At 42.2% G+C, this 224,322-nt stretch overlaps 1 protein-coding gene and 2 long non-coding RNA genes across 14 annotated transcripts; all 3 read left to right on the forward strand.

Annotated features, from left to right (window-relative positions):
* Positions 1–10,753: 10,753 nt before the first annotated feature.
* Positions 10,754–223,735, forward strand: TANC1 (tetratricopeptide repeat, ankyrin repeat and coiled-coil containing 1). Of its 12 annotated transcripts, none has more exons than XM_043524883.1 (27): positions 10,754–10,986; positions 35,948–35,959; positions 61,222–61,295; positions 92,333–92,536; positions 115,092–115,196; positions 122,508–122,638; positions 123,526–123,715; positions 136,079–136,339; positions 144,522–144,647; positions 146,303–146,584; positions 147,572–147,723; positions 156,865–157,096; positions 160,600–160,766; positions 161,939–162,546; positions 163,963–164,071; positions 164,301–164,423; positions 168,661–168,897; positions 173,173–173,358; positions 187,808–187,886; positions 201,290–201,423; positions 201,922–202,045; positions 202,348–202,523; positions 212,646–212,778; positions 215,789–215,880; positions 218,611–218,757; positions 219,557–219,657; positions 220,935–223,735. In XM_043524883.1, the coding sequence occupies exons 1-27, from the start codon at positions 10,883–10,885 to the stop codon at positions 222,367–222,369; spliced, it is 5,724 nt and encodes a 1,907-aa protein (XP_043380818.1). In that variant the 5' UTR covers positions 10,754–10,882; the 3' UTR covers positions 222,370–223,735. The 12 variants fall into 12 exon arrangements, with proteins under 12 accessions (XP_043380818.1, XP_043380815.1, XP_037767802.1 ...); XM_037911874.2 differs by lacking the exon at positions 35,948–35,959 and adding an exon at positions 11,128–11,248 and having other exon boundaries at positions 10,852–10,999; XM_043524879.1 differs by lacking the exon at positions 35,948–35,959 and adding an exon at positions 11,128–11,248 and having other exon boundaries at positions 10,852–10,999; positions 92,336–92,536.
* On the forward strand, positions 55,160–57,150 carry LOC122462267. Its single transcript, XR_006284736.1, has 2 exons — positions 55,160–55,753; positions 56,835–57,150. It is a non-coding gene; the product is annotated as an uncharacterized LOC122462267 (long non-coding RNA).
* LOC122462266 lies at positions 215,946–217,172 on the forward strand. The gene is made up of 2 exons (XR_006284735.1): positions 215,946–216,525; positions 217,136–217,172. It is a non-coding gene; the product is annotated as an uncharacterized LOC122462266 (long non-coding RNA).
* Positions 223,736–224,322: the final 587 nt, after the last annotated feature.

A 224,322-nucleotide genomic window follows, 5' to 3' on the forward strand; every position in this document is an offset into this window, starting at 1 on the left:
CTTAGATTAGATGATTTTTGGATAGAATAGATGTGGTGTCACTTCTTACATTCAGCAACATATTTTCTCCAGATTTGATGGCACATTTATTTAGAAAAGCCACAGAAGGAAAGAAAGACTGAGCAAGACTATATGGCACTTTTCCTTTCACATTTCCTGGCTGCATCTATCTTGTCTTTCTGTTTATGTATTTAAATTTGGTACTAAAAAAAGCACTGAAACAGAAGGTGTGAGCAACCTGGCAATAACTAGACTTACAGTAACCACCCTACACCATTAATACTGGTACACAAATCAAACTAATTCTCCAAGAGAGTAGCATAGAATAATCAAATAGAAGTATCTGTCAAGAATGATGGCTTGCAGCTGCACCTACCCAGTCTCTAGGCACAGTGCCACCCAGAGGATTCAGGGGACTTGGGGCAAAGCAATTTCGCGGGCCCCTTCCATAAAAAAAAGTTGCAATACTATAGTATAGTATAGTATATTGCCCCGGGGCCTGGGGCAAATTGCCCCACTTGCCCCTGAGCGGCTCTGTCTAGGCAGCCTATGAGCACAGCTGAGTCATAGCAGGGCTGTCTTATTGGCTGCTGAAGTCAGTAAGCCCACTTTTAAGCCCAACAGCAACAACCAATCTCTGACTGCTTAATGCCCATGCCTGCAGCTGTGATCTCTTCTGTGTCTGTCTTGCCCAGCCCTGATCCTGCCTTGTTGCCAGCCTTGTTCCGGCCTAGCCCAGCCTAGTCCAGTCCAGTCCAGTCTAGTCCATTCCACTCCACTCCAGCCCTGATTCCCTGACTCTGACATTTGGCGCTGTTCCTGGCCACTGACTCCAGCTCTGACTAGTAAGCAAGACTGCCTATGTCTTGGTTTGTGACAGTAACAACTAATCTCAGCCAGCAGACAACAGAAAAGGAAAACTCAAGAAAAAATTTCACCCCCAAATCTTACCCAGGAACTTCCCCTCATCCATCTTTAAGAACATGGTTTTTGGTCCTGTCGACTGAGCTTTGTGTGTCACAGACTGTGTTTAAGGGCTTAGATCCTGGTGGTGTCTATTGCTGTTAAACATAGTATAGAGGACGGTGTGTGAGTGCGCTGGGGGCATGCCTATGACTTTCCTTCCACTGTGACCAGTTGTGTCAAACTGTACTGGGAGGAGAGAATGCTACACCTTTTCAGAAGGAGCAGCAGGGATCATTGCTGTGTGCACTTTCCCCAGCTCACTTGAAGGACTTCTTCTGCCCTACATAGACATCATGCCTCCAGCCACCACCAAAAGGGCACTGAACTTTCTCTTTCCCGTGCGGCTTACGATCTGGGATCCTTCATTTGTCCCTAAAATCAAAAACAAATATAAAAAAACACAAAGTATTTGTAACAAATCTTTGAAAGAATACTCCCCAACCCTCATTTATTTCCAGTATGGCTTTCTGATGGACACAATCACTGGCAGGGAGGAAGGATCATGGTAGCAATGAACTTCTCAACTCCACCTTGATAGGACTAAATTAACATAACCATAAGAATGGATTATCATTTGTTACATCTGACAAACTCCAAAGGGTCCTTTTTGAGACCTTCTTTCTCTAGAGACTCTTAGAAATCTAAATGAACACATCTACCCTGCTCATCTGTATGTTGGACCCATGCCACAGATGTGGCTAATTCCTGAATGGCAAAAATGAAATTGTAGGAATTATAAAACATCATTGTTCATAAGCATGGTTGTCCTTGTTAACAGTTTTACTGATTATTTTTTCAGTTAAATGTTTCCAGTGCTTCTAATTTTTCAAGGAGACTCAAAGATTTTTTTACATCTGGGGAATTTCCTCAGGATAAGGCTTAATTTTCTACTAATCAAAATCATTTGGCACTACTGAAAATAAATTGGAAGCAGAGTTTTCCACTTATTAATTGATTTCCAGACATACAACCGGTGCTTCTTCAAATTGAAAACATTTGCCTTTCCATTACTCTGATGTTTATCCATCAGTCTTCACTATTCTTTGAGTACTTATAAAAATGTCACATACAGTAAGTTTGTGATAAACTTTGGGTTCAAAAAATTCCTCCTGTTTGGAGAATGACTTTCTTCTAAACTCTGTACCAGGGATGTTCTTCTGTAATCTGCTCATCTCTTGGATATGTGTGTTGATATATCCCAAAGCAGAAACTTTGAGCTAGTACTACTGACACTCTTCACTAAGGCCTCACTTTTACAAAGCACTTAAGCACCTTCTTAAGATTAAGCACATTTTAAGTCTATCTCTATTCAGCAAAGCATTTAAGCACATGCTTCAGAGTATTGCTGAACTGGGGCCAATGCTAAGTAAATGCGCTGCTTTTGCCGTGTATGTACCATCCATAAGCAATGAAATTCTGCAGGTCATTAGATCTTATACATCTCTTATTTCCTCCTTAGATATCAGTCATTCCTTGTGAAATCAGATTCATAAGTGAGAGCCTGCCAAGATAAAATATAGGGCAAAGCTCATCTAATAATTTCTGTCTCCTGATCAAGATTCCAGATATAATCAGTTTTTTGATACTGAGAAGAGGATATGGAACGGAAAGGAGAGGAAGGGAGCCTAGCAAAGCATAATGACAGGTTTCAGAGTAGCAGCCGTGTCAGCTCTCGTCCCCTAATGCCCCTACTCTACTTGCGCTACGTTGATGACATCTTCATCATCTGGACCCATGGAAAAGAAGCCCTTGAGGAATTCCACCATGAGTTCAACAATTTCCATCCCACCATCAACCTCAGCCTGGACCAGTCCACACAAGAGATCCACTTCCTGGACACTATGGTGCTAATAAGCAATGGTCACATAAACACCACCCTCTTTCGGAAACCTACTGACCGCTATTCCTACCTACATGCCTCCAGCTTTCATCCAGACCACACCACACGATCCATTGTCTACAGCCAAGCTCTACGATACAACCGCATTTGCTCCAACCCCTCAGACAGAGACAAACACCTACAAGATCTCTATCAAGCGTTCTTACAACTGCAATACCCACCTGCTGAAGTGAAGAAACAGATTGACAGAGCCAGAAGAGTACCCAGAAGTCACCTACTACAGGACAGGTCTAACAAACAAAATAACAGAACGCCACTAGCCATCACATTCAGCCCGCAACTAAAACCTCTGCAACGCATCATCAAGGATCTAAAACCTATCCTGAAGGATGACCCATCACTCTCACAGATCTTGGGGGACAGGCCAGTCCTTGCTTACAGACAGCCCCCCAACCTGAAGCAAATACTCACCAGCAACCACACACCACACAACAGAACCACTAACCCAGGAACCTATCCTTGCAACAAAGCCCATTGCCAACTGTGTCCACATATCTATTCAGGGGACACCATCATAGGGCCTAATCACATCAGCCACACTAGCAGAGGCTCGTTCACCTGCACATCTACCAATGTGATATATGCCATCATGTGCCAGCAATGCCCCTCTGCCATGTACATTGGTCAAACTGGACAATCTCTACATAAAAGAATAAATGGACACAAATCAGACGTCAAGAATTATAATATTCAAAAACCCGTCAGAGAACACTTCAATCTCTTTGGTCACTCGATTACAGACCTAAAAGTGGCAATTCTTCAACAAAAAAGCTTCAAAAACAGACTCCAACTAGAGACTGCTGAATTGGAATTAATTTGCAAACTGGATACAATTAACTTAGGCTTGAAGAGAGACTGGGGGTGGATGTGTGATTACACAAAGTAAAACTATTTCCCCATATTTATTCCCCACTCCACATCCCACTGTTCCTCAGATGTTCTTGTCAACTGCTGGAAATGGCCCACCTTGATTATCACTACAAAAGGTCCCCCCGCCCCCTGCTCTTCTGCTGGTAATAGCTCACCTTTCCTGATCACTCTTGTTACAGTGTGTATGGTAACATCCATTGTTTCATGTTCTCTATGTATATAAATCTCCCCACTGTATTTTCCACTGAACGCATCCGATGAAGTGAGCTGTATCTCACGAAAGCTTATGCTCAAATAAATTTGTTAGTCTCTAAGGTGCCACAAGTACTCCTTTTCTTTTAGCAAAGCATAGAATCTGGATGACTCCAGTCGATTGGCTTGATCATGTTCTTGATATCTTGTTGTTATAGCCTTATTTTGTAATAACTTTTCTGCCACTAATTGTGTTGTTATATTGCTTTTTCTTCTAGTAGCCCTTCCAAAGCGATGGAAACTCTAGAGTGGCAAAAGATGGAAACTCTAGAGTGGCAATAGATTATCTACTCTAGCAGGAATAGGGAAAGCCATGCAATCACTGGAGATAAAAGGACTTTAAAATCAGTGAGCCAAATCCTGTCCTCAGATAATCACCTATAGCAAAATTTAGCCCACTTAGTCCTTTAGGAATCTGAGCATCCAGATCAGCCCTTACTGACTGAATACAGAAAGGATGTAGCTTTGTCCTTAGGACTCATGGATTCAATGATTTTCACATTTTAAAATATTTATTAATGATTTTTACCGCTTAAAGACTCTTGCATCTAGGCAAGCAGATATAACAGTATCAGGTGATCCATTTGATGAGGCAGATGAGGGCTGCCAAGTTAAAACCTGAGCTGCATGGAAAAACTAAGAGTAAGTAGGAAATCTCACAGACCCCATGATTTGTCACAGGGGCTCATGTATTTCAAGCAGGAGTCTACTGGTGGTGCATTCCTTAACAGGCAGCTGCCATGAGTTACATGCAATCAAGTATATCTCAACAATTTAATTTTCCAATAAAAAGAGATTTTAATTAAAATAATGGTATCTATGAATGTTAGTATTTTTTACAATAAATTCATTATTTTTGTCTTTTTCCATAACAGACTAACTTATGTAAATTGCCACCACAAACCAGTCCCCCTACTCAGATGTTATTTGGTCCCACTGCAGAAAGTGAGCAAGAACTCCTGTAATCAACTAGCTTTTTTGCACTCCCTCTACTGGATGGAAGGTGAGAAATTTGTTAAAGTGTTTACAGTGTAATATATTGATGGTCACCTAGGAATTTAGGGTTGTGGTCACTATGCTTCAAACCATGGCCTTTTGGAGCTTCATCCTGGAATAGAACCCACATCCCACTTGCTCTGGAAGTACAGATCCTGCTACTTTAACTAAAGTGTCAGCAGTATGTAGGACATGTGACACACTGTCCAGCAACTCTTACTCCATCCAATAGTGGGTAGTGGAGTACATATACACTCTAGCCAGTTCATTATATGTTCCCTGTGTGACCAGCTAAATTAGAGGACTTACTCTAGCCTGCTGCGGAAGATCCCTATAATATCTGGAACCTAAGATTGTGGGTTCTGTTTCTCACGCTTTATGTGTGTATTTGGCTGTTTCTGACCAGAATGTCTCTGGCTGTATGTGTTCATGGATTGTAACACTTGCATGAACTGAGTAGTGACACTTAATTTCTTTTCTTTTTTTTTCAGAGAAGTTTAGTACCCATTGCTTCTTTTCAGGTTCATAAGATCAACAACAACAAAAAACACCACTGCCTACCCCACCCCCAACCCAGCCTACAAAAAATGTACAAAGGTTAAATAAAGAATTAATATTAATGTGCAATTAACTCATAAAAAGGAAAAAGAGAATATGATGGGCCACTTAAGTCTCATCTTGCAGTACAGTATTTCTGACTTGACTTTGCTTTAAGCGCCATATTCATTGTCAGCTTTTGTTCTGGAGCATTTTATGAGATTTTCAGTTTTCTTAGTTTATTTCCAAGCACTGACTGTTCCAGTGTGTGATCATTGATGTTGACTCTAGCTCAAGATGAGTTTTTAAATAGAAAAATGTAAGAACTTGGGTGTAGGCAGGCATACACACCCACAAAATACAGTTTTATCCCCTAAGGGCAACAATTCCTGTGGTGTAATGACAGGGTTTTATTTGTTATCTTTCCTCTGTATGCCTTGCAGAAATGAAGTGCTGGCAGACTGGCAGTAAAGCAAAATTTACTAGCACCCTGTTCTCTGAAGTGCTGTCTGCCAGGCCAGGCCTTGCACAGAGGTCAAGTTTCTGGTAAATTTCACTTTGCTGCCAACCTGTACACAGAGCAAACAGAACAGAGAACTGGAGGGGGTTGGGAAAGAGTAGACATAACAGGAGCAAGGGTTGGGAGAGGAGAGGCAACAGAGGTATCAGAACTGGAAAAGAGAGGATGAAAGAAACTGTAGGGAACACATTATTAATTGGAAAAAATTATCAAACAGAGTGACATTTAGAGTTTTTTTAGTTAATGTTTATTATTTTTATTATTTATACAGTGCCATAGGTTTGCATGGTATGCTAAAGCCAAAAAAGATAAATTCTGCCTCCAGGAGCTTAAAATTGCTGCCTGTTCCTGCAAACACTTACTCATATACATAATTATTTGTGTGTATTCCGTATAGAGAAAGTGTTGCAGGAGATGAATTGCAATTCTGCAAATACTCATGCATATGACTCACTTGATATGTGTGACTGGTGGTACCACTGAAGTCATTGAGACTGCACAGGGATCTGGTCATGCAGAAGAGCTTTCAGGATTGGAGTCATAGTATTTACCGATCACAAAGTAGTTTAACAAAGATATTATTTGTAACTTTATTTTATTGTTTTATTTTCATTTTTGTGTTTTTCTCTTGTAAAGTCAATAAAAATATATTTTATTAAGAAATTTTCAGTAAGTCAACAATCGTCTAACAAAAAGTACATAGATGGGGTGGAACTAGGCAGAATAAAGCAGCTGCATCTAAAAAATAGCCCAACAAAACCAAAAGAAATAGAACTGAAACAGCAGCTAAAGATGTGAGCCCAAAATCAGTAGCAAAATTTAGTGAAAATGGACAAAGACAGAGCAAAGAAATCCGATTTCTTAGCTCCCTGGGCCCCCATGTTGCTAGTCAGTCTGCTGCAGTATTTATCATCTCAGGATGAGGCTCTTGGTGATCAGAACAGCTCTTTAAAAACCTTGAGGGCTTGCATAATAAATTTGAGGATATAAGGGGAGCCATAACCTCTGTGGAACAAAGCTGGAAAATCCATTGGCTCAGACAAATTATCTGAACAACTGAGTTGAAGGGGCAGACGGGGGAATAGTGCAAGTGGAAAAACAGCTGTGGACGCAACTCCTCCCATGAGGAAGCTACTGATGAGAGGAAAGATTTTTTTTTTTGTGATCAAATGTATTACTGTACTGAAAGACAAGTAGAGAACCTTCACAATCAAGCTACAGCTAAAAATACCTGGTCTTGAGCTTCCCTGTGGAACAGCAGGACCTAAATCCAATTGACTTTATTCTTAATAGTATCCCAAAGCTCCTTGACTTAGATACAGAGGACTATCACATTATTCAGCAATACTTCAGGATCCTGACCAGGAACACATCACAGAACACTGGACTTGTAAGTCTCGTGGTTTCTTGTTTCAGATTTCAGACACAAAGAATCGTAAAGGCTGCCAGATCCAAGAAAGACATCTCCTTTGAGGGAGAGAAAATCTCCTTTTTTCCAGAGATAGGCCCAATCACACAAGCAAAAAGGAGGGAATGGAATGTGATCAACAATGATTCTCTACAGGAAGGAAGAGAAGCTGATGTACTGTATCCAGCCATACGGTGAGTTGTGCACAACAATCTGTGCTTATTTTGGGATAAATTTTCAGCTACTAAGCTGTTAGAGAAAGTCAAAATGAAAACACAAGCAGCAGATAAAATTTAACTGCATCATGGTTAGGACACTAACACTCCTTGTTTCTATTTTGTTTTGTTTTTCTATTACCACATATGGTATTCATGTTTAAATATTCTGGTGGGGTGTAACTTTTGTAAATAATCCTATGACATGTTTATCAACACATCCATGGGCTCTATCCTAAACCTTTTACTGGCATTGTGGAAAGGCTATGTGTACACCGTGGCAAACTGGATGTTTTGGCACTCTAATGGTTATTCAGCAGCTTCATTAAGATTAAAAAAGTATGTTTTTAATTAATTAAATATGAAAATAAATAACTCAGTCTGCACAGGAATCCCCTATTTTTTATATTAAATTCAGTTTATTTTCCTCTGTTTCCACATTTTCAATGTCCTGAAAATTTTTTTATTGATAATGAATAATACCATAATAGTAGAAATTGCATGGGGTGAAATTGGTATCTAGGCAGGGGTAGTTGGGGTTTGTGGTACCTGCAGAGGTGTGGGAGGCAGTTTGGGATTGTGGGATTAGAACATTAGATGGATGTTTCTGCTAAAATTATCAACTATGAAATAGCTAATGATGACATTGAAATTGCCATCACTAACATTATGTTTTCACTGCACAAAAAAGATGTTTTACATCAAGATCTAGCTCGAAATAGCTATCCTGATGTAAAATCCTAGTGCAGATAAATCATAGAATATCAGGGTTAGAAGGGACCTCAGGTCATCTAGTCCAACCCCCTGCTCAACACAGGACCGATCCCCAATTTTTGCCCCAGATCCCTAAATGGCCCCCTCAAGGATTGAGCTCACAAGCCTGGGTTTAGCAGGTCAACACTCAACCCACTAAGCTATCCCTCCCCACCACCTGCTGATAAGGCACTATAGTGTTAATCTTGTTTAAAGTAACCCACAGATGGGGATACGGAGTTGGCTCTACTTGTTACATTGAGGTAAAAGCTACCTATACCTTGTTTACACAAGGATTTTACATCAAAATAGCTATCTTGAGTTAGATATCTCAAGGTAAAAACACACCTATTTTTGCAGTAAAGATGTAGCTTATGTTTCAGAGTTAAAACCTTACTAGAATGATTGTGGCAATTCACGCCCTGGGCTCAGACTGTTTTAGGCTGTCCTTAGATACATCCGTGCATCAGTACGTTCAGAATAGTGCTCCCCTTGACCTCAGTTGCAGTTGTGAAGGCTCAGTACTTCTGCAAATCAGACCAGGAGTCTCAAGTTGGGCATTCAGAAAATGAGGAGAACACAGATAGTGGCCATTTGTGGAATGTCTAGTTTGAGCAACTTGCTCAGCAGCACACAGGAACTTTGCAGTAGAGGCAATGATAGAATCCAGTTCTCCAGCATGGCATTCAACTCTCACACACACATTCCCAGCCCTGCTAACTCTCTACAAATCCATTTTCTGGCTCATCCTTTCTCTTCCTTCAGCTCTCTGTCTTATTCGCTACACACCTTCCAACTTCTGCAACAAATGAAGCAAGGGGTGTACAGATAATAGCCTCAATAACTACATGACCTCAGTTCATTCCGTGACCACCGTCCATTCTGTGCAGTGAAAATAAAATGTTGGGCAATCTTAGCTATAGGTCATCACTGCCTCTGCCAACTATAATAGCTATAATAGCTACATGGTAGGTCAAACCCACCTTCTTCAATGTTCAGTGTAACAGAGTAGTTCCAACCTGTGGGTTGTGACCCCAAATGGTGTTGAAGTATCAGAAGATGAGGTTTTGATGATCCTCAGTGTGCAGAGGATGCCATTTTGCTCCACTCAGCATGACTTCTCTTGTGTGGTGCTTGTGAGGTCATACTCTGTGGAAGACACCATTTTCCTCTACCAAATGGCATCCTCCACACAGCTTGACATCACGTGCACCTTACATATGAGGTCATGCTATGTGGAAGATGCCATTTTGAAGGGGAAAATGGTGTCCTACATGAGGTGTCACCTCACACATACAGTGCACGTGAGGTCGTACTGTACAGCGGATGCCATGTTGTTCTTCAAAATGGTGTCCTCCCTGGTGTCTAGGGTCCCAGGAGGAAATAATTAATTAAAATGGGGTCAGGCCAGCAAAAGGTTTGGGAACCTCTGCAAAGCTTCCCACTTGCTTTCAAACAAAGAAAAATAAAAATGGGAGAAAACAGGATTATAGAATAAAAAGTAGTAAGACGTTATGAAAGGTGATACAAATATATTTGAATTGAAACACAAACAAACAGCATAGGCCTGTGAAGACTCAGTGATTTGGAGGGAGATACCATCACATTTGGGTTGATTTTAAAGCAGTTTTTGAAGTTTCATCCTCTAATAATGAAGAATTTTTGCACTGTATTTCACTGAGACATTAAAAATCTTCCTTTTTTGTAATCTGCACTATCCAAATTATCTGGCTATTGTGTAGTACTTTATAGCACTGATAATGTGTGACATATGACAGCAGTGAACACCAGGGCACACACACCAGTTAGAACACTGAGACAACATACAACACACACCTGAACAAGAACATGCAGTGCAGGAAAGTTAAGAAGGTATTTACAACAAGCATCATACACAAGTTCATAACATGGAACACTGAGAGAAGATAACAACAACATGATAACTCACAGATTAACAGCAGCAGGCAACCCACAAGTCCGGATGCAAATGATTTTTTCCCCGGGTGACCCCATCGGCTGGCCTTATTCATTTTACATTTGCATTTGGCTTCTGTTTTGCATTGCTGATGTTAAGGATAGGAGGACGGGCAAGGCAAACCCTAGCTGGGACCCTCGCTACAGCAAAACCAGCCTGGCTGAGTCCCCCTCTCCTCCCACTAGCGCTGCTAATCGCTCGCTTATGAGTTGCCTCTTTCCAAGCAGTAGTAACTTTGGACCCTGAGGGCAGGACTCTGTTTGTAGACGCAACCCCGCAGAGGGGATGAGGGGCTGCTCAGGGATCTCACGGGCCCAGCCCCGGACCGGAGGTAGGAGGCTGCAAGGCAGAGCATCGGGCGTACTTGGCGTAAGCTGGGTGCTATTCAGGAGCTCTCTCCCCACCCCCACCAGGAGTCTGTCCGTTCGGGGAGGGAGGCGGCCGTAGGGAGACTGCGTAAGGCGGCGGTTGTTGTTGCCGCCTGCTTCCAATGAGCTCATCCCGCTGGCTGCCTGCGGAGGAGCCCCGCTCGGGACACACCGAGGGCCAGGCAGAGGCGCCCGAGGGGGCAGAGGGGCTGAGGAGGCGGCCCCCGCGGGGAAGGGAGGTAAGTGCCCTCGCCGCCGCTCGAGCGGTGCCCCTCGCCGCGGAGGGTTTGCTGGGGCTGGGTGGGGCTGGAAAGTGTGTGTGAAAGTTTCAGGCTGGGAATGTGCATGAGCAAGTCTGTGCCCCTAGGAGCCCGGCTCCGCCGCTTCCTGCCCCGCCGCGGCTCCGCGCCTGGGGCCCCGGCCTGGGCAGGGGAGGAGGAAACCTGAGGGGGCTCCTGGCGCTTAACAGCAGGGCGCTCTGCTAACAGGTAACTTGCGGGCGGAGGCGCTAAGCTCTGACTCTGCTGAGCGGCAACGCTGGGCACGGGCCTGGGGGGGGGGGCTGGGGCTGGCGCCTGGGCACGGGCCTGGGGGGGGGGGCTGGGGCTGGCGCCTGGGAACGAGCCTGGGGGGGAGGCTGGGGCTGGCGCCTGGGCACGAGCCTGGGGGGGGGCTGGGGCTGGCGCCTGGGCACGGGCCTGGGGGGGGGGGCTGGGGCTGGCGCCTGGGCACGGGCCTGGGGGGGGGGGCTGGGGCTGGCGCCTGGGCACGGGCCTGGGGGGGGGGGGGCTGGGGCTGGCGCCTGGGCACGGGCCTGGGGGGGGGGGGCTGGGGCTGGCGCCTGGGCACGGGCCTGGGGGGGGGGGGGGCTGGGGCTGGCGCCTGGGCACGGGCCTGGGGGGGGGGGGCTGGGGCTGGCGCCTGGGCACGGGCCTGGGGGGGGGGGGCTGGGGCTGGCGCCTGGGCACGGGCCTGGGCGGGGGGGGCTGGGGCTGGCGCCTGGGCACGGGCCTGGGCGGGGGGGGCTGGGGCTGGCGCCTGGGCACGGGCCTGGGCGGGGGGGCCTGGGGCTGGCGCCTGGGCACGGGCCTGGGGGGGGGGGCCTGGGGCTGGCGCCTGGGCACGGGCCTGGGGGGGGGGGCCTGGGGCTGGCGCCTGGGCACGGGCCTGGGGGGGGGGGCTGGGGCTGGCGCCTGGGCACGGGCCTGGGGGGGGGGGCTGGGGCTGGCGCCTGGGCACGGGCCTGGGGGGGGGGGGGGCTGGGGCTGGCGCCTGGGCACGGGCCTGGGGGGGGGGGGGGCTGGGGCTGGCGCCTGGGCACGGGCCTGGGGGGGGGGGGGGGCTGGGGCTGGCGCCTGGGCACGGGCCTGGGGGGGGGGGGCTGGGGCTGGCGCCTGGGCACGGGCCTGGGGGGGGGGGGCTGGGGCTGGCGCCTGGGCACGGGCCTGGGGGGGGGGGGCTGGGGCTGGCGCCTGGGCACGGGCCTGGGGGGGGGGGGGCTGGGGCTGGCGCCTGGGCACGGGCCTGGGGGGGGGGGCTGGGGCTGGCGCCTGGGCACGGGCCGGGGGGGCTGGGGCTGGCGCCTGGGCACGGGCCTGGGGGGGGGGCTGGGGCTGGCGCCTGGGCACGGGCCTGGGGGGGGGGGGGCTGGGGCTGGCGCCTGGGCACGGGCCTGGGGGGGGGGGGGCTGGGGCTGGCGCCTGGGCACGGGCCTGGGGGGGTGGGGGCTGGGGCTTGCGCCTGGGCACGGGCCTGGGGGTGGGGCTGGGGCTGGCGCCTGGGCACGGGCCTGGGGGGGGGGCTGGGGCTGGCGCCTGGGCACGGGCCTGGGGGGGGGGGGCTGGGGCTGGCGCCTGGGCACGGGCCTGGGGGGGGGGCTGGGGCTGGCGCCTGGGCACGGGCCTGGGGGGGGGCTGGGGCTGGCGCCTGGGCACGGGCCTGGGGGGGGGGGGCTGGGGCTGGCGCCTGGGCACGGGCCTGGGGGGGGGGGCTGGGGCTGGGGCTGGCGCCTGGGCACGGGCCTGGGGGGGGGGGCTGGGGCTGGGGCTGGCGCCTGGGCACGGGCCTGGGGGGGGGGCTGGGGCTGGGGCTGGCGCCTGGGCACGGGCCTGGGGGGGGGGGGGCTGGGGCTGGCGCCTGGGCACGGGCCTGGGGGGGGGGGGGGCTGGGGCTGGCGCCTGGGCACGGGCCTGGGGGGGGGGGGGGGCTGGGGCTGGCGCCTGGGCACGGGCCTGGGGGGGGGGGGGGCTGGGGCTGGCGCCTGGGCACGGGCCTGGGGGGGGGGGGGCTGGGGCTGGCGCCTGGGCACGGGCCTGGGGGGGGGGGGGGGCTGGGGCTGGCGCCTGGGCACGGGCCTGGGGGGGGGGGGGCTGGGGCTGGCGCCTGGGCACGGGCCTGGGGGGGGGGGGGCTGGGGCTGGCGCCTGGGCACGGGCCTGGGGGGGGGGGGGGGCTGGGGCTGGCGCCTGGGCACGGGCCTGGGGGGGGGGGGGCTGGGGCTGGCGCCTGGGCACGGGCCTGGGGGGGGGGGGGGCTGGGGCTGGCGCCTGGGCACGGGCCTGGGGGGGGGGGGGGGGGCTGGGGCTGGCGCCTGGGCACGGGCCTGGGGGGGGGGGGGGGGCTGGGGCTGGCGCCTGGGCACGGGCCTGGGGGGGGGGGGGGGGGGGCGGGGGCTGGCGCCTGGGCACGGGCCTGGGGGGGGGGGGGGGGGGCTGGGGCTGGCGCCTGGGCACGGGCCTGGGGGGGGGGGGCTGGGGCTGGCGCCTGGGCACGGGCCTGGGGGGGGGGGGGGGGCTGGGGCTGGCGCCTGGGCACGGGCCTGGGGGGGGGGGGGGGCTGGGGCTGGCGCCTGGGCACGGGCCTGGGGGGGGGGGGGGGCTGGGGCTGGCGCCTGGGCACGGGCCTGGGGGGGGGGGCCTGGGGGGGGGGGCCTGGGCACGGGCCTGGGGGGGGGGCCTGGGGCTGGCGCTTGGGCACGGGCCCGGGGGGCTGGGGCTGGGGCTGGCGCCTGGGCATGATATAGGTGAGTGGTCTGGGGAGCCTGGGCATGGTATGGGGGGTGGGCTGGGGCTGTCACCTGGGCACGGTATTGGAAGGAAGAGGGTGGGTGAGGGCAGTGGCTGGCCCCTGCACTTGGGATGGGCCAGGCTGGGCTGGAGTTGGCATGTGGACACTGTATGGGCCTGGCCTCAGACTGGAGGGTGGACATAGTATATGGGGGGCAGACACATGGACAAAGTTTCGCGGCAGAGGATAGGTTGGAGCAGACCTCTGGACGTAGTACTGGTGGGAAGCCGGGCTGGGGCTGGTACCTTTACCCTGTTTGTTTGTTTTTTGGCGGGGGGGCAGAGGGGGGGGGAGGGGAGAGTTGGGGCTGACACCTGGGCAGAATTTGGGGGTTGGGGAGCTGAGCTCTGCCTGGCATTTTGGCATAGGTGGGATATGGGAAAGGGAAAAAGAGGGCCATTGATGGAAATAGCCTTGCCTTTGCTCAGGCATTGTTGGGATGGGGGGCAAAAAAGCTGGTGTTGGTTGTAGCTTGGACTGGCATCTGGTGCAATGAGGGAACAGTGATGTTAAGAAGCCTTGTCCCTTTCCAAACTGAAAGCTCCTATTTGTGCAGTGTTTATAGAATCATCGTGTCCATGGATTTTACTCACAAGGACATGGCTTACCTCTATCTTTTAGTTCAGGATTTTTCTGATGTTTCCAGGAGAACAAATAAAAGCTACTTTCTGCTTAGCCTGGGAACGACTCTGAAATCAAGAAATCTTGGTCTGATAATGTTTGCTCTATTTTTAATTGATATTTGAGGGAGGGGTAGATAAGAAGCTTACAAAATCGCTTTGCATTTGTTTCATCAAGTATATACAGCAACTGCAGCCACATAGAAAGAATGGGCATATGCCACCATGCCATGTGACATGCTGCTGTCTTTCCCTATTGTCAAAAGATAAACTGAGCTACCCCAAAGGAGGGTATGAAGTGTTTTGTGGCAGCATGGGGGAGAAGGCAGGACTTTCAGTTAGTACCATCTCTTAATAAAGAAAAAGGTGAATATTAAAGGTGGCTTTGTTGCCTGAATTTGTAAATCCAGGTCTCATAATCTCATCCTAACTAAAAAGAATAAAAAGATATGTTAGCTGATGAGTTACTGTGCATTTGCGGCTCTCATCATAATCTTCCATGAACTGAAAGGCATGGCATGAAACCAAATAGGAATATAAATCATATTGGATTTGTTTCTTTAATATGTATTTCACATAATTTTCTGTAACCTCATTGTAATGACTTAACACTTCTGATGTCAGTAACTGGCATAGAAAGAGTGAAATAACTCTCTATGTGTGGTGGATGGAGGGAAATCTGGGTTTTATGTGAATAAGTGTACTTGGAAATAGAACACAGCTGAAAGGTGTACTTCTGTGGGGAGGGGGCTAGGAAGAAGGTTTTTGATACTGATTTTGTTCCTGTCATGTGGCATCTGCCAAAGTGGCACTTTTGTAATCTACTTTGGGAGCTAATTATCCTGGTTGGCAAAGCAAGTGTGCTACTGCTTTACTACTGGGAAATCTGAGATTTCTTTTTACAGAAGACTTGTATGATTGGTAGGAGTGAAAGAATTTGCAAGTGACAGGAAGGTGCTCATTTATAGTATTTGAGTCCTTTCCTCATCCAGACTATTTAAAGAGTCTTAAACTGGGTAATCACGTTGCATGTCAATTGTTTTTAAAGTTCCTACATCAGCCAAAAATTTTGGTGGCTATTGTCTTTAAATATATCCCGATGGCTTTAATTTTAAAAGTATCTGGAAGTAAGGGAAATAAATGTGGTATCTTACATCCTTCAGAATTTCCTCCCAGTGTAGTTTCTGATACATAACTGCCAAAAATGAACCTATTCAGAGATTTCCTAATTGTTGTGATTTAACAATAGGTGATGGGGAAATAGTGTCATTATTAAATTATGTTAGGAAAGCAAGTGAATACATGTGAATAAGCTTTAGGTTATCAGTGTAAACATACAGGTACGGGAATGTATATGCGGTTTCAGAGTAGCAGCTGTGTTAGTCTGTATCTGCAAAAAGAAAAGGAGTACTTGTGGCACCTTAGAGACTAACAAATTTATTTGAGCATAAGCTTTCGTGAGCTGCAGCTCCGATGAATCCGATGAAGTGAGCTGTAGCTCACGAAAGCTTATGCTCAAATAAATGTTAGTCTCTAAGGTGCCACAAGTACTCCTTTTCTTTTTATATGAGGTTTGTTTATCTGAATGCTATGATGTGCGAGCTGTCCAGCTTTCTTGGTTTAGTTAACCAGTGGAATGTCCAAATGATGATAAATTATGTCCACTCTAGAGCCCAAACATATTTGGTTCGTAGCCAAGCTTGCTCAGCTTCCCATAACAGCTTGTATAAAGAGACATTTTGTCTCTCCAACCACAGTCTTGTAGTTGGTGCCATGGCAACTTTGTGATCTGATGGTATTATTTTAAAGACATCTGAGCAGTCTCCACAGAATGCATCCGATGAAGTGAGCTGTAGCTCACGAAAGCTTATGCTCAAATAAATTTGTTAGTCTCTGAGGTGCCACAAGTACTCCTTTTCTTTTTGCGAATACAGACTAACACGGCTGCTGAATCGTTTTCTTAACTGAACTGTTCACTTTTTCTTTAATAGAATTTCGTATTATCAGGATTAATACTTTCCTTGGCAACAAAATATTAATCAACAACTCTTCAAAGTCGCATCTCTATAAGAATATGATCATGGCCTGTTGTGACTCCTATTAACACTGCTAGAGGTTAAAGTTTATGTCAGTGGTAGTATTCTAAACACCTGATTTTGCTCTAAAGGTTTTCTTTCGGCTAAAAGATGGTATTCAAAGCCTCTGACACTGTTTTTTCTTTTATCTTCTAGAAAATGGGAGGAAAAGTCAGTTCAAATGTTAATTACGAGAGTGTGCCTCACCCCGCCCCAAAAAAACAAAATAGATAATGGATGGATTGGTTGTTTGGGGTGGTGGTGGTTTTTTTTTTTTTTTGGTATTGCTCTGAGTTCTTTTGCCTTAACATGAAGGTTGGCAAGCTATTTATCCTGCACACTATAGTAATTGGGTATAAAGATACACATATATATCCTTTTACCTAACAAATGTCTAATTTTTTATATTTAAAGTAGTGTGCAGATACAAGAGGCATTGTCATGCTTCAGATTGTAGGCACCCCAAAGTAGTCATTGGGGCTTACTGTATCTCTAGTTTGTCGATGAAGAAAAGGAATGATGTGAAACAAGGCCTAAATCACACCAACAAGTGGATGATTCTCAGAGACAGTTTCATTTTTTATTTAACTACTCTTTTTGAAATGGGGGATTTTAAAAACTATCTGGGTACAAAGGGATTGTGAACTCTGATCTCGCCTCATGCCCTCTCCTAAAGAAGGGAGGTAGATAGAGACATCAGTTTCCTAATATGCACAATAATGAACACGTTCAGTCGCACTGGCAACTTTAGGGTGCCTACTCTTTATTGTATTGTTTTTATTGCTCTTTCACAATTTGTTTTTTAATGTGTATGGTGGAGCCTTTTATCACTGTAAATCAGAGAAATTTTGTAAGGAGACACTCCAACATTTGTACCTGGTTATAATATAATTCATGGTTGTATGGTGCTGAAACATACATCCAAGAATCTCAAAATGCTCTGTCAACATCAATAACTTAAGTCTCGCAGCACCCCTTTTAGATATCCCTAATTTACATTGGATGAAACCAAGGGACATTGGCTAAGTGACTTGCCCAAGGTCTCACAGTCTGTGGCAGAATGTAAAGTAGAACCCAGATTACCTTGAGTCCAATAATTCAACAAAATACCATCTTTTCCCCTTGATCTCTTCATTTTTGAATTTTATTGCAACACCTAAACTAACATCCTGCCTTTTGCTTTTCTGTCCAATGGCTTCATAAAGAGACCGGTCCTGAAAAATCTGCTTGTAATGTATTTCCGATTTTTTTTACTGATCAGATGATACACATATTGTGGGCTTTTTAACTTGTTTTTAAAAATTCCTTTTCATTGGACTAATACAGTTGCTTGCCACTTTTGCATCTTAAACTGGAAAACTTATCCATCTTATCTTAGTGTATATTTATACAACTTGATTTGATGGTATGCCATCAGCACTTTCTATTTTATTTTATTTTTTTTACTACCAGTATAAAATAAAATTATGATATGGTTTATCTAGCTAAATGCTCTACATTTCTACAAGGTAACTTTTTGATTGTTAAACTTTTAAAAGACACGCTTGATGCTTAAAGTATTTTGGAAGTATGACACCAGTGGAGGTAACACTAGCATTGGAAAACTAGGCAATTCTGTTAAAGGGACACCCTAAACTAACCTTTAGCAATCAGCTAACTGCTTTATCAGAAACTGGATTTTTGTATTCTCTAAGTAATGTCCTGAACTACTTTATTAAAAATTCCTTTTTTAAAAAAAGTTGTTCTCTGCTTCCCTGCTGGTGTTCATAAGAGATTTTTATAATTAATTTTTTCCCTCCAGCAAGGGAGAGAGTGACTGTATCCAAAGTGGTGTCAAATATGTAAAATTGGGATTTTATCAAAGGAGTGGAAGAAAGTTAGGCTCCCTGCTCTCATTGAACACCCTTTTAGGCTCCTTAGAAAATCCCTGCCAAGACTGTAAGCTCTTGAGGCCAGGGACTCTCATCATTTTGTGTTTGTACAGTGACTAACATAATGGAATCCTGGTCTGTGACTGGGGTTTCTAAGCCCCATTGCAATACAAACAGTAGGTGAAAATAAGAAAGTAAATGGAAAATAGGTACCTTTTAAAATCTGATTTTCAGTTCTAGTAATCTTTGGTGTTACATAGAACCACAGTGGATACAAAATTACAGTAAAGTGTGGATTTGTGATCTCCCCCCTTTCCCCTGCACTGTTTTGCATTTCTTTAAAAGTTGGAACTGGTAAATTATGTAACTCTGCTGATTCTGTGTTGCGCGTTTCCTAGATTCGCTCTGAAGTCAGTGGAGTTACACCCACTTGCAACAGTGGAATTATGTTAGTTCTGAATTGGGCCTTTGGTATGTATGTTGCTTTCTGACTGGAGTCCCAAGCATTGTTTCATTTACATCTTTTTTTTTTGTTTGTTTTCAAGCAGTTCTTCCACAAAGACTGTCAGTGTTAATCTACCAAAGAAAAGTGTACAACATAAAAATGAATAAGTGATATCTACTTGACTATGAGATTTGATTATCATGTCAGCAGTACTGCTGTTGAGTCAGTAGAAATTACTTGTATGAGTAGGGGCTACTCATGTGTGATAAGGGCCTGCTCCTGCAGCCCCTTAAATCATAAGCACCTTGGGACAGTGATAGTGTGTGTCTTTGTGTTTACTCCACACTGAGCACACTAGTGTTGCAATAATCAGACCGCAAAAGGGTAAAATGAGTAGTTCTGACTTCCACTGTGAATTTCTTTAACTTCAAATTGGGGTGTGTGCGTGTACGTGCATGTGTGCAGGTTGTTATGGTTTACTTTATTGTGTGTATGGCATTATGATAGATCTCTAAAAGTTACAATTTTGAAATGCGGGAGAGAATGATTGATTTATAAGGAATGTAGCCATTTACTTTAAAATGGCTTTTTATGGAAAGCAGCAGAATTAAACTAATAGTGTGGGGAAAATACATCAGCATTTAAAAATTCTAAGTGAAAGTATGACAAAATCTGAAGACCTTGTAAGGAGGGTTCTTCCCCCCCCCCCAGCTTAGGTAAATGGATCTACTCTTGGAACTCAGTGGTGACTCAGCTTTTACTTGCACCTCTGACTTCCTTCTGCAAAGTTCATTCATTCATCTTTACATGTCTAATTAAACAAAGTGAATGCCAGTACTAGCTGCACATACTGGTATGTAAAACACAGCATTGGGTGGTGATGGAGTAACTTTGCTATTTACTGAATCTCTTACAGGGACATAAATGTAATAAATTGCAAAGAAGAAAACAGGGTAGCAGTAAGATGGGATGTTTGTGTTGCTGTTGTAGGGCTTTTTTTTAAATTGACTAAATGTTAGTTTTGGTTAAATTTAGATCTTAAAGGAGAGAAGCTGGAACTTGTTAGTAACATAGGAAACGCCCTGAAAGAAAGTTTGTTTGTTTAGTGTGTGAATGTAAACTTTGCAGTTTTATGGCTGAAGGCAAACTATAGGGAGCCCTGATTACTTTAGCAAAGTTTTGAAACTTCTTGTGTTGTATTGGCTTCTAGTAGTTTTGCTGAAGCATATTTAATGCACTTAATTTAGTTTTAATAAACCATAGGTATTACATACATTAAAAAACTGACAGCTAATAGTTCTGAAATTGACTTAGCACTTAAACTGCAAAAGTCTTTAATTGCTGGAAAATCTGGAGACTGAGAGTTTGGCTCAGAATTACTTCAATTTTGCTTCATTTGAAGAATTCTTTACAATGTGAACTAATCTAAAGACTTTGAATTGTGACCTTAACTATTTCATTCACTTACAATAAGATAAATTTGTTTCTTTCATTGCAAGTGTGTTTTCTTTTTTTGCTTTTAAGAGATGGGCCTGAACCAAAACTGTGAACACCCCTACACTTCTGAGAAGTTAAGATCTGAATGATGGTGCTTGAGCCCATCACTAGTTTCTACATATTCAGACTTTTTAAAAAAAGTTGCTTGGAGGAGTTATTGATAGGTAGAGCTGGCTGAAACTTGGAATTCCCAGTTTGCAGTAAATTTTGAAATTTGGTTTTATTCTGATTTGATCTCAAGCTGGGTTCCCTCAGGTTTTTAGGTTCCTTGCTGGGCTGCTGGAACCCAGAACACCTGGGGACCCTGTCCCTGGGCAATCTGTATTTCAGGGTTACCCCAGTCCCCAGCAGTCTGTCAGGTGAGATGGCAGGATACCAGGCCGGGTTCTGTCGGAGACCTGCCTGTGGTTCATTGGAAGTTCGTTGAATCCACTCTCGCTATATCTGTGACCGTTTCTGGTTTGAGAAATCAGTGTTTTCCAATGAAACCCTGGTTTATCAGAAAATTTCCAGCCAGTGCTAGTGATAAGACCAATGTGTTCTGACTATTTTAAATTAAAGTGGAAAAAGGATTATTGGAAGCAGTTTGACAGTTTTTGTGAAGTCACTCCATATGCACAGAACGTTCTAAATGTGAAATTTGAAGAGGTGCTTCTTTTTTTGTGGTTTGCACCAGAAATATCTGTGTGATGAATCTCTATTCTTATTAATATACTTGGAGCACCATTTCACACTTGGACTAAACTCACTTTGAAGTCAGAGTGAGAGTTTTTTCTTAGTAAGAACTGGGTTCCTGGACTCTTCTAAAATGTTGGCCAGCAATTAACATAAAATAAATATGAAATGTAAGGGTGGGGTGAGGGGAGAAACCCCACAACAGTTCAGACTGTTGATAATTTCTAATCAGCTTTTATCGCTATAAAATAACAAATTAAATTCTCAGTAATTTTCTACTTCCTGTTCTATAAAATCCTTGCAAACATGAAAGAATTAGCTTTAAAAGTTGTGTGTAAGGGGCTGTCATAAATATAAAGGGAAGGGTAACCATCCTTCTGTATACAGTGCTATAAAATCCCTCCTGGCCAGAGGCAAAGTCCTTTTACCTGTAAAGGGTTAAGAAGCTCAGGTAACCTGGCTGGCACCTGACCCAAAATGACCGATTTGGGGACAAGATACTTTCAAATCTGGAGAGGGGGGAAAAGGCTTTTGTTTGTCTGTGTGATACCTTTGCTGGGAACAGATCAAGGATGCAAGCCCTCCAACTCCTGTAAAGTTAGTAAGTAATCTAGCTAGAAAATGCATTAGGTTTTCTTTGTTTTGGCTTGTGAAATTCGCTGTGCTGGAGGAAATGCGTATTCCTGTTTTTGTGTCTTTTTGTAACTTAAGGTTTTGACTAGAGGTATTCTCTGTGTTTTGAATCTGACTGCCTGTAAGATTATCTTCCATTCTGATCTTACAGAGTTGTTCTCTTATTTTTTTTTTTGTTCTTCTAATGAAGTTCTGTTTTTAAGAATCTGACTGGGTTTTTTGGGTCTTTAAAATCCAAGCCTGGTCTGTGCTCATCTTGTTTATTCTTAAGCCTCCCCAGGAAAGGGGGTATAAGGGCTTGGGGGGATATTTTGGGGAAATAAGAATGTTTATTAAATCGCTTGGTGGTGGCAGCGTTTTACCTAATTCAAAGACTTTGTGCCTTGGAGAAGTTTTAACCTAAGCTGGTAGAAATAAGCTTAGGTGGTCTTTCATGCGGGTCCCCACATCTGTACCCTAGAGTTCAGAGTGGGGAAGGAGCCCTGACAAGGGCAGTGAAAATAAATTGGGGAAGGGCTTCCAAGAGGCACAGCACAACAGGAAGGGGTGCAAAGGTGGCTTTAAAGTAAACCACCTTTTTGTGCCAATTTCTTTCTGGGCTGTTGCAGGAGCTCAGAATCTTCATAGCAGCTTGCACCATGGAAATGCGCCAATACACTCCTTCTGCTAGGCTTTGCAAGGGTGGAGGGGTAATGTAGAGCTTATGGTGGTCCTGAGGTGTGCCTACACTGGGGAAATTCTTCTCTGACCCCTTGCAGTGCCTTTTCAGCTCCGTCTACTGCTGGAGTGGCACATAGGGATTGAAACAGGGGAAAGAGGCTTCTTGGGGGAGACTTTGTTTTATTAATTGGGTGCTCTGCTCTGGTCCTTCTCAGCAGTTTCATTTTCCATAACAGCTTCTGGCAGGTAGGTATATGATAAATCTAAAGGCTGTATCCTTCTGTCTGGCAGAAATTAGAAGAAACTTTCTTCATCCTCCTGTTGGTGGAAGTGGGAAGAGGGGATGCTTGCTCATACTTTGCCCACTATTGCTGCTTTTTCGGGGGGAGGAGGGAGGAATCCATCCTGCCCCTGCCCCTACTTCATTTAATAGCTTTACTCAGGAGCAGAATTAAATTGATGTGATTTGTGCCAGTTTCTCTGTTGCCCATGTACAGTTCCATCTGAGTCAATAGGTGAGTACTTGAGGATGGTTAGTTCCTCCTGCTGCTTGTGCCATCGTCCCCACATTTCTATTTTTAGCACACTAGATCAATCAGAGCAGAGTCTTGAGCTGGACATCCAGGTCTAATGTAGACATACCCTCAGACTCCTAAGGGCTGAAATGCTTTAGGTCATGTCTATACTACGCTGTTTATGTTGGCATAGCTATGCCAGCATAGCCCCCTAGTGTAGATGTGTGTACTGACAGAAGGAGTTCTTCTGCTGACATGGTTATACCACCTCCCTAAATGTCATTAGCTAAGCTGACAAGCACTCTTCAGAGGGTTCTGCCTGCAAAACTATGTCACCTAAGGGGTCTGAATTTTTTACACTCCTTCTTGACATAGTTATGCCAGCACAACTTTGTAGTGTAGACCATTCCTTGGTCTAATCCAAGTTATTCTACTCAGTGTACTCAAATGTAATGGCCTGTGATATACAGGAGGTGAGACTACCATCAGCGGTACCCAGCCTATGCTCGCGGGCTGTACACGGCCCACCAGAATATTTCATAAGGTCCCGCAGCCTGCTTCGTTACAGTATACTAAAGGCCAATTCATTAGTGTTTTGACACCATGTTTATACCATTTTAGTTTACGCAAGTGTATAAATAGGTTGTTTCTATGTACAGTATCATCTGTCTAAATACATACAAAACAAATTGAACTTAAAATGTAAATCAGTACAGGTGACTTTAAATCTTTTTAAAATATGTGGAATCAGTTTGGCCCACACAAGATTGTGCTTAGGCTATTATGTCCTTTCTGTGTAATAAGGTTGGGTACTACTGATCTTTATCCAGTGGTCCATTCTGGCTTAAGCTCTATAAAATCTGCCTTGCAGACATTGATTTCATGGGGTTAATTATTCATCATACACTGAAAGTTGCTGGACAAATCTAAAACTTAAATAAAAAGTGGGCATGCCAGATATTCCATTTTCTGGTATGTGCATGTTAGTTTTTTTCCTCAAGCCGTTTCTGGATATTACACTTATATTTGAAATTGGGGACATGAATATGTTGTTCATGTCCTGCAGGAGAGGAAAAATAATTGAAGCACATGTATAGCTTTACTAATGTGAGTAATTTCACTGACTTCACTTGCTCACTTATGTGAGTAGTGTTCTGTAGTTAAAAGTTGTAGGATCAGAGGTTGGATTTTAAGATCTTTGGGGCTTATACTGTCTCTAAGTATTTGTACAGTGCTTAGCATAGTATAATATGGCTGCTGTATGCTACCTCAATATAAATTAGTTTATACAAATAATTACAGTGAAGAGAGCTAGAAGGCAAATGGACTAGGAAGAACAGTATATTGGAACTTTCCTTCTTAGGTTACACTATTGAGGTGGATATTTAAGTCTCTCACAAAATATAGTATAGTTGGATGGTAAATGCTTACTCTTGACAAGGACAGGAAAACAGACAATTGTCTTTAGTGTGCTACATTTAAATTTTACTGGCTGAATATTAAAAAAAATCAGACTATTTTGCCTCTTCCCACCTCTTCACTATTGTAAAAGGTACTTAATAAAATATAATTAGAACAATAAACCTTTCTCAGATTGAAGAGCCCATTATATTTAATCAAATATTTAATTGTTGTCCATGTAGATACTTCTTCTCTGAACTCTCTCCAGTTTATCAATATCCTTCTTGAATTGTGGGCACCAGAGCTGGACACAGTATTCCAGCAGCAGTTGTACCAGTGTTAAATACAGAGGTAAAATAACCTCTCTACTCCTGTTTTAAGATTCCTCTGTTTATGCATCCAAGGATTGCATACGGTCTTCTGGCCACAGCATTACACTACGAGCTCATGTTAAGCTGATTATCCACTGTGACCCCCAAATCTTTTTCAGTCATGGCTTTCCATGCTAGAGTCCTGATTATTTTGGTCAAATTGTCATCTCAGAATGGGCAGAAGCCTGCCTTTTATATAATGATGGTATTAGTTTTGCCAGTGTAAGCTTCCATTAAGAGGAATAAAAGACTTTGCAGTTTAAAAGAGAAATTATCAACAGCCTAATTTTCAAATGTGTACCTTAATCAGGTGTCCAGACTCCATATTTTGACACCTAGATGCGTAAATTCTATTTTATATCTCATAGATCTTGAAAACATTTTAGAAAATAAATTAAGTAATTTTATCCAGAGAGATAAGGCTGCAGGCAAATAAGTGTTTTGTGGTGATAACTCTTCATTTAGGGTAAATAACTTTGTCTGGGCTGTTTAACACAGGGGTTCTCAACCTTTTTCCTTTCTGATGCCCCCCCCCCCCAACGTGCTATAAAAACTCCAGGGCCCAGCCAGGGGGGCGTGGAGGGGGACTCAGGGCTTCTGCCCCATGGGTCACCAGGGCTCGGGGCTTCTGCTCTGCGTACAGTTACTGTGTTTCAGGTTCCCCAAAAGAGGACACTGCCAGAGGGGGAAGGGAAGCCAGGAGAGGAGGAATTGGAGGGGGGGTTCCTGTAACCCCTCCAGCACCCCCTCCTCCCCTAACCCCTGCACTCCCTCATGGCTCTAGCCCCCTGCACTCCCTCCACCCAGCCCCCAGGCACTCGGTGCAGCCTGTCTCTTACCTCCAGCAGCTGCACATAGCTCCTCCCTGGGAAACAGCTGCACAGCCTGTCCTCCTTTTGTCCTTCCCACCGGGCCTGCAGCATGGGGATCAGCTCTCCCACCGCGAAGCACCGCCGCAGTCAGAGCCACTTCTAGCATGATAAAAAAAGAGCAAATGAACACGTGTTCCTGCAATATCAAAGCATACTGTATACTTACCAGAGGTTCCTTCCCCTGCATCAGGCTCGCCCGTGCTGGTCTGGAGGGACTGGCTCGACTGCTCTGGAATCAAAATAGATCCTGGCTTGCTGTTCCTCATACTCCTCTCCACCTCTTCCTTGTCCAACAGCACCTCCTTACAGTTCACTCCGGGGGCCTGTGACTCCAGCTCCCCGAAAGTATCCACAGGGCTCTTGGTGGTGGTGGTGTCTCTGCCAAGGATGGCGTGCAGCTCTTAGTAAAAGCGGCATGTCTGTGACTCTGCACCAGAGCAACTGTTAGCCTCCCTTGCCTTCTGGTATGCCTGCCAGAGGTTCTTGGCTTTCACACAGCACTGCTGTGGGTCCCTCTTGTAGCCCCTCTCCCCCATGCCCCGAACAATCTGCTCATAGATATTTGTTTCTGTTGCTCTCTCAAAGCTGTGCCTGCACAGCCTCTTCTCTTCACAGACTCGGGAGATCCACAACCTCCTGTGCACTCAGGCAGGAGTGTGTCTGCAGTATGGTCCGCTGGGCAGTTTCAAGATGAGCTCTCCAAGGCCAGCAAACAGGAAATAGAATTTCAAAAATGCATGGGGCTTTAAAAGGGGAGGGTCATGTACCTGTGTAAGTGGCCGCCAGGCAGCGGAGTACAGAGCTTTCATGGTGGGGCATTATGGGACACCTCCTGGAGGCCACTAAAGTCGGCATAAGTAATGCTGACACTGCATCAACATAAGTGCTACACCTCTTGTGGAGGTGGAGTTATTAATTTGGTGCAGCGAGCGAGTTACAACATTTTAATGTGGATGCTGAGAGCAGGGGTTCTCAAACTGGGGGTCGGGACCTGTTAGAGGGTCACAAGGTTTTTACATGGGGGGTCGTGAGCTGTCAGCCTCTACCCCAAACCCTGCTTTGCCTCCAGCATTTATAGTGGTGTTAAATATATAAAAAGTGTTTTTAATTTATAAGGGGGGTCACACTCAGAGGCTTGCTATGTGAAAGGGGTCACCAGTACAAAAGTTTGAGACCGCTGGCTTAGAGAGTTAGGTCGATGTAAGCTGCCTTGCGTCGACTTAACTCCGTAGTGTAGACCAAGCCTAATCTCAAATGAGATTTTTCTCCTCCTCTGTATGTGAGTAGTAGTGTTCCCTCAGAAGAAAGGTTCTCAGGTTCTACTCCCATCTTTATCATTCAGAAGCATATAGGGGGAATCTGAGCAATTCTAGATCTCAAAAGGCTCAACCAATGGATAAAGGAAATGAAGTCCCAATGGAGACCCTAACCTCTACAGGTCAACTCTGTCCCAGGTGGATTTTCCGACTTCAGTGGATCTACTGGATGCATATCTCCACATCCCTATCAGACCTGGTCATCACAGGTTTTTAAGGTTTGCCTATGACAGGAAGCATTATCAGTATTGGAAGCTCCCATTTGGCTTGTCCGTGGTTTGCCTGGGTCTTCACAAAGATGTTGATGATAATTATAATTGGACTCAGATCACAGGGGATCCACCTATACTCCTTCCTGGATGACATCTTAGTCAGAGCTCCATCCTCTGTAATGGCTCACAGAGCTACAGTCCTTCTCCTTGAATCTCCTGCAGGTGCATGGTTTATCATCATAGTCAATAAAAGCTCCTCAATTCTGTTCACTCAAACAGCTCATTTGGGAGTGGCCATAGACACCTCGGTAGCAGGGACATACCCATCTCTAGAGAGATTCCAGAAGATTCAAGACCTTCTTGCATTGTTTTGAAACTGCAAGATTGCTCATTATTGCAGTGAGCCTTCAACAGCTAGGTCTGCAAGTATCATGCACAGGGATCACTCCATAGCTGCAGTCACACATCAGGTACCTTCAGGGCTTCATCTTAAAGGCATGGGACCACTCCTTGGAACATATGAAAGATCAAGTGAGAGTTCTGGCACAAGTGATCAACTCCATAAAATGGTGATCAGCTCAGTGTAATGTCTGCAAGGGCATGCCCATATGCCTTCCGGATTCCCTGATTCTCACCAATGTCAGCCTGGCAGGCTGGAGAGCACACCTCGGGTCCCAAACAGTTCAAGGCATCTGGAATCATAGCATATCAGGGTTGGAAGGGACCTCAGGAGGTCATCTAGTCCAACCCCCTGCTCAAAGCAGGACCAATCCCCAACTAAATCATCCCAGCCAGGGCTTTGTCAAGCCTGACCTTAAAAATATCTAAGGAAGGAGATTCCACCACCTCCCTAGGTAACGCATTCCAGTGTTTCACCACCCTCCTAGTGAAAAAGTTTTTCCTAATATCCAACCTAAACCTCCCCCACTGCAACTTGAGACCATTACTCCTTGTTCTGTCATCTGCTACCACTGAGAACAGTCTAGATCCATCCTCTTTGGAACCCCCTTTCAGGTAGTTGAAAGCAGCTATCAAATCCCCCCTCATTCTTCTCTTCCGCAGACTAAACAATCCCAATTCCCTCAGCCTCTCCTCATAAGTCATGTGTTCCAGTCCCCTAATCATTTTTGTTGCCCTCCGCTGGACGTTTTCCAATTTTTCCACATCCTTCTTGTAGTGTGGGGCCCAAAACTGGACACAGTACTCCAGATAAGGCCTCACCAATGTCGAATAGAGGGGAATGATCACGTCCCTCGATCTGCTGGCAATGCCCCTACTTATACATGCCAAAATGCCATTGGCCTTCTTGGCAACAAGGGCATACTGTTGACTCATATCCAGCTTCTCGTCCACTGTAACCCCTAGGCCCTTTTCTGCAGAACTGCTGCCGAGCCATTCGGTCCGTAGTCTGTAGCGGTGCATGGGGTTCTTCCGTCCTAAGGTGCAGGGCTCTGCACTTGTCCTTGTTGAACCTCATCAGATTTCTTTTGGCCCAATCCTCTAATTTGTCTAGCTCCCTCTGTATCCTATCCCTACCCTCCAGCTTATCTACCTCTCCTCCCACTTTAGTATCATCTGCAGACTTGCTGAGGGTGCAATCCACACCATCCTCCAGATCATTTATGAAGATATTGAACAAAACCGGCCCCAGGACCGACCCTTGGGGCACTCCACTTGATACCGGCTGCCAGCTAGACATGGAGCCATTGATCACTACCCGTTGAGCCCAATAATCTAGCCAACTTTCTATCCACCTTATAGTCCATTCATCCAGCCCATACTTCTTTAACTTGCTGGCAAGAATACTGTGGGAGACCGTGTCAAAAGCTTTGCTAAAGTCAAGGAACAACACGTCCACCGCTTTCCCCTCATCCACAGAGCCAGTTATCTTGTCATAGAAGGCAATTAGATTAGTCAGGCATGACTTGCCCTTGGTGAATCCAAGCTGACTGTTCCTGATCACTTTCCTCTCCTCTAAGTGCTTCAGAATTGATTCCTGGAGGACCTGCTCCATGATTTTTCCAGGGACTGAGGTGAGGCTGACTGGCCTGTAGTTCCCAGGATCCTCCTTCTTCCCTTTTTTAAAGATGGGCACTACATTAGCCTTTTTCCAGTCGTCCGGGACTTCCCCGGATCGCCATGAGTTTTCAAAGATAATGGCCAATGGCTCTGCAATCACATCCGCCAACTCCTTTAGCACTCTCGGATGCAGCGCATCCGGCCCCATGGACTTGTGCTCGTCCAGCTTTTCTAAATAGTCCCGAACCACTTTTCTCCACAGAGGGCTGGTCACCTCCTCCCCATGCTGTGCTGCCCAGTTCAGTAGTCTGGGAGCTGACCTTGTTCATGAAGACAGAGGCAAAAAAAGCATTGAGTATGTTAGCTTTTTCCACATCCTCTGTCACTAGGTTGCCTCCCTCATTCAGTAAGGGGCCCATACTTTCCTTGACTTTCTTCTTGTTGCTAACATACCTGAAGAAACCCTTCTTGTTACTCTTATCATCTCTTGCTAGCTGCAACTCCAGATGTGATTTGGCCTTCCTGATTTCACTCCTGCATCCCCGAGCAATATTTTTATACTCTTCCCTGGTCATTTGTTCAATCTTCCACTTCTTGTAAGCTTCTTTTTTGTGTTCAAGATCAGCAAGGATTTCACTGTTAAGCCAAGCTGGTCGCCTGCCATATTTACTATTCTTTCTACACGTCAGGATGGTTTGTCCCTGTAACCTCAATAAGGATTCTTTAAAATACAGTCAGCTCTCCTGGATTCCTTTCCCCCTCATGTTATTCTCCCAGGGGATACTGCCCATCAGTTCCCTGAGGGAGTCAAAGTCTGCTGAATCTGGAAAAAAGGACTCACAGCATAAACCCCATAGAATTAAGAGTGGCCAAGCTGGCGCTATGAAGGTTCTAGTCCAGCCTAGAAGCGAACCATGTCCTGATTCAGTAAGACAACACGACCGTGGTCGCATGTGGGAAAACAAGAAGCCCAGTGCTATATGCTGAAGCTGTAAAAATCATGCAGTGGATGGAGCATTCTCTCCTTTCTCTTAGGGCAGTTCACGTAAAGGGAGACCTGAACCAGAAAGCAGACTGGCTTAGTAAGTGGAAAGGAGAACCGCTCCTAATGGTGCCTGAATCAGGAAATCTGCAAGTTAATATTTCAGTTTTTCAGCTTGCCTTCAAAAGACCTATTCACGAATCACATGAATACGAAGAGACCAAAGTACTTTACTAGGGAAGTGGACCCCAGAGCCAGGGGTACAGATAACCTATTACACAGATGGCCGCAGGGTCTCCTCTGTTCGTCTCCATTATTAGGGAAAGTGGTCCAGAAAATAAAACATGAAGAGGTGATGGTAATGGTAAAACCACATTGATAAGAAGATCCTGGTTTTCAGACCTGATAGAGATGAATTTGGGGCCACCACTGTATCCCAAAGACACAGGCTATCCTCCACAAGGGCCTCTACTTCATTTGGTCCCCCCAAACTGGTTGCATCTAACAGGCTGGATATTGAAAAGGAAGCAGTAGTAACACTGGGTCTGTCCTCCAAAGTCATCAGAATAAGTCTAAAAAAGAAAAGGAGTACTTGTGGTACCTTAGAGACTAACCAGTTTATTTAAGCATGAGCTTTCGTGAGCTACAGCTCACTTCATCGGATGAAGTGAGCTGTAGCTCACGAAACTCATGCTCAAATAAATTGGTTAGTCTCTAAGGTGCCACAAGTACTCCTTTTCTTTTTGCGAATACAGACTAACACGGCTGTTACTCTGAAACCAGAATAAGTCTGTCATCGAGAAGAGTATCAACCTTGAGAGCATACTCCTCTCTCTAGACCAAGTTTCGCAGCTGGTGGCAGGAACGTAAAGCAAATGTTAGAAATCCAGGAATTCCAGCTATCCTGGATTTTCTCCAATAAGGTTTTGACAGAGGTCTCCAACCCAACACCATTGCACGTCATGTGTCAGCCCTTAGTAATGTGGTGTTTGTAAGATCCACGGGTTCTCTGGCAGAGAACCCTGAAGTAGCCAGATTCCTCAGAGCAATCCAGTTGGCCAAGTTGGTGATTAGACCTGTGTTTCCTAAATGGACTATACTGAGAGGCCTAACAAACCATCCATTCGAACCACTTACATCAGTGTTTTATTTAGCCAGCAAAAATTGTTTTCTGATTGCATCTGCCAGGCGAGAGTCAGAGTGGGTGGTGCTCTCTAAGGAGGAACCTTACTGCGTGTTTCACGAGGATAGGGTGGTGCTAAGAACTCGGGAATTGTTTATGCTGAAGATGAACTCTCCTTGGAGAGATGGAACACCTTTAGAAGTCAGAAGGGCTCTGAAAAATTACCTCAAGTGTATCCTTCCATGTGAAATGCTAAGGACTCAGAGCTTGCACATTTTCTATTGCTAGGTGAATTAGACTATGTATTGTGGAAGTGTACAAACCATTGGAGATTGTAGTTCCAGAAGGGGTCAGGGAATGCTCCACATGATCCCTGGAGACCTTGTGGGCAGAAAGAACTAATGCATCCACAGCAGAAATTAGTGAGGTAGCCACCTGGTCAAATGCTATCATCTTTATCAAATATTACAAGGTGGACTTCCTGTCCTCTGCAGAGGCATTCTTTGGTGGCAGGAAGGCACTGTAGGTGATGGCCTGGAAATGATTTTGCAGATACCTGTGAGCAGATATTTTAGAAGGGGAGGGATACCTTTTTCCTTGTGAACACTTCCATAAACCTTCCAATGTCTGTTCACTGCTTGCTATTCCCAGATGACAACAATTGTGGGAGATGCTGAGCTGCAGAATGGAAAATTTTTTTTACTGATCATTTCCTTTCTGCTAGTAGCATTTCCCACAATTATACCCACTCTGGATGGCTCATGAGTCAAAGATCAGATATTAAGTGGAATCGTTACCATGTGACAGTTTCCTTTAGTCTAATATACATAGGTATTTCATTATCTCTGGGATATTTATTAATGATATGCAAGTTTTACATCTTGGGAATAATTTATTTGGAAGCAAGCCGAGGCTGAGGGGATGTGGCCAGACCATGCAGTTCCAAAACTGTGATAGCCTCCATGAGCTGTAGAGAGCAGCCCAGATGTCAAGACTTGTGGGAGATGCTTCTAGTAGAAAGGAAATTATCAATAAGAAATTTTCTGTTCCTTCTCTTGTCCCCTCATTTCCCAGTCTGACCGGCTGTTAAACTCCTTTGTGTGTCCTACAGCAGGTCGTCCTCACTCCTGTTCTACTTCCTGTGAAGATCCAGAAGCCTCTGGCTCACCATTAGTGATCCCCTCAGAGGATGCCTTCCCTCCCTTTGTATTTTAGGATGTTGGAAAGCAATAAGGACTGTTTTTGTGTTCCTCAGAGAAAGTTTCTCCCTTTACTTTCTGCATCATTGCACAGCAGAAATACAACTTCTATCTCACTTTTTTCCCTTTCCATTCCATTTCATTCGTACATTTCACCATTTGCGGCCTGCTACTTCTTCTCAACAAGAAAATGGCAAGTGCGCGTACGCACACGCTTGCGCACGCACGCATATGCACACACAGCGTTGTAACTTTTATATGGCAGACTGATACAGTTTCCAGATCTGGAAAGAGGAGAAGCAGAACAGTACTATTGATGGTTTTAACATGGTTTTAGGTTAGAGTAGGCTGATGTGAACTTGCTGAAGATCCCAGACTGGAAAAGAGAACAGCTCCATCCATCTATGCCATGGACATTTTTTTGTCAACTGATGAGCAGATTAATGACTGGAGGGGACTAATGAGCTACAGGGATGAGAGGGGGAGTTAGCCTTTTCCAGAAACCTGTCTGACTGGAGTAACTGTTGAATGAAAATTCCCCTGCATCATTCCATAAGAGAGGTCCAAAATTTCAACATATAGAAATGAGCTAGTGGCTTCATGCAAAAGCATAGAATCACCATAAGTGGCTTGCAACCCCTCATCCCCACTCTGCAGTGTGAAACCAGGGTCCATAGTTGGGGCACTGCTAAGAGATTTGTCTAATAATAGTATAGGCATGTTCTCGGAATATTATTAGACTGGTGGTTATATTACTTGACCTTCCAGTTAGAGCATCTTAATTCCTCTGATTTTTCTCCTGGCACTGAAATTCCTTTCAATGGATTTCGTGATCAGCCACCTTATTTGAAATGTCCTCATGCAGCTTGGTATTTCAGTTCTTGCTCCCTAAACTGTGGATCCTGGAAGCATCACACCAAAGATCCACCATCCACCTTGATGCTGCCTCTCGTCAGCTGTCAGCACATTGAGATTATATCTTGTTGAAGGCTATCAAAAAAACAGAGGTGTGTACTTGCTGTTATTTAATGCTGCGTGCTAAAGGAGGGGGAAAATTCTGAGCAGGCCTATCTGCAGTGGTAGAGGACTTCCAGTTAGGAAACAAAATAGGTAGATGGCAAGAAAAGAGCATGGGGTCCTTGTGTTTTGTATGACTAGCAGCTCTTTTTTCTGGATGCAGGCTAGCACTACAAGTCTGCCCTATATCCCAGTCACGTGAACCAACTTGTAGTACTATATACTGCTACCACCGCTACACACAAGTGATGGGTTTTTGTGTGTTGATAGGGGTTGAGCAGAGGATGGGACTGAAAGTTCCTGAGAAATTGTGGACATTGATGACCGGGAGATATTTATCATGCTCGTGGCGGCAATCCTTGTGGACGCACGCCAAAGTGGGTAGTCAACAATAGGGTAAAATAACAGCAGAGTAGAAAACTGGGTTACTGGTAGATAAAAGAAATATATAAAATCTGGGAAACCAAATCTAAAACCAGGCTGGTGGGAAAAGTGCTGTTGCAGTGCTTTCTTCTAGTTAACATGAGAGTGAGAGGCAGGTTTTTCTCAGGATTCCTCATCTTTTCCCTCTTTCACTGTAGTTTAATACTGCATCAGGGTCTAATTCTCCTTTCAGTAGCTGTAGTGGTATATTGGAAGCCTCTGTCTTTCTAATTCTGAAGTCAACAATCTGCTATTGAATTGAGGCATAGCTTTCATGTGTCAGTGAAGTGCTGGGAAGGTGGCATAGCTCATAGGCAAGGTTAATGGTTAGGTTGTTGAGTGAACAAAAACACAGAATTCCAGCATGGGATGTAATTTTAGTGTCTGTGTAAGTATCAGTCTTAGTATCTGATTTTGAGAAACATCTGCAAAATGTAAATATTTGACTCTATGAATGTGTTTAAGAAAAAATGACCTCCTATGAAACTACAAATAGTTATTAATACCCATTTTACAACAGTGGGTTTGTTTTGGTTTTGGCAGAATGCAGCCTGTCATGCAGTTATAGAAGTGCATTAGATGTTTCTGATTTTTAGTGCTTGGAGCTTTTTTTCTTCATGTCTATAGCAGTTTTTGTTCATTGAATGAGGAATAAAGGGTGCAGCTCATCCGATGATGTGGTGCATTTTTTAAAATGAAAAACTTTTTGTGAGTTACCCATTTGTTCCTGAAAGATGTGGGATTGACAGCTCTAGAAACAGGTCCTCTGTTTATCTATCATATATCAAAAGATTATGGCAACTTGATGTCTAATCAATTTCAAAAAGTGAATTTCAGGTACTACGGTTACCCCTGACTGCCTTGGCCAGTTATGGATTTTTTTTTTTTTATTTTAAAATGTTTTTCTCTTCTCTCTTGATTTAACTATACAGGGGAAGCTATGAAACTGACTACACATAAGGAATGAAATGCTGGTCCCGTTGAAGTCAGTGGGAGTTGTCACTGACTTCAGTGAGGCTAGGATTTTGCCCAAATGCTTTGGAGTTCTGTGGCTGTGCCTTAACTAGACTATCAGTAGCTCTGCCTCGTTATCTTATGGGACATTTTAAAGCTTTACTGAAATGTGTTACAAATATTTCTCATGACCCTATAGTACTTAAAGTAGTTCTGTTACTTGCTGGCTTCTGCTGGTATTTTTAGACTTGGGAAATCTCTCAAACTGTTGAAATGAAGGGAGTTAGAGCAGGAGAGTCTTCTGATGTCAAACTTTCCATTGTTTCTGTATGAGTTCTGGCTATAGTTTTTCTATTTAAACAAAAACAGTATAAAAATGTAGTGGGCCAGCCACACTAGTCTAGGAGACTTCCAAAAGTTGTATGATCGTTTGACTGATCATTGCTTGAAAACATATTTTTATCTAATCCAATGCTGCTTATTTGGATACTGGGCATGGGGGGGAAAAGGGGATGTCCCTTTTTAAATATAGGACAGATGGGGTGCCCCTGAACCTTCAGTTCTAAAGATATTTGATTGTGTTAAGTGCTCTGTTGCCACCAATAGCAAGACCAAGAGGGATATTCAGCATATGCCTTCTTTCCAAAGTAAAATCAGTTATTTACAAATTGCTTGTAATGATTTAGGAATGGAGAGGAGTTTAAAGTAGTAGAGCTTGAGAAGCTAGCGAAATCCAGGAGGAAGCACAGCACTTTTGTGAGGGAGGATTTGCTAGTTGGTGAAATGGAATATTTGTGAGAGAGTGGGCATGTAGTAAAGCCGTTAATTATGAAGCCATGATAGTGACTCCATAGGTGAGATTGTAGCTAGCTTTCTGTTATAAATCAATGTGATTTTATTTATTTATTTTTGGATCCCCATCAACAACCTAAAAAAAAATAAAAATAATAAAGCTGCTGCTTTTCTCTTGAAATTTCTCATACATGTTCTTTAGGGTAAATCTACACTGCACCTGGGAGTGTGCTAGATGATCAGATGTTTGAGAATGAGCTAGTAACAGGAGTAGGATTTGGACTCCTTGTCCAAATACTTATAGAATATTAAATGAAAATTCAGATACAAAGTATATATAAAAAATATTGCTTATATCAGAATCTTATACTTGCCTACTCGTAGAAAGACAATGAATAAGTGGTATAAGGTAATGGAAAAGACAGAGCTAAATTACAGTGGCATCTGGAGTGGGGAAGGTAGGTGGAGAGAGAGTTATTTTTCTGAAGTTTGATCACAAAAAATATATAAGCTAACATCTAAAGGCCTCTAACTTTGTAAATTTTGGTAGGGTATCTGATTTTTAAGAATAATTAATGAGTGTCTAAATCGTAAGGGAAAATTAACATTGTGTGTGAAGGTAGTATGTGTCATTACTCCCATTAGATAAAAATACTATAGGGCTGAATTACTTGGATGAATAAAAATGTAATCAAAACTTTATCATATGTGAAGATGTTTAATAATTACGCAGATTTAAGAAGTATTAACATGTTCAATGTGGTAGAGTATTTGTGCAGTAATAAATCACAAGAAAGTCTATTAATATAAAAAGGAAGTTAGGAGACAGTGGGTTACTAAAGGGAATGAGTGGGCTGTAGTGATTGAATAATATTCTTAAGAGCCTGAATGATTGCTTTGCCTCAGTATTCACCAGGGAAGCTGCATAGTGCTACATCAAAAATAGAGCAGAGGGCCAACAAATAAAATTATACAAAGGAAACTAAAACTCCGAATTTGATTATTGCAATTCAGGCTAGCTACTTTAAACTCAGATTGGAGAGAATATGATTTTAAAGCTACAGTCAGAAGGGTAGCAAAGTACAGACCAATTCAGGGAGGGGAGAGAGAAATTTTCTGTTCTATATTAGTTTTTAGTGTATTTATATAGTGTTAAAGTAACTTATATTTAGCTGACTTGAGGGAAGGGGAAAATACACAGATTTGGCTCATACCTTTTTTGGTAAAGGATGATATGGTTAAAGTATAGCAGGGAAGGCATATTAAAATAGGACGAAGTTCTGGCTGTTTAAACGTTTTAACAATCGCCAATTCTGAAAGTCTTGGATTGAAAGTGATGGGGGAGGGGAAAAGGGGCATAGTGTACAAGTATTGTAGACTGAATTTTTTTAACTCAGGGTTTTCTGAAAAAATCCATTTGCTAAAGGCATCAGTGAAAGCAAGTAGTTTGATGAAGAAATGTTCAGTATTGACTTTTACTGAGGAACAGTTATTTTGTTGGATTAAAGTGCTAACAGCTGCTGGTCTCCTGGGCTAAATGTGGTCTCTGATAAATTGTATTGTCTTGGGCTGTCTCTTAAATGTTCTTGTATTTGTATTTTAACACTATTGTAAACCCTATGGAAATAAAGAACTGTAGGGTGTGGAGCGGGAAGCATTGCCTCAGGCCTGGTCTACACTGGAAACTCTCGGTAGTATAGCAGTGTCAGGTGGGGGTGTGGCATTTTTGTGTTTTGCTACATTCTGTACTGATAAAAATCGTAATGTAGATGCAATTATAATGGCATAAAAGTGCTTTTGCAGTTATAGCTTATTTCTCTAGGGGAACTAGGATAAGTTATACCAGCAAACCATTTTTAGTGTAAGAGCTACTTTAAGATGAGAGCAGGAGATGGAGTCAGGAGATTGAGAATATGTCTACGCTGCATTTAAACAGCTGTGACTGATCCATATCTACTGGCTTGGGCTCAAGTTACTGGTCTGTAAAACTGTGGTGTAGACATTCAGGCTTGGACTCCACCTGGACCCTTGTGGGGTTCCAGAGCTCAGATTCCAGCCAGAGCCCAGACAACTACACTACAGTTTTACAGCCCCGTAGCTCGAGCCTGAGTCAGCTGACATGGGCCAGCCATGTATGTTTAATTGCAGTGTAGACAGTGGTGTTGGAACAATTTTTATAGTGGGGGTGCTGAAAGTTATTGAACAAAACTGTAAACCCTGTATATGATGGAAACCACTTCAAGCCAAGAGTTGCTGCTGCACCCCTAGTTCCAGCACCTTTGAGTATATACATATCTCGAGGATCTTCCCACCTCTGTTGTTGGCTTTGTGTGAACTGGGCGAGTGGGGGACTGTCACTAAACATGTCTGTTTCTATTCCCCTTCTATAAAGTGGAAATAACACCTTCCCTGCTCAGAGCTTTAGATGTAAATCACAAACCAATTAATGCTATGTTTCATATATCTAGTGCTCTTCATCCTCTTTGAAATGTTGTTGCCTACCTTTGTGCTAATATTTTTGTGAGAAGAACCTGCCATGATTGAATGGGTAAGAGAACTAATCAGGAGTGGATATTAGTCTGGCATTTCAGCCATCAGCCACAGCATGTAATACAATTTTAACTATTTAACAAGGCTCAGGAGGCTGCGATCAGCCACAGGGTTTTCAGAGGGAAACCCGTGGCTGCTGGGTTCCCAGAAAGCTACTGGGAAAGAGAGAGTAGTATCTGTGTGAGGTAAGTTCTGAAGCAAGCTCAGGAAGTGTGCTGCCCTCTGGCTGGCTGGCTGAAATCCACCTTAGCATTTTTACCAGTCTATTAAAAACTTTGGGGCAGACCAAGACAGTTGAGGGAAAAACTGTCCGAGAGAGTGTGATATGAGTTCCTGGACTGCGGGCCTGATTTATGTTGCCAGACTACCTTTAAAGAGAAGTGGAACCTCATTGCTAAAGGTGACATTTACCAGGAAGCTGGCCAAAAGAAGTCTTGGTTCTTAAGACCCACATTTATATCTGGAAATAGTTGTTTTCTGTTTGTGACCTTTGTGCAACAATATACTACTTCTGCAAATAAAATGGCTTACCTGAAGGACTCTTTCAAACCAAGACTCTCAAACTTCTTTGGGGAGGAGGAGGAGAGAGAGACATTCTGAAGATTTTATGTAGGACACTGCAAAACTTGTGGCGCAAAGAGGGATTCATAGAGAGATGCCGAGTATCTCAATTGGGAAAACAATAGGAGTCATTCTTAGTAATTGTTTCTATAAGTGGATGCAAAATTTTAGAATTGATGTTTTCCATGAAAGGAGGTGATGGGGTAGGGGTGTGTGAGGTGAATAGAGAATATGCAAAATATAAATCTGTACATTCAGCTGATGGTCTGTAAACTAACTCTAGTGTTCTGTGACAACAGCAAAAGAAATTCCACCAAGTGGATTAAAGATGCCATTTCAAACTTTGTTAGAACTAGAGCATAATTTCTAGTACTTAAAACATTATTAAAACATTTTACTTTATGTAAAAGAATGATATGCAATTTAAAACTTTCATTCACCAAAGACAGACAAACCATTTTCAATTAATGTTTGTTATGATTCATGTTTTTGGTTTTTTGGTTTGTTTTTTTTTATGCAGTCATTGGGAGGTGAACTATCTCCAATTCAACAGGTTAATCATTAATATTTGGGGGATTTTCTTGCCATGCTGTATTAGGAGGAGATCATCACCAGACACACACTTAAATTGTTTTATTTAACTAAAACAACAACGTTATGTATTCTGGATTTTTTTCTTCAACAGCAAACACCTAATATTTTACCAAAACAAGCATATGAATCTTTGAATTTAGTTAAACATTGTTTTTTAAAATCAGGTTTGTTTTTGTTAAAATTGTTTTTAACTACAATAGTTAAAAGAAATATTAAAAAAAAAAAAATTAATCGACTGTGTCGGCCAGGTCAACATGAGAAACTTAAAATATTGGCTTCTGCAGCTAATTCAATAGTCTTCACCTTCATTTTCCTGTTGGTTCATAATCTGGGAAAGAAGAACAAGCTTTTCTGCTTTTTCAGGTCCCAAACGATTTCTCAATTTGGAATGAATTAGTCTAAAGAAAGAAAATATCCTTTCTACACCAGCAGAAGAAGTTACTGCTGTTAAAAGTGAGATAATCACTTTAACAGTCTCTGAATCCAAGTGCTTAAGTGACTTCCATCAGTTCACTGGTGTGACTTTCTTTAAACATCATCAGCAAATATATATTTCTTGAATGGTTCTTATTCCCAAACTGGGTTTCTTTTATGGCCTGCTGCCATTATAGGTTTTCCTTTCTCGTGAGAGAATGGTATGGTAGATCTCAAATCAATGAAGGTTACGCTCAGAAAGACCTCAAGACTTCGGAATATGCTGCTCAAACAGTTTCACTTTTGTTTCTACTGCCTGTCCCTCCCTTCTCACGTTTATCTCCAGACTTCTTCGCCTTGTCCAGATCTATTCCGCTCCCAACAATCTTCTGTTCCGGGGCCGGCTCTAGGCACCAGCTAGGGAAGCAGGTGCCTAGGGTGGCAAATCAGAAGGGGCGGGACTTCGGCCGTTCTTGGGGAGGCACTCCTTCCTCGGCGGCACTTCGGCAGCAGCCTTTTCATTTTCCCTTCCTCGGCGCACTTCGGCAGCAGCTTTTTTATTTTTTCTTGTTCGGCAGCCGTTTTTTATTTATTTATTTAATTTAATTTAATTTTATTTAATTTTATTTTTTTTTTGCTTCGCTGCTTGGGGCGGCAAAAATGGTAGAGTGGGCCCTGTTCTATTCATTGAACTTTTTGAAGTTTTGCGCTTTAGAGAGAGGTTAGGGATTGCCTCTGTGTACACAAATTTGCAGAGGGACCCATAGGGTTGAGGTCTGTTGTTTCTCACCTCTATAGATTTATTTATTTTAAAATCATTTTTGCTGTTAAGAAGCATGCTATCTCTGTAGACACAAATCTATAGTTTGAGAACTGCAAAACTAAGCATCTCTGATGGTTTCTTCTGGACTGAGCACTGAGTCCCATTGGGTAGATATAGATTATTTAGGTTAATCTTTCTACAGAAGCCCCAGGAACCCCATAAAATTGGGTCCCTAATCCATGAGCTATTGGAACTTATTTAAAAATTTTTTCTTAAACGTTACATGACTATATTGTCTCATACTATAGAATTACAATTTATAATCCCTATTCCATGATGAGATATCTCTGAGCTATAATGTATCTTAATTAACACTATCTTTAGATTGCTTTTTTCCTCAAAAAGCATTTTATCATAAAATTCCGAATTAAATAAAAAAAATCTGTTTTTTTTTTTTTTTAAATCATTGATTTTTATCCACCCTGGATAAATCAAACAATAAAAATGTGAGTCTTACTCTAGGAAGTTAATAATAAATTCTGATATTTTAAAAAAGAAATGAAAGTAGGGCAAAAGGGAAAAATTACCATCACAAAAGTATAAGCGAATTGTGGGGTGGGGGGGAAATAGGGGAAAAAGTGGATTTTTGAGGAGAGAGTTGAAGTAGGGGCCTTATTTCAGGGAAAAAAAAAAACGGGAGTGGGGGGAGTTGCCAGCATATAGAACTTACTCTGTTCCAAAAACCATGATGAATGAAAAGAACTAGGCAATTATTGGTTTCCTAATGACTGCATTTTAAGTCTGGGTGGGTGGAGATACAACTGTCCCCATTGCTTCATACAAATGATGCCCCTGGATTTGAAAGACGATGGCTGATGCACAGGAACAGCGATGTCCTTCCAGGTTTAGGGAGCAACATGGAAAAAGGTATGAAGGCAATTTTTTAAACAAAATCTATTCCTACAACTATTTGGACATTATTCAAACATACATTCCTCATTTGAAGCAACAACTGTTGTAGCTGAAATATTTTTCTCTTCAGATGTAGTGAGTCATTGAATATAGTTTAATTGTGGGCAGAAGAGAAATAACATGGGCTTAAACAAAGACAAGCTTCCATAGCCAGTGGGAAGACATTTCCTACCAACATAACTATTAAAACATTTTAAAAAATATAGTACTCTGTCCTGTATTGGTTTCAAGGCATAAATCAGTGTGGACACACAGCATTGCTGTCAGTGTTGTTAAACCTCTTTCCCAAAGCTCAAATAGGGACAGGAGGGGTTGGAAGAAAAATCTTTTCCTGATGCTAAAATTGCTGCTTATGAAAATATTTGCAAAAAAAGTTTCCTTAACCATACACACAAGTAGGATTTTTAATAGTTTGCAGTTCCTTTGTAATAAAAGTCTAAGATATTGCTTTGAAGCTATCTCCTAAAATGTACGCAATTCAGCTACTAATAAAATATAAACGTTGTAAAATAACTAATATCTTGGCTTTAATAAAACAGTTCTTGTAACTATAGTGACTTCTGTTTCCATCTATTAGCTTGTCAATTTATGGTAAATTTGCACTGCTTCTGTTTTGCTGATGAGAACCCTGATCAGTCAAGTCTGCTTCAGAATGTTATTAGCATATTAGAACTCTGACAGAGTAATTTTGGAAATAGTTAAATTCGGGCTGTCAGTCGATTAAAAAAAATTAATCACAATTAATCGTGAGATTAATTTTACTGTTAATAATACAATACCATTTATGTAAATATTTTTGGATGTTATCTACATTTTAAAATACATTTATTTCAATTACAACACAGAATACAAAGTGTACTATGCTCACTTTATAATTATTTTTGACCTCAAGTATTTGCACTGTAAAAAACCAAAAGAAATAGTATTTTTCAATTCACCTAATCCAAGTGCTGTAGTGCAATCTCTTTATCATGAAACTTGAATTTACAAACAGAAATATGTAAAAACAAAAACAAAAAAACTGCATTCAAAAACAAAGCAGTGTAAAACATTAGCCTACAAGTCCACTCAGTCCTAATATATTATTTTTTTAGCGAGCATCATCAGCATGGAAGCATGTCCTCTGGAATGGTGGTTGAAGCATGAAGGGGCGTATGAATGTTTAGCTTATCTGGCACATAAATATCTTGCAATGCCGGTGAGAAAAGTGCCATGTGAATGCCTGTTCTCACTTTCAGGTGGCATTGTAAATAATAAAGCGGGCGGCATTATTTCCCATAAACGTAAACAAAGTTGTTTTTCTGAGCAACTGGCTGAACAAGAAGTAGAACTGAGTGGGCTTGTAGGCTCTAAAGTTTTGCATTGTTTTGTTTTTGAGTTCAGTTATGTAACAAAAGTCTACATTTGTAAGTTGCACTTTCATGATAAAGAGATCACATTACAGTACTTGTGTGAGGTGAATTGAAAAATACTATCTTTTGTTGTTTTTACAAGCAAGTATTTGTAATAAAAATAATATAAAATGAGCACTGTACATTTTGTATTGTTTCATAAATGAAATCAATATATTTACAAATGTACAAAAACATCCAAAAATATTTAATAAATTTCAGTTGGTATTCTACTTTTTAACAGTGTGATTAAAACTGCGATTAATCGTGATCAATTTTTTTAATCACGAGTAATTTTTTTGAGTTAATCGCATGAGGTAACTGTGATTAATCGGCAACCTTAGTTAAAATCTCTTAAAATAGATCTTTTAACCCTAGTTAAAATAGATCTCCACGCTGTTGTCCTGGGCAACACAGTATGAGAAGGAAGTGAGCAGCCTTCAGTGGTGAAAGAACAGGTTAAAGACTATTTAGAAAAGCTGGACATGCACAAGTCCATGGGTCCAGATCTAATGCATCCGAGGGTGCTGAGGGAATTGGCCGATGTGATTGCAGAGCCATTGGCCACTATCTTTTAAAACTTGTGGCGATCGGGGGAGGTCCTGGACGATTGGAAACAGGCAAATTATAATTCCCATGTTTAAAAAAGGGAAGAAGGAGAACCCGGGTAACTAGACCTGTCAGCCTCACCTCAGTCCCTGGAAAAATCATGTAGCAGGTCCTTAAGGAAACCATTTTGAAGCACTTGGAGGAGAAGGTGGTGATCAGGAACAGTCGGCATGGATTCACCAAGGGCAAGTCGTGCCTGACCAAACTGATTGCCTTCTCTAATGAGATAACTGGCTCTATGGCTATGGGGAAAGTGGTGGATGTGATATATCTTGACTTTAGCAGAGCTTTTTATACGGTCTCCCACAGTATTCTTTTCCAGCAAGTTAAAGTATGGATTGGATGAATGGACTAAATGTGGATAGAAAGCTGGCTAGATTGTCGGGCTCAAAGGGTAGTGATCAACGGCTTGATGTCTAGTTGGCAGCCGGTATCAAGCGGAGTGCCCCAGGGGTTGGTTCTGGGGCCGGTTTTGTTCAGCATCTTTATTTATGATCTGGATGATGGGATAGATTGCACCCTCAGCAAGTTCGCAGCTGACACTAAGCTTGCGGGAGAGGTAGATTCGCTGGAGGTTAGGGATAGGATCCAGAGTGACCTAGACAAATTGGAGGATTGGGCCAAAAGAAATCTGGTGAGGTTCAACAAGGACAAGTGCAGAGTCCTGCACTTAAGATGGAAGAATCCCATGAACTGCTACAGGCTGGGGACTGACTGGCTAAGCAGCAGTTATGCAGAAAAGGACCTGGGGATTACAGTGGATGTGAAGCTAGATATGAGTTAGCAGTGTGCCCTTGTTGCCAAGAAGGCTAACAGCATATTGGGCTGCATTAGTAGGAGTATTGCTAGCAGATCGAGGGAAGTGATTATTCCCCTCTATTTGGCACTGGTGAGACCACATCTGGAATATTTCATCAAGTTTTGGGCCCCCCACTGCAGAAAGGATGTGGACAAATTGGAGAGAGTCCAGCGGAGGGCAATGGGAACTGGGATTGTTTAGTCTGTAGAAGAGAAGAGTGAGGGGGGATTTGATAGTAGCCTTCAACTACCTGAAGTGGGGTTCCAAAGAGGACGGAGCTCAGCTGTTCTCAGTGCTGGCAGATGACAGAACAAGGAGCAGTGGTCTCAAGTTGCAGTTGGGGAGGTTTAGGTTGGATGTTAGGAGACACTGTTTCACTAGGAGGGTGGTGAAGCACTGGAATGGGTTACCTAGGGAGGTGGTGGATTCTCCATTCTTAGAGGTTTTTAAGGCCTGGCTTGACAAAGCCCTAGCTAGGATGTTGGCCCTGCTTTGAGCAGGGGTTTGGATTAGATGACCTCCTGAGGTCTCTTCCAACCCTAATCTTCTGTGGGACTATGACTATCACTTGTCATTTTAGTGGGGAGAGGAAGGGAAATGGACAGTATTGCCAAGTCTCTGTATAGTCTTGAAGTTATGGATTACTGGGTACCTTATGTGTATTATCTGAATAGCATTGCCCGCGTCTTCCAAATAGGAGCAGGAAGCTAGCATTTGTCCTTGTGGATCTTTTATTGTAAGGGTGGAATGGGCCTTGATTTTTTAAATAAAAATTGGGTAAACACAGAAGTGGGAAACTCAAAACAGAATTATGCAAAGTTTTGCTGATTTAATGCCACATTGCCCCACACCTCCATCTTCTTATCTCTGTCAGACATGCCGGATGTAAAGAATTTGTTTTGTAATGATAGCTCAGGATTGTATAATAACTTCAGATTCCAGCTAAGTATCGAGCTTCTGCATTCATGGCAACAGAAATTGTACACCTGGCACACTCCTGAAGTAAAAAGTGAATTAAACAGAGTATGCAACTCTTTCTGTTCTTTCACAGTGTCACCAGCTTGGCTTTGTCATTCACAATATTGCTGTCAGATTCAGTGAGACTCTTTTGTGATTAGGTAATGCAGGTTTTCTACAATACTTTTTTCTTTCAGCCAAGTTATTTAAAACAATCCTGTGAAAACCAAAAAGGTTTACTTTTTTTTTTGTTTTTATTTTAAGATTGTGAAATAGGCATTTTATTCTTGTTGCTATAGCTTACGAGGCTATCCCATAGTTTGTAGGCAAAAATGTTCTAGTTCTTTATTTCTACCTTTTTTTCATTGGAATATGATACTGACACGTGGCATAGTATTTGGAGTCTTAAAAAAAATTAAAAATGGGGATGGATGGGGCATGTACATTTCACTAGAGTACAAATAGTTTCTGTAGTGTTTCTATTCTAGTCTGTCCCTTAAGGTTTTTCCCCTACTTCTGCCAATGGGACACAGACATTCTCTTCTCTCCTCAAGACCTTAGTTATTTTCTATCTCCTTTAGAATCAGACCCAAAGAGAGACTGCTTGGACACAAGAAACAATTTACTTCACATTTGAACCAAAGTAAGAGCCAGGCTCAGCATCAGCTATGAGGATTGGTCAGTTTTTCCAAGTAAAATACATTCAGAGGCCCTTTCTTTTCTTTTCAGTATGTGTGCAGCACATTGTCCCTTCTACCAGTAAAGACTGATTAAAACAAGAAAGACAATGACTTCTGACATTTGCAAGGTTAGAAAAGTAGTAGGAAATGCCATCCCACTCTATTTTTTTGAGAGTTGAGAAAAGCATTCAGGGCTGCTACCTATGCATTAAGAAGCAAAAAAGAAGACATGCACACTTCCTGTTTCATCCATCTCATTGTTTAATTAAACATTGAGTGCAGCATATCTTTGAAATGATAGTAAAGATGAATCTAACTTACTATTTATCACCTCTTACTGTAGTGGCTATAGGCCCTGTGACTGGGGACCCCAGTATAACTATCTGTTAGTAAGAGGCAGTCCCTGCCCTCAGTAGCTTACTGTATACATAGTGAAGACATACAAAAGGCAGTTTTGTTAACACCATTCTATTGAGGCACAGAGAGAGTAATTGATTTGCCAAAGATCACACAAGAAGTCTTGGCAGAACTGGGAATTTTACCTGGATATCCTGAGTCCCAAATCGAATGCCTTTTGCACAAGGTGATCCTTCCTGTCTTTTGTTTTGTTTTAAAAGTTAGTGCCAGAGGACTTATTTAAAATTGAAATTGTTCCTTTCTTTGCTGCTTTATGGTGTGTGAAGCAAGCCTGGCAGTTCATCTGTCTGTGTGGTGGTTTATTCATTTGATTGTTTTTTCTTGGCTTCTTGTTTATCATGGCAATATTAGGTCTGGTTGTACTTGAAAACATCTTGTTTGTTGTGAGTTCTAACATTTTAATTGAGGGATTGGAAGTGCTGAATCTTGAACAAAGATATCCTGTATCCAAGCTGTTTAGTATGACGGTAAAACAGTTGCTAACAAAAGCAAACAAGAGTTGGAAACTAAAAATCCCTTCCCCTTCCAGTTGTTCAACTTTCATTCTTGAGTTGCGATATGATGAAATCATTGGTTCTCTAATCTTTATTAGGGGATGCCTATTGTAGTGAACACTTTTTGTTATATTACTTATTCAGCCTTACCATCCTTAGTAATGTTGTGAACCTTATGCAGCTAGGATGCTGGCTGTTATAAGCATTCTAACTGACGTAGTTAAAATATCTGCAGCAGCTGGTGACCTGTCAATACAAGGGCTCCCAAAATTGCTGACACAGCTGGAGCAGAAAGCATTGGCAATGATGGGGAAACTTTTTTGAAAAATTTGTTAGTGGAAACATTTGTGAAGCATCTTCTAAAACTGACCGTACCTGAATTTGTAAGGTTTCGAAATAAGTAGAAAAAAAATCTTTTGAAAGTAGTCATTCAGGTCCACTATGTAAAGAAGCAAAAAAGGACAAAAATCCACATTTTCTATTTGTAGATCACCCTTGAACAGACTTCTATCATGTCACTACTGAGTCAGGATTCGGATTCAGAATAGGCTCCTTCAGTCTGAACTGTCTGAACAAAGACAGGAAAAGTCTAAAAGTCCACCCTACAATTCAGAAACTAATAATTTTAAGCAGTGGGCACGACCAGATTAATGCTTTCCCCAACCTTAATCCTTTATCAGAACTACTAGCTAACAAATGGATACTTTGTTGTTGAGTCTCTGTCCCCCGTGTAAATGCTGTCATTTCTGAACTGCTTTGGGGCTACTGATTTGGAGAAGGGTTTGGACTGGAATTTGTGTGCTTAAATACATGTTACTTCTATGCTGTCCATAAAAGCTGAGTTAAGCAAAGGATGTCAGCACAATTTTCAGTGCCCTTTTGAGTTCCATTTTTATTGCTTTCTTCCGTGCTCAATTTTCTCGTCATTTGTAAGCCTATTCTTAGTGGCCACTGTTTGGTCAAGTGTGTCTCACTAAGCTGCTGGCTCTCTGCTTTTTTGCAGGTCTTGCCAGACCATGTATCAGGGTGGAATCAAGCTTTGAGCTTTAAATTCCTACTGTTTTTCTACAAATAGGAAATTATATTTCACTCCATTGTATCCTAGATATTATGCCCTTCTGCCTTGAACCAAGATGCATTTCTTGGATGTTAATAGAACAATAAAGACTTGGCTACCTATATAAAATGCTGGGGCCACATTTTCATAAGTGACTAATGATTTTGGATGCCCAAATTGAGATGTTTTAAAGGACCCTGATTTTTAAGAAACTGGTGAATCCCTATCTTCTGAATATCCAGCCTCTTGAACATGTCTCCACTTAGGCATACAAAATCACTAGTCACTTCTGAAAACTTGGACTTAGGACTTCAGGAACTTGGAGAGATACTGTGATATAAAAAGATTCCTCAGGGCGTATGAGAAGGTTTACTGCCTCCACCCCTCTTCCTGAATAAGGGTGCGATTTTCAAAAACACTCAGCATTGGTTTACTCTGCATTGACTTCAGAAGGAGCAGAGTTAGGTATGGCAATATTTATAAATCATATGAGCAAGTGGCGTTCAGCAGACACAGAATTTATCAGAGTCCCACATTTAATGACTGGTGTATTTTTCTCTTACTAAAATGTTAGTCTAGGTTTTTGGGACCCCCCCAAAATGTGGGAGGTATAATCCAACTATTTTTTATAGTAGCTAATGTACCATTTTAGACCAGTCCTCCCTCAAAAACAAATAAATGTCTTTTGTGTATATTGGCATACCTTTATTTTAGAAGGATGTTTCTCATGTTTAGAAAAATAGATTATCTATAATAACTTTATGGGTTTTATTTCTAATAATCTTCTGTGGAATGGATATCAGCTAGTGATCTGGAATGGAAGTGCAATGGGACCATCTTTTTCCACATGCTTGAAAGTAGTTTCTATATGCTGAATATTCAAAATGTGTATAAGCTAGCATACTTGAAAATGTTCCTATAAACATTGTCATTGACAAGAAGCTATAGTCCTTTATTGGCATTTTATATAACTTTAAGTATTAATGGTGACCTGCAGAGGATTTTTTTTTTTTGTAAATGTAGTTGGTACATTTTTGTGAGGGTACACTTTTTAAAAATTATTGCTGCTTCACAATGAAAAAAGAAGACATGAAAGGGTAAGGGGTTGGGTTAATTTTTTCTTTTTTAAAGATTAAAACCCATTAAGTGACCATGGCCAGAATCGTCACATAAGTGTTTAAAAATTTAAAACAGTCTCATTAAACAATTCCTTACCGTCACAGTATATGAATCTTCACTCTCTTGGCTTTTGTGGTGTTGTCATTTCACTAGTTCTTTTTCCCCCTTTTCTTTCAGTCATCATACAGTCTTCCAGGCTAGACAGGATCTGAATTTGCAATCTTAACCTTCGCACCCTCCCCCCCCCCCCCCCCCCAAAAAAAAAAAAAAAAAAAAAAGGCAGTTTGTAATAGGCTCTGATAATGCAGAACTTTTTTGCAATTGACTTTTCATCTAAGGAACCTTGTTATCAGACTCCCTAACATTAGGTTGTCACTCTGTACACCTCAATACTTCCATTGTGCCATAATGGACTTGGAGCAGTTTTGTGCTATGTCTTGCAATAATTAAGCTAATATGTGGACAAAGTTGAAACTTCAACTCAGAATATTGTGGTTTAAACTAGAAGCTGTCCAGAACAAAAGCTCTGGATCCAAACAGTCCTGACCTTTGTGGTTCAGGCCAGTTTACAATGACTGAGCTAATCCGGGGGAGGAGAGCATTTTGCAAAATATCACTTAAGTGTGTACTCTTATGAGGTACTGGAAGAGAAAATGGATGCTCCACTCAGGATGCTACTAAGAAAGTCAGAAAGTTCTATTAAAAATGTGTTTGTGAACTGGCAGGCTCTCATTAAGCAGCTCTCCAGTACTTCTTGATGTAAAGGGAATGGTTTCTTTCCTGAAAAATGCTATTGATTCATATCCTCGTTCACAAGATGGCGTGATCCTGTTGGGAATCCCCAAATGCGAAGCTGACTTTGGCTAAATGTTGGAAAGACTTAAAAGATAACCACAGAGGATAATTCCTTGTGGTTGAAACTCCCAAGGCTTGACTTTACAGTTTCAGCCTGTGCTAAATTCTCCTCTCATCCCCTGGACTCCAGTGTCTTGCCTAAAGATTTATTAGACCATAAAACTGAGTAAAGTCTGAGGCACAAAAATAAGTTAGTGACCATTTAGCTTGCCACGAACACTAGCTACTTCTATATTTTTCTAGAGTGGCTTAAGCCTGGAAGGGGAATATTCAGGCAGATGAAATAGCATGTGCTCCATTACCCAGATAAGTCATAATTTTTCCCCACCTCTTATTAACCTTTGTCATAATAGTAGCAGCAATCACAGCGAAGATCTGTAGTGTCCTACTTACGATAACTGGCTTGTCCAGTCTCAATGAGCAGTGATCATCAAAGAAGAACTCCAGAAGTCTTTGACTTCAAAGTCCCATGCCTGAAACAGATTCAGTCCACAGAAATTCTTTCGGAAACTGACAGGTTTCAGAGTAGCAGCCGTGTTAGTCTGTATTCGCAAAAAGAAAAGGAGGACTTGTGGCACCTTAGAGATGAACAAATTTATTTGAGCATAAGCTTTCGTGAGCTACAGCTCACTTCATTGGATGCATTCAGTGGAAAATACAGTGGGGAGATTTATATACATAGAGAACATGAAACAATGGGTGTTACCATACACACTGTAACGAGAGTGATCAGGAAAGGTGAGCTATTACCAGCAGGAGAGTGGGGGGGGAAGACACCTTTTGTAGTGATAAACAAGGTGGGCCATTTCCAGCAGTTGACAAGAATGTCTGAGGAACAGTGGGGGGTGGGGGTGGGGGAATAAACATGGGGAAATAGTTTTACTTTGTGTAATGACCCATCCACTCCCAGTCTCTATTCAAGCCGAAATTAATTGTATCCAGTTTGCAAATTAATTCCAATTCAGCAGTCTCTCGTTGGAGTCTGTTTTTGAAGTTTTTTTGTTGAAGAATTGCCACTTTTAGGTCTGTACTCGAGTGATCAAAGAGATTGAAGTGTTCTCTGACTGGTTTTTGAATGTTGTAATTCTTGACGTCTGATTTGTGTCCATTTATTCTTTTACATAGAGACTGTCCAGTTTGACCAATGTATGAATAAATGGACGCAAATCAGATGTCAGGAAGTCTTAATCTTGGAACAGCCAAGCAGGTGAAATCCCCTGAATGTACTATGGGATTTGGGAAGAATGCATCAAACTCCAAACGCTAGCTGGAGAGTTCACAGGGGCACCTGGATGGTGCAGATGATATGGTGTTGCTGGAAGAACTGACACACAAACATATTGTAGAGCAGGGGTGGGCAAACTTTTTGCCCTGAGGGCCACATCGGGGTTGTGAAACGGTATGGAGGGCCGGGTAGGGAAGGCTGTGCCTCCCCAAACAGCCTGGCCACCGCCTCCTGACTGTCCCCCTCAGAACCCGCGATCCATCCAACTCCCCCTGCCCCTAACCAGGACCCCACCTCCTATCCATCCACCCCCTGCTCCCTGTCTCCTGACTGCCCCGACCCCTATCCACACCCCCGCCCCCGCCAAGCCCGCCAGGACTCCCATACCTATCCAACCCCCCTAGCTCCTTGTACCCTGACTGCCCCAACTCCTATCCACACCCCCGCCCCGTGACAGGTCCCCCGGGACTCCAACGCCTATCCAACACCCCCTGTTCTGCATCCCCTGACTACCCGAACCCCTATCCACACCCCTGGCCCCTGACAGGCCCCCTGGTATTCCCACGCCTATGCAACATCCCCCCGTTCCCTGACTGCCCCACCCCCCAGAACCTCCGCCCCATCCAACGCCCCCCCCCCCCCCCCCCCCCCCGATCCCCTGACCATCCCCGCACCAGAACCTCCATCCCATCCAACGGCTCCCTGTCCCCTGACTGGCCCCTGGGATTCCCTGCCCCTTATCCAACCCCTGCCACCTTACCATGCTGCTCAGAGCATCATGTCTGGCAGCTGCGCTGCCCGGCCGGAGCTAGCCACGCTGCCCACACAGCGGCATGGCTGTGGGGGAAGGGGTAAAGCAGGGGAGGGGTCAGGGGCTAGCCTCCCTGGCCAGGAGCTCAAGGGCCAGGCAGGACAGTCCCGTGGGCCTAAGTTTGCCCACCTCTGTTCTAGAGGGTGATGTTGCTAGTGATGCTAGCTGTCTTTAGCATGGCATGTGACTGCCAGAAACCAATACCTTTGGGTTGGACAGTTGCGGCTTCTGTAAATAGTGACACACAAAGAACAGAATGGTCCTGTCCTTTTAGGTGGGCAGAAAGAAGTCTAAACTCTACATCAGTGATACTCAATTAGATCTACCCGTAGGTTGATTTGAGAATTTTATGACACGAAGCAGGCCGTTTGCATAGAAAGCTGACAGCAACAAAAAATCAGCTGCCAATAAAGACCTTTATTGCAACATAAGTATTAGTGTTTCTGTCTTTTAACCAAGTTTATAAATCAACATTATTACCTGTGTTTGTGACAATATCTAATGGGAGAGGTGACATCGTTGATCTCTGGCAAGTTTTTGAAGAATGATTTATAAAAGGTCAGGGAAAGGCACAGGTGAAGATGCTCATCTGTCAGGTGATTGCAGTATTGTTTTTTCTGTGTTCATGGTAGAAAACCCAGATTCTCAGAGACACATTGATCCAAACATTGTTAAAAGATAGATGGCTAGATTCTGGCTATTCTGAAACTGGTCAGCATACTGAGTCCAGAAATCACAAAGTCCCACTTCTCTGAATTTTGCCTTCAAGGCATCTGAACTCTGGAGCCTTATAATTTCTAATTGAAAGGCACCTTCATCAGTTGAATCAAGAATGGCCTTTGCTTCAGAAGGGCAAAGTCCATTGGCAGAGACAACAAATGGATCATGAACAAACAAAACCGAATCCTTTGGAATTTTAAAATTTCTCAAATCGCATTTTAAAATTTTTGATCAGATTGTTTAGGAATTCTTGCTTCGTTTTCATAGAAGTTTCATGTGTAGCGACAACAGACTGTGTGGGAAAGTGCAACATCTTTCCTGTTAAGTCTGCCTGAAAGATTTCAAGATTCCTCTGAAAGGCATGCACGTTTTCAAACAGATCCCCAATGTTGCTTGCATGGCCTTGGAGCTGCAAGTTGAGGGAATTCAAGTGACCAGTAATATCACACAGAAAAGCTACCTGTGACATAGAGGGGATATCCTTCATAAATTCCAGGAACTCACAAGCCATATTGGTCTTGTGGTTTGAAAGAAATTATATTATTTCAAAGCTTCGCAACCTCTCTAACACACTTAACCAGCGAATGTCACTGTGCTGCAAGAGGTCACTGTTTTTGGCTGAAATGTCTTGTAAAGGACCTTTAAAAAGATGATGTAGAAAGCTAGAAGTTGAGCGTATGTAGTTCCTTAATCTCATCACGATACTCATGGTTAGTCCCAGACAACTTAGTGTACAAGGCAGTCTGGTGAATGATGCAGTGATATATATTGAATGAAGGGTGTATTGCTGCCAAATGGGAAGCAAAGCCCACAATCATGGAGGGACCTCTGTCTGTAACAAGCAAGATTACTTTCTGCAGATCTAAACCATTTTTTCTCCCAAAAAGCCTTTTACCTTTTCAAAAATGATGTCTCCCGTGGTGTAGGTTTCTAATGGTATTTAGCACAAAAATTCTTCCTTGAAAAATTTCACCATCATAAAATATAACAAACGGTGATTGCTGGGCAGTGTCACTTAAATCACTTTATTTGTCCACTGCAAGAGACACATATTTGGCGTTTTTCAAATCGAAAAGCAGTGCTGATAAACAATCCTTGTAAATTACTTCCAAACTTTGCACTGCTGTCAAATCAGATGGAAACTTGCTTTCCATGGTTCACAGTGGCATCTTTGTTTTTATCTCCAGCAAAAACCTCCTCCAGCATTTCCAGCTTGCACTCCTTCACAAGCTCAGCATCCAGGAAAGGCTATTTCTTTTTAGCTAGTACCAACATTATCCGAAGAGAAGCAGCTGTTGCTTTTTCCTCTAGTCACTGATGATGTGAGAATGACATTTTGAATTTTGGTATGAAGACTTCAGATTTTCAGTTTTGTCACGTCTTGCAGTACTGTCAGGATGATAGGCTGCGTTGAAGTTACTCTGCTTTGATTCAAAGTGGTGCCTCATGTTGACGACCTTACAGACGGATACAGTTTGCATATTAAACATGAAGGTTTTTGCATTTAAACGAGGTGGCATAATAAAAAGAAAAACTGCTGTCCAGTTTGGGTTTAAAGCTTCATTCTTGCTGTTGACTTTGCAATGTTTAGTCTGACTCACATTAATTTTTGGCTCAATTTCCATCACGAATGAAAAAACGGGTGGTGTCCTAGCTCAGTCGTAGCCAATGCTATCACAAGAACTTAAGATCCTTTAAGCAGTGCTTAATTTGTGCCGGAGCTTGCTGGGGCTGAGCTCTGGCACCTCTAGGATAGAAAGTTCATAGCCCTGGCACCTCTGGCTCCCAGCCAGCAGCTGCCGATCTCTGGCCGCTCAACTCTGAAAGCGGTGCTGCTGCCAGCAGCAGCACCGAAGTAAAGGTGGCGATACACCATACCATGCCACCATTACTTCTTTACTGCTGCTGGTGGCAGTTCTGTCTTCAGAGCTGGGCATCCGGCCAGGAGCTGCTGCTCTCTGGCTGCCCAGCCAGTGCTTAATTTGAGCCAGGGCTTGCTGGGGCTGAGCGCCGGCACCTCTTTCATTACAAATTAAGCACTGCCATTAAGTTACTTACTAAGGAAGTCATTACAAATGATCCGCAGTGCATCACTGTTCATGAATTTAATTATAAACTCTTTTTAAGGTGAGCGGGTGGGCCACACAGGAAGACTTGACAGGCCACATTTGACTTGAGAGAGAGAGACTTGCTTTTCATCTGCTACAGGGCAGGATACTTACTCCAGTCCCAGATATGATATACTTAAAGCAGGGGTGGGCAAACTTTTTGGCCCGAGGGCCACATCAGGGTTGCGAAACGGTATGGAGGGCCGGGTAGGGAAGGCTGTGCCTCCCCAAACAGCCTGGCCCCTGCTCCCTATCCGCCCCCTCCCGGGACTCCCCCCCCCCCTCCACCGCCCTCCCCTGGGACCCCACCCTATCCAACCCCCCCCCCCCCCGGCTCCCTGTCCCCTGACTGCCCTGCCCCCCTATCCACACCCCTGCCCCCCGACAGGCCTCCTGGGACTCCCATGCCTATCCCACCCCCCCGCTCCCTGTCCCCGACTGCCCCCCAGGACCTCCGTCCCTAACTTGCCCCCCAGGACCCCACCCCCTATCCAACCTCCCCCATCTCCTGACTGCCTCCGCCCCATCCAACCGCCCCCTGTCCCTGGACTGCCCCCTGGGACCTCCTGCCCCTTATCCAACACCCCGCCCCCTTACCCTTACCAGGCTGCTCAGAGTGGCAGGACAAGCTTATTTGAACACCTGGGAGGTGGGTAGGCACAAGCCGCACTGCCTGCTGGGGAGGGGGAGTGGCCAGGGGCTAGCCTCCCCCTGCCAGGAGCTCAGGGGCCAGGCAGGACGGTCCCGCAGGCTGTAGTTTGCCCACCACTGAGTTAAAGGGATGCAAGTGTCAAGCAAGTCCTTTTGAATTAGGCCTTGCTCTTTTTGAGGCATCAGTACACTTGAGGCCTGCCTGCACTAAGATTTTGTTGCTCTCTGAAATAGAGGCAACAAAGGTTTTGTCCTGCCTATGTGAGCACTCTCACCATTTTAAATACTGGTTTAAAGGAACTAGTTATTAACAGTGCAAGCAGGTCCCTGTTGTAGTCTAGTTAATTTAATATTAATTGTTCAAATGTGGAAGTCATCATCTGCAGAGGAGCTGCTGGGAAATGCTTGAAGGACACACAGGTGTGAAATTACTGATCCTTCACTGACTGAGTGGCATGATGTCCTATGGCCTGCATTGGCACAACTGGATCACAGAAAACAATTAGCAGGTGAGAGTTGCCACCAGAGGCACTACAGGTGAGAGTATATATGGGAGAAACTGTCTATATACCTTTGTATTATCTGTGTGTATGAATAATAATGGTAGAAGAAAGGAGCTGCCAACCTATGGAAATTGACTAGATAAATTTTTAGTAATTTTTTAGGGTTTTAAAAGTTAAAACCAGGTTAACACCTGAGTTGCCTTTGAGGAATCTGCAACATAATGAAATTTTGAAATGACAGAGAGAACCCTAATAACCTATATTTATACAGTATTGCTTCTGAGAAGTGCTATAAATATCCTTCTTTAAAGAAACAAAAGGAAGCATCTCTCAGCATATTTGTATTCTAATCTAAAATACCCCTCAGTGAATTATTCTTCATTAGTGTAGATTCCAACATTGTCTCCGACGATAGAGAGGAGAAATAGTTCCAAAACTCTATATAACATTCAGTCCAAAAGATGGAATATGATGCATTTTGATGAAATTTTCTAAACTTCAATTATTCATGAGTATGAATTCAACAATTTTCAATTTATCCAACATACAAGGGATTATTAGTCTACTAGCACTAGATAACTAGATTGTCTATAGTATAAAACTCTGTATTCTATATGGATGAGCTACGTGATATCTTGTCTTTTAGAAAAGACTCGCCTTATAGCAGATGTTCGTTAGTTAGGAATTTGTGGAAGTATGTATAACCAGTTTAACCAGTTTGTGCTGCCAAGTTAAACACTCTTTCCAAATGCCATAATCTATATTGTTACACCATTATATAAACTTTTAAAATTTATAATTATCCAAAATATTTTTCTTATTTTTTTTAGCATACTGCCTTTTATAGAAATCTTAGGATGACATACAAGGCAACACATGAAAACTTTTATGAACGTTTTGGGTCTGGAGTCTTGGATTTGTGTGAAATCTAGGTAGGGATATATGCCAGGAGTACAAGGAAAGAATTAGAACTGTGTTTATGTAGTACTAAAACACACACTTATTCTGTAGAATTTGCATATGTTAATAGCAGCATATGAGCAAAGTGTTTTTGTAACTCAAAAATGTGAATTTTATTCTGTTTCAGGAAGAGGAAAAGAGTTTAGAAGCAGAAATCCAAGTTTTGAAGCTGCTTCTGCCTAGTGTGAGCTGTCCGTGTAGCAGCCTGATATTTGTTGTTTTTATTGTTTACTTCTTCTTCTGCCCCTCCGCCCATTTATCCTAAGTCTGAGCCTACATCAGGTTTCCAGTAGATTTTTGTCTAACTTCTTAACAAAAAAGTCCCCCTCTTCTAAGTCTATCTACTATTAGGAATTGATGCCTCCTGTTGTTTCCTAGCTTTAAAAACATTGCCCAGGAAACAAAATGACTTCTATAGCAATAAATTAGTTTAATAGATTGTATTTGTGCAGCGTTCTGTGGGTATTTGGTGTACAATTTCTTTTCCTAAACATATATAGTCATACGCAGTTTGAAATGCTAGACATCATGCATGTATCCATGTAGCAGAACTTGGCAAATTATTCAGCCTTTTAAAAGAAACTTCCATTTCCAAGTATTGTTGAATGTTTTGTTTTTTTTTTCCCCTGCAAAGGAGTTGGTGTTCACATCTACGATAAGTGCTGGTGGTACTTGTGCTGTAGTATTTCAAAATTACTGCCGTAGGCATACACCTACTGGGAATTTAACCTACGTCTTTGGTTTTACAAATAAATGGAGCTGTCTCAAGAGTGAAGTATACAAGTAAAACTAGTCTCTAATGCAGGGCTGAAAAAAATGTGCCAGATGTTTACTAATCAAAGGTCCATAGGCAATTCGTTGGAGGGGCATGAAGGGTCGAGTGGCCCCCCAGCAGCTGGCCCAGGCGGGGAGTGGATAGGGCGGGGCCAGAGCCTGAAGAGAAGGGGCGGGGCCAAGCAGTGCAGTGGCTGACTGGAAGAGTGCCTGGCTGCAGCAGCAGCAGGCTGCCCCCTGCCCAGGCTCAGCTTCTGGGGACAGCGGCTGAGTGAGCTGGAGGCCCCCCCTTTTCCCCAGGCATGCTTGGAGTTGGCTCCTCTGCCCAGAAGCTGAGCCTGGGTAAGGAGCGGCTGCCACTGCCACCCCTCCCCAGCCAGGCTCTCTCGCAGCCAGCTGGTGGTGCACACAGAGCATGTGGGAATGGGGGCTACGACTCACTCAGTCGCTGTCTTAGAAGCCAAGCCTGCGTTACTTCCTACTGTCCCTGCCTCTCCAGAGACACAGTGAAGTCCTGGCTAGTGGCTTCCACTGCACTGTTCCTCTGGAGAGGCAGGGATGAAGTCCTGGTTAGTGGCCAGAATTGTATCCCTGCTGGAAGGGGGTCATATGTTTCCTTCCTCTCTCATGAGCTCTCTCTCCTGCAGTGACTGTTGACTCTGAATTGAGGTCTGCTTCAGGGTGGCGTGGGGCTCCTGCTCGATTCCTGCAGGAACTACCATGGCAGGTCTGCTCCCTGGTGGGGGGTTTGTGCAGAAAGCCCATCAATGATCTCCGTGGTCGTTTCCCACACTTACTGACAATTTCTCTCCCTGGATTCTGCTATGTCTTCATCCCTTCTTTTGGCCTTTGGATAGTGGGTGTAGGATAAATGTGAAGGTCCCTTTGCCCCCAACTGGTTGCTGGAAGGGAAAAGGGAACCTTATCACTGCTCACTGTGGTCTTTTCTTGGGTGGAGGCACCCATGAGTCTCAGACCAAACTTTTGCTCATTTCCCTCTTGTGCTTCTCAGGAAAATTGTAAACAGAAACGGAGGCACTGGAGCAGGTTGTAGACTCAGAAGGACAGCTTTAGACAGTTTATCTTCACAATCATTAGGGCTAGGTTCTAATCCTGACTCTTCCATGCTTTGTGACCTTCAGCAAATCATTCAGCCTCACTGACCTTCACTTACCTATGCCCGTTGTTGAAAGAGGGTATTGCTTGCCTGAATTCATAAAAATGCTCAAGGTCCTCAGATAACTTATACTTCCAAGTGCTTTTTATCATTATATTAAAGTATACTGTGTATTCTTATTATATATTACACACAAGAAACTATGTTAAAAGAACCCTGTTTGCAAAGTCAAGCACTCAAAAGTTAGGAAATGCCGGAACTGAGGCCTCACAGGCAACCTTAATTTGACCCGTTTGTGTATATGCATGAATAATAATAATATATTCTACATTTGTAAGTTCAACTTTCACAATAAAGAGATTGCACTACAATACTTGTATTAGGTGAATTGAAAAATACTATCTTTTGTTTTTTTACAGTGCAGATATTTGTAATAAAAAATAAAGTGAACACTGTACACTTTGTATTCTGTGTTTGTAATTGAAATTAATATATTTGAAAATGTGGCAAACATCCAAAAATATTTATATAAATGGTATTCTATTATTGTTTAACAGCGCGATTAATTGCAATTAATTTGTTAAATCGCTTGACAGCCCTAATTAAAACATATTGGCTAACACACATCCTTTTTAAAGTACCCTTTTCCCTTCACAAGGCCTAAAATACACCCCCAGTTTACTGGTTTGTTGGCACTGGTCTCACAATCTGCTGAGTAATTCCTGTGTTTAATGTCTGCACTTATAATGAACACCTTACTATGTGCATCTTGTGGTGGTGGTAATGTATTCTCTTCTGAGGGGAGAAAATACAAATGATCAAGTATATTAAATCTAATGTAGGTGTATTGTTATATATACGGTGAAGTAAGCTTTTTATGGCAGTGGGTTTATAGTCCCAAATGTAAGTAGTTCTTTGACATATTCAGTGCAAAGGCATGGTTCTTCCTTTCTCCTCTGCAGCTACATACTTGATTGAAGAGTGCTGTCTTTTCTTGAAGTTGCACCCATACCACATTTCCTGGGCACAAATCTGACATCAGGGATTATAACATTCAAAAACCAGTAGGAGAACACTTCAGTCTCCCTGGTCACTCAATAACAGACCTAAAAGTGGCAATTCTTCAACAAAAAAAACTTCAAAAACAGACTCCAACGTGAAACTGCAGAACTGGAATTAATTTGCAAACTGGATACCATCAAATTAGGCCTGAATAAAGACTGGGAGTGGTTGGGTCATTACAAAACCTAAACCTAATTTCCCCCATACTAATTTCCCCCTACTGTCACTCATACCTTCTTGTCAACTGTTGGAAATGGGCCACTCTCATTACCATTACAAAAGTGATTTTTCCTCCCTTGGTATCCTACTGTTAATTGAATTCTCGTTAGACTGACCTGCCACTTGGTAAGGCAACTCCTATCCTTTCATGTGCTGTGTATTTATACCTACTACTGTATTTTCGACTCCATGCATCTGATGAAGTGGGTTCTAGCACATGAAAGCTTATGCCAAAATAAATTTGTTAGTCTCTAAGGTGCCACAAGGACTCCTCGTTGTTTTTGCTGATACAGACTAACATGGCTACCACTCTGAAACCTGTTAATAATTACTTTATTTTGTTGCTGCATGCTGTGTTCTTGTTTGATGCCTAAAAAGAGAAAAAACAAAACCTGTAGAATTGTGTTTTTCCAATAGAAGATCAGTTAGCTAAAATGAGGTTGAGGACTCTCAGATATTTCAGGAAGTTTAATGGAAAAGTTAAGTTTAGGGACCATTCTTCTTAGAGTAATACCCTTGTGCTCTCTTTCATTCATTGTTTCATATTCATTTCCATGAAAAGTAGAACAGTTGTTTAGAAGTTTCTGTTCCAGATGTTTCTTCTCTTCCTGTAGTCTGCAACTTTCTGAAATTGCAGAAGTTGATGATACAGAAAATTAGTTTTTTACATTGTGGAATGGGAAATAAGGAACAGAAACTGTAATTTTATTTTTAATGCAAAATTTCTTGATAGTAATGGCGGGATTGTGGGGCAAAACAGTGCAAAGATGGTTTTAAATAAATTGGCTTCTTAGTGGCATGAGTTGTGGTGGATTAAGTTAGTAAAAATATTTCTTCCATATAGAAGTTCTATTGTACTTTCTCTTTATATCAGCATTTGAAGGTGCCGATAAGTTTTACTGTCAACAGTGTTTTTTTGCCACCTTCACTCAACCTCAAGAAGGTATTGTTTTGTCTAAGTTTATTTTCCTCCTCCTTGATGAACTCTGGTCAGGAGCAGACATTCTTTTGCCAGAGTGTCTTACGGTAACTTATCCAGGTTTAGCCTCATAACCTTAATTATATGTGGAATGTGGAGAATGCTATATGTTGTTTTTGCTTTATAACAAGATAGTGAACCCCTAATCACTTGGTTCAAGTATTAAAACATTCCTTGCAGCTTCAGTATTTGGTTTGACCAATGTAACTTGGTTATAGAAAACTAATGTAAACCATCAACATGTTTCAAATGAATACCCTTTTGTTTAGTTTTATCTTCCTCCTGTCTCCTGCAGTTTTCTTTTTCTGTGAACTTTCATTATTAATGATGTATTTAAAGTTTTGTTTTTCTTTCTTCCTTCAGGAGCAATATTAAAATGTTAAAAGCGGTATTAAAAAAGAGCCGAGAAGGTGCAAAGGGGAGCAAAAAAGAATCAGGTATGAATATTTAAATATTGCTATACTGTAGATCTCATCATAACTCGTGAATTCAGCATTTAACATTTTTGTAAATTGATATTTTAATAATATTTTCTTAAGGAAATTACAATTCTTTAAGTATATTTAAACAGAGTTTAATTATTTTAAGAGTCAAGACATATTAATGATGAAAAAATTACTTAGAATCTTTGAGATAAAAATTGATAAATACCTGTGCTTTAGACATTTGCTCTAAGTAACTAAATATTGTTTGAGATATTATGTCCCAATGTGTACTTGATATAGTACTGTCTGAAATCCATAAAAAAGTCTTTCTTTTATTTTCTGTAAATTATAGCTGATGCCATAAACCCACTAATTCGCTAGTTGTCCATAGTTAAGGCTAGGATTTAGTCATGGGTATTTTTAGTAAAAGTCATGGACAGGTCATGGGCAATAAACAAAAATTCACGGCCCGTGACCTGTCCATGACTTGTACTATAAATACCCCTGACTAAATCTTACTGCGGGACAGGGTGTGTGTGGAGGGCTGGGGTGTGTGTGAGCTGCTCGGTGGGGGGGGCCCAGGGGCCAGCGGCACCAGCTGCTCAGGGCCACTAAGGCCAATGGCTGCTCCTGGCATCCCCGGGGCCAGCTGCCTGAGCAGTGGACACTGCAGCTCGCCCCAGGGACACTTCAGGGCACTAGTGCGGCTGGCCCCAAGCGGCTGGCTGTGAAGCCGCTCCAACAGCGGCCAGTGTGGCTGTCCCCAGGGCAAGCTGCTTGGGCGGCCGTGGGGTCAGTCATACTGGCTACTGCCAAAGTCATGGAGGTTGAGGAAAGTCATGGAATCAATAGGGTTGCCAATTTTCTGATTGCAGAAAACCGAACACTCCTTCCCTAAGGCCCCGCCTCTTTCTCACTCCATCCCCCCTCCCTCCATTGCTTACTAGCCCCCACCCTCCTCACTCGCTCATTTCCACTGGCCTGGGGCAGGGGATTGGGGTGAGGGAGGGGGTGAGGGCTCTGACGTTCGGCCAGGGATGAGGGGTTTGGGGTGCGCGAGGGGGCTCAGGGCAGGGGGTTGGGGTGTGAGGGGGAGGGCTCTGGCTGGGGGTGCGAGCTCTGGGGTGGGGCCGGGGATGAAGGGTTTGGGGTGCTGGAGGGGGCTCCGGGCTGGGGCCGAGAGGTTCAGAGCATGGGAGGGGGCTCCAGGCTGGGGCAGGAGTGTGGGAGCAGGTGAGGGCTCTGGCTGGGGGTGCGTGCTCCGGGGTGGGGCCGAGGGGTTCGAAGTGTGGGGGTGGGGTGCAGGATGGGGCTCAGGGTGTGGGGTAGGCTATGGGTGGTGCTTACTTGAGGCAGCTCCTGGAAGGGGCAACATGTCCTCTGGCCCCTAGGTGCAGGGGCAGCCAGGGAAGCTCCGCGTGCTGCCCTCGCCAGCAGGCACCGGCCCCGCAGCTCCCGCTGGCCGTGGTTCCCAGCGAGTGGGAGCTGCAGAGTCAGCGCTCAGGGCGGGGACAGCATGTGGAGCCTCTCTGGCCGCCTCTGCGCCTAGGGGCTGCAGGGATGTGTTGCTGCTTCCCGTGAGCTGCATGGAGCGAGAGCAGGCAGGGAGCCTGCCTTAGGCCCACTGCGCCGCTGACCGGACTTTTAATGGCCCGGTCAGTGGTGCTGACTGGAGCCGCCAGAGTCCCTTTTTGACCAGGCGTCTAGCTGCTTGACTTCTGATTTGCAGAAGTGCTGAGCACTCATGAGTGCAACTGAAGTTTATAGGTTCAAATTGCTATATAATGCTAAGTATTCTGGAAAAATCACATCCTAGGTGTGTCAAATTGGGCACTCAAAATTACTGTATACTTTTGGACCTTAATTTCTCTGTGACTCACTGCACTATCAGTAAAATAAGAATATTATCCCTTCATCTCACAGGGGTGTTTTGAAAATAATTTAATTAGTATTTGTGAAGCATTCAGATACTTCAGTGATGAGTGCCATAGAGAGCTCATAAGGAAATTAATAATTCTGTCAACAGAGTAGAGTTCGAAGTAGCAGGTGTCCAGTAAATAAGGCATGCGGCCACACATCGAACAAGAATAAAACAAAATACTGAATAGTTACACCGCAAGCGAGCACCATCCATCCTGCACTGTCAATAAGGCAAGGGTCCTGTGGAAAAAAGTAGTATGTGATCATGTAATTGGACTGTATCATAATGCATGTGTACAAGGGAACAAAATTAAAGTGGCATGGACAACCTTAATTCTGGTTTTTCCTAACTTCTGAGTGCTTGACTTTGCAACCTTTAATGTTCTATTCATATAGCTTTTTGTATGTATTTTCCTAGCTGCTTTTTTTTTTTAAAAAGACTGGAAAAAACAAGAAATACCATTCTGTGGTATAATATGATATAGGTCATCAGAAGGGCTGGAACTTTTATCACTTGAGCTAATGGAATAACTGATAGCAGTAGTAGATTGTTATCCTCTTTGGACCAATACCAGAGGGAGATGGAACGTTATGCCAGTGGGTTTCAAAGACATTTGTTAATCGCAGAGGAACTGTGAAACTCGGGGATCTTGGGTTCCATTCTAGACTCCGGAGGTGAATATGATATGCTGGTACAGCTTTTCTGCCCATTTCCCCCTGAGCTTGACCCTTTCTGCTATGTCCCCTCCAACTTGTCCCAGTCTTGTCTCTCCCTTCCCCCACTTGCTTCTTGTCCCAGTCTTTTTTCTCTATTCCCCAAGCTTCTGATCCCAGTCTCCTTGCTTAGTAAGTCCTCATTTCACCTCTCCAGACTCCATGTCCCAAGCCTAGTCATCCCCAATCTCCCCTCCACCCCACTCCCAATCTCCTTGCCCATCTAGTTCCAGTTCTCTCCTTCTCTCCCTAATTTGTTTCTTTCTCCCTCCATGGTCTTCAGTCACGTGCTCCCACACCCAAGTTTCTCATCTCCATTGGTTCCCAGTCCCTGTGTCCCTTCCTGAACTTCTCATTCAGTCTGTGCCCTTGCTCCTTCAGTCTGTGCCCCTGGCTCCTTGTCCACTCTGTTTTACCAGCCAGTCCCAGTTATCCCCTATACAGCCTGTCTCCTTGTCAGATCTGTCTCCCCTTCCTGGCTCTCTGATTACTTGTCCCAGTCTTCTTTCCTGGCAACTCCCAGTGCGCTCTCTCCCCTCCCCCCCCCGCACCTGTACTCATCTGTCCTGCTTCCTGCCCGCAGTTTAACTCCCTGGCTCCCAGATGTAGTTTTCTTGCCATCCTCTAGTCCCAGTTTTGCTCCTCTCCCTTGTCGTCCTAATCTGCCCTAACCCTCCTGCTCAATGCTCTAGGTCCTATTTTTGTCCCCTTTGCATTTGAATTAGATGGTTTCATCCTCCGTGCTGCCTGTGTGCCAACATGGAGTTCATAGAGCATAGGAAAGACAGGCTCCCTGCTCTCAGTTCAGTGCCCAAACTCATCCCCACAACCCAAAGCAGCCATTACAGGGAAAATATGACTTAGCTACTGATCTGGAGGAAGCATGTTGAGTCACTTTGTGGGGATGGCACATGCACAGTCTGGTCACATGTAGGAGCTCTGAGGGGAGCATGCTTAGTGAGGATGGAAGCTTCAGAGGTTATAGCTGTTAAACTCTAGTAAGGCTCTAAACTCTATCGAGTCTCTACTTTGGCTTAAAACTTGCCCAAATTTGGGCACATTTTCCTTGGGATAGTAACAGGCACATTCCTGACAAAAAGGCCACCCACTGCCAAATTTCAGTGTCTGTGCTCCAAAACACAGGGGATCTAGAGTTTGCCATGGAAATGGTCACCAGAATTTTTTTAATGTTTGAAAAACAATGTATTTTGTTCTTGCCTCTTTCTCAAGAGGTTCTCTTTTTGAACCATTTTGGCTGAAATTTTCCAAACAGCAAAAAAACCAACAAAATCCCCCCCCCCCCCCCCAACAAAAAAACCCAGCCTGAGTCAGGCACTTGGCACGGATGATGATTTCACCCCAAGTGGTTAAAATTAAGCAAAATTAAAAGCAAATGAAACAGGGTCTTATAATGGGAAGAGTCAGGCCACCTGTATAAGCAGTGCTGCCAGCCCCTGCATAGGCCAGTGCAACATTTACAGTCTTTAATCTAATTAGTGAGCTTTTTTTAGACACATACTTTGCCTATTATGACATACATTTCATTCTCATGGGTGGATGTCACGATGCATTTTAAATTATGCAACTCAGTTTTGTAGTAAAATGTTGAGGTTCTTAGTACTTCACCATCTGCTTAGCACTTTTGTGATAAACAGGAGATATCAGTGAGGTTTTTATCAGCTCATCCTACTTGCTCCATCTTTCCTCTTAGGTTTAATTTTTAACCTGATACAAGCAGTAAGTCTTCCAATGGATCTGTAGCCATTCATTCTTGTGGGCATTTGTTGTGCAGCCATAGTGATTGCACCAGCTGTACCCAGCAACAGTTCAACACAGTAGGTGAGTAATGTGAAACTGCAGGATAAGTTAGTTAGGCAGAATATAATTACATATATTGTGATTTATTCAGAACACTCCAATTAATGCCATTGGTCTTGAGAATGGTTTTACATCATCTCTTCAAAGAAGCAGTCATTAAATCACAAACTCCGCTCCTTCAACTCCCCAGTGTCATACTGGGGCATTGCTTAAATAGGTAACAATCTTCCTTTTGATTACTATTATTCTATTTCTTATTAGGGGGGCTGTGGCTTAAAGTTTAGAGCTTCTGTATTGGCATAATATGGTGGTTCAGACTCAACCTGGTAAATTTTTTTTTATCCTTGTGATTTATACAGTTTTCTGTTAGATACCATAAGTGATACAATAAGTATAGGCTTATTGTATTCCTTATATCCACTCATCCAGTTGAGTTGACTTCTCTTTTACAAGGTCAAACAGACTGAAGCAACTCGTAGAATATTCAAAATTTCATGTAACAGCAAATACGGTCTCATTCTATTTAATTGTGAGACCTCTGTTTTGTACTGCTTATATTCTTGTATGTATTCCTCATTTAAAGTAATATCTAATTATAGGTAGAGGAGCATATTTTTTCCTCTGCCTATCTAAGCCATTTCATGCATTTTTTGACTTGAGTGTGAAAGGAAACAGGCCAACTATATCATTTTAAGTAGGGCTGGATTAATCCCGCCATTAAAAAAATTAATCGTGATTGATCATGTTTAATCGCACTGTTAAACAATAATAGAATACCATTTATTTAAATATTTTTTGGATATTTTCTACATTTTCAAATATATTGATTTCAATTACAACACAGAATTCAGAGTGTACAGTGCTCACTTTATATTATTTTTTATTTCAAATATTTGCACTGTAAAAAACAAAAGAAATAGTATTTTTCAGTTCACCTAATACCGATACTGTAGTGCAATATCTTTATCATGAAAGGTGAATTTACAAATGTGGAATTATGTACAAAAAAATAACTGCACTCTAAAACAAAACAATGTAAACCTTTAGGGCCTACAAGTCCACTCAGTCCTACTTCTTGTTCAGCCATTCGCTCAAAAAAGTTTGTTTATATTTGTAGGAGATAATACTGCCCATTTCTTGTTTACGGTGTCACCTGAAAGTAAGAACAGGTGTTCTCATGGCACTGTTGTAGCCGGCTTCACAAGACATTTATGTGCCAGATGCACTAAAGATTCATATGTCCCTTCATGCTTCAGCCACCATTCTAGAGGACATGCATCCATGCCGATAACAGGTTCTGCTCGATAACGATCCAAAGTGATGCAGACTGACACACCTCCATTTTCATTATCTAAGTCAGATGCCACCAGCAGAAAGCTGATTTTCTTTTTTTGATGGTTCGGTTCTGAAGTTTCTGCATTGGAATGTTGCTCTTTTAGCTCCTCTGAAACCATGTTCCACACCTCCTCCCTCTCAGATTTTGGAAGGCACTTCAGATTGTTAAACCTTGGGTCGAGTGCTGTAGCTATTTTTAGAAATCTCACATTGGTACCTTCTTTGTGTTTTGTGAAATCTGCAGTGAAAGTGTTCTTAAAACGAACAACGTGTGCTGGGTCATCACTCAAGACTGCTATAACCTGAAATATATGGCAGAATGTGGGTAAAACAGAGCAGGAGACATACAATTCTCCCCAGAAATTTAATGAAACAAATTTTTTTTTAATGAGCATCATCAGCATGGAAGTATGTCCTCTGGAATGGTGGTCGAAGCATGAAGGAGCATACAAATGTTTAGCATATCTGGCACATAAATACGTTGCAATGCTGGCTACAAAAGTGCCATGTGAATGCCTGTTCTTACTTTCAGGTGACATTGTAAATAATAAAAACAGCGAGGAGTCCTTGTGGCACCTTAGAGACTAACAAATTTATTTGGGCATAAGCTTTCATGGGCTAGAACTCACTTCATTGAATGCATGGAGTGAAAATACAGGAGCAGGTATAAATACATGAAACGATGGGGGGTTGCAAATTTAAATAAGTGGGCAGCATTATTTCCCGTAAATGTAAACAAAGTTGTTTTTCTGAGCGATTGGCTGAACAAGAAGTAGGACTGAGTAGACTTGTAGGCCCGAAAGGTTTACATTGTTTTGTTTTTGAGTGCAGTTATGTAATACACAAAAATCTACATTTGTAAGTTTCTCTTTCATGATAAAGAGATTGCTCTACAGTACTTGTATGAGGTGAATTGAAAAATACTATCTTTTATCATTTTTACAGTGCAAATATTTGTAATAAAAATAATAAAATAAAGTGAGCACTATACACTTTGTATTCTGTGGTGTAATAGAAATCAATATATTTGAAAACATGGAAAAACATCCAAAAATATTTAATAAATTTCAGTTGGTATTCTGTTGTTTAACAGTGTGATTAAAAGTTCGATTAATTTTTTTAATCTCGATTAATTTTTTGCGTTAATCGCTGGAGTTAACTGTGATTAATCGACAGCCCTTCATTTAAGTATTCTCAACTTCTGAATTTGTCAACCTTATGAATCACTCCCCCATCCCCCCCCCCCCCACACACCTATGTATGCATACATACTACCCTCTTTTTTATTTAGTAAATTATGTAAACCTCCACCTTTTCAATTTGGAGTTAGAATAATGAAGTTGTGTTGCCAGTCACCTTCATAGGTGATTTCGAAAACTGATTTAAGAACCAAGCTGTGTCTCTTGGCATCAAAAGAGACTACTTAAAAAAAATCACCTTGTGCAAAAATCCATCCATCTGGTGGGCAATATATTCTCTGGGAACTAAAGAAAATTCTTGTGATCATTGTTAAAATCATATGAAATCCACATTTCCCAATGTGGTCTCTTTCTAAGTGACATAATGGTGAGAGCCATTCTGGAATAGAAGAAAAAATTGACAGCTGGATCAAAGACATCAAGAAATGATCCCAATGCAAGACCAAAGACATCCGGTTAACTTTGTGTGTGGTGGTGTTGCTGCTAACTTGAAGTCAACAGCTGGCTTTGTTTAAATATAGTGGCTTATAGATTCCTGTGGTAAGGCCCTGATTGGTGGATTTTCCATCTGCCCTTAAGCCAATTTCCATCTCAATATTTTAAAGAAAAGTTAAGCTGTTTGGAATGGAGACTAGACCAGGCTCTGATAAAGGCTGAAGCTTGAGACGCATTTCTCCTTTAAGTGGGTTAGAAAAAAATATTTTGCTACCTTACCCCATCTGTCTGGATTGGTGTATGCAGAATGCAGATTTCATCTCTTTACAAACACAGTGCTACTTCTCTCATGAAAATTGGTCTTACGAGAAATCAAAGAGCTGTATTTTTATCAGTCCAGTGTTATAGGAGTCATCAGTTGGGCAGAGTCTGCTGATTAAAGTCTAGACCAGGGGTCGGCAACCTTTCAGAAGTGGTGTGCCGAGTCTTCATTTATTCACTCTAATTTAAGGTTTCACATGCCAGTAATACCTTCTAAAAACGGTAAAATGTATCTTTCTATAAGTCCATAATATTTAACTAAACTATTGTTGTATGTAAAGTAAATAAGGTTTTTAAAATGTTTAAGAAGCTTCATTTAAAATGCAGATCTTACCAGTTTAGTGTGATCCTGGCCCTTGCTTTTCCTTGCGGAGTTTTCCGATGTCTGGCACGTATTTGGATACTTTAAGCTGCACACAGGCTTCTGAGTGATCAGTTGTTAACCGGCTCTGAGAGGGACAGAGAACAGATTTCATGTGTGAAAATACTGGTTCACACAAGTATGTGGATCCAAATGCTGAAAGCATTGCAAACGCAATTTTCTTCAAACAGTTAAATTTCACTGGCAGGGATGTCCAGCAGTTCAGAATAGAGGCCCCATGATCTCTCTCGGTAGCTTCAAGTGCACTCTGCAGATCTCCAAACTTTGATGCCCACAATTCTCAGCATTTTAACTGAATGAGCTGCATTTCGAAATCTTCAACACCCATCCACTGAAATACAGACAAATCCAAGTCGCTTTCGTTGAACTTTTCAGGTTTAATTAGAAAAGAAAGCATTGGGCCAAATTGCTGGAAATCTTGAAATCTGTCAGAAAATTCTGATTCCAGTTCTTGCATGTACATTCTAATCTCAATGTCAAATGTAGTGCGCTGTTCCACGTGGCGTGATAGTGATGTGAGCAGCAAATCAGGACTTAAAAATATCGCAGTACAGTGACGCTGGAACAATTTTTAAGGTGGGGGTGCTGAGCTGTACCCCCTCTAGCCTCTGTCTGCACCCCTCACTGCCCCAGGCTGGGGCCAGTGGGCCATAGCTAGGGGCGGCTGCAGAGCCCCGGGCCAATCGCTAGGACCCCAGGCTGGCAGCAGAGCCCCCCCCGGATCTGGTGGCCGGGACCTGGGGCCAGCAGCGGGCTGAGCGGGGCCAGTGGACGGAACCCCAGCTGGCAGGGGGCCAGCAGCCGGTACCCCAGGCTGGCAGCAGAGCCCTTGGGACCGGTGGCAGGGACCCGGGACCGGCGGCGGGCTGCGCGGTGCCGGTGGATGGAACCCCAGCTGGCAGGGGGCTGGCAGCCGGTACCCCAGGCCAGCAGCAGAGCCCCTGGGACTGGTGGCCAGGAACCGGGCAGTGTGAGTGCCACTGAAAATCAGCTTGCGTGCCGCAGGTTGCCTACCCCTGGTCTAGACCTTTTCCTCTGATCCTATTTTTTTAGAGAAAGGAGGATTCTTCTTCGAGTGATTGTTCACTTCCATTCCAATTAGAATGTGCTCGCACTATGTGCATGGACATCAGAAACTTTTTCCCTTAGCAGCTCCCATAGGGACGGCAGGGGAGCCCCCTACAGTAGCACCCTTATGGCGGTGTATATAATACCCTGCTGGCCCGACCCCTCTTCAGTTCCTTCTTACTGTCCGTGGAGGTGTTGGAAGTTCTCTCTCTCTCGCTTGCGAGTGATCCCTTAGCCTTTCAGTCTTCTAGTTAGAGTTGTTCTTAGATAGTTATCAGTTAGTTAAATACCATTGTATTCAGGAGTCTGGAAGCTAGTTCCAGCACCAGCCTTGGACTGCGGGGCATGCTGCAAGTACAGGGTTTCAAAGCTTGCACCAAATGCCGCGATTCTATGCCTAACAGCGACCCCCATGACTCCCCTCTCCAGTGTCTGGGAGAGGCTCATCAGGCAGAGCGCTGCAAAAACTGCAAGGCCTTCAAGCCGTGCACAAAGAAAGAAAGAGACTTTCACCTTAAGCAGCAGGGTACTATCTCCAGAGCCTCTAGGTCTGGGCACTCCATGCAACGCCATTCCAGGTTGCCACACAGACACGGATCAATGACAAGGGAGGCAGCTCTCTCCAGGCCGCCCCCGGACCCCCAAGAGCAACTGGTGATGCCAGGCCCAATGCCCAACGCGGTGCCAAGCACTGTGACACCTCAAAGAATTCAAATAGATGAGTGAGAAATGATTTCCCTTTACAAAAATCATGTTGACTCTTCCCCAACAAATCATGTGTGTCTGACAATTCCGTTCTTTACTATTTGTTTCAACCAATTTCCCCGGTACTGAAACGAGGCTCACTGGCCTGTAATTGCCAGGATCACCTCTGGAGCCCTTTTTAAAAATTGGCATCACATTAGCTGTCTTACAAGTCATTTGGTACGGAAGCAGGATATAGTGTACTTAGAAGTGGATATAGTGTACTTAGATTTTCAGAATGCCTTTGACAAGGTCCCTCACCGAAGGCTCTTAAGCAAAGTAAACTGTCATGGCATAAGAGGGAAGGTCCTCTCCTGGATCTGTAATTGCTTAAAAGATAGAAAACAAAGGGTAGGAATAAATGGTCAGTTTTCAGACTGGAGAGCGGTAAATAGTGGTGTCCCCCAAAGGTCTTTTGGGACCAGTGCTATTCAACATATTTATAAATTGATCTGGAAAAAGGGTTAAACAGTGAGGTGGCAAAATTTGCAGATGATACAAAACTACTCAAGATAGTTAAGTCCAAAGTAGACTGTGAAGAGCTAAAAAAGGATCTCACAAAACTGGGTGACTGGGCAACAAAATGGCAGATGAAATTCAGTGTTGATAAATGCAAAGTAATGCACATTGGAAAACATAATCCCAACTATAGATATAAAATGGTGGGGGTCTAAATTAGCTGTTACCACTCAAGAAAGAGATCTTGGAGTCATTGTGGATAGTTCTTTGAAAACATCCACTCGATGTGCAGTGTCAGTCAAAAAAGCTAACAGAATGTTGGGAATAATTAAGAAAGGGACAGATAATAAGACACGAAATAACATATTGCCTCTTTATAAATCCAAGGCATGCCCACATCTTGAATACTGCATGCAGATGTGGTTGCCCCATCTCAAAAAAGATATATTGGAATTGGAAAAAGTTCAGAAAAGGGCAACAAAAATGATTCGGGGTATGGAACAGCTTCCGTATGAAGAGAGAGTAATAAGATTGGGACTTTTCAGATTAGAAAAGAGATGATTAAGGGGGGGGGGATATTATTGAGGTCTATAAAATCATGATTGGTGTGGAGAAAGTAAATAAGGAAATGTTATTTACTCTTCCTTCTCATAACACAAGAACTAGGGGTCACCACATGAAATTAGTAGGCAGCAGTTTTAAAACAAACAAAGGGAAGTATTTCTTCACACAATGCACAGTCAACCTGTGGAACTCTGTTCCAGAGGATGTTGTGAAGCCAAGACTATAACAGGATTCAAAAAGGAATTAGATAAATTCATAGAGAATAGGTCCATCAATGGCTATTCGCCAGGGTGGGCAAGGATGGTGTCCCTAGCCTCTGTTTGCTGGAAGCTGAGAATGGGCGACAGGGGATGGATCACTTGATGATTTACCTGTTCTGCTCATTCCCTCTGGGGCACCTGGCGTTGGCCACTGTCAGAAGAGGAGGATACTGGGCTAGGATGGACCTTTGGTCTGACCCACTATGGCAGTTCTTATGTTCTTAAAATGAATAGGTTTTTTTTTTAAGTTACAAACAAACAGAAAAGACTATAGGAACTCTGAGAACAGACATTGATTTGAGACAGTCTGATGTAGGAATTTCCATCTTTCTGTATCCTGTTCATTCTCAAATGTTGGTGGTTAGATAGCTAAATTTACCTTTGTGTTACTCTATGCCAGAGTTTTTCAAATGTTCATGGGCATATAGATTTGATTCACTTGTTATGAAACTCAACTAAATTTTCAAGTATTTGCAGCTTCAAAAACCAAGTGGGGGCAGAGGAGATGAGGGAAAGAAACATGGTTTTCAAGGATTTAAAATGCAGCTCTGCTGTGGTGTTTGGGCCTGGTCTAACTGAAAAGTTATATTGGCATAGCTACTCTGATCAGGGGTATGAAACTCTTTCTTTCCCCCGACCAGTGTAGCTATGCTCACATAATACCCTCTGTAGCGGCAGCTACTTTGACAGAAGAGGGCTTCTTCTTCGAGTGATTCCTCATTTTGATTCCAAGTAGGAGCTCCCTGGCTGCCCCTACATTTAGGAGCCAGAGGGGGAACATGCTGCCACTTCCGGGAGCCGTGCAGAGCAGGGCAAGCCCCCAAGCCTGCTTTCCGGCGGGAGCTTAAGGGTCGGATTAAAAGGTCTGATAGGCTGGACGCAGCCCCGGAGCTGTAGTTTGCCCACCCCGACCTACACCTTCACTCTATGCCAGACACCTTTTGAGGTGGCTAGTGACCTCATAGTGATGACAGTGCAGTCCCTGGCACGGGTGCCACAAAGAGGCACTGTGCCCTCTAGGGGCAAGCTGACACTGTTGAGGCACTGTTCACCCTCACCTCGGCACTGCTCCCCAGTGCCATCTCGCTCCACACCTCCTTGGTCATCGAGGTCAGCGTCCTTGTCGGACTCAGAGGTGGAGTTGTATGCCTTTAGGCAATGCCAGCACCGCTCTAGACAAGAGGAAGGGCAGCTGCTACCCGTGATGCCCTGGCTTCTGCAGTGGCAGGTGCCAGCTCAGTGGCCCTTCTGGACACTGTGGGCCTACCACCAAGCCCAAGGGCTGGGGTCCAGATCCTTGTTGGTGGCTTTGGAGGCACGGGCCCCTCCATCATCGACATTGGTTGCCTGGGAACCTTTGCGAGGGCAGGAGATTGGCACGCAGGCTGGCACCGAGATCGCTGCGGGGCTTGGGGCCGATATCAAAATGGGCACAGGCCCAGAAACCAGCACCCTCCCAGCACTGCACAGGGCATTTTGATGCAAGGGGATCCCCACAAACCAGAGAGTCAGGAAGACCCAGTGCTCCTGCGGGCATCTTCATTCTCTCCGAATGATGCGGTGGTGGACATTTCGACCACACTACCTGCCATGGACAACAGGGCACCCCAAGACTTGCTCAGGAGGGTGGCTCAAAATTTGAGCATGCAGGCAGAGGAGGTGTCAGAGGAGACTGACCCTATGGTTGACATTCTGGTCCCTGAAGGTCCCTCGAGGGTGGCTTTGCCCCTCATTAAGACTATCCATAACACCACTAAGGCGTTGTGGAAAACACCCACCTCTTTTCCCCCCATGGTGGAAGAGGTGGAGAGGAAATATTTTGTGCCCTCCAAGGCGTATGAGTACCTGTTCACGCATCCTCAGCCAGGCACTCTGGTGGTGGAGGCTGCGAACCAGAAGGAAAGGCAGGGACAACAGGGGTCAACTCCTAAGTCCAAGGAGGCTATCTCTTTGGTAGGAAGGTTTATTTTACGAGGGGGCTCACGCTTCACATTGCCAACTAGCCGCTATAGCTTTAATTCCTGGAACATGCTGTCCAAGTTTCAGGAGCTGCTTCTGAGGGATTCCCATTCAGAGTTTGCTGCTGTCCTGGAGGAAGGCAAGGTCATTGTGAGGACCTCCTTACAGGCCTCCCTAGATTCGGTGGACTCAGCAGCCTGTATGATGGCAACTGCAGTAGCCATGAGACGGAGCTCAGGGCTTCAAGTGTTGGGACTCCCACACAAAGTCCAACAGACAATCCAGGAGTTGCCTCTTGACTGTTTGGGGCTCTTCTCAGAGCAAACAGACACTAGGCTCCACAGCCTGAAACACTCGTGGGCAACTCTTAAGTCCCTGGGGCTTAATACGCCAGGCCTCCAAAGAAAGCAATTTAAGCTGCAACCACCCCTCGCCTCAGCTTCTCCTATACAGGACTACAACAGGAAGTGAGGTAGGAGTAATAGATGGAGGCCCTCTCAGTCCTCCTGTAACCAGGGCCAAAGCGCAGGGAAGCAGCCCTCAGCCTCCAAGCCAAACTTTTGAAAGTGCACCTGGGGGTGATGCACTAATTCAGATCCCGGAACCTTCCTCTCTGTGAGTGGTCTATCCATTTCTACCGTGTCTGGGCACAAATCACCTGAGACCAATGGGTCTTGAGCACGGTGGAATTGGGATAGTCTCTCCAATTCTGTTCCCTCCCGTCTTCTCACTCACCTTCCCCGTCCCTCTGCAGGGACGCTTCTCACAACTCCTAATGCAGGAGGTGCAAATACTCCTACAACTCAGGGCTGTAGAGGAGGTCCCTCTGGAGTTCAGGAGCAGTGGTTCTACTCCTGGTATTTCCTAATCCCAAAGGGCAAGGGTGGGCTCATGCCTATTTTAGACCTTGGAAACCTAAACAGATTCATGAAGAAGTTGAACTTCTGCATGGTCTCCCTGGCTTCATTATTCCCTCCCTGTATCTGGGGGACTGTACGCCACCCTTGACTTGAAAAACGCATACTTTCACGTGTCCCTAATCCCGTCCCACAGATGGTTCCTCTGCTTCGTAGTCAACAACACGCACTATCAGTTCATGGTCTTCCCCTTCGCCCCCTAGGGTGTTCACCAAGTGCATGGCAGTCGTTGCCGCCTTCCTGAGGAGACAAGGGGTTCAGGTTTATTCATCCTCGATGATTGGCTGGCCAGAGGTTGGTCCAGACTTCAGGTAGAAGCAGACGTGAAACTAATACAGTTGACCTTCCAGAACTTAGGTCTGCTCATAAATGCGCAGAAATCCACCTTCTTCCCAGTTGAGAGGATAGAATTCATGTGGGCAATTCTAGACTCGGTACAGGCCGGAGCTCTCCCAGCAGCATGTGTCCAAGCAGTAAAGAGGTTTATAGAAAGCCTCAAGAATCACCCTGTCACCACGGTGAGAAATTGCTTACAGCTCCTGAGCCACATGGCATTTTGCACCTATGTGATTCAGCATACTAGACTTCAGCTCAGACCTCTCCAAGCATGGCTGGCATCTGTATATTCGCCAAGCCAACATCATCTAGTCTCAGTCATTACAGTTTCTCCATTGGTGATTACTTCCCTCGAATAATGGCTAGTCCCGCTAGTGGGGTGTGCTGGAGTCGCTTTCTCAAGATCCCAACCCTCAGTGTTCCTCATCACAGACAGATCAGCAATGGTATGGGGAACTTACTTGGGCTCATTCAGGACTTGGGGCCTCTGGTCTCTGGAAGAGCTCTTGTTGCACATCAATGTCAGAGAGCTCAGGGCAATTCACAGGCATTCCAACCCCACGTAGCAGGCAGGGCTGTGTCAGTCTTTACAGACAACACAACAGCCATGTTCTATATCATGGTTGGAGGCAGGGTGGAGCGTGTTCCTCTCACCTGTGCCAGGAGGCACTTTGCTTATGGGAATTTTGCATACCCACTTGATTCACCTCAAGGTCTCCTATCGGCTGGGTTCTCAGAATAAACTAGCAGATCATTTCAGTAGTGTCTTCACCAGCCACCATGAATAGTCCATACGCCCAGAGATCCTACAAATCATCTTCCAGAAGTGGGGAATTCCCCAAATGGATCTATTTGCAGCGAGGCACAACAGGAAGTGTCTCCAATTCTGCTCTTTCGTGGGCCACAGTCCAGGATCTCTGAGAGACACCTTTCTCTTTCCCTGGACAGTTATCTGTTCTACACGTTTCCACCCATTCCTCTCATACATGAGGTCTTGTTGAGGATCAGACTGGACAGAGTGAGAGTCATCTTGATAGCCCTGGCCTGGCCACGCCAGCATTGGTTCACGACCCTCATGAACGTGTCAGTGGAAATACCAATCCGACTACCTCAGGTGCCAGACCTGATATCCCAGGACCACGGTAGCCTGTGTCACCTGAACCCCGAGTCCCTTCATCTCATGGCCTGGAAACTCCATTTCTGAACCCCTTGGAGCTAGCATGCACCAGACCAGTTTGAAAAGTTCTTTTAGGAAGCAGAAAGCCATCCACTAGAGCTACATACCTGGCAAAGTGGAAAAGGTTCTCAATTTGGTCAGCACAGAAAGGTGTCTTGCCCACGTGGTCATTAGCACCATTCATTCTGGACTACTTGCTATGCCTCAAGCAGCAGGAGTTATCGGTGTCCACCTGGCTGCAGTTTTGGCATTCCACCGTAGCTGAAACAGCTGATCTGTCTTTGCAAACTCAGTCTGCAGTTGGTTTCTCAAGGGGCTTGACAGGCTGTACCCCCAGGTACATCAACCAATCCCGCCGTTGGATCTCAACCTGCTATTGTTAAGGCTCATGGGTTCCCCATTCGAGCCATTGGCAATGTGTTCTCTGCTCTACTTGTCCTGGAAGGTAGCCTTCGTGGTGGCCATTATTTCGACCAGAAGGGTTTCAGAGATTAGAACCTTACTTCAGAACTTCTATACATGTATCCTTCAAGGACAAGGTCCAGCTACATCATCATCCAGCCTTCATTCCAAAGGTGGTTTCACAATTCCATAGTAACTAGGACATATTCCTTCCGGTCTTCTATCCGAAACCACATGCCAACAAACAGGAGCAGAGGCTTCACTCACTACATGTCAGACGTGTGCTGGCCTTCTACAGAAAAAGGACTAAATAGTTTCAAAAAACTACTCAACTTCTTTCAGAGTAGCAGCTATGTTAGTCTGTATCCGCAAAAAGAAAAGGAGTACTTGTGGCACCTTAGAGACTAACAAATTTATTTGAGCATAAGCTTTCTTGAGCTACTAGCCATCACCTTCAGCCCCCAACTAAAACCTCTCCAGCGCATCATCAAGGATCTACAACCTATCCTGAAGGATGACCCATCACTCTCACAGATCTTCGGAGACAGGCCAGTCCTTGCTTACAGACAGCCCCCAAACCTGAGCAAATACTCACCAGCAACCACACAACAGAACCACTAACACAGGAACTTATCCTTGCAACAAAGCCTGTTGCCAACTGTGTCCACATATCTATTCAGGGGACACAGTTTTTTTTCTCTCCTGCTGGTAATAGCCCACCTTACCTGATCACTCTCGTTATAGTGTGTATGGTAACACCCATTGTTTCATGTTCTCTGTGTATATAAAATCTCTCCCCTGTATTTTCCACTGCATGCATCCGAAGAAGTGAGCTGTAGCTCACAAAAAGCTTATGCTCAAATAAATTTGTTAGTCTCTAAGGTGCCACAAGTACTCCTTTTCTTTTTACTCAACTTTTTGTGTCTGTTTCAGACAGGATGAAGGATCTCCCAGTCTCAGCTGAGAGAATTTCATCGTGGATCATGTCCTGTATCTGTATGTGCTGTGGCTGGAGGGGCACGGGAGGGGTAAGGGAGGTGCGGGGTGAAAAGTTTGGGGACCATTAGTATAGGGGAACCCGGTGCCTATCCCTAACCTGTCCTTCAGTCCAGGACTATACACAGTGGAGTGCCATCCACTCTGACAGAAAGGTTCCAGTCCTCCCATCTTGGGAACTACTTCCTTCTTTGTCTCCAAGGCCCTTTCCACCATCCCTCCTGGGCTGAGTGCTTCTCCACTTCTCTCCTCAAGCCTCTTTAGGCCAAATTCCACTTTCCTGTCTTCATTTCCCTGCTTCCTCCTTAATCACTTTAGAGAGCCTCTAACATAGCTGGCGTGAATCAAGAGCCTTTTTTATATAGCTCCTGTAGGCGGTCACGTGATCCTTCTGTCACATGTTTTAGCAGGTGACTGTAACTGTCTAAACTCAAGGTTTAAGTGCGGCTGCCTTCCTAGAAGAGACATGTTGGCTACGCCCATCCTTACACGACCAGCACACTGTTACACACTTAATGTTCAGAGGTTTAAGCAAAAATAAACATTTAATTGTGGAAATTGATATTTTTATAGAGTTTTAGATAGTAAGTTTATTTAAAAGTTCTTTAAAAATATTACAGATATCCATTGGTATTTCCTTTTGGTCTCCTATGCTGCCTATTCTTCACTAGTATGTGGTTTGTTTGTTTGTTTTTCCCTTAAACATGCCACACTATTGTTTCATGGAAAGAATAGGCTATATTTAGGAAAACTCAGTTTTTGAATATAATTATCCAAATAAATAGCAGCGCTGGATGCAAAATATAGTTATATTGGACTGAAGCTTGACCAGTAGGTCAGAAGAAGGGTGACTTCTTTTAAAAATTTCACACACAGACCAGTCAGTTATTTCAGTTAGCTTTTAGTAACATGAGCAGTGTTGTTCTGTTGACCCCCATATCAGGCCTGAAGGAACAAAAATAATGGAAGTATTGTGCTTAGCGTGCACTGTTCTTCCTGCAGAAAAAGTCATCAAAGTTTAACATCAAGTGTAGCATAAGCATGAAAAATGCATTAATTTTAATAAAAATTGGTGTCATTTGTGGGTTTTTTGTTTTTTGCATTTAATTTGTTTCTTTGACAACTTATATTGTGTCCAAAGCAACCAAGATATGCCGCAGAAAAATTATTATGGTGTATTTTCTAAATAAGTTCCACAAAGGTATAGAATCTGAGGAAACCAAGAATCAGATTGAAGTTTTTGGCTGTTTGTGAATGGACATCATAACGTTTATTGGGATATGCAGTAAATCTAGTGATTTGAATCTATTTTTTTTACGAATGTTCTGTATTTACAATCTGTCGAAGGTTCTTCTTAGTATAAGTTTTGACCTTCTTAGTTTTCAGTTTCTCTTACCTTGTTTTACCATCTCCTCATATCCTAGTCTCTTTATATAAATATCTTTGACCTAAATGTATAATATAATACAGAATAAGTATTTGAGTGTACAAAATCTGAGTAACATTTTTACTTTTAGTAGTAAATTCTATTATGCTTGAATATTCAAACACCTTTTGATTTTTATATTCTGAAGGATAAATCAGGTAAAAAGTGTATTTTGACAAAATACACTTGTTCTTGTGTTGAGCAAATGTTATGTGAGGTTGGAAAGTAGATTTTAATTAAGAAACTTGGACATTGCTCTCATTTTAATACCTTTTTTTGAAAAAAAAATTTCAGTGACTGTTGTGCTTTTTGGGCATTTGCTTTGGAGTCCTTAGTTTTGATTGCTAAAATAAGTCTGGTCATATTGTTTTGCTTTTCCTCCTCCATTTAGGATTATTTTATTCTAGGCCACAATTAAAAGCTTGACCTGCAGTACAGGCGCAGCACTTGAATACCAAATACAAATGCACTTAAATTCGCTGACATGAGAATTTTGTTAAATCATTGTAGCTAAATTGCCACTTTCATTTATAATAAAAGCAAAATGGAGTTGTTTGGCAAGCAAAAAATTATTTATTAGGCCACCTATTTAGTCCTTTATAAAGAAAAGCTACACCTTTTTGAGAAGACTTCTCTGTAACAGTAAGGATTTGTCTCAGCTAAAGCTGTTTATTTAGAACGTGTATTTGACCCTCACCTTCCCTATGTGATCTCTCATTAAACATCAGTGTTTGATTAACACTTGTAACTAAGCCAACAGTAAGCAGGGCTTCAGATACCCTGTCATCAAATTCAGGGCTTGCAAAATCATTAAATAAAATATGTTTTGCATATTTAGTTTTAAAATGCAATCCAGTTTGCTTTTGGTACGTCAGACCTGTATGGTAGGCTTTGAATTTTAAGTGAAAAGGGTCTTTCTTATGCATGAGGTTCTGATACCATTAGTGGAATGTTGAACTTGTGCTGGAATCCTTTCAAATTTTAGTGTGACTTTTGGTCAGTCTTCTAAAAATGTCTCACAACAGAAGATGCTTTGTTTCATGCTAAAAATATGGAGCTGTTTTTGATTATTCTGCGATGCTTTGCCCATTTTCTGTGGCGGTTGGCTATTATTTAAGAGTTTAGTACGGTGCCTTTTTTTGCTGAGCAAGTAGGTATTTTGTGTGGTGAAGCAATTCTTTTTTCCATAAACTAACTCCAAAGAGAACTTCCAAGTATCAAAGCTAGCTTTGATATTTGGGTATTCACAAGCAATCGTTATTTCAAATGCTCTAATTTCTATTTCTCACTTTAATTTCTTTTAAAAATAGTTGTCTTTAACAGTAACACTTTAAAGGAAACAATTTTTGCTAATGCAAAAACCTCAGTTACTGTTAGTGGTTCAGATTTGGGGCTGTTGGAGAAGTAATCAGTGGGTGGGAAGTAGATATTGAGGATGAACAAATGTGTTCAGATAAAAACAGACTGGTTCAGATTTTCATCCAGGCATTGAACTTCTTGTTTTAAGTTTTCCCTGGGTTGGTTCTGATTTAATACATTTTCACTGCAGTCCAGATGCCTAACTTCTGATGAGCCTTCTCCTCACAGGCTAGGTCCTTCATTTGTCTTGTCCCTCCATACTTGGTGTGACAGGAAAACACATAGTTGAATGATTTCCCCACCTCATCCCACCCCTCAGAGGTGTCTCTTAAGTGACAGAAGTTAGTTTCGTTTTCCCAGGGCCAGAGCCTCATGCTCTGGCCTCTACTGTCTTGGGCAATGTGTTGGGGTAACTTCTCCTCCAGTTCCCCAATGTTGATACTGTTGTTGGTGGGAGTGGGTCTCAGGTTCCCAGGGATGGGACAATGGCATGATAGCTTGTCCTCTCCTGTCCCCGGCAACATTCTTACCTGCTTTGAGTTGACTGGTTTTAATTTAAAAAAGATGAAATCTCTGTAAGAGACAACTGAAGCTTTATCAGCACATAATGATTAAAAAAATAGGTGTGTGGAGAACAGATGGACCATGCCGCCCTACCCCATATACTGTCACCTGTTCATTCCCAAGAAGAAAAGAAGAAAAAAATCAGGTTGGGGGTGAAATGTGAAGCAAATTGGGTTTAAAAAAATCATTTTTGAACCTTCAGTAATCTTTGTGACACCTGGAATTTAGAGATTGTGATGGCACACTCTGGGGTTTGAAATAGCATCTGACAATGGCATGTTATGAGGGAAACCAAATCTTTTTTCTTCGGCACTCAGAGTTCCTCACTAATCTGTGGAATCTTTTTTCTCCTCTATGTGCACCCATTAGTGGGAGTTACATATATATTCTTGTGTATGTCACGAAGAGTCTCATTCAGCTGCATGAGACAGTTTTTAGCAAAGTAGAAAGTACTTCAGGATGTTGGATAATCAATGGTATTGTATGGACACACAACATATTAATTTTGTTGGTTTCTGGGACTTGTCTGCACTGATCACTTAGAACTTTAACAGAGAGATCATTGAACTGTTGGTGGCAAAAGAATAGGAACCATATGCAAAGAAGGCTAAATGAACTGTTACTGGTTTTTATGATTTTCACAATCATGCTCTCTCCCACTCTCCCAAATATAATTTTTGTCCTGTCTTAACCAAAACCATATATTAGTGCTTCTTTCCAACCAGCAAAATAATTACTGTGATGATAATCTGAGAGAGAGATGTGGAGTTTGACTATAGTATTTCCTCTGTGGGTTATTCTGTAAAATAACTTCAGAAAATATATCTAAAAATAGACTACGGTGATTATCTGTGGATACCAAAACTCCAGCAAAAATTGCAGCAAGAGTTCCCTTATTTCCTAAAGTCCGGGGGAAAGGTATAGGTCTTGCATGTGCTGTGACGGCTAATAAAACTTATGCTCAGTCAGTAAGGGCACAATTGTGAGGTCTAAAGGTCTGGAATCGTGACAAAGAGTTCCAAGTTACAGGTTGTTTAGGACATTATAAGTCAACATCTTAAAATCAGCCCAGAAGCCAGTAAATAACCATTGTGGATGATGGAACACAGGTTTAATGTGCTTGTGAAAAAAAATGACACTTACGAAAAAAGAAAAGGAGTACTTGTGGCACCTTAGAGACTAACAAATTTATTTGAGCATAAGCTTTTGTGAGCTACAGCTCATTTCATCGGATGTATTCAGTGGAAAATACAGTGGGGAGATTTATATACACAGAGAACATGAAACAATGGGTGTTACCATACACACTGTAAGGAGAGTGATCAGGAAAGGTGAGCTATTACTAGCAGGAGAGCAGGGGGGGAGGGACCTTTTGTACTGATAATCAAGGTGGGCCATTTCCAGCAGTTGACGAGAACGTCTGAGGAACCGGGGTGGGGGTGGGGGGGGAATAGTTTTACTTTGTGTAATGACTCATCCACTTCCAGTCTCTATTCAAGCCTAAGTTAATTGTATCCAGTTTGCAAATTAATTCCAATTCAGCAGTCTCTCGTTGGAGTCTGTTTTGAAGTTTTTTTGTTGAAGAATTGCAACTTTTAGGTCTGTAATTGAGTGACCAAAGAGTTTGAAGTGTTCTCCGACTGGTTTTTGAATAGTATAATTCTTGACGTCTGATTTGTGTCCGTTTATTCTTTTACGTAGAGACTGTCCAGTCTGACCAATGTACATGGCAGAGGGGCATTGTTGGCACATGATGGCATATATCACATTGGTAGATGTGCAGGTGAACGAGCCTCTGATAGTGTGGCTGATGTGATTAGGCCCTATGATGGTGTCCCCTGAATAGATATGTGGACACAGTTGGCAACGGGCTTTGTTGCAAGGATAAGTTCCTGTGTTAGTGGTTCTGTTGTGTGGTTGCTGGTGAGTATTTGCTCAGGTTTGGGGGCTGTCTGTAAGCAAGGACTGGCCTGTCTCCGAAGATCTGTGAGAGTGATGGGTCGTCCTTCAGGATAGGTTGTAGATCCTTGATGATGCGTTGGAGAGGTTATAGTTGGGGGCTGAAGAAGATGGCTAGTGGCGTTCTGTTATTTTCTTTGTTGGGCCTGTTCTGTCGTAGGTGACTTCTGGGTACTCTTCTGGCTCTGTCAATCTGTTTCTTCACTTCAGCAGGTGGATATTGTAGTTGTAAGAATGCTTGATAGAGATCTTGTAGGTGTTTGTCTCTGTCTGAGGGGTTGGAGCAAATGCGGTTGTATCGTAGAGCTTGGCTGTAGACAATTGATCGTGTGGTGTGGTCTGGATGAAATCTGGAGGCATGTAGGTAGGAATAGTGGTCAGCAGGTTTCCGGTATAGGGTGGTGTTTATGTGACCATCGCTTATTAGCACCATAGTGTCCAGGAAGTGGATCTCTTGTGTGGACTGGTCCAGGCTGAGGTTGATGGTGGGATGGAAATTCCTCAAGGGCTTCTTTTCCATGGGTCCAGATGATGATGATGTTATCAATGTAGCGCAAGTAGAGTAGGGGCGCTAGAGGACGAGAGCTGAGGAAGCGTTGTTCTAAGTCAGCCATAAAAATGTTGGCATACTGTGGGGCCATGCAGGTACCCATAGCAGTGCCGCTGATTTGAAGGTATACTTTGTTCCCAAATGTGAAATAGTTATGGGTGAGGACAAAGTCACAAAGTTCGGCCACCAGGTTTGCCGTGACATTATCGGGGATAGTGTTCCTGACAGCTTGTAGTCCATCTTTGTGTGGAATGTTGGTGTAGAGGGCTTCTACATCCGTAGTGGCCAGGATGGTGTTTTCAGGAAGATCACCGATGGATTGTAGTTTCCTCAGGAAGTCAGTGGTGTCTCGAAGATAGCTGGGAGTGCTGGTAGTGTAGGGCCTGAGGAAGGAGTCTATATAGCCAGACAATCCTGCTGTCAGGGTGCCAATGCCTGAGATGATGGGGCGTCCAGGATTTCCAGGTTTATGGATCTTGGGCCGCAGATAGAATACCCCAGGTCGGGGTTCCAGGGGTGTGTCTGTGCGGATTTGTTCTTGTGCTTTTTCAGGGAGTTTTCTTGAGAAAATGGTGTAGTTTCTTTTGGTAACCCTCAGTGGGATCAGAGGGTAATGGCTTGTAGAAAGTGGTGTTGGAGAGCTGCCTAGCAGCCTCTTGTTCATATTCCGACCTATTCATGACGACGACAGCACCTCCTTTGTCAGCCTTTTAGATTATGATGTCAGAGTTGTTTCTGAGTCTGTGGATGGCATTGTGTTCTGCACGGCTGAGGTTATGGGGCAAGTGATGCTGCTTTTCCACAATTTCAGCCCGTGCACGTTGGCGGAAGCACTCTATGTGGAAGTCCAGTCCAGGTGTGGGCAGGCAGGCTTAGCAGGGCAGGATTCAAGTATGGGGGGATCCAGGTGTGGGTTGAGAGAGATCTGGGTGTAGGTGGCTCAGTGGGGGATGCAGGGGTGTGTGTGTGTGTGTGTGTAAATCTGGTTTGTTGGGGGGGGGTTCTGGGTGAAATGGTAATGGGACTCTGCAGGAGGGTCTGGGTGTGGGTAGTTCAGTGTGGGGTCCAGATGCTGGGGAAGTGGGGCTCAGTGGGGTAGGGATTCCGGTGCAGCTGGTTGGGGCTTGGTAAGATGGGGATCCGGGTGTGGGTGGCTCGCTGGGGTGGTGCAGGGCGAGTGTGGCTTGGTTGGAGGGTCTGCGTATGAGGGGATCTGGATGCATGAGGGTTGGGCGGATGGGGGAGTAGCTCCCTGTAGAGGGATCCCTCCCCCTGCAGCTGAGGAGCAATGGGTACAGGAAGGGTGGTAGTGGGGAGTTTTTTTGCAGAGCTTCCTGCAGCCTGGGGAGAAATCTGACCTGGCCCCAGATACCATGCAGGGGAAGAGGAAGTCCAATCCTGCCCAGCCCAGCGGGGACTAGCAGATGAACCTGGCACAGGGTAGGAGCCACCAGCTGGGTCTTTCCCTGCCCCACCCCTGCCCCACAGTGATTTACCTCTCTGCTGGCTGCCCTGGGCACCCAAAACATACTGCTGGGGAGGGTCGCATGACCAGTGTTGTGGCTTCTTTTTGCTTCCTCATAGAAAAGTCATTTTTCTGTGGGGAAACAAAGAAATCTGTGGGGGGACTTAAATTCTGCGCATGCGCAGTGGCTCAGAATTCCCCCCAGGAGTAAATAATGGACTTGACATCATCTATAGTTTGTATGCATGAGCTTGCAAATAAAGAAAATGATAGGTTTCTGCTGGAAAGATCTTATAACATAAGGCAGTGGTCCTGCAAACGCTGTGGGATAAACAATTTTCTACCATGAGTTGTCCCATTGGCCTGTGCCTGGTATTTAGTGTTTGCAGGATTAGGTCCTAAACTACCTTTAACATGTTAAGGGATGGGAAATAAAGGAAGGGGATATGGGAAGTTGAGGGTTTCAACTGTGAATAACAGAAGAGATCAAAGAGTTATTTTTTCCTAGCTTACTTGGGGCATTTAGCGTGTTAATGCAGGTATGTTCATAATATGGTTTGTTAAATGTACTGGTCATATTTAAGATAAAAAGATTATCCTTCTTTATTGACTGTCATCCGAGATCAAAAGAGGTTTACAGGAAAGATCTATAATTGGCTTGGTAGAATGCATGCTGAAAATTTGTCATCCTCAATCTAAACACTGTTATTGATTGTTCTTCCATAAAAAGAGGACTGTTAGCTGCAATTTTGAAGGTTTTCATAGTTTCTCCCCCCAATCCCAGTTGGGATACTTTTTTGTGTGTGTGTGTGTGCACTGTTTCTCCCCCCCACCCCCCCAAACGTTTGCTTTGTCTCCTAACAAGAGACTATGGCACTGTACATTAGAAAGGTGACCAACTAAAGGAATAAGTCTGTTAAATTGGTATAGTTTTTGTGTATCATGCCAAAATATTTTAAAACAATGGAGGCTTGTTAAAAGAGCAGACCTATTAGCAATACATCTTAAAAAAGGGGGTTGGGACAGAATTTCTGCTGTTATGGCCCATTTTTACATCTTTTCTATATGGCAAGAAGATTGTTTTTGTTTTTTTTCTTATGTGGCCTGTGAGCCTGTCTCAGTTCAGCAGATGTGGCTGATTTTGCTTTTCCCTTGACATCTCAAAAATATCTGTAAAAAAGAGTCCATGGGATATTTGTTGTCCTTGGTATTCAGACCTAATCAAAGTATTGACAGAGCTTGTATTTTCATTAACTTAACCGTTGGTGTTTGAAACTAGATCTTCTTCTTGAATGTTATAATAATTAGAATTCCAAAGTCTCTTCCACACTATACAGCTTATATACTGAATGAGGAAATAAAATAGTTTTTATTATGCTTAATCTTGAAATATATACGAAAAAAGTCAGTAAAAGTTTTCATTCCTGTTATCCTCTGTTTTCAATAGGATTAGATAAAGCATTTAGTTTTAGGTCTGTTAAAATTCAAGTTCTGCATTAAGTATAATCAGTCTTATATAATCATTACATTGTAGTCAGCTATCCTCATCCCTCCCCCCCCCCCCCCCCCTTAAAATTGTTAATCTTATTAAACTTTTCAGTTGCGTCCCAATATGTCAATAGGATTTGAGTTTCATTTTCAAGGCACCCCCCCCACCCTTTTTTAAACTGTGGCAGTTTCCATGGTTACTTTGACCATTGAATAGGACCTCCTAATTCCTTGTGATTCATGGCCATGAAACTACGTTGGCCAGAAACACACTGGCAGTGGAAATGTGTACAAATAAAAGGTTTATAAGATAGAGAATGTGGTTTCACAAGACTACTTGTCTTTGTTTAGTTTGACATTATTAGAAAACTTGTAAGCTGTCACCTTCCTGTTATTCCAGGGCTGATGTGTAGACACTGGGCTGGAGATATAAAATATAAAAATATCTAACACTGTGAAAACATGAAGCTATAATTATTTGAATTATTTTTAAAATGGTGGGTGAGTAATTGTAGCTTTTAATATGTTTATGGCAACTGATTACATCCTGGGATACAGGTGCAGACTGGTGTTTTGGCAGTGATTATGTATGTATTTCTAAAGTGCTCATCTCTCTAACATGTAGGTGCTTTCTAGAAAGCAGAAAAGTATTATTTCTCACACCCTATGTGGTCATTAATTTTTGATCTGTACTATCACCAGTCTATACCTCTAACTCTGAAGACTGCTAGTGGAGTTGTGAGCAACTAAACAATTTACTGCTTCAAAATATTGTATTTATTTTTCTGTGGCATTAACACTGTGCATCACTTTAGATCTGACAGTAGTGCCAATTTATGTTATAACAAATATATAAATATCAGTGAAACATGTGACGTTCACTGAGACTATTGCCTTTATTTGAACACTGAAAATGCTAATTACTTTGTTTTCTGTGGGCAAATTCCATTCTGAATTACTTCGGTATTTGTTATACTGAAATTTGGAATACCTAACTTGGTTTGCTTGTCTGTATTCCAAATACTACTTGTGTTGGTGTTTAAAGACCACTAAACTGAATAGTGCTGTCTTTTTCCTGCCTCGTCCCGGGCAGGGCGTATTTTTGTTGTTTTTTCTTTTGCAAGTGCCCAGCTGTCATAGTTATTGCATACAAACTGGCAAATTGAAGTGGCATTGGTGCCAGGGCATTGTGACTCTGTCTTGTTCCACAGGGAAACCGCTTTAAGATGGTATGTAGATTGGCATAGGGCAATTGTTTAAGAACAATCAAACAGCTAGAATGCATTGTATATAACATTTGGTAGAAATGAATAAAATGCCTAAGAACTGATTCTTATAGGTATTTTAACTTTTCAGTGTCATCAGAATTAATGGGTTGCTAGCAGATAGCAGCCAATCTGGAAGCAGGATTTTCATACCCAGTTCTTTGTCTTTCTCCCCTTTGGGATCAACTATGCCAATTATTTGAAAATACTATACGAAAGTTGTACCGTTCCTGAAACTAACCATTCCACAGGTCCAGTCCCTGCTTGTACTGTTTGAAAGGCCTTACAGAGGGTACAAGGCATTCGGAAATGTCATTTCCCCAGTGGATTAGAGGCCCTTACAAGCCTCCCTCACCTCAGAGGAACTTTGGGTTTGCTCTATCCAAGCCATGTCTATGTCCTGGGACAGAGTTCAGGATGCCTCAATTGATGAGATCTGTTGGGCTGCCTTCTCTGCTAGGCTCATACCTTCTTGAGAAACTACTAGCTGAATTGCTTGCATTAGGTAATGCAGCCTTTCATCAGTGGGTTTTTGGAGGGGTCCTTCAGGAGCAGCCAGAGGGCTGATTCTTTCCTGGGGTGTTTTGCTCCCTTCTGACTGTGCTCCTTCCCCATTGTTCCTAATGGTCTCCCCTTTTAGCTTAGCCTATCTTAGGTTCTCAAGAGCTGTTTTCCCTTCTGGGTACAAACGCTTGCTAGTCAGATCCATTCATCCATAGTGGTGGGAGTTGCATAAAGTGAGGTAAGAGAAATTAGTTTTGTTTTCCTGTCCCCCCCCCCCCCCCCAAAATATAACTGTTTAATTATGGCAACAGTGCACTCAGTGTCTTAGTGAGCAAGGATCTGTGAATGAACATAAGTGAGAACTTGCTGTCAAGCTGAAAGAACTTGAGTGCAGGTAGAAGGGTTTCTGTGTTTTAATTTTGTGTTGCTCTTGAAATTCAAGTAATGGAAATTTGGTCTGTGCTGCTGTCGCAACAGACATGATCATGGGTGTAATCAAAGTAAATATCGGCAGCATGCTGCTATAATAAAAAATTGCTGAGACAGGATGGTCTATGTACAAATGTTAAAAATTCTTGTAAAGTTACTGTTGTAGCCAAATTTATTTATCATGTAATTTCATTGAAGATAGTCGAAGTTTCACTCCTCTGAATTTGGCCCTATTGCACTAGTTTTCATTTAACAGCCTAATCTTTCAAAGAGTTAGTAGGCAGCAAAGGCAGACTAAAATAATTGCTGTCTTTTTTATTAAAAAATATGTGAATATAAAACACTGCTAATTTATTTCACAGCAATAAAATAAAAAAAAGTGTGATCCAATGTTTTCCTGTTTTTTGTTTTGCTTTTATTTCCTGCAAGAGGAAAAACTTTTTGTTCCTCTTTCTGTATGTGTTGTCTGTTTTTGCACTGTCTCACTGCCATCACAACTGGAATGCTTGCACAATTTCCAAATTGCAGCCTCTGTAACATGTCTAGTGAAAACCTTAGCAACAATGTCAATATTTTCAAATTGCAGTTAGCTGCATTTACATTTTGCTTTCTTGCTAGCTCACTTTTTTTCTTTGTCCAAAGACATAAATGGAATGTGAGCTCCTGCTTCTATGTGTATCCTACATACACCTAGTCCAAGAAACCCCTCATTTTATATTCACTGGTTTTGTCTTTAAGATTATAAATGAGCCTGTCACTTCTAATCTAAATCTGTATTTATAGTGTACCAGTTGCCAAGGTTGACGTGCAATAGGTGCAGAGTTGATACTAAAAGTGTGGGTTGGATTTTCAAAAGTGCTTAAGGGAGTTAGCTGCCTAGCTTCCATTGAAAGTCAATAGAAATTAATTGCCTAGTTCTTTTTAGGTGCTTTTGAAAATCTCATCCTGTGAGGTTATAAATCTGTAAATTAAAATCACTGGTGTTTTGCTTCATTATTTCTTTGGAAATATCTTTTTACACACAGTACGTTGCAACTTGCTACACACGGAAGTGTCTCTTCTAGTTCTCAGGGGGTTTTGAGCCAGTAGCAAAGCTTCAACAATAGTCATGAAAGGCACTTCAGATAAATGTAATTGTATATTTTCCTTAATTTTTACAATTTCTGTTCTTCATTGTGATTGAACTAAAACTCAATCCCTAAAAAATGTACCCCACCACCAACCAGTTCTAGCTTTGTTGGGGCTGAAAATTGAGAGGGCCATAACATTAGGAAGGTGGTATGTTATCTTGCTATCGTGTTTTAATTGTGTTTTAGGACTTACAACTCAGTGAGAGAACTTCGAAAGCCAGAGTGAAGTTTTTGCAGTTCATTCATCCTTTAAAGAGAAAGCATATTTCTCACTGTATAATTCCTAGAGGTAATGTTTGACAACAGGGTAAGTCTGGCTATATGAACCAGACTTCTTGAGATGCGCTCATTTTTGGAAATAGGAAACCACTGTGTATTTAGACTTTTTGCCTGTTAAATGATTGTGCATTTATCTCGAACTTCCATGTGTGCTGTTTCAAAGCTTGCTAGTTAAATTGACAAATACATCCCATTTTTTTCGCCCAATCTAGGAAGATTACATACTCTCTGCAATCTTGTTATTAAAAATGGTAAGAGGTTTCCTTATGGTACAGTATGAAAATACAAGAAGATGCTTTAAAGATTGTATTAATAGACTGCATCTGATGGAAAGTGCTGAAGAACAGCTGTTAAAAAGGTTGTAGGTTTTGATGGCTACAAAATAAACAGGAAACTTGACCATACAATATTTGAATCTAATTGAAATATCGAGTTTATTTACTTTCAGTAAGGTAATATGAGGAATTGGTAAGAAGTGTCTGTTTTCTCTATAACTCTAATTTATCTAGGTTCTTTTACGGCAACCATCCTTGTAGTAACAATGTGCCTTGACTGTGGTAGCTGAGCATATAGGCTAAACTTTACTCTAGACTTTTCTTTCTCTCTCATTTGTCAGGATATGTATAATATTTTTGCTTTACTTTTTATTTTTGCGAGACTGGTTCACTTTTAACTATAGTTTTGAGTTTACAATTATCAATTTTTTATTATTTGTAATTTCAGTAATTCATAATGTCTTCATTAGGAAATAAAATATTGGATGCATTTTGGTATAGAGCTTTTGTTTGTGAGTTCTGTTGATTTCTATTTGAGACACTGAGGCCTGAAGAACTAATATGGCCATACACATCTGGCTTGTCTGCCTTGCCTTCTGTTTTCCTTGCTTCATTGTTGTGAGCAGTCAGGCTTTTGAAATGTATAGCAATTCAGTCTGCTATTGAACTAAAATGTTTTTTCTTGATAAGTTTCCTCTCTATTAGATATACACACTAGTTTGTCATTGTATTGTGAACCAGCAATTTTTTATTTTTTCTTAAATAAAAAAACATTTATTTATCAAACCCCATGTCTTGGATTTCACAGATACAAGCAGAAAAAAAGGCAGGTCAAATTTGGACTTGCCAAATTTGAGGGTCCCTTACTATTGACCTTCTTTCATAAGGTTATTCCTGGCATAGGTTGAAAACTCTTCTAGATTTCCACTGTAGTTGTGATTTTGCAGACAAGCATGGCTTTCAGGGCATCACAGCAACTGTAAAATACCTTTTCATCTGTAGAAATATTTGTGTCTTATTGTGGTAATATGGTTTTGCCTCAAAGGGTAAAATCTAAACGATAGTAATCTTATCTATAAGCTTGTTTTCTGAATGATGTTAGAAACAAAATTCTGCTTACTTGCTCTATGTTCTGTGTATTCACAGGGCTTTTTGTTGATTCCTAGATACCATAGTGATAGGAATATTATAGAGAGGTGGTCTTTTCCCCACCATGGTAGGAGTGGTCTAGTAGACTTTTGTTAGTGGATGGTACATGTTCATACCAATATTGTAGGCTATATTTCAGTGTAATTGTCTCACCTTTATTTCAGTGCATTTGGTAAATCACAAACCACATTTTATTTTCAGCAGGTGACTCCTGCCCAGAGAATGCACTGCACATTATTGCGACACCTGGCTACAGTGCAGATTCTCCCACTGGTAATCAGCATGTACCTGAGGATATGTATAGACTAAACTTGACTAAAGGCGTCTCAATGTCTTTGCCATCGTCACCTTTGCTGCCACGCCAGTCTTTCTTGATGCAAACAAGAGCAAACAAAAAATCCCCAGGTAAAACTTAATTGATAAACTAAAATATATTTGCAATATTTCATATCAAGAGCATTATAAATTTCCCCCCCTATTTCAAATAGTGTTAATAAAGCTACTGTAATGAAACCAGGAGAAATTGATGTGCGTTTGTATGGGCCTGCGGAAAGACATAAACAACTTGTGTTCAAATGGAATATTTTCTTCCTTTCAAAAGCACAGAATTGTTCTAGCTGGTTAAAGTTTAATACAAAATCTGTTTGCCTTGAAATGTCGTCTGAATATGTTTAAAAATTTAATTGTTAGAGTATGAGTTTGTACTTCAGATATGCAGAGATAGCTATAAAGCTGTATCCTGTTTTTGCTTGATTTTTAAGTGTGGTAGTGACTATATAGTGTCATTGTGACATGCATTTAGTGATGGCTGTAGCTGTGTTTAATTTGAGAATAATCTTCACAGTTTGTAGCTACTATTTATTTTCCAAAATTAATAAATGGATGTAAAATTTTAAGCTGTTGAAATCATGGCAACTAATTTGTTACTACTAAGAATACAAGTTTTGAGAAGTAATGCGCATGTCTCTTACTAAATTAGGTATACCCTCTAATTTCCTTTTTATCTGTATTCTGTGGATTTCAATCATTCCAACACACTAGCATCACTTGAGTTCAGGCGGCTTGAGCATCAGATGAAGCTTTCCAAACTGCCGGTATCTAGGGAGATAGGTAATGGTTTTGAAGTTCTGTTGTCTTAGTATCTGCATCTGTGAACTTGAGTATCATGACAAAAAATTGTTAGGTTTGTCAGTACAAGATGCTTCTTGGCAACAAGCCATGATATTTAAAAATGAAAGAGAAACATTTGTTAAAAAGGTTATCAGACAAATATTCCAAAATACTATTAGGGTTTTTAAACAAATATTCTTAGAGGATTTACTTACTTTATCTAAAATTCTTTTATCATCCAAATCCTTCTTGTAACCTCTTTCTTTTTGGCTTTTGATGTTTAAAGGACCGTGTTAACTTTAAAAGTTCAGGTAAAATTACTGAACCAGCGAATAGCATGTTTCAGTTCTGTTTGATTTTTACAAAGGATTGTATATTGACTTTAAGACCTAAGGTAAAATCTTGACCCCACTGAAGTCGATGGCAGTTTTGCCATCTGCTTCAGTGGGGCCAGAATTTTACCCCCTAGTTTTGAACTGTTGGGAAAAGTTAACTATATTTCAGAAAGATACAGTATTTTTAAGGTATCTCAAAATTGTGTGATCTAATGCAAAGTGACTGAAATTTTTATGGTTAGGGTAACAGACTACTTATCAAGGTGGATAAAAATCAATAATTTTTTTAAAAAAATCAAAACGGATTTTTTTATTTAAATTGGAATTTTTTGATAAAATGCTTTTTGAGGGAAAAACTATCTAAAGATCATTTTAATTAAGGTACATTATAGCTCAAAGATATCTCATCATGGAATAGGGTTATAAATTCTAATTCTATAGTATGAGACAATATATTCATGTAATCTTTAAGAAAAGTTTTGTAATTGAGTTTCAATAGTTCATGGATTAGGGACCCAATTTTATGGGGTTCCAGGGGCTTCTGTATAGATTATTTAGATTAATCTTTCTATCTACCCAGTGGGACTCAGTGCTCAGTCTAGAAGATACCATCAGAGATGCTTAGGCCCCGTCTACACTGACAAGTTTCTGCACAGTAAAGCTGCTTTCTGCGCTGTAACTCCCGAGGTGTAGACACTGCTAAGCCACTTAATGCGCAGAAACTGTGCAGTTGTAGCGCTCTTAAAAAAAAACACCCCGACGAGAGGCGTAGAGCTTTCTGTGCCGGAGCTACAGCGCTGCAGTGCCAATGTAGACACCGTGGTGAATACAGCGCTGTGATTGGCCTCTGGGAGTTTTCCCACAATGCCTGTTCTCACCTCTCTGGTCATTGGTTTGAACTCTGCCGCTCTGCCCTCAGGTGACCAACTGTCAGTCCCACCCCTTAAATTCCTTTGGAAATTTGAAAGTCCCCTTCCTGTTTGCTCGGTGATGCGTGCAGTGGTCTCAGCACATCTTTCCAGGTGGCCATGCCTGCTCCCCACACCAGGTGATCCCCTGCTTGGAGCAGTGCCAAGCTGCTGAATCTCACTGGCATTTGGGGAGAGGAGGCTGTGCAGTCCCAGCTGCGCTCCAGCCATAGGAATTACGATACCTACAGACAGATTTCTCAATACATGATAGAAAGAGGCCATGGCTGGAACACATTGCAGTGTAGGGTAAAAGTAAAGGAACTGCGTAACGCCTACCACAAGGCGCAGGAGGCAAACTGCCGCTCCGGTGCTGTGCCCACGAGCTGCCGGTTCTACAAAGAGCTGGATGCAATACTCGGTGGTGACCACATCTCCACTACGAAGGCCCCTGTGGATACTTCGTTGGCTCATATGCCAGTCAAGAGTGGACCGAGCTAGGAGGAGCAAATCTTGGACGAAGAGGGGGAAGGGGTCCCAGATGCATAGGATGGCTCGGGGGCCAGAGATGCATGCAGTCAGGAGCTCTCTTCTACCCTGGAGGAGCCTAACCAGTCACAGCAGTCAGATCTTGGCGAAGCGCAAATAGGAGAGGAGGCCCCTGGTAAGTGGATCTGATTTTGGGAATTGCCATAGCGATTTGTTGGGGGCAGGAGTGTTGCAGAAAGCAGGCTTGTCTCCCACCGCATGCCTATTCTGAGCAGCGGAACAGGCTGTTGATACACTCCCTCACTTCACGGGAATCTCCCTCAGAGATCTCCTGGAAACTCTTGTGGAGATGGTGGGAATTCACTGCCGCAGGTTCCTCGGCAGAGCTGCTTTGTTTCTTGCCTCATTAATGGTAACTTTCCTGCACCATTGTGCTGTCTGGGGGCGGGCAGGGAGGATCATTGCTGTACACAGGCGAGCCGCATAGGGGCCAGGGTAGAAGCCGCAGGCTTGGAGAAGACCCTCTCTTGATTCCCTGCTCACGCTCAGCAGCAGATGTCTTCCATAATGAACACAGCTTGTGGAAAATGTTGGGACAAGAATGATTATCAAGCCCCCCCCCCCACAGTGCTGGATCTCCCCAAGAGCCACGTGCCCAGTGTACAGTAGGGTCTGGGAAGAATGATTCACCATGCTTTGCAGCTACTCACCATTTTGGGGGTCTTGTGGCTTATGTGTGCTTGCCTGGGGTCAGCCAGTTAATGACAGATGTGTGAGTACTGGCTGTGTTTTAAAGCACTGAATTAGTGTTGTCTGTGCTGCAAACAATAGTGCTTGTAAAATGTTGCATTTAAACTTCACAGAGATGACATTGGGAGGCCAGCCTCCCTTATCGGCAGTAGAACGGCTGCGCAGAATTAGAAAGCGGACACAAAGAACTGAGGAGGACTTTCTGCGTGAGGTTATGATGCATTCCGTTGCTGAGATACAGGAATTGAAGGAGTGGCGGGACAGCGAGAAGAGGGACCGAAAGGAGAATGCAGCACACACCAGAAAGAAACCACGGAGCGGCTCTTAAATGTTATGGAGCGCCAAGTGGACATGCTCCACGCGATACTAGCTCTTCAAACCGAGCAGCTCTGTGCCCGCCCTCTCCTGCAGCTGCTTTCGCAAAATTCTTACCCATGTGCCCCCCACCGCCAACACACTGTTATCAACCTTCTGGCTCCATTCTCTACCCGCAGCATTCCACTCCTCCCTCCTCACAGTCCAGCAATGTGGACTCCCACTGCACTCAACACCCATCCCTCTGCAGTTTGGCCCTGCTGAAGTACAGCACCCGCTGTATTGTACTCCAAAGGAGAAGGTTGGGTACGATTCCTGGACGTACACAAATCTGTAGCTGTCCTGGGACCCCTCCTCCTCTGGAGACCGTCTCTTCCCCCATCTCCCTCCCTGCTGATGTATTTTGTTGTTTGACTCTCTCCTTCGGTTGTTTTCTTTCAATAAAAGCATTGTGTTGGTTTGAAAGCAATCTTTATTCTATTACGTGAAAGCAAAAAGAGCCCTGCAAAGCAACATACAATTATGTTAAACCCCCTTATTGCATCATGTGCACCAGTCACCTCATAGCATTACAAGCACTGCAATCCCGAGCATAGCAGCAAATTGTAGCTCACAAAAGCTTATGCTCAAATAAATTGGTTAGTCTCTAAGGTGCCACTAGTACTCCTTTTCTTTTTGCGAATACAGACTAACACGGCTGCTGCTCTGAAACCAGCAAATATTAGTGGCTTTCAGCTTCAAATTGCTGCCTCAAGACATCCCTGATCCTTCTGGCCCCACACAGTGCCCCTCTAATAGCCCTGGTCTCTGGCTGTTCAAACTTAGCCTCCAGGCACTGAGCCGCTGTGAGAAGCTTTCACCCTTCTCTTCACAAATATTATGGAGCATACAGCATGTGGCTACAAGCATAGGAATACTGTCATTGGCAATGTCCAGCTTCCCATACAGGCATCGCCAGCGAGCTTTTAAATGGCCAAATACACACTCAGCAGTCATTCTACACTTGCTGGAAACACCCATGGTGATCCACAAGGGCCTGGAGAACCACTGAGAAATATCCCTTGCGAGTAATGTACTTGATGGCTCGGTGGTCTGGTGCCAGAAGTGAAATGTGCATTCCAACTATCACCCCTCTGCAGTTAGGGAAGCCCATTTGTGCAAAACCATCCACAATATCACGCACGTTGTCCAGAGTCACGGTCTTTTGAAGCAGGATGCGATTAATGGCCCTGCACTCTTCCATCAACACAACTCCAACGGTCGACTTTCCCACTCCGAACTGGTTAGCAACCAATTGGTAGCTGTGTGGAGTAGCCAGCTTCCATAGTGCAATCGCCACATGCTTCTCCAATGACAGGGCAGCTTTCATTCTTGTGTCCTTGTGCTGCAGGGCTGGGGGGAGCTCATCACACAATCCCATGAATGTGGCTTTCCTCATGCGAAAGTTCTGCAGCCACTGCTAGTCATCCCAGACGTGCATCACAATGTGATCCCACCACTCAGTGCTTCTTTCTCGAGCCCAAAAGCGTCATTCCACTGTGGTCAGCACCTCCGTGAATGCCACAAGCAATCTCGTGTCGTAGCTACTATGCGTGGTGAGATCGTTGCAGTCCTCTTGCCTTTGTAGTTTAAGGAATAACTCCACTGCCAGTCGTGACGTGTTGGTAGGAGCGAGCAGCATACTGGTCAGCAGTTCAGGATCCATTCCTGCAGCCTGAAAGAGGCAGGGTGCACAGTACACAAACAGTTGAAAGATGGCGCCAAGTGTGGATGGAAGCACAGAGATTGCTTGGATGTGAAGGAATGCATCACTGGGCATTGGGACTGGACCCAAAATGCCCTGTGATCCCCTCCGCCTTCCCACAAGTCTTAGCGGCAAAAGAGAAAGAGCTGCTCTGTGGGATAGCTGCCCAGAGTGCACCGCTCCAAATAGTGCTGCAAGTGTGAACGCGCTATTGCTCAGGCAGCTGTCAGTGTGAACACACAACAGCGGTTTGCCTTCTGCGTTCTCTGAGCGGCGCTGTAACTTTGCCAGTGTAGACTTGCGCTTAGTTTTGCAGTTCTCAAACTGTGGATTTGTTTCTCCAGAGATAACATCCTTGTTAACAGCAAAAATGTTTTTAAATAAATAAATAATATATAGAGGTGAAAAATAAGACCTCAACCCTTTTGCCCTTCTGCAAATTTGTGCACACATAGTCAATCCCTAGCCTCTCTCTAAAAGTGCAAAGTTTCAAAAAGTTTAATGAATAGAAGATTGTTGGGGGCAGAATAGCTCTGGACAAGAAGAAGAAGTCTGGAGATAAATTTGAAAAGGGAGGGACAGGCAGTAGAAACTGTTTGAGCAGCATATTCCAGAAGTGTTGAGGTCTTTCTGAGTGTAGCCTTCATTAATATGAGATCTACCATACCATTCTCTTACTAGAAAGGAAAACCTATAATGGCAGCAGGCCGTAAAAGAAACTGAGTTTGGGAATAAGAACCATTCAAGAAATATATGTTTGCTGATGATGATTAAAGAAAGTCATACCAGTGAACTGATGGAAGTCACTTAAGCACTTGGATTCTGAGACTGTTGAAGTAATAATCTCACTTTTAACAACAGTAGCTTCTTCTGCTGCTGTAGAAAGAATATTTTCTTCCTTTGGACTAATTCATTTCAAATTGAGAAATAGTTTGGGACCTGAAAAAGCAGGAGAACTTGTCCTTCTTTTCCAGATTATGAACAAACAGGAAAACGAAGGTGAGGATGACTGAGTTAGCTGCAGAAGCCATATTTTAAGTTTCTCATGTTGACCTGCCTGCATAGTCGATTTAAATTTTGTTTTCTGTTTTTAAATATTTCATTTAACTATTGTAGTTAAAAACAATTTTAACAAAAACAAACCTGATTTTAAAAAACTTGAGTATTTAACTAAATTCAAAAATACATTTGCTTGTTTTGTTAAAATATTATATGTTTGCTGTTGAAGAAAAAAATCCAGAATACATAACGTTATTGTTTTAGTTAAATAAAACAATTTAAATGTCTGGTGATGTTCTCTTCCTAATACAGCATGGCAAGAAAATCCTCCAAATATTAATGATTAACCTGTTGAATTGGAGATAGTTCACCTCCCAATGACTTCATAAATATCTGCTTCAATTACCTTTGGTAAATGAAATAACCAATCAATCATTCATTTTCTGATATAGCTGTAAAACTAATCTGAAAAGTTTTCAAAATAAATCACTTAAAAATGTATAGTGTGTACCTTCTAAAAATGAAACCTACATTTATCTCTGAGTTGTGAAGAATATGTATTAAGGTTATAACAACCAACAAGAGTGCACTTTTGTGTATAAATCCATGATTCAGTCGAGTCTTCCTGACTAGTGATTTTAATCAATTTGATTTAAATCAAATCCACCCTGCTACTTAGTGTTTTGTTTACCCTGTGACTTTCACACACAAATGTTGACTCATTCAAAACGTTGAGAAATCTCGAGAAATCCTCTTGTCTTGTTACTTTGTTTGACTGTTTCACAGTGGAATAATTTTGAAGTTTTTGGGAATACTGCCCGTCATTTAAAAGCTAGCAGCTGTTAAAACATTTTTCATTAGTTGATATGGCTGCTTTGTTCCATAGGAATATACCAGACGTATAAACTATCCTGGTATGCTATTCCTTTTGAATGTTGGAGAATTTGAACTGGCAAAGGAGGAAGATTTTACATAAATGATCCGTCATCTGGGATGGGGCAATAAGAGATGAAGAGGATTCCAGCAGTATGGCTTTCACAGCCATTTTCAGTGTTATTGTATCAGCAGTTTATGTAGCATGGTGATATTCCCATCTCAGAATGTGATTGACTGAAAAGAGAGAGAGAAGTGAGGAGAGCACAGAAGAAGATGGGGGTTTTTTGTTTTGTTTTTTGTTATAATTTGACTGAATGTTATCCAATTAAACAGGAATAAATTAATAACAGGAATAAATTAAGTTTAAATTTGGAGGGGAAAGAAAGAAAGAAAGGCAGGACAGTATTGTGGGTCTCATAGACTCATAAGTCAGAGGGGACCATTGTGATCATCTAGTCTGACCTGCACATTGCAGGCCACAGAACCTCACTGAACCACTCCTGAAATAAATGCCTAACCACTTGTCTGAGTTAACGAGGTCCTCAAATCATGGTTTAATCACTTCAAGTTACAAAGAATTAACCATTTACACTAGTTTAAACCCGCAAGTGACCCGTGCCCCATCCTGCAGAGGAAGGTGAAAAACTCCCAGGGTATCAGCCAATCTGACCCAGGGGAAAATTCCTTCCTGACCCCAGATATGGCAGTCAGTTAGACCCTGAGCATGTGGCAAGACCACTAGGTCTTTTGCTGCTGGCGGTCACCGATGGGCCACATGCCACCCCCTCCATAAACTTATCAAGCTCAATCTTCAAGCCAATTAGTTTTTTTGCCCCCACTGCTCCCCTTGGAAAGCTGTTCCAGAACTTTACTTCTCTTCTGGTTAGAAACCTTCACCTAATTTCAAGCCTAAACTTGTTGATGGCCAGCTTATATCCATTTGTTCTTGTGTCCACATTGGTGCTTAACTTAAATAACTCCTTTCCCTCCCTAGTATTTTTCTTTCTGATGTATTTATAGAGAGCAACCATATCTCTCCTCAGCTCTACATGAGCGCAAGGCCTGCCTGGCCATCTACCATAGCTGGCCCGTCACCGAGGGCTGCGCCTGCACCCCAAAGCAAATGGCTGCGGCCAGATTCATCCACTGCTCCAGTGAGAATGGGCCTGATGTGGTTCAATGCTGCTACTTCTTCAAGGAGCTGGAAGGCTGGGAGCTTGAGGATGACCCCATTGATGAGCACAGGAAACACACCTCTTGCTGGGCTTTCCTCTCCCTCCATAAGAACCCTGTTGACCTGACACTGCAGGAGTTCCTGAAACTGGACAAGGAATGAATGAGAAATGTGATTTAAAAAGCAAATCTTTCAGAAAGTGACGGAATTTAAAGAAGAATCAAAGTGTTCACGTTGTGATATTGCGGTCTCCTAGGCCCCTGCGATTTGCCTGTGTGCGGCATCTGACTTGTGTATATGGAGCTTTCTGGAGCTGCCTCTTTGTGCCTGGGTAGTGCCTGGGTAGTGCTAGTAGTTCAGGTCCCTTTCATGCAAAGCTCAAAGGGATGTATACTTATAAACAAAGGGGGAAATTTTCGGAATCACGTTAAGGAATTTAGGACCACAATTACCATTGACTTGGACTGCTTCACCTTGGCTTGCAATAAGGTTTGTGTTCCTAAATCTCTTACATGACTCTGAAAACCTCCCTTTTGAAATGATTTTCTGTCTCATGTTGACACACATTTCCTCTCAGCCTTCTTTTGGTTAGGCTAAATAAGCCAAGTTCTTTGAGTCTCCTCTCATAAAGTAGGTTTTCCATTCCTTGGATCATCCTAATGGCCCTTCTCTAAGGGTCTAACTTAAACCTACAGAAGGAAGGCACTTTAGCGAAAGCTAGCACTTGACTATCCTATTGTGTAAAAGATACTGCAAAAGTGTTAAATCTGACTGAGTTCAGGTAATCTGCTGTCATATACAGCTATAGCACAACACTTGAAAGTGACACAGTTACGACCAAAATTTAGGTTTTATTTACAAAATTATATATAGGAAAATATATAAATCAGAACAAAATGTTTTAGTTGAAATTAACACATTCATGGAAAGAAATGTACCTATTTTTTCCATGTGGCTTGTATTATCCCTACTACCATGAACACTTTCCTAATTCATATGGGATATTTAGTTTCAAGGTGGTTCTGTTTTCTTGTAATTTATCTAGACTTTATTGAATTGCTCCCCATTACTAACCTAAATGGCATTTTGGTGATGTCAGTCTCTTTCAGTTCATGTATTCCTCTCTGCAGCACTGTACTACATATGGCATTGTAAAGAGACAAGGTTAATCTCTCCATTGTGGAAAGATTAATTAAAGATGTAGTTAGTGTGTGAAGTATATGTTACTTCAAAGAATTAAAGGATTCCATTCCATCATATGTATGTTTTTGATGCCTATATGTTGTAATTTAACAATTCTGTTTTTTGCCCAATCTGTGCTGGGGAGGGGATGAGAGAAACATGACAGATGTTAGCATGTTGCTTAATGTATTACTGGAAGATACTTGAATACCATTGTGACGAAGGCGGAATAAAAACCTATACCGAATGTGTTGGCCTTTAAAGCTAAATTTGCCAGCAAGTATTTAGACTGCAGTTCCAACTAAATGAGATATAGGCCTACTAACCAGGCTAAGCCATGTTGAAAGAGTGTTCAAGTATATGCAGGAATTGTTTAAAAAAAAAAAAAAACACAAACACACACATTCAAAAATACCCTGGTTCCTTAGGACTGTTGGAGCCCCAGTACCCAGAGGCTTCTTGGGGTGAGGCAAAGGAATTAGTTTTTTAACAAGTTCACTTCTAAGGCTTGTATATAGAGAAAAAAGCCACACACACACACACAGTCACTGTCACTGTCTCTCTGTTTGTTTAATAAATATCAGGCAATATAAAACATATAGTGTATCAAGCAGCTAAGTACATGATGTTCCATTTTTTTATTTTTTTTTGCTTCACAGTGGAAGACTATATTATTATTTTTGATGGGCATGTGGAAATCCTATTAGTGTTAAGCATACATCAAGAGGAGACTATATGCTGACATTTATTAGGGAAACATTATACCTGTCTTTGGTGTGCTTTTCTAATCTTGGTATTAGATTTGATTTGTGTGTACTTTGGGCTTACGCTAACGTCAGTAGTACAGTAGCTACAACAGGGTTTTTACTTGTTTTTGTTTTAATATTTCTGGGTATGAACTTAAAGCTTGTGAAAGGTTCTGCATTGAGAGCCATGAGGGTTAAGACCTCTTCTCCTCCCCACCCCCCAAAAGGCAGAGCACAGGAAGTGTCAGGGCAAGTTTCTTACCACTGTGCCTCATCCCTAATTTGGAGGTTTGAAACTGCATTAGTACCAATTATGTCCTCTTGTGATGAGATGACATGCTGGGAACTGGATTGAGATCAAAGTCATTTCACGTAAGGCACGAAATAGTCAGCAGGTGGTAATAATGTTCCTTTACTAGACTTGGGCAGGAACTTGGATATGAAAAACTAATTTCAGTAGTTTAGAAAGTGCATTGTTAGGAGACCAGCATGTTTCCCCCACATTGGGGAAGTCTTCCACTGTATGGAGAACACTAAGTCAGTGTTTCTTAAGCTGTAGTCTACAAACCACCAGTGATCCACTGAGCACTTGTGGATCATGTGGGGCTGGCTGCTGTGTTCCTCTCTTACATCTGCTGCTTTAAATATCCAGACTCACTGACCTATGTGGGGTTCTCCTGTGTATGAAATGACTATGGTCTCTATGAAAAGCCTGGAGTCCTACCTTTCAGCTGCTTCTATAAGAGGACCAAGTGTAGCAGCATCCTCTGGGGAACACTGTAGCCAGGGCTAAGATTGAGCCAGTACATGGGCTTTATGGCATAGCAGTATCTCTCTGAAATGACTGTATTTTTCTTCAGAATCTCAGTTTTTATTTTTGAAAAAGTGGCTGTTATGGTTGCAAAGAAACCTCAAAAATATGAACAGTGTGTACTTGATGCAGAGATGTTTATTGGTCAAGACACACAGTTCTGAAATGTATGATTATGTCCTCATTCATCTTAATGAGATGTTAACTCAGATTCCCAGACATGAAACTTAAATACTAACACCATTAAGCCTTGATTACAGATCTCCACTATTTGCTGTGTCTGAGGTCTTGTTTTGGTGTCACAAGTGGATGGTGGTTGGTGATAGCTCCACTTATTTTTATTTTTTTTTGGTTCCTCAGTCAAGAAAGAGCCAAGCCTACGGAGCTTCGTAGAGTCCATGAGCATATCCAAGACCTGCCAAAGAGGAGCCAATCACAAGCAACCCAGTGTGGCTCAGAAAGCTTGCAGAATCATATTCTGAATATCTGTAAAAAATATTGCGATCAGCATCCCATTTTGGTTAATCACATGGGTTGACCTTAGTTTGTGAGCAGAGCCTGGTGAACATCACCACCTTTTTTCCTTCCTCCCTCCCAATTCAACCCCAGATTACAATCATAAGAGGAGGGGACAGAGGAACCATAACTTAAGTGGGAAAAGAGCCAAGAATTGCTGGTGGAACTGAAGTTCCTGGGTCATTTGGAGTCAGGAGCTTCCTTAATGCAGTACTTGAGAGAGGAAGTTGGCAAAAGAACGGAGGGAGCAAGGGCAGGGAGGAGCCTGGGTGAGAAAGTGAAATGATAAGATGGTGAGGTGAATCTATTTTGTAAAGGAAATTTAACATTAACAACATAAACAAATTATATACGAAGTAGTGTAATCTTCAAAGGGATGATATGGAATTAGGTATTGAATAATAATTGTTAAGGGAAATAGGAACTCAAGTGCATTTTGATTGGATGAGTAGATTACTGGCGAAGTTATTGGACTTTACTATAGTGCAGATCACAGTGGTAGATGGGCCATCATTGATATCTTGGACTTGGCCAGTTCCTCCTGCTGCAGTCATGATAGTGCTCCAGGCTTGAATGAGGGAAAAGCCAGTTAATATCTTTAAAGACATTAAACAAATGCAGTTCATCTTTCATGAGGAGTAAATTTCCTCCTATCACCCCACTACAAGTGAGGTGATGAAATGAAAGTTTTGTTTAGCAGTAGCTGCTGAAGGTTGTAACTAAGAAGAATAAGAGGACCATTCCACACACATCAGAGGTGAGATATCTGTTTTAGGCCCCACTCCTGTATGTATTTCCTCACATGCTTAACTTTACACATGGGAGCAGTCCCTTCTGGTTGTTTGCAGGATGTTGGGACTATTCATAGATTATATTAATTTTTCTTAAAGGCTGGAAGGGACTGTGATGGTCCTCTAGTCTGATCTCATTCATGACACAGTCCATAGAACCTCCCCCAGTAATTCCTGCATTAGGCCCATAACTTTTCTTTGAGATATTGCATATCTTTTAGAAAGATATGCAGTCTTGATTTAAAGATTTCAAGTGATGGAGAATACACCTGGAACCTAGACATTCATTTTCACTCCTGCCTCCAGGCCTTCCCTGGGATTTGAACTCAAGATCTTTGGTATTGTAAGAGAGCACAAGATCTGTACAGATCACTAGACTGCCTCTGTTGTTAAATCCAAATAAATCTTGCTGATTTTGATCTGCTGAGATGCCCCACCATGTATCTTTTAGTGTCATCGCAACCTCTGGTGGGTTGGAGAATGGAGCTCACGACAAGGGTGGAGGTGTCAGTATTTTTAAGTATCTCAGGCTTTCAAAGTAAGAAGCTCTGAAATCTCTTGTAATTGTCCTGTATGCAGCATTAAATAATGCATTCTGGAACATCACAGCTAAGTGGAGCTGGCCAGTGTGGAATTTGGAGAATGTTTGTTAGATGTTAGCGTGCCCAATACTTTTCTTATCATGATTGGTTGCGATATTCAACACGGTACTTGAGTAAACAGAATTTTCATTTTACATTTACAATTTACTTTTGAATGGTTTATCTTTGAGCCACAATTAAACTCTGCTAATGTGTCCCTTTCTGGAGTAATATACTAAAGTTTATTACCGTTTGCTGCTCTTCCCTGTAGTAATTCATTGTATCTGTTGGGGGCTGTCAGCGTTGCTAGTCAGTTTAAAATGGCTAAAGAAAAAAGTTATTTCAGCAATGAGTCCCAATTGCTCTGCAGCTGAAAAGTGAGATCAAGGTGTTAAAATATACTTTGAGGATATTTCAATTCTGAATTGTCACTTGACAGGCTCTTGCTTATTATTCTGGTTCTGATTAGAATATTTTCTCATAGAGCAGAGCAGAAAATCAATCTAATTATAGTGCTATTTGCAGTTGAGAGTTGAATTACTGTCTTCTGAAAGGAAGTGGTTATGTTTCTGAGGAATGCATTTTGAGATGCTTTACGTATCACAATTTTTTAAAGTGTCGAAATAGCACCCTCTGGTGGTAAATTATAACTAAACATTTTATTTTATTTTTTTTATTTATAAAATTTACTCTCATACTCCTTGTGCACAAATGGATTTATTTTTAATTACTAAATTAATTTTCCAATACATAAACTCTTGGGCCACAGATTAGGATGTAAATATATTCAACAATCTCCACCCTGAGTGGAAGTCTGAAAGAAGAGAGGGGCTTTTAAGCCATACCATGAAAGTGTGCAGGACACTGTGTGCAGTTGTGGAATGAAACACTCCCTCCAGAGCATCCAGTTTGCAGGCCCCAATCACTGAAATCTAGACTTCCCATCTGATCTCAACTGTTGCATCACAGATAGAAAGATGGTCTCTCACTGGGCCAGTACCCAAATGGTAAAAGGTTTGGGTTTCTTTAAGAGCAGTTTCAAAACCTTGAATTACACCTGGAAATCAACAAGAAGTCAATGTAGTCTTCAGGGAATTAGTGTAATATGGTCCCTGATGCTAATGCTGCCATGCAGGTGAGCGGGATCATTCTGCATAAAATGCAGATTGAGTGGCCTTCAATGGCAGCCCCATTTATTACATTACAGTAGTCAAAGCAGAAGGTCACAAAGGCATAAATATCCATATCCAAGAGCAGTGATTACATTTGGCTTTTCATATATGGATTAAAAATAGAGGTGCCCTCTGAGAACTGAGGAGTAGTTGGGGACCTACAAGCATTCCTAAATTGTGTACCTCTTTTCCTAAGGGTGGGCAGAGAAGTAGACAGCGCATGCACCACCCTTGCAAACTTTTGGTCTGATCCTAGGCTCATTTGTCGTCAGGGTAGCATCTCCCGCCCCAGTAAAAGGAGTCAAGAGACTGGAAAACTTGAAATACAATCTAAGCTAAATGGAAACAGATTTTACTCTGAAAGAAACTACCGAAATTATCAGTATTGTGTGGCATTTAATCACCCTTCAATACAAATACTCGTCAACTTTCATCCAAGTATTTCACAGCACATTACAAACATGAATTCAGTCCTGTGAGGGTAGGTGAATAATTATCCCTATTTCACAAATAGGGGAACTGGTGCAGAGAAAGGACAAGGTGTGTCAGCAAGGCAATGGCAGAATCTAAGCATGCTAACTAAGCATGCTAATCTAAGCATGCTGACTGGGTTGTGTTGTGGTTCTTTTGTTCATTTGTTTTGTATTCAGATCACAAGACATTATGGCCTAGTTTAAATTTAAAGGGACACTTTCAAGGACGGAGGGTCTACAGGATTTTTTTATATATAACTCAATAGCAGAAATGTTTTCCTTTCTCTAAAAACAAAAGTTTTTTTAAAAATGTAAACATTTCCTTGCAGTGTCCTTAAGTCATACATTGCAGCATTTTAATTGTACCTGAGAACTAAAAGGTGAAACTGACCGGTGTACTTTTTTCACTTTAAATATTCCTCTCAGTGGCCAGGGTGTGTGTGGAGAGGAACAGTAAAAATTGTGAAAGAAAACTTTAATTAAAACTAAAAAAAAAAAGGAGTAAATTAATCTAAAATAGTGGTAACAGTGTAGGTAGAGTTAAAAATCCATTTCCCCTTCTGGGAAATATCTTGAGAATTTTTAAAGGAGCAAGTCCCCGTCTGCTTACTCTCCTCTCCCTCCCCAAGGTTACTCCCACCCTGAAACTCTAGATATTGGAAACTTTATGTCCGTGGGAGAAAGGAAAAACCAGGCTGATATGGAAGACAGCCAGCCTGTCTGTCTGTCTATCAATAGTGATCATTTAGAAGATAGAGGAAGAAAAATAACAGAGGAAAAGAGTGGTAATGGCATGATTTCATTTAGCCTGTTGACTGGATTAACTGATTTGAAATCGCTGAAGAAGGGTCTAGTGTTAAGGCAAGTCATCAGTCCAGTAGATACCCTAGTGAGAAACCAACAGATAAAAAACCATTCATAGTCATATCTTAAAAGGTAGAAGTCATGCAGTTCCTACCAATGCAAGGTAACAGTTTTAAATCTAGGCTGGACGAAACCCTAGAAAAATTCAAAGTAATGGTGTTTCTATCATGTCTCATGGAAGTTATTCCATAGCTTACATTTCCCTTTTCTTGATTTCATGTCATTACTCCTGGGTAAATCCCATATATCCTCTCCATCCATAGGGTCTCTATTCTTCTCGGTCATTTTCACTGTATTCTGGCTGCACTTGTACAGGTGGGTGGAGTAGTTACAGGCAGTTTGCACTTTTTGTGCATCTGCACCATGGACAGCCAGAATTCTGTTGGTTGAACTCGGAGTACAAGATGTATTTGGTAAATCTTGTTAGCAATGGCGCTAGATAAGCCAAATGGACAAGAATGTGGCCGTGGCCTCACCTCCACACCACACACAGTGCATGCTAAAGCAGTATTTAACCTTGACTATAGGGAACTTCTGTGATGCCACTCCCCCAAAATAAACTGACGCTGCTTATTGCTCTTGGTTCTGTTATCCTCTAGGACTGACATTTTTCAATTAAAAATTATTAATTTTAATGGGAATTGGACATCCATATCCCTCAGGCAGCTTTGAAAACCTAAGCCCAAGAGTTAATGCTCTTTCTTAATATTCCATTAGTTACTGAGGATAGAAGTTAGACTTATGGAAGAGATTTTGACAGAAGCATCCTTCATTCCTCTTTTTGAAAATGGATTGTAAATTTACAGTAGAAGCCATTAAAAAGATTAACATTTGTCAGCTGTTATGAAGAATTATCACACAGGTACTACGGCTATCTCCTATTCAAAGTATAAAGAAAAACTGGTAACCTTAGATGCTGCTGCATGGTAAGTGTTGCCAAATGCAGGGTTGTGAGTTCAGTCCTTGAGGGGGCCATTTAGGGATCTGGGGATTGGTCCTGCTTTGAGGAGGGGGTTGGACTAGATGACCTCCTGAGGTCCGTCCCTTCCAACCCTGAGATTCTATGATTCTATGAAATGTTGACTCTGTAATGGTGAAGTGCTACTTTTTTGCCAAATCTTTGGTAACTCACCAGTTGCCTTTGATTGATTTTTTTAATATCAGTTGGTACATAAAGTTCAATTAATTTCCATAATACCCTAGGATGCATGTCATATGATGAGGCTGATCTATACACCTTAAAAGTTTACAAGTATGCTCATTTAATGGGGTCTTTCTTGCTTACTAATTGTTCAAACTTTTTCATATAAAGTTAGATTAATTTATAACAAGTGACTTTGAACACCAAACTTTGGAGCAGTTACTCTTCAGATTAGGGCTGTCAAGCAATTAAAAAAATTAATCGTGATTAATCGCGTGATTAAAAAAATTCATTGCGATTAATTGCAATATTAAACAATAATAGAATACTATTTATTTAAATATTTTGGATGTTTTCTACATTTTCAAATATATTGATTTTAATTACAACACAGAATACAAAGTGTACAGTGCTCACTTTATATTTATTTTTATTAAATATTTGCACTGTAAAAAAAAATAGTATTTTTCAATTCACCTCATACAAGTACGGTAGTGCAATCTCTTTATCATGAAATTGCAATTTATAAATGTAGATTGTTTTGTTTTTGAGTTCACTTATGTAACAAAATAATGTAAAACTTTAGAGCCTACAAGTCCACTCAGTCCTACTTCTTGTTCAGCAAATCACTCAAACAAGTTTGCTTACATTTCCAGAAGATAATGCTGCCTGCTTCTTGTGTATAATGTCACCTAAAAGTGAAAAGAGGCATTTGCCTGGCACTGTTATCGTCAGCATTGCAAGATATTTACATGCCCGATACGCTAAAGATTCATATGTCCCTTGATGCTTCAACCACCATTGCAGAGGACATGCGTCCGTGCTGATGATGGGTTCTGTTTGATAACAATCCAAAGCAGTGTGGACCGACACATGTTCATTTTCATCATCTGAGTCAGATGCCACCATAAGAAGTATAGTATAGTAGTTTCTGCATCAGAGTGTTCTTCTTTTAAGACTTCTGAAATCATGCTTCACACCTCAGCCCTCTCAGATTTTGGAAGGCACTTCAGATTCTTAAATCTTGGGTTGAGTGCTGTAGCTATCTTTATAAATTTTACATTGGTACCTCCTTTGCGTTTTGTCAAATTTGCAGTGAAAGTGTTCTTATAACGAACAATATGTGCTAGGTCATCATCCGAGACTGCTATAACATGAAATATATGGCAGAATGCAGCTAAAATAGAGTAAAAAGAAAAGGAGTACTTGTGGCACCTTAGAGACTAACCAATTTATTTGAGCATGAGCTTTCGTGAGCTACAGCTCACTTCATCGGATGCATACTGTGTGCATACTTTCCACAGTATGCATCCGATGAAGTGAGCTGTAGCTCACGAAAGCTCATGCTCAAATAAATTGGTTAGTCTCTAAGGTGCCACAAGTACTCCTTTTCTTTTTGCGAATACAGACTAACACGGCTGTTACTCTGAAACCTAAAATAGAGTAGGAGACATACAGTTCTCCCCCAAGGAGTTCAGTCCCAAATTTAATTAACGAGCATCATCAGCATGGAAGCATGTCCTCTGGAACGATGACTGAAGCATGAAGAGGCATATGAATCTTTAGCATTCTTCTATTCCACCCTTTCTTTAATCTAGTTTAGATAGCTAGGGCTGCTACTTTCCTGATATGGAGCTAACTTGCATCAGTTGAAACTAAAATATTCAAAGTTTTTCAGCATCTTACATTTCTATGAAAGATGTACAAAAGATTAAAACCTGTTAAAATTCTGATGCTTGCTGCATCTGCAGACCATCAAAAACTATTCTAAATAGCACTAGAATGGTTCAGGTAATGTTGAAAACCAAGCATCCTCTGAATATTATTTTAGCTTCCACAAATGAAAACTAACCTGTGCTCTTCCTTTTGCACAGCCTGGAGAATATATTCTAAGCAAAACCTTTATGTTCTCATCATTCCCAAAGCATGCTTTATTTGGTTGTTTCAGCAAGATGTGGCCTAGTTAGTTAAAGAGTAAAACAGCAGTAAAACAGGCTTCAGGGACACACTTATTTGAGTGTTTACATGAAAATTAAATCTGTAATCCTAAAAATGAATAACATGCCTTAAAGCAGTGATACTCAGACTTCAGCATTCAGGAGCCAAATTAGCAATCAACATTACACAAAAGAGCCACAGTAGTGTGAATTCATTGTTTAATTTACTATTCTATCCAATCTAATCTAAAAATATTCTCAGAGTAAAATGACTGACTAAGTATTCTACAATTGGTTAATAACATAGTAAAAGCATCCTGATTGTTTAATAATTAAATCAATGTTTTTATATCATGTGGTGTGAAGAGCTTCAGGAGGCACATTAAAGAGCCTCTTGCGGCTCCCAAGCCTCTGTGTGAGTATCGCTGCCTTAGAGCAGTGGTTCTCAACTGGGGGTACCTGTACCCCTGGGAGTACTCAGAGGTCTTCCAGGGTGTACATCAACTCATCTAGATATTTGCCTAATTTTTCAACAGGCTACATAAAAGGCACAGGTGAAGTCAGTACAAACTGAAATTTAATACAATGACTTGTTTATACTGCTCTGTATACTATACACTGAGATGTAAGTGTAATATTTATATTCCAATTGATTTATTTTATAATTATATGGTAATAATGAGAAAGTAAGCAATTTTTCAGTAATAGTGTGCTGTGACACTTTTGTATTTTTATGTCTGATTTTGTAAGCAAGTAGTTTTTAAGTGAGGTGAAACTTGGGGATAAGTAAGACAAATCAGACTCCTGAAAGGGGTGCAGTAGTCTGGAAAGGTTGAGAGCCACTGCCTTAGAGTGTGCAAGCATTCACAACTTGACATTTGCCTACTTAAACAGCCTCCAGGCAGATATAGACCAAAGCAGACAAGTAGCAGCAAAGACATCAACATGATGTCTTTTCAACTAGCAAGTTCTATATTTTGGGACGGATTCTCCTTTTATTTACATGGGTGTAAATCGGAAATAACTACTGGAGCTAGAGCTGTAAAACTGTGGGAGAGGAGAATCAGACCCAATGATGCATGCAGACATCTTTTTTGTCTGTCAAATAAACCTCCTGTGTAAAATCTGTTGTTCATTTGACGCATTACTGACGATACTTTAGTTTCAGCATAAAAAAGCACTAGCCTGAAACCTTTTTGTACTTCTTGTGTGTGTTTAAAGAAAAAAAGTGCAATAACTAAGAGGCAAACCATGTAAGAATGTATTGTTCAATGTAACATGAATTTAGAATACAAAAATGTTATGGACCATTTAGTTTTTAAATCATCCTTAGTTAATTCCATTGTGTTTTATGTGAAATCTGCGTGAGCTGTAGTATGAATCTTATGCACTTTTGTCAAAAGTTCTACTGTTAACATTTATCCAAACTGTTCTTTTGACTTGCAGAATTCACGAAGATGATCTGTTGGTCAAAAATAAAATGTTTTACAAATGTAAGATAACAGTGTGAGGTTTGGGGCAGGGACGGTTTTTTTGTTTTGTGCAGTGTCTAGTACAATGGAATTCTGATATCCAGTTGGGATGCATGTATGCTACCAAAGTAAAATAATAAATGGGGAAGATTGAACATTAGATCCAACGTATTTGACTCCCTTATGTGTGGTGCTTTATAATGTACAAAATTATACAATATATTGTACCCTGAAGGTAGATTGTCCCTAGGCTAGGGGAAAATTCTACTAGTCTGAAAGATAGTGGGCATAGAGGCCGAATTCGGCCAATCTTACTCATTAGTACCATACTCTGAATAAGATACTACTTAATGTGCGAAAAGTGGCAGAATCTGGACCGTAATCTCCCCATCTGCAAAGTTTATATGAAGAAAAGAATTGGTGTAGATATAAATGATTGTTTGTTTTAAAAAAGTGGAATGTTTGGAATGCAGAGGCTTCTTTATTTGCTTTTATTGTTACTGTGGTCTAATGTAGGTATTTCAAAAATAAGAATAAACAATTATGCAACCATTTCACCTTGGCCAGACTTCCAAGAAAGGAAAAATCTTCGTCAACTTCCATTATGGCAGTATGGGATTGGACAGAATCTGAGACTGTGATTGTCTAACTCCATAACACAACTGGAGGCTAATATCCAGGGAGGAAGGGAAAATGGAACTACTCAGGCAACCAGCTCTGTCCGTGTCCTCCCCCAGGTCCAGTAAATTGGACTCCTCTGACTGAAGCAGTGTAGCACCTCATCATGGTTCAAGCCCATGAAAAACACTCTGTCCCTTCCTCCAAATCATCTTTGTGGATTTTAAAAGTGGTTGGATGGATTACCCCAGTTACATGGAGAGCGTACACAGTGTACACAGGGAATATGAGAAGAGAATTTTGATTGTTTTTAGTATCTTGACTTTGCACTGGTATACGTGCCAATACCGCCCGCCACTCCCCTGCCCCAGAATGTCCTGGGTTTCTGATATGATGTTTATAAATCTGTGTTTTGTTCAGTTTTTCTCCTTAAGTAAGTGTAATATATTTGCCACCTTAACTAAAGCTTCATAAAATTTTCTGTCTGGGGATATATAAATAAAAGGCAGATGCTCACTCCAATCCTGCAACATGTTGTGTTCAGGTACAGTAGTCTGCCTGCCTGTGCTATCTATTGTACTATAAAGACAAGAATTCAATCCTTCAACTTCCTATGTAGTGCATACTGTAGATAAAGAAAAGGTGACTTGCATTATCACCACAGGTTATACTGCTGCCATAGTCTAGTGAGTTGAGAATGGAGTTCCAATATTAGCTTTGAATTTTGTCCTGTTGCAGGTATAGGTCAAACTTGTTAAATTTTTGCCACAAAACAAATATATTTTAATAGTTTTAATCTACCTGTCATTCTTAATGAATAGAAAATAGAAGTTAAATCATTCACTGTAAAATTAGTATGCTAAGCATTATAATTACAATAAATGTAAAATACATTAATCTGGAACAATTTTCTTCATAGAAGATCAAATTTATTTTAACTAACAAAATCAGAATAGATATTTTTATAATGGTGTTTTCTGTACAAGTGCACATGAACTGAAAATGTTAAGGGCTAAATAGATGGAGTTAATTTATGTTGGTTTAATATTACTAGTATTCTACTTTTAGTCAACCCTTAGATGGCAGCATTGTTCTCATTGTGTTGATATTTTTCTGACCAGAAACTCTATTGTTCATCTAATGTTTCCTGTAATTGTTAAATCTCATTTAGCAAAGTATACTCTCATTAATAATCTAAGAAAGAAAACATGAAGCTCAAACTAAGTGAGAATGCTTTAGGTATCAATTTAATTCAAAATTTTTGTTCTGTATTTTTTTTTATGATGATGATAAAAGGTAGTTTAAAATACCAGGTACAGATTGATTTAATTTTTAAGCAAGAGCTGGGAAAGCAGATGTCTTTATAAATGAGAAACAGTTGGTTGACAAGAAGATATTTTTCTCCCTCAATCTCACCTTCCCCTTGCAATCAGACTGTGCAGCATTGATTGGATAAGATACCCAGAAATATAAAGTTGTTGGACTGAAGTATTCTGAGTGTTAGTGTTGCAAGTTGTCTGCTTACTGTAATCCTTGTCTCCTAGCTTCAGAGATATTAGAGTTATCTTTATACTGAGTTGGAAAATTTAAGTTCTGAATAGAGGAATCTAACAGCTGTCTGGTTGGAATATGTCTAAATCACCCTCTTTTTACATACACTGGACGCTGCTTCAGGAGCGTCACAGCAAGCAAATTGCTTTTGTTTTCCACCAGAGTTTACATTCCAAAAAGTGAGCGTGACTCAAGTTTTTCTTTCCTCAACGGACTGTAAGAGAGGAAGTGCAGCAGTTCACTGATCTTTATTATAGTAGCTCTGTGTGTGTGTGTGTGTGTGTGTGTGTGTGTAGTAGGTCGTCCTTTAGGTTTATTTAGATCTCTAAGGGTACACACTGTTCATTCTGAAATGTGCTTTCCATCTGGAAAAAATTAGACACACTAAATTTTTTCCCGCTGCAGGTCCGATCAGGAAGCCCAAGTACGTGGAAAGTCCCAGAGTGCCAGGAGATGTGGTTGTTGTACCATCGAGAAAAGTATCAGAGCCAACAGAACCCAATCAAAATGGTAAGAATGTATTTTTAATGCTCTTTTATTTTATGTAATGGCTAGCTTTTCATTTCAAAGAGAGCTGCGCTATGCAATCATGGGACTTGAGTCTCTCTTGTAAGGCTGTTTTGCACAATTAAATGCATTTGTAGTAAGGAGGAAGAGGTTTCCTGAAAGATTGTGATCTTTCTAAAGTCTAAACTCTTGGAGCTATGTACCCTGTGAAGACAAAATTTGAATGTGAGGGTTGTGGGTAACTTCTTATGCTAGAGGCCTGCTTGAATTTTTCTGAATTTGTTTTTAAAAAGTTGATTCAAAGTGTATAGTTTTATATTGAATACAATACTGCTGTTAAAAAGTTCAATGAAAGCTTGCAAAATAGTAGGGTAATATCAACAGATTTCTGTGTTGGCAAAGCTGGTAACAGATATCCCCCTCAAGTTAATTGGTATTCCTGAAAAGTTTCAAGTTCATAAAATTTGACCAGCACATAACGAAGTGTAGTTTCGATGAATGTCATAGAGGAAAATGACAATCAAGTCAGTATGTAAGTATACATACTGAAATGAGCATTTCATAGTCATTGTTGCATTTTTGATCAATTTACAGCTTTACTGACCTCATTAAGGTCATTGCATATAATCAATCCAGTTACAGTTGATCAAATCTTTTTCTTGTGCTTCAATTTAAAAGGCATTCTTAGGTTTGAAAAGGAATTATTTATTTTTAAAATAATGTTGCTAATATTTATGATATCTTTATTCAATGAAAATAGACAGGTCGGTTATAGTTAGTTTAGCTTTGTGGTTCCATTTCTTCTTCTTCCAATGCTGCAATGATTAAGGTTGTTAAAACTTCAATGAGAGTGGTGAAAACCAAGCCCCCAAAAAAATTAGTGAAACTTCGGTAAAATATTCTGACCATTTGTGGGTTTTTTTGTTGTAAACCTACTTTTTTTTTTAAAAAAAAAAGATCTTATATTTGGGGATTAAAACTAACATTTTCTTTCTCAACATTAAAAACAAAAACACTTTAAATAATTCACCTTTTAACCTATTTATATTTCCAATTTAAATGCACCAGCAAAATCTGCATTGTTATATTTTACTTATAGTTAAGAATGGAAAAATTGGACACCTTTTTAATGGGCAGGACATCTCAGTAAATTGGCTTTTGGTTTCAGGTTTTTCTTTTTCTTTTCGATCAACTAATGTGATCAGTCATCAAGCCATCTGATTTATTGACCAGCATATATCCTATATAACACAGATAGTCTGGGAACACCTTGCCCTTCCTGTTAATAGATGCATAGAATACATTATTCTCCCTCATTTCAAGTGCCACATCTAACAGTGACCCTCCATCTAGTAGAGTAGAGCCACATTCTCTGAGCGTTACACAGAAACCTTACTAAAGATTAATGCTAAGCTCCCCACCGTCTATGACTGAGCAATATTTGCTGGGTTGAGGAGTTTAGACTCTCTCTCGTCTGAGGTACAGCAGCAAATTTCACTACCGCTTGACCGCAAGCCTGGAACAAAATACTATTTTTTAAAATAATCATGAATCACAGAAAGCAAAGGAACCAAAAGCTCATTATTAGATGCTCTGTGGCTGTCGCAGTTGTTCTGGGGAAAAATTAAGGCTCTGAGGGCACTTGCTGTAAGGCCAATGGAAATTTAACAAAAAGGAATCAGTGTAAATGTGGATTAGTTGTGGTCCAACACAATTAAACATTAAATGACAATTGATAATAGCCAATGCATTTTGAAATCTATATGGTATCTTTGAAGTTTCTGTGGGGTTAATCAATTTGGTTTTGTAAGCCAAGTATCTAAATCTGACAAAGGTAGAAATAATTGGAACAGATATAATAATAAATATGGGTTTAACACAAGTGGAAAAGCAGAATGAAGAAGCTGATTAACAAGAGAACCATTTCTTCTTTTTGTTGAAGTGTGGTTCTACTCTGTAAAATGATTTTAAAAGTATTTGGAGGTTACATGTTTCTCTCAGAGAAATGGCTATTCCAACTACCAGAGCTGAAAATTTAATCTGCAGGCTGGCTTCTTTCCTGTCAGTCATCAACACCTGTTGCAAAAGTTCTGGAGGCAAAAACCTGCTCTTCTCCACCATGGCTTTCAATTCTATTTGAAGAACAAAAAAAATAGTTTTTGACTCACCCTCCCAGGGCTAACTTCTGTTTGTCACTAAAGCAGCGGCAAATATGAGACTGAGTACACACAGAGAACAGTTCTTTTTAACGTAGTCATTTTTCCTAGTAGAACTTTGCTTAAAATAACTGATGTTTAAAGGGATTTTTGCAAACTTAAAGTATAGCAACTTATATACGTTGTATTGAGATTTACTTGTAAATACATTGACATAATGGCCAATTAGTTATGTTCCAGGTTACGAGCTGTATTCAATAGAGTTGCTGTCTTGACATATCAAGAGGTACTTGGAAGATTAATTTGCAACATACTATTTATACAGGAGTTGTCCCTGACCACTATTAGCTCCACCCCTGGTGGGCAACGGCAGGGCCCATTCTGCTCCTGTCTCTTCTAAAGACTTTCACCTAGCTATGACATTTTCACAACCGTATCTTCCAAAGTGACCAAACCCAGGGAGCATCCCCAGGGCACCTCTCCTTTGTGGGCAGACACTCATTTAAAATTGTGTGTGTGCATTCATGCACGTCCACATCCACCAACTTATGTACATCAATTTACTACTCAGGTATACTTTTATGCCAGCTCTTTTCTGGCTCTTTCACAGATCTCCCAGCAGAGTTCTTGACCATAAATGCTAAATAGCGCTGCTGTTTTCTGTTCTTGGAGAACAGCAACTGCAGGAGTTTTAAGGGACCTGGATTCCAAAAACCTGCACTGTCCTAAATCTCAGTTGTAGTTGCTAAACAAGACCATCAAGGCCACACCACAACTGAAGTCTTGTACTCAGTTTTATAAACCCAGTTCCTATCAGCACCTCATCTGTAATTGCAACATGCAAATTAGCAGAATATAACTGTCTTGAGTTCCTTTTGGTGAATGCAAAATTGACTACAAAAAAAACCAACCAGCACCATCCATGAACTGATTTTGGACAAGACACCTGACATCTTTTGCAAAGACCTGGTTTAATGCCAGCACCAGCTCTGTTTACACAGGTTAATAAATGCAACAAAAACGAAGAAGGATTTCAGAAGAAGCCAGAAGGGAAGGAGAATGGGATGGGATAGTAGTTCTGTCCCTTTACAACCTCCTAGGCAGCAAACACCCCAACCCAGAAACAAAATCCATTTGCATGTATTCACATGGGTGTGAAGTGAAAGAAGAGGAATTTAGGGCTCCTAATGGTTCACAGGCCTCTATGTGAAGATTCCTGACAGTTTCCTAGACGAACTATTAGCCTGCAATTTACCATTGGAAATCCCAAGTTCGGCTTCTTGGCAACATACACGTAAATGTATTTAGGGTATTCTTGCTGTTAATCTTGTTGTCCCACATAGAAACAATGTATTTCATACAAGACCTCACTGGCCTGAAATCCAATGTGGGGCAAAGCCTCAGGGTTCAGCTGGACTGTTTGCTAATTTTGTATGACAGATAGCAACAGTATCAATTCTTTAAGTCCTTTTTTCTGAGATGAGGATCTAGTAACAGAGATCTGTGCAGTTGTCACCCCAAACTGAATTACAGCAATTCACGTCTTTGGGGATCAGCACACTTTTCTTGCCAATTCAAGGCCCTGATCCTGATTTCTTTTCATAGCTATCTAATGGCCAGGACACAACTACCTGAGCAAGCTCATCTCCATCTGTTGTCCCAAGAAAACAGGAATGATGCAGCTACAGAATTAAGGACAAAGGTGTGAGAGCTGAAGTTAGAGGGGTAAAGGGGGTTTATCTAGAATGATAAGATGAGAGTATTTTGGCTACTTTTAGGGCAAACTGCAAGATTTTCCTTTAAGATAAAGCTCTTACCACAATAAATACAGGGCTTTATATTAAAAGAAACCAAAATCAAACACTCAGAAAAATACCCCCAAAAGATTTTCGTAAAATCTGGGAAGGGTGAAGAACAGAAGTCCTACCATGGACCCAACAATGCAGATGTAATTTACCTGTGCAGCTTTTAGATATGCCAGAGGTCCTAGGTTCTCTAGAAACTAGATATTCAAAAAGGGCCCTAGTCCCCCGGAAAACTTAAAACAAAACTGTTTTCCATGAAAAATGTCAACTTTTTGGTGAATTATCAAAAACCAAAATGTTTTGGCCAAACTTTTTTGCATTTTGAGCCTTTGGATTTTTTAAAACAAAATATCAAACATTTCTACAGAAAGCAGACACTTTTCATGAATAAATTTGTGTAACCAACCCCCCAGATTTCTGTTTAAAAACAAACATTTTTTTAATGTAAAATTTTCAACCAGCCCTAACAGAAACTCAAAGATTTCAATTCCTGGCTTCTCTAAGCAGATAAGAAGACTGTCAGTTGTTGTGGTCATGTGTGGTGAATTATGGGCACATGTTTGTTGGGAAAGGGACAGAAACTGCTCCCCCTTTAAAAAAAACAACTACTACTTTTTCTCTCAAATTTAGGGAGGCACCACAAAGTAATAGTGTCTATGAAAAGCAAAATCCTCATCTTCAGAATGGATTTGTTGAGGTTTATGCATTTGAGGGTTGTAATACTGAAAATAGCTTGACAGTGTCCACCTAATGCCTTCTGTTAATTGGCATGGTTAAAGTTCATTTACCTTTTAATTGAAACTTGGCTTTCCTGTCAGAAATATCATTACTGACTGTATAATATTCAACAGCTATAAATTTGAGAGGAAAGCACTGCTTATACTCCAGCTGCATATAGAATCGAAGTGAAATTGAAAAAAACTCTACATTTTGCATTCAAATCATACTAAGAAACACATACCTGTGGAAATCCAAAGAATAATGTGTGATGACAACTCTTGCTGTTATCTTAGTTACAGAAAAATGGTACCCTAATGTTGTTCACCTTACAGATATCCTCTTCCCAATATCATTAGGGGAGAGTTAAATACTTTTAAAATACTTAGATAATTCTTCATGAAGCTTCAAATGAACTGAAACAATTACAAGAAATATATAAATTAGAAACAAACAGATGTGTAATCAGTTGAAGGATGTTAAACTTGTAAAGTACAGCTGTTGGGGGACTGGATGGTTCAATGCAGCTCAAGACAAACAAAGTAAAATTTAGTTATTGCCTTCTGGGCAAACTGCTGAGCTGTACTTAATGTTGTTGGGTGTTTTGACTGGTGCATCTTTTTGAAGCTGGAAATCAAAACTAATTTTGTGCTGTTTCCCTGCAAACGCCACTGAATGTCAGGTATGTCTTATACTGCAATTTTGAGAAGTGTGTGCACTCTTCTCAAAGAGCACATTGAGGTGCAATTGATGGTGTGAAACTAGAGGAAGAAGATGACAAAGTAGGTCTGGTACGAAATAATCCATTTCTTCTTTTTGGTAATGTACAAGGCTCAGAGATGAGGCTTATCTTTATTTCTGGCCTCATTTTGGATACATCAGTCGGTCAGTGCACCAGGACTTTGAAGTGCAGCTCAGGAACTTCTTCCTGTCTCGAGAGATGGCAATATAATACAGTTTAAATTTAAAATAATACATTTTGGCTTCAAAAATTATCAAATAAACAGGTTTTGTGATTTGTGCTTGCATAAATTGATGTATTTGTGCATTCATGTTGAACATCTTTGAGCATCTGATCGTCCTCCGTAAGTTTAAGTGCAGAGGGCAGCCTGCCTTCTTATAAGAATCCTTTAACTCCAGATCCTCCCTAGTGTGCTTCACCAGCTAGGAAGAGATCCTTACTCTATTAATATGTGCAAGTCACTTATTCTTTATCTGTTTTTTCCATCTGTAAACTTGGGTACAATGATGCTTACTTCGAGCCAGCCCAGTACACTGAGAAACTCGGCTAAAGAAGTCTGAGTTTTTACACAGTCCTCCTCTGACAGTATTGTTGGAAGATTGAGGGTGGAGGCCCCGTCCTCTGATTTGATCAAATCTTCTCTCCAAAGAAAGATAAGAAGATATTGAGCATGGAACTGCTGGGACCCTCTGTCTGCGCGTAATCCAGAACAAGCAGACTACATAATCCAAGCGGTTTAGTTGGTTAGTTCTCTGTCTTCATGATGGAAGAAGCCAGAGGAAATCTTAGCCTCCACCACTGCATGTGTGCCCCTGACCTGGTCTCTGTTTAGAGCTCCTGATTGGATTTGGAACAGGTTACCTTCCACTAATGCATTTGAGCAGTAGCCTGGATCATTAACTCTCTCAATCCTTGATAAATTGAGTTTTTGCACCTAAGCGGTTGGATGCCACAGTTTTTTGAATTGACAATAGAGAACTATATTGTGTACAATATTGGTTTGAGGAGGGGAGTTTTTGTAGTTGGCTGGTGACAGTGCTGATAACAGCCGTGAAGACATGGGGAAGTGGTTTGAGGATGTGTGGTTAGCACATCAGCTAGATATTTTTCCTTATCAACAATGAAATAATTAACAATTTGGACATTTTAAAAATGGCATTTTTAGATTTTGGCATTTACACCCTGTTTAGACGAAAGCTTCCTGTATTAGAGCTTATTGTTCCAGTCCATCTGCAAACTTGGGAAGACAAGACTGCACTGATTAAATTCAATTATTTTAAAAGTTTTCTTTGCAGTCATAAGGTCGAGAAACTTATGCACTGAATGCAGTAAGAAAGCACAAAAATGTATGTTGTTTTTGTTGTTATATCTGTAGTTGAGACTGCAAAAGTTTAATTAGTAACTTCTGTTTTTATACACATAACTTTCCAGAATACTGCTATTAAAAATGACTGGAATGGAGTCAGTCTTACATGAACCTTCACAAACACAAGGTTTAACTATACTTGGAAATGATGTTGAATTTTATCCTGTTTACACTAACACAGTGTCAAACACGTTAGACAGTAGACATGAACTGGTGTGTTCAAAATGCTCTCAACTAGTTGTGGTTAACACGAGGTTATCGATTACTGAACATATCTGACAAGTTGGATAAAAATGCAAATGAACATAAGAGAAATCTACCTTTTTAAAGCTTATTAGACAAAAAAGTAGGATGTTTGTCTACTGCACCTATTACATTCAGTTAACTAAAATCTTGCAGATAGAAAAATCAGTGTTGAGATTTGATTGCAGTCTTTTAATTTTTTATTTATTTTTTTAACTCTAGCAACAGTTTCCAGGTATAATACTGTCATTCTTCATCAAAGTTCAATCTTTTATTTTGGTACAGAAGGAAAGCCTGATAAAGAATCAAACTGTTCACCTGCAGCACAAGAACTGATGACAAGATTGGGATTTTTACTGGGAGAAGGGATCCCAACCTCTGGACACATAATTGTAGAAGAAAAAAATGAAACCATGGTATGATAAAAGAACATACCTTAACTCTCATTCTAACTCTGAGATAAGAACCATTTTCCTAAGAGTTAATTGCAGTCATTTGATATTTAACAAAGCACTTTTGACTGTATTCATAGAAAGGAATGTCATGGAACTTGTAGATGAATCAGAACTGTAGAGACTTTTTAATTGTGAAATGATCTCACCTCCTTCCCCTAAGAATAAAGGGCAGTGAGATTTTTTTTTTTAAAAAATAATTGGCTTATACAGTCAATTTTAGAATGATTTGTTAGGGGAAAATGTTAGTAATGGTTAAAATAGCAGATCTTGTGATGGGCACACACTCTCCCCCCAACGCCCCACCCCCTGTTGAGCCCTGTTTCACTTCTGCTTTGTGATGTCTGTGTTTGGAAGCAGTGAGGGGAGAGGAATGCACGGCTGATGTCCTATCTCTCTACAAGAATGTCATGTATTGACTGGTGGCTATTGGGTGATCTCAGTCTTTATGCTTATCCCAGGCCTCCTAAATCTTATAGCATCAACTTAGGTTTCAATGGTGGTTAAGTGTGAGCAAGACAACGATCCCAGAGTTTAAATGGAGAGAATGAATAAAGCATTTGTTTTCAGCAAAATGCCTAAAAGAAAGGAAATCTGCCTAGCAGCAAATGTTTCCTTGAACAATGTGTTTCTCCTTTATTTCTTCAAAATCATTACTTTTGAAAGGGTATTTCAGGAACGTGTCTCTGAATCTCCCAAATCACTGAGAATAAAATGTAGAAATTAAAATTCTGCACAGAAATGGGTTCTTCAGGTTTTGTCATCCTTCTATTTCATCTCAGTAATTCTAACGTTCAAGAAATGATATGCTGTCTTCTGTGCAGTAATTGTTTGTTTCATTCATGTTGTAGTGCACAGTAACCAGTCAAGGAGTCAGTCCCTGCTCTACACTAACAAGCAGCACTACATCACCCAGCACTGATAGTCCCTGCTCAACTCTGAATAGCTGTATTGGCAAAACAGCAGCTAATAAAAGTAGTCCCTGTGGGACCATTAGCAGCCCTAGCTCCACACTGGAAAGCAAGGACAGTGGAATTATAGGTAAGCAACCGAATTCTTAGTAATGTAAAAACTTAATGGATATCTTCTCTTGTTGTTTAGTGTTTATATATAGCTAGAAGGACCAGACCACAAGATGTTCTCCTATCTAATTCTACTTAATAGTTTGAGTATGCTTTCCTATGCTTGAGAGGATTTAAAAGTGCTGCTCTTTCTCTAACAGCATTGTCGTTTCAGGTGTGCATTTTCACCTTTTCCTGTTCATGTTTCTAATACCCCTTATTTCTTTTTCTTTATCACTCTTGTTAGTTTTCTCTTCAGTTCTTTCTCTGTTTTCTAATAACTGCCTCCACTTCTACCCTTCCCTTGTCGACGTCTTGGCATGTGCTTCTTCTGCACAGTAGTGTTTTGCCATGGTGATGCCCACAGTTGTTTGAAACCAGTCTGTTAGCTTCCAACCAAAAAGTATTTAGTATTGCTGATACAGGGAAGTGCTGCTGTACTGTTCATGAGCACAGTCAGATCATGCTAATTAAAAACAATGCAGGTTTTTCCAATGTTAATGGGTATGGAAGGAGGATTTAAACAGGGTGACAAGGGACAAGTGAAATTCTGGTGATCCTCCACAAAATCGATAACTTTGGGCAGGAGGAAATGTAGAGGCCCCACAGTTATTCACAGCAGGGAAGGAGCATCTCTCTAGCGAAAGCTGCCTTCACAGTAAAAGTCAAGGATTAATTTCTTTACCATTGCTAGATACCTTAATATTTAAATAAGAATATGTGTGTGAAGGGAAAATGCAAAGCTCTGGGCCTTTGTGTATTCCATCTTCTCTTTCTGTCCTCTGTCCTGAAGAGCTTAGTCTTATTTTTCTGTCTTGTATATAGAGCCCTACCAAATTCATGGTCCATTTTGGTCAATTTCAGGGTCATAGGATTTTAAAAATAGTAAATTTCATGATTTCGGCTATTTAAATCTGAAATTTCACAGTGTTGCAAATGTAGGGGTCCTGACCCAAAAAGGAGTTGTGGGAGAGTCGCAAGGTTATTGTGGGAGGATTGCGCTACTGCTGCCCTTACTGCTGCAGGCGGTGGTGCTGCCTTCAGAGCTGGAAAACTGGAGAGCGGAGGCTGCTGGCCAGGAGCCTAGCTCTGAAGGTAGAGCCAGCAGCAGCACAGAAGTAAGGATGGCATGGTATGGTATGGTATTGCCACCCTTACTTGTGCGCTGCTGCCTGCAGAACTGGGCTCTCAGCAGCTTCCACACTCCAGCTCTGAAGGCAGCGCAGAACTAAGGGTGGCAATACGTCCACCCCATCCCCCGCAACTCCCTTTTGGGTCAGGACCCCCAATTTGAGAAACGCTGGTCTCCCCCATGAAATCGGTATAGTATAGGGTAAAAGCGCACACAAGACCATATTTCATGGTCTGTGACACGTTTTTCATGGCCACGAATTTGATAGGGCCCTACTTATATAGCACTGAGCCTACTGATGCTTGACAGAAACACATAATGCAAACAGTTGTGCGAAATATTTGTCATTATTTCAGTACCTCCATTTAGAGAACTGGCTGGTGAATCCCTGAGTGCAGGCTGCTGTGTTAGTGTTACTTCCCAGCAGGGTCCCGGGTAAAATGGAAAGATCATCTTTCGTGTTAAACAAAACTTGAATTGAGCCAACTTCAAAGCTGTTGTAAAAGTGGGGTTTGTTTGTTATGTTAATTAGTAGTTAAACCACCTGTTAACTCATTAACTAATTAAGCCCTTTTAAAAATTATTAATTTCTATCATGACTGCTAACTTTACCTACAATAAGAAAACAAACATAAAATATCCCCTTAAATTGAAGCTACGACGCTTTCTGTGTTCCAATGCCTTCTAACTGGAAAAGTGACCTTTCAGTTCTACTTAAAATCAGTCAGTTGTCAAGATGGCAGCTTCTTATTTGACTTGTGTAAGGCACTAAACATTTTTAGTAATCTCTGTATATAGAGATTAGAATATAGAGATTAGAACATTTTATTATAACCAAGGTGTGATGCTGGCAGACCAGGTGCCATGCTAATTCACTTGTGTATACGTTCTTCAAAGTGATTGTTAAATTTATAGGAGTGTGTTTTGCATTTAAACTTCATGAAAACTAGTGGGATGTTACTTGCATTGTTTTCATTTATCTGTATCCTGTTACAATGTAGTAGCAAACATCTACATTGTGTATACCCCTGTAACTTAATAACCCATCAAACAAAACATCAAACAAGAAAGAAGTGTTGGGGAATGCAAATGAAGAACTTTAACAGAAAATTGCTAATTTCAAAGCAAGTGGTCGGGTAGTTGAAGACTCAAAAATGCATCCTCACTCTCCATCATCAAAGGAAAAGCCCACCTGGGTAGTGGCCCTGTCAGCTTGTTTTCTGTGAGAAGAAGCTATAAATATGGATTCAGGGAAAGATCCTTCATCTCTGGACTGTTTGGACTCTTAGAGGGAAGTGTACCGGATGCAAAGCAGAGATCCCCAGAGACAATCTGGGAACCCTGAAGAGACTTTTGAGAAACTGGTAGTTTATTACATCACTGCCACCATTTGGAATTACAAACTGTGATTCACCTGTGCATATGTTTTACCTGCTTTAACCTCTCAATAATGCTACTTACTTTTATTAGCTAATAAACCTTTAGTTTACTATAGAATTGGCTACCAGTGTTGTCTTTGGAGTAAGATCTAGAGTGCCAGTTGATCTGGGGTAAGTGACTGGATTCTTGGGACTGGGAGCAACCTGATGTGGTGTGATTTTTGGTTTAAGTGACCTTTTATCACAGAGTCTAGTTTGTCCGGGTGGCAAGACAGACTAGAGAGTCTGAGCAGACTGTCTGTGACTCCATGATAAAACTGGTATAATGATCGAGAAGTTCACATTTGTTATAGGCTTGGTGAAATCTAATTCTAGAACACACCACCAGTTTGGGATGTCTGCCCTGAGGTAGGCACTCACAGTCATGAGCCACTCCAGACAGCATGACAGATTGGTCTAGTCGTGACAGAATTCACATACCATAGGTCAGTTAACCTTAAAGATCGTAACCCAACACTGTTAAAAGTTAAAACTCTCAATATCAAATTTAAAGGGTTAAAGTTTAGTTACAATGAGTGGATCAGAATCATATGAGGGTCTTGACACAAAAGACCTTTTAAAAAATGTGTAAAAATAGGGGAACATCCCATAAAAAGAGACTCAGACCAGGAACTGAGAGCTTTGCTCACTGACTTTGACCAGAGAGCAGGGTCTGAGCATCCCTATACTCTAGATGCCACAGAGACCGCTGCAACAAAACTGGTTTGGCCGAGGCACCTGGAAGCCAAGAAAGAACGTGAGCATGAAATAAGGATGAGGGAACTCTGGATCAAAGACACAAAAGAAACGGAGGAAGCTGAGGAGAGAGCCTACCAAAGACACAAAGCTGACGCTGAAATTGATATGGAAGCCCACCAAAGACACATGGAGCAGCTAGTAGCCGAGAACAAAGTGCATGCCCTGAAGCAACAAAAGAAGCAGCCTCAGACTGTGAGTACATCCCCTCTCAACAGCAGGGAGTGGGAGAAAGCCTGCTCAATTTATCAAGAGACTGACTGCATTGAGCAGTTCCTATCCACCTTTGAGAGACTGTGTGGGATCCATAAAATTCCAGAGGATGAATGGATGCCTGTCCTCTTAACCCAGTCAACTGGGTAAGCCAGATAAGTTTTTAACTATATGGAGGAGGCTGATGCTAAGGTGTATAAGAAATTTTGAAAAAATGTATTGAAGAGGTCTTCGCCTCTGAGTCCTATCAGTTCAAGCAAATAACGTAAGTATTCCAAGATCTACAGTTAGTCAGAAAGTCAGTGACATGCAGTGTAGTAAAGAGGGCTACATTCACCACCTTTTGCTGATGGAAAGAATTTCAGATAAATGCATTCCCTCTTTCTACCATTATGAAGTTTTTGCTGATTTCCACTCTGGGATCTAGTGATGGTGATGACGATACGCTCTTCTATAGCACATTTCACTTTGCAGTTTGACCATTCAGCTATTTTAACATTTCATAGCAAAATGGAGGAATAAAAGGTAGTAATCATGCCTTAGTAATCTATTTTAGTGTGGTTATCTCAGAAACAGATAGTCTTCCTGAGAACATGTTGTCGTAAGATAGTTAGCAAAATTGTCCTCCAGTCCCTTATCATGTGTCAAGTGACATGCATATCTTGGAAGAGAGATTTTCTATTTGCTGGTTTCAGAATAGCAGCTGTGTTCGTCTGTATCCGTAAAAAGAAAAGGAGTACTTGTGGCACCTTAGAGACAAACAAATTTATTAGAGCATAAGCTTTCGTGAGCTAGTGAGCTGTAGCTCACGAAAGCTTATGCTCTAATAAATTTGTTAGCCTCTAAGGTGCCACAAGTACTCCTTTTCTTTTTTCTATTTGCTGTCACATAAGTTAGAAGAAGGAAAAGAATACATTAATAATTGTATTCTCCCTTTCTCTGACTTTTTTAGCATTGTGGCTTCTTCTACCTTGGAGATAGGTCAATTTTAAAATAAATCTGGGGCTCACAATTTCTCAAAACCAAGCATCTGCAGCTGATAAGAGGGAAACTCCATTGTGACTCTTAAATATTACTTATTGTAAACATTAAGTGGATGTTTTTTACTTTTCTCTTTAGAAAATTATATGAACGCGTTTCACAACTGAAAACTCTAACATGTTAGTAGAGGTCACTGTTAGCCGGAAGTTTAATTGATTAAGCTTTAGGATATGCCTGTGAGGTAAAGTAGGTAAGTACTTTACCCTGTTACCTATCTGTTAAACTGAGTCAGAGAGGTTGTCACTAGCCTAAGGTCATACATCAAGTCATTAGCAGAGCTGAGGGTCAATATAAAAGTTTTGTCAATATAAAAGTGCTTATAGCAATATAGCTAATTCAGGAAATGATGTAAGCTACACCAGTATAAGGCATCTTTATGCTGGTGTAACTATTTTGGTTTAAAAACAAAAAACCCCACACTTCCAACTTGAAAAAGCTTGACTGGTAAAACTGTTAAGTGTAGATCAAGTCTTGGGCTCTTCTGGTAGACACTCCTTGCCAAAGTCTGAAAATTTTTATAGCTTCTGTAAGATAGTGGTAAATAACTATATCCAGTTGTTAAAAAGTTAGTCATTTTTTTTTTGAAATTTTCACTTGACTAGGGTTTTCAAATAAATGATTGCGCTGGTCACTGAATGCTCAACATTTTAGATGTATTTTATTGAAAAAAAAATTGATTTTGCCAATTGTTTAAGGGCTATGCGCCATATTAATTCACTAATAATTTAAGAGCTATTTAAGTTAATAAGTGACATTCATTTGAGGGCAAAATTTGGCCCTAACAATGGACTTAAATTATCCTAATTTTGTGCCGGCATGAGCTCTTAATTTCCCCCCTTTGGAGATAACAAAAAGTCTAGATTTTAGAAAACCAGACAACTGCTCACTCTGGCAAGTGAGACGGGGTTTCCCACTCTCAACTCACGTTTCATACCTTGGTATAATTTCCTTTCTTTTAAAAGGAGCCTCTTCCAGTTATAACTCATTTCATTAAAGCAATTGTCTCTTCTTCAGTGGGGTTAGGAAACACACCTCAAATGGAAGTTTTGACACCACTTCCTGTAAACATTTTAAAGAGGCATTATAGAGTTCTATTTAAGTCTCTTATGGACTCCACTATAATTAAAATGTATACTGTCAAAATTATCATAATTATACCCTCACCTACATAATTTTTTTTCTGTTTATTGTTGTGGCTTTACAGTTATTTGCTGGAAAAATGGGGTTCTCCTTTCTTACTTGTAAGTCTTGCAGTATTTCGTATATACAGCTCTGCAATCCAGTAGTAATCTATGTGCATACTATATGTATGCAGCTTTATTTTTAAATTGTTGAGCACTTACAATACAATATGTGCTCAATGTTGTGTATAATATAAACATTAACTCAAACTAGGTACTTTTTAGTTTGCTCCAGTGATGACAGAGGTCTTGTTGAATAATTGAATATGGGTTTGAGGGGTGGCGGTGGAGGGGAAAAGCAGTGTTTGAATTCAGTGGCAGCATGAAAAGAGACTAGGAATGATCCAGTTGGAGGGTTGGAAGGAGTGCAGGAGGAAACTGGAGCAGACATAGGAAGCGCAGTATTGTACAGTGTCTTGAAATTGTGTGTGTATGTGTGGTTTCTGACCCTGAGACCCTCATAAAGATGATTTGCTACAGTTCATGATGGACATTTTCTACTGACCTTAATGATTGATTTAAAATTTAGCCTTCCATCTCTCATATCTTCTCCCAAATCGATGGAAAACAAATTCCTTGGGAATACATTTGGAGACTGTTTAAGGTCTGTGTGGCCCAGACCTGCTCCATAGATGAGATAGGTAGAAAAATCGGGAGTGTAAATTACTGCTCTAAAAAATTCTTAGTCACTGTTACCAGCCTACGAATCTGTGTGGAGGGGTATTTTCCAGAAGTGAAGGGGTGGGAGGGAGACACCTCTGATAAATAAACTTTATTTTAGTTTTGTATAGAAAATGTGTATTGTTGTGCATTCAGATTTGTTAATAGCATTAAATGTGCATTTTGAATAGAGTTTAGCAAATATATCTTTTGTAAGGTTTTCAGCACAGTTCACCCAACCATGAAAATAGCTTGTTCTTCCATGCTACTTAAGAAGGCTTCCATTGTATTTCCATTCCCACTTGGTTATTCTGGGCCAGCAGGCCCTTTGATGGGAAAGCTTCCCTCCCCTCCCCTACTGCTGGCTCAGGCTTCTTTTAGTCTTCTAATGCTTTACTGACATCGTCTCTGCTTCCATTGAGTTTGACATAATGGAGGTGGAGGCAGGTTTTCATCTTTAGCAGTGAGCTAAATAGGAGAAAAGCCTGGGCTACTCGCCAAAACATAAGCTTTCCTGGAAAAATGCTACCCTTTCAGTATGGAAGGCTTGAGTGGAACTCTTCCCTGGCCTTATTTTTTAAATCCAAGGGGAATCTTCATTTATAATATTTCAGAAAGGGCCAAGTTGTTCAGACTCAAGAATAAAAATGCAGTAACTGTGTCATACAGAAATGTGATGAGGATTACTGAATGCTTTATAAAAGCCTTAGCTTTGACAGTCCATAATTATTATGCCAAATTGTTGGTATTTCTTTAAATAAGGTCCTATTTTAAAATGTCACTTATAAATTCCTTTAAATGTAATACTCAAGCCTGGTTTACACCTAAAACTTAGGACAACCTAGCTCCATCTCTCAGGGCTGGGAAGAGTTTCACCCCCTGTGCGATGCAGTTAGGTCAACTTAGCTGTGTTGACTTAATTATCACCTCTAGAGAGACTGATTTACTTTATACACAGCATGAATTGTGAACATCATCTAATATTTTCATCTAAAGCAGAACTAATTATTTTTAAATGTGTTGATTTTATAAACATCGCTGAAACTAACAAACTTTATAAGCCCCCAAATGCATGGGTGAATAAGCTAGCAGCTTAGTTTGGTAATCAGCACACCTGTACATAATCTTAGGGCTTGTCTGCACAGCGCGTTAGTGCACACCAGCGTGTTGCATGCAGTACTGCTTGACTACATCAGCGTGCACTAGGAAACTTTTACTGTATGCCAGCAGGGTCCACACAGACAGTGCATGACTTATTGGTGTACACTAGAATTTACACCCCAGCTGGTGTGCACCAACACACCGTGTAGACAAGCCCTTTGAGATTGACCTAAGTGCACTTGCTTCTGTAGTTGCTCAGTCCATAGAGGCTCTGTGAGCCTCCTGGGTTACTTATTCTAAGGAATCACCTCTCTCTTACCTGCTGTTACCTCCCACTCTCTTGGATGAGGAGACACAGTGCCAGTTTTAGTCTTACATTGATGCTTAAATCTGACTCTTTAATCTCATTTATCCCCAATGGAGGATGCAGAGACTAGGTGAAAAAAAATCTGTGGGACGCATGAATTCTTGAAATGTGCAATGGTGCAGAATTCCCCCAGGAGTAAATAGAAATGGGATGAAATTTAATAGTGCGAAATGCATGGTCATCCACTTAGGGACTCTCAACAAGAATTTTTGGTACAAGCTGGGGAATCTGTCAGTTGGAAGAGACAGATGAGGAGAAAAACCTTGGTTAGTCACAGAATCATAGAACTCTAGGGTTAAAAAGTACTGCAAGGGTCATCTTGTCTAACCCCCTGTCAAGATGCAGGATTTGTCCCAGGAGTCACCAATGTGACGTGACTGCAAAAGGCTAATGCAATCCTAGGACACATTGGGTGAGGTATTTCCAGTAGAGATAGGGGAAATATTACCATTATGCAAGGCACTGGTGAGACCTTATTATTATGTGCAATTCCAATCTCCCATGTTTAAGAGAGAGGAATTCAAACTGGAACAAGTGCAGAGAAGGGCGACTAGAATGATCAGAGAAATGGCGAATCTACCTTACGAGATGGGTGCGGGCTCTGGGAGGGAGTTTGGGTGCAGGAGTGGTCTCCAGGCTGGTGCAGAGTATTGGGGTGCAGGAGAAGGTATGGGGTGCTGGCTCTGGGAGGGGGCTCAAGTCTGGGGGTTGGGGTGTGTGCTTACCTTGGGCAGCTCCCAGTTGGCAGCGGAGCGGGGCTAAGGCAGGCTCCCTGCCTGCCCCAGCCCCATGCCACTCCCTAAAGTTGCCAGCATGCCACGGCAGCCCCTGGGGTGGGGAGCATGTGACTCCTGCATGCTGCTCCTGCCTGCAAGCACTGCCCCCGCAGTTCCCATTGGCCGCAGTCCCCTGTTCCCAGCCAATGGGAGCTGCGGGGGTGGTGCTTGAAGGCAGGAGCAGTGTGCAGAGATGGACTTTTAGCGGCTGGAGATCACGATCGACTGTCAGAGGCTCCAGGATCGACCAGTTGATCGTGATCTACTGGTTGGTGATCACTGGTCTATGGTATACCTTCATGCCATAAAAGTCTATTTTGTATGGGAAATTATTTGTTGTTGCTTTCCTGTTTTGCATTGCTTTAATTGAAAAAACAGCACAAAATTATAATTAATCCTTGGTGTTAACTGCATTCTGTACAGATTGAAATGTTTCTGAAATTGGTGAGCCAAATATTTCGGGATGTTTTAATCTAAATTTCATTTACAGATACATCAACATTCTTTACACCAGCATTTTAAAAAGATGATTAGAGAAATATTCCTTCTGATATCTTGAGTTGAGAGCCTTCATTGTTATTTCAGAATAAGCATATTGAAACAGCAGCTGTTTTTTTCATACTTGTAGTGGATTATCAGGTGGCTTGTTTACTGAACAAAAATTGATTAGAAAAGGAAGTGGGTGGTGCAGTTTGCTATTGTATGTTTGTAGACAGCAAAGTTATAATCTGTGGAATTGTTACAAAGCTAGCCATGGGAAAGATATATTTCAAACTTTAAAGTTTGGTATACGTCAAAACCACTGTATTAAACACCTTGTCTTCTGTGAAAGGGAGCAGATTATGTTATTACTGTTTGGGTTTTTTGTTTTTGTTGTTGTCACTCATTCTGTAATTTCTGATAAGCAGAGGTGCCTTAGGATAGGATAGATCAGGGGTGGGCAAACTACGGTCGCATCCGCCCCTTCAGACTTTTTAATCTGGCCCTCAAGCTCCTGCCGGGGAGCGGGGTCCAGGGCTTGCCCCGCTCCATGTGTGCCGTGACTCTGCGCGGCTCCCGGAAGCAGCAGCATGTCCCCCTCTCCGACTCCTACGTGTAGGGGCAGACAGCGGGATCTGTACACTGCCCTCGCCCTAAGCGCCGCCCCTGCAGCTCCCATTGGCCGCCGTCCGAACCCCTTCCACCCTCCGAGCCCCTCGTTCCCGCCCTCCTGCACCCCAGAGCCCACACCCCCAGCCAGAGCCCTCACTCCCGAACCCCCTGCACTAGCCCGGAACCCCCTCCCGCACCCTGAACTCCTCATTTCTGGCCCCCAGCCGGAGCCCTCACCCTCTCCCGTACCCCAACCTCCAATTTCATGAACATTCATGGCCCGTCATACAATTTCCATACCCAGATGTGGCCCTCAGGCCAAAAAGTTTGCCCACCCCTGGGATAGATTCTTAATCTGCTTTCTGTTGACCCAAGTTTGGAAGCTACAATGTTCGCCACGCCACGTGTGCCAGAATACACCAAGTGTTGTACCAATCTTACATCTGGTCCAAAATCCTACATATCACACAGATTATGAACCTGCTTGCAGCAAGACCGAGTGCTTAAGCACTAGAGCAGGGGTAGGCAACCTATGGCATGCGTACCAAAGGTGGCATGTGAGTTGATTTTCAGTGGCACTTACACTGCCCGGGTCCTGGCCACTGGTCCGGGGGGGCTCTGCATTTTAATTTAATTTTTAAATGAAGCTTCTTAAACATTTAAAAAACCTTATTTACTTTACACAAACAATAGTTTAGTTATATATTATAGATTTATAGAAAGAGACCTTCTAAAAACATTAAAATGTATTACTGGCACGTGAAACCTTAAATTAGAGTGAATAAATGGAGACTCGGCACACCACTTCTGAAATGTTGCTGACCCCTTCACTAGAGGACCAACATGTGTCATAATTAGTTTTTTTTTTTGCTTAACGAATTACCGTATCAAATTGATATTTTAAGATTTTTCTTTTTGCTTTACAGCACTTTAGATTGAAATGCTAACCTAATGTGAAGATTATGTTATTAGAGGTGGAGGTTGGAGAACTCCTCTCTGCTGTCAGTTTAGGCCCTTATGCACTTAAGCATATTTTTAACTTTAAGCATGCGAGTAGCCCCACTTAAGTCAACAGGGCTACTCACAGGTTTAAACTTCATGTGTTGAAATATTTTGCTAGACGAGGGACAGTAAAAACTAAAGAAAATGAAATATACTTCGTTTGTAATTCAGCTCTAATGTTTTTCTGTTTTTAAAAAAAAAAAAGTTAGGAGTCACAACGACCTTTTTAAAATAGGAATACTGCTCTATTCTCCCTGCCCCCAAATTCCTATCCAACAACAATAAATCTCAGAATATGAGATATCTTTTGGTCACCCTTTTTGTTTGTTCATAAATGTATAAATACTGAAAATTGGAAGTATTAGTGCAATGGGTGAGGAAGAATAAAAAGCATTAGGCCAGAGTTTTTTAAGGGCTTTGGAAGTACCCAGATTATCAAAGGCAAAATGAGAACCACAGCTGATAGAGCTGGAAAGACAGCCCCCTGCACTAATCTAGAAGCAAAGGACAGGAGCTAGAGCATTATTATTCTGAATTTCCTCTAACTCTAACATAAGGATTGTCCCTTTTCATTTTGATTTCACACATACTTCACTATGACATATTCTGTGTTGTTAGACTGTGAAAGAGCTATGCTAAATCCCCAGCATGCAGTTTTATGTGTGCTTTGCTATAGATTGCAGCATGCCTAGGAAAGTTGTATATATACCTAAATTCACATGGTATTCTCAGAAACTTATTATTTGGCAAACAGACATATGGAAACAGATGTGGGAGGAGCTGTCTGAATATTTTGGCACACTTAGCTAGGTCAGCATTTTAGCTTCCCATCTTGGATTTACAGAAAGCAGGTCAGGAATCTGTCCTGTCCTAAAGTTTCACTGTTATTCAGAAAGTACAGAATGGTGACTTTGGTAGAACTGTCCCAGCCTACTCTGGAGTTGAAAAGTGACCCTTTTGTAAAAAGTATATATTTGGAAAAGTGACTTATCAAGAATTTATTTAAATTCTTGATTCTTACTTTTAAAATGCTTTCTTGTTTTATGTTCTTCTATTAGATTTTATTAGTTGATCAAAATTTCTTGTTTATAAAAATACTTGTAGTAGTTTGTTACATTATTAAATTTAATATTCAAAGGAATTTGAGATTTATTCTTTAAAGGGTAGTTTGTTCCCTCATTGAAAAGAACTGGATAAATTATCTCCCACAAATTACATGGATTTAAAGGAGTTTCCAAACTGCCTTTTCATTATCTGTTTTATCAGACTTTCTCTTTTCCTGTAGCCATAGAGTTTAAGGCCAGAAGAGACCACCAGATCATCCTGTCTTCCTGTGTATCACAGGCCGCCGACACCATTCAGCACTTTAAACCCAGCAACCAAAATTAGACCAAAGTATTACAGCCCCATGTAGGAGGAATTGAGCAGTTTGTTTTCATCGACAAGGAGCATTCTTTTAATTGAACAGAATACATTGTATGGAATTTACTTGGATGTTACCTGTGTAAACTAAAATGCCATTTGAATAGTAAATGTGTCATGCCACTGAAGTGCCATTGTAGTACTTCGTCCTCCCTAAGTTTTTAGGATTTTTGTTTCTTCAGCAACCATAACAAGTTCATCTGAAAATGATGATCGCAGCGGATCCAGTTTGGAATGGAGTAAGGATGGGAGTCTCAGGGCTGGTGTACATCAAGGAATTATTCATGATCGAAGGGCAGATAATTGTTCACCGGTTGCAGAAGAGGAGACAGTTGGGTCTGCAGAGAGTTTGTCTAAAGTGGAAGTGTGTACTGGAGATGGGCCTGTTTCCTATACACCAAGTTCTAGCTCTTTAATAATGCCTCGTCCCAACTCTGTTGCAGGTAAGGAAGCACTGAACTAGAGGAGGAGGAATTTTTCGTGATCTAATTGTACAAAATGAGGTTTTGTATTAAAGTTACAACATTGATAGTAAGATATTTTTGTAGGAAAAAGGCAATTACTCTGCAGTGAATTGAATACATGTTTATTACTTTAAATTGTTTTCAAGTTTGAACATGGATGTTATTGTTGAGATACTTATAGTATATAGTGCCATAGGAATATGTTTTTCTTCTACTCTGTGGGCTTTTAAATACGGATATGCGCTTATTTACTGGGTTTTGTAAATGTACCATTACTATTTTAAATTGTTTCTGGTGGGGGGGTTTACTTCAGTGTTTTTTTTTTTACTACTGTCTGTTAGCAATGCACCTTCAATACAGCTCTGGAAGAGGTGAGGTAGATTAAGTTATGGTTCGAGTATTGTTGCTAGAATTAACTAAATTCCAGTTGCAATGCCATATTTTCCCCTCACTTATACCTGTGCAAACCCATTGACAACTTAGTGTGGTACAAACTTTCCAGAACTGGCAAGTGAAACAAATATAATGACAGTAAACTCAGTTAAAACAAATGAAAATTAAAGTTTATAAAATCCAGAAGATGTAGACTGAAGGAGCCCCCCTAACATAACCAGGCCTTGCCAGGAGTTAATGATTTATGGAGGGGAAAAGTATTATGCTTGACTGGGAGTTGAATATAGTCAGCATTCCACAGTTTAAAAAAAAAAAAAAGGAGCTGTAGTTTGAGATGTGAAATAAAAATTGCTGACTGATATTAGCGGGTCTTAGTTTAAAGTTTTAACTGAAGTTTTCTGAGCCTTTTTCTCTAGGGAAACATTTTTTGCAGTGAGTGGGAAGTTACTTCTGTTACCACTGGGATTTCCAGTGACAGTGCTCTGGTGCAGAATATATTAGCGGTGCTGATCTGAGCTTAAAGATACAACAGTACCACCACTCTATTGCTCAATAATTTACAGTGATAACCTGTGATAAGAGTATCGTGTTTTGCTGTGTTTTTAAATTTGAAGCAGCAAATAAGTGGGGCTCCACTGGAAAAACACTGGGATACGTTCTTCAGTTGATTTTTAAAGGAAGTGTAATGTGGCCCTATTCCAGAAAGGATGTCCAACAAAGTGCAGTAAGTTGGAACTGACATTTGAAAAATACACTAGTATATGGCATAGTGAACATTATCAAGAACTCAGAATTTGTCAGCAAGGTACTGGATGGGTGGTTTTTTTGTCTTTTAGGATTATATTTTTCTTATTTATTATAACTAGATTGAATGATTCAGTTGTATTGTGAAATTCAGTAACGCATTTGAAGCCCACAGAAAGCACAGTCTTGATGTGCATAGTCTGACTGAGCATTTAAAATGCCTTGAAAATCATTAGTACATTAATTTTGAAACAATGAAAGCACCACTGTTAAGTGAAGGATTACATTACTTCTGAATATTATATTGTGCAGGGTCTTTCTGTTAAAGTCTACAGAGGGAGAGAGTCGAGATTTTTCCAGTAGACTGCTGTGATTACAGAGCATAACTTTCCAGTTTTCTGCTATGCTTGCTCATTAGCTTCATCCTATTCACTCAGTTAGACCTCCTGCGGAATGAAAATTTTAGTCTTAGACTGTGCAGTGACAAAGAATCCTAATGAATTTGCATGACTTTTCCATTATCCAAAGATGAGTTAAAAAGAGCAAACTGATGCATCAGACTCTTTTGGTATTGGACCCAGTACCGAAAACTGCACTGAGTGAACAAGTGTGGAACTGCCATCAGCACCAGGGTGTCCATTGGTACCAACACCAGCACCATGGGAACCACACCCATTAGCATCACCTATAGAGGAGATATGCTCCTTGTCACCATCCTTGGGGCACAGTGCCTTACCAGCATCGATCAGGGTATCATTCCCCATATAGTCCCCAAGTACCATCAGAAGACCAGAGGAATTCTTCGGAACTCCACCACCACGAGACTGGCAGTGGCCCAGCCAGGAGCCTGTCAACCATCTGTATCAATATAGGATGCTGCCCCCTTCTGGGGTTGCTGGAGGCTTCCCAAGTCTTGATGAAACATTCTCCTCTTTTAGAAAGAGAAGATATCCCTCTTCCATAGCATTACTGGCAAGACCACAGACACCAGAATACCAGGAGGAGTGGGACCCACAGGCATAAACCTATCAGTGCCCAGTGTTGCCCCCTAAAGACATCTCCTCCTTATCACTGGACAAGGCAATTGCCTCAGCACCGATCCTGACTCTGGATGGTTTCAGTGTGTTCCAAGAGTTCCTGCAATGGATTGCAGACACACTGGAAATTGAGACTTGTGTTAAATCTGAACAATCTCACAAATGATTGGAAGTTCTGTGGTCTGTGAATCTTGCCAGAGCCCCTCTCCCTATCAATGAGGGATTACGAGTTCCAGTCAGAGCTTTGTGGCACTATACCACCACTGGCAAAATGTATTGAGAAGAGGTCAGATGTCACCTTCCGGGTTCAGATACATTTACTCACACTCCAACTCCAGATCTCTAGTAATCTCGGCCATCCAAAAGAAATCACACACTGGCAAGAGTGCACCAAAGGAGGAAGATCCAAAATGTCAGTTCGGGAGAAAGTCTTACTGCTCTGCCTATCTCCCGCTATGAGTGGCTAATTGCCAAGCTCTGCTAGCCAAATACGATTTTCTAACATGGGGCAGAGTGATGCCATTTGTCAACAAGCTCCCTTATGAGACTGGACAAGACCTTAAGGACATTGTAAAAGAAGGACACTAGTGGCAAAGATGTGCCTACAATGGATACAGCTGATAGTGTGGCTAGGCCCATGGCCACCACTGTGACCATGAAGAGAGCATTCTGGCTCCCGGCTTGGGCATTCCTCGCCAAGTGCAAGCCACAATCAAAGGTTTTCCATTTGAGGGATCAGAATTATTTAGTAAGAAAACAGAAAGTGCCTTCCACTCTCAAGAACTTTAAGGCAACCTGTAGTCCCTGGGAAACTACAGATCTCTAGTGTACTGCAGAATGTACTGCCCTCAACAGCAACATCAGCAGAGACAGAAGACACCTTCATACCACAGGCAGCTGGACTGTCAGTCAAAAAAGGAAATGAGATATGATAGAGGATGTCAGTCCTCTTCAACTCCAGCCATGCATGCAGTTCTATCCACATAGCAGCAAATTTGATACCTCAGTCAATAGCTGTATCAAAATCCGTCATATGAGCGCCTGTAGTAGAAGCTGCCTTGCCTCATTCCTCCAGACATGGTCAGCCATCTCCACTGACAAATGGATGCTTAGACCATCAGTTTCTCACTATATCCCATTCCCTTTCCACATCCCTTTTGAGGGACTCTTCTGATAGGAGAAGAGTTTACCAATATTGGGTTCTGCCCTTTGGACTTTCCACGGCATGGAGAATATTCATCACATCCACAGCAGTGGTTGTGGTGTACCTAAATGGAAGAGGGACTACATGTCTATCTGTACCTGGATGACTGGCTGTTCTGGAGCAGATCTCATGGGAAGACCAAGATAGCCCTAGATCAAGTAGACTTTCCTGTTCTTTCAATGTAGGTTTCTAGCAAACTATGAGAAATCATCTCTAATACCATCCCTGATTATAGAATTCATAGGAGCTCTACTTGACTCATGGTGAGCATGAGCATAGAGGGGCTGGTGGAAGATGGATTGATACCTACAGTCCCATTTGTATGGACAAGACTGTCTACAATGATTTGCATGTGCCTAGGGTTACTAGGACACATGTTGTCCTGTACCAACTTGACCCCACTTATATCCATAACAACACTGGCTAAAGCTGGTGTAATGCCTAGCCAAACACAGTGTGAACAAATAATTCACAGTACTACTCCAGGTCTGGTAAAAACTTACCTGATGTCTAGAACCTTTAAATGTGAGAAAGCTAGTGTCCTCCATGTCCCTTCCCTGACAGAAGTGCTTATTACAGATGTATAAGGGGCAGTTTTGGTGCCCATCAGAGTTGCCTCCAAATGCCAGGTCCTCTGATGATCCAAAGCTGCTCATGAATGTCCTAGACCTGAGAGCCATCAGGCATTCCTTCTTGTTCTGTGGAACTGTAGTACAAACCTGACAGACAATATGTCAGCAGTGCATTATGTCAATAAACAAGGAGGTGTTCGTTTGTCCCCCACCTGCCATAGAGTTCAGGGAATGGTGTCACCATCATGTTGTGACCACACTGGCCTTTCATCGAACAAGGGTCAAAAATGATCTTGCAGACTTCTTGAGCAGGAACATGGTAACTAACTATGAGTAGTCATGGCAGAAATCCATCCTGAACCCAGTATTCTGGAAATGGGGAATCCCGACCGCCAACCTGTTCCCCAAATGCAAAGCCTTTTGATCTAGGACGATATGAGACTAGGATCTTTACCGGACACCTTTCTTTTTCAGTGGTCTTGAGACCTCCTCCACACCTTCCCACAGATTCTCCTGATTCTCAGGTAATATGCAAATCAGAAGGTACAGAGCTATTGTTGTCATGCTAGCCCCTTATTTGCTGAGAGAACTCTGGCTGTCAGCCTACGTAATGTCTAGCCAACCTCCCATTTGCCTCCCTGCCTGCCTGCACAGATATAGTGTCTGAGAATCAGGGTCAGATACTATATCCAGACCCACAGTACTTGCATCTGATGGCCTGGCCTGGATGCTGGCTGGATGACCATCACTGACTGAGTGCTCCAGACAAGTACAAGGAATTATTAAGCAGAGAAGGATGGCTTCCACTCTGCAAAATGGGAAAGGTTTTTCATATGTGGGCAACTCCAAAACAGTGTGAATCTGGTTGAAGGCCTAATCCCAAGCATCTTGGACTGAAAGTCTACCTAGCTGCAATACCAGCATACCGTCCACCAGTTCAGTCATGTTCTGTTTTCTCTCATCTCACAGTGTTGAGGTGCACAGGTGACCTCATCGGCCTGATTCAGAAATGTGCCAGTTTCAGAGGTTTGTAAAGCAGCCACCCTTCGTTAACATTACGGACTTGACCTGGCAGCTAGGACAGATACCAAGTTTGGAGGAGCAGTACTTCAATCTCTATTTGATTAATACAGCTGATACTCCTCATACCCACCATCCAGACTGACTGCCAGTCACGGACAGTGGAATCCACACTGAAACCTACTCAAAGAAGAAAATAAGGTTATTTACCCTTCAGTATCTGTAGTTCTTTGAGATGTGATAGTCAGTGCATATCCCAGAACCCGCCCTCTGTCCCTGCTTTTTGCAGTCCTTAGCTGCTGAAGCTTTGAAGAGAACTGAAGAAGGGTTTGCCCTTTGTGCCAGAGCATGAGGAGACTCAGGGTTCGTGGCAGGCCTGATGGATACTTCTAGCAGAAAGAAACTGATCTTGTGCACATGAGGTGATGTGTACTTACAGTGGAATCCTCACAGATTACATCATCTCGAAGAACCACAGTTACTGTAGGGAAGTAAATGTATTATTTCACTGTACATATGAAGCACAGCTTTGTAAAAGTTGCTTGAACTGGGAATAACCTAATGACTTGGATCTTTGTAATGCTAAAAACCCTCCTTTTTGTTAACTTGTGTTTACTAATGCGCATACAGCACATTGTTAACATTTTGTTAACTTGGGTTACTGGACTAAATTGGTTGATGTTGTTACTGACAATGCACTAGGCACTGCCCACATGTACAGCAAGGCACAGTCTCTGCTCCAGAAACAGTCAAATGAAGGCCACTGTGTTATGAGTGTGTAATTAAGATGGCGTACCTATGACACCTCTGAAAAAATGTTCCGTATAAAACCACAACTTTAGCATGGTGTCTGTCGGTACACAAGAGGAATAAAAATGCTCTGATTTTAAACACCACTATTATAAAAAGGTTACCTTATTACAATTTTTTGATGCCGTAATCCATAATGCGGTACATTAGTAAGCTGCATTTACGACAGAGTAAGATTCTGAATTTTTTTTACTGGTATTAAATGATAAAATGACAGGAATAATATTTCACAGGTCAGTTGGTAAGCAAACCAAGCACAATTCTAAAAATATGGGAGCCAAGGAACCACAAAATATATGCAAAAATAACGAGGAGTCCTTGGATGCATCTGATGAAGTGGGTTCTAACCCACAAAAGCTTATGCCCAAATAAATTTGTTAGTCTCTAAGGTGCCACATGGACTCCTCGTTATTTTTGCTAATACAGAGTAACATGGCTACCACTCTGAAAAATATATGCTGTTCATTTATATTGTCAGTTGTTTCTTTAGTAACATAGTAAATATGCTATACTAGTAAAAGTTTGCTTAGCGAGATATGGAGGATCTGGCCCTACATTGTTCAGTCTTTACTGAGATGTGGAATGAGACTGCTGTGCATGTGTGAAAATTATCATTTGTGCAGATGAGTGGTTCCTATTATAAATAATAATTTGGAATTTTATCTAGATTATGAGAAATACTTGTCCTTGTAAACAATTGATTTATGAGGCCTGGAAGGGATAAGTGTGAAGAACCAGGCTTTGTATAGGGTCAGCTTACAAGGGTCTGGGAAATCCTTCCCTGCTCCAACTGCAGAGCAGCTATTACTGCAACAGTTCCCGCTTTCCCCTTCATAGAGGGAATGGCTGACAAGTCTGCGTAGCTGTTGATCCACTGTTCCCGGCCTGCCTTGCTTCTGTTACTCAGGGCTACCCAAACCTGAGCTGAGCTCCTTTATATCCTTCTGCTCCTGGTAGCAGAACTACACCAGTCTGGCTGTGCACAGGGCCCACCACTACTGTTTTATGAGGAAGCGCGAGAGGGGAAAAGAGTGCACGATCTACCCAAATGTGAAATGTTGCTTTTGAAGACACTGCTAAGAGATTTAGGCTCAGAATGTGCCCCCCCAATATAACTGTTTGGTAAGTCCTCTGGGTCTTTAACATTTTTTTTTATTTCTGTCCCTCTTCATAAAAAGTTTAAGAACAAAAGGGAAAAATTATGCATCATTTTGCTGGACCCAGGATCAGCTGCATTTATGAGCTCTCTACAGATATTGGAAGCAGCAGTTTACCAATGTGTGTTCCTAAAGCTCTACTGACATCATTGATAGTGGTCTCAAACAACAAAGTAAAGAAAAAGCCATATTAATGTTGGGTTTTGTTTGAAAAACAAGGGGGAGAAAGGGGAAATGAATGCCTGCCAAATGGAAAAAGACCTAAATGGTGGTAGGGAAAGAAATGTAATCTTCCACTTCAGTGCATTTGATCCCAGAGCACTCTATAAACTACATATAATGTGAATGACTTCAACCCACCACTGCAATAATAGTTGAAGGTTTCCATTTAAATGATGTGCAATAGTAAGTGTACTACAATATGTTTATATTACTTTTCTCAGTCCTAGGAAGAATTGGTAGTGTGCCAATACATTGTGGAATTATCGATACATTTTAATCCCATGAATACAGAGTGTGATCACTTGCTGTTGCAGAAGATTTCTCTTCCAGTCAAGAACTTGTATAGTTAAGAAATCTGTTTAGCTCTGCAAAGGAATATGAAGAGTCAGATAGTTAATGGGGTGATCGTTAATGTTCTGGATGCGGTGAAATAGTGCACACAGTGTCTGCTTGTCTAATTGCAAGATTTGGATTGCCAGCAACTATGAATGAAATCACTGGGGCAGAAGATTCATCTAGCTACCTTGCTGTGTTTCTGCTTGGAAGTATTGAAGCTTTACTAAATAATTTCTGACTGCCCAGGCTTGTCATAAAAATTCAACATAAAGCTTTCTACCCCCTCGCCCCCCTTAGCGTCTCACTAGTAATTTTAGCATAATTTTAAATTCTGGTAATATTTCATATTAAAAATATAAAATAAATAAAAGCATATCTAATGAAAATGACTTTTTTTTTAACTGGACAGTTCATGGTGTGGGTAGGACATTTAAAATCTTTTTGCTATCAAAGACTTACATTTACAGAGGAAAATAACCATGCTCATCAAAAATGTTACCTAGAATTTGAGGGTGTAACTGTGCAGGAAAATTTATCTATGAATTCCATATTGAAAGCATAAATATAATCATTAATAATAATTCATGCTGATATACAGTATTTAATTTAGTTTTGTGTAATTATTTATTCAGATGAAAAAATAAACTTCAGTTCTTAATATCCTAGCAACAAGTTCAACCAAGTTAGAAGATTTGAGCTATTTGGATGGACAAAGGAATACTCCATTACGCACCTCAATTCGCTTACCTTGGCATAACACTGCCGGAGGAAGAGTACAACAAGAAATTAAAGGTATTTATACATTTGTGGTTATTTTAGAATGGATACACGGTAGTTGTTTTAGTAATATCGTAAAGCTGCAAAAGCCTTTGCAAAAGAATTTGTAAGTGTAATCCTATATAAGCACAGGTTCTTGGGCTCCTCACGTGTTCAGCTGAAGCCAGCGGGTCTCCATGCAGGCATTCAGTTCTGTACTAGTAGATTCTATTACAGGTTCTGTGACATTATTGATCATAAAAAAGTGCTTGCTCACACTTCTTTCAGTATGGCATACTGTAGATCAGAAACGGAATATTTATTAAAAATTAAACATATATTTATATAATTAACATGCATGTGCAGTAAAACCTGGATTATCTGAACCTCACATATTCATAACTGAATTATGTGCCTCCAATGTTTATATTGAAGATTCCTTTGATCAGCTAAGCAAGACTTCAGATAAACTTATTCAGTATCCTCCATGGCATTCAAATAACCAGGATGATACTGTATTTTAAAAAACAGATTTATATGCAATCTCAAGGTTATCCTTGCACCTGAATCTTGTTTATGGAAGAAAAGTAATTAATTCATTAAGGATTGGTGTAGTGGTACATAAATAATCCAGTATGGGATGCCCTTGGGAAAATAGTGGCATTTTTTTCGTTGCAGATTGTGTGCAATTTTTATTTTCTCATCTTAACTTTATTTTGGTCAATTGCTTTTTCTGTTCAGATTACCATTACAAACAGAAAAATGTAAGCAATCAAACCTCCATATTATTGCTCTTCAGTGAGTCGCTGTGTAGATGTTTTGATGCCTTCATTCATATTCACTTTATCTTCATGAGTTAATTGCTGAAAAAACAGTTATGAAACAAAACTTTTCTTGAGAAATCATTTAATAATTGTGTGTTTTTTTTTTTTAAATTTTCGCATGGTTAAAGTAATCTTTGCAATCAAAATCAGATTCATTAGCCCTTATAGCTCTTGCATTATCTGTTTGAGAATACAAATGAGAACAAGAAGATATATGCCAGATTTTCAGAGGTGTCGAGCACCTGCAACTCCTGTTGACTTTAAAAGGGCTGTATGTACTCATCACCTGCTGAGAATCAGTTCAGTAATGTCTCATTTACATGGCTGACTGATTTTGGAAGTCAAATAATCAAACTTTTTCATGCTTCTCAGTATTTCTTTACATTTCTCTATATATGTTGTTGCTGCTTCTAAGGACCTAACCAGGTGAAGTGCTTAGCACCCACAACTCCCTCTGACTCAAAACATTTCACAGGGCTGGGCCCTCAATTAGAAAAATTTGTTATGCATTTTCAAATATATAGAAAAAAATTGTTCTTCATTAAATGTCAAATTATCACAGTTCTACAACATTTTAAGTATAAAGTCTGAACCTCTGTCCAAAAAGAAAACCTCAACAATTATTTGCATTTTATCATGAAGTGGTTTTAATCCACACTGAAGCTGCTAATTTATAGACAGTTCGATAAGTCATTTGTAATTGTTTGTGTTTATGATAAAAGTGCTGAAAAGAAATCTTCTCAAATTGTAAACGTACCCACCAAAAGTTATTGAAATTGTCGTCTTAAATACTGATGCAAATAAATAGGTTTTCATTACATAACAGTACTTTCTTCTAATAAACGTTTTTCCCTTTCCACTACTCAGCACGTTTTGTCCCCTATAAGCCTCAAGACATTTTGCTAAAGCCACTATTGTTTGAAGTGCCAAGCATAACAACAGACTCGGTGTTTGTCGGAAGAGAATGGCTGTTTCAAATGATCGAAGAAGCCTTGAAGAATCCAGAGCTGGAAGAAAACAGGGGAGCAGTTATTATTGGAAATGTGGGATTTGGAAAGACTGCTATAATTTCAAAGCTGGTGGCACTTAGCTGCCATGGAAGTCGCATGAGGCAAATTGCTTCAAACAGCCCTAATTCATCCCCGAAAAGTATGTTTCTCATCTAAATAATTGTTTGGGTTATTATACTATACAAAGGGTCAGAATATTGCTTACTTTGCAGACGTAAGTAATTACTGGCCTTCTTGTCCCCTGCATGAAAAGCTCTCCTCGGGGTAAAGGAAGTTCCAATAACCCGCAAGAGAATAGACCAGGGGTTCAACTTCTTAAACACACAGGCACCCACACATACCAAAAAAAAAAACCCCACTCCCCGGGTAGCTATGGAAACTCTGAATCTCCACGTGGCCTCCCAGCACTCCAAACTCATTTGGCAGCATGGCTCTAATGAACTGTGCTACCTAGACTCTTCTCCACCCCCCCCACTCCCCCCACCCCAAAGCTATTGTTGGTTTGTGGAGGGAGGATGGTGCTCTAGTATAATCATACCCTGAATTGTGCAGCGCAGATTTTTCAAAGGCTTCACAGAATCTGAGATGAAGGGGAAGGTGATGCTAGGAAGGTGACACTTATCCCTTCCGTGCCCTTCTGTTGCCATTGCACTCCCTCAGTTTATTAGAGGTGAGAGGATGATATAGTTCTATGTATTTACTCAGAGTACTTCCAGTGCTGACACTTTTCAAATGTCCCATATTGATGATATGACGAAAAGGCTATTATGATAACATAGTTAGTACTTTCCACACCAGTTGAGCTCTGGTACATTATATGATTTAATGAGTTCTTGCATTTAGAATTGTACTTATTTTCACATCACTGTATTTATTTTCAGTATTTGGTATTTCTTCAGCTTAGAGGTCAATTAAATCACATAGAGAGTATAAAGATGAAAACATGTATATGCATGTCATGTTGTAACACTTTACCTTTGAGGATGGTATATAGTGTATGTTTAAAAATCATGTATCTTAATAGTAAATTTTACCCAAGACTTTAAGAACTTCCATTATCATGTATATATTTTACCACACAGCAGTAGTCTGTAATCATAAGTTTGGTCTGTGCACTTTTTTATAGGCAGTGACCCCTGTCAAGAGATTCCCCTCACTAAATTACCACCACCTGCTCCTTTCACAAATGGTAACAATACAGTGAAGATTCTGAGTTGTCCTGGTACTCCTGAACATCAAAATCAAATGGACAAATCTGTGAGATGTCTTGCTTCAAAGGTAAGCTTTCACCATTCAGTAGACTTCTAACACACTAAAAAGCTTTAAACTCTGAGACATGGTGCTTTGCAGAACTCCCTGGTTGTGGTAGGGGTGAGAAGGGAGAGTGATTTGGGACATGCTCATATAAGAGTGTACCACATGCATACATCCTGCACAGTTAGCCAGGTCTTTCTCCCTTCTCATGAGTTGCAATCTGGTAACAGCCCCATTGCTCACTTGAGTCTGTGTAATACCTGACTCCTGCCTCTGCTGTTGCTGCTTTCTTGTCCTCTGTGTAATCTAGGTTAAGAGAAGGTAGAAATGTGAGAAGAAGTTCCTTTTGTTCAATATCAGTCACTGGCATCCCTAATTCCTTAGATGTCTACTGCTCCCACCAGATAGTTACTCCGTGTAGCTTCTTACAGTGCAATTTTGCATGAAACAAGGAAAGACAGAAGTTTTGCTCAAAGCAATTTGCAATGCACTCGTTGCTATTGTGTTTGGGCAAGGGTTACAGAAATTAAGATTAACAGGAAATTGTATCTTGGATGGGACCGTATCCTTTGGATTCTCTTTCCCAGGTGAATGTTGCCAGGTCTTTCTGATGCAGTTGTTATTGTGGAAAAACTTGCAAAGTGAGGCCTGCAACATGCCTTAACTATGGCAGAATTTGGTCTCATCTCTTTCGCCTGTGATCGAGAGTTCAAGAGCAGTGAGTTCTCTATCAGAAATGTTCTATCCTTGTCTCCCAGGAGCCCTTAAGGCTGTCAGTTGTTGAGTCCTGGTTCACTATAGCTTCTAAATTGTGTCATTGGGGGGTGAGGTGGGGGAAAGGTAGTACGTAAAATAGGTTGAAGAGTCCTTCTAGGGTTTTAAAGATTAGGATCAATACCTTGAAACCAATTTGGAGTTGAATGGAGAGCCTGTGCAGGTTGTGGAACACGATCTTTGCTCTCTCCCATTTATAAGACAAGCCATCGCATGATTGATTGTTGATAGTTTGTAGGTGGTCTGTGGTATCTCAAGGTAAGCACATTTTGCAGTAATCGCCTGAATTTCAAAAAATATGGATCATTTGGGCTAGAGCTTTCAAAGATAAAAAGGCAAAGATTTTAACTGCCAAAGATGAAAAAAGATGTTTCCACTAATGGTCAGGCTCTCAAGAAAGAGACCTTTCCTATCCTAAATCCTCTTTCTGAAAAAGAAGATTCAGTACTCTCTGAGCTTCAGTGAGGAGACCTTACCTAGCTCATACTTTTTATAATATATAGTGGGTTTGTGAAATTTATTTTCCAGTATTGCCTAGAGATCCAGTCAACATCAGAGCTCCATTGTGTTAGGCACTATGCAACACACAGTAAGAGGTGTTCACTGCCTTGAAGAGTCTACAGTCTAAAAACAGACAAAACTTACATAGGGTGAATAAATAACTGTTTCTCCATACCTTTTCCAATTATTCGTTCACTCAATGTTAGAACTTTACATACGGGGTAGGGGGGAAAGTGTGATCATTAATATAATTAGGTTCAAACCAAGCCCTTTGCTTGTGAAAATCCTAGAACTTTGGGGATGTTCCAGTGCTTAGGCCCATCTAGTGCCAGATACTCCTATGCTTTGACATTTTAGGGATAGATCTATTGTTGATCTCTATTTGGAAATGTTTCCCTGACACTGACTCTTGCAGATTGGTTTTGCTAAAGTATGGAAAATCATTATAAGTAATAAGAGCTTCAGCTCTTCTAAACATCATAGATATGATATTGAACAAAGGAGCTAGGATGTGATCCTATTCCATAGTTATAATAAGGAGATTTTTGGCTGGTGATGTAGGCATGGTATCATGTAGACACCATCCAAAGTTGTCCAAGACTTCCTTCAAGAAAACCAGAGCAAAGACTCAATATCAGTCTTGAGAGCAAAGAGCATGCTGACAATGCCCTCATGATTCTCCTCAGATCAAATCAGTTTAAAGCTCTGCCACAGGGGCAGAAGAGTGTACTTGAACATGATGTAAATATGTAGGGAATCTTGTGCTCATATTATAATATGTTCTGTCTAGTAAAATGTGTCTTGTGCTTGAGAACCAAAACAAGCTACTCTCCCCTGAGATGGAAACTACTTCACATCTTAAATTAACTCTTTTCTCAATTTGAAAAAAGTTTTTAAAAGCTGTATTACTGTAGTTTAGACTACATGCATCACATACTGATGATAATCTGTGACTATCTAGAGTATTTGATTACAACTGACTTCTGTATTAGATTATATTATGCTGAGAAACTGATTTTGCCTAAAGGATAAAAATATTCTACATCAGAGTTCCACATATTTTAAAAAGTACAGTTTCCTCAATCATTTGCAAAATTTTGTTTTAAAGGGGTGTTTTAAAGTATCTACTTGCATCCAGTGGAAAAGGTGTTAAAGCAGAGGAGGGCAAACTATGGCCTGTGAGCCACATCCGGCCTGTGGGACCGTCCTACCCGGCCTTTGAGCTCCTGGCTGGGGAGGCTAGCCCCTGGCCTCTCCCCTGCTGTCCCCTTCCCCCGCAGCCTCAGCTCGCCATGCCGCCAGTGCTCTGGACGGTGGAGCTGCGAGCTCTTGCCAGGCAGCGTGGCTGAGAGAGCCACCGGCCTGCCTCTGTGCTCTAGACTGTGCAGCGGTGTGGCTGGCTCCGGCCGGGCGGCGTGGCTGCCAGTCCTGGTGCTCTGAGTGGCATAGTAAGGGGGCAGGGAGTGGGGGGGTTGGATAAGGGGCAGGAGGTCCTGGGGGGCAGTCAGGGGACAAGGAGCAGGGGGGTTGGATAGGGGGCGGTTAGGGGTGGGGTGTCCCGGGGGGGACACAAGGAGCAGGGGGTTGGATTGGATGGGTCGGAGTTCTGAGGGGGGCAGACTGTGGGTGGGAAGTGGGAAGAGGCAGATAGGGGGTGGGGGCCAGGCTGTTTGCGGAGGCTCAGCCTTCCCTACCCGGCCCTCCATACAGTTTTGGAACCCCGATGTGGCCTTCAGGCCAAAAAGTTTGTCCACCCCTGTGCTAAAGAGTTTCAAGCAATAAAAACTACTAAATGACACATTTGTGTGAACTGTAAACATTGCTTTTCATTGTGATGGGTTGATTTTCACAGAAATAATCAGAAGCCTGAACCATGACTCCTCCTCACTTTAAGGCGCATTGTAGTCTTTTCTTCTTCGAGTGATTGCTCATGTATATTCCACAATAGGTGTGCGTGCTCGCCATGTGTGCTGGTGCTGGAAGTTTTTCCCCTAGCCGTACCCATAGGGGAGCACCCCTGGCGACCCCTGGAGTGGCTCCTCCATGGTGCGGCGCCTCCATGGTGCACTCCCTCCACCCTCAGTTCCTTCTTGCCGCCAGTCAAGGTGCGTCGGAACTGCTCTGCTCCAGCCTTGCTGTAGCTCATCCCCAGAACTGCTTGTTCGTTCAGTGTTGGTACCTGTAGTTAGCTTAGCTTAGCTTAGCTTAGCTAGACAGCCTGGGCCGGGGCATGCTCTGCGCCCTGGGTTTTAAGTCATGCGACACTTGTACGCAATTTATGCTTGTGAGGGATCCACACACAGACTGTTTAAGCTGTTTGGGGGAAACCCATCTCAGCGATCACGGCAAGATTTGCAAGTCATTTAAGCCTCGGACCAAGAGAGAAAGGGACATGAAGCTCCAGGCTATTCTGATGGAGTCAGCGCTGACCCTGGCTCCAGCACGCCACTCTGAGTCGGCACTGGGCACCGCGGTGTTGGTGCGCAGTGACTCTTCGATGCCATCGACTAGTTGGCACTGCTCCCTGTCCACAAGACGCACCAAGAAGGCTAGGAAGAGGCCGCCTTTGCCGTGGCACCGAAGTAAACCTGGGACAGAGGCTACACCCATGTCGGGCAGCCCTCGATCCCCACCGGCCTGTAGGCCTCCGACTCAAGTCGAGTGGAGTAGCCTGGCCTATTCAGAACAGGCCTCCCTGGATGACTGGAGGCCCTGCAGGCAGCCTGGGGTATTATGTCCATGCCAGTACCAGGGGCACCGCCGATGTCGGCCCCGTGCTTTGGAGGCAAGCCGCCGCTGGGATCTCCGCAGTCACCCCCGGCTTGGTACTGGTCTCAGTCGAGGGAACGTTCCCGACGCCGTTCACTGCCCAGCGACCGTTCAGGGCAAAGTCCACGTGGCTCACCCTGGACGCCCACCAGACTGTCTGGTTGGGTTCCATCTGATCGGGACTCTCAGCACCGCTCTGCCTCAAGGAGCGAACACCAGTGGGACGGACGGAGACGACGCCAAAGGTCCTCACCGAGGAGGGGCTATCGCAGCCGGTCCCAGTAGACACTGTGGCCCCCAATGCAGCCCCCAGTGGGGGCTCGCCCGGTGGCCGGAGCCTCGGAAGGACCATCGGCCTCCCTCTCTAGACCCCCAAGGAAGGAGTTGGTGGGACGTACATCCTTGGCACCATGTCCGGAGACTGACCAGGTGGTGGACCCTCCGGTGTCAGTGGACACGCAAAGTACCGTGCTGGCCTCCTCACCCTCCCCACATGAGACGATTATGGCCCCTCCGTCCCACAGGAGGACTTTAGGGCCCAGCAAGAACTCTTAAAAAGGGTGGCATCAAGCCTCCACCTCCAGGCAGAGGAGATGGAGGAGCCCTTGGACTCCCTGTTTAATGTGCTGTCCTCCTCGGCACCGGGCAGGGTAGAAGGAAAATTTATTCATCCTCGAGCTTCCAGTTGTGGGTGGCGAACCACCAGACTCTCCTGGGCTAGTATGAGTTCAGTCAGTGGGGCTCCCTGCCCAAGTTGGAGGACTCCCTCAAGGTGCGCGACAGAAAGGAGTTCAAAGCGCTGGTGGAGGGCACAGCGACTGCCAGGGCAACCCTGCAGGCAGCTTCGGATGCAGCAGACATGGCCACGCAATCCATGGCCTACACGGTGTCCATGAGACGGGTGGTCATGGCTCCTGCTATCTGGGTTGTCCAGCGAGGCGCAGACTTCGTGCAGGACCTCCCATTTGATGGCAAAACTCTGTTTGCAGAACAAATGGATACAATGCTGCATGGCCTGAAAGACTCCTGCACGACCCTCCAGACTCTGGGTCCAGCTAAATTTAAGTTCAAGCAGCATCAGACTCCCACTCAGGCCACCCACTCAAAATACAAGACTGCTTATATGAAGTTGCGGGACTATAAGAGGTGCCCACAGAGGCAATCTCGGCCTGCCCCCCAGCCTGGGTCTTCCAAGGGCAAGCAGGCGGGGAAAAGGCAGTTTCGACGGGCTGCCCGGGGGCACCCTGCCAGTTATCATCAGGGGTCTACCTTCAATAAAGCTTCCCTTCTTCAGTCGGTTGTGTGCTTTCCCCCAGAGTGGTCATGGCTACACCCTCCAATTTACTTGCTCCCCGCCCAACCACCCCCCGCCCCTGTCCCTCCTGGGGGACCCCTCGCACGAGGCTCTGCTCGAGAAGCAGGTGGGGCGGCTCCTGGGCCTAGGAGCGGTGGAAGTGGTACCGGGGGAGTTCAAAGGCAAGGGGTACTACTCCCGCTATTTCCTTATCCCGAAGGCCAAAGTGGGGGTCAGGCCCATCTTGGACCTGCGAGGCCTGAACCAGTACATGGTGAAGCTCAAGTTCCACATGGTCTCCCTAGCCTCCATCATCCCCTCACTGGATCCTGGGGACTGGTACGCCGCCCTCGATCTGCAGGATGCGTACTTCCACATTCATATATTCGAGGGGCACAGATGCTTCCTCTGTTTCATGGTGGGGCAGGAATACTACCAATTTGCGGTCCTCCCATTTGGACTGTCCACTGCCCCCAGGGTATTCACAAAATGTATGTCAGTGGTGGCGGCCTACCTCAGACGCTATGGGGTCCCGATCTTCTGCATCTGGATGACTGGTTGGTCAAGGGCTGCTCCCGGTCGCAGGTGCGGGATCACGTGGCGCTCCTTCTGTCCACGTGCACCACTTTGGGCCTGTTGGTAAACAACTCCAAGTCCATGTTAGTCCCGGTACAATGCATAGAGTTTATCAGGACGGTCCTGGACGCCTCGTTGGCCAGGGCCTCCCTACCACCGAACAGGTTCGAGACTCTGAAGGGGCTCATCGACACAGTCACAAGGTTTCTGGTGAAAACAGCCAGAGTGTGCCTCCAGCTCTTGGGTCACATGTTCACGTGCATGTATGTGTTCTGTCACACCAGACTCAGGATGAGGGCCCTCCAGCTCTGGTTGGCCTCGGAATTCTCCCAGGCCAGGGACAAGATGGGCAAAGTCCTCACAGTGCCCAAGACAGTGATCACCTCACTAAGGTGGTGGTCCTCCCTGAGAAATATGCTCCAAGGGGTCCCATTCAGGGTCAGGTCCCCATCACTGGAACTGGTGTCTGACATGTCGGACCTGGGATGGGGGGCGCATGTGGAGAATGTTCAGACCCAAGGTCTGTGGTCAGCTCAGGATCTGACCCTCCGCATAAATGTCAAGGAGCTCAGGGTGGTATGGCTGGCGTGCATGGCCTTCCGCTTGCACCCGGAGGGCCAGGTGGTCAGGGTCCTCATGGACAACACGGCCTTGATGTTCTATATGAACAGGCAAGGCGAGGCCAGATCCTCTGCCCTCTGCTGCGAAGCCCTCAGGCTGTGGGACTTTTTGTATAGCCCACGACATCTGCCTACAGGCCTTCCATCTGCTGGGCGCCCAGAACACTCAGGCAGATTGCTTGAGCAGGGACTTCTCCTCTCAGCACGAGTGGTCTCTCCACCCAGAGGCAGAGCACAGACTTTTCCAAGTGTGGGGAACTCCCCAGGTGGACCTGTTCGCGACTCAGCAGAACCGTTGCTGTCCCCGGTTCTGCTCCGGGCCAGGAGGAGGAGGGGGCTGGGAAGGGGCGCTATCTCAGATTCCTTCCTCCTGTCCTGGTCCAGCCAGTTTGTCTATGCCTTTCCCCTGTTCCCGCTGATCAGCAGGGTCCTGGAAAAGATAGACGGACAAGGCCCAGGTTCTTCTGAGTGCCCCAGCATGGCCCAGGCAGCATTGGTACAGGACCCTCACGGGCCTGGCAGTTGCCCCACCGTGGCCATTGCCCTCCCGCCCAGACCTGGTCTCCCAGAATCAGGGCTGCCTTCTCCACCCCAACCTAGTGGCACTCCACCTCACAGCATGGCTGCTCAATGGTTAGGTAGGGAGGAAAGGACGTGCTCGGAAGGGGTTCAGTGCGTTCTCCTAGAAAGCAGGCAGCCCTCCACACGCCGAGCCTACTTGGCAAAGTGGTCTCGTTTTTCCAGTTGGGCGGACAAGCGGGGAGTTTCCCTGGTGGCTGCGCTGATCCATCTTATTCTGGATTACCTCCTTCACCTTAGAGCCCAGGGTCTGCCTCCCTCGTCAGTCAAGGTGCACCTGGCGGCCATATCGGCCTTCCATCCACCGGTGCAGGGCCACACGGTATGACCGGCCGATTCCTTAAGGGGTTGGATCGTCTCTTCCCATATGTTAGGCCTCCAGTCCCGCAGTGGACCTAAACCTGGTGTTGGCCCAACTCACGGGGCCCTCGTCTGAGCCACTAGCCACGTGCTCCTGGTCACACCTTTCGTGGAAGGTGGCCTTCCTGGTTGCGATCACGTCGGCTAGGTGGGTCTTGGAACTCAGGGCCCTGACCTCTGAGCCCCTGTACACGGTGTTTCATAAATATAAGGTCCAGCTCCTCCCATACTCTTGGTTCCTCCCAAAAGTGGTCTCCGCCTATCACAAGTCAGGACACTTTTCTGCAGGTCCTCTGCCCCAAGCCCCATGCGTCCAGTGAGGAACGCCGCCTACACACACTGGATGTGAGATGGGCTGTGGCTTTTTACCTGGGTGGACTAAGCCATTCAGGAAGTCCTCGCAGCTGTTCATCGCTTCAGCCGAGTGCATGGAAGGTCGGCTGATCTCCACTCAGCGGCTCTCCAACTGGATCTCTTTGAGCATCTGTACCTGTTATGACCTGGTGGGACTCCCTCCGTCACCAATTGTGAGGGCACACTCAACTAGGGCACAAGCCTTGTCGGCTGCCCATGTCCCCATTCAGGACATTTGTAGGGCTGCCACATGGTCTTCTGTCCACACATTCACCTCTCATTATGCAATCGTCTCCCAGACTGGGGAGGACACTGGGTTCAGCAGGGCCCTACTCCATCTCAAAAGTTTGTGAACTACCCACCTCCAACAAATGTAGCTTGGAATCACCTATTGTGGAATACACATGAGCAATCACTCGAAGAAGATAGTTACCTTTTCCGTAACTGATGTTCTTCGAGATGTTTCTCATGTCTATTCCACATCCCGCCCTCCTTCCCCTCTGTCGGAGTTGTCTGGCAAGGAGGAACTGAGGATGGGGGGAGCGCACAGTGCCCCTTATGCCACACCACGGAGAGGCCACTCCAGGGGTCATGAGGAGCACTCCCCTACCGGTACTGCAAGGGGAGAAACTTCCAGCACCAGTGCACGTGGCGAGCACGCACATCTACTGTGGAATAGACATGAGCAACACATCTTGAAGAACGCCAGTTATGGAAAAGGTAACTGTCTTTTCTGCAGCAGTCAGCTACCTACAGTGATACTGTAATATTCAGCTGATCAGCTTGCTCAGATAGAGCTTTCACAGATTTTCAGGTTTTGTTCTGGAAGTTTTTCTTGTGTTATGGCAAGGGCCTCAAGTTCTGCCTTATCTGCTGAACTCTAGTCATATACAAATGCCAAGAGGCAGGGACTCTTGCCAAGAGGCAGGGACTCAAATCAGTCATTTATTGATTATGTCCAGAATGGATGTTTGGATTTCTGTGTATCTTCTTTCCACCCTCTGCTGTAGTAACACTGTTTCCCTGTTGTTTTTTTCTTGTGCCATGATTCCATTAGGCTCATCTTTCACACAATATAAATCAGGATAACTTTTCTAAAATTGAACAGAGCGTGGGGGGGTGCCATTTAGCTAAATAAATTAGCTTAATTTTTTTGTCTTTTTCTACAGTTTTCAGAGTAGCAGCCGTGTTAGTCTGTATTCGCAAAAAGAAAAGGAGTACTTGTGGCACCTTAGAGCCTAACAAATTTATTTGAGCATAAGCTTTCGTGAGCTACAGCTCACGTTGTTTCTACAGCGTCATCCACAAAAATGTGATAACCTGACTTTCTTTTTTTAGGTTGTTGCCTACCACTATTGCCAAGCTGACAACACATATACATGTCTTGTCCCAGAATTTGTGCACAGTATTGCAGCTTTACTTTGCCGGTCACATCAGTTAACAGCATACAGAGATCTTCTGATAAAAGAGCCTCAGCTACAAAGTATGCTTAGCCTTAGGTCCTGTGTCCAAGATCCAGCAGCAGCTTTTAAAAGAGGAGTGTTGGAACCACTTGCAAACCTCAGAAAAGGTATGCCAAGTAGCAGTCTACTCAGAAACTTTCTCTGAACTTTATAAATGACCAAAAAACCCTAAAGTGATCTGATATACGTATTTAATGATCTGAGGGAGGTGATTAAATGTATAGGAATGACTTCACTAGCAGGAATGTTTTTCTTTAATCTCTTTCGGTTATAATAATTTTAGATGTCGCTTGTAAGAATACTAGACAATTTTCAGACAGAAGTATTTTAGTTATAAAATAATATCCTCCAATATCTAATATTAAAAGTAATGTTTTCATGACTTTTTTGAAAATGTCAGTGAAAACATGGTCACACTTATTGTTAAGGATACATTTATAAGTTATAGGCAGGACGCCTATCAGCCATTAAGGTTGCCCACCACTTCCCATTATAAAACCCAGTTTTTAGCTTTGTATAACTTTGGCATACTTCAACTGTCTGGGCTGAAATTTTCCATGCTGGGTGTCTGGCTCCGGTTGAATTTGGAAAACATCAGCCAAAGCAATTTGGTGTTTCTGAATACAAGGCAAAAAGAAAAAAATATATTTTGCCCATGTTACAAAATTCTGGTATCTTTTATTTGAAAAGCTCTAGCACTCCCATGCTGTGGAGCACTTGAAATTTTGTAAATCTTGAAAATATGTATGAGGGATCTGTTTTTTGCTGTTCTCATGAAAATCCACTCAAATTTGGCCAAATTGTAAGTCTTTGAAAAATCACAGTTCATGCATGCTCAGTAGAAACTTCTTAGATTTTAGCAGCTAAATTCCCCAAGATTCCATCTGCACTGGTCATGGTCCGGCCCAGGGCTGAGCAGGACTCTCCCTGTAATTACCGCACAGAGCTGCTATGTGGGTCTGAGCACCTGAGCTGAAAGCAGGAAGCCCGTCTCCCCCACGCTCTTGATGACCTCCCTGCTGGGCCCAGGCAGCATGCATGAGGAAGCTGCCCAATTCAAATGCAGAGGAGACAAAAGCCAGACCTCCAGGGGGATGTGGGGAGAGTAGATTGGGACAAGGAACCTGGGTGTGGTGAGGATTGGAGGCTGCTGGGGGCAGGGGAAAATGAAAAGGGAGAGTGGGACTAGAAGTTGGGATGTAGGGCATTTGGGTGATGGTGACCGAGATTGGATGTGGAGTCAGAGGAGAGATTGTAATTGAGGAACAGTGGGTGGGTGAGGGAAAAGGTAAGATGGGAGAAAAGGCAGATATGATGAGGAGCCAGGTTGTGGGGGAAGAACTGAGACTGGGACAAGGAGCTGGGGTTTGGGGAGGATGGGGAGTGTGGGATAGACTGTTGTGGTGTGTTGAAAGGGGTGAGGCTAGGACTTATTGGGACTTGAATGAGAAGCCTGAATATAGTGGAGTCTGGGACTAAAGTAGGTGAGGACAATGGGGCTGAGATGAGGATTTGTGGTGAGGAAAGGACTGAGTCGGTGGGGAAGAAGGGATCCCTCTCTGAAGGAGTATGCAGAAGAGTCTTGGCCCACTAGAGCATGCTATCCTCCAGAGCTTGGAATGGAGCCCAGGATTCCCAAGTCTCACCATTGTTTTGTTGTCAGCAAATAACTGTGAAACCCACTGGTAAAGTATCTCTCATCCCTCTTTAGTGCTGGTCCGCGTAGAGGGTGACGACACACTACTGCTATTAGTTACACCATAGCTGAAGTGGCAGAGTGTGCTCTTTTAAAAAACATAGGAAATTACATACAAAAAGTTGTTAAAAGAACATTATAAAATAGAAAAGTCAAGTGGCCCAAAATTAGGAAATGTCATAATTAAGATTGCCTGTGGAACATTAATTCAGCCCCTTTGTGCATATGCATTATCATACTTTCCTTAATTCTGTGGTCACATACTGTTTTTTCCACGGGATCCTTACCTCATATGGTGCACAGAATGGACAGTGCTCACTTAATGAGCAGCTATATTTTGTTCTCTTTTTTCAATAACTTGCCCCATGTCTTATTCACATAGGTGTTTTGTGTTATAATGTTTTATAAAGGTTTAATAAATTATTAATAAAAGTTCTAATAAATGGTTATTTGTTAGAATCAAAGGGTCAGTAAGTGCTTGTAATTACATATGGAACCTTCTATTGATGTGCTTATAACGATTCATAGATTCATAGATATTTAGGTCAGAAGGGACCATTATGATCATCTAGTCTGACCTCCTGCACAACGCAGGCCACAGAATTTCACCCACCACTCCCACAAAAAAACCTCACACCTATATCTGTGCTATTGAAGTCCTCAAATTGTAGTTTAAAGACCTCAAGGAGCAGAGAATCCTCCAGCAAGTGATCCGTGCCCCATGCTACAGAGGAAGGCGAAAAACCTCCAGGGCCTTCCAATCTGCCCTGGAGGAAAATTCCTTCCCGACCCCAAATATGGCGATCAGCTAAACCCTGAGCATATGGGCAAGATTCATCAGCCAGATACTACAGAAAATTCTTTCCCGGGTAACTTGGATCTTACCCCATCTAAAACCCATCACAGGCCATTGGGCCTATTTACCATGAATATTTAATTACCAAAGCCATGTTATCCCATCATACCATCTCCTCCATAAACTTATCGAGTTTAATCTTAAAGCCAGATAGATCTTTTGCCCCCACTACTTCCCTCGGAAGGCTATTCCAAAACTTCACTCCTCTGATGGTTAGAAACCTTCGTCTAATTTCTAATCTAAATTTCCTAGTGGCCAGTTTATATCCATTTGTTCTTGTGTCCACATTGGTACTGAGTTTAAATAATTCCTCTCCCTCTCTGGTATTTATCCCTCTGATATATTTATAGAGAGCAATCATATCTCCCCTCAACCTTCTTTTAGTTAGGCTAAACAAGCCAAGCTCCCTGAGTCTCCTTTCATAAGACAAGTTTTCCATTCCTCGGATCATCCTAGTAGCCCTTCTCTGTACCTGTTCCAGTTTGAATTCATCCTTCTTAAACATGGGAGACCAGAACTGCACACAGTACTCCAGGTGAGGTCTCACCAGTGCCTTATATAACGGTACTAAGACCTCCTTATCCCTACTGGAAATACCTCTCCTGATCTAGAACACCTACTACTCATGTCTTTAACATGCTTGTAACATCTGTTAATCATTTAACCTTTTCAATATACCATTTACAAAATGGAGCTTTAATATAAAGTGTGACCAAAAATACAGCTGGAAATGTGTAGATGTTCCCCTGCAGTATTTGTAACACAGACATTGCAGCATAGTGCTAGTCATAAGATCTAGAAAATGAAACTATGAACTATTTTCGTTGGCTAAAGAGAGCAAAGTGCCAAAAAGCAAACAAACAGCATAAATAGTAAATTAGATTTTAAAAATTCAGTTTTAATCTAAAATGAGATTAGTGATGGTGGTGATTTTTGGTTGGATATTCTGACTTGCAAAATTTCTCCTGATGTATATAAAGTTACCTTTACTGCCAAGATTTTCAAAATTGTGTGGAAAAATGTGCAATCTCCTGTTGTTTTTTACTTTTGTTATTCAGAGCAGAGAATTCCAGAGGAAGAATACATCATTTTGATAGATGGTTTAAATGAGGCTGAATTCCACAAACCTGATTATGGTGACACACTTTCTTCATTTATCACAAACATTATCTCTAAATTTCCTTCCTGGTTGAAGCTGATTGTGACTGTAAGAACTAACTTTCAGGTAAAAATCATATTTTTAGTTTAGCTTATTTTTCTCTTAAAAGTGACCTTTTACACTGCTACAATTATATTACTTTGAATTAATGCACTTTTAGGTGAATTCAAAGACATAAATAAAAATTGTGCCATGGTGGATAAATAGGTTTTTTATGGTGGATAAATAGGTTTTTTTCTGGAGTATGCCAATGAGATAAGTGACAAAACATGAGCTACAGTTTTCTTAGACCTCAGGTGGGATGAGAATGGGATATTGAATCAATAGAAGTTAGGAATTCTCAACATCTTATAGAATTTGAGGTGGTTAGTTCCCAACTAAAGGTTGATTTATTTGGGATTTCTGTTGAAAGGATCACCCATTTAGAAGTCGTCTTTCTCTAATACATAGTCCGTGAAACAACTATCTGGATTCTGGGAGGTTTGCGGCTACAGTGTTTTCATAATGTCAATGCCCCCAGACTGAAAGTTCAGCTTTTTTATCAATTTAGCTGTTTTTAATTACATAGGAAATGCATTATATTATAAAGGTGCTCATTTATACTAAAGATGTTTGCAAAGTTTGCTAGACTATACAAATATGTATTGATCTGCCTGAAAAGCAGTTGTATGTCTATCATCTGAATTACTGTTTTTTATGTACCATAAATGTGTGTTCAGGTAAAACCACTATACCTAGACGATCCATTCTGTAACTGTCAGTTCTCCCTAACTAAGTAGTCATGCATGCCCAGTCAGTACTTGAATGGGAGACCTCCGAGGAACACCTGCTGCAGGAAGTGGTGGTGATGGTGCTCTTCTCTCTGGGTCATTACTGAACTATTTGTAAGCAAAGAGATGTAAAACTGTTTCCTGGCCAAATTCCAGTTCTAGTAACTTTGTATTCTGCTGCCCTAAATTTGAAATGACCACTATATATCCTTCATCTACCCTTCAGGGGTTGGTTAATAAAGTGTTTTGAGATTCTCAGAAGAAAGATGATGGTAGTGTAAAAATATAAAATGTTGTGTTACCTGTTGTCAGGTTACTATATCTACAAGAGCATACTAGAGCTAATAGATCTTTCTCATCTCTATCTTATGCCTCTCACAAAAGAAAAATATAGTGAAGCTAGACTGTGAATTTTCAATTCTGAAATGCTATAATGCGCGTGTGTATGTATGTGTTGTTCTGTTGCAGGAAAATACGAGTTCACTACCCTTTTTCAAAATATCCCTAGATGACTTCCCAGATAACAAAGAAATCCATGGTGATTTGAATTCATATATTCAATACAGGATCAATAGCAGTCAGGAAATAATAAACAATATAGCTTTAAATGGGAAAGCTGATGCAGCCATAATCGGGAAAGTGAGTAACCACCTGATCGTGAAGAGCTTGGGATCTTATCTCTATTTGAAACTGACACTGGATCTTTTTCAGAAAGGTCACTTAGTGATAAAAAGTGCCAGCTACAAGGTAGTTCCTGTGTCTCTATCAGAACTTTATTTGCTCCAGTGCAACATGAAGTTCATGACCAACTCTGCTTTTGAGAGAGCACTGCCAGTGTTAAATGTGGCTCTAGCATCCCTTCATCCCATGACAGATGACCAGATTTTCCAAGCTATTAATGCTGGTCAAATAAATGGTGAACAGGACTGGGAAGACTTCCAACAGAGGATGGAGGCCCTTTCGTATTTCCTGATAAAAAGGCGTGACAAAACACGTATGTTCTGCCATCCTTCCTTCAGGGAATGGCTTGTTTGGAGAGCGGATGGTGAAAATACAAACTTCTTATGTGAGCCAAGGTAAATTAAGGCTGTAATAAGGTGTAATATGTACAGATAGCTGGTGTTACAGATTTTACTAATCACTTTTGATCACTGATGGGGGGAGAGTAATGTTAAACAGATGCATTTTTTCAAAGGAAAAGCTGTGCATATTTAGAGCCAAGTTTTGTCTTCTAATGCCTAGATGTAACTCCTGATGGAGCCAATGAGAACTGGGCCTATATATCTGAGAGCAAAATGTACCCTTAGTAATAATTAAGCTGTGTGATTTCACTACCTTGGTGAAGAAGTATAATTTATGAGAAGCCTCCTATTTTTATCACCTTGGCAAAATCTGCAATAGGAAAATACTGTAAGGTTTCTTACAAACTCCGACTTTGAAAGCTACCTTTTCTACTGGGAAATAGGGCAGTAGATCATTTTGTCTAATTTTCTTCTGTTTTTTTTAAATTACTGAGACATTCTCAGTCTCATTATTTCAATTTGACCCTTCTACTCCCCTTTCTTGGGTTGTATAGTATGGGTCATGTAGGTCAGAGACACTGAAAAACACTGTGCGTGCACATTTTGCCAGTCTGCATTGTCCATTTTGCCACACTATTCAGGGGGTTGGAGTTTAGTCCTTTTAAAAACATGTTAGGATCATCACTCATACATAAAGTAGATTTTGATGATAATTCTAAACATGGATTTACCAGTATTGCACCCAGCTACCTCAGAATTTTAAGAATTCAGTTCTCCTGCGTTTTACAAAACCATGGGTTGTACATGATAAAACTGATCTAATAACATTGGAATTTAGTTATGTAAAATTCACCACTCTGTGTTTGTATGTTAGGCATATGTTTCAAGCTGATGGTGGTTTTTGTGTCTGCGTGTGTGTGTTTTCATTTTATTACGAAAAGAAAAGGATGCTCTGTCATTTTTTTAAGGGGCTTGAGGATTTTAACAGAATTTCATATCTTATTAGAGGTATGGAAAGATGCAACAGTCAGATTTAGCAGAACATTGCAATATCTATTTACAGTGTCTTGTTGACCTCACCCCTTCCATCTCCAGTCAGTGGAGATTCTGATCTGGTGCTTGAGACCTGAACACTTTTCATGAGGCTACTCTTTAGATTTCCCATGACCCTGTTCAATTCAGATTTATTCTTTTAGAAGTGAATTCACTGTACTTAGAGACAGAGCTCTGTTGTCTCCTCTCCTAATGTCAAAACTTATGAACTCAGGACAAGTATTAAAAAGTTTTCTCTCTTGTGACATTTGAAGGTTTTAGTATTTAAATCGACACATGGAGATATTTTAAAAGTTTAACTGGGTGAAACAAAAAACGTTGAAGTTTGCATGACATAAATGTATGAACGTATTGGGTGATGTAACTAAATCTTTACTAAATAAATGTGCTGCTCTCTCATTTCCTTCCTTTTGCTAGGAATGGGCATGCTCTACTGGCATTCATGTTTTCTCGGCAAGAGGGAAAATTAAATCGCCAGCAAACAATGGAACTTGGTCATCACATTCTTAAAGCGCACATTTTCAAGGTAAAATCCACATATTTTAAAAACACAGTTGTATGATATCAGAATAAATGCACAAGTGTCTGAGATGATTCCAGACTGGTTGCTTTAATAGTTACAAACCACCTTTATAAACACCTAATATTCTTACAAATAAAGTGATCCCTTTTATGCTTCATCCATATAAAGAAATGTAAATTCTCTCTGCAATCCTATTTCTAAAAGTATCTCTTTATTTTATAATTTCTCCCAGGGTCTGAGTAAAAAAACTGGAATTTCTTCCAGTCACCTTCAAGCCCTGTGGATTGGATATAGCACAGATGGATTGTCAGCTGCCCTTGCTTCTCTGAGAAATCTCTATACACCTAATGTGAAGGTAAGAAAATAAGAATTATGAACTCGGGATGCCACCTGAATCACAAATGGGTCTGATCTTGCACCGATGAAATCAGTGGGAGTTTTGCCACTGACTTCAATGAGGACAGAATTAGACCTAATGTGAAAATATCATGCATAATTAAAATACCAGTGATGACTAAATATCATCCAGAGATGGTCTGTGAATAATATTTAAGTGCTATAAAGTCAGCAAAGGGAGAAGTAAAGGTTTGCTTTTCTAGGGCCAACTTATAAATTGCAATGAATACCTTAAGATTGTTTTTGCCCAGAAAGTCAATGTATTTTTAAAATAGACACTGAAAATCTGGAGGCCATTACTCAACAAATCATAAACATTTCTATGAGATTAAATTTCAGACCAAATTTATGGGAAGGTACCCTTGTAAATTTGTTGCCCTGCAGCTGAATGAATGCTATCTGTGTTGTGCCCTTTTTTAGCTTTTGTGTTTTATTGGGGAATTTGGCTTCCGTGACTATCAGAAACGGTCTGTTCTTCACTCTGTTGCATTTTATCTCATTTTGGATTATTCCTAAAACTTAATCCAAATGGATATTTAATACATGAATCAATTTAAACAAAATAGAAACAAATCTCTAACCCAAGAAGCAATTTTACTCCAGAATAGAAATGTCAGAGACTCCATGAAGTCTACTAGGAATTTTGCTGTTGCTATCAATTTTACAAAGAATTTTACAAAGGCATTTGGATTACTGTGGTGATGGGCAGCAGTTTAAAACCCTGACAGAGAGAGAGAGAGAGAGAGAGTAGAAAATGTGCTGAGTTTAAACATTAAACTGAGAAGATCTGAATTTCAACAGATTGCATGGATGCATAGTCAAGTATGAAGATTCCTGATTTCCACACCTGTTTCTATTTTTTACTTTGGGACAGATCACTTAATGCCTCAGTTTACCCATCTGTAAAATGGATGTGGTGCTTAGTTGTTTGTAAAGTCATTTGAGATGCTATGTTAAAAGCTAAGTATTATTTTATCACAAATGATTCCCTGTGGGAGGAATTGAAAATAAAAGCCATCCATCTAACAGGTGTTGTGAGGTGGTCCAATATATATTGGGTCCTTAGTTGTTATATAAATAACTTAAATTTAATCTCATTTGTCTTGACTCTTCTGAAACTTCGCTGAAACAGCTAATGTGGGATCATTTTAAAGACTGTGTGTTTAATAGGTATTGTAAACTATCTGTTTTTGCAGAAATCCGTGTAAATTATTTGTGGCACCATGTTGTCTTAACTGTATTGGTTGGCTTTGTACATCCACTGTTTTTTTAAAACAGAACTTGCATAAATTATGCATGTAATTAAAGGAATTTTCAGAATCATAATGGTGAATGAATATCTACAGTTCTTCTGGATACTAGAGTTTGTTGAGGGGTATTTCTGTGAAAAGCCACTTTAATTCATACAAAAATCTTCCACTGGTTGATTTTCATTTCAGCAGAGAGCTGATAATGTCATAGATTCATAGATGCCAACGTTTAATTACAGCTTAAAAATACAGTGTCCCTTTAAAGGAAAATATTTTTAATATATAATTTAAAGCAGGTCATAAATTGGCTGGAGAAAATCCATATATTGGAAAATGAGTTCAAAATATGCCCTTGCCAGTAAGGTTAAGTATAGTTCTTCTGACTATAATTCCACAACCGTGCAATTTTATCTGGTAAATGTACAAAACCTTGTTTTTTAAAAATCTGACATAAATGTGCAGGAACTTCAGTTATAGATTCTTCTGTTTAAAATCTTACTATTGATTGTGTCTTGGAGACTGATCCAATTCTCATTAAAGTCAGTGGAGTCTTTCCCTCAATTTTGACTGCCCACATTTATGTCTGAGTGAGCGCTATATTGACAATTTATCAGGAGCCCAAGGACCACACCCAGTTTACTAATTTAGAGCAGAATTCAGCCTTCCTTGTCTTAAATATGCTGAAGTGTAGTACCAAAGGTTAGTTTCTAGCATGTGATGACCTATTTTAAACTATACAGATCCAGCATGGAGAAGGAGTTGTGTCCCTTCCTGAGGTTCAGTATACTCCTCCCTCTTCCTCCTATGAATGCTAATGCAGGGGAGTGTGACATGGCCTTGTCCGTCTTTACCCCAGTTGCAGTAGACTGTGCCTCAAGGGGTGCAGAGAGAGACCAGGCAAACATAAGGGGAAAGGAAACTCCTTATACTCACTGCTCTCACTTTGCTCATACTAAGAGCCATCTACAATCTGGCTGTTGATTAAAACAGAAAAAAATTGCTAGCCATTTAGCTGTCATTTACCCACATAGTCAGACCTTGGCTGTGGTTTAATTGTAATATTAAAAAGAAGAAACCCCTGACTTGAGGCCACATATGCCTGTTTCAAATATTTTCAAATATGCCGGTAAAACCCTAAAGTGCAAATGAATAAGAGAAACAATAAGGCATTGAAACCACAATGATGTCAACTAGAGGTAATAATAGATTTCATAGTGGACCATTTTAGGGACCTATCCTATAAATAAGTATGCATGTGAGTAACTGTATTTGCAGGACTAGGCCTTTAGATTGCCCTTCTTTTGTGTGTTATCTGGATTTTCATAATTTTAGCACATTTCTTTTATGTCTGTGTTTTAGGGTTAGAGAAGAATTTAACAGTAACTTTAAGCCAAATTCAACCTACCCTAAAATTATTATATTCTGCTGGAAGGTGTCATTAATAGCAATTTAAAAGGGGGGGGGGGAAATCCTTCCATTTCCAAGACAATAAATTAAGCTAGTCAATGTTTTTGTGGACCTGACGCACATGTTTTCTGTTCTTGTACTTTCCTGCTGATTCTTCAGCAGATTTAGTTGGGGTTGGTCCTGCTTTGAGCAGGGAGCTGGACTAGATGACCTCCTGAGGTCTCTTCCAACCCTAATCTTCTATGATTCTCTGAAACTAACTCTGGCCCAGTGATGAGCTGCCAAAATCTTAACAACCGGTTCCCTCCTCACCCCACAATGGGGTCGTGGCCCGCCCCGCCCCCTGGGACTCCTGCCTCATCCACCCCCCTGCGTTCCTTGATGCCTCCCCGCCCCCCCCCCCCCGGGACCCCTGTCCCATCCATCCCCCTCCCCTGTCTGCCCCCAGAACCAGGCAGGAGGGTCTCGTGGGCCACCATAGTGGGTGCCCACTGCACCCCGCCCCTAAGAGCCAGAGGGACCTGCCGGGGGGCGAGGTGGGGAGTCCCGGCGGTGCTTACCTGGGGCGGCTCCCAGGAAGCATCTGGCAGGTCCCTCTGGCTCCGAGGGGCGGGGTAGCGTAGCTGGGGGAGGAGCAGGGGGAGTGGCTGTTCCCCCCACTGATCACATCAAAAGTGGTGCCTTAGGCACCGACTCCCTGGGTGCTCTGGGGCTGGAGCTCCCACGGGGAAAATTTGGTGGGTGCAGAGCACCCACCGGCAGCTCCCCGCCCCGCGCGTGGCCCCAGCTCACCTCCACTCCGCTTCCACCTCCTCCCCTGAACACGCCACCCCGCTCTGCTTCTCCGCCCCCGCCCGGTTTCCCACGGATCAGCTGTTCGCATGGGAAGCCAGGGAGGGCTGAGAAGCAAGCGGTGGGGCCTAGCTTTGTGCTCATATCGGTGATGTGGTAAGGCAAGTAAGGGAACAAGGCTATGCACACAGAAAACATGCTAATTTCAAGGAACACAATCTGTGTTTTGCGAAATGGAAAAAATCATGATCTGCAGGGAAATAATTGTTGTTTTCTGAGAGGGAACAAACAAGGATACCATGGGGAACTTTAAAGATGAAAGAGGTAAAATTGGGGAAAGTGGGAGGTGTAGGGTCCATTATTGGAATTGCTAACGTGGGGAGGGGAGAAGGTTGCAATTTTGGCCAACTGCTAAGTGTTTTCAAAGGTGTTTTTTGTGTAATGATATATGTTGTGCCATGGTAACAGATGAAACCATAATGGTGAAGACGATATAAAGATTTTAAAGTTCATAATATTGTGGATTTATAGCTAGAATTTATAGCTAGTAACCCAAAGATATAACTGTTAACCAATGGCTTTTAAACTTTTTTTTACTTCACATTAGTATCAATATGTAATAAATTCAGTTTCCATTTATAATTTTAATACCAAAATCAGAATAGAAAATGAGATACTTCTGCAGCCTCTCGATGATATGCTATGATAAATGTGGAGAAAAAATAGCTTGTTTAAATTTTCCTTCAGGTGAGTCGTCTGCTGATCTTGGGGGGAGCAAATGTGAATTACAGGACTGAAGTTCTAAATAATGCTCCAATACTGTGTGTTGAGTCTCACCTTGGACATGAAGAAATGGTCACTCTTCTGGTGGAATTCGGAGCTGCTCTTGATGGGACATCTGAAAATGGAATGACTCCACTTAGCTATGCAGCAGCTGCAGGTCACATGAACTTGGTTTCATTGCTCTGCAAAAAAGGTGCAAGGGTAAGCTATGACACCAAAGGATGGTTTTAACTACAGTACTCATGGCTAAGAAAATATTGTATAGGCATGTTTTATTATATTTATTAGCAATTTATATAGAGTATGGTGTGTACATATCATTTTTGAAAAAAAAAAACCCCACATAACAAAGGCTTATACATTCTTATATAGATCCTTGCCCTGAAGAGCTTACAATAGAAAGCTGTGATTCATGTATGTAATTATCTTTACACTTGTGAGTAGTCCCATTGAATTTAATGGAAATATTTACATGTATAAACCTCTCCCAGATTGTGGCCAAAGAGCTGAAGCTGACTGGTGAAATCAGTGGCAGTTGCAGATGTCCTGGGGCAGGCCCCAAGTTTGTGATGAGCAATCAATGTCATGACAATTGGGGAGGGAAATAAGAGTGGAATTGCAATAAGGGGAGAGGAAACATGTTCATGGGCGAGCATATTTGTTTATTTCCTACTTGCAATCATTTCATAGTGGTTTATTGTTGTTGTTTTTCCATTTAATTGTATTCCTTTCTCATGTTGGGGTAGATAGATCCCAACCCTTCCTAATTTTCTGTAATCCTTCCAATTTTTGCTTGTAATTACAAAACTACGAATTCAGGTTTAAAACTACTACATTTGCAAGCACACACATTTTATACATATATAAAATACATGTGTGTGGGTCATTCACCACCACTCAGGTCCAACAAACAGCAAATATTGCTGGGGCATTAGGGGGCGTTCTTTTCTACTTGTGGCACATGCGCAGATTGCACAGTGAGGGTCTGACTGGAGGCAAGCTGCAGTGATTTTGAATGGGTTTTGGCATTGCTGGATTTACTGACCAAGCCACAGGCTGTGTATTGCTCTCTAACTGCCCTGTATGGACTCTGATGGTGCACTTTAGGACCTACAGCACTCCAGCAGGGTCTACACAGAGCAGTTAAAGTGCAACATGTGGCCTGAGTGGTGACTCCAGCACCCAAACCCCACTGGCAATGGCCGTGGCTTGCCTTCTGTGAGACCCTTACTGCACAGTCTTCAGCAGAGGATAAGCTATAGGGGCAGGAGGAGGAGGAGAGGAAACATGACAGAGGAGGGAGAAGAGGATCATACCAGGAAGGAGGTTCAGCCGTGGGACTGGCCGAGGTAATTAAGGGCCTCTGTAGGTGGCATAAGAGGGTAGCTTTCCTAGGGCTGATTCTCCCCTTCTTCCTGTCCAGGAGTAGGAGTCCAGGCTCCCTCCCTTGTCCATAGATGGGGAGGGTGCTGGGAGAGATGTCCCATTTTCTGTGAGGGGAGAGGAGTGGAGGAGGAGAGCAAGAGGTCCCAGGCCGGGGGAAGAGAGATCTAAGCAACCTCCCTGATTCCTCATCAGCTGTTTTCATAAACATCTGTAAAAGTCTCAGAGCAAGATTGGCGTCTCTGGCCGAGTGCAAATACAAAGATACAAAGCACTCAACTGGAAATTAGTGTGGCGGAGATAGCCAAAATAAAGGAGGTTGGAGGAGGGATTTGAAGGAGAGAAGTTGTTTCAGGCATACGTAGGGACATGTACGTGGGAGAGAGAAGACATAGAGTGGAAGAAGGAAGTAAACAGAGAATGCAAATATACGTGGAACTAGCTGAGTACAGGACATGAGAATGAGAGAACAAAGGAATGTTGATTGATTGATCAGCATTTTCCTGAGATGTTTTTATATAGTGATTTATTAGGGTTTCATTTATTTCTCCTGTATCAAATTATGAGTAACAAAAGTGCAGTATGAACAAAATCCTGTTGTTGTTTTTTCCCCCTACAGATTAAACACTAGTTTTGGAGCTGCAAATATTTGGCAGAGAAATTGACTAGTTAGTATTTGCCACATGTATAAAATGCTCATTAACAGATACTTACTCCTGTTACTTGGATTGTAGGCTCTTTGGGACAGGGACCAGCTCTTTGTTATGACTTTATATACTACCTAACACAATGGGGCTCTGATCCATGACTGGGACTCCTAGGCACATAATACAAGGAAGAATAATATGCACCCAGATCGTGGAGACTTAAAGGCCAGAAGGAGGGACTCTTGTGATCATCTAGTCTGGCCCCCTGCCTAACACAAGCCATTGGACTTCCCTGAATTAATTCCTGCTTTAAATCCAATAGCGGTGGTTGCACTGGAATAATGGAGAGGCCTCTAAATGGGGTCATGCATTATTTAGTTCCTAAGTTGCTTGCTGATGGCAGAGATGTTGCTCCACACATCCTTTTCATTTGGCTCATGTTTTGTGGCTATATGTAATCACTTTCCATATCTAATGGAGCTGTATGAGAGACCAAAGGTAGAAAAAATAAATTAAATGCTTTCTACCCAAATTCTTGTTGCTGTTATAAAAATATAACCTAATAGCAAATTTAAAATAATCCCTGAAAAACCCACAATGCAATTTCTATGCCAGCTCTAGTGGATTAGTTTTACTTCTTACATTGAAAAATAGAAAAGCTCACAGACAAAATAACTAGATACTGGAGAAGTGGTGGAAAGTTCCTGTTCTTTGTTTGTACTGACCATCACTTTCAGCATGCAGATGAGAAATTAGACAGGCTTGATCTTTTAGTGTTTTCAGGGAGGTGTTTTTAATTTAGCAGCCCTAGACTGACCCTCTCAGCTACTTTTTTACAAACTGATAGCCCAGACAGACACCTGCAGTATTAGCAAGGGGGTGGACAAGCTGGGGAATCAGTGACTTCCTTGAGGGGTGCGGTATAGGGCTCCTTCCGACCCCACCTGCTTTCTCCTCTCCAGTGGGGTCAGATGCAATGTTCCTCACTTAAACTGTATCAGTTTCTTTGTGGGGGGATGAGAGTGCTGTCCTCCGCTGTTCTTGTTAGGCTGATGTAGCCTCTTCAGGCAGTTGCTGCTGCCCCAGCTGGCACAACCCTCACTGTTGATGCAAGAGTCTGAGAGTAGTGATGGTTTTCAACATGCAAAAGAAAAAATAAAGAAATGGTCAGTCAGAAGCCTCTCTAAATGTAAAATATACCTTTAAAAAAAAAAAAAGTCCAGGGTTGGCCATTTACTCACCCTGACCCTGACTTTAATGAAAAATGACAGCATTGACCCCTTATTTTAATCCTTATCTATCTTATAGGGCTACAGGGTGTAGATCTGGAGGTGTAACAGAGTAGATTAGAGTACTCCTTGTGTTTCTGGGAGAGCAAAGACTAACATTGTGTGTGACCACTATACACAGGTAAAGGCAGTGATACTTCTTGCACACCCCAGAGGGTCTAGGCATAATCAAGGGTGGGTGTGTGTGTAAGTCCTATAGCAAGAAATGGAGGGAACCCACAAACACACTGTGTCTTCTGGTAATCATCTTTTTATTTAAAGTTATTCAGTAGGAAAGCTGTTTTTATGTTAGCCTCTCCTTGTGTTTCTTTAATTTTACACAAACAGGGGAATTGTCACATAGTATAATAGAAAAGTAGGACTGGAAGAGACCTCAGTTGGTCATCTAGTGCAGTCCCCAGCACTGAGGCAGGTCTAAGTATTATCTAGACCATCCATGACAGATGTTTGTCTAACCTGTTCTTAAAAACCTCCAGTGATGGAGATTCACAACCTCCCGAGGTAATTTGTTCCAGTATTTAACTGCCCTGACAGGAAGTTTTTCCTAAGGTCTCACCTAAATCTCCCTTATAGTAATTTAAGCCCATTACTTCTTGTCCTGTCCTCAGTGGATAAGGAGAACAATTTATCACCCTTTTCCTTATAACAACCCCTTATATACTTGAAGACTATCATATCTCCCTTCAGTCTTCTCGTCTCCAGATTAAACAAACCCAGTTTTTTCAGTCTTTCTTCGTAGATTGTGTTTCCTATACCTTTACTCATTTTGTTGCTTTCTTCAGTTTGTCCACATCATTCCTGAGGTGTGGTGCCCAGAACTGGACACAGTACTCCAGATGAGACCTTGTCAGTGCTAAGTCGAGTGGAAGAACTACTTCTCATATCTTGCTTATGCCATTCTTGCTAATGTTCCGTTCCTCTAAATTCTAGCTCTGTGTTGAACCATAATTCCAAAAATATCACTTATAAATTAAAAGAAAAAATATTTATATAAAACTGATTTATGTAGTACATAGTGTTCTGAAAGTACAATGTGAGTCATCAAACTTCCCATAAGATTATTATCAATTGCTTTGAGCTGAGTTTTGTTGTTGTTAGATCTGTTTTGAGAGCTCTGAGATTACTTATAACATTCAAATTTTTGTTCTTTCATACAGGCTGACTACCTAGACAAAAAAGGCCAATGTGCTTTGGTCCATAGTGCATTAAGGGGACACTGTGATATCCTTGATTATTTGCTCAACATTGACTGGACAGCTCCTTCCCATGAACAAATTTCACTGAAAAAATGTCATGCACTTCAGCAGGCATTGACAGCAGCTTCCAGTATGGGACACAGTCAGGTAGGTTAGTGGTTGGAATGCTTCAAAACTAATTTAAACTATCAAAATGGTTTAAATCATGCTTTATAATAATAAATACAGAAAGGAAAACTATTGCAGCTTCAAATGACTTTAATTGGATATCATCTTAGGTCTTAACTGTATATAGTGTTCATGGTTATTTAACCAAAAAGTCCTTTGTGTCTTGTTTTTGTTGATATGTAATTGTCAAATTACTTCACTATTCTTAAAACTGCTATATAGAATTCCTAATTGTGATTACTGTTAATCCATACAAATGAATCACTTCCTGCCTTAATCAAAGGCTTATTCCGCCTAGGATGGATTTTTAAAATTTTTCTTTTAAAAACCAAGAAAATACCATGCAGAAAACTACATTAAAAGAGCATTAGATTGCTTCACCTTCCAGCCTTAAACGTAGAAAGTACTAAAGTTAAGGTTATATATGTAACCTTAACTCTGCACCCTTGTTGCATATGCACTGAGATGCAGGGCTAGATCAGGGATGGGCAACTTGGAGCTACATCGAGCCCACCAGATCATTTTATTTGGCCTGCCAAACCCACCTCTGGGCAGGTGATCTCCCCGTGGCAAGGCCAGGAAGGGGGCAGGGTGTCACGGGAAGAGGGCCCTGTCTGTGCCCGGATGCACGCATCACATAATACTCTGGCAAGAGCCAATGGGCTCGAGTGGGATGACATGCTCAGCACTGCGGGACAGGGGCTGCTGCTACGGGGTGAATATGGGTTGGGCTTGCATACCAACTCTCCCTCGCCCCACAGCCTCTTGCACCTTGTGGGCAGGATCTGACCCCTTCTGCTCCCCCCTCAATAACCCATTACACACACCCTAGCCCACCAAAGTGTTTTAATGGATTCTGTGGCTCTTTGCTATGTTAAATTTGTCCATTCCTGGGGTAGGTCCTCAAAACTCAGTTGGACCAGCTTTGTCTGATACCCCAGTATGTCTGAAAAGGTGGTTTTAGTCTACCTTATACAGTTTTCTAATTCTGTGGCCAGCAGGAGGCTGTTTCAGTTTTGACATGATTTAGAGCAGTCTTGAGACTTCTCTAAGTTGCACCCAGGCACAAAGAGCTAATGATAAAAAGAACTTAACAGCACCTCCTTCCCTACTCACACCTCCAAAATACCTCCATCTCCAGAGGCTGCAAAGAAAAATGTAAGACTGGCTATGGTGGCTATACACTGCTGGAGGATTACAATTCCATTAGGAAAATCTTCAGCTGGCCATTAAGGCTAACTTTAAGGCCTCATTCACATGGCTGCACTGGTTTAACTCAAATTGTTTTATAAACTGTTTGTTAGTTAAGCTGATACAAAACCCCTCTGTGGACATGTTTCAGAGTAACAGCCGTGTTAGTCTGTATTCGTAAAAAGAAAAGGAGTACTTGTGGCACCTTAGAGACTAACCAGTTTATTTGAGCATGAGCTTTCGTGAGCTACAGCTCACTTCATCGGATGCATAGCATATCGTGGAAACTGCAGAAGACATTATATACACACAAAGACCATGAAACAAAACTTCCTCCCACCCCACTCTCCTGCTGGTAACAGCTTATCTAAAGTGATCATCAAGTAGAGCCATTTCCAGCACAAATCCAGGTTTTCTCACCCTTCCCCCCCCCCCCCCCCCCCCACACACACAAACTCACTCTCCTGCTGGTAATAGCCCATCCCTCTTTGAAACCTCTCTTTATAATGCGCATGATAATCAAGGTGGGTCATTTCCAGCACTAATCCAGGTTTTCTCACCCCCCCCCCCCCACACACCCCCCTCCAAAAACCACACACACAAACTCACTCTCCTGCTGGCAATAGCTCATCTTACAATGTGCACAGCAATAATCCAAGTTTAACCAGAACGTCTTGGGGGGGGGTTGTAGGAAAAAAACAAGGGGAGATAGGCTACCTTGCATAATGACTTAGCCACTCCCAGTCTCTATTCAAGCCCAAATTAATAGTATCCAATTTGCAAATGAATTCCAATTCAGCAGTTTCTCGCTGGAGTCTGGATTTGAAGTTTTTTTGCTTTAAGATAGCGACCCTCATGTCTGTGATTGCGTGACCAGAGAGATTGAAGTGTTCTCCGACTGGTTTATGAATGTTATAATTCTTGACATCTGATTTGTGTCCATTTATTCTTTTACGTAGAGACTGTCCAGTTTGACCAATGTACATGGCAGAGGGGCATTGCTGGCACATGATGGCATATATCACATTGGTGGATGTGCAGGTGAACGAGCCTCTGATAGTGTGGCTGATGTTGTTAGGCCCTGTGATGGTGTCCCCTGAATAGATATGTGGACACAGTTGGCAACGGGCTTTGTTGCAAGGATAGGTTCCTGGGTTAGTGGTTCTGTTGTGTGGTATGTGGTTGTTGGTGAGTATTCGCTTCAGGTTGGGGGGCTGTCTGTAGGCAAGGACTGGCCTTTCTCCCAAGATTTGTGAGAGTGTTGGGTCATCCTTCAGGATAGGTTGTAGATCCTTAATAATGCGTTGGAGGGGTTTTAGTTGGGGGCTGAAGGTGACGGCTAGTGGCGTTCTGTTATTTTCTTTGTTAGGCCTGTCCTGTAGTAGGTGACTTCTGGGAACTCTTCTGGCTCTATCAATCTGTTTCTTCACTTCCGCAGGTGGGTATTGTAGTTGTAAGAATGCTTGATAGAGATCTTGTAGGTGTTTGTCTCTGTCTGAGGGGTTGGGGCAAATGCGGTTGTATCGCAGAGCTTGGCTGTAGACGATGGATCGTGTGGTGTGGTCAGGGTGAAAGCTGGAGGCATGTAGGTAGGAATAGCGGTCAGTAGGTTTCCGGTATAGGGTGGTGTTGATGTGACCATCGTTTATTAGCACTGTAGTGTCCAGGAAGTGGATCTCTTGTGTGGACTGGACCAGGCTGAGGTTGATGGTGGGATGGAAATTGTTGAAATCATGGTGGAATTCCTCAAGGGCTTCTTTTCCATGGGTCCAGATGATGAAGATGTCATCAATATAGCGCAAGTAAAGTAGGGGCGTTAGGGGACGAGAGCTGAGGAAGCGTTGTTCTAAATCAGCCATAAAAATGTTGGCATACTGTGGGGCCATGCGGGTACCCATAGCAGTGCCGCTGATCTGAAGGTATACATTGTCCCCAAATGTAAAATAGTTATGGGTAAGGACAAAGTCACAAAGTTCAGCCACCAGGTTAGCCGTGACATTATCGGGGATAGTGTTCTTGATGGCTTGTAGTCCATCTTTGTGTGGAATGTTGGTGTAGAGGGCTTCTACATCCATAGTGGCCAGGATGGTGTTATCAGGAAGATCACCAATGGATTGTAGTTTCCTCAGGAAGTCAGTGGTGTCTCGAAGGTAGCTGGGAGTGCTGGTAGCGTAGGGCCTGAGGAGTGAGTCTACATAGCCGGACAATCCTGCTGTCAGGGTGCCAATGCCTGAGATGATGGGGCGCCCAGGATTTCCAGGTTTATGGATCTTGGGTAGTAGATAGAATATCCCAGGTCGGGGTTCCAGGGGTGTGTCTGTGCGGATTTGATCTTGTGCTTTTTCAGGAAGTTTCTTGAGCAAATGCTGTAGATGCTTTTGGTAACTCTCAGTGGGATCAGAGGGTAATGGCTTGTAGAAAGTGGTGTTGGAGAGTGGGGTGGGAGGAAGTTTTGTTTCATGGTCTCTGTGTGTATATAATGTCTTCTGCAGTTTCCACGATATGCTATGCATCCGATGAAGTGAGCTGTAGCTCACGAAAGCTCATGCTCAAATAAACTGGTTAGTCTCTAAGGTGCCACAAGTACTCCTTTTCTTTCTGTGGACATGGTTAAACTGATTTAAATGTGGTTTATATTGATTTAGCTTAAGTAGTTTCTTTACTGAACTAAGCCAAATCAATATAAAGAAGATTAAAATTGATTTAAGATTGTTGACCCAGCAGTTTGCACTGGCTTAAATGATTTATTACAAAATACTTGTTAAAATAATATACATTGCACTGCCTTCCAAATCTGCCTTAAATAAGGATATATATTCTTTCACTATAGGCTTTTCTAAAGCGGTGAGCATCATAGAATCTGAGTGCCACACAAGCACTAATGAATTTATCCTTACAACACTGTTGTGAGGTAGATAAGTATTATGCTCCCCATTTTGTAGATGAGACCTGAGGCACAGAGTGAATTGGTGGAGGTCATACTACAGGTCATTGGAAAAGCCAGGGGGGGAACATAGATCTCCAAAGTCTCTAGTGCCTTAACTAGAGGACAGTTCTGTCTGTGATCCCCTGCTTTGTTTACTGAATGCTGTCCAGCTTCTACAATATAGGAGCCTGGGATACTTGGAGTGAATTAGGCTTCCTGCTGAAAAGATGGGATGTAATCATATTAATCTTTTTATAGTAATGCATATGCAAAAGGGAGCAAAATTTAAGGCTGCATAGACAACATTGGTGGTTCTTCGAGTGATTGCTCATGTCTATTCCACAATAGGTGTGCATGCTTGCCAGGTGCACCAGTGCCAGAAGTTTTTCCCCTAGCAGTACCCGTATGGGGGGAGTGCCCCAGCAACCCCTGGAGTGGTGCCTCCATGGCTGGTATAAGAGGAGCTGCGCACTCCCCCCACCCTCAGTTCTTTCTTGCCGCCAGTCAAGGTGCGTCAGAACTACTCTGCTCCAGCTTTGCTGCAGCTCATCCCCAGAACTGCTTGTTCATTCAGTGTTAGTACCTGTAGTTAGGTTTCAGAGTAGCAGCTGTGTTAGTCTGTATCCGTAAAAAGAAAAGGAGTACTTGTGGCACCTTTTGAGACTAACAAATTTATTAGAGCATAAGCTTTCATGAGCTACAGCTCACTTCATTTAATGCATACAGTGGAAAATATAGTGGGGAGATTTTATATACACAGAGACATGAAACAATGGGTGTTGTCATACAGACTGTAACAAGAGTGATCAGGAAAGGTGAGCTATTACCAGCAGGAGAGCGGAGGGGCGAGGGGGATCTTTTGTAGTGATAATCAAGGTGGGCCATTTCCAGCAGTTTACAAGAACAGTAGGAGGGGAGATAGTTTTACTTTGTGTAATGACACATCCACTCCCAGTCTTTATTCAAGCCTAAATTAATTGTATCCAGTTTGCAAATTAATTCCAGTTCAGCAGTCTCTCGTTGGAGTCTGTTTTTGAAATTTTTTTGGTGAAGAATTGCCACTTTTAGGTCTGTAATCGAATGACCAAAGAGATTGAAGTGTTCTCTTTGACTGGTTTTTGAATGTTATAATTCTTGATGTCTGATTAGTGTTGCAAGGATAGGTTGTAGATCCTTGATGATGCGTTGGAGAGGTTTTAGTTGGGGGCTGAAGATGATGGCTAGTGGCGTTCTGTTATTTTCTTTGTTGATTGACAGAGCCAGAAGAGTACCCAGAAGTTACCTACTACAGGACAGGCCCAGCCTCTCCAACGCATCATCAAGGATCTACAACCTATCCTGAAGGATGACCCATCACTCTCACAGATCTTGGGAGACAGGCCAGTCCTTGCTTACAGACAGCCCCCCAACCTAAAGCAAATACTCACCAGCAACCACACAACAAAAACAGTAACCCAGGAACCTATCCTTGCAACAAAGCCTGTTGCCAACTGTATCCCCATATCTATTCAGGGGACACCATCATAGGGCCTAATCACATCAGCCACACTATCAGAGGCTCGTTCACCTGCGCATCTACCAATGTGATATATGCCATCGTGTGCCAGCAATGCCCCTCTGCCATGTACATTGACCAAACTGGACAGTCTCTACGTAAAAGAATAAATGGACACAAATCAGACATCAAGAATTACAAAGTAAAACTATTTCCCCATGTTTATTCCCCCCCCCCAACCCCTCACTGTTCCTCAGATATTCTTGTCAACTGCTGGAAATGGCTCACCTTGATTATCACTACAAAAGGTTTTTTCCCCCCGCTCTCCTGCTGGTAATAGCTCACCTTAAGTGATCACTCTCGTTACAGTGTGTATGGTAACACCCATTGTTTCATGTTCTCTATGTATATAAATCTCCCCACTGTATTTTCCACTGAATGCATTCCATGAAGTGAGCTGTAGCTCACGAAAGCTTATGCTCAAATAAATTTGTTTGTCTCTAAGGTGCCACAAGTACTCCTTTTCTTTTACCTGTAGTTTGTTAGCTGTTTGTTAGTTCAGTTAGTTAGAGCGCCCAGGCCAGGGCATTCCCTGTGCCCCGGGTTTTAAGTCGTGCGACACTTGTAGGCGATCTATGCCAAGGAGTGACCCACATGCGGACTGTCTCTGCTGTTTGGGAGAAGCCCATATCAGCGATCGTTGCAAAATTTGCAAGTTGTTTAAGCCTTGGACCGAGAGAAAGGGACATTAGGCTCCAGGCTATTCCGATGGAGTCGGCGCTGACCCCGACTCCGGCGTGCCGTTCCGAGTCGGCACCGCGGTGTTGGCACGCGGCATCCCTCCTGCACCATCGACCAGTCAGCACCGCTCCCTGTCCATGGGGCACACCAAGAAGGCTAGAAAGACGCCTTCTTCGCAGCGGCACTGAAGTAAACCTGGGACAGAGGTTAGACCCATGTCGGGCAGTCCTCAATCCCCACGGGCCTCTAGGCTTCTGACTCAAGTCGAGCAGAGTAGCCCAGCACATTCAGAGCAGGCCTCCCCTAATGTCCAGATGCCCTCCACGCTGGAGGCCCTGTAGGCAATCCGGGATGTTATGTCCATGCCAGTACCAGGAGCACCGCCAGCTCTATGCTCCAGCGGCAAGCCACTGCGGGGATCTCTGCGGTCACTCCTGGCTCGGTATTGGTCTCGTTTGAGGGAACGTTCCCAATACCGTTCGCCATGCAGTGACCATTGAGGGCAAAGTCCACGGGGAGTGCCCTCGACTCCCACCAGGCTGTCTGGTTGGGTTCCGTCCGACTGAGACTCTCTGCACGGCTCCATCTCAAGGAGCGAACACTGACTGGACTGAGGCAGATGTCGCCAAAGATCCTCGTCTTGGAGGAGTTATCCCAGCCGGTCATGGCATGGACGTCGACACCGTTCCTGCTCGGAATCCCACTCTGAGACCCCGCCAAGGCAACGCCTCCGCAGCCCCGGGTGTTAATTGCCAGTGTCTCCCCGGCGCGGTTCTGCCCATCGGAGCTGATCGCAGAGCAGCTGTTACTGACAGTACTGGTCCTCCACATTGGGATCGCGGTCCCATGGTCAGCGTCACTCCTGGCACCGCCGGTCCAGGGACAGCCACAAGTCATATGTCACCGTGGCCTCCATTCGTAGCTGACCATCGATGGGCCAGGCCAAACAACCGGCTCTGCAGGTGCAGTGGTACTGGGCCCCATGGCCGGCCCAATGATACCAGTGGTCACCGTGGCCCCCAGCGCAGCCCCTGGGCGTGGGCTCGCTCGGTGGCCTGAGCCTCAGAAGCACCATTGGCCTTCCTCTCCAGACCTCCGAGGAAGGAGTCGATGGGACGTACATCCTTGGCACCGTGCCCGGAGACCGACCAGGTGGTGGACCCTCCGGCGCCAGCAGACACCCACAGTACCGCACCAGACTCCTCGCCCTCCCTGGATGAGGTGATTACGGCCCCGCCCCCCTCCGTCCCGCAGGAGGACTTTAGGGCCCAGCAAGAACTCTTAAAAAGGGTGGCATCAAGCCTCCACCTCCAGGCAGAGGAGATGGAGGAGCCCTTCGACTCCCTATTTAATGTGCTGTCCTCTTCAGCACCAGGCAGGGTAGCCTTGCCTCTCCATGAAGGGGTGGCAAAAATTTCAAATGCCCTGGGGCAAACATCGGCCTCATTGGCCCTCATCTCTAAGAGGGCAGAACGCAAGAACTTTGTACCTGCCAAGGGACACGAGTACTTATACACCCATCTGGCACCCAACTCCCTGGTGGTCGAGTTGGTCAACCATAGGGAATAGCAGGGTCAGCCAGCCCCTATCCCGAAAAATAAAGATTTGCGGAGGCTGCACTCTTTTGGAAGAAAAATGTATTCATCCTCAAGGTTTCAGTTACGAGTGGCAAACCACCAGGCTTGAGCAGAGACTTCTCCTCTCAGCATCAGTGGTCTCTCCACCCAGAGGTGGCTCACAGGCTTTTCCAAGTGTGGGGGACTCCCCAGGTGGACCTGTTCATGATTCGACAGAACCGGCGCTGTTCCCGGTTCTGCTCCAGGGTGGGACTGGGACGGGACACTATCTCCGATACCTTCCTCCTGTCCTGGTCAGGCCAGTTTCTCGATGTCTTTCACCCGTTCCCACTGATCAGCAAGGTCCTGGGAAAAATAAAGACGGACAAGGCCCGGGTCCTTCTGATTGCCCCAGCAAGGCCCAGGCAGCATTGGTACAGGACCCTCACAGACCTGGCGGTTGCTCCGCCATGGCTATTGCTCTTCTGCCTGGACCTGCTCTCCCAGGACCAGGGCCGTTTCCTCCACCCCAGCCTAGTGGTTCTCCACCTCACGATGTGGCTGCTAAGTGTTTAGGTAGGGAGGAAAGGACGTGCTCAGAAGGGGTTCAACGCATCCTCCTAGAAAGCAGGCGGCCCTCCATGCGCCGCACCTACTTGACAAAGTGGTCTGGTTCTCCAGATGGGCAAATGAGCAGGGCGTTTCCGAGGTGGCTGCCCCGATCCAGCTTATCCTGGACTACCTTCTCCACCTTAGAGCCCAGGGCCTGGCGCCCTCGTCAGTCAAGGTGCACCTGGCAGCCATATCAGCCTTCCATCTGCCGGTGCAGGGTCACACGGTATTCTCCCATGCTGTGACTGTCCGGTTCCTCAAGGGGTTTGACCATCTCTTCCCATGTGCTAGGTCCCCGGTCCCGCAGTGGGACCTAAACCTGGTGTTGGCCCATCTCACAGGGCCCCCGTCTGAGCCGCTAGCCACATGCTCCTGGTCCCACCTACTCGTGGTCGCAATCATGTCAGCCAGGAGGGTCTTGGAGCTCAGGGCCCTGACCTCTTAGACGTCATACCTGGTTTTCCATTAGGACAAGGTCCAGCTCCGCCCACACCCTGCGTTCCTCCTGAAGGTGGTCTCCACCTATCACATGGGTCAGGACATTTTTCTGCCTGTCCTCTGCCCCAAGCCCCACTCGTCCAGTGAGGAGCACCATCTCCATACGCTTGATGTGCGATGGGCTCTGGCTTTCTACCTCTAGTGGACCAAGCCTTTCAGGAAGTCTTCGCAACTGTTCATTGCCTCGGCTGAGCGCATGAGGGGTCGATCGATCTCCACTCAGCAGCTCTCCAACTGGATCACTTCATGCATCCATACCTGTTATGGTCTGGCAGGTATCCCCCCACCACTGATTGTGAAGGTGCACTCGACTAGAGCACAAGCCTTGTCGGCTGTCGTCCTGGCCCACGTCCCCATCTAGGACATTTGTAGGGTTGCCACATGGTCTTCGGTTCACACGTTCACCTCGCACTATGCAATTGTTTCCCAAACCAGGGATGACGCTGGGTTCGGCAGGGCTGTACTCCATCCCGAGAATTTGTGAACTCCTACCCACCTCCAACAGATCTATTCCAACTATTGTGGAATACACATGAGCAATCCTTCAAGGAAGAAAAGACAGTTACCTTTTCCGTAACTGATGTTCTTCGAGATGTGTTGCTCATGTCTATTCCACATCCTGCCCTCCTTCCCCTCCGTCGGACTTGTGGCAAGAAGGAACTGAGGATGGGGGGAGTGCAGAGTGCCCCTTATACCGCGCTATGGAGGCGCCACTCCAGGAGTCGCTCGGGCACTCCCCCACTATGGGTACTGCTAGGGGAAAAACTTCCGGCACTGGTGAACGTGGCGAGTGCGCACACCTATTGTGGAACAGACAGGAGCAACGCATCTCGAAGAACACCAGTTACGGAAAAGGTAACTTGTCTTTTCCCAAATGACGCACTCAAAATTTAGAAAATAATAAAATTAATCTTCTTTAAGTGTGTTTTTGTTTATAGAAATAAAAATAAACATATGATCCATCTATACTACTGTGATAGGCACACTAAAAATGAATATAAATAGAATGCGCACATATCTTATTCGTATTTAACTATGGATGCATGTGATGTGTTCATTGAGAAAACAGATTCATATATTCCTCTTGGGAATAGAGTCTAGACAGTAACTTGAGATACATTTAGAAAGATCAAATGGGGAAGATTCAGCTTCTGTGTATGTGTCCAATATGTGATGCAACAAAATGACACAGGAAACTTAATATTATAGAAATAATGTTTATGTTGTAGGAAAAGTTTTTCCTATTGTTTTAGGACTCTGCTCTTTTAAAGTGGTTTACACTAATAAAACTGACAGCTAAATACTCTCACTATGAGACATAGAATGAACTTTTCAGTTTACACACTCTTTCATGGAGAATCAATATGCATGAAGTATTTGAAAATCCACTTTACCTTCCAACAAGTATTTGGTCCATTACTGAATAAATTTGTTTTTGAGGATAACACTTACTATTGTGAGGGGAGTGTTAACTTCAACAGATATGAGGCCACTCATGGCTTACACTACCTAGTGAAGATTATCTCCACTGCTGCATCTTAAAGATGAAGTGAAGTGCTTTTTAAATTAAATAAATCCAAAAGTCTCTGAAGCTCATAAATCACTAAACAGATTTTAATATAAATGTATTTTAAAACAAAATAGTTGAAAGTCATTTCCTCTCTTACATGACAAGACATGAGTTCAGAATTCTGTTTCTCTTGCCTGTTTGATTAGATCAGTACACCTAACATTGTATAAGGAGCCTATTTAGTAGCTGTTAGGGTTATCCAGTCTGGCAGGTATAACATTCATTAATTTGCATTTTGGCAGATGAAAAAACCCTCTTGATTAACTTTTCAAAATGTTACATGTTTGTAATTTTAAGGTTTTGTGAATATTCAGATAAGAGAGGTTTTTTTTAAGCATTTAGTTCCCATTCTAAGATTTACCACATCCTACAATCAGTAGTGAAATGAGAAAACTAGATTCAGAGAAAAAACATTGTGCTAAAGCATTTAGTAATTTTTCAACAATTAGATATATTCTTTATGTGCTAGGGCTGGGATTTTCCAAGAGTCCTTAGGAAGCAAGGCACCAAAAACCCATTGTTAGGTATCCTAAATTCCTTAGGCCTCTTTGAAAATGCCACCTAAATTGACGTTTATATATCCATAGGGCCCTACCAAATTCATGCCCATGAAAAATGCGTCACGGACCGTGAAATCTGGTCTTCCCCCGTGAAATCTGTTTTTTTGTGTGCTCTTACCCTATACTATTCAGATTTCACGGGGGGAGACCAGTGTTTCTGAAATTAGGGGTCCTGACCCAAAAAGGAGTTGCAGGGGGGTCCCAAGGTTATTTTAGGGCAGTCATGGTATTGCCACCCTTACTTCTGCATTGCCTCAGAGCTGGGCTGCCAGAGAGCAGCAGCTCTGAAGGCAGTGCCCGGCCAGCAGCAGCACAGAAGTAAGCATGGCCACCCTTACTTCTGCACTGCTGCCTTCAGAGCCTTCAGAGCTGGAGAGCAGTGGCTGCGGGCCCAGCTCTGCAGGCAGCAGCACAGAAGTAAAGGTGGCTATGCCATCCTTACTTCTGCGCTGCTGTTGACGGTGGCTCTGCCTTCTGGGCTCCCAGCCAGCAGCCGCTGATCTCCAGCTGCCCAGCTCTGAAGGCAGTGCCACTGCCAGCAGCAGTGCAGAAGTAAGGGTAGCAGTACCACAACCCCCCTACAATAACCTTGTGACCACCCCCACCCACCCAACTCCTTTCGGGTCAGGCCTTCTACAATTACAACGCCATGATATTTCAGATTTAAATAGCTGAAATCATGAAATTTACGATTTTAAAAAATCCTTTGACCATGAAATTGACCAAAATGGACTGTGAATTTGGTAGGGCCCTATATATTAGGAAACACAGTTCACAAAAAAGTGTATTCAAGCCAACTTTATTTTGTATAGTATCTTTCATATAATCTATATCCAGTGGTAGAGTAAGATAGTACATGTGAGCTGTCTCCATTTATCTTAATGATGTATTAACTCTTAACCTTAGTGACAATTTAAAGGTAAGCATTAAGTATCTCACTGATCATTTCTGCAGAAAAATCCATAATTTCTGGAGTTCTTTGTTGGCGTTTGACTAGAATATCACTATTTTTCACTAATCTGCTATCTCTGTTCCCTAGTCTGACTGTATTCCAGAATGCTTTAAAGAATTAAGGTTACAAAATAATAGAATTAAGATATATCATTGAGGGAGAAAAGAGGTCTTACATCTGTGTGAAATATGATGGAGAATCAGTGAGAATGGGAAATACAAGGAGGATATTCCAGATGGCAGAAGCTGAATAGAAGACTCTCCCAGCAATGTTGCAAAAGTTGAAGGGAGAGAGTGGAGGCAACTGCTAAAAAAGTGAAGGGAGAGGAGGAGAGATATTTAATATCTGTGTGATCAAGTTGTAGATGTTTATAAAAGCAAGAGTGGCATTCCTAAACTGTGTTTTGGAATGTTGAGTTAGTAGAATTGTTCTAGTAGAGGGCTGATATGGTGGTTTTTGTTCATGTGTACATTTAAAAAAAAGTGAGCAGCAGCTTGTTGTGCATCTGGCATCTTGCAAGCTGGATTTTGAGAGGCCGCAGAGAAGGTGATAGGAGATAGTGATTATGCTGTTCAATATATTTTCTTTCTTTTTTTCCTTACATATTGGTGGCTGAGAATGAAATCCCAGATGTGTATTGCATTCATAGTTTTATTTTCGTCATGGCTGCTCATCTCAGTTTGATTCTACACTTAACGTATATCTTTCAAACTTATTTTGCAACATTTTGTATCTCATTTAATTTCCTTAGGTAGTTATGGATCCAATATTTTAGCCAGCATATCTTCCAAGTGCCCTGCAGAAGATCTGGTTGAAATGTTGAAGGTGTAATTATTTGATACAATGATAAATTTGCAATAACAAATACTGCAGAGCAGTATGAAATGTGAACAGTGTTATTTTAATTCCTGAGTAGGACTCAGGACTTGAGAAACTGGGCTAAAAGAGACATAAAGATAAAAACTTGTCTTTTGCCACCCTTGGAATTTATTGCCACTATCTGCTATCAAACATATGGTAGAGAAGTGTTTTGTAAGGAGAAGAGCCTTGACAGACCTGTCAAACTTTTGATTTAAAAGCTGGAAGTGCTCTGCAAAATGAGTATTGGGTCATGGATTGTGGTAAATTTGAGATGAGGCAAAAATTCCTTCACACGAATAAAAGTTTATTTCCAATCCGTTGATGAAGGTGAAACCTGCCAGTTCCTTCATAGTACAAAACTGGCCACAGTAATCATTCAGTACCAAAACATTTTCTTGCCATCTAAAATCTCTGCCTTTTCGCCCTCTCACAGCCTTTATAGGGCAATAGGGTAGCTAAATTCCTCATTGCTGGAAAAATTCCACCAAGCAGGTATGAAAAAGTGCAATAGAATTTTCTGACTTTAAGATGAATGTAAAGAATAGAATTAATCCACCATACATTCCACACAATATTTCTTGAAATACGTTCGGTGCTCATGCAGCCTGGGGCTCCTCTCCACACCATTCCTCCTCTCTGACATCCTGTACCTTAGTTGACACCCAAAACTTCTGCTAATGTGGATTCTCTTTCTCCCCTGCCCCACTTCCTTTGCTGCAGTCTCAATGGTCCTATCCACACTGCAGTTTACACTGTTAGGAAATTGCTTTAAATAAGTCATTTAATGCTATTGTACTTGCTAGTGCTAAGAGGGCATAACTTTATTAAAATGCTTTTTAAAAAAAACATTGCAAGAGAGGTCTTCAGTGTTCTTAAAAAAAACAAACAAACAAAAAAACCCCACCCGTAACAAAGTTATGCTCTGTCCGCACTGAGCAGCATAACTCTCTAAAGTGGAAAAAGATTTTAAAGGCTGCAACTAAAAATTGTGGTGTAAAGTGAGCATAGAAGGGGCATGGGAGTCTATATTATTCAAGATGGGTCTAAAAACATGCTTTTTTGATTATAACTGGAGTGGAAAGTGTTGTATTCCTTGTGGGAAAACATGGTATTAACCAAGCCTTACAGGACTTAGGCCAAACTGGCACTCTTTTTTGCATTGTCTGTCCTTGATTATGCTGGCATATTGAGGAGCTCATTAAAATCATTAACATGTAAACACCCTAAAATGATTAATAGAAATATACTGGGTTTATTTTTTTTAATGATTTTGAATTATTTTATAGAGTAGAAAATTAATCTTAAAATGAAGTTGTACCCCAAATAATACTGAACTTTTGCTTGGTCCACATGTGTTAGGAGAGAAGCAATCTCATTGCTGAAACCTTAATCTATTTGTGTACGCAGCAAAATGACAACCTAATGTTTTTTTCTAACTCTTTAATTTCTTTAACTGTTTTTGACAGGTGGTTCGTTACCTCTTTGGGGTTGAAAAGGAACATGAAATAGACATTAATAACACTGATGCATTGTGGGGAGAAACAGGTATTTTATTTCTTATTTTTCCTAATGAGAGTTGCTCACATAAGATTATTGGAAGAGATTTTAATTTGATTTAAACTGCTTTGTACATTCATCACAGGAAATTCACAATAAATCAGAATACAAAAGATTTTGTAATGACAATGCCAAACTTAATAAAAAGCCCAACCATTGTTTTATAAATGGGGTGGGAGATAAAATTTATACAAGTATAGAAATGAGTAATTTCTTAATGAAACTACAGATTTTCCTCTGAGGCCAACAGTGCAAAAGAGATGCTTTTATTATGGCGTTCACTTGGAGTGTTAAAATAATGCCCTGACTTTATTTTAGTGCCCTAGCCTTTGTATTTTAAAAGGAAAAAAAATGTTGGGAAGTTGCCTAGTCAATTCCAGCTCGGTAACAGGTGCAAAATGTTCACATTTTCATGGTCAGCAAATGCCTTTTCAAACTCGTCCGCAAACAAGGTATATGTAAAAATGTGGCTGTAAGAATAGCCATATTAACTTCATTTAAGTAGCTGAGATTTGCATAGTGTGGCTTGCAGACAGTCTAATTTTATGATTCCCAGAAGCCTCTTTGCAGATGAGAGACAAGTATGCTTCCTCTCTGTGTACTACACAAAAACTTCATTTTTATTCTTCATTGCTAATATAAAATCAGATAACGCTTCCCAATAAAACACAATTTTTTAAATGTATCACAAACTGCATCCTTGGGTAATGTTGGATTTGGGGGTTTTTGGGTGTGATTTTGTTGAATGAAGGCTTTTGCTTGGTGCCTCTTAACTTTGCTGACTTGATATATTCATAAAATTGGATGCATTAACACTTACGAGAGTAAACTACAGTGCTTTTAGCAATCAGCTGACTGAAAACACCATTCCCTGTTAACTATACTTGCTTAGGAAAACCAGTCTGCTTTTTTTTTTAATTTAGCAAACACTAGAATCTTTGTGAGGACGGAAAGCTGCCTTTAACAGTGTGATCTGAATGCTTAAACAATACAGATCAGATTATTTTACCTTTCAGTGTCTTTTTTTTTTTTTAACGGACTTCCACAAAATCCAGTTTGCTTTTCCATTATTAACCACCAGACACTTTGAAATCACTCAACATATTTTCCCCCTTTCTCCAACCAATCTGTAGCCATATGAGCTTGACTTTAGTTGATTAAAACTCTTCATGTACCTGTGTTGCAGTGTTTCTGCTCCATTACAGGGCTATGAAGATAATTCTTGCACAAGACGGTGGAAACTGGAACAAGACCACTTTATGTGCATTCTGTCTCTCTCAATGTCCCTTGTCTTGCAAGGGGAAAGCAGTTCAGGAGGGGTTTAATCACTGGATGAGCAAAGGGAAACGTTAAGCTTTGTAAGCCCTTCAACACTTGATTTATCTCTCATCAGGATATCCAAATGGAACACGAGGTGAAGGAGGAGAAAGGAATTTAGATTATTAGCAGAAAATCTTCAGTCAACTCTTTCCCCTTCACTTCTCAATCAGAGATCAGCCTAATCCTGAGTTTGACCACTTTCAGAACATACTGCAAGATCCTCTTCTTTGACAAGGCATTTCAAGCATAACAAGAATGCGGTCATGCAAATGGGTGCTCGTGCACAAACCACACACACACACATCCTCCATCTTCCTGTACAAAGTTTAATAGAATGCTTCACCATTCAAATGTCCTTCCTTTCTCAGTGGCCTTCATGTTGTTGCTCTGCCTTGCCTTCATCATCATGTCTAATGCGAGTGTGGCTAGCTATAGAAGACAAAGTGTGAAGTGCACACAGGTCTTGCAGTAAGTGTCTCTGAAGGACCCAGTAATGGACAGATAGGGATGAAGTTAAAAGTTTAGTACTTGGGAGTTCCTGCCTTTCAGCCTTATTACTCAGTCCATTGGAGCATGTTTGCCATTAGAAAATTGCTGGGGGAGGAGGAGGTAGGATAGGACCTCCCTACCCCCAAAAAACAAAACAAACATTCACTATTTGTGGGGGTGAAGTGCATGCAAGTTCAGGAAGGGATTTAGTAAAGCAGAGGACAGAGAGGAAACAGAGGATAAAGGAATTATAATTAACCATGAAAAGGAAAATACACTAATGAAGAAAACTGTTGAAAAGACAGTGCGGGGGGGGGAGAAAAAAAAAGTCGGGATGGAGCTAGAGCAGGGGTTCCCAAACTATTCTGTGGAGAACTGACTGGTTGCAGAGTGCTGGCTCCTTCTCCTTCTTCTTTCTAGCTGCTAAATTGCTTTAAAATAAATTTATAAATACACCCAGTATTTTCCTGTTGACTTCTCCATGTAAGCAAGAGCAGTCATTGGTACAAAGATACAACGATTGTGAAAGGAAGGGGAGAATGGGCTGGGAATGGGGCTTATGAGGCCAGCTGTCAGTAAGAGACCTGTGAGCTGTAGCCCATGCTTTGGGAGTTTGAGAACCCCTGAGCTAGAGGACTGGATATCCTGGTTCCATAAGGCCACTGTGTAAGCAGCTTACAGGATCTGGAGAAGGCCAGTGTTGAATTAATCCTGTTCAGGGGAATTCTCTGCTGGTGTAAATCCATCTTGTACCGGTCACTTAGTGTAAGGGAAATGGCAGGGGGAGGGGGACATGCAAGGATGTTCTGGGGATGAAATACAAGTGGGAGAGAGGAGAGGAGGCAAGGTGGAGCCTAATCCTCCATTGGCATATGGTCCCTGAAGGACCTTATGCCAGTGGGGTGAGTTAGGGCCATCTCTGTGCAATCCTAATTTATGCCAGAGTTGAACAGCCTTGAATCGGGACTCACCCTGCTGCACCCACCTCCACTTTTTCTGAGAATAAGTCCAGAAAGAATTAAGCTGCAGTTTTGAAATGGGAAGTTTTAGAAATATAATATTTAAGAAAAACATAGAGGGAAATAAGGGACTGTGATAGATAGACACTTCTAAAAAATTATTGGGTCTCATCAGATTAATATGCCTTGTGAACAGATATGCTAATTTATGCACTCTGGAAACTTCTCACATTTTCAGTGTGCCTATGTGAACTCATATTTGTGCTGCACACTCTTAACTAGAGCTGGGCAAAAAAATCTCGGTGGATAAGGCACTCACGTAGAGATGAGAGAGACTCAAGTTCAGGTCCCTGCTCCAGTGACTACTGCCAACAAACTAAAAAAACTGCATAATTTTCACAACTCTGCTCTTAATGCATTTAGAAATGTATCATGCAAATATATCTTGCCCAGGAATTTCTGAAAGGTGACAGTCCTGTGTAGCACAGTTGAGAGAGAGGTTGGTGAAGTAGGTGGTTGGAAGGTGTCAAAGATAGAAAGGGCTGGAAGAGGGAGTAAAGAGTGGCCAAGGGAAACAGTGTGTTTTGTGTGTGTTTGTTTTAAAAAGAAAAATTGTATAAATGTTAAAAACATGGAAAAATAATAGAAGTAAACAGCGGAAGGATGATGACGTGCCTATGAGGTACCAGATGGTACCAGATATGAGAGAGGAGTTCTTTGAGTGATTGCATATGTCCATTGCACTGTATGTGTGTGCGTGTCCCGAGCATAGTCGCCGGAAATTTTCCCATCTGTGTACCTGGCAGGTCGGCTCTGTCACCGTCTGGTGCTGCATGTGCACAGCACCGGTATAAAGGGCCCAGCTGACTCCGCGCCCCTTCAGTTTGTTCTTACCGGCCAGACAGTCGCTGGAAGTGCTGTCCTTGCTACAGCAAGATTTTCTCAGTGGTCTTTGTTTTCTTAATAGTTGTATATAGTTAGTGTTTTAAATAGTTTTTAGTCTTAGTTTAGTATAATTCGTTTTTTCTCTGTTAGTGGAGTTTCGTCCGTTCCCAGTGCCGAGGCATGCCTCAGGTGCTGGGCTTCAAGCCCTGTGCCTCCTGCAGCAAGACTATGCCTTTGAGCAACCTGCACTCTAGCTGCCTAAAGTGCTTGGGTGAAGCTCACACCAGGGATAGCTGTCAGATCTGCAGCAATGTAAAACCCCGTACGAAGAAGGACTGGGAGGCTAGGTTAAAGTTCCTGCTGTTGGAGGTGGCGCTGAGACCTTCCTGCGAGCTGTGCCAGTCGGACTTAGCATCAAGCATCTCAGTATTGGTGAGGAGCACTCCTCCCACCATGCAGGAGTCCCAGCACCATTTGCCATACCCAGTGCCTAGAGAAAAGCACAGGAAGCTGTCAGCCGAGAAGGGACATTCCCCAACTCCGAAGAAGGCCAGGCACGGGAAGCAGAGCAGATTGTGACCTAAGTCAGGCCACTCCTCTGCCTTGGAATTGCAGTTGACACCTTTGTTTCTGGCCCTTACACTGCTACTGTTGAGTCTGTACCAGAGAAACCATCAGTGCCAGAGGGACAGTGCGGCACCAGCACCATTGTGGCCATCCAAGGCGGAGGCATGTGCTGCCGCTAGAGACCTGCTAGATCATCGCCGGCAGTACAGGAGTCGGTGGCATCAGTACTGGGGGCAGGAGGGACCATGTAGCCCCCACTGGCCGCTTTGTTCTGGGCCGCGTGGTACCGTTTAGAGTGAAACTGACCATACTGGCCCCAATAAAAGCTTCCCTGCCTCGGCACTAATCTCCGGCCCTGGTGGCAACCGCAACTCCGTGGCCACGGGAGGAGACTTGTCATTGGAATTGGAGGTTGGGTCATACTCCTCTCGGCTGACCGCCCCCTTCTCCCCCCCGCTACTCCAGTCCCTACCCTACCATGGACCATAGTACAGGAGTGCCATCGAGTGCTTGGCCTAGTGGTCACTGACCCATGTCAATGCCCTTTTGGAACCCTTGGGGGTTTCCCCCAATCCCAGGGCCCCATTCGAGACACTCATAGTTGGTGGCCTCCAAGAGAAGGGCACCTCCATCCCTTCAGGCAGCACTCGATCTGGACTCCAATTCCAAAGCTGGTGCCGAATTTCAGGAACCGGCTCTGTGGGATCCTGTTGGCCTCTCCTTGAAGGGGAGAAGGAGTGTCCTCAGCCAGTGCAGGCTGCCTTCTCCCTAGATGAGGCTGTGTCAGGAGCGGGCATGTCTCTCTGCAAGATCGCTATAAGGCCCACCAGGAGCTGCTGAAGAGGGTGATCTCAAACTTGGGCTTACAGGCGGAGGTGGTGAAGGAATTCTCCAATAGCCTGGTTGACATTCTGGCCATGGCGGGCCCGTCAAAGGTAGCCCTGCCTCTCAATGAGGCCATTGTGGACCTGCTGAAAGCCCTTTGGCAACCCCCTGATTCCCTTTCCACCACCTCAAAAAGAGGTGAAAGGAAGTACTTTGTGCACACCCAGGGTTATGAGTTCCTTTATGCTCATCCCTCCTTCTCCCCCGGATCCCTGGTGGTGTCTGTGGCCAACGAGAAGGAGAGGCAGGGTCTGCAAGTGGTGACTTCTAAGGCAAAAGACTCCAAGAAACTGGACCTTTTTATTAGTTTACCTTACTAGGGGGCTGCACCTTAGGATCTACTGGGCAGATACGACTTCAACATGTGGGACTCCATGTTGAAGTTCAAGGTCTCGCTTTCTAAAGAGACTAGGCAGTAGTTCTCCTCAATGGTGGAAAGGGGAAGTCGCTAGCCAAGGCTTCCTTGCAAGCTGCCCTGGATGCAGCGGATTTGGCAGCCAGGTCCACGGCCTCCACCACGCGGTGGCCATGCATAGAAGTTCATGGCTTCAGTCTCCTGCAAGAGGTCCAGCAAACCCTTCATTACCTCCCCTTTGATGGTGCATTGCTCTTTTCAGAGCAGACTGACATGAAGCTCCATGGACTGAAGGACTCCAGAGTGACCCTCAAGTCCCTGGGATTGTATACGCCAGAGACTTCAAGAATGCACATCAGGCCTAAGCAGTCTTCCTGGTACTCCGCCGTGCTGTCCCGTCGAAACTCACAGAGGAGATGGAGCAGGGGTTTTAAAAGCAGACCGCCACCCCCTTCTACCTCGGCATCAATGTCTGCCCTATCCAGACATCCAGGGGCTCTAAGCAGGCTTTTTGATGGGATGCTTGCGGACGTTGTACCAGGTCCCGTGTTTCCAGATTCTGTTTCCCCTTTATTTTTGGACTGCCTGTCCCACTTCATCATGGCATGGCCCCATATCACCATGGAATGTTGGGTGCTGAGCATGGTGAAAATGAGATATACCCTCCAACTATTTTTTTCCAGGCCTGTACTCTACATTTGCAGAATGCTGTTTGCTGTTTTAGAAATCCACATCAGTGCTGTTTGATTGATAAGAACATCATTGGGAGGCCTGCTACAGAGGTATTTGAACAGTCTCACAGTTTTCCAAAAGCATCTCTGTATGAAGATAGATGGGTATGTAGGGGGTTTGGAAGATGTAGGCTGAAACATTACCCACTTTGTAATAAGACTGATCAAAAGCCTGTAATTCGTGGCAGCTGTGGCAAACATTTCAGTTACATATGCTGCAGTTCAGTCTGAATCGTCTGAGTGCATTGTCTTCAGCATACAAGAACTTGTAGATGAGAACTTCAAGAGATAGTTAATTCTCTTGATTAGAGGAAAATAATTCCTTGTAACACAGTGAAGGGGAGATAAATATTTTAGTTCTTATTTTATTTTTTGTTATGTTTATGTGCCAAATCTAAGAATGCGTCCGTACACTTGTACCATGGTTATTGATAGCAAGAGAACTCAGGACTTTCAGTACCAAAAACACAAACCTGTCCGCCAATCACTAAAGGAGAGGGAGACATGTTCATATACACTTAGCCAGTGTTATTACAGTATGCTTATTCAACTAAGTGTACTTTTCTTTTTCATTAAATGTAGTTTGTATATTTTTTTTTATAATGGTTTAATGTGTCTTAGAATAGTTAACATATGTAAGATCCACTTATTTGAAGGCCTGCTGCACTAGCACTAATCACCTCCTAATTTTTTTGTTTGTTTAAGAAATATTAATTAGAATGGTATCTTGTCCAAAATGGGAATCCAGTCAGGTGATAGGTATGTGGGGATCTGATGGAGTGGAAGGTGGGGTGGAATGGCAGTGAGGGGAAGCTAAGTGGGAACATGTCCTAGGTTTCTTCTCTCAATTCCTCTTTTTCTCACCTTGAAAAAGGTAAAGGGCCCTTTCATGCTGTTGCTCTGTCTTCCCAGTCTCTCTTCTGTCCACACTCTTTCCCTTTGGGCCTCACATCTGTCTCTTTATCCTGTATTTATATGTCTGCAATCTCTCCCCCCCCCCCCCCATACTTTTCTCTTTCAACCTTCTGGAAACTCTCTGCAAGCACCTATGTACTCTGTACCCTTTGACTTCCCCAGCTGGTATCTCTGCCTCTTTTTCTTTGCATTGCAGTTTAGTATCTTAAACCACCTGATATGTCTAAAAGCGTATTGGCAACCTGAGAATCTTATTACAATATTGTCCAGTTTGTATTTTGTGATGGACTAGGCATTTTAAGTTGCCATATTGCTGTAGTTCTATTTAACACTGTAGACGTACACAGCTTTTAACAGTCTGCAAAATATGCAAAACAGAAAACCCAGTTCGTGCCTTGAAGAGTTTACAGTCTAAGCACATAAGATTGCTTAGTGTCAAATCAATAAAATATCTCTCTATATATTTTGAGTGCCCTAAAGCATGAGGAACTGTGCGCTTATCAGTTCTTACATTTCAAAATGGATTAACCTCTTAGAACATTTTGATCATGTCATCCTTTGATTTAGTTAATTAATTCTCCTATACCTGCAATGCAAGGAATTTATCTTATGGAGATGGTTAAATTAAATGAAGAGTTTAGTGACAAACCAGTTGGGAGTTAATCAGCTGAGTAAAACTATAGGGTGGCTGTGTAAGCAGTCTGGATTTGAAGGATTTTATTCTAATCACAGCTAAAGAGCTACAGCTGCTACATGTCTTTATAAAAATAGACTTAAATAGCAGTTAATTTTGTAAGAACCCTGGGCACAGTTCGTGTAATGCAGTTCATGAGTGTCTAAGAAGAGGTCCTGACCTTTGCACACTAGTGTGTGAGACCTGAAATTTCTCAGTGTAAATTGAGACAGAAATGGTGTGCCTTCATTCACTAATCACAAACGTATGCCCAAAAGTGGGATAGTGTGTGGCAGCCTGTAATCTGAAGGACTCGTTTTAGTGAAGCGATATTACCGATCAGATTAGGCTGCAAATTTGTTTTAGCATTATTTTTTAGAACCAGCGAGAGAACTCAGGACTTCCTGTATCAATGTAAAATATTTTATAACCTGTTGAACATATCTTTCAGATTCTAAATAGCTACTGTATGTTTTTCTTTTATTCACTGCTGTCTCTGTTTAAAATTAGATTTGGAAAAGCATTTGTGCCCCATTGCAAAATCTGTGACCTTCTGTATAAATTTCAGCAGAAGGCTGGCAAATGGAAATAAAACTTTATGATCCTTCAGTATTTCAAAAAGAGTTGAAAATAAGTATAATAAAAAATGTGAAACTAAATGACTTCTCATGTGACTCTATCACTTTTAGTTTTCAGCTCAATATGTAAAGTGTGGATTTAAAACGTGGTAGTGTGGATTCATAAGGTGAGAATTGATCACAAGCATCAGAGAATGAAATTCAGTAAATGTTTTAATAATGAGATTGGAATAAAAGCCGAAAATGAACAATAATGGAGGGACATATAGTTATCACTTGTGCCACTCTACCAATAAAAGGCTGAAAATATTAATGTCAATTAATTTGTCAATCTCTTCTTAAAGAAGGCTCTAGGATTGAGGTCACAGAATGTGGCATGTGGCAAACTACTGTACAAGTGGTATTTGATTGACATGACTTCTAAGAGTTGCTGATGAAAATAGCCTTAGAATATTAAATAACTTGATTTAGTACGTGACCTTGAAAATCCTTGATTGTCTGTGTGAGCAAAAAGTGGTTATTATTGCAGGGCCTTATTTCTTTTACTTCAGACATGCTCACACAATATAAAACTAAATATAACAAAGTATCATCTCATTCTTTCTCTTGGGGTCTTCTTTTTTTATTACTTTTTAAAATCATAGACATGCAAAATCCTTAACTCACCTTGTTTCTTTTCCTTTGTAAAGGGCTCTGAGCATAGTGGCTTTTATTTTTTATATTTATATTTTTATATTTATATATCTATCTATATATATATAACTTGCAAGTATGCAGTATGATTTAGGTAGAGATCTATATTTAAAACTAAGTTTTGATTTTAACACCCAGTAAAAACAGAAGATTTAGATTTGAAATGTTTTTACTCTGATCAAATTCACATCTTTTTGCAAAATGTCAACTCAGATTTTGAACCATAATGCAAAATGTCATTGCTTTTTGGTGTTTGTCCTTTAACGTAAAATTATTCAGCAAAATTTTTTAGTATTGTATAAATATTTGTATTTTTCATATAAATCATTGTGCCATTAAGGTAATTTTATCCTATCTTCATTTTTTTATTTTATCTTAAAACCAAAAGGGACGCCAGTAATGCCAATCTGAGTTTCTAAGTGAAATACATTTTGTGGGGATTTTTCTGTAGTATGTTTAATCACCAGCTCTGTTTCATTCTGCCCTTTGCATGTGTAGTAGGAGATAGAGCTTTTTTCTGTCAGAACTAAATAGGATTTTGTTAGGATAGAAATTTTCCACATCACATAAATCCACTGTAACTGCCATCCTCATCTCTGAAAAGTGCTGAGGATTGAATATGTATGGGCACTAAATTATTCACTTATCTTTAGAGGTTAAGTGAGAGGTGTCTTTGGGCTGGAGTTGAGTCACATCGGGGAGTGCATATGTTCTGTTTTTGTTTTCTGGTTAAATGACAACCTTAGAAAATGAAGGCCTCCAACCTGGCACCTTTTCACATCAGCACTATAAGAAGATTTTGAAATGCATTATAAATATGTATTAGTAATATACTTGCATCATCAGCTGGATCAAACTTAATTCTAATTGCTTACTTGAAATTTAAAGAGCAAAATTATTTTTTTCCAACTTTTGGTAAGGGGAAGAGGGATAATTGCTTGTGGGATGAAGCAAATTAGCCAATATTTATATTACAATAGCGTACAGGGGCCTGGTTATTATTGGGGTCTCATTGTGCTTGTACAAACACAAAGACTGACATGCACCAAAGAAGACAAGCAACATATAAAGGATGGTGGGAGAGGGAGGCCTTCAACTATATATTTTTTAATAACAGAATAATATATTTGTATAGTTTTGTAATTAATGACTTTCCTGGAGGCCCCTCAGCTTAGGCAACATACAGTGGCTGATTTTTTAAAACTTTTTTATATATAGTTATCATGGCAGAAGTGGGTCTTGAGGAAGGAATCTGAAGAGCGAAAAGAGTACTAGTAATCCAGATCAGTTTGGAATGGGGCGGGCAGATTTCCCGTACACAAAGCTGGCATCACTGGCAAAGAAGAGAGATGGGGAGGGTCAAGGGCAACATGAAATAAAAATGGATTCTTAAGAGTGGTGTAGTGTGAATGAATGGCTTAAGTTAGGAGACGAGGTTTTAAGTGGATATCGTGGAAGAGGGGGAGATAGTAGAGGGATTCAGAGAGACTGATTATGTGGTGAGAGTAATGTGCAAGGACATGTCAGCTGAAAGCAGATTCTTGGTCAAGATATAAACCTCTGAAAATGAATTTACAAAGGAAATACAAGAAAGCCCCTTAGAAGTGTCATTAAAGCTGAGGTAATGAAACATATTGAAAAACAGTCCTAGTGTTGAAAACTGTAAATATTTTTATGCATATACTTACATATAAAGTTCGTTTAGGAAGCATTTTTTTGTAGGCTGTGAAAGTCTGCATGTACCTGTTATGATGATTAAAACAAATCATGCTCTCAAGACAAATGGTGATCTTTACAGGATAAAATTCCAGAGTCAAAGTCCAACACACAACTGTGTGCTTCAGTAGGTATTATTGGCATCTTAAGGAAACTTGAATGACCTTGAAATACAATGTTAAATGGTTTTTGTATCAGACATGTTGGATAGTGCACTTGGTGGCAGCCATTTATAATCATGTTTTCATATAGATTTCCAAACTTTGTGTCTGTCTTGTTTCAGACCAAAAAAAAATAAAAAAAAAATCCTTTTTTCCGTCCCAATTACTTTCCATCTAACATCGTTGGCTGTAGACCAAAGATCTGCCAGATTATTAGTTTTCCTTCAGCCTAATGGGTTGCTCTCATATTTTCCATTCTGCATCAGTTGCTTGTTTAGCTGCTCATTTAAATTCTTTCCTTTTTTTATTAAGGCAGAGTGGGTTGAGCTTTTGCAGAGTACATTAGGCAGATCAGAGGTGGTCTTTTCAGTAGAATACTCGGAATTCCTGAACATAGTTTTGCCATGATATTGTTTGTTTTAGCTTGCTGTAGTGCTATTCTTTAGTCTTGCTTGTGGCCGAATATGGTACGCTTTAGACATGTTGTTGCTATAACTTCAGAGTTACACCCTGAACTTGAGCTGGAAGTGACAGTGAGATAAATGTGAAGTCTGTTTTTAAAAAGGTGGTTTTGTTTGCTTTTTTAGTAACTCGACAGTTCTATCTGTACATTGGAGATCTTCAAGAAGAACTGTCAAATTGTTTAGACCAAAACATTTGGTCTGATTTTAAAATAGGTATCTGTAAACTGGAGGGGTGGGTATGTAGGTCAGATGTTTTAAAAATTAAAAACAGATTTACTACATCCTGCAGTGATTGTACTTTTATTACTTTTCGGCACCTTTGTGCAAGTTTTTAAATACTGTATTTAAATATTTTCTAATTGAAAATTATTTTTAAACAAGGAAAAGAAATGCACTATTTTTTCACTGAGCAACTGAACAAAGTGTGCATTAACTCTTTATGCTGGATTTAGATAGAAGCACTATGTGTGATGGTGAATCATTTGCTGGTTTTAGCTGAAGTTAGCTAAGAAGCACTATTTCCAGAACAGTGCTTACATCACTGGTGATTCTGGTACAAAGAATTCAACAACAACAAAACCTGTTAATTTCAAGCTTCATTTAAAACACACAAAAAAGCTGATGTGTGCCAAATGGAAGAGAGCAAAATCATGATGGGAAAATATTTTATTTTCAAGCTTCAAAGAGTGTCACAGTGGAAGTGAAAAAGCATAATAAACCATGGGAAAATATGATTGAGTTGTTTAAATGATAGCCTACCTGCAAAACTATTCTTTTTAAAGTCATGATGCTGACAGGGATTACAAACTCTATAGCTCCCTATAGATAGGAATTATCTGCCTCAATATAAACCATGAACAATGCATGCAAATGTACAGTGATGCTCACCTTATCTATGCCTGTAATAAAGGTCCTAGCAACAGTTTTGTAATTATGCTGCTTGTACTCACATGCTACCATGTTGTGTAAGGATGATCAATCACAAAGGCACATGCATGTGCCCACAGAATGTTTTAATCCAGTGCCAAATTGCTGTTCAGTGCACCTGTTTATTTGGATTCTGTGCATAGACCAGCCAATGCTCTAATGATCTATCACACCAATATCAGTCCAAAGTTGCAAGGAGGTTGCAATCTAGTAGAAATCAAGAGTTGAGAATATTGTAATCTTTTGTACTATTCTAAAATATTTTTAACAAGAGACTAGCTAGAATGTTAACATGCATTGGCAAAAGTCATTTGAAGCCTAAAACAAATATGGTCAAGTTAAGAATCAAAACCCTTATTAGAGAGGTAGTGTAACTTTTCCCATGCAGTCTGCTGCAGAAATAGACAAAACAGCTTTAACTCATCCATCAGGAAGAAACCCAGTTATATGAGACATACAAACTTCCTGGGAAATGTTGACTATCTGCTGCTTAGTGGTTGCAATAAATAGTGGTGCTGTCAGTCAATGAATAAGCAACATTCTGAGAAGCTGTGATAGTCCTGGGATTCACTAACAGGACCATCAGCTCTATAAACCTCCGAGAGACGCATGGTCCAGTAGATTTCAACTCACCTATCTTAATAAAATGATTAACCTAAAATGAAATATAATGGACCTATCAAATTGGTTGATCTAACTGTTTTGTTCTGTCCATAAACACTCTTCTATGCAAGCTATGTACATGATTTAATCAGTGGGTTTGAGACTTAGCTTTTCCTCAGTCATAGTATACTTCAGTGCTTTAACTTCCCATCTTAGTTCTGCTCTTCCTGATGCTCTGTAGAAAACACAGAGTTGCCTTTATAAATGTGGGGTGGGGGGGATTAAAAAAAAAAGTCAGTGAAAAAGTTTGAATAATTGAATCTGGAGACAATTTGATAAGAATGCTGTGAATACTGCACAGAGGTGGTATTAGTTGAAAAACTTGCTCTTTTTTCCTCCATAAGAGGCTGTGTTTACCAAAGCTAAAAGAAGTTTGTGAATAAGAAATAACTTCTTTTGACTTTCTTTAGCCCTGACAGCTGCTGCAGGAAGAGGGAAATTGGAAGTATGCGAGTTACTGCTTGAACATGGAGCTGTTGTGACAAGAGCCAACAGGAGGGGAATCCCTCCACTTTTCTGTGCAGTGCGGCAGGGACATTGGCAGGTGTGACAAATGCTCATGAATAAAATGAATGATTATGGGAGATGTTTCCTGAATTTTAAAATTCTTTCTCCATCTTTATGCATGTAATAAATTGGTGCAAGTGTTCAGACATACTTAGTTCCCAAGGAAAACCTCACCACTTGAGTTATTTAAGATGGGACAAAGCACTTGAAATTACTGCATCATTCTGAACTAGAAAATTGTGCTCCCTAAACTGGGAGCAGAGGCAGCATAGGAGCTATTATGCTGGTGCTGTACTAATGGAAGATCAACCTGTTATGGGGGGATTCTCCCCTGGCCTGCTACACTTGGTGGTGTGTTGCAACATGGCACAAAGCGGCCCTAGCAGAGTGGAAAATACTAGACTTAGAACTGCAAACTGTTGGAGTTTTAAATTCATCATGAATTATCAGACAGAATATAAATAACACATTATACATCCCATTAGTGCATTTCTAAAAATTAAACTGCTTATCTAAGTTTGAATTGTGTTTTCAGATTGCTAAACTTCTGTTAGAGCACGGATCTGATGTGAATTTAAGTGACAAGCAAGGCAGGACACCACTTATGGTGGCTTCTAGCGAAGGACACTTGAGCACTGTGGAATTTCTGCTTTCCAAAGGTAAAATCAATAATTGTACAATTGCATGAGGGATTTTTCTGTCTATTTAATTACAGGTACACAAGTTAGATAATTTTTCAGCATCAAGTACTTTGATTGTTTTCAGTCATATCTTCTTTGCAAACGGTATGCCGGACTATACAATAAGGTTTATTTTATTGTAGCTTTTGATGTAGATTAGAGGACGTGAAAGGGTTTTTTTATTACTCATATTTTGAAGTTCACATCAAATTTTGGTTTTAATTTTAAAAGTTAAACATGGAACTTTAATTTTTAAAAAAACCATTTGCATTTTATTTCAGGTGCAGCCATTTCATCCCTGGATAAAGAGGGGCTGACAGCACTCAGTTGGGCCTGCCTAAAGGGCCATAGGGGAGTGGTTCAATATTTGGTTGAAAAAGGTGCAACAATAGATCAGATGGACAAGAATGGACGAACACCCTTGGATCTGGCAGCTTTTTATGGAGATTCTGATATTGTAAGTAAGGTTAATTTGTAGAAAATCCTCTAAGCCCACTTTAAACTTTCACAGTCTGAATTGGAATCTGTCAATCAAAATGTTAATGGAAGAAGTGTAGGCAAATAGTTAAGAAGGAAGTGAAGCCTCTTTACTTACATCATTTAGACCTGGACACTAGTGCAGGTGTTTATGCAGAAAAAACATTTTCCAACAGATTTTTAGTACCTAGATAATTGTACTAGAAATTCAGTGTTCTTCAAGTAGTGTCCCTATAGATGCTCCGCTTGAGGTGCATATATGCTTCATGAGCCCTTGGTCAGAGATTTTCTGTAATAGCCCTCCTTGTCCCACACATCAAGGCTACATAAGGATGCATGGGTGAACCGTCCTCAGTTCCTTCTCAGCTGTCTCAGCCTGAGATGGAGTCTTAGCATGTCCACCTTGAGCATGTGTCAGCTATCTTATATACAGTTTATACTGTAGTTTGTTTAGTATTAGTTATAATTAGAGAGAGGATTGTTTTGTTATTTTCTCTCTCTCCCTAAGGGAGCCTTATTCTCCTGACAGGGCTCCCTCTCCTGATGAGAGACTGTATCTGTTAGCGACAGCCGCTCTGTGTCCATTGCTTGGGGAAGTCCCATGTCTCCCGGAAGTGCAACTTTTGCCTGGCCCTAAAATCCAGGGCAAGGAAGAACAGGGAGATTAAGCTGAGACTGCTAATGGTAGAATGCTCCCTTTGACCAACTTCTGAGGGTACATCTACGCTTAAAACGCTACAGCGGCACAGCTGCAGCTGTGCTGCTGTAGCACTTCAGTATAGACACTCACTAGTTATGGAGGGGCTCATCTGTTGCTGTCTTTAATCCACCTCATCAAGAAGCAGTAGGTAGGTTGATGGAAGAGTTCTTCTGCTGACCTGGCACTGTCTGTACTGGGAGTTAGGTCAGCATAGCTACGTCTGTCAGGGTATGTTTTTTTCACACCCCTGAGAGATGTAGCTGTGTTAATGTAAGTTTTCAGCATAGACGATCCCTGAGTCAGGTCAGGAAACCCAACCCCACCTGTGCCTCTGTCTTTGGACAGATCCAGTGCCCTTTAGACCTTGGTTGCAGGCTTCCCCTAAGAAAGGAGGCTTTTGGAGACTTCAGGGAAGGTTCCAGAAAGAGGACTCTTACCTTAAGGAGCCAGCTCCTAAAAGACCCAGGTCCCCTGCGAGATGTATGGTCTTGGAAACCTCTACCTCTTGGCTCAGTACAGTAGAGGCAAAGGACTCCTCCTCTGGGACTGGCAGGGCTGGAAAGTCCAACAGCTCGAAGGAGAGAGACGGCTCTGACAGGGCCTCTGTACCGTCTTCAAGGGACAAGGAGAGCAATCATGCTGCACATCTGTCATGGATTCTGTAACCTCTGTGACTTTTGCAACGGCTGGTGCGGCTGACTCCAGGGCTGCCTGAGCACTCAGGCAGCCCGTGGGCCAGCAGCATCCACGGTTTGGATGTGGGAGGGGGCTCAGGGCTGAGGCAGGGGTTTGGGATGCGGGGTGGCTCTTACCTTGGGGGTGTCCCTGCAGCTCCTAGGCAGAAGGGTCGGGGGCTCTGCGTGCTGCCCGTGCCTTCCAGCACTGCTGCTGCAGCTCGCATTGGCTGCAGTTCCAGGCCATTGGGAGCTGCAGAACCGGCACTCGTGGCGGGGGACATGCTGCTGCTCCGGGGAGCTGCACAGAGCTAGGCAGGGGGCCTGCCAACCCTCCCTGACCCCCAGCACCAGTGAGGGTCCGAGGCCACGCGCCGCCACCTGCCTTCCCCCAGCACCAGCGGGGTTCCCGGACAAACCCCACCACCCCCAGCACCTGTTGTGCCCCTGGGCTGGTTCCGCCCCCCTGAGCACTCCTGGCCTAAGTTTTAGTTAGGGGTATATAGTACAAGTCACGGACAGGTCACAGGCTGTGAATTTTTGTTTACTGCCTGTGACCTGTCCATGACTTTTACTAAAAATACGCATGACTAAAATGTAGCCTTAATCATAAGCACTCTGGACTGGCACCATCTGGCGTAGCCCCGCTGTCAGTACCTATCCATTCAGCATCCTTAGTACTGAGCAAGCCCGGGTGCCAACACATCAGCACCTGCACTGGTACTGCCCCAATCAGCTTTACAGTCTGCTTCAGCTACTGCGTCAATACCAATCCCTTTCTTGGTACCACAAGAATTCTGATACGCTAAGGACCTGTCTGTAACTGACTAAATGAAGTCCCTGCTTCTCATGGGTACTGAGTATCTCTTGGTTCTGACACCCCGATCTCCAGATCACCATCGTCCTCTGGTACTCAAGGACTCTCAACCTTTTCTGTGTGTGCTCCCCCATTGGAGGAGATTGACGAGGATGAAGAAGACTTCCAGTCAGTCTCTTCTATTTCTGTATAAGGTTCTCCGACATAGCCTTATAGGAACCCATTCTTTGACGGTCATAAGGAAGATCATTATGCTTGGCAACGAGGATGGTGGAACCAACCCTGGATGCCACCTGCACTTCCATATGTCCCCGCTCCCCATGACTACATTGAGATCCCGGGCTGCTTATTGGCAGCAATTCACAACAGGTGCTGTCTCATAGGAAGCGAGAACTGTACAGTCCTCTCCTCCCCAAAAAACCCCTCTCCCCAACAGGAGGAGACATCTGAGGAGCAGCAGGCCACTTCTCAAACACCTATTTCATCCTTGTCTCTAGATGAGGTGGTTATGCCCCCACCACCTTCCATGGCCGACAATCTCCATCAGTTTCAGGACCTTCTAAAGAGAGTAGCTGACGCACTTCAGATTCCATTCATAGCACAAGCTGCTGGATATCCTATGATCACCAACACCCTCCAGGGTGGTGTTACCCATTAAAAAGGTGCTCCTGGATCCCATTAAGACTGTGTGGCAGACACCTGCTACCGTTCTGCCAACATGTAAACAGGCAGGTAAGAAATATTATGTTCCCTTATGTTCTCCCACTTACCCTCCCCTCCCCCCAAACTCCCTAGTGGTGGATGTGATAAATAAGCATGGTAAGTAACACTTCTGGAAAGTCTACTTCATATGACAAGGACCAAAAGAGACTGGGCCTTTTTGGATAGAAGTTCTACTCATCCGCAACCCTGCAATTTAAGATCATGAACAAAAAGGCAATCATGGCCAAATATAATTTTACAAACTATAATAGATTTACAGCCTTTATTGAACATCTGCTGCAGAAACATAGGGAACAATTCCAATCCCTCATTTCACGGGGCTAGAACCTCTCTTCAAACATCCTTGAATGCTATGGGCACTACTGCCAGGAACATCTTCATGGCAGTTGTTATGCACAGGGCATTTTGGCTCCAACTCTCGGGGATTCTGAGAGAAATTCAGAAAACTGTTGAGGACCTCCCCTTCAACGGTCATAAGCTTTTTTCCAGAGACGAGGTATGAGTCCTTACACACACTAAAGGACTCTAGGTCTACTTTACGATCTCTGGTCATGTACAAATAAGAGAAGATTTAGTAGGTTACAAACTGCCCAGAGATAGTGTCCTGCTCAATTCTCTGGATTCCGTAGATCCCCTGAACATCCCAGAAAAAGACTTAATTCCACAGAGAGAGTGCCATTCACCTGCACTACATGAGCACTCAGTCATCTTCAAAGCAATAGTTCTGATGGGTCAGTCAAGAGATTGAATCCTCGCATGCCTCTGGTTTTACAGCTTCATCCATTTGCCCACCTCCTCCCCCCCTGCCTTTTAGAGAACTTCTTTCCCATTTCCAACATGCTGGAAGGTGGATCACTACGGACAAGTAGGTCATAACATTGGGCTATGCCGTCCATTTTATGACCCTCCCTCCCTACTTCCCTCCCCATTTCCCCATCCCTTTTTACAGACCCCGCTCACTGTTTTTATTGAGACAAGAAATGAACTCTGTCCTTCAATACGGAGCAGTAGAGCCAGTTCCACCTCCTCACAATGACAGAGGGTTTTACTCAAAGTATTTTCTTGTGTCAAAGAAGGATGGAGGATTGAGACTGATCTTGGATCTAAGACTTTTAAACAAATTTGTAAAGTCTCAGAAGTTCAGAATGGTGACTGACAGTTATAATTCCTTCACTAGAGGGAGGGGATTGGTTTTTGGCCCTCGACCTACAAGATATCTATTTCCATATAACGATACCTCCATCACACAGGAAATACCTATGTGTCACTATAGTCCGGGATCGTTTCCAGTACAGAGTTCTTTCCTTCAGCCCCAAAGATGTTCTCAAAAGTCCTGGCGGCAGTGGCTACTTACCTCAGATGAGAAGCAATCCTAGTCATCTTGTACCTCAACAAATGATTACTCAAAGGTTGTTCCTACAAAGCAGTGCTGTCTTCCATCCAGACATCCCTTGTTCTTTTCCAGGAATTGTGTCTCCAATTGAATGTAAAACAACCATGTTAATCCCTGTACAGAAGATACAGTTATAGGAGCATCCTTGGACTCATTGACAGCCAGGACGTACCTTCCCAAAGAAAGATTCATAAGCCCCTCTGATAGGCACAGTTCTGGGAGCCCTCAGTGCATGATAAGGAGCTGTCTGTAGTTCTTGTGACACATGGTCGTTTGCACCTCCATGACTGATCGATCAAGGCTATGTGTCTGCTTCCAGGGTTGTCTTAGAATGACTTGTTTTCCAGCCAGAGACACCTTACAGGCATGTGACAGTTCCTTTTCAAGTGAGCAACTCCTTGGACTGGTAGAAAGATCAACTCAACATCTGTGCAGTCATTCCCTTCTGTCACCCAGTTCCATCAGTAACTATGACAATAGATGCACTGTTGTGATGGGAAGCGCACCTCAATGCTCTGATGACTCAAGGCAGATGGACGTCTAAGGAAACCAGTCTCCACATCATTCTGTTGGAACTCAGGGCAGTCAGGAACGCTTGCTTTCATTTTCTATCTCTAATTGGGGCAAATCAATCACGGGCATGATGGGCACGTGTCCTGCATGTATATCAACAATATATCAACAAACAGGGAGGAGCAAGATCCCCAGCCATGACACTATGGCACTGGTGTATAGCCCCTCAGATCCAAATTTCAGCTCTCTACCTCCCAGGTAGTCAAAACACCACAGCCAATATTCTCAGCAGATGCTTCTCCCGGGACTAAGAATGGGAGCTACACTCTCAAATTCTTCACAGCTATTCTGAAGATGGGGACTTCCAGACATGGATCTCTTTGCCATCTCCAGGAACAAGAAGTGCCCTCTATTCTGCTCAAGCTGGGGAGTAGGCCACCACTCTGTGGGAGACTCCTTTCTTCTATCTAACTGGGGAACTAGGGTGTGTGTGTGTATGTGTGTGTGCGCTGCAGCACCGCCACATTTTATGCAGGGCCTCGCTGCGGCCCACACCTAGGGATCTCTGCTGCCGGAGTCCCGGCTGCTGTCCCCCCAGGGCAGCAGCGGAGTCCTGGGCTCTGGCTAGCAGTGAAGTTTAATCATTAACCAAAACTGATAAGTCTAATGCTTACTGGTTAAACTTTTACATCCCTACTTGTTATGATGCAACCGTTGTTCATTCCCCACAAAGGGTGAGAGTACGTTCTGCCAGATCACCAGCAACATCCACAGCATTACTCAAGAATGTGCCAGTATCTGAGTTATGTAGGGCTATTATGAGGGCTTCAGTACATACATTTTCTAAACTTGGTACTACAGTACTGCCTTCAATTCTAGACTCCGTTCTGAAGCTCCCTCTGCTTGTAAGCTACCTGAAGTGGAGCACCCATAGGGACACTACTTAAAGAAGAAGAGGTTACTCACCGTGTGTAGTAACTGTGGTTCTTCCAGATGTGTATCCCTGCGGGTGCTCCACTACCCACCCTCCTTCCCTTCTGCTTCAGACAGTTCTCTATGGGATGTCCAGGTGGAGAAGCAACTGAGGACGGTTTGCCCATATATTCCTATATAGCCTCGGTGTGTGGCACAATGAAGCATAGGGCACGTGATTGGGCCGAATGGACAGTATTAGCAGAAAATATCTGAACAAGATTCAAAAGATGCATGCGTAGCTGAAGTGGAGCACCCGTAGGGACACGCATCTTGAAGAACTGCAATTACTGCACAAAGTGAGTAACCTCTTCTGTTGCCCTTGTGTTTTACAGTATGTTGTAATATTTCATAACGGCTATCTTAAATCTCCGTAAGAAAAACACCTAGTTTGTACATCCGATCTACTGGAATTAAAAGAAAAAGAAAGGAAACAAAACAAAAAAGTCTGCTAGACCATGGAAAATATCCTTTCTCTTTGTCTCTCTGTAACTCTTTTTAAAATAGCCTGCCGATGCCCAGGTTGGGTAACAACGTTGAGCAAAGACCCTGAATGAAAGGGATATATAAAGAAAATAATGGTGCATGAAGGCTGAAATCGAGTGGTTCATTTCTGTATCATAAAGAGCACTTTCTCTAATCCTCGTGTAGGTATCCTGCATTCTTGATGTGCTAGTGTTTATGATTATGATGATAGTACCACGTAGCGTTTATTACGCTTTTTTTCTGTAAATCTCACAACACTCTATAAAGGTGGATAAACATTACTATCCAGTCTTTATAAGTGCAGAAAACTAACGTGTTGAGGTAAATTTGCTGCATGAACTAAGGCAAATCAGACACTTCAGTACTGGGACTACAGCTGAGGTCTCCACTTCCAGTCCTGTACCCTATCCACTGCACTCCACTCCTTCCTTAGTTTATAATATAAGTATTACAGTGGGGCAGTGATTAATTTGAATCTGAAATAAAAGATGTCTCTAACTGAGACAGCCAATATATGGTAACTTCAGAGTCCATGATTTAAACTTTTTCAAATTTGCAAGCATGAGGTGAGGCTCTCAGCAATAAAACATAATTAAGCCAAACTGGCAGAAGTTACGCTTCTAGGAGTTAACTGGATGGATGGATAGGTAATGTTCTTCTTACCTGCCATGAGATGATTCACTTCAGGTTTGAAGATAATGTCAGAACACTACTGGAAAGGACATGCACTCTACCAAATCCAGCAATTAAACCTAGAGTCTGAGCTTTCAATCTCTTACTCATATGGAGGTAGCCTTTACTCGGTTTAGGGCATGTCTACCCATGCAGTTGCTTCAGAATAGCTATTTAGGAAGAGTCAGACCTCTAAAGGTCCACATGTGGAGTTACTCAGAAATAGCTATTGTGCTTTAAATTCACACCCCACCTTAATCTAAATTAATTTACACAAGCCCATAGTTGATTTTGAACGAGTGGTTGTTAATGGATTTTGGAAGGCACTATGCTCAGCCTCCTCATGAGTGTATTTCTAACAGGCAGAAGGAATCCTCAGGCCTCCTAGTAGGATTTTGGGTGTACCCCTCTGTTCAGTTGGGCGCCTTTTTGGAAGTACTGTCGTTGACATACTATATTAGACACTGTGTAATAAAAAACATTGGTATTTCAGGATTTGCACATATACTTCTCAGTGAATAGTGGCTTATTAAATGACATTAACAAAAATTAAATATGAAGTAAATATTTCCAAGCAGCACACGTTGTGTGGGAACGTAGCTGTTAGATTGTTTAAAAATAAATCTCTTTTTTCCTCTAACTGGTGTGTCTCTTGCATGTTAAAGTTCCAGTATTGCTACTTTTTTTTTTTTTTTTTTACTAACTATATATTTTTGGAGGGTAGGGGGTGTTGAGTGTACTGTCTATTGTGATACAGCATGTCCAGAAGGCAGCAGGAGAGTGATATAGGAGAGACGTGTAAGCCCCAGGATGAGGAGAAGCCTTATTCCCTTTAGAGGGAAGAAAGTTGCTATAGATTAATTAAAAGCACCTGAAGCCAGTCACCTGATAAAACCCCCCTGCTTCAAGCAGCCAGGAAAAGGAGTTGGAGTAGAGTGGTTTGGTGTTGGAGCAGAGAGCAGTTTGAAGGAGTTGGAGCAGAGGAGAGTTTGGAGAAGTGCTGTGGCTGGCTAGAAGACAAAGACCCTAGATAAAGAGACATCCGGCTTGTGCAGAGAGAGGGCTGAAGAGCAGGAGAGGGAAGTAGTCCAGGGGAAGGAAGTACTAATTCAAGTGGTTTGCCACTATCCCTAGGGCCCCTGGGCTGGGACCTGGAGTAGAGGGTGGGCCCGGGTCCCTCCCTCTCCGCTACCCTTTTGGGTTACTAGTGGGACAGTAGATACCCTAGTTCAGGGGCGGGAAACTGCGCCCTGAAACCCCCCCCCCCCAAAAGAGGAGGCGCAGGACCCATCATAATCATGCCAGCAAATTGCCACACTTTATTCATGAAAAACACTGAGTCCATATGTGCTGAAAACAGCGTGATGAAGCTCAGAAACACATAATTTACTTGGAACAGTTTTCCTGCTTAAATGGCTTCAGAATCCTCGGAATTTCCAGTAGTAGGAAAGCAGTAGTAGCAGCACTCTGCCAGGAGAAGGACATTGACCAGAGTTTCCATTGCCGGCTTCTACACGCACCTCACCTCAGATTCAGAATTCCCATCCAAAAGCAACAAGAGGAAGAGGGAACTAGTCTTTAGACTCCCCAGTTTGGATGGTGACATTACATCTTGTGTGTGACTTAACATCTCCTGTGCTACCAAAGGTCCTTACTGTTATCTCTGGGACAAGATTGGTCACCAGCTGTAGCAGCTCAAACTGCCAGTCAGTCTAGCAGACAGCTGCATCAGGAGTTACCATCTTCTTTCACCTTGTATGTCCGGGCAGCTTGATCTGTGGGCCAAGGTGGCAGCCAACAGCATAGACTGTTGGAGGTAGTGGAACAACTTATCCAGCAAACCAGCAGCGCCAGGACCTGGGGGCTGTGAATGGCAAGGATACTTAATGCCTCCCTTCAGGTTAAATCACTATCAGCCATACATAAGAAAGCAATTGTTAGGCTCCTTATTCAAGGAACTATATCGCTGGCCATTAACCACTTTGCTATTACTGTCATTTCTTGTATTTCCCACTTTAAGAATGGTTATTGAGAAGTTAATGATGGGTCAATTCCAGCTACTCTTGGGTACCAGAAGTTTCTGATGCATTTATTTTGTTCAGCATTTGACATTTTTTTTTACTCTTTTACAGTTCTGTTCTTACCACTTTGTGTTTTAGTTTATGTCTACACTGCATTTTAAAACTTGTGGTCCCAAGTCTCAGAGCTCAGATCGAGCATTACGGAACCAAAAACAGCAGTGTAGATGTTTGAGTTCAGGCTGCGGCTTGAGTTCTGAAACTCTCTCTCCTCCTGGGACTTCAGAGCCCAAGCTCCAGCTCCAGCTGCTATGTATATAGCGCTGTTTATTTTAAGCCTGAGTTTGTAGACTCTGAGACTTCCTAATGTGGGCTTTAAAATGCAGTGTAGACATACCCTTAATTTGTTAACTGCAGCATCAAACTGCTCCAGAGATAAGTGGTATAGAAATTAATAAATATTACTGCTTTAGTTTTCTTCAGTTAGTCCAAAAAGCCAATGTCTGTTATCACAAAAAATTGAAGCATATAATTAAACTTGGGCATTTTAAATAATCCATGTCTAAGTGAATGTTACTTAAAAACAGCCTGTACATTCTTCTTTATTGTATTTGTATGCCATTCTTCCCCAAACACATCAGAACAAATTCTGGTACTATAGTTTCACACTTGTCATTTTAATGTCACAGCATACTGTGACATGCTATCAAAACCTCTGTTAATTATCCTGAAGCACATATGGTCTGTGCAGGGCTTCTCTATATTTTCATCCCAGTTTTATAATCTTGGACACTAGCAGCCATACCAGTATTTTGAAGCTCATGATGTGAACAAATGGGAGAGTGAACATGCACTGTTGGCCTTATGGTGTCTTGTATATATTTTCTACCGACATGAAGACGGGAAAAGATTGTTATTCATTACTGAAGTTAATGCAGTAAAGTTAGAAATGTGGCTATTGCCTTTTCCTCCCTTCCCTTCTGGGGTCAAAAGACAAAAGAGAAATGAACGTATTTTAGATACTAACTTTATTTAATGGGGACTCCCAAGTAGGATTAAGAAGTGGCTTCACTATTTTGCCTCCCATGCTGAAAGTTTTTAAAGGTTTTTATCCAGTCTCCTTCCTTTTCCCAGGTGCAGTATTTAGTAGAGAAGGGTGCAGTGATTGAACACGTAGACTACAGTGGAATGCGTCCATTGGACAGAGCAATTGGATGTCGAAATACGTCGGTAGTGGTCACACTACTTAGAAAAGGTGCCAAATTAGGTTAGTAAGCGCATCCTATATCGTCAAAGCACAATTTTTGTGTGTGTTGTTTTTGTTTAGAAGGGAAAGAATTGAATGTCTGCTATAGTGCAATAATTGTCATTTTTCTAAAACAGAGTTTTAGAGAGTCTGTCACATTCCTTTTGAATGGAAGTCTATAAAACATTATATACAAAAAACTACTTTAAAAAAACTCTATTTAAGTTGCCAAATCAAGGACTACAAAGTTAGAAAATGCCAGTTTTATGGTTACCCATGCAACTGTAATTGTCTCCTTGTGCATTGAATGCTGAACATTGTGAACATTTAATTTAACAGACTGAATCAAAATGCTTATGCACAAGGGCAGGGGCTGACTTACTGTTACGTGGGCAACCCTAATTCTGGTATTTCCAAATTTTTGAGTGCATGACTTTGCAACCTTAAGAATATTCATTTAATGTAGATTTTTGTATGGAACTTTCTAGAGTTTTTTAAAAGGAGAAAGGTAAACAAAAATTCTGTGGCATCCTATGTAACAACCCCCATTATCATCAGAGTTCAAACTCTGAACCCTCAACACTGCAAGCCAAATTGCTGCCTTTTGAACTTCAGGATCTAAATATTTTAGTGTGTACATGCTCTCCCCCTTACCTCCTTTACCTCTTTCCCCTGGAATTGAAGGGAGCTCTGTCCCCATGTGGTACCCCTTGAGACGAGCTGTGAGGGAGAATGAGTCACTTGGGCTAGGTGTGAGGTCTGGGTGCAGTGGGGAGGAGGCCGGGACTGATTTGCTCTCTCCTCCTTCTGCCACATGTTGCTGCCACAGGGGCATGAGCTACAAACTAGGTCCCACCAACTACATGTGCTCTGACAGCTCCTGGGAATTCCCAGTGCAGTATGTGTAACTGGTGATGCTGATTTGACAGCAGCATTGCCAATCCAGACTTAGAATTTTTATATTCAGTTGTTATTTTAGTGTGCTGCATTTTTCTCAGGAATGCAAACATGAGACGGAAATGGTGATTTTTTTTAACAGTTTATATCTCAGCAAAAGCTGAATGGAATTTTATGGGAAAAATAAAAAGCCATTTATGTAGTCTGAGGGCATTCCTGTTACCAAAATAATGCTGCAAACAAGGGAGGGGTGAGAGCTTCTCAAAGAAAATGTCTCAAGAATAATTTGTCATGCAAGCTATTAGGCAACCTAAATATAGGGGCTGTTATTAGAGCTGGCCTAAAAGGGGAATTTTCTGCCCCAGGGAAAATTTCAGAGTTTTTTGGGTGGTGTGGGGGTGTGAAAGGTAAATATCTAAATTTTTCACTAGACAGAAATTCTCAAAAATTCTGTTTTGGGCGAACCAAAACAGATTTTTTTGGCTTACTGACTGCCCTACTGGAAGTTTGTCAATTTTACTCTCTCCCTGTAGGCAGAAAGTGAAATTGAGCCTTCCAGGCAGGCAGTTGGGGAGTTGTCATTTTGATTTTTTCCCAGCAGAAAACAGAAATTTTTGCATGGGAAAATTTCTAATTGTGCAAAAGGGGATTTTTCATTTGGAAATCATCTTCAGCCAGCCCTAGTTGCTTCTAGCTTCTCTTCATAATGTTTTGGTTCTAATAAAAAAAATACCACTTTCATAAACTTTTGGGGCTTCCATTAATTTAAATAGTTGTATAATAGGTATTTAGCATTTGAAAATCTTTTCCAGATGTTAACTCACTGCATAGCTCAAGAGCTAGGTGATCAAAGCACTTTGGACACTTCTTTTCAGGTGATAGCCACATGTCTTAAAGCCAATGAATCTGTACCAGGCTTGCTGGTCCAGTTGCATGAAATATATGTAGTGTGTTAAGCAAGCAATCATTTTTTTGTTCCCACTTCTGTATTTCCCTTCTTAACACTTTGAACCTTGGCTGTAGCAGGAGGCTGTAGAGCCTCAAGAAAGCAAACTGGTACTAATGGTCAAGAAGGGGCTTTTCCCTTTAATACATACAGAAGACATGATGGTATAGTAAAAATTTTATCCACATTTATTTGGAATAGGGCATACTAGTGGCTAGACATGAATTATGAAGTCATCCCAAAAGGGTACCAATAAAGCTGTTTATACCACACTGTAGGAGAATGTTCTGAAAAACGACTTTAGAACTGTTTCAGAGGTTATTTAAAATTGTATTGATATTATTTTTAATCTTCCATCTGCGAAACCAGGTGCCTTAGTTACCAGGACTCTGCAGTTAGGATTCGGAGGATAGAAATAATTTTTAGAGGTTTCTGAAGTTACAGTCTAAAATAGCTTTTCTATACACACTACTGTTCTGATTTTAAGGTTCCATATCTCACTATCTACTAGGATGGGCTAGAATCAAAAACCTTATATCTCTGTTATAGGGAGAGGTGAGATTACTGGCCTTCTAATAACATAAAGGCCCTGTTTTTAGCCCTCATGGATTAAGGCATGAAATCCAGAACTGATAATATTCAATCCTTGACTCATGAGATGTTTATCTTTTCTGAGGAGAAATTCCATGTTTGGGTTTGGTGTTAAATTACAGCTGTTTGAAAATGTTCAAAGATTTGGAATATTAACAGTTCTGGGGGCAACGGATTAGAGGGCAGAGTGCAGGTGAAGTTGTCAGATGCATGAGGAATGCAATTAATTAATAGCTCTAATTTATCCTGTGGTTCAACAGTTAATTATGTGGCTATTACTACTGTGTGTTTCTGTATGTGATTGCTACTGAGTCTGGGGCACCTTTAAACCACAGTGAAGAAAAGCATCCTTATTTAGGACTGCACTTAAACACATGCTTCAGTGTTTTCCTGAAGTGGGATCTAAAGCAGGGCAAACACACTTTGAACCATTAATACCAGGCTTCTGTATGTATAAACATTTCTATAATCATTCATCACTTGTGGAATATCCACTGAACTTTTTGAGTGTGAAACTATGTTGGAAACAAGCCCTGAGGTTTTTTCTAGTAATATCAGAAATGTCCTTTGAAAAATATATAACATTTTAACTTGCAGGAAATGCAGCGTGGGCAATGGCCACTTCTAAACCTGATATTCTGATTATTCTACTGCAGAAGTTGATGGAAGAAGGAAACATAATGTACAAAGTAGGTAGATTCTTAATTTCATTGCTAACTGTGAATGTTGTAAGTGTGCTGTTACTCAAAGGTAGGTAATGATTGTTAAAACACCTGCTGCTTTGTCTTTAAGAAAATATTGCTAATAAGTTATATGCAGCCCCCTTCCCTCATGTTGTGGGGCATGGGAACCAAGGAGCTTTGAGAGTAAATATCCTTCCCCTGTAAGAGAGAAATTGATTGGGAACACTCAGATCTTGGAAAAAAATGGATAAGAGGATTTGACCTGGATTTTCTTTACTATGCATCAAGTTGTTCATTGAAATATTGGTAATATTTAGTTATTCCCTAAGATGGCAGGAAGCTAATGTGAAGATATCCTATTGAATTAGATAAGAACAAGGTACATAAAGCATCGAGCATATCCTTTTGTTGGGATACTTCTCTGTATGTCATTTGTTTAAATATGAATTGAGCAAACTGTAGCATGTTTGATAAATGCTTTTCTCTGGAGAGGTATTGCTTCACAAGAACTGGATTGGAAATATCTTAAATTGTGCAACATTCTTTCTGTATTTCGTTTGTGTAACACAGCTTCCATGGGTATTACATGGGCATCAGTCAAAGGCCATTTTAGGCATGGGATTTGAAATCCAGTGAGTCACTCCTTGGAAGGTTTCAGAGTAACAGCCGTGTTAGTCTGTATTCGCAAACAGAAAAGGAGTACTTGTGGCGCCTTAGAGACTAACCAATTGATTTGAGCATAAGCTTTCGTGAGCTACAGCTCACTTCATCGGATGCATACTGTGGAAAGTGTAGAAGATCTTTTATACACACAAAGCATGAAAAAATACCTCCCCCCACCCCACTCTCCTGCTGGCAATAGCTTATCTAAAGTGATCACTCTCTTTACAATGTGTAGGATAATCAAGTTGGGCCATTTCCAGCACAAATCCAGGTTTTCTCACCCCCCCCCCCCCCCCCCCCCGGCCCCACACACAAACCCACTCTCCTGCTGGTAATAGCTTATCTAAAGTGACCACTCTCCTTACAATGTGTATGATAATCAAGGTGGGCCATTTCCAGCACAAATCCAGGGTTTAACAAGAACGTCTGGGGGCGGGGGTGTTAGAAAAAAACAAGGGGAAATAGGTTACCCTATTTGTTTAAATATTTAAACAGCTGTAGCTGTAGCTGAGCTGTAGCTCACGAAAGCTTATACTCAAATAAATTGGTTAGTCTCTAAGGTGCCACAAGTACTCCTTTTCTTTTTACTCCTTGGAAGGACTACAAACGTCTGCCCCTTTATCTTTATTGCTACTCTGCATCTGCAAAAACCAGAAAAAAATGTGAGAGGCTCCTTATGACCTAAATTAATGTATTTCAAACCCATTTTATTTTTATATATTTTCAGGGGTTGTTATTTTAAAGGTGTAACTGATCCTAGGGGAAGGGCTGATCTTGTGTTTTTTAATTTTTGTATTTGTTTTACTGACTTGTGTTTTGTGCACTATGGCCTAAGCCTAGTGAACTCAAATTCAAAACTTCATTGGTATACAGTGTTCATGGCTAAAAGTTCTCTCCCTGATGCCTTCATGAGGCTGTAGTAGCATATATTTAAGGCAGTTACATTAGTCTTCCCTGCTCCTTTAATTGCTTTCCTTTATAGCCTAAATTACCAAAAGTGATGGTTTTGAGGCACCCAACTTGAGGCATCTTTAAAGAGCTTGATTTTCAGAAAGAATTGAATGCACAGTCTCTGAAAATCAGGTCCCGATCAAGTATCTCAAGTTGGGTGCCTAAAAATTGACGTACCCACAATCACTAGTCTCTTTTGAAAACGTAGGCCTATTTTTATAAACAGACACACCATGAGAGAACTTATAAAACAAGTTTATTATTTAGTCTAACCCAAAGTACAAAGTAAAGGTTTATTAAAACAAGAAATTAACTATAAAATATTTTTAAAAAGAAAAATATTTCAGTTTTATTAATTAAAACCATTGCTAGCCCTTATCTAAATTCTGCTTCTGTAAGAAGTGTTAGTAGCATCTTCTCACAGACATTTATCTAACCACATAGATGTTCTCTGAATATCTTTTGGATTCTTTTAGAATTTCCAATACTTTGAAATTTTTTGGTAGTCACTGGAGAAGGTTAGCTTCGCTTTTCAATCTCTCTTAGGCAATTCAAGATGTCCCCGCTTCCCTCCCCCTGAAATTCCTTCCCTCCACCCCTCAGCAAATCACACAGCAGCAAGACATCTTCATCGTTTCACTTCCAGCTCCTAAATGAATTTGGGAGGTGTTGGAATCTACATTTGTATGTTGCTCTGGATATAGGCTGTCCTTCCTTTGAGTTTATCCTGAGATTTTACAGGTAGGCACCCCCCTAATAAAAGGTGTGGCTTAAAGGCATCATCTGGCCTTTAGAGTTTTGCTATTAAGACTTTAAGCCAATTGTTCAATTGCCCTTTGTAAAACTGCTCAACATCAAATACCAGACCAAGAAGTTGTGTTATCAACAAGACCTTACGTGTCTGAAGAACTCTGCTTTGGCACCAGTTGTATATAATTTAAATGTAAATATTTGAGTAACTATCCCTGTTTTGAAAAAAATATATACTTATTTGTAAATACAAAATTTATAAAAATAGATTCCATTTGAAGAGCATCTATTTAGCAAACGTCAAATAGGAAAGATTAATATTGAGGAGTTTACAAATCCAACTTCTAAAGCTCTTGTGTTCTAAACCTATAGAAAGGGAAGATGAAAGAAGCAGCTCAGCGATATCAGTATGCCTTAAGGAAGTTTCCTCGGGAAGGGTTTGGAGAAGAAACGAAAGCTTTCAATGAACTAAGAGTTTCCCTGTATTTAAACCTGTCACGGTGTCGCAGAAAAACAAATGTAAGTTCTTATTGTTGATCTGTTGCTCATGTACTTGGAATACTGGAAACCTCAATGAAGCTCAAACCCCGTAGATGTATAAATGGCTAGTATGCTGTCCTTGCACCATGATGCTCTTGTGATTCTTGCTCTTCCTGCTGAGGTAAAGGAGGGGCAGGAAAAGCTACCATTGGGAGGATGTACAGAATACCCCTGTGGTACTAGCATGAAGTGAGAGACAAGGAGAGAGGGGAAAACCATACAGGTGGGCAGATTACCTGTTACTCTAGAAGTGATTGCTAGTGTCATGGGTCACTGCACATGTAAGTGGTGGGACCCCTTCCTTCCCAACCTCTAGTACTAGTAAACTCTTTATCCACAGTTATTTCAGCCATGATCTACTGATTTTGTGCCCTATGTTGCCACAACCAATGGGACTCTTCATGAAGTAAAGTAGTACTCAGTACTACATGGGTGAAATTGACCAGCATAGCTATTCCAGAATAACTGCCCTGCTTTTATTCTGGAATAGAGTGTTGACACAGGGGGCTATAACAGAATAGTTATTCTGGAATTGGTATGCTGGACAACTTCCCTGTGTAGACAAGCCTTAGGGATGGCAGAATAAGGTCCATCCTGATCCCTTTTTTTAACCCTCCAACTTTCCTTTTGCCAATTTAAATAGTGCTGTCTGAAGTGGCTAGGCTATGGGAGCTCTCGAGATTGTTTCTGGTAGTGTCTGCAACTAACGTGCATGTAACATTTAAAAAATATTTAAATGTCACTGTATACATTGAAAATATAATTGCTATTAAATTAGGACTTTGGCATGGCAGAAGAGTTTGCTACCAAGGCACTTGATCTGAAACCCAAATCCTATGAAGCCTATTATGCTAGAGCAAGAGCCAAGAGAAACAGCAGGTACTGTCTGTGACTGTGTCTATACACACAGATCTTTGTTTCATAACATTTTTAAACAGCTAATTTTCAGGTAAATTTAAGGTGCTTTAAGTTAGATATACTTGCAAATTCTTTGTTCCCTTTTCTTCTTTTCCGTTTGTGTTTGTTAATTTTGTTGGGAGTTAAGTGAATTTAATGCAAGTGAAAGGTGCTAGGTAGGCAGCATATTAAACCCAGTTGTTTCTGGAATTCCTGATGACACTTGTTTAAATAATGATGGTCAGAGTGAGTAAATGTCCAGTTTTGGTATCTACCTTTTTATAAATGACTGTAAATTAAGCTGTATTCCTTTCTATCCTAGCCTTTTCCATAGACCAAAAGCCTCTGTGGGGTTTGGCTTGGTGTTGACAAGCCCACCCCTTGGACTGAGCCAGCAGTAATCCATCAGCATTCCTTGCAGGGTACCAAAACTAGCTAACTGGATGGGTCAGCAGTAAAACCCTGGAACTATAATAGGTGACAGAATGTAAGAGGACAAGAAGCTGTTGAATGAGCAGCAGTCCAAGATGTAAGAAAGAGCAGGGCAGGGAAGTAGGTGTCAGCTGTTGGTAGTACTCCTGAGGGCATTCTGCACAAAATTTTTTTAAAAATCTGTGCACAATATTTTAAAATTCTGCAGATGTTATTTGTCAAATAAATGTGGAAGCTCCAGCATGGCATTGGGGAGCACAGGCCACTGGCCGCACAGAGGTGGGAGATCACTGTGCAGGTGTGTCTCTCTTCCTCTCCCTCTCCCCGCCTGGGAGATGGCCTCAACAGTGAGGCTGCACCCAAACCTGACACAACACAAGGACTGGGACTGCCCCAGAAACAGCCCAGGGCCCTGCCCCTCCATGCCAGGTGCACGAGGTGTGGGCAGGAATGCTCAGCAAGGCAGGATCCAAGTGTGGAGGGACTTAGTGTGGGGGTATCTGGGTGTGGGTTGAGAGGATTCTGTGAGGGGCAATTTGGTTGTGGGCGGCGGATCTGGGTGCGGGGGAGATCTGGATGCACAGGGGCTTGCTGGGGGGTTCTGAGGATTCCCTAATTTCCTACCACGACCACATCAAGTAGCAGATGCTGATAAAAGACAATAGATCAAAGGACTGCCTTAATGGGTAATAGAGATGACAGCCAGTACATAATGGTGGAAGTTTAATTGCCCAAAGTTGTATTAATTTTTTTTCTTTTAGAGGGACAAGATGAGTGAGGGGTTCTTTTGGAACAGTTTACTTTTATTTATTTTTTCCTTTACACAGACAGTTTCTTACAGCTCTTGCTGACCTACGTGAAGCCATAAAATTGTGCCCCAGTAATCAAGAAATCAAAAGGCTCCTAGCTAGAGTAGAAGAGGAGTGCAAACAGTTTCAGAGAACACAACAACAAAAGCAGCAGTCTCCACAGCCAGCACAGCAGAATGATTCTGACAATGAGGAGGTTCTTATCCAAGGAGTGAATGATCATTTCAATCTTGAAGAGAGAAAAGAAGAATTTCCACACCACGATGACCCCTTTCCATCTTCACAGAGGCTGCAGCGTTCCCAGACAGCTTCTCCCTACAGCAGAACCCTTCAAGAAGGCCTTCAGCAGAAAGCCAGACCCATGTCCCCCCAGAAGAAAAACGGGAGTAAATATCTGAGAGAACCAGGGTTGATCATGCAGCCTACAAAGCAAGCACAGATTGTGAAAACTAATCAGCATTTGAACTCCATTCAGCCTGGATCAAGAACTGGAGCTACGCTGTGTAGTGCAAAGACACAGTCTCCTTTTCAGCATCTTCCCCCAAATGCTATGCCAGCCCGACACCCTGGAAATCTAACCAATAAAAGTCAGCATTTAGATGGGCCAAACATTTCAGCATCTGGAAGCATTCCTACAGGTTTCAGCTCTGGACTGTACCATGAAAAGTTAGCATCCAACCAGTGTCCCCATTTACAGGATGGTGAGAGTCTCTCTTCTCACTCTTTCACAAGCAAGGCCAAAACCACTGATAGGCTTACTGTCCTTGCACTTCCAGTCAGGGAGAAAGCAGCTCCAATTCAAGGAATTCAAATGAATTGCAGTGAAGCAAGGCAGCAAGGCTCTGTAACTAGTGTCATCTCTTCTGGCTCTCCATCTAGCAGCATGATCATTTCCAGCTCAACCAACAGTTTAACTTCAAGCAACAGCTTTTCAGATAGCGTGAAAGGGTTAGGGCCAGATGTTCGAATCAAGGAAAATAAAGTTAGTCAAGTTCAGAGTGGTACGACTGAACACAGACCTCGGAATACACCATTTATGGGGATCATGGATAAGACAGCAAGGTTCCAGCAGCAGAGTAATCAAACCAATCGCACTTGGCATTGTCAGACGTCTGAAGGGTTACTAACAGATGCTTTTGGTGGGTTTGTTCAATCTTCAAACTGTGAGCACTTCTCTGCCAGACAGACAGGTGGATACAGTAATCAGACTAAAACTTCCTCTCCTGCTATTGCCCTGGGAGAAAATATCCAAAACGGAATGCAACCTAAAGAACTTGAGGAGCTCAAGTGCCAAATGCCTGCCCACTGTCAAGATACCAGGACATCTAAAACTGTTCCTCATTTGTATCCAGATGCTATATCTGAACAGCAGTCTCATGTTAATAAGGAAGGTCATCTAAGTCCCGTCACTTCTGCAAAACCAAAGCGATCATTCATAGAGTCTAATGTATGAATATATCATTTTATATAATAATAAACTGGTTGTAAAACTTAGCACATAACAGCATATTGATTACTTACGTTAATCACTACTATAGGGCTGTTTCATCGTAGAATATTGTTTCTCCATAACATATTGATTATCTGGCCTCTTTTCTAATTATGAGTAAGTTATCTGTGTTGGCCAGTATTATTCATAGAAATATGGGATACAACCACTTTCTTAAGAAGCTATACATACCACCATGGAACAAGAATATTAACTGGAATGTCAAATGTAACTAGAAATGCATTTACATGGTTAGCTAAGATTGTGAATGCACCAAACTGGGACTTTGAAAGAAGAAAAATAATTTACTTTTCATTATATTCCATCCTTATTGTAAGACTTGTAACATTTTCCTCTTATATAGGGCTTTAATCTTGGCTTCTGATTGTATTAAAAGTCATCACTTGCATAATAATTATAACTATGCCTCCTTCTAGTAATGCTTAATTCCAACAAAGTTATGAGGGTAAATACACAGTATGTAACATCCAGATCTGTAAATGACTGTTTTCATATCAAAAAGATATAGTATTTCATTAGTTTTCTAGAGGGATTTAATTGGGATGCATGATGTAAATTTAGGAACTTTAAGTCACTTGTATATGAGTAAACTTTAAGCAGCTATGTTTTGACATGTAAATATGATATTTTTAATTACTGCAAGAAACCAAGTAAAATCCAGTAAATTACAGCAACAGATTTGCATGCATTTTTTTAAAAAGCTTCAACCGTACTGGTTATTGCACTGAATATTATTATATTATGGCATGTTAACAGTATACCAGTAACCGCACTTTATATAGTTTACCTAAAACATCTTTGAGGTGCTACCTTAATACAAAATGATGTATTGTACATTCACAAAGAAGAGGTACAGGAATTAAATACTTTATAGAAAAAATTTTATAGGAAGCCTGATGTATTATTTTGAGACTATTAAGATAAAAATTTGAGGAAAAGGGTAGATGTGCATTTGCTTTGTAGGATGGGGTTGAAATTTTTTTTTCCAGAGCTTGGGAGGAAAAAGTTTCTATATTTGCAAGAATGTTTTCAAAATGAATAGTTGTAATGACATTCCTCTGTGTAATAAAGGTTTGTTTTGTACAAGTTGGAATTTTCAACTTTTATTCCCATGTACAGTATGTATGCACATTGTAAAACAACCTTACACATTTTTACAAATTCCTTAGGAGTTTGCATTATTACACCTTAGCTTATTTATTGTTTACTGTTTCTTTGATATTTGTACAAGTCTTGATCTCTTCTTCTGTAGTTCTTTTTGCACTGCTACTGTATTTTTCCTTATGAAATAAAGACTATTAATATAGTGGGTTGAGAGGTGCACTCTTATTTTGTGTATTGTGGTACTGGTATAAAACCACCGACAGATGCACAGAAATTAAATCGATGTGTATGTAGTACAGTTATAGAAAAAGGTCTGTTAGTAACTGCATTATATGATTCTCCCCACCCTGCGTTTTTCCTCTGAGGTCTGTATAGCTTCATCAGTATCTTCTGAGGGTAAATACTGATGACTGAACTGGAGAATATGCAGGATGATCTTTTGAAGGTGAAAGACTTGTCTCGATTGCCATCAGCTTCTCCAGTACAGTAGAAACTCAAAGCTATGAACACCAGAGTTACGGACTGATGGTCAACCAGCCACCATGAGGGAGTAAGCTATCAAGCAGCAGTGGAGACGACAAACCCCCAACCAAAAAAACCAGCAAATTCTGTACTGTACGGTGCCTGTATTGGATCTTAAAGGTAGGCACATCTGGGCTGCCTGTTGCCACCCACCTCCTCCATGCACCAGGCAGCCACTTACACGTAGGAGGTGGTGAATGCTGTTTTCCCCTCTTCCTCCCCACTAGCGGGACAAGCTTTCAAACTCAGTGCTGGGAAAGAAACTTCCCG

The sequence above is a fragment of the Chelonia mydas genome, chromosome 11 (genome assembly GCF_015237465.2).
Source record: "Chelonia mydas isolate rCheMyd1 chromosome 11, rCheMyd1.pri.v2, whole genome shotgun sequence".
Classification (NCBI taxonomy): Eukaryota; Metazoa; Chordata; order Testudines; family Cheloniidae; genus Chelonia; species Chelonia mydas.

Bases quoted from the DNA above. Each gene is read 5' to 3' on its own strand.
- TANC1 (XM_043524883.1), top strand. From the start codon at position 10,883: ATGAGCTCATCCCGCTGGCTGCCTGCGGAGGAGCCCCGCTCGGGACAC. The intron at 146,585-147,571 runs GTATGTTTCTCA...ACTTTTTTATAG, and splicing joins CCCTAATTCATCCCCGAAAA to GCAGTGACCCCTGTCAAGAG. The intron at 201,424-201,921 runs GTGTGACAAATG...TTGTGTTTTCAG, and splicing joins TGCGGCAGGGACATTGGCAG to ATTGCTAAACTTCTGTTAGA.